This window comes from Gobius niger, assembly GCF_951799975.1.
Source record: "Gobius niger genome assembly, chromosome: 2".
Lineage (NCBI taxonomy): Eukaryota > Metazoa > Chordata > Actinopteri > Gobiiformes > Gobiidae > Gobius > Gobius niger.
The window spans coordinates 38,535,998-38,773,636 of record NC_136853.1 but is presented as its reverse complement, the minus strand read 5'-3'; the positions used below and the strand labels follow the sequence as shown (position 1 = coordinate 38,773,636).

General features: G+C 41.0%; 5 protein-coding genes across 7 annotated transcripts; 4 read left to right on the top strand and 1 right to left on the bottom strand.

Moving 5' to 3' along the window:
* Positions 1-65,410: 65,410 nt before the first annotated feature.
* LOC306960095 (prickle-like protein 1) lies at positions 65,411-96,633 on the top strand. Of its 2 annotated transcripts, none has more exons than XM_079552401.1 (8): positions 65,411-65,519; positions 88,535-88,732; positions 89,374-89,487; positions 91,339-91,476; positions 93,345-93,548; positions 93,626-93,812; positions 93,896-94,894; positions 94,971-96,633. In XM_079552401.1, the coding sequence occupies exons 2-8, from the start codon at positions 88,547-88,549 to the stop codon at positions 95,897-95,899; spliced, it is 2,757 nt and encodes a 918-aa protein (XP_079408527.1). In that variant the 5' UTR covers positions 65,411-65,519; positions 88,535-88,546; the 3' UTR covers positions 95,900-96,633. The 2 variants fall into 2 exon arrangements, with proteins under 2 accessions (XP_079408527.1, XP_079408526.1); XM_079552400.1 differs by lacking the exon at positions 65,411-65,519 and adding an exon at positions 85,644-85,801.
* A 711-nt stretch (positions 96,634-97,344) lies between these two features.
* On the bottom strand, positions 97,345-126,475 carry pphln1 (periphilin 1). Of its 2 annotated transcripts, XM_079552507.1 has the most exons (11): positions 126,372-126,475; positions 125,984-126,041; positions 125,626-125,690; positions 125,276-125,494; positions 124,604-124,674; positions 123,356-123,469; positions 121,795-121,955; positions 119,947-120,033; positions 116,744-116,799; positions 107,907-108,050; positions 97,345-97,893 (listed from the first exon to the last, which is right to left on the bottom strand). In XM_079552507.1, coding segments are annotated over exons 2-11 (1,194 nt in total). In that variant the 5' UTR covers positions 125,985-126,041; positions 126,372-126,475; the 3' UTR covers positions 97,345-97,617. The 2 variants fall into 2 exon arrangements, with proteins under 2 accessions (XP_079408633.1, XP_079408634.1); XM_079552508.1 differs by lacking the exon at positions 119,947-120,033.
* Positions 126,476-126,512: 37 nt separating this feature from the next.
* On the top strand, positions 126,513-128,101 carry zcrb1 (zinc finger CCHC-type and RNA binding motif 1). The gene is made up of 7 exons (XM_079551724.1): positions 126,513-126,761; positions 126,842-126,870; positions 126,963-127,074; positions 127,150-127,257; positions 127,372-127,481; positions 127,555-127,630; positions 127,802-128,101. The coding sequence occupies exons 1-7, from the start codon at positions 126,678-126,680 to the stop codon at positions 127,943-127,945; spliced, it is 663 nt and encodes a 220-aa protein (XP_079407850.1). The 5' UTR covers positions 126,513-126,677; the 3' UTR covers positions 127,946-128,101.
* Positions 128,102-129,328: 1,227 nt separating this feature from the next.
* On the top strand, positions 129,329-160,912 carry yaf2 (YY1 associated factor 2). Its single transcript, XM_079552541.1, has 4 exons — positions 129,329-129,487; positions 129,821-129,943; positions 153,396-153,551; positions 160,171-160,912. Exons 1-4 carry the CDS (start codon positions 129,462-129,464, stop codon positions 160,427-160,429), a joined length of 564 nt encoding a protein of 187 aa, XP_079408667.1. The 5' UTR covers positions 129,329-129,461; the 3' UTR covers positions 160,430-160,912.
* A 7,188-nt stretch (positions 160,913-168,100) lies between these two features.
* LOC306960150 (glucoside xylosyltransferase 1-like) lies at positions 168,101-183,009 on the top strand. The gene is made up of 7 exons (XM_079552505.1): positions 168,101-168,442; positions 170,568-170,757; positions 170,838-170,969; positions 172,498-172,749; positions 172,941-173,064; positions 175,177-175,349; positions 182,174-183,009. Exons 1-7 carry the CDS (start codon positions 168,243-168,245, stop codon positions 182,330-182,332), a joined length of 1,230 nt encoding a protein of 409 aa, XP_079408631.1. The 5' UTR covers positions 168,101-168,242; the 3' UTR covers positions 182,333-183,009.
* The last annotated feature ends 54,630 nt before the right edge of the window (positions 183,010-237,639 follow it).

Here is a 237,639-nt window from a genome sequence, read left to right as displayed (position 1 = left end):
GTGAATGATGAGTTCTGAGCACCATATTTCCCACTTAACGGCACTTCTTGGTTATTTCAGAAGTCACTGGTGCCTGCCCTGACCTTTTTGTCTCCTGTAACACATACAAAATGCATTAGCTACCCTCCAAAAGTATCATTTACTCAAGTATGTGACTAAGATTGAGGAGAGTACCGCGTTTCACCGGCGCTTGCTGGGCCGCGTTTAACTGGACGCCTCTGTTACAGAATCATGAAGATAATTGCAGCATGTGTTGTGTGGCAGGCTGGTCCTATATTATGCTTTATTAAACCTTTTGCTTTTGCTTTTGAGAGGGTATGTGTAAAATATACTTAAAGTCACTGACCCATTAACCTCTATCTGAACCGAGCACATTTACTCCAGTTTGATTTTACCCAAATCTAAAAGCTTCTTGAAAAAAGCGACAAAACCGTGATGGAAAAGCAACAATAACAAACGATAAAAAAGCCCCAAAAGAGTAACAAAAGCGCAACAAAAGAGAAACAAGAGTGTGCCAGAAAAGTAACAATAACATAATAAAAAAGTGACAAAAGAGCATTGAAAATGTGACAAAAAAGTTACTATCTTATCCGTAATGAGGCATTATACATATAGAAGCTTTTAGATTTAGGTAAAGCTGAACTAGAGAAAATGCGCTCGGTTAGGGATATTTGAGGACTTTTGACATAGTGCCTCATTTCCTAGTTATAGATACAGACGGCATCTCGTCATAGAAGGGGGCGTGGCTTCGCCGAGGGGAAAATAGAATCTTTAGAGAAACACAATTTTCCACTCTTTTTACCCTTTTTTCTGGTGGAATATGAACTTATTTATCACATAAATAAAGTCAAGTGTAAATTGGGCCCATATGGATATTTTCTCACAGAAGATTGTTCAGTAGAAGTGAAAAAACGGCAGTTGTAGCTAGCGCTAGCTAGCCCGATGCTAACATGTAGCATCAAGTTAGCATTCTCCGTTATTCATGTGTTTATGGGCTGTTGAACAACTTTGCTCCTCCCCATGTCTTTGTATCTTTATTTAGTAGAAACTATATTCATATTTCAGCATTTGTTAAAGTAATTTTTGAATAATTAGAGAAAGTTTACATTTTTTCAAAATTGTTTTCCCCCTTAACTGTTTTCAAACATGACCACATATGGGCGATTCCAGAGATGCCGTCAGTAACTATCCAGAGTGTTATTGATTTCTGGAGATTTTTTTTTTTTCTTTCAAATAATGCAGTCCTTATATTTGAAGAGTTTAATGGTGCTAGGCTAGTGCTAGGCTAGCGCATGTCTATGCTAACTAGCAGCCTACATTTAAAACAGTCTGACCCAAGCACAGTGCACCTGAGGCAAATCACTTATAACACCAGATTGCCGATTTAAATGTCTGTGTTGATTACTTTTGAATCATGTCCATTTTGCAATTAAAATAACTTATATTTGAGCATCATTAGCTTCCTGGTTGTAAGCTACGCAGCGGCGGAGTGATCTGCTTGGTTACCGGATCTACAGTAGTTTGTTTACCTGCGGCTGTCATTACTACACGTGGAATTCACAAAGGAGCTTTCTACAAATCAGATATGGCAACGTTTGGAGGACTACCCCATGATTTTGAAGAGGTTTTTAATGCAGGCTACTAGTTACCATAGACATGCACTAGCCTAGCACTAGCCTAGCAACACTAAACTCTTCAAGTATAAGGACTGCATGAATTAAAACATAAACAAATCTCCAGAAATCAACAACACTCTGGATAACTAGGAAATGAGGCCCTATGTCAAAAATCCTGAAATATCCCTTTAAGGCGGGGGTTAAGAGGTTAAGGGACCTTAACAGTTACTTGGAGCACCATCCACTGGCACCACTGGCATACAAACAAATCAGTGACATTCGGGAACATTCAACGTTTTTGCTATACACGCTGCAGTAGCATTCTCCAGAAAGGGTTTAAGGGACAACATAAAACGTTACAAAGCAAGTTTATACGTATTCCTGTTTATCATTCATGAAGTCCTAATTTTACATCCTCCCTCTGTGGCCCATTCATGTGTTTTGAGAAATTCATAACCGTGGTCTTCTCTCAAATTGAAAATGAGGCAGGAATTCCCCCCAGATTTCACGGCATAAATCCAGGCGAGTAGCTTTTCTTATAACACTGGCTCCACGAGGGTAAAGGAGATACAGTAAATCCATGTTACTTCCCCCGCACAGCTGACTGACCCAAAGATGACCAGACAGAGAAAATACCATTTCCAATCAGTTAGTGACAGTGTGAGAGGTTATGTCATTCCCACGCGAAATTAAAATGATAGAAGTAAGGCTCACCTTTTCTATTCAAAACGTTTTTATTGCTCTACTCGCTAATTTGAAGACTTGAAAAACTTGTTGCTTTGAAAACTGCAAACTGTAATTGCAAACGGTTGCGGTGGAAGACGTGAGATGAGAGGGACTTTACTGCACTCGGTGAACCTGGTTTTCCTCGTACAACAAGGAAACATCTTGAGCTAGCCATGTATTCTTCAGTAAGTTCATACAGTTGTGCTCAAAAGTTTACATACCACACAACCACTAACTCTGAGTGAAAAAAAAACTTTTGTGTTATCTTTTAAATTCTTTGAAAAATAGGCAAAACTATTTTTTAAAATTCTGCCAGGGGCCTCAATCTGATTTCCAACCGAGTTAAGCCATAAGCCACGCCCTGCGAATTCTGATTGGATGTCAGTCCAAATGCAGCTTTTTCAGTTGGCTTTATTAAGTTAATGTAGATACAGACGGCATCTCTGTATTCGCCCTATATGATTATGTTTGAAAACTGTGGAGGGGAAAACAATTTGGAGAAAAATCTAAACATTCCCTAATTATTCCAAAACTACTTTAACAAATGCTGAATTATGAATATAGTTTTCTACTAAATAAAGATACAAAGACATGGAGAGGAGCAAAGTGGTTCAACAGCCCATAAATACATACGGAGAATACTAACATGATGCAACATTTTAGCATCGTGCTAATGCTAACGCTAGCTACGACTGCCATTTCTTCGCTTCTGCTGAACAATCTGCTGTGAATAAACATCCATATGGACCCAATTTAGACTTGACTTTATTTGTATGTGGTAAATAAGTTAATATTTCACCAGAAAATGGCTAAAAACTGTGAAAGACTGTGACCCAGAAGATTCTATTTCAGCAAAGCCATGCCCCCTTCTATGACACGATGCCGTCTGTATCTATTGTCGTTTTACAAATGTTTAAGGTAAGGAATACGTTTGTTAAGTGGTAACGTCACAGCTCTACTTCCGGGTCCGCAGATGTGCAAGAAACTACAAAAAATTCTTTATACCACAATCAATATTTCTGAAACTCTGCTACAAAAGCAGAGAAAGCAGAGAAAAATGCTAACGGTGCAGCAGCTACGCTAACCCCGGAAGTAGTGACTTTAGTAAATATAACTTTTTTATTAGATGTCACACTTAACAAACGTATTAAAGTTAGGGTTAGGGTTAAGGTTCGGTTTGGGGTTAGGGTTAAGGTTAGGGTTAGGGTTAGGATTAAGGTTAGGGTTAAGGCTAGGGGTAGGATTAGGAAAAATTATTTGGATAGCATTAGAACAATATGGGGGGCGGGATCATGGCATAATTGGGTTTGAAAGCGGAAAAGTTTTGTAAAGTTTTGAGCACAACTGTAGGTGTTACTTTTCAAAGAGTGTCTTCTTTTAACTCACGCTGGAAGAAAAAAAAAAGTACCCAGTTGCATGTTTGGGCTACAATGTCTTTCAAATTAGGACATATCCCAAGATTGCTACAACACAGCTGTCATCGCCAAGACTTTACATTTCAAAATAGTGTGGTCAGATTGAAACAACAGACTGCTGTTCAAATCCCTGTCACATAATTCAATAATGTAGCCCCGCTCTTCAAATACGTCGCCTCTATACTTTACCCAGGGGCAGTTGGAAGCTAACTATATAGTCAAAACCACAACTTGTTAGATTTCCTGTCTGTACTTATTCATTTAACTGCACATAACAATAGGCTGAGTTTGTGTGTGCGTGACACAGCTGGAGACGAACTCTGTGTTGGGTAATGAGTAAATCCTGGCTGAGCAGACCACATCCTCTGCAGCATGTAGCCCCTGCAGGTAATGGGACAGGGCGGGGAGGGTTGGGGGGGTGTAACAGTTACCTCTTAAAGGGCTGGTACGGTGCTGCATGCCTGGGAACCATGCGCCAACCAACGAAAGACTCTGCAGGAGAGGAGGTTTTAACAGTGGAAAGTCAGCAGCATCTGTGGCTCGAGGCCAGTTCATTAGCCTTTGTGATATCCCACAGACATGTTTGGTTATTGCAATTTTTCCCAATTTGTTTAATGCGATAAACCTTTATGGCTGTTGCATATGGTTTCAGTGCACGTTCACACTGACCTTGACACTCGGTGAGAAAGGAAGCAGGATATTCAATGCACATTGGAGTAAAAAGCTGAGAGACTGAGACTTGAGAGACTTGACTGAGAAAAAATGCCAGAATTTTGTGCATCTTAAAGCAGAAATAAGTAACTCATGCCCCCTAGAGGCCAAAAGCGCCACTGCATGTGTCGTAGCAAGTTGCATTTTTTTACTCATTTTTACTCATTAACTGTCCGTGAGAGAAATACTACGCTGACAGAAAAGACAAAGGGAAAGAGGGATATTGTACATCCAATTACACAATGGAGCACATTTTTTTTAAAATCAAACTTGGCTGTAAATACTGTTAAAGTGGCACTAGCCGACAGATAGCTTTGCCCGTTAGCCTGTTAGCTTCTTCTGTGTGATTCCATTAGTGTGTATTGGTGGCTCCTACCCGGGGGTAGTGAAGTTGCAATTGTGGTTTTCTGGCCAGAGACACTAGGGGGAGATGAAAGACCCCCAAATCATCCCATCAACACTTGCATTACCCCCAGAGGAACTATGAGAAGGATTTACTACGGTAAAGTTGATTAGTACTGCTTTAACTGGAGTCCATAACTTCATGTTTTGATTTGATTTTCCAAGTATTTTACTTGTTATCACACAAACAAAATTGTGTGGATCAGATGCTACTAACCAATCTGACCAATCACCTTTGACCTTATGAAGAACAAAATTGGTTGATTCTTATTGAAATGGCAGCCAGCCAAAGTCTAGAAATGTCCCGCTGGATGGATGGATGGATGGGTGGATGGATGGATGGATAGATGGATGGATGGATGGATGGATGGATGGATGGATGGATGGATGGATGGATGGATGGATGGATGGATGGATGGATGGGTGAATAGATAAATGGATGGATGGATGGATGGATGGATGGGTGGGTGGGTGGATGGGTGGATGGATGGATGGATGGATGGGTGAATAGATAAATGGATGGGTGAATGGATGGATGGATGGATGGATGGTTGGATGGGTGAATAGATGAATGGATGGATGGATGGATGGATGGATGGTTGGATGGGTGAATAGATGAATGGATGGATGGATGGATGGATGGATGGATGGATGGATGGTTGGATGGGTGAATAGATGAATGGATGGGTGAATAGATGAATGGATGGGTGAATAGATGGATGGATGGATGGATGGATGGATGGATTCAGGACCTGGAACATGAAGGTCTCTTTGTAAACAGGGTTGGGCTGTCCGCGCCGCACTGACATCTTACGGCGAGAGATCTCCTGCCCCATGGAGTTCAGGAGCGAGAGGCGCCCGTATGTGTCTGCAACGACAACACAGAGAAAAGTGTTTTAAATTATTAGTTCAGAAAAGAAAAAAACAACACAAATGGCATTTATGAATTGTTTATTTTTTGAATGATCAGGTAAATAAACGTAAAGTAATAATTATTCAATGTTCATAAATAATTAAGGTCCCTGGTTCTAACGAGATGAACTTAATCAAAGAAACTGGAAATTAAAAAAAACTACATTACACTAGACTTACATGTAGCCAAATAAAGAAACTAAATGATAATAAAGAAGACGGTAACACTTTATAATACCGACACCTTTTTCAGCCTTAATAAATGACAAATTATCTGCCAAAAATAAACTTAACCAAAGAAACAGGAACTAAATTAAGAAAAAAAACTACACTAAACTTAAACCTGAACTACACTACACTAGACTAAAACGTAACCAAATAAACTAACAAAGTAAATAACAATAAAGAAAACTGTGACATTTTATAATACCTACAGCTTTTTCGACCTTAATAAATGACAAATTAACACTTAATTCATCGTGAACATTTACTCATAAGTCATTAGTGAAGCATGACTAACAATAACTAAATCACTACAGTTAATGCAGTTAATGCCTAACTAATAATGGAATAGTTCTCCACATACTTTACAAATAAATTGTTAAGTATTTATGAAGTGTCAGCCACACTAAATGAATGAATGATGAATGAATGTTCACGATGAATTAAGTGTTAACTCATCAGTCATTAAGGCTAAATAAGGTTAAGGTTAATTATAAAGCGTCTGTGGATCTGCCAAAAATAAACTTAACCAAAGAAACTGGAACTAAATTAAGAAAAAAAACTACACTAAACGTAAACCTGAACTACACTACACTATAATAAAACGTAACCAAATAAACTAACAAAGTAAATAACAATAAAGAAAATTGTGACAGTTTATAATACCTACACCTTTTTCAGCCTTAATAAATGACAAATAAACACTTAATTCATCGTGAACATTCACTCATAAGTCATTAGTGAAGCATGACTAACAATAACTAAACCACTACAGTTAATGCAGTTAATGCCTAACTAATAATGGAATAGTTCTCCACATACTTTACAAATAAATTGTTAAGTATTTATGAAGTGTCAGCCACGCTAAACGAATGAATGATGAATGAATGTTCACGATGAATTAAGTGCGAACTCATCAGTCATTAAGGCTAAATATGGTTAAGGTTAATTATAAAGCGTCCCTGGATCTGCCAAAAATAAACTTAACCAAAGAAACTGGAACTAAATTAAGAAAAAAAACTACACTAAACTTAAACCTGAACTACACTACACTAGACTAAAATGTAACCAAATAAACTAACAAACTAAATAATGGATTAACTCATCAGTCATTAAGGCTAAATAAGGTTAAGGTTAATTATAAAGTGTTAAAGCTCAGAGTTAAGCTCAGAGGGTTAAGTCTCCCCCAAAGTCAGCAACTTTGAAGAAGGTCCCTGGATCTGCCAAAATAAACTTAACCAAAGAAACTAGAACTAAATTAAGAAAAACTACACTAACTTAAACCTAAAATCAGAGAACTAATAATAAAGAAACCAAAACAACATGTAGAGCTGAAGAAATAAATAAAATAAAGCTTTGAGAACTAAAATAAAGCTTTGAGCCGCTAATAATACGGCTTGTCCCATTTGGAGAAGAATCGTTTCAGTCCAGACTTTGGCCGGTTCTTGAAGGCGCTGAGGCGGATGTTCAGGTGTTTCACAGCATCCTCCTGGAACTCCATGGTCTTCGTTCCCACGGCAGCAAGCAGAACCTCCAGGGAACCTCCATACTCGTGCATCAGGTCCCGGGCGGCGGCTCTGCCCAGCTTCTGCACATTCTTCGGTTTGAGGTGGACTCCTTCAGGGACTTTGAAGTGGTCCAGAGCGGCCTTCACCAGCAGGTCCACCAGCGTGTCGTGGTAGGTCCTCAGGTGGGCCGGCTGATCCTTGAGAAGTTTCTTCACCATGACCCAGACCACAAAGTTCTCCACTGTGCGGTTGGAGACAGTCTCTGGAGCTTCCATGGACTCTGGGACTGCATGAAGTTTTGAGTCTTCGTCACACAGATCTTCTCTGGGATAATCTAGGATTTGGGACTCAATTGGATTTTCTGGGGCTGGATCTTGGCTCTCATCAAGGCTTTGGTGGCCTTCAGAGCAGATGTCTTCAGGGCATGAAGGCTCCTCTGGACTTTTGAAAGAGTCTTCATATATGTCAAAGAAGTCATCCGTGTGGGAGAGTTCTTTGAGCTCTGAATCTTCACCTGGCTCCGCTGTTGTGAGGTTTTCATCCACATCTTCTAGAGTTTCAGCCCACAGTGGACTGTTTAATGCGAGATTAAAAACCGCCTGAAGAATCTGGTGGCCGTCAGCGATGGTGTCTTTGGGCCTGGTCTCGTTTTGAGTCTCAACAAGACTCTCTGCGCTTTTTGAGTTTGTGTTATCGTCCTGAATGCCATGTTTTTCTGGACGTGATGTCTCTGATGGGCTTTGATTGTCCACAGAGCAGATGTTTTCAGGGCATAAAGGCTCCTCTGGACTTGCCAAAGAGTCTTCACTGATGTTAAAATTGTTGTCCACTGAATCATCTGCGTGGGAGAGTTCAGGGATCTCTGTATCTATGTGTTCAGTGGCAAGATCTTCATTCACATCTTCTCGAGTTTCAGCCCACAGTGGACTGTTTAATGCGAGGTTAAAGATCTCCTGCAGAATCTGGTGGCCGTCAGAGATGGTGTTTGTTGGACATGAGAGATCTTCCTCCTCCTCTAGACTTCCGATATCAAGTCTAGTTTCCGAGTCTACAGAAGAATCAGGGTCTGTCTCCACTGAGTTGTCTGGGAGAATCTCTCCAGCTTCAGTGGTCTCTGTGACTTCCTCCTGACCTTCTTGTTCTGTAGAGTTTTCTGGAAGTTGTGTTTTCTCTGGGATCGTGGCATCCTTTGCGGTTTGGGTGTTTTCATCTATATTCTCTTGTTCCCCTACACTTTGGGTCTCTGATGGACTTTGGTGAACATCAGAGCTGCTGTCTGATGTCTCTGGTATTTTTGCCACAATCTCTCCTTCTGTGACTTCCACTGGGATCTCTAGTTCTTCCGATATTTGGCTCCCTTCTGGGCTTTGGAAGAGCTTTGAAATCCCGTCTAACCAGAGATGGTCAGTGCAGCTGGAACTGTTTAGGTAACAGGAGAAATCTGCTGAACCGAGCTCCTCTGAGGTTGGGCTGGTCTCAGAGTCTGACCAGAGCAGTGGGCTTTGGTCAGGATATTCAGCGTCGTTCAAACTGTCTCCCAAAGTGTGGACTACTCCGGGACTGGTCTCCTCGGGACCCTGGTCGAGGATTCCAGTCTGAGAGTCTTTTGAAGTGCCTGAGTCGTCTGATGTTGCAGTGGACAGTGGAGCTACATGTGGTTCCTCTGTGACAGACTCATCCACATCGTCTCTGGGTCCCTCTGGCGTTTTGACCTCTGTTGGTTTCTCTGGTGCTGTAATGTCATCCAGTCTGTTCTCAGAGGAGCATGTTTCTCTCTCCTCAGGCGTCTGTTGCTCGCTCTGAGACTCTGAACCGTGTAGTGGACTCTGCTCTTCTTCTGCTTGGCGCTCACTGTGTTCATCTGAAGCCTGGTGGTCTTGGGAGTTCACCTCTGAACAGTCGAGGTTCTCTGCTCGCTCTTGTGAAGGTGATGTGTCTTCTGAACACTGCTCTTCCCTGTAGTGGGGTTCAGATGTGACCTGATGTATTTGGGAAACGTTCTCGATAAGAAGTTCCTCCTCTGGGACTGTGAAGCCCATCGTGAGGAGCAGAGCTGTGGAAGCTCTTTTTTTCGCCTCTTTCTTTGTGCAGCCTTTTCCCATCGCTGTGAACTGGTTTAGTGATGCCTCGATGGTGAACATATAGCTGTTGTTTTCCAACGCTTTCTCCTCTAGCGTGCGGTACACAGCATACTTCTCTCTGCGGAGCATTTGAAGCTCTGACAGGCGAGAACACGGATCTTTTCCTAAACCAAAGTCTGGCCCGATTTGGACAGGTGTCTTGTTCCTCTTGGATGTTGGTGGGGCGGTGGTTTGGGACTGGTTCACTGTATCTTGCTTCTGCAGTGACCTGTCCACTGGAGTTGGCTCCTTTCTGAGCATCTGGAGAGGAGGGGAGCTGCTTTGTGGGGCAGTCAAGTCCAGAAGGTCTGTTTCTGGGACCTGGTAGCCCATTTTCTGGAGCAGAGCTGTGGACGCTTTTCTCTTTGCTTCCTTCTTAGTGAAGCCAGTGCCGACAGCGCTGACCTTGTCTAAGGTGGCCTCAATGGCGAAAAGCAATTCTGCTCCTTTGACTTCCCCATGGATCTGGCGGTACGTAGCGTACGGCTGTTTACGAACCATTTGTAGCTCGGACAGACGCATTGTAGGGTCCTTTCCTAAACCGAAATCTGGACGATCGTGGGGCTTAGGGTTAACCGTGCCGTTCTCCAGTTCTGTGGGGCTTTTGTCGACAGATGAAGACCTTTCCATTTCTGTGGGCCTTGCGTCGACAGGTACAGTGTTTTTGTTGGAGATGGGAGCTAAACTCTCCAATTTCTCCAACATCTGGATAGAGGCCTTCTCCCGGGCAGCCGTTAGGCTCGTCCCTCGTGCCTCTACGCAGAAATCCCCGGCCTCAATACGAGAGAAGAGGTTATCGGGGTCAGTGGGCGTCTCATAGGACTCCTTTAAGTGCAGGGTGAGATTGCACTCTTTTGCCCGTGTAACGAGGGCAATGAAGTATTTGCCGGTGTCCATGTTAACGAGTTTGAACAAGGCAGAATGAGCAAAGAATGTCTTTAGCTGAGAACAATTTGTAAAGCGCTAGTGTTCCTGTGAAAGCAGCGTCCGTTTGCAAAGGCTGTTTCGAACTGACGTTTGTGATGTGATGCGTGGTGTAGGGTGATGACGGAATGATGACCTCAACGTTGCTCCTGGCAACACTGTCAGAATACAGGAAGTAGACTGTGCACGGAATGTTTAAGCTAAGTTTGTGCTACTATAGAAACAGCTTTGGAATCGCCCATATATGGTCATGTTCGAGGCAGCCAGAGGGAAAACAAAGAAGAAAAAAAAAAACGTTCTCCCATTTCTCCACCATTGCTTTGAAGAAACAGGCCATCATTTTACATACTCAGATATGTTCCTGAGCTTAGACGAGTTGATGTGTCCTTGTTTGGTCTTTGTGCTTGCGCTCAGTCATGCAAATGTTGTTAGCATTTAGCCGGATGGGATGTTAGAAGCTACCAAGCTGTTCCACGTTTTATCAATTTAAATATAGTTCTGTGAGCCATTACACAAAATTAAACATGTCGATTTTCTAAGCCAATAAAAAGGGAACGATATTGTAAGGCGTAATAACATAGGAGCACGCGCGGATTATTACACTTTACATGTATAGTACCCCAACATTTGCATGACTGAGCGCACAAGCTTAATATAGAGACTGCAGTTTCGTGTACGACTTGAGGTGGCAGTAGTGAGTATAAAAATGGCCACCTTGCATCCAGTCCCTTTAAGGAGAAAACTGAGAGGCCAGGCCGGTGGCCCCAGAGCCAGTGGCCCTTCTGTGTTCTTCCAGAATGGACGTATGGACAGTCCGCCCCTGATTTATACATAAAGATACACTTTACGTTATTGTGCCAAGTCATAGTGAGTAGCTTGACCCTAATTCCCATTCTCGTCCCTTGAGGCAGACACTCAACTCATGCACAAAAAGTAATGTCTATTGTTTTGCTCATCGTCTTAAACATGCGTCATTTGAACACATTTGGACAACGCTGCTCTGTGCACAGGCGATGCATGACAAACTGCAGTGTTACAAATAAACAGGAAACAAAAGAAACCTTTGCGGCCATTAATGTATTTATTCATGTGTCTCCATATTCAGGTCTATTATTAAGATAAGATAAGATAAGATAATCCTTTATTGATCTCACAAAGGAGAAATTCACTTGTTACAGTCGATGATAAGAACCAAAATACAGTTTAAGTTTACTATCATGTGTCAAATTGTAGCTTTATTTTCAAATTCAACATTGACTTAAAGGTGCGTTGTGGATCTTTTTTTATGAGAGAAAAGCGAACTAACTTGATATTAGTGCATATTTGACCTTTCAGTGATTCATCGGCTATATGGGAGGTTAGCATGGTGCCTTTACTTTCCATCACTCCATGGATGGATGTGTAACCATGGCGATGGTTCCAGCAGCCGAGAAAGCGAACCTTAAAACTCCATTGATCCTGGAGCGCCATAGAGGCCACCGTGATGGAAAGTACAGCCGCTGGATCACTAAGGTAAAATTATTATTTTTTCCTTTTATCAAAACCTGGAGAGGGCAAACCTCTCGACTGGCAAGTCGAGAATGATACCCCTCTGTTCAGCCCAGAATATCAGTCTGTTTGGAATTACCCTCAGCAACAAACCACGGATGTTTTTTTGTTCCCATTTGGCGGTAAATTAGCAATAAACAAATCGACAGGTTCATTAACAACAGAAGGTGCGATTAAAGAATTGATTAACCGTCATTATACCACGGTCATTGAGAATTCCAAGGCTAAAACTAGCGTGCAGTATTTTCGCACATATAGTCCGGTAGTCAAATCACTGGGATATCGCTCCACTATGGACATCGCCATAGCAACACAAAACACAGCTGAATCAGATAAACGCTTAGTAAGCTCACGTTAGGTGACAAGTCGACTGACTCGACAAGTGACTGACAGAAACAAATGGACTTTGTTGTTATTTTCAAAGTTTTTGGCCAAAACAAAACTTTTGATGAATGGGATAGAGGAGAGTGAGCAGCTAGGTTAGCCTACTGTTAATAAAATATGAGCTTTCCATTTCTATTCACCCTATTCCGGAGGTTCCCGTGGGCGCCGCCATGAATTGTGCCCGCCCCTTTTCTCCTATGTGTTAACATGGGGCTGGAGAAGTCCACATAAAATTTACATAAAAGATTTGAGCGGAGAATATTTTTTCTCATTCTCCGTTAAAATGAATGGGCTTTGCGCTCCACCGGAAGTGTCTGTACAATGGAAGTGCCGAGACAACGCAAAAAGTGGCAAAAGTGGGCGGGGCGGAATAAGGTGAATAGAGTTCGGGAAATTCACACAGTTACCATGGAGATCTTTGCAGCTGTTAGCATGCACTTCCATAGACTAACATTAGCTGAAAACAGTATAAAAAGTGGAGAATAAAGCTGTGGAACAACTCCGTTAGCTGCTGAGTTACTGCTGGTAAATGCATTTAACCCACTGTGGTGTCCAAGTGTTTTAACTTTTAAAATCTCCATCAGTTTACAATTGCTGCTAATCCCATAATGCTTAGCGATATGACATCACATTCCCGATCTCTAATGTAAACGGTTAAGGCAATATTCATTATTTTCAGACCTACAATAAATGATCCCTGCACTTTAAGCATATTTGGCTGGATTAGTAAAGTCAAACATAAAAGTTTCAGTTCGTGGGACCAAGGTAAAGGCAACTCCACTGGAGCTGTTTCGATAAACAATTGAGCTTCAGGTAGCTAGCAACGCGTGTGTGCTTATGTTGTTTTGTAGAGCCTGACGAAGAGCCTCACTGCCGCGAGAGAATGGCTCGCTCTGAGACGAGCCTTCAGACAGTGCAAGACCGGCTAAAAACCCACATAAAATAGTTCTGGTAGTTGGGCACATCTAGCCAGTGTAGTAAATGAATGTTGTTAAATGTTATGTTTGTGGGACTGTGGTATAAGCGGATTAAACGACTCGGAGCTGCGCATTAGACGGTTATAATGCACTCGCGCTGCGCGTCATGGTGTTCTTGACTCTGTGTCATGCATTGTAGCCGCCTAATGCACGGCTCTTCTTTTGTCAAGAGAATGCTGTAAGTATGAATAATAGTTGCAATGGGCATGTCCAAATATGGAAAAAAAAAACATTAATTTTAGGTTTCAGTGAACAGGGCGTATGATCAAATATGGTGTCTGCCTTTATCATGCTGTAATTTAACTTATTTCACTACCTCCTCCAAAACCAACACATATATCACCACTTAGCGCAATTATTCACCAATAAAATGTGTGAGTTTCATCAACTTGCCCTGGCTAGTTTTCAAGTTATGTAAAGAAATGGACCATGAATTTTGCCAGACTTGGGTCTTTTTCAGACAACGGAGAAAACAGGAAGTTTAGAGCACGACTGGTCTCTGCTGATTGGTCAAATACCATCTGTGGTGTAGGGTGATCTCTTCTGATTGGCTGAGTGAGGACTACATGCTTCTTTACTTTGCTGATGTGCAGCAGGGAGGCCATACTGCATGTAAAGAGTGCAGAAAATACCAAAATAGTCGGTTGCCCTATAAAGAGTTAATTGTAGCACGTAGCCGCCACATTTAAGAGAAACATGGAATTAACTAAATTCTAGTCAACAAAGTGCATACCGAAGTCATTTTTGTTGACATATACTGTATGGGTTGAGTTCCTATACTTTTAGGAGCTTGTTTATCCTCCCTTTGACACAATTAATACGTAACTGGTTCAAATCAACACAAGACACATTACAATACACAATACACTAAGCTTGCAGAGGACAAAAATAAGGTACACCATTTCAGGTCAATGCAATAATTTGACCATCACATGCCATCGAGGAATAACGCATGGAAAACACTTCTGTTTCTGGGTAGTAATAATGTTTATTGCTCAAACCCTCACGAGAAAGGCAAAAGCTACCTCAAAACATCTAACAATGCCAAAACAAGTATTCCCTTCACAGCGTTTCTTACAGACTGTGTTGTATATTAGAGCCTTCAAAAACAGAAGTGAAAAGCTGTTGACGTGAGTGTATTTTGTGGTGAGAGAAAGCCAGTCGAGGACAAGAAGCGAGGAGAGGAGAGAGTTTGCACAAAATAGGAACCAGACTCACAGCTAGAGAAGTACTTAGACTGGGCTTCACAATGGCGTCATCACTTGTAAAGTTATCAAGAGGAATTTGTACCGACTCGCTTTACCAACTTTCCTTTTTGCATTTGGGGGAAATTACAGACAGAGAGTAGTAGGAGTCTGTAAAGTGTGAGTGAAATTGAAATGGAAAAACAGGTGTAGCACTGTCAGATCAGGGGGATTACAAGTCATTTCCCTGCTCAGTCTTATAGAGTCCATTTTGGCCGCACTTCCACTGTCACAGCCCATTAGGTCGTCTTCACTCAGCGTTTGTATTGACTGCTTTATACTTTCATGCAAACTTCTATAATGTTAAGCATAGAAAATGTGTACAGTTTATATTCACGGTTTAGCGGTCAATCAGTTTGAGCTCTGATATAGAAATAGAGCTGACAGTGGTGATGAAATGGGTTAAGTGATTGCCTACCGACCGGAAGATAAGTCGTTCTAGCGCGTAAAGCAAAGAGATCGACTCTAAGATTGTAACACGATCATCAAACAAACCCAGCGCAACTTTTTTTGTCATGGAAAACGTGTTTATTCGGCTACAGGGCCACTCCTAAGTGAAACGTGACCATTTCACTTTGTTTGTAAGACAATCGGCCTGAGGAGAGAGGGCTGGGATCAGAGGTGGGCACAGGTCAAACCCCCCAAATGTCACGCACTAATTATGATTGTCATGTTGATGGAGAGGAAAGAGACCGGGAAATGACCGAGCGGACGTAAATTTGAATAATAGACTGCTTTGTTGTGCAAGCGTGAAGACCTGTGTTTTTGACCAATGCTTTGTTTGAGTCACAACTTCAGAAATGATTGTTTTAACCCAGTAAACTCAAACCTGGGATTGGACGGTCTAGTCCTCGGGGGAAATTTTTCATCAATTTGATGCGCAAAGTCCCATTACAATAAAACATATGCAGGGATTTGAAAGCAGAACTAAGTAACACATGCCCCTAGAGGCCATAAGCGCCACTGCAGGTGTCGTAGCATGTTGCGTTTTTTTACTCATTAATTGTCTGTGAGAGTAAATACTACGCTGACAGAAAAGACAAAGGGACAGAGGGATATTGTAAATCCAATTACACAATAGAGATCATTTTTTTCACTCAAAAGTGTTGCTAGCCCGCAGTTAGCTTTGCCCGTTAGCCTGCTAGCTTCTTCTTTATGATTCTATTAGTGTGTATTGGGGCCTCCGACATGGAGGCAAGAACGTTTCAATTGTGGTTTTCTGGCCAGAGACACCAGGGGGAGATGAAAGACCCCCCAAATCATCCCATCAACACTTGTATTGCCCCCAGAGAAACTACTAAATGGATTTATTAATTATTAATTTATTTATTAAGTTACTTCGTTTTTCTTTAATATACATAAAGTCTTCTGAAGTTTCGTACAGTTTGTGACACTTCAAATACCATTTATAAGCTAAATGTGTGTTGTAAGTGTTTACAACCTCAATCTATATTAATGATTTATGAATATCATATCATAATGTCATTGTTTTTGCATTTTAAAATGCCTCAGCCAAGTCTATACTAAAATAGTGCAAACAAAACTAAACAAGTCTGAGCCTGGACTAAAGAAATCTCTGACAAAGGAATAAAACTGTTACTCATTGACATCAAAGCAGTACTTAATAACTCATGCTCCTAGAGGCCATAAGCGCCACTGCCGGTGTCGTAGCATGTTGCATTTTTCATTATTTGTCCGTGAGAGTAAATACTACGCTGACAGAAAAGACAAAGGGAGAATTACACAATGGAGATAATTATTTTTCACTCAAACTTGGCTGGAAATACTGTTTAAGTGGCGGTAGCCCGCAGTTAGCTTTGCCCGTTAGGCTGTTAGCTTCTTCTTTGTGATTCCATTAGTGTGTATTGGTGGCTCCGGGTCAGAGCAGGGAAAGTTGCAATTGTGGTTTTCTGACCAGAGACACCAGGGGGAGATGAAAGACCCTCCAATCATCCCATTAACCCTTGTATTAGCCCCAGAGGGACTACAAAAAGGATTTATTAAGGTTAAAAAGTTACTTAGTACTTTAAATAGGATTTGAACAAAAATAATGTAAGATGTAACTATGAAAGTAAGCGACAAAACATGATTGTGAATAGCATGAACTGACTATGTTTGTTCCCAATAATGTGACGCATGTCTTTGTGAGTGGGAGACAAGGAGAGAGAGCCGTTTCCCCCGGGGCGAGAGGAAGCCATTGTTTTTTAAGGCTTGGCCACAGCTCTTCTGTCTTAAGTGTTGGCTCTTCCGGGAACGCTGAGGTTTTGGAAAAGTCACAGCAAAAATATTCAGTCAGTTCAGTCTGCATTATTGTCAATTGTACCACATGTAAAGCACATACAGGGAATGGAAATTGCAAAACCCCCCAAAAAAACAAAACAATGTATTTGACCGTAAAAAGCAATAAAAAGGAGGCAACGCAGGCAGAGGAAGGGAAAAGTTTCCTGACACCTCCTGGATGAAGCTCTCCTTTTTATTTAGTCAGTTGGACCTATACATATACTGGCAACCTTGTGAAAAGTCTTTAATTCTGCCTGAATGCACCTTCCAAATCGGGCTCCAGGATTGACAACAGTGAAAACTTGCAGAACAACCAAAAAGCCTGTTTTTAGCGTGTAATGTCTTCCTCCTCCTTTCCGCCTGCACGTACCTCGAGGCCGGCCGCTGGAGGAATTTACAGTCAGATGGTCCGCAGCTAATAAAACACATGTGGACCTGCGCAGGAATGAGGAGGGACCGCGTTCTGTGCGTGGATACTGTACACTGTAAGCAGAGGGCCTCCGAGGGAAAAAAAAAAAAACTTCAAAAATACATATACTTGATAATGATATGGAGGCTGACACTTTTACACGCACGCATTTACTGCAGAGGCTATATCGTAGAAAGTGTTTTGTCCAGGTGCAAAAATCTCAAAGTCTTGCAGATCCCTTTAAATACCTAGGGAGAGTTGCTCCATTTTCAACAGTCAAATATGTTTTAGTGCAAAAGAAATAGTATAATGTAATTTCTTCTTGCCATGTTCCAGGGTGTATTTCTGCCTAAAGCATGTAGACCTCGAGATAGACTCTCATCATTCATTCATTTTAATCAACAATGAGGCAGGTAAGAGTGATGAATAAACGTATAGGTCACCATTAGCAACATATTACCTTTATTGCATGCCTCAGCATTTATCAAACACTTTACATTATTTCCCATGTGCAAGTATATCCTGTCCCGCCACACATCCACACACACGTTGTGAAGTGTATTGTTTTATGGCTACATTTGTAGTAATGGCATTTGCTGTAGTGTGACCACTGATTGCAAGTCATTCAAACCATATGTTCAATAAAGTTACATGGTAAAAAACCGCAACACATTGATTTAAATTACGGCTCATGCCCAGCCAATGACTCTGGGCTTTCAACGGTGGATCAAGTTACAGTTGTTGGTTTCATTCATTACATGACATACAGTATGAAGAAACAACATTAATAATGACCACACTCCACATATGGACTATTTGTAGCCAGCCAGGAGACAAGCAGGAGTATTGTTTATTTGTATTATGTATGGATTTATTCTTCTTTAAGATTGAACAATTTTGTTAATGCTTTTCTTTTGCAATACATGTGTATGTTAAAGTGCATATGCGTTTGATAATATGACTTATTTAGAAGGATAACATCAGTTGCAAGTTCATCAGTCGCATAATTATTATTTTATTTCAGTGAAGCAGCGATTTTAATTAAGAAATGTTGAGCAGAAAAGTTATTTTTATATGAATTTTTAAGCTACTGACAGGAAGTGACGTAGAAGAAGGTCACAGTTTGACTCACTCATTCCCCATGTTTGGCACGGCAACATTTTGAAATTGTTTACCTTCTTCTATGTCACTTCCTGTCAGTGTCCAATAAGGAAGTAAAACTATAAACATCACAAAATGGCCAAACTAAAGAAAGCTGGGTATAATTTATGTTTTTTTTAGCAAAAATTGTGTCTAATGTGTCACATGCACTTTAAAGTCAGTTTCAAGGACATTAATGTATTCAAATGTTGTATTAAATGATCATTAGCATATTACACATCATAGATACCTTTGAATATTGCATACTTTGGAATAATATTGTTGTGTTATGGGTGTCATTTACCCAGGTTTGCTCCTGTGCAAAGTGAGTACTACGTACAAAAGTGGATCAGCAGGAGAGAGTCATTCATGTATGTTTTACTCATCAGCATTGTCCTGTTTACCCATCAGATTTGAGGCCCTAAAACTGTAGTATAGACAACAGCAAATGGTAAATTAAGTGCAACATGCCCACAAAATTGCAGTTTTTTTGTTCAGCTTGCATCCACCTTTTAGCAACTGTCTTGATTAATGACCCGCTATGTGTTTATTTGTTGAGGACATTTAATGTTAATTTTACGTCATGAAACATACTTGAGACTGTGAACACATGGATTGTAGCCATTAGCTTACCACCACCAAGTGTGAATGTAAAATTGTCTCATGTAAATCTTCTTCTTCTTCTTCTTCTTCTTCTTCTTCTTCTTCTTCTTCTTCTTCTTCTTCTTCTTCTTCACCTTCTTCACCTTCTTCACCTTCTTCACCTTCTTCTTCACCTTCTTCACCTTCTTCTTCTTCCTCTTCTTCACCTTCTTCACCTTCTTCTTCTTCTTCACCTTCTCCACCTTCACCGTCTTCACCTTCTTCACCTTCTTCTACCTTCTTCTACCTTCTTCTACCTTCTTCTTCTACCTTCTTCTTTCCCCCTCCTCCCTTCTTCTTCCCACCCTCCCCCTCCTCCCTTCTTCTCCTTCTTCCTTCCTCCTTCTTTCATCTTCTTCTTCTTCTTCTACCTTCTACCTTCTACCTTCTTCTACCTTCTTCTACCTTCTTCTTCCTCTACCTTCTACTTCTTCTTCTACCTTCTTCTTCTTCTTCTTCTACCTTCTTCTTCTTCTACCTTCTTCTTCTTTTTCTTCTTCAACCTTCTTCTTTTTCCCTCCTCCTTCTACCTTCTTCTTTTCCCCTCCTCCTTCTACTTCTACTTTCCCCCTCCTCCCTTCTTCTTCCCACCCTCCCCCTCCTCCCTTCTTCTCCTTCTTCTTTCTTCTTCTTCTCCTTCCTCCCTCCTTCCTCCTTCTTCTTTTTCTTCTTCCTCCTCCTTCCTTCCTTCTTCTTCCTCCTTCCTCCTGCATCAACTATAGCTCCAAACCCGGATGTGTCAGGAATACAGGAATCTGGGATCAAGTCTCTGCCAAATCACTAAAACAAATGATTAGCTTCAGGCTACGCCAACATGATGCTTTATGGCTTGGGTGTCTTTGGAGGCCAATTTTAAATACATCCACAACCGTTGTCTAACTCCTTCAGTTCTGTCGTGAACTCACAGTACATCCTCGTGTCCAAATTTGTAAAGTGGATCATTGTGGGATCAGACAACCAATGCTTCACACATGTAGTTCATTTGTGAACGTCCTGAGCATCAACATCAAGGCCACAGCAAAGAGCTTTCAAGTGCACTTAAAGCAGAACACGCTGTCTCTTCCTGCACTCTCTCACCAAATAACAGCCGACATTAGGAACATGTGCGTCTCCTCTGCGCTATTATTTCTTCCTGTCAGTGATTCATCCCCCAGCTGTCCATAAAATATGTCCAGATTCGCTCAAGGACCATCCCCTGCATGGCAAAAGAAGACTGTAATTAAGTGTTTTACGTACAAGCCTAAAGAGGAAAATGGGGCTAATCGATGGTATCTTTAAACAGGTGAAAGTTTTTTTTTTCTTTTACTTCAAAATTAGTTTTTTATACTGAAAGTAGAACCAGCAGTAAAGGTTATGAAAAGAAACCAACAGAAGAGGTAATATTAGTAGTGGCAGAGAAAGTAGTAGTGGCGCGAGTTTTGGTATCGTGAAGGTTCTCAAGTTGCTCATGGACTATCCCCTGTAAAGCAACAATAATTGAATGCTTTATTTACTGGCCACAGGAGGAGACAGAGAACTTGTGCATGTGTGTGTCATGTGTGTGGTATGGTTCCATGCTGAGGGCCCGGTCTAAGTGGGGCCCTCTTGGACTTTTCCAGACTCCAGGGGTCCAGAGAGAGAGACAGAGATGGAGAGCTCCATCACTGAAAACCTCCAGTCTGAAGTGCAGCTCGTTAATCTGCTGCCCTCCTACAGGGAAAGCAAACTCTGCTTCTCAAATGTATTCAGGGCTACATTTGTTATTCTATAGGAGCGTAAAAGTTATGAGAACACTTGGCCAGGACCTAAAGTATCTCCAGTAAATGTAAACACTGGGAGGTAGTTAGAAATAAGTCATATAAGTTGGAAGAAAGCAAATACAAATACGAGTTGCACTACATTAAAGGAACAGGCCACTGTTTTTTCCATACTGAGATGTTCTTACCTGAGCTTAGACAAGTTGATGTGTCTGGTCTTTTTGCGTTCTGAGCACACGCACGAAGACCAAAGACGTTGTTAGCATTTAGCCTCTCCGAGAATATTCCTATAGCTCCAAACTGGGGTGAAGTTAGAAGCGACCAAGCTCTTCCACGTTTTCCCAATTTAAATACAGTTACGTGAAAAGTTACACGATCCATGTACAGTTACACAAAATTAAACATGTAAATTTTCTAAGTGGATAAAAAGAGGTACTATATTGTAAGGCGGAACAACACCTTAGGAGCACTTCAACTTAGGTAAGGTGTTTTTACGTCTTACAATATAGTACCCCTTTTTAATCTGCTGAGCACACGCACAAAGACCAGACAGCTACGCATCAACTCGTCTAAGCTCAGGTAAGAACATATCTCAGTATTGGCCTATTCCTTTAACAAACAATTTTGATTATAAGATGAATATAAATTGTGAGGTTAGACATATCAATTTGTTTCATAAATAACTTAAAGGGACTATAGGGAGTTTAAAAATGTTAAAATTATGTATTTTCCTCCACCTACATGTTCCAGCCATGTCCTAATGTGTAGAATGAGCCCAGACCTGTTCACCACAACTGCCTCTAAAATCCTGCACTGTCACTCAAAAAGGTGTCACTTCGGTCCGAATACGAGCGATCGCTGTTATTGTTTACTTCCGCAATTTTCGCCGGATGTTTGGTAGGCAGCTGATATTGCATACAGGCCTCTATCTCGGTTTTATAAAATGATAGATCTGTTACAGCGCAAGAGAAGCAATGCCCTGTTTATGGACATTGTTTTTGCTGATTATAGGATTTTAATAAAATGTTTTTCAAATATGAAAATGTAAAATGCCTACCACGGCCAAAGGATGTGACGACATCGCGATCGCTCGTATTGCCATCATGCACAAGCTTAATATAGAAGGTGCAGTTACACACATGGCCTGAGGTGGCAGTGGTGAGCATAAAATGGCCAACTTGCATCCAGCCCCTTAAAATTTGTACACAGTTGGCATACACACAGTATCTTTTCAACAAATGATATCTCATGCTTCTATATCACAAGGTTGTCCCAGAACTTATAGACTGAAATTATAAGAAAATGTTCCAAACAGAAGTAAATCATTGAGCTAATGAGGAAGAGACAGTGGGTTGTTGGAGAGCTATATACAGTATGTACATTTTCTTTACTTTTCAGGCCTAACTAATCAAAACTATTTTCATTTTCAAACTTCTTTTGTGTGAGTTTATGTTGCTTATGTACTTACAGAACGTTTCTTTCGTAGACGATTGAAGCACGTTTTACCCCAAACCCAATGTTGTATTTGCTCAGCTCGCTAAAGTGAGGTTTTCCCGTGAGAGTTTTTTTTGCCATTTCATTTTCCCAAACGACATCCCCATGATGTGTTACATAATTAGGTGGATGTGACTCGTCAGACAGTGCACACATGGCTTGGACTCATTCCCTATTGTGTCCAAAGCTGCCCTGCATCATCTGCACGGCCAGACGAGTGGGGGCTGGGCCAGTAACCAGGTCAAAAGAGGGCCAAGTCTCAGAAAATTAGGATAGAGACCAGCGGGACAGCGGCTATATGTCCGTGCTTGTAGACTCATGTATCTCAGCAGGAATTGTCTGGAAATGTTTTGGATGGATTTTCAAGAAAGAGAAATGTCACAACTAATTGATACAAGTTTTAGTTTATGTAGTGGAGGGATGGGTGTGTTGTTTTGTTTGGGAGGCGTGAAGGGGATTGACCTGATTGGGGTCAAGTGAAATAAAGGTTGTTTGTTTACAGTGCATTCTGTGTTAATGAGGGATAATGGCTGAAAAGGTGTGAGCATGTCGTATGTAGGACAGACAGACGGATTAATTCTGAGGCATCATAAAGAGTGTGTCCATGCTGAGTTAAAGGTTGTAGTCTGAGTTGTAATTGCCTTTCAAAAGCATCTATACAATAATGAAAGCTGTTTATGAAAAAAAAAAAAAACTTTATTTTTACTCTGTTTCCACATTTAATATGCACTACCGCTCAAAAGTTTGGAGTCACTTAAAATGTTCTTACTTTTGAAAGAAAGGCACTGCTTTTACCGTCTAGACATTGTTAATGTTGCGAACGCCTATTCTAGCTGGAAGCTGGTGATTTTTAATGGAAGACCTACAAAGGTTTGCAGAGGCACATTTCTAGCAACCATTGTTACTGGTACATTGTGTTGGATAATCGTGTTAAAGCAATTCGAAGTAACTTTTTTACTTTAATAAATCATTTTCGTAGTCCCTCTGGTGATAATACAAGGGTTAATGGGATGATTGGGGGGTCTTTCATCTCCCCCCTGGTGGCCAAAAAAAACAATTGCAACTTGACTGCCACCGGACCGGAGTCACCAATACACACTAATAGAATCACAAAGAAGAAGCTAACAGGCTAACGGGCAACGCTAACTGCAGGCTAGCGCCACTTAAACAGTATTTATAGCCAAGTTTGAGTGAAAAAATTATCTCCAAGGTGTAATTTGATGAACAATATCCCTCTCTCCCTTTGTCTTTTCTGTCAGCGTAGTATTTACTCTCAGGAACAATTAATACGACGAATTAATTAAGACCCTCTAACAGCATTTTAACGTCACCGTTGATTTATGGGCCAAGTAGCTTTCCAGCATTGAAAGAAAAAGAACCAGAATCAAACATTCCTGTGTGCACTGACATTTTATTGTATCAATTTGAAATTCAGCTTCACACGGAACTGGGACTTGTCTTCATATGGTCGTGTAAATATAAGAATTGCATTTTGTAAACATTCGAAATGAAAATGTCAATGAGGTGTGTAAAGGTGAACTTGTCTGGAATGATTTGTGACAGTCACAGTGATCAGGCTACAAAACAAAAAGATTTGTACACATTTCTGAACTTTAGCTGAATAATTTAATTTGAGTTGTTTTGACATGTGCATTAATGCAACATTCTCCAGAGCCCACAGGTAAAACTGAGATGAAGGCTTACGTGTGGTAGAATTTGCTGTTGATGATGTAGATGTTTTGACATGGCTGTAGGTTAATACCTCTGTAATTTTTGGACCTATCCACATGTAGCAAAAACAAGTATAAAGTTCATTGTCTTAAACCTGACTTTTTGTTTTGTTTGGGTATTTGTTTGGCAGTCTGAATCTGGTTTCACATCTGATTAGTTCACAGACTTGGTACCTGTGTTATAAGGGCCTAGAAGTGGTTTCCACCTATAAGTACCTGGGACTGCAGTTGGACAAGCTGAGCTGGGCAGCAACATGGATGGAAGAAGGGGCAGAGAAGGCTATACTTTCTTAGACGGCCGGCCTCATTCAGGGTCTGTTATTGTACATGTTTTATCAGTCTATTGTATCCAGTTCTTTTTTCACTCAGAGGCTGAACCGGCTCATCAGGAAGGCGGGTTCGGTGGTTGGACTGGGCCTGGACTCAGTGGAGAAGGTCATAGAGCAGAGCTAAGATCAGGGCTGTCTGTCTGTCTGTCTGTCTGTCTGTCTGTCTGTCTGTCTGTCTGTCTGTCTGTCTGTCTGTCTGTCTGTCTGTCTGTCTGTCTGTCTGTCTGTCTGTCTGTCTGTCTGTCTGTCTGTCTGTCTGTCTGTCAGGCAAGTCACAGAAACGTCTCACTGGTTTAGGGACAACAAATAAATAGTATTCGCAGCTTGAGACTGCGTAGACCTCTCAGAGACCATGCGGAGACCACACGGAGTCTCTGGGCAGTCTCCTCTGAAATCGAACAGGTTTGTTCTCACAGAGACTACCTGGAGACTCGCCTTATCTTCAGAGGAAGTCTCGGAGACATCTCTGTGACCAGCGGAAACTCGAGTCTCAAGCTACTCACCAGGGCGGGGAGGTAGGCCCTTTACTTTGCTCCATAATAATCGATGTGGGTCAGTTCGGTAGCACTTTATCAAGGCGCTGTTCAAAATTTTCCAAAAAGCCTACCAGGGTTTTCTTCAAGAGGACAAAACACAAGAAGAATACATCCTGAAACCCAAACCACACAGCAAACTCTTCACCGATTCCAGCCATTAGCTAAAAATACTGACCATAGCGTTGCAAATGTATACTTGCATTGCCACAGGTGCGCAAGTCATTTTACACATGCGGGATCGTAAATCTTTGACAGTAACTTACGACTTGTGCTTCAGGACAAAACGAGAAGTCAGAGAGAGTTCATATCCAGGTGCCTCCTCTGTCCGCGTGGCAGATGATCGATGTGCGCCGTCTCCCCGAAGTCAAGCAGAAAGGCCACGAGCGGAGTTTCAATCCAAAACTTTCCCACTGGGTTCACAGTGGCACCGAAGGGACGGGATCCAAAGGTCGTCCAAATGGAAAAGGTTGTGGAAACGTGTGGAATGCAAATTAAGTGAAATTGTTGTTGATTTGAAACATAACTTTTTTACCCTATTTAAAATTGACCTCCAATCAATACCAATAAACAACCTTGGTGTAACATAAACATATGAACAGTAACCCCCAAGAACCATCCGAGTCAAGATTCCCAAGAAGATATCATTTAGCCATTTGATGCTATAGGGCAGAACTATAAATAAATAAAACTGCAAAGTCTCTTTTACACCTGGCAATAAACATTGATTAAAGAGCTGCTTTTGACATTCTTCCTGTCTAGACACATACCCACAGTATTAATATCTCACTGATAATGACTCTTGTGATTGTTGTAGCGAGACAGACTGACTGGCAAATATAAAAGCCATTATGTAACATCTCTGACTATGAAAGAATTCAGTAACAGGTGTAAGAGATGTATTCCTTTCTGTAATGACTATTACTATCTACAATATGCTGGAATGTTGACGATGAGCTGCTTTTCTTTTAGGAAGACATTGTAGTTTCACACTATAAAGCCGATAAATCGATAAGCCGATAGGATTATCTTGACTCAGGCCGTTTTTCCTCAAAAACATATAGTATTTCTCCAAAGGCTGGGTCCGTGACTGCAACCAATACAATGTTTTAGCTCTCCATTGTTTGATTAAGCCAACATTTGGGACACAGTCACGGACACAGTCTTTGAAGAAGCTAAGTTTTGTGGTCTACACATGAAACAAGATTTGAGACGTCAGCTGAGAGAGCACGCTTTACAGAGAAATAAGTCACTGCACAGGCCAATGTCACGCACAGGTGTCTGTCTGACCCTGTTCTGTGGTTGGTGGTCGCAGCAGCAAATCGCTCTGTATTTGCATAAACTTGGATAGATTTCAACTCGGTCGCCCCTATATCGCCGCTCTCCTGTGTATTTCTGGTGGCTGCTTTCCGATCACCGGCGAGCATAGGTAATGAATGGAAGCTGACCGCTCGTTTCACTCTCGCTGCTCTAAGGCTACATCCACACGAAGACAAAACGCTTATGTTTTTAGAAACTTTCTTTGTAAGCACGAAGCCAGCTTGTGTGTGTCCACATGAGTCAGGTCTGTGAAAACGGCGCACTTCATCTTCCAGGCCTGTGTGAGGCGCTGTGACGCTAACACAGATAATAGAACAAGATGGAGATAGTGTGCAGTAAACTTATGTGGAATGTAAACAGTGAAAATGAAACTAATTCAAGGACGTAACGGGACTAAAGCAGAAAAACCTGTCAGTGACGTTTACACAGACTGACTCGGCCGTGTTTTTCTACTTGTGGACTGCAGTGGAGCAAAGAGGAGCGGAGCAAAACTCATCATAAGGTCAGTAGATCATGGATAACAGACACCACTTTGGTGCTGTGATGTCATCGTTTTAGTAAAAGTTGCGGAGACGTTGCAACAAGGGCGCCACGTAGACAGCGTTTTGAGATCTTTCCACTCTGGGACCTAGTTTGGAAAATGTTCATATGAGGACCCACGCAGCATGGGTATCCACACAAAAAAAGACACACAAAAAAGATAGTCTGTTAGTTTAAATGTTTTACAAATTTTATATATTCTGTATAGTTGACCGAATGTGTGCTCATTCAACATAGTGCAGTCTCAAAAGTGGACTTAATCTGAAATAATCAGGAGACAAAGGCCTGCGAGGATAATCCAGGCCCTGCTGTCAACATGGAAGAATCACTTTTACTGTACATCCAAGCCTTATGTTGCTTTCGCACAACTCTGCCAAACTTCAAGCAAATCACAAACCACAATAATGAAACTTTTGAGAGTATGAGGGATCCCATTGTCCACCACCAATGTTAAACAGCTTATTTTCATTAAATTAAATTAAAATGCTTATTACAATGCATTCAATAAGCACATGTACTGACAGAGACACTTCCGCAGGGCACTCAAGCAAAAGGGGTTAATCAAGCGGCCACTATTCAAGCTCCTCCTACAGTCCTTTTGTGCGTTTGTCCACAACAATCTCATCTGTGTTCCCCACATCTAGAGAGGCTGTTACGTGTACACCATGTGGTCTGTTCCTGTGGTTTATTGTCTCATCTCCATCGCAGGAGAGACCCACCACTGGTGTCTCATCTCAGCCATCCAGACTTGATGAAGAAGTCTGAGGTGTTCATTGCAGTTACCAGTGAACAGAGGGGGCTCAGCACGCACTCTTGGGGGGCCCCGTGTTCAGCTAGAAGGTTCTGTAAGTGTTGCTGCTGACGCGTGCTGGCTGTGGTCTCCTGTAAGAAAGTTTAACAGCCAAGTACAGTGACACAGTGATGTACTAAGCAGCAGTATTTTGGAATGATGGAGATATTATTGTTATTAGATTTTACATACACTGTGGGGTGTGCCTTCAAAATCAAAGTTTGAATTTTTCAAGGGGCCACCCTCCAAAAATGTTAGTTGTACTATGTGTTTAAGAGCTGCCCACCACCATCAAGCAATCATCAGTGTTGCCTTAAGATGTACGGAATGTAATGTATTCTGTATATTATTATATGTGTGTATAAATATGGCATATAACTACAAAAATATAGACTATAGTTGTTTAAACACCTGCTATAAACTCAATTACCGTTAACTAGGAACTCTTTAACTCTCTTGGCAAATGGAGCTGCAGATACATCATCATGTGACACATATGCTGTTTGTATGAACTGTGGCATAAATGTTTATCTTATTTTAGGAGGAAAAACAGGTCAACACGAAAAGTTATTTCTTAATAATGTTGTGCAATATAATGTAGTGATTGCGTACTGTGATGTATTCCTTTGATTTTAGGAAAGTATTCTAAATACTCTCAAATGAAAGTGAAACTTTGCCACAATACAGTTACCCAAAATGAGTATTCTACATACATGTATTCCCAACCCTGGCACTCATAAGGCCCTGTAATGATCAAGTTATTTTGTATAACATTAAGCAGTGTAATTGAGACAGTTTTATTCAAACGTTCAAATTTGAAATTGATTATTGTTCTCACTTTTTGGTGTGGGTCTGTTTTGCCATGCCGGGATACTGGCATCTGTGGGACTCAACCAGCTGTAGCAGGTATTGTCGCTGTTCTTCCTGTTCGAGGACAGGGTTGAAATCCTAATTCAACTTTACAGCCCTATTGTTGACAACTTTGAGGCTCTGAACAATGTTTCTGGCAGCTACAAACATCTCTGCATCCATGTTCAACAAAGCCCTTCCTCACTCTTCCTCCTCCTCTGCCGTCAGGCTCTTTCTCATCCCTACAAGCTCTGTCAATATTAATAAAATGGAAATGGCATTAACTTTTTCTGGCAAGTCCTACTTTGACCCAAGTCGTCCCCATCCCAAACGCAGTGTCAGCAGTTACGCAGCTCTCACTCCTAAGCTGACTCTATTGTGAGTCAATGGAGTGTGACTAAGTGGCAGGAGCAGGCTGCAGAGATGATCCACAGTAAACAGAGTATGAGGGCGTGAGGACAGAGCATTCAGCCATAGTCACTAAACAGCAGGGTCATAGAGGGAACATGATCTAAGTGTCAGTTTTGTGGATGTCTGTTCAGCTCCACTGAATACTATTTAGTAAATCTTTGCTGTGGCCACAATGTCTTTTCGGAAAGTAAAAGTGGAACATTACTTTAAAAGGTGCAAAAAGAAATCACAAATATAAAAAATGTCTTGGTTTGTTTTTCATTTTATTGTACAAGTCTTGCACCGGAAAGAGCTTAAGGACTACTACCAGCAACTTTGTCCATTTGCAAAGCACATTTCAATCCTTCTAGTCCAAAGTGGAGTCTGCAGCCGTCTAAATAAGCACATATTTGTCTGTTTTCTCCCCCTCAGCTAAAGTCAACATGATTCGGGCCAATAAGTCAATGAATGGGTGTCTTTATTTCCCTTCGTTGGCCAGTGCAAGGAACTACTCAGAAAGCCTCTCCAAGGTGGTCCGGACTCAAGTGCGGCATTATTGACCGAGTTGCCTGGCAAAAAACATGTCTTTTTTATTGAACTGGACAAGATTAGCTCCTATAGCCAAAGCAGGAAACTTCCCTCTAAAATGGATTGAGGGGAAGCTCGGTAACTGCATTAGGAGATGGTGATGTGATTAGCAGTGGCAAAAAACGCGGATTTGAAAGCAGCACACTTTGGATTTTGGCACTTCTTGGTAACAATCAGTTTAACCAGTCCGAATGTCAAAGCGAAATAGGAATATAATGAACAGTGATGTATGGTTTTATGTTAATGCGAAGGCAAATTGGCAGAAAGACCCCATCCATCAAACCCACAGCCAACCTACTTAGTCCCACACACACAACACTCAAAACGCTGTTTAATTCAATTGACTTTAGCTTAAGGACAAGTCTATAACGTGATTTACACATGAGGCCTATTGCCCCGTGTTTAGCATTTCAGCATTTTGACAGCTCAAGGTCAGGGAAGAGTGGGAATTGAGTGTACTACTCTCCATTTGTATTACAATTTGAAGGGAAAATTTCTTATTAAATAAAATTAGTCATGATTCGATATTAAAGTGGACAACATGAAGTAAACATGGACAGAAAAAGTATTGTTTTAGCCAACTCTGTTTTAACTGTTTAACTTGTATTACTACTTTTCTTATGTGCAATACTGCATGTCTGACCAGCTAGGCTCCCTCCGTATCATGGTAGAAGTTATAAAGGTCATCCTAAATAATATGTGATCTTTTGCTCTATATTGACAAGTTATAAGTTTGCATCCATGACTGGATCAATACCACTGAGCTACTTTTTAACCAGTACAAATGTTTTGTGTCTTAAAGCCACACCGCGTAGAATTTAACCCAATAAATAAAATTGAAATACAAACATTGATTTTATGATAGATATATTCATCATTGAAAAACACCTCATAAATGTACAAACAAACTTGTGCTTTTGCTGTGAGCAGCTCAGCTCTCCTCAGACATGACTGTAACTTTACTGTACGTCTCCAGCTCGTCTCCATGGAGATGTTGGCTAAAGGCAGCAGAATTGGAGCTTTGAATAAGTTCTCATCCAAATCCTTTTCTCACAGAAATAGCATTTTCTATGTCCAGCTGGTCATTTGCAGCATGTTTTGTACTGTAATGCAAGGGTATAGTCCAAAATGTTACGCTGTGTGCCTTTGAAGCAGTACTAAGTAACTCTTGCCCCTAGAGGCCATAAGCGCAACTGCAGGTGTCGTAGCAAGTTGCGATTTTTTTACTCATTAATTGTCCGTGAGAGTAAATACTACGATGACAGAAAAGACAAAGAGAGAGAGGGATATTGTTCATCTAATTACACAATGGAGATTTTTTTTTTTCACTCAAACTTGGCTGTAAATACTGTTAAAGTGGCGCTAGCCCACAGCTAGCTTTGCACGTTAGCCTGTTAGCTTGTTCTTCTTGATTCCATTAGTGTGTATTGGTGGCTTTTTACGCATGATCTAAACAACTATAAAGCCTGGTACGTAATTTTTTAAAACTTTCTACAGCTAGATAAGATTCGTAAGGAACATTGTAGAAATCTCTTATACTAATGAGGGCCGGACTGTGACTTAGCATTAGAGCTTATGGCGCGGTTATGATTGAACTACGCGAGGCCCGACTCTACAGTGAAGATCCCGCCCTTATGCCCTTTTTAGGAAGGAGGATGATTTCCCTTTCGAACTTGGTCATTCTTGTAAATGGGGAGGAGCGAGGAAGCTGTCTATTAATTCTATGGGACGGAGCTGCTGCGTTTGGCATTCATTAAGTTGAGTCCGATCTGTCCTAAAACCGCGTTGTTTGTATAGCATGCCTCTGCCGTCCCCGTGGGCTGTGGCGTGGGGGTTTCCTGGAAGTTTAAAGCTTCGTACGAACTGAGCTAACTTGACCAGGGCTCGAGGGCTCCTGTACCAGAGCGCGTTCTTCTCTGGTCTCATGAACTGATTCCTCCACAAACAAGGAAACAAGGCTATCAGCCATCAGCGTGGCCCTCCTTTGCAACGGCTGCTGAAATTATTTGTTTGTGTAGCCTCCATTTAGTGGAGCCTTGCCGCTCCAAGCTTGATATTGTACAGTTTATCTCGTATTCATTGTGTGAGTGATTGCTGGGGTGAATGTGAGTGAATGTAGATGATTGATTACCTAGATTTTAGCATAGAATAACAAATTGAAGAAATATAGTATTGTTTATTAAGATAAGATAAGATAATCCTTGATTGATCTCACGAAGGAGAAATTCACTTGTTACATTCGGCATTTAATAAGATCACTCAGGGTGTGCAGAATAGACAGGAAATGTGCAAACAGTTAAAGGGGCAGGATGCAAGTTCGCCATTTTATACTCACTACTGCCACCTCAGGTCATACGTGTAACTGCACCTTCTATATTAAAGGGGGGGGTATTATGCAAAATCGACTTTTTCAAGCTTTCCATCATGTTATTATGTCATTCCCTCATTAAAAACATGCCTGAAGTGTTGCCTTGGCACATTCACGTATTTTTGAGTAATCTGTAAAAACTCTGATGGCAGCCATTTTAGGGATAGCTTTGCCTGAGTCCTCCTAGGAACGCCCCCACCTCCTTGAGACGCCTCCGAGCTTTCGCCACCAGCCGAGTAACCAATCACTGCCCCTCAGCAGAACCCCCTCCCCACTGATGCCACAGACAGCGTGTGGAGGGGGCGTGTCGGAAAGGGTCAGAGGCTCTTAAAGAGACAGAGGCCTATTTCAAGACATTCACTACAGCCATTTTGAGAGAGCAATTTTATACAAGGCAGTTATTCTAATTTACTGCATTTACAGACCAACAGAAGGTTTCGTCATCATTGTAGTGAGCTATAGACTGGTGCTATGTGATTGAAAAAAGCATAATACCCCCTCTTTAAGCTCGCGCATGACGGCACTTCAGATCCGAAGTAACACGTTTTTGAGTGACAGTGCAGGATTTTAGAGGCACTTATGGTGAACAGGTCTGAGCTCATTCTACACATTAGAACATGGCTGGAACATGTAGGGGGAGGAAAATACTTTTAATTTTAAAAATTTTAAACTCTGTATAGTCAATTTAAATAGAAAAAAAGAGGTATCTTATGTACAATAAGCAAAAGCAAAAATCTTAAAGGGACTATACTGAGCTCAGACCTATTCACCACAACTGCCTCTAAAATCCTGCACTGTTGCTCAAAAAGTTGTTACTTCGGGTCCAAAGTGCCGTCATGCACAAGCTTAATATAGAAGCTGCAGTCACACGTAAGACCTGAGGTGACAGTAGTGAGTATAAAATGGCCAACTTGCATCTAATCTCTTTAAGGGGCGGAATTATAACAATAAGGAAATAAGAATCAACAGAAATAGAATACAAATTAGAACAGACTATAAAACGTAGACGTAGAGGTGCTGAATAACGGAATAAATTCAAATGTATATAATATATTTTTGCCTTCTCTGTCCATTTTCAATATCCTATCGAACCTGAGTGACCTTTTCAGCGTGGGACAAGCAATAACTAACTTGGGCCAAACTCCAACGTGGCGTTGTCCTTTAATGTTTTAATTCTATAACTCGTGGGTTAAGCACCGCCTCGGCTGTGCCTGTAGTTAATAAGCGGAAAATTAATCAATGAAATCTGAGGCAAGTTTACTTTGAACACTGAGATGACGTACTTAAATGTTTCAAGGTACATTCCATTCTTCAGTGTAAATGGCTAATAGACTAACAAATTCATATTAAATATTCCCCCCCCCTTTGGCTTGAAAATGAGAAAATGATCTCCGGGTTCAAAAACACCTCAGAACAGTTTAAAATCACCCATTCGACCTTGTGAGAGTCTTTCTTTTGGTTGTGGTGAACTGAGGTCACCATGTGCTGTTTGTCCTCAGGCTAATCGGACGCTGAATGAACTGGACCACTTTCAGACGGGACATAAAAACTGTGTGAAGGATTCTTGAGCTCATTGTCGCTCTACATACAATGCAATTAATGAACGCGCAAAGAAAAAAAACAACACGACTTTTTGTATTGTTGGTTCAGTGTTTGGGCTGTCAAGGTCAATGAAGTGTGCTGGTGTTATGAAGAGACTTGTGTTTTGGGTTCACACTGCTGTAGTTTGTGGTCTCTAGACTCTGGGGTGTCGCCAAAGTTTCCCCAGGGGATGAATGACTTTTCACCCCTGGCCTCGGGGTCATTAGGCGGCGACCTCAGCCGTTATAAAGGTCTGTTCCCACAGAGAGGCCACAAACACCCTGACACTTAAAAAACACACAAGAATAAACACATTTTGTCCTTAAAATACACAAAATCTTAGTTGTGGTTATTTGTTTGTTTTTTATAAACCAGTTTTGGGTAGAGTTACTTTTAGATTTACTGTAAGTTACCTAAAAACAAAGGTGTAAAGGTGAATAGCCTATTTTTTTTCACTGAAACTGCATGCTTGTAAATAGGCATGGCAAAAAATCTATTTGAAATAAAAATCGATTGGTAAGTCAAATCAATCCATATTTTCAGGATTTGTGATTTTTTTTTTTCTAATTTATAATTTGTTTAAAAATCTTCTGCATAGTGACTTTTCCATTATTATTTTTTATTTTTTTTTACAATCATTGCCTTTGATGTTTTTGCATTGGTTGATGCGTTAAAAACAATAAATATATAAAATATATTTACAGTCAGCCGTTATTTTGATTTTCTCATAAAGGTTTTCATAAGAAAAGCTGATGTGGCAATGTCAGAAGTAGGAAAATGGCGAGACTGAGATGCGTTAAACAAATGCGTTACTGTGTTGAAGAGGAAACTACTGTAGTGCTTTACTTGGCACCCAAAACTAACACATCACATTACTCATTACAGTAACAGTTAGTACTGTAAAGGGAAATATTTGCTGTTTGCAATGTTGCCGATTTCTTTGTTGTGTCTGGGTGATTTTAACCTGGCCATAGCCATCCGTAAACTCCGGTCAATTATCATTTCCCTACATGTATGTCTGTGCTTGATGTCAGTGGCTGCGTTACATCGGTTGACTTTCTACCATTCAGCGAGCAGGGGAGGCGGGTGTTGTAGGTGACGTCAAGCATTTGCGCCGATTTGCGGTTTGTAGTTTGGCAATGGCGGCGGATACAAAAGAAGGAAGCTCTTCAATCCGTCCTGGCTCGGCTCCCAAATATCCAGAAATTAAAATTGAAACCTTGGAATGTGCAAGGAATGTCCCCAAGAGTTATGATGGCTCGCTTCACTCACTCGGGCGCATTACATACGTCACGACCAAACGCTAGAGAAAATCCGATCCAATTGTTTCAAAGGAGTTCACCCCTCCCACCTGACAACGGAGCAAGTACGAGGGTCTGGTAAATCCAGGCAAGGGTGATTTGCCTGAAAATTATGTTTGACCCTATCAACTTGAAATGTATCCCTTTAAAGGGACTATACGGGGTAAAAATGTTAAAATTAAGTATTTTCCTCCTCCTACATGTTCCAGCCATGTCCTAATGTGTTGTTGCCCAGACCTGTTCACCACAACTGCCTCTAACATCACTCAAAGTCACTCAAAAACTTTGGATCTGAATTGCTGTCATGCACGAGCTTAAAGGAACAGGCCACCGTTTTTCCATACTGAGACATGTTCTTACCTGAGCTTAGATGAGTTGATGCGTACCTGTCTGGTCACACAAAAAGACCAAAGATGATTTTAGCATTTGGCCTCTCCCAGCATATTCCTATAGCTCCAAACAGGGTGAAGTTAGAACCGACCAAGCTCTTCCACGGGCACACACAAAGACCAGACAGGTACGTATCAACTCGTCTAAGCTAGGGTAAGAACATATCTCAGTATAGAAAAACGGTGGCCTGTTCCTTTAATAAAGAAGCTGCAGCTATGCGTATGACCTGAGGTGGCAGTAGTGAGTATTAAAATGACCAACTTGCATCTAGTCCCTTTAAGTCTTTCGCAAAATGTGGCTAGTTTGACGAATTTATGTCAACTTTTTTGTTTAAAAAATAATTCCATATGTGTTTAGTGAATGCCTTTAGTGAGATTCTACAATATACATAGTCTTGAAATAAACGAAAAACCAATACCTTTACCTATACCATGTCCTGTCACTAGCATGGCGAGTTGGATAGCTGGAAAAGGAAAAGCGTAACACCTTGTAAGTGAGTAAGGAAGTGCTTTATTTGTCATAGTGCAAGCGTACAATGAAATAGTGTTCAGGTGTTAGTCCTGAGCCGCCGTGACTGAGCTGCGCTGCCACTGTGTGTCAACCTGACCAGCATGTTCTTGGAGGAAACCTTGCCATCAGTCTCCTCTGATCCTCTGAAATGGTGAAGCGCCTCATGGGTTTGTCCCTGTTTCAGAGCGTGGTGTCCTGCACTGGTTAGCTCCACCTCCTTCCTCTTACTCCTGCGCAGCTCCCTCTGCTCCACAACACTCTTTCACCTTCTTCTCCTCGTTTGCCCCTTTTTTGTGTGCTTGGATAATAGTTTAAAACTTCCAACAAGGCACTACAAGAGTGTATTTTAAGAAAGGTTAGGAACAGCTTTGCAATTTCTCACTGATCTTGACAGGTAGAACTTCTGGGCCAGAAGTATCGCAAATAGTTAAGACTGAGTTAACATCAAGTTACATTTAAATTGCAAAGTTGCATTTTGTTCCCGATGACATCATGAAAGCGTTTACCCCATGGCATTTCTGGCAGGAGTGTTGCTCCCTCCAACGCAAGGTCTGACTCAAATAATGCAAGTTCTTTTTTAATGATATCTTTGACCATTTTCTACGTTATTAAATCACCCCCAAGAGTCACCGTGTCTGGCCCATCTTCATTAATTACTGCACAGAGAAGAAACCTGATTTATGTTCAAAGTCTGCGGTGTCAGAGTTTATGAAGGTGGAATAGGTATCATTACTGTGTGGCGCTCTCTAAGTACTGGCCCTATACTCATAATATAGTCTTTCATTTGGGGAAAGATCCGCGGTGCAGGCTGGGTAAGCATGCGTGGGGTGGGTTTCGGTAATAAAATCGTAAATACATTTTAACGTGACCTGATTTACCTTGGTTTCTCTCTGATCGTGGTTCTAGTCATTTTCACCGGGACACTTGCTCAAAGTCTTCACACACACCTACACACTTCTCGGTCACCCACTGAACTTCTGCATCACTGTAGTCATTCACTTTTTAATAGGGCTGACTAAGCGCATAACCTACAGTGTATATTTGAGTGCAATGAATTCAAGTTTATATTGAATCAAACATACTGGGAGCTTATATTCACTTTGGCCTATGGAAAAATGTGGACGATCATCGAAGTGCTGCTAAGCGTTGTATATGTTATTGTTTGTGGAAATACTGATCATGTGATTCTGTCTCTCCCTCACCCAGGCTGACCTGTTTATTTCTCTGCGCTGTAGTCCAGATGCATTTATTGACTTAGGCCCGGCTGCTGGTGTTTAGCCTACATATTTCTGCTGCGGGCTGTGGGTTTGGGTTCGTGGTTATCAGGTTAATGATTTTCCCATGCAGCCAGTACACATGCGTTACAATGTGCCACTGTTTGACTTGGCAGCTCTGACTCTTTGAGGAAAATTCACAAATGATGCTTCAGGTCATGAATGAATCTTCGCACAGCTGAGGATGAGTGAACTCACAATGCAATTAAAATGCCCAATAGAAATACCTTTACTGTACAGCAATATACGAACCTTGTGCTTCTGCTTACACAGTTTTAAATAGTACACACGGTAAACACACAAATGCTCAGCTGCCAATATCGTTTATTTTGTGCTGTAAACAAATACATTAAAATAAAATAATTGGTTCACCGAGGTAATAAAAAGATACTAATACCTGCCTTGACTCGCCTATGAATTTAAGTGACATCCCATTCTTATTCCATTGAGTTTGCACAGCTTTAACTCTTCTGGGAATCCACAAGGTTTGGGAGTGTGTTATGGGAATTCTTGACCATTCTTTCAGAAGTGCATTTGTTAGGTCACACATTGATGGAGAACAAGAAGGCCTGTATTGTCTTTATGGACTGTACTTACTGGTGAACAGTGCACACATTATGGTCATCACCAAACTGTTCTCACAAAATTGAGCAAGGAATTGTTCAGATCCTCTTGGTATAAGCTGAAGAATCGGAGTTCCTTTCACACGGCAGAAGTCACTGCCTCTCTCGATCTGCTTTTATAAACGATTATGTGTCACAGAAGAAGACAATTTATCTCTTTCTACTTCCTTGGATATGATTTTTTTTTTTTTGAGCTTTTTAAGCAACTCTGATGCTTTCTAAAGTAAAAGTAAGTCATTAAAACAATTTACAGACTTTGATTTTCCTAAATATAAATGTGAGAAGCTTCACAACACAATAAAATGACAGTGAGTTTAGCCAATCATTGTTCTGACACGGCTGTGGCGTGACCGTTCATTCTCACATTCTCCTGTTCACATGAGCGGCGGAGAATATGGAGCAATGGAACTACCTCCTCCAGAGTTTTCAGTGAAACTGGGTGTCGGGCGATATGATGTGCGTTGTTGTGTTAAAGATATGTGTATCCGATACCAACATTTTGTCGCTGTATAAATTGCGCCTATGAGGCCAAGCCCCACATCACATCCCCTTCAACATTACACCTGGCACAATGCAGTCAGACATGTACTGTTCTCCTGCCAAACACCAAACCCACATTGTTCATTCAGATTGCCAGAGAGACGAGCTCAGTTTTTCACGTGTCTCTGAAGTCCAGTGGCGTCATGCTTTACACCGCTGCATCCAAAGCTGATGTAGGGCTTGGATGCAGCTTCACGGCCATGGGAACCCATTCCATCAAACTCTCACTGTTCTTGAGCTGAACTGAAGGCCATTTTAGCTCAAGGTTGATTGATGTGCGCTGTCCCTTATTGAGCTGGGTTGAGCTGGATCCTGCATGTGGCAATATGGAGTCATATTTTCAATGTGATGCACATAAAATCTTGATGATTGATCTATGAAATCAGTATTGCCTCCATAAGCTTTCTTCCAATACCGAAAGTTATATTGGCCTTGCTAGACTTGCTCCTACAATCAAAGTGTTGCAAGTGAAAGTTGCAAATCCAATTTGATGAAAACCAAATGTTGACTTTTTAAAATATAATAAAATTTCAAAATGATGCTACATAATCCCACTATTTATTAGGGTGTGAAGCAATCCCACATGTGTGATGACTACTGCCTTGAGGAGAAGGCAGAGTTGCATGACAAAAGTCTCTCATACTTTCTCAGTATATAATTAAGGCATTGTGTATTGGTTTGCTAACTGTATGTATTCTGGGTGTGTCCTTGGGAGCGTCAACTATCTGCTGCTGAATTAATCATTAAGTTCCTGCTGGATTCATACCACGTCTGGCCTTTCCTTCTGTCAGACTGTGCCTCCCACTGCACCCTGTCAGGTTTGCCTTGTGCAAGACTCACAAAACAGCCTTGGGTTTGGTAAATTTGAACGTATTATGTAAAAATAAAACATCTCTCAGTAAATGAAGAACACATGCTAATTTGTAAATATTTCAGCAAAACATTTCAAGATGTGGTGTTTATTGGAATCAGCATGTTTCTACTTTGCAACTTCAGTGACCTCTCTCGAACATGCGTGTTTATTATCCCACAGTTTGTTTATCTGAGAATAATCACTGTTTCATGGCATGAAATTTGAAAGTTATTTAAAGAGAGCATTTTGTTTTTTCTATAATAGCTCCTCTTGTTTATTTATACAAACCTTAGTAGAAGAAGTTCAAAAACTCATCCAGTTGTACAAGGTCACATAAAAAGCTGTTTTTTTAAATTGCCATTTGAGGAAATCTGAAGACCAAGACAGGTTAGGGGTTCTCATGTATATTTTTTGCATATTTAAGTTTCTTTTCTCTTTTAGTCTGATGTTACTGAATAGGTCAGAGGTCCCATGTTTTTTTTTGTCACAATGATTATTATAATACACATATTTTATCGGCACTGATCATTGATGAACTATTAGCACTCAGACCGTTTTGATGTTAGCAGTGAAGTGTTTGGATTAAAACGCATTGGGACATGAGGCACTTATCCAGAGGGGCATCAGGCTCCGGGCCCCGGGGACACATCGATCACTGCTGCACTTATCTCAGTTCCTGTTTCTCCTGCTGCAAAGGCCACATCAGCTTCCTCTAAAGCTGGCCTTCTAAAACTGTGATGTGAAATCTTCAGCTTCACCCCCACAGAGGAGCATGTGGTACAGATCGTCATAAAAGTTTGTTGTTACTAAATAAAAGTCAAATGCTGCCAAGGAAAATAAAACAGTTAAAATACCAAATCTGAAGGCAAGCAACTTGTAAATGTCATGCTAACACCAGCTAAAGTTGCGCTAACAGCGGCTAAATGCTAATATCAGCAAAATCCGATTTTAGAACAGCGGTATGATAAAATATTTTATCCTATAACCTGCCTGTTTTAGTGAGAACTGTCCTGCCACTCGTTTGCCAAACAGAGGCCAGCAGTCTGTTCACGTCTCATTAGAAACTAGCTTATGGGGCTGAACCAGGGTTGCCAGGTCTGTGCAGCCAAACCCACCCAAAAATATCTGAAAACTGCGGAAAACCACGCACATATGGCGCGGCTGGAATTATCAATGTTGTTTTCTAGTTAACAGAGCCCATGTGCTCCTGCGATGATGAGAAACCGCCCCTACCTCCTACTGGCTAACGCCAGACTGCTGTGTACGCTCGAATCATTTCGAACTGCGCAGCATCACTTGTGATTTTAGTCTGGCGTTAGCCAGGCTACCTACCTCCCTCCCTTATTGAAAAAGCAGCTTACAGAGCCGTGGATTTGCCTTCGAAACAGTGATTTTGATCAAAAATAAGATATACTATAGGAATAGACAAGTTGAAAAAAACGTGGACAGTTTTTTTCACCCGCGGACCTGGCAACCCTGGGCTGAACCAATGGCTGCTGGCTGTTCTGCTCTTGGCGACAACACATTTCTCCGCCATTGCTGTAGTACCTCCATATTGCCACTAGTCTCCCATTGAAAAGCATTGGACTTTAGACACGTTAAAAACAACTTTAGCGACCGGTTTCTAATTTTTAAACACTTTATGCCCTTTTTAGGAACATGCTTTGTCAGAGCTTGGGAGGGAAAGTCTGTAAACCTGCCATAATTTCCCCCTTGAGCATAGTCATTTTGGCAAACAGGGAGGAGTGAGCAGGAGACGTCTATTATTTTTAATGGTCTATGAGTTTGCTGCTTGTTCCTCAACTTAGTGCTGGAGCGAGACCATCGATATATTCTCTCTCTCTCAGGACATGGACAGTGTTTCACTCACAGTGGGAGAAATTGTTTGTGGTTTGTCCAGGCCAAAGCTCAATAAGATGCACGAGTAAGGAAAAGGAGAGCGATGAGGAAAAAGCAAGCACCTGTTGTAGTCAGCGCTGCCCCTAGCTCACCACGCTACATAATCATAACATAGAAGCAAGAGTTGTGCATTGGACAGCATGGTGCGGAGCCGTGTCAAAGCAACAGCCTGGTACCATATTGAAGGTGACTCAGAGCTCACACGAACACAGTATTTCGAACTGGGCTTCACAGCAGAGAATTCACACAGGAAACCAAGGAGAAGATCAGGTGCAGGACAGATGTAGTTTGGGTGAGACTGCATAGAAATAGATGGAGGCATGACCTGAAGCAGACAGCTAACATGTGGTATCCCGTAAAGTTTCTGTAGTCGGGTCTGACAGTGACTCATCCATGGGTTCAGAGCTCGGCAGTTTGAACCCAGCTGGTGCATACTGTCATTGCGTTATTGGGCAAAGCAGCTCTTCCCCTACACTGTATGCAAGCGATTGATTGGTGGTTGAGATTGGCAGCCATGTTTTTGTCAGTCTACCCCGGGGTTGCAGCCACATACTGTATGTGCCTTACCACCACTGTGTATGGGAAGTAAATAAACAATGGTCCACTCTAGCTCTTTGAAAAGCTTGTCAAGATTGTGAAGCGCAACATACTGTGTCTCAGACCAAATAGCACTGACCTGTGGGATCCCACAGGGGTCGATTCTGGGGCCTATCTTGTTCAATTTGTACATTGCTTCTGTTGTGTCAATCAATATCCAGTAACAAGCTATCACAATTACGCAGACGATTCTCAGATCTATGTTTCACTGACAGCGGGTGAACATGGGCCTGTAGATACACTGTGTCATTGTATTAAACCGATTAGTGTGTGGATGCAAAACAACTTTCTTTAGATAAATACAGACAAATCATTGTTTTCGGCCCACAAAAACACAGGGAAGTTGTCATTGGTCATCTTGAGGCTCATAAACTAGCACCAAAAAATCAAGTTAGAAATCTAGGAGTAATCATGGACTCAGACCTGAATTTTAACGTCATATTAAGTCAATCTCAGTGAATCTCAGTCAATCAGTGGCCTATTACCACCTAAAAAACCTTGATAAAATAAAAAACATAGTGTCTAAGCAAGATTTGGAGACTAATTTATGTGTCTGTCTCCAGTCGGCTAGACTACCGTAACGGCCTGTTCACTGTTAGACAGCTGCAGTTCATCCAAAATGCTGCTGTTCAAGTCCTGACCAGAACCAGGAAATACGACCACATTAGTCCAGTGCTCCGGTCTCCGCACTGGCTTCCTGTCACTCAGACACTAGATTTTAAAACAGCTCTGCTTGTGTAAAGTCTTTTCATGGTCGGGCACCAAAGTACATCTCTGATATGTTAAAGCCATATGAACCACCTGGGGCCTTGAGATCCTCAGGGAGGGCTCTCCTGGTGGGTCCCAGAGTCACCACCATGGTGAGGCTGCATTTCAGGTTCATGCAGCAAAGGTCTGGAACTGCCTCCCTGAGAACGTGAAACAAGCCTCAACCCTGACTATGTTTAAGTCTAAACTGAAAGCACACTTTTTTTTTACTGCTGCCTATGGCAAATGATTGTATTTTAACTATTTTGAATATATAATTTTAATATAGACATAGAGTTGTATCGATTGAATTGTTTTGTGTTTTTGTTGTGTTTTTATTGTGTTTATGTGTTCTTGGTGTTGCTGTGAGGCACACTGAGTTGCCTTGTGCATGAAATGAGCTGTATAAATACATTTGCCTTGCCTTGCCTACTGTAAATCCAAGTCCAGTACAATATACTCAATTGTTTAATACCCACACAAGTGAAAATGTTAAAAGTCATGATTTACAGAAAAGATCACTATTGTTTTCACAAATAACTTTTTTCCCCATTGAATTCTACTTTGCGGTTCCATATGGCTACTGTAGACACAGTCACACCGACAAAACACGTCAGAAAACATGCAGGCTGCAATACAGATGCCCCTTAAAGTCAAACCAGTGCTAATTTTGGTGATTTCTCTTCATCTTTGTCTATTTGTATAGGTCTTCTTGTGCTGATGTCTTTCTGGCTGTCTCTAGTTACGTGATTGAAACCCCACGTCTTGCCTCCATAAATCAGACCGTAGCCGTGCGCCTCCGTGTGAGGACTGTTTACATTCCTGTCCAGACACTATGCCATGCCTAAATGCACAAGTCCATGGTGGTGCGCTGCATATTGACGCGTTAGTGCCAGACATGAGACCCGAAGCCCCTATTAGTGATGTGCAGACGTGATTAGATGCAGGGATTGATGACTTGCAGTCTCCGTTTCCATTTGTCACAGCGTTTGACAGTTTGGTAAACGTGTAAATATTGGTCTGGCTCTGTGCTGGTGGTCGGCAGCACGGCTCATTTGGACGCAGCAGTATGTTTGAGAAGGCTTCATCCACAAGTCTAATTGATAGTTTTGTAGAGTTGGGTACGACTAGTGCTGTCGTTGTGTCCTCCAGCAAGACATTCCCTTCACCCTGCCAATGTGAAAATGTGTTGTGCGTGTGATTGAAGGGGCCAGATTTACTGCGTTTGGAGTGTGAATGACTAATACTTCAAATTGCAGAAAAAACACAAAGGCTAAAGCATTACTAATACATTCTGCTTGACTATTTCTGACTACGAAACATTCACGAGGACCAAACTAACTTCTAGCAAACATATACTGTGAGTTTGCAGTGACGGGCATTACATCATTGTCAAGTTGTTTCATTTCATTTTGCTGCAAAGTTGTAAACAGCATATGGGCTCCCGAGGGGTGGCATCTGCACTGCACGGTTGGTTTCCATATAGAGAGACGTAAATGAAAACACATCACCTCTCTCTTTCTGCTTTTTCAGTCTCTGTGTGTGCCTTGATTTGAAATGCACGCAACACCTGAGACTGGGGAGATATTGTTGCCTTTCAGCGTGCTATGTCTGTGTGTAAAAAAAACACAACAAAAAAGTGTGATTGAAATCCTGCGCGATCCTGACTTATCTTAACATCTTAACCCCCGCCTTAACCGAGCGCATTGTCTCCAGTTTGGTATTCGCCAAATATGAAAGCGTCTCCACTGGAGCTCATTGAAGGGGAACTTGCGTTGTTGGCACAGTTTTATCACATTTTTGCAGCGTTTTTGTTTTTCTGTAGTCGTTTTTTTGTTGCTTTGTTGTAAGTTTTTGGTCACTTTTTTGCCACATTTTTGTCCCTTTAAAATAAAAAAAGGCAAATTTTTGTTGCTTTTTCTCCACATTTTTGTTACATTTATGTCTTTTTTGTTCCTTTTTTGCTACTTTTTTGTGATTTCATTGTCACTTTTGGAATTTTTGGTCACATTTTTGTGACTTTTTTGCCAAAAATCTTTTTTTTGTCTTTTTGTGTCTTTTTTTACATTTTCAACACTTTTTTGTCACCTTTTTCTCTTTTTTTTGTCACATTTTGGTCTTTTTTGGTCACGTTTTTGCCACGTTTTCGTCTCTTTCTTCTTTTTTTTTCCCGTCGCCATTTTGACGTTTTTTTCAAGAAACTTTTGCATTTGGGTAAAGCCAAACTGGAGAAAATGTGCTCGTTTCTGGTGGGAGTTAAAAGGTTTATCGACTTCCTTGGAAATAGATATACGTACATTTAGACATGTGGACTTTCATGAACATTATCCAGACCAGTAGAAACATGTTTCTGTCTAATGTAGCACTTATTTACACTCTGGTGACTTTGCAATAACTGGCAAATATCCAAACTGCAATACAGCCCTAAACAAGCTGGGATAAACCTCACTGACCCTCCAAAAGGGGCAAACATATTACATACTGTACATATAACAAACATGTATAGTCAATGTCCTTACTTCTTATCTTATTCCCGTCTGTTCAGCGTTTTTCTGTCTGTTCAGTTTTTCTGTAGTCGTTTTTTTGTTGCTTTGTTGTAAGTTTTTGGTCACTTTTTTGCCACATTTTTGTCACTTTTTACATACATACAACAAACATGTATATTCAATGTCCTGACTTCCTATCTTATTCCCGTCTGTTCAGCATCGCAAACTAAAACAAATTGGCACGCGCTTGGCAAATAAAGTGATCCAAAGCGTGATTATTTAAGTGTCGAGACTTGGCTGGGTTCAGCTGTTGGGATGTCCCAGAGATGGATGGGACCTGGAGAGAAGCAGGGCGAGGAAGTGCCACAGACAGAATGATCGATGGGGCAGGCGCAGATGAGACATGTTTAGTGGATCCGAGCCAAGTTTACAGGCGGGAGGGGGGACGCAACAGGACAGGCTTTCTCAAATAAATACAGGCAGAAGAAAGAGAGGCTGATCCCCTGTACAGGGCCGGGAACGAGGAACAGGATAGTCTTCATGAATCTGTTTAGAGACACTTTTCGTTCTCAATTTTGTTTTGAGAATTGAGAACGACATGAGAAAGTAAAATAACCTAGTACAGATGAGCATGGGAACCACCTGCAAAACAGTCTCATGATGTCCAATCAAAACGATATGTATTTGTGTTGTGAATATTTACAACTTAATCTTCTAAATGGAGCTCAACAGTCCTGTCCAATTCAAAGCCTGCTGTGATACAGAAGTCTATAAAGAAAGATAGGCAGTGATAAAAAGAAAAATGATATAAAAGAGAGACAGAGAAAAAGAGCTCAAAAGAAAAGGAAAGGGGGAAAAAAGTTTTACAGTTTAACCTCTTAACCCCCACCAGAACTGAGCTTCTTATAAAAAAGCGTCAATGACAGAGACAAAAAAAGTGATGAAACAGTGACAAAAAAGCCACAAAAGAGGGACAAAAACATGACAAAAAAGTGATAAAAAAGTGATAAAACTGTGACAATAAAGGAACAAAAGAGGGACAAAAACATGACAAAAAGTGATTAAAAAAAAGTGAGGAAACATTGACCAAAAAGTGAGGAAACTGTGAGAAAAAGTGATGAAACTGTGACAAAAAAGCAACAAAAGAGCAACAAAAGAGGGACAAAACCATGACAAAAAAGTGATTAAAAAAAGTGATGAAACAGTGACAAAAAAGCCACGAAAGAGCAACAAAAGAACGACAAAAACATGACAAAGAAGTGATTAAAAAAAGTAATGAAACTGTGACAATAAAGTGATTAAACTGTGACAATAAAGGAACAAAAGAGCAACAAAAGAGGGACAAAAACATGACAAAAAGTGATTAAAAAAAAGTGAGGAAACATTGACCAAAAAGTGAGGAAACTGTGACAAAAAAGCAACAAAAGAGCAACAAAAGAGGGACAAAACCATGACAAAAAAGTGATTAAAAAAAGTGATGAAACTGTGACAAAAAAGCAACAAAAGAGCAACAAAAATGTGTCAAAAACACAAGATCAATTACCATCTTTGTAGGTCTTTCAAATGAGGCATTACCCTGGCCTAGTGTCTGAAAGCTGGAGAAACTTTTAGATTTGGGGAAAGCTGAAATGGAGAAAATGCGCTTGATTAAGTCGGGGGTTAGGAGATTTAAAGGTACAGCTTTTTGTTGAGTCACAATTTCTCGAGCCTAAGTCCAAGTCCAGGTCAGAGTCCTTGTTTGACAAGTCCATGTCTGAGTCTCAGTGGTCTAATCTCATGTCACTGTCCTCAGAAACTCACAAGTCAGAGTCGAGAGCCAAGTCCTCAGTTTGATGTCCGATGTCAAGTCATGAGCCTCGGAAATTACTTTGAAAAATTGGAGTCACAAGTCTGTGGCTGAGACTTCTACTTTTCTGGTAACCTGATATAGAACAAAGTATTTTCAATTATTAACAAAAAAGAATAAGACCTTGCAGGAGCAGACTTTACAGCAGGCCGGTATAGACACAAGTGAGAAGCCAATACTTCTCAATACTCAAAACTATTTCACATGTGCTCTTTTTAATCAGGAGTGACCACATGGCTCAATTGTCTCCAATATTAATGTTAAGGCTTAATTCATTTGCCCCAAAAAGTCTATGTGAGAAAAAAGAGTGGAAATTGCCTTGGTTTAGAAGTGAGCAGAACTGCTGAGCTACTGCCCTCCAAACTTCCCCTCTCTCACCCTCTTCCTATCCCCTGTATCCCGTCTCAGTCCTCCCTTCACTCTTTTTATAGCCGTTTGTCCACTCCCTTGATACTGCTCCATCTGTCTCCCCAGCTCCGCGCTCCTCTCTTCGCCGAGGTGCTGACAGAACTGCCCTGGCACGTGTTGCACAGACGAGCCATAAACATACACACAGGCTGCAGCGAACACATGGGGAATAGATTAATTCAAGGTCCCCATATACCCACCTGGGCCGCAGAGACGGCCATGGAAAATATACTGCCCGCTGATATACAGTTTGTGTCTTTCAGAGGACTGCAGATATTCAAGTCTAGTTTTGCAAGAACTGGTCACAAAGAGAGAATGTAAAGAAACAGCAGGAATTAAAGTAATGAGGTGTAGACTTCGGACAAAGATTAAACACAGGCTAATGTCCATGTTAAAAACAGCATTTAAATATTAATGCCTTTCCTGACTAGTGATGATTCAAAGAGTCTCACATGGAAGTTGCCCCAATCGTTCACCAAATACAACAAGCAACAAAAAACTATAGTAGTGGGACAAACAAAGTCAACTGAACTGATGAGTGTATGAAATATAAGGCAAACTCTGGGACAAAAACAACACGGGACAGGTCACGTTTCTAAGCTCCACTTAAAGGAACAGGCCACCGTTTTCCCACACTGAGATATGTTTTTACTTGAGCATAGACAAGTTGATACGTACCTGTCTGGTCTTTGTGCGTGCCAGTAGAATAATTTTACCCTTATTTGGAACTATAGGAATATACTGGGAGAGGCCAAATGCTAACAACATCTTTGGTTGCTTTGCGTGACTGAGGGCACACAGTTCTTCCATGCATTGATATGTTCTTACCTAAGCAGGTGTCCCCAACTGGCGGACCTGAGTCCAGATCCAGAGGCTTTTCATCCTCTCAACATACTTCATTTCTAAGGCTGAATTAAAAATTATCTAAACAATTTGTTTAACACTGAAATACGATGGCAACATTTTTGATTCATTAATCAGTTCTACTTTGTAAACAGACAACCTGTTTTCATGTTTTAACTTTTTCAAGAGCAATGACTGCATATGTCCAGACCCTGGACATATGTCAAAAGTTATGAAAGAAAAGTTTGCGTACCTCGAGCTGATTTAGGGGACGTCTGGTGTAAAGGCTCACGTAACTGTATTTAAATAGGGGAAGTGTGAAGGGAAAACTTCACGTTTGGGACTATATGCTGGGAGAGGCTAAATGCTAATAACTTCTTTGGTATTTTTTTTATTGGGACAGGTCAAGTTTCTAAGCTCCACTTAAAGGAACAGGCCACCGTTTTTCCACACTGAGATATGTTTTTACCTGAGCATAGACAAGTTGATACGTACCTGTCTGGTCTTTGTGCGTGCCAGTAGAATAATTTTACCCTTATTTGGAACTATAGGAATATACTGGGAGAGGCCAAATGCTAACAACATCTTTGGTTGCTTTGCGTGACTGAGGGCACACAGTTCTTCCATGCATTGATATGTTCTTACCTAAGCAGGTGTCCCCAACTGGCGGACCTGAGTCCAGATCCAGAGGCTTTTCATCCTCTCAACATACTTCATTTCTAAGGCTGAATTAAAAATTATCTAAACAATTTGTTTAACACTGAAATACGATGGCAACATTTTTGATTCATTAATCAGTTCTACTTTGTAAACAGACAACCTGTTTTCATGTTTTAACTTTTTCAAGAGCAATGACTGCATATGTCCAGACCCTGGACATATGTCAAAAGTTATGAAAGAAAAGTTTGCGTACCTCGAGCTGATTTAGGGGACGTCTGGTGTAAAGGCTCACGTAACTGTATTTAAATAGGGGAAGTGTGAAGGGAAAACTTCACGTTTGGGACTATATGCTGGGAGAGGCTAAATGCTAATAACTTCTTTGGTATTTTTTTTATTGGGACAGGTCAAGTTTCTAAGCTCCACTTAAAGGAACAGGCCACCGTTTTTCCACACTGAGATATGTTTTTACCTGAGCATAGACAAGTTGATACGTACCTGTCTGGTCTTTGTGCGTGCCAGTAGAAGAATTTTACCCTTATTTGGAGCTATAGGAATATACTGGGAGAGGCCAAATGCTAACAACATCTTTGGTTGCTTTGCGTGACTGAGGGCACACAGTTCTTCCATGCATTGATATGTTCTTACCTGAGTTTAGACGAGTTGATACGTACCTGCCTGGTCTTTGTGTGTGCCCATGGAAGAGCGTGGGAGCTTCCAACTTCACCCCTGTTTGGAGCTAACTGAGGACACGCACAAAGATCAGACAGGTACGTATCAACTCGTCTAAGCTCAGGCAAGAACATATCTCAGTATGGAAAAACGGTGGCCTGTTCCTTTAAAAGGTTCATCTTATGCAATAATCATGCTTAAAAAAACAAGCTTCTGACACCTTTTTATCAATACTTTATATGTTCGTATTAAGCTATTAGCAAGACGTTTTTGTATGAGTGGCAACTTTTGTGCTGAAATTACTAATGAGTCACACACTCAGCGGAAAACCTCATGACATCCGTGAAGATTCAGGTTTATTCAAACATGCATGAACAGCACAACATGGTCAAAGTCAATTCGACCTGAAAAGACTCACAGAGACAGAATGTGTTAGGAAGTTTTATTGAACGTGAATCATGATCGGGGCTCAGACCCCGGCGGAAGATTTGCATCAACAATATGGAACATGGCGATGATGGATGAATCTCCCCCCCGAGCCCGGACACTGGTGGTGGTAGGAAGAGGCCTGGGGCGGCCATTGGACACGACGAACACAGCAAGGGAGAGGCCAGGCAGAGGAGGGGTGGAGGAGGGTCACAGCACGACTGATTTGGCTGACACAAAGGTGCGGCTCGAGACGGGGCCGTGATTAGATGATTGGATGATGAAGGCTGCAGGTAGGTCTTCCAGGTTGAATTTGCACTGAAGCTTCATTTAACAATAGGAATAATACAAAAAACTTCACTTCAAAATCACCATGAGTGTTTTTTTCATCCTGCATTATGTATTACATTTAATGCCAGACTATCTACTTTAAAATCTACTTAAACTTGTGCGGGCTGGATATTTGTTGCACAAACTGTGTAAGTGCGTCATAAAGCCGTACAAATTTCTGCAAGTGCCGTTTGACAGATGAGAACAGAGCGCAGGCCTGTTTCATTACCGCACAACTAAATCAGAGGCTTTTATTATACACACTGGCTCCTCATGACGCTGTGTATACACTGAGCAGATAGATCAAGTCCAGTCTGTTGTTCCAGCTTCAAAGCACTGGACGCTCCATATGTCCGACATGTGGTTCTCATTCATTTGAGGCTCATTTGATTATCCGGTCTGGTTCTCACCTCTCAAGCCTGGGTTTTGTTCAAATAAAACACAATAAATGCTTATGAATTTTTAGATCGCCAAAGATTACTGAGGATTAACAACACCCAGTGCTTTTTCATTATGTCCCAAGTTCAGCTTTTCCCTCGTCTATTTTCTTACCTTAGCTTAGACGAGTTGATGCGTACCTGTGTGTTTTTTGTTCGTGCGCTCAGTCACGCAAATGTTGTTTGCCTTTAGCCTCTCCTAGCAGGTATAGCCCCAAACTGGGGTGAAGTTAAAAGCTACCAAGCTGTTCCATGTTTTCCCTATTTAAATACAGTTATGTGAGCCTTTACATGATCCAAGTCTAGTTACACAAAATCAAACATGTCGATTTTCTACGTGGATAAAAAAGGGGTACTACATTGTAAGTAAGAGATAATGTATAGAATGCTGGTCATTATCAGGAAAATAAGTACCGACAGGGCAAACCGGGTCTTGATTCGCCCTGAAGGTACTTAGTTCCCCGATAATGACCAGCGTTCTATACATTATCCTGCTTATTATACGGCCATTTGTCAACTGAACACAACATGAACTTCATACACTTTTATGAAGGCTGAAAGGTTTATCTAGTGACCTATGATTCCAGCAGTGTGGCTAGGCTAGTAACAGCAAGGCTAGCTACTTATTGCTAGCCTAGCTACTTAGTTGAAGGTGCAGCTGGAGGAATGGTGGTGAATTTCTGGGTAAGATGAAAGTCGGACTCCTGTTACCTTCACGAGCGATTCCCTCAACTTCTGTCGCAGGGATGAGGACGGAGATAGTGTTGTCCTCTATTACTACGTGCGGAGTGATATGAAAGACCTGTATTACAAGCACGAACTCCGTTGCCATTGGCAGCGGTCATTATTTTGTTCCTCTATCAGAAAATAATGACCGGTAGAACATTGGAAAATCCCATTCAAGTCAATGGGGTGTTCTACTTGCATTGTGAAGAGCCGTATAATAAGGCGTAATAACACCTTAGGAGCACTTCGACTACCTTCACTTTACTGCACATACGTCCAAGTGGCCCTAAGGTGTTATTACGCCTTACAATATAGTTCCTCTTTACATCCACTTAGAAAATCCACATTTGGATTGTGTAAAGCAGGTGTACCCAACTGACTGAGTACAGATCCAGAGGCTTTTCATCCTCTCAACATACTTCATTTCTAAGGCTAAATTAAAAATTATCTAAACAATTTGTATAACACTGAAATACGATGGCAACATTTTTGATTCATTAATCAGTTCTACTTTGTAAACAGACAACCTGTGTTCATGTTTTAACTTTTTCAAGAGCAATGACTGCATATGTCCAGACCCTGGACATATGTCAAAAGTTATGAAAGAAAAGTTTGCGTACCTCGAGCTGATTTAGTTGGGGACGTCTGGTGTAAAGGCTCACGTAACTGTATTTAAATAGGGGAAGTGTGAAGGGAAAACTTCACGTTTGGGACTATATGCTGGGAGAGGCTAAATGCTAATAACTTCTTTGGTATTTTTGCGTGACTGAGCACATGCACAAAGACCAGACAGTTACGCATCAACTCATCTAAGCTAAGGTAAGAACATATCTCAGTGTGTAAAAACAGTGGCTTATTCCTTTAAGTTTTGCAATAGTCTGCATTACAACTGGCCTCTGTCCATGTAGACAGCTTTTTGCCCAGATTTGCTTTTGTAATACATGTCTCCACCCATCCTGGACCTCAGCACTTGAGCATAAGACCAAACTAACCCTATTTAAAGTCTTACACACTCACCAATATAAAACAACTATTTTAATCCCCTGCACATTCACTCTGGACCCACAAAGGCCTTTTGCAGATATAGTGTTCTGCCCATATTTTATCATGCCTCTAGCATGTTGTGGTCTGGGGAATGCTGGGAGACTTGCTTGGCCAAAGTTGTAACAACGGCAGGAAAATTCATCTTAGACCTTTCCAAGTCATTTGTTTTTTCCACAGCTTTCCAAAGTGAGAGTGGGTCCCGTCTGCGACTCCCTCTCCTACCGCCCTCCCTCTCCTGGAAACTCTCGGCCTTGACTGACACTGCCCCACCTCGAGTGTTGCTGTGTGGGATTCGTACCTCACTGAGCTCTCCAGAGCTGCCACACACTTCCTTCAGCAGCCCTGACCCACAGCTGCAGTCGTCGGACATGTAAGCTCAGCTGCTACATCACGAGTTTTTATGGTAGCACGGTTGGAATAAAAGTTCTTAATATGGCAAAAATGTTAACCGTGGATTTGCTTCAGTGGGATATGATGGTCAAAGGCAGTTGGTCATAGAAATGATAGAGAAAAAAAGTCAGTGTGTGTTTTTTTCTATCCCAGTAACTCTACAAAAGGCTTCATTTAAAGTTCTAACAGCCTGGTAGCATTTTTTCTTTTATTTCCAACGCTCACTCCCTTTATATGTTTGTTAAAATTACTCTTCCAAGTTTGTGTTGCTGTAGGAGGTGCTTCCAAAAATGCCTTTGTTTGCTGTACGTGCCTTCACTTGCAAAACATTTTAAGGCTGATACATAATACATAAACCATCCCCAAACTGTAAAGGGCTAGATTTGTGCCGTGATATCTCCACTGTTGACAGTCAACTTCCTACATTCAGAAGAGGCATACCTGAGAGGCCCCTCTGTCTGCAGAAAGTGAGACACTGGCAGGGGTTGCTCTTTCAAATCTTTCTTCTATAATTTCATGTTTTTTAGTGAAATCTGGATAGCATTATCTAAAAATTTAGTTCAATATGGCCCTCATTTAACAAACTAGCTTTTAACAAGTTGAAAAATCCCCCCTTGTTTTGGCTCAAATCCTAGACCAAGTCAGTGGTTAGGGTGTGCATACTGTACACGCAAACTTCAAATGAACACTAAACCTGTTTGATCAGTTTTGAACAACATTGTCATTTTGATATTAACACTATTGGTGCTTTAAAGCAGTACTAAATAACTTGTTTACCTTAATAAATACTTTTCGTAGTCCCTCTGGGGGTAATACAAGTGTTGATGGGATGATTGTGGCGTCTTTCATCTCCCCCTGGTGTCTCTGGCCAGAAAACCCCAATTGCAACGTTGCTGCCTACGGGTCGGAGGAGCAATACACACTAATGGAATCACGAAGAAGAGGCTAACAGGCTAACGGGCAAAGCTAACTGTGGGATAGCACCACTTGAACAGTATTTACAGCCAAGTTTGAGGGAAAAAATGATCTCCCCCTTTGTCTTTTCTGTCAGAGTAGTTTTTACTCACAGACAATTAATGAATAAAAAACCTGCAGTGGCACTTATGGCCTCTAGGGGCATGAGTTACTTAGGACTGCTTTAAGCATAAAGCTCGGCTACAACGTGTAATTTATGGATTGACTTTAATTCAATCATTTCATTAAACCAAATGATTGAAAATTCGGATCTCTAATGTAACCTGTCAGATAACCTGGCAAAGTTTTCAAAAAGTCAAGATTATATACGCAGACTTTTGACTTATTGCATTCGCTCTGCAAAAAATAATGACACAAATTAGCATTTTTATGGGGCATTGCACGTTGCATCCACATGCTCCGCGCCACGGGTCCGAGCACATGACCCTGGGCCAGAGACAATAAACCTGGGCAGCAGCAGTAGCTCAGTGGCGTTCATATAGTGCCCTTACAACAAAAGAGCGCTGTAGACACGGGGCAAACAGTGTGTGGATGGCTTCACCTGCACTATGTTCAATCAATCACACTTTATTTTTATAGCACTTTTCATACATTCACAACCCCCCGCTGTCCAACAGATATATATAAAAAATCAATAAATATAAATGCATTAAAAAGATATGCTTTAAGGTTTCTTTGAAATACAGTACACTCGCAGTGACCCTCAGGTCGACTGTGCCACAGGTGGGGGTCAAAGTCACTAAAAGAGGCCCCACCACGAGTTTTGGTTTGAGGGTCCGAGAGGGCTCACAAGTCAAAACAAATCAGATAAATAAATAGGACTAAGACCATTAAGAGCTTTATAAACCAGTCAATTCTGTCCTGGATTTGTGCACTTTCAGTGTGTGGTTGTTACCTGTTCTCCCTGTGTCCCCTCTCCACGGGTTGCACCATTGAAAAGATGTAGGGTCCTCTTTCGAAAGAAGCAACATCCTCCTCCATTACAATCTAGTGGGAGAAATAAAACGCCTGAAACCTGTGGTTGGGTTAATCGGATGGGGGTCTTTGGGACAGTGAAGGTTTACTTATTAGACAGGGCCATGTAAAAAAGTTTTGTATTAACTCCAACAGTGAGGTAGCGACTTAAGATTTACAGATGAGCTGGTTTTTACATGTGCAATGTTTCTATGAAGCTTCAGAGCAAGCATTTTAAACTGATGGGCTGACACATCGGTTTTCTGTTCTGTGCACCGCAGGGCTAAGTGCAACGAGCTCCGCAAATACAGTCAGGTGTAAGGTTACAGAAAGCATCGGCTGCTCATCCTTGTGTTTACACGTGTAATCTCTTAATATGTCTGCTTGAGAAAAGGACACACATGCAAACAGTGGAATGTCCAACGAAGGCTGATTACACAAACGCATAGAGCCAAAGTCAAATATCGTTCATCTCAAATGCTGTTCATCACAGGGAGGATTAAACCAAATGATTGGAAATTAGGATCTCTACCTGTAACCTGTCAGATAACCTGGCAAAGTTTTCAAAAAGTCAAGACTTTAAACGCAGACTTTTGACTTAATCACTAGTGTTAATTATTTCATTCACTCTGCATAGAATAATGACACAAATTTGCATGTTGATGGGTCACTGTGACAAAGTGGGCTTGTCCCATCATTTGTTTTGATCATTTTTCTTCATTTGTTTCATTTGCAATATCCATTAGCTAACAATAACCCACCAGATTCATCCATTTGTTTAAGTTAGTGATTGCACTTCTCTTTGTCCGTTTAAAACTTTGTTCATTTATTAATTTAGTCAGTATACAAATTTACCTGTACCATCTGGTGACCACAAAGGGAAGGCGTGGTCTTTGTCGGCCATTTTAAAATCTTAGGCTGAACCATGTGGCAAGAGGGAAACTAGTTTAAAGGGACTATACGGATATACTACATCCTCATGTGTAGAATGAGCTCTGACCTGTTCACCACAACTGCCTCTAAAATCCTGCATTGTCACTCAGAAAGGTGTTAATTCGGGTCCGAAGTGCCGTCATGCACGAGCTTGATATAGAAGCTGCAGTTACACATAAGACCTGGGGTGGCAGTAGTGAGCATAAAATGACTAACTTGCATCTAGCCCACTTTAAACTTTGCTTTGATTTTCCTCTGCGTATGATTTTTGGTTTGTATCTTTGTTGTTATTGATATAATTTGAACACTTATCAATTTGGGACAAAACTTATTCATTTTATGTCAAATATAAAAGCTTACCAGCTGAACTTATATTTGGAATTTACTGGTGGGAGGTCCTTTCCCAATAGGGGAGGTATAAAACCTGACTGCTTGTAGTCACAGAGGGTGCCATTTTGTATGTGACATGTGTGTCATTGAAGTTCCTTTTGTTTGGAAGAATAAATAGTGTCTGGTTCGAACTACATTTGTTGTCTGCCTGCCCATTTCGACCCCTCGTGGCCAGCTTCCTCACAGTCACCCTGAAGACTTTGTGTGGTTTATTATCTTCTAGGGTCAGACAAGTCTTGAATCAACTGGACAGTGATTATCCTGAGATTGTCCGGAGGTCATTTCACTCTCCTAATATGGTCACGGAGTGAAGAGTTAAACGTCATACTCTGCGGGGGTTCAAACACCTGACGAGATGCTCAGGTATGTCCACTATGTTCCACCGCTGGAGGCCTTGCAGCCGAATGGTCTCAGGGTCCGGATCTTCTGTTTGTTCTCAATTAGTCAGGTTTGAGAGGTATCGCTGCAGGAGGTTGTTTCGGCCAAAGAAGAGGTGCCCTTAGCAACCCTCGACACTTCCACATAATGGGATTAATGTTTAACTGGCAGACTCTCTCTCCCTCTATCGCTCTCCACTCCCCTTCCCCACCGAAAACCAGCGCGACTGGACTGTTGCTTATTTCAACAATTAGCTCTCACAGGTGGCAGGAATGTCGGCGATGAGGAAAAGTCTCGTTCCTCTCACACAGGGAGCGCTTCCTCTCATAAAAATACCTGAATTAGTCACATTAGTTCAACCATGCTGCACCGATGTCAGGGCAAAACTCACCCCGAAAGGTCCACATGTCAAAGAGAGGAATGTGTGTGACTTATGATGGTGGTTTCAGTGTAGAAAAAAAAAAGAAAAACAAGAAAACGTCCTGTGGGCCTATTATTAATGTGTATACATTGATGGTTGAAAAGGGAGATTTAAGGTCAGTGAAGCGCACAATGATCTAGGAATGTGTTTTCCACCCTCCTGCGGACCGGTCTACTCATGTGGCAACATAAACATATCTATATATTTTTTATTATATATTATTATATATTTATTATCGCTTTGTCCTGGTGTGAACCTCGTCTTTGTGTTTATCACTGTTTCTCGAGCGGCTGATGAGACTGAACTGTGGCTCCATTTGACCAGGTAAAGACCCATGTGGAGGCCCGAGGATTATTGTGTTCGCAGAGGGTAATTCGTTTTTTGAGGGTCAATGTAATAGGCCAACGTTTTTACATACTGAGATATGTTCTTACCTTAGCTTAGACGAGTACATTTGTACCTGTCTGGTCTTCACACGCGCCTTGAGTCATGTAATCACACTACAGACTGCGTTAGCATTTAGCTTCTCCTCCTCTCCTCTAAAGCTCCAAACGAGATGAAGATAGAAGCTACCAAGCTCTTCCATATTTTCCCTATTTGAATATGGTTACATGAAGTGTTACACGATAAAGTGTTGATACACAAAATTAAACAATGTGGATTTTCTAAGCGGATAAAGAGGGAAACTATATTGTAAGGCGTAATATTACCAGGAGTAGTTCCACATCCGCACAGTAAAGTGAAGATATTACGCAAATGAACTTGTCTAAGCTAAGGTAACAACATATCTCAGTATGTAAAAACGGTGGCCTATTCCTTTAAGGATTTTGACCATCACACCCGTCCAAAAGTGCTCCTGTAACTGGTTTTCAGATCAAGCACTGCCTATTGCTGAATCCCTGTGAATTCAGTCCCAAATATGCCTATATAACTGGATGCACTGTGATACACTGCATCTTTTTAATGTGATTTATGTACTGTATTACCAGCATATTCAAAGCCTATAGTTGCCTGTGTCCATTGTCTTCCTGTAAGTGTAACCCAAGCTCTCTCTGACTGGAGTGAACTGATGCGTCAGACGACAGCTTATAGATAACGCACACTCCTCCATCAGCCCCTGTTCTGCCTCTGGCCACGACGGAGATGGCTTCCACAGATAGACAAATGACAGGAGGAGAGCTACGTGGATTGAAAGGAGATACACTGTACTGAGTGACACCAACGGATATTGTGGATTCATACCATATGACATTAAATGTTGGTTTCTAACTTTGTTATATTCAAGAGCAGCAATCATGGTTTTCAAACTGTGGCACACATACTGGTACATCAACTTTTACCCATCCCTGTAATTGCACTCTGATTAGGAATGTAATTTGAGGTCCAGCCTAGTCAAGCTCGAGTCCCACCTCAGTTCAGGGCAAGTTAAGTATTTAGTTTCAAATAAGAAACTTTTCTTTGTAACGGTCATATTACTTACTGGTTTTGGCCAGAGGTTCAGGCAACCGAAACTGGGCTCTGGACCCTTTCTAAAAGGAACATTGGCAGTGGGTGGGATTAGAAACCCCCAAAAAAGAAATAAAAACTCAGGGGGGAAAACACACTAGTGGAATCATGAAGAAGAAGCTAACAGGCTAACGGGCAAAGCTCACTGCGGGCTAGCGCCACTTAAACAGTATTTACAGCCAGGTTTGAGTGAAAAAAAAGATCTCCATTGTGTAATTGGATGTACAATATCCCTCTCTCCCTTTGTCTTTTCTGTCAGCGTAGTATTTACTCTCACGGACAATTAATGAGTAAAAATCTGCAACTTGCTACAACACCTGCAGTGGCGCTTATGGCCTCTTGGGGCAAGAGTTACTTAGTACTGCTTTAAAGGCACACTGCATAACATTTTGGACTATACTGTTGCTATCAATAGAAAACATGTTCCCAATGACCGACTCGGCATAGAAAATGCTATTTTTGCAGTGAGTTTTCAAAGAGTGGATTTGGATGAGGACCAAGCCAACTTAAATCTCAAATTCTCCATGGAGACGAGCTGAAGACGTACCCACTCCTGGTAAAGTTACAGTCATGTCTTAGGAGAGCTGAGCCGCAAAATGTTTGTTTGTACCTTTATGAGGTATTTTTCAATGATGACAATATCTGTCATAAAATAAATGCTTGTATTTAAATTTTATGTATTAGGGAAAATTTTACACAGTGCGGCTTAACTTAGCTCTTTCTTTTTTATGTTCTATACCCTATCTGTAATTTGATCATACTGTTACACAAATACTAATGCAGTTACTTTTAGGAAGAAGTTATAAAGTTATAATGAGTAAGTATAACTTTTATACAGAAACATTCCTAACACATGTTTGTTTTCCCTAAAATCTTTTTAATGGACTCCGCACCAAAATTAGGAAGAGAAGTTCTAACTAGAGACCAAGCCAAAAACTAAAAACTAATCAAGAGGTAGCTAGTTACTGGAATAAGTAATTACTGAGACATAAACAAATCTGCATTAAACCTGTTTTAGCCACATATGCCCCAAAGCTTTCTGAACCAGTGTTTTCTTTCAGTCTATGTAAAACAACTGATCTGACTTTCCGTCTTTCAGCAGCTCACGATGTTCAACGTGCAACAAAAACCCAACATGTTGATTCTGTCATTTCCGAAACTGTGAACATTTGCAGAGTTTTCCTTCAGTACACAACTGTCAGGATAAACAAGAGATCCAGAGGACATTCTCATTCCCCATCTCTCCCACTTTAAGTATGGGGGTGAATCTACCATTTTGCGCGGCCGCTCGATTCCCACAGCCTGATCGACAGTTTTCCTTCAGGCCAAATCTGGAAGCACTTACCTCACTCTCACACTTGAGGTTGGAGGTTTCGGGGCTGGGTTATACAGGGTCACACCGAGAGGGCTCATAAAACCAAAGAGCCGTGGTTTGAAAAGGGAAAGTCTGCTGATTTTATGTAGTATATCATGACCCTGTTGTTTAAGATAATAATATGTACTACGGTGTTTTCAACGCACTTGTTTCTACGTCGTCAATCACGCGGGGCAGGAGAACTGTGCCCGTTCGCTACTGTGGTCTAATAGTTTAGCAAGTGATGACCTGGGAGCTGCTTATCTGTCACACAAGGTTGAACAAGGGCAAATGTCACATCAACTCAGAATTTCATTAGTCATCTACAAGAGCGAGAGCTGTGGTTCTGGAATCTTTTTACATTGTGTCTGATTTTGGTTGGTGAATTAAAGCGAGACACTGCAGGTGAAAAGGGCAAAAATGTACAGATATCAATTTGAAACTTTTGCTGTAGATCACTGGCATAAATGTGAGAAAAAAATACATTGCAAGCTTTCTGTCGTTTTAAGAACAAGGTGTTTTATGCCCAAAAAGCCCCAAATTTCCCATCTTTTTGGTGACGAGATCTGAATAATGGATAGAGCTACATTCAAATTTATGGTTTCATTTTATTGATGAATGAGTTACCAAGACTTTTTCAGAGGGGATTTTGGATTTCTTGTTTAGTTTTAAAATAAGCTGTTTTTTTGTGTAAAAATGTGTATTTTTTTACATTCAAAACTCAATAAATGGGGCTTAGGGATTAAATAATAAAAAATCCCTCTGAAAAAATCTTCCAAATATTGTTCAGTCCAAGGCTGGAAAATGTGAAGTCTTTAGGTCCTACTGACGTGGACATAGTGTCGCCACAATGACGGAAAAATGTGTTTTGAGAAAAAGGCCCTTGAAATTGCATTCTCCAATATGAGTCTATGGGGGAACATTGAATCAGTGCGATATTTAAACATGCTATTGTGAAGATTAGGCATATTTTCTGTTTCCGGGTGAAAGCTTATATGTTCAGAGACCAATTTGGCCCAAAACCTGAAAACTGAAAAAATTGAGTTTTGCCTGTAGTGTCTCCCCTTAATGTCTAACTTTGAAAACATCATCATTTGGGAGGGTATCTTGGCACTATAAAGATTGCAGCAGATGGGCAGGACAGATGACAAACCGAAACATCACACCAGACCAACCAAAGATAGATAATCTGGGACCAGGACACACTGTGACAGATGATCCTGCAGTTGTCCAGATAAGATGACTATTGAAGATCTACTAGAGCCATCCTCTGATAGAAAGATAACTGCACACCATTCACAAGCTACCAGAGATATCCCGGTGTCAAAATGGCTTAGTCCAGTCCAGTCTGGCTGCTCTTTCGTGGCAAAAATCGGTCCCGGTTTAGATGCTTTATTAGCTGATTTATTCTCAACACCATTACACAGACTTGGAATCAATTGATCAAAGCTAGAACAAAAAAAGTTACTGTCTTATCCTTCAAGAGAGATAAGAAATACGAGACGAGATAATTACATGCACAGCTGGGTCCCTTTAGCTGTCATTATAGTCAGTGTGATTTCAAGACACAGACGCAGAGAATTATTGAATAAATCTGTGATCTCTGTGTAAAGCAACCATTTCATTTATTTCAGAAACTGCAGAAAATATGCAGCCCTCGTTGGGAGCGATTAGGTGAGATTGACTGCCCCATTGTGCTGAGGGATCATTGCTTCCTCTCCGGCTGCATGTGTGGGACTATAGGCTTACCCTTTATACCCTGCTCTCTCTATGGCCTGGTCTGTAAATAGGCCTAATGTTACAGATACCTATGTGTGTGAGGACAAAGAGTGCAGAGCCCAGTGCAGAGACGAGGGGAACAGGTGGAGAGAAAGCAGTAAGGACATGGACCACGATCAGATTTCCACATTATAAAGTTCAGCGGCGAGGTGTGCGGTAAATGCATGTTCTACATTGAAGGAGACTTTCAAATGAAAAGGGTCCACTGAGTCATTAACTTCTATATAGGAGTGTACTGCATGTAACACAGTATACAACGACAGCGCTATTAGACTTTGAACACTGCAAAGGCATGCAGAGGAACTTACCAGGTTTTATTGCAACAAAAAAGCTTGATATGCTGATGCAGAGAAATTTGGGAGATTTCCTGGTCGGCCAGTGTCGAACCGGACCAGGCTGGTGCTCTGTGTGGCTTGGATGTGGCGCTGCAGCCTCAGCGTATAGCCAGCGGTGCTTTGGTGCTCCCCTCTGAGTGGCCTGGCTGTAACGGCTGGAGTGCCACCATGGACAGAGAAGCAGGGAGTAGGCACCGCTTTAGCGACCCCCAAAAAATGTGATTAATGAATAAGATCTTCTTCCATACTTGACTGCTGTAGATGTGTCAGAGGCTACATCTGGTCGTTTAACAAGGGTCAGATGAAAAAGTGACACTCGTGGGATGCAAACCTCAGTTATCTGAGAGGAAGTACAATGATAAACTGAGTGAGCTAAACAGCTGAAGTTTGTCAGCGACCGGTGGTGATTCACTTCTTCTCCAGGTACATCCTATAGGGCCCCACTCCTGATATAGATAGATGATCAACATCCTCTTAATGCTCCATTAGACAGAGATGAAGCTTTATTTTTCTTTTGTGCTGTAGGTAAGGGTTTTTCCCTGTTATCAGAGCAAAGCAACATCTCCATGGAGACAAGCTCAATACATACTGTATGTTGTTGGATATTTATCACAAATTAAAAGAGCCAAGGTTTTTGTTTTAGTTTATTAGTTTTTTTAGTTTAATTGTTAGGGACCATGTACAAAATACCTGGTCACTGGTTGGTGCACATAACATTAGAAAACACATCACAACGAACCGTCATATAAACAGTTTAACTGCTGCTGACATGGATGGTTATTGAGGCTTTGTTTCATTAAGTTTTGAGAGAAAAGGTTCAAATCTTCAGACAACTTGTCTGGGAGTTGATTCCATTGTTTAATGTTTTAAATGAAAATGTTGTCTGTGCATAGACAGGATCTTTTAGGGATGGCACAGTTTCTGAGTGGATCGAGATGATCATCTTGTTGGTTCAGAGTAAAGTTTTTAACAATTTTGAAGATGGTTCTTAGATTGTGCATGGAATGAAATTGTCAATATTTGTAGAGAATATTGCAGTGTTAAAAACTAAGGGCTTCTCTGTTAAGCATCTTTAGTGTGTGATTTAGTGCCTGATTATAGAAAGGTCTGAGCGGCCTGAGCCCAACAGCACATAAGTGATGTGGAGAAATATGTGAAAGGGCCTTATTGTCAGACTATCCGTGATGTATCTATAAGAGGAGATATAGTACTTTATTGAGTGGCTGCATATTCTTTTAATATGTTGTTTGAAGCTCAGGGTTTGATGCTAATGGACTCCTAGATATTTTTTATCCATCACAATGTTTATTTTATTTATTTGTTCGTTTTTTTGCTCGGCATTTGTTTATATATAATTGATTGTTTTTTGTTTGGCTGTTTTTCACATTCAGTGTGTGTTCAGTGAAATAAAAGCTTTTATTTGTATTTCTTGTGTTTAATAGTTTGTATGACTTTAAGTCTTTAAATCATAGTGGAAGGTAGGTAATATGTTGCAATGCAGCTAAAATTGTTCATGATAAGCTACGATCCAAATCAACGTAGCATATATTGTCACAGTGTCAATGTTTTATAATAGGTGTCTGTTGATTTACACGTCACATTTTTCACAGAAGCAAAGTCTCTGATAAAAAGCAGAGTTCAGATTATACTGTATCTTTCTTGCCTTTTACAATACAGGTCCAAAGCTAGAGTCTCAAACTGCCTCTCGTTAGCGCTTGTTTACTGTTAGTGTCCGTGTTACCAAACTGCCCTCTCGGATTGACAACTTGGACCTCATGCCATGACTGTTTGTTCCTGCATCACAGGGACTCAAAGGGCCAAAGTGTGGGATGTAATGTACGTTGTAAATCAAGCTGTCAGGTTGTCAGAGCAGTATCCAGCCGGGTGAACGGGGTCCCTCTCTGTGTGGGCCGTCCCGCTAGTGTGGGACAATAAGCCGTACTGTCTGCCCCCTGCGCTGTGCCAATGCCAGCCTCTTGGACACTCAAAAGGCTCGCGCTCTCTTTTGACTTCGAAGCTGAAACATTTGATCCAAGCATTCCTCTCTGCAGAATAGTGGGGGCTAAACTTCACTTTGAAATTTCAGAAACATGCAGGCTTTTTATTAGAGCAGTGGTGGTAGAAAGATCTCTGAATAGTAATAGTAATAACGCTAATAAAATGGTGGAAATATCAACTAACAACTATCATAGAGTGTGAAATGTTAAAAAAAAAAAGGTTATAAAATAAGGAGATATGTTCTTTCCTGAGCTCAGACGAGTTGAGAGCTTGGTAGCTTCTACTCCACCCCCGTTTGGAGCAATAGGAATACATTGGGAGAGGCCAAATGCTAACAACATCTTTGGTCTTTTTGCATGGCTGAGGGCACGCAGTTCTTCCATATTGTGATATGTTCTTAGCTGAGCTTAGATGAGCTGATACATACCTGTCTGGTCTTTGTGCCCGTGGAAGAGCGTGGTCGCTTCCAACTTCACCCCCGTTTGGAGCTATAGGAATACATTGGGAGAGGCCAAATGCAAACAACATCTTTGGTCGTTTTGCATGACAGAGTGCACCCACAAAGACCAGACAGGTACGGATCAACTCGTCTAAGCTCAGGTAAGAACATGCTGTATCTCATTATGTAAAAACGGTGGCCTGTTCTTTTAACCAAGCACATTATCTCCATTTTTACCCAAATCTGAAAGCTTCTGAACTGGAGAGTTTACAGCCAATATAGGCCAGAGTAACATTTGAAAAAAAAAAAACCTGCTAAACAGATCCAAGCTTCTGCCTTGTTGGATTCGGTTGTTTTTGTGTTTTTTTTAAATCATGTTTTCGTTCCTTTTTTTGCCACATTTTTGTCACATTATTGTCATGTTTTTGTAGCGTTTTGGCCCCATTTTGTGTTTTTGGGGGAACATACACTATCTGAGATCAAGCCACAAAACTGTGACCAAAACATGTCAAAAAAGCAACAAAAACGTGATGACAACACGACCAGATAGGACGACAACGTGACAATCATAAAGAGAAAGTAGCTTGATGAGTTTTGTTTTTGACTAAGCTTTCAAATTGAGGAGTTACTCTGGCCTATAAGAAAAGATAGCCTTCATTGATCTCACAATGGAGAAATTTACTATATAAGCTCTGGTCAAGACGCTTGTAGATTTGGGTAAAGCTGAACTGGAGAAAATGTGAGCGGTTAAGAGGTGAACGAGAAAACTGTATTTATTCATTGTATCACATCATCATTATCATCAAGTTTATTTCTTTAAGTGATACTGTCAGCAGAAGGTTCGGATACCCTCATACACTGCAAAAAGTAATTAACTAGATCAGTATAAATATCTCAATTTGAGCATAATAATCCAAATTTTAGTTGTTTTGACTAGATAAGAAGTTCTTGGGCATTTGTCCTAGATTATTTCACTTGTTCTGAGATGTTTCTGACTCGTTTCAATACATTTCGTCCTTATTTCAGGTCATTTTCTTTGCCAATGGGGTAAGGAAATTGGTCTTATCTCATTGGCAATTTTACTTTCTTATTTCAAGCGAGATTTACCTTAGAACTGGTCTGAAATGTCCTCAAACAAGCAAAGTAAACTTGGTCCGATCAGAAAAAGTGTCTAAATGAGTGAAATTCAAGTCATTTAGGCCAATGCTTGATATTTACTTTTTGCAGTGTAGTAAGCCTTACAAAAATATATAGGCTCCTAACACTAGTTTGGAGAAGCGTGTGCGTGCCTTTGTGCGTGTGTGGAGGAGAGCAAGAGGGAGGGGACCGGTCTAAAGCCTGAGCCAATGGTTGAACAGCAGGGCTAATGTCATTTCTAGACGCTTTAACTCGGAGCCAGAGCTGCGCGTTCGCTCAGCCCCGGAGAACGTCCTTTTCCTCCGTGTCCTGCGCTCGACCATGCTCTGAAAACTAGACTCTCTAGACTTTTTTTTTAACCTCTCAGTCTAAACGCTCAGAAAATTGTGTTTTTATTTTGTATTTTTCATTTCGTGCCAACCCAGATGCCAGTGTTACTTATAATCTGACAAACGGAATATCTCGTAGGATCTCTGGCTGACGCTTGTGAGAGGTGAGTGCCAAGTTTGAACAGTCCCACAGTTAGACAAGTAGATTTTTGTGATGTCAATGTTTTTTTTGGTTTTTTTTAGATCATATGTATAAAGAAAAAAAAACTTAAGTAACTTTATCGGGGGGGGAAATACCTGCAAGTGTGTTTATTTTCTTTCATAGTTGATTATCAGTCAATCGGGACACCATTGTTGGATACAGGTCACTTTCCTCTGTACCCAGCCTGCATGTCATGGCACCTTCACCGTGAGGAGGAGAGGATAAAAGTCAAACTGTGGTTGAGAGTCCAGGGGCGCTTTCACTCGGAAAGTGCCTGCGCGTAAAGACAGTTAATGGCGGGTTATACGTTTTGCTGTCCAGATGTGTGTGTGCTCAGCTGTTGCTTGTCACTCAGGTGGTCTCTTGGATTTTTCTCTCTCCACCGTGTGTCTGTCTATAGCGTTTTTTTCCCCCCCACCTCCTCCTCCTCCTCAATTTACGAGCTCACCGCGTCTCTTTAAGCAGCTCTTCCAGAATGGCAGCGGTGTTGACAGACCGTAGCCCGAATCCACACACGCGCGCATTACAGGGAAGCCACATCACTGCAGCCGCGCGGAACAACTGGGCAACGGGCTCGTAGACCGCAACTCATTATTAATGCGCCATATATTCTGGTTTTCTTTGCCCGAACAGGTGTACAAACTTTAGGTCTTTTATTTGAGAGGTTTTAAGTTGGCCGTGCTGCGTTTTTTAAGACTACGCTTTTTGCAACCTTGTATAGACGTGCCTTTATTTGGCATATAATGACGTAGCCTACGTGAGGAGAAGGACTTTTATAAATAGAAATGAATAAAACAAGAATATTGGTACAGCTGTGAGTGTAGAAATCCGAGTATTCAGCGTGTATGGACATGCCGTGGAAGCCAGTAGTGACATCTGGTGGCTGGATTGGGAATTGATCTCACATCCTGGAGTGTTGAAATGTTGGCTTGCAAATTAATACCTGTTCAACCTAATATTCAAACCATCCCTGTTGCCCTACTTTGCCTGTCTGGGGTAAGTTAAAGGGGATATTTTGTCTGCAGCCCGCCCTGGCAGTCCTCCCACTCTTGAGTCGTATGTCATTACACTTTAGATTTTATGAGAATACCACAGAGGCTGGGTTACTGCTGCTGTGGCTAGTGTTTGGCCGGATCAGATCAGTGCATATAGGCCTATGGGATCAGGTGACTGAGGTGCGCACTCCCCCTCTGTGGGAGGCCAGGCTGACTTCGCTGGGGGGGGGAACTTTCTGCCACGCTAAGTCTTTGTTAATGAGTATGTAGGCGAGTGCGTGTCCTCTGTGTGTGGTAGTAGGGGTTGCTCTGTGGGAGTTTCTGCGTGTCTATGGCGAAGATGGTGTTTGGAGCTTGGCTGCCGTTAATCAGTGAGCAATTGGGAACACATGTCCAGAGTGAAGAGGAGGTCGCTCATGTGATCTGGATAAAGCTCATGATGTTTGACTCAATAGTTTCCGTTCAGGTGAACTCGGGGCATGGTTTAGCTGAACTTTGCATGGGGTAAAGAAATCGGTTCTGATTTTTGCACCACCATGTGCCATTTTAAAGCAGTAGCCTACTAAGTAACTCATGCCCCTAGAGGCCATAAGTGCCACTGCAGGTGTTGTAGTATGTTGCGATTTTTTTACTCATTAATTGTTTGTGAGAGTAAATTCTACGATGACAGGAAACACAAGAGGAGAGAGGGATATTGTGCATCCAATTACACAATGGAGATATTTTTTTTCACTCAAACTTGGCTGTAAATACTGTTTAAGTGGCACTAGCCCGCAGCTAGCTTTGCCCGTTAGCCTGCTGGCTTCTTCTTCGTGATACCATTAGTGTGTATTCGTGACACCAACCCAGTGGCAGCAAAGTTGCAATTGTGGTTTTCTGGCCAGAGACACCTGGGGAGAGGAAAGACCCCCCACTCATCCCATTAACGCTTGTATTACCCCCAGAGGGAGCATGAAAAGGATTTATTAAAGTAAGCAAGTTACTTAGTACTGCTTTAAAGTCTGTGGACTTGTATACGTTTGTTAAGTGGTGACGTCACAGCTCTACTTCCGGGTCCCAAGATGTGCAAGTGAATACAAAAAACTCTTTAATAACACAATCAATATTTCTGAAACTCAACAAAGAGTTACTGAACATACTTATTCATCAGGCTCATTAGCCAAAAATGCTGTACCTTCCGGGTTAGCGGAGAAAAATGCTAACGGCTAACAGGCTAACCCCAGAAGTACCGACTTTAGTAAATATTACTTTTTCAGCAGTAGGTGCGGCATTTTTGGTTAATGGGTCTGAGAAATAAGTAGGCTCAGTAACTCTCCGTTGAGTTTCAGAAATATTGATTCTCGTTTTTAAGAGTTTTTAATGTTTTTTTCTCGCATATTTGCCGGTCGGCCAGGACCCGGAAGTGGAAGTTGTGACGTCACACTTAACAAACTATAGAGTTCGGGAAATATCCACCGATCTTTGCAGCTGTTAGCATACACTTCCATTGACTAACATTAGCTAAAAACACCGGGGAACAACTCAGTTAGCTGCTGAGTTACCGCTGGTAATATATCTAACACACTGTGGTGTCTAATTGTTTTAATGTGAACAATAACCCCAGTATTTTAACTTTAAAAATCTCCATTACTTTACAGTTGCTGCTAAAGCGATATGACATCACATTCCCAAACTCTACTGATGTATTTAGACAATAAGAATAGTTAGTCCCGCTTCCTTTTAGATGGATGGAGGGTTAGGGTTCGGATTTCTGCTCATTTAGAAAACCTTGGATTCTTGTGCAGGAGGAAGTGAATCACTTGGAATAATTCAGCTCTGACAAGATGACCACTGAGGTAACTCTAAACAACAAACTGGCCATGCACCAACACAATGAGGTCCATTCAGAAAATCATACATTGTTGCTTTTTGTTTGGGTCTTGGGAAGTATGGCTGGGTTTGTCCATTGAGTTTCTAAATAGAGCCTTCGTTTTTCCACGGAGGTGTTACAGAGACACATACAAAGCTTCTTCCCAAATGCTTCCAGTCTCCCATATGCAGCACAGGCTCTATTCTCTAGTGGCTTTTCGGTGCCAGAGAGGAAATCCAGCCTGGAGATTGTTTTGATATTGTTGGACCCTCTCCTGGAAAACCTTTTTGCTCGGTGTGTTTGGGATTTAGAAGCTCTGGCCTCACTGCGAAAACACCTCATTCGGATCACAGCAGTAAAACAGTATAACAGCTCAGGATGTGCAGTTGGGAAAGATGCAAAGTGGAGATTATCGCTGATTAAGGGACTGTGATGACAAATTGCCGTGCTATGAATACAATTTTGGCAGGTTTTTAGGTCAAACGAAGAAAAGTGTTTCAACTTGCCTAGAAATTGCAAGATATAAAAAGAAATCTTAAAGGGGTTAGATGCAAGTTGTCCATTTTATACTCACTACTGCCACCTCAGGTCATACGTGTAACTGCACCTTCTATATGAAGCTCGTGCATGACGGCAGTTCAGACCCGAAGTAACAACTTTTTGAGTGACAGTGCAGGATTTTAGAGGCAGTTGTGGTGAACAGGTCTGGGCTCATTCTACACCTTAGGACATGGCTGGAACATGTAGGTGTAGGGAAAATATATAATTTTACCATGTTTAAACTCCATATAGTCCCTTTAATAAGGCCTTGGAGAGCACATCTGCACATTCAAGCTTACAATAATGAATGGTCAAGTTTGTAGTTTCATATCAAACTATAACAGAATCAGATTGGGTTTTGATTCCACTGTCAGTGAAGGTTCATTCACAAACTAGGATCTTTTTTAGTTATTTCTTTTCGGTGCATTTGTGCAGTATGAAATATAAACTAGTGTTAAAATTAATAAGAAGTCTGTATAGGCATGAAAATAAAATAAATTGAGATAGTACAACAGGCTTAACTCTAAATATAGAAAATATACATGTCTTGAGACAAACAGTGTCATGAATGGTGGATGGGCAAATGGCAGGTTATATATAACACCAGGTAACAGGTTATAACAGCTTTCCATTGATTGGTTGATTCTTAAACTTTTCACACCAAGTATCACCCAAAAAAGATATAAAATACCACAAAGTGAAATAGACTGAAATAGAATCAGGACTAAACCAGGCAAAAATAAGACGACTAAATTGGACTCGATTTTGTCTAAACAACAAAACACAACAGAAGAACCTAACTTATGTGTAACTGAAGTTATAAAGACAAAGTCTAAGACTGCAGAAAACTTGGAGTACCACTGTCTTAGTTTATATCTCAAAATTGTAAATGATTAATTTGTGGATATATCAAACAGCAAACTAAAAACACCACAAATAAACATAAACAGCCTTTTTCATACCTCGCTAAAAGGTTTGCACACTCTGTACTAGTCCCTATAGTAAATCTAACGGACACAGAAAACCCCTTTCACCGTCTTTAAAAGTTACTCGCTATACTAAATAGTCCAGGGGGGTCGGGGAGCTTTTTAGCAGATTACTTGTGCCCTGTGTTTGAGTTGGAGCTGAGATCGACTGTAGATGAAATAAATAAAACTAATAAGAAACATAAACAGCACCGTGAAGTGTGCACATGTATAAAAAGAGAGACCTCCATCTAATAGTGAGTCAACACTGCGCTGCCTGTGTGTGCCTAATACCTCAGACTGGAGAGCGCACAGTGCCCAGTTTGTACCTTCACATGGGGGCTAATCTGGCATGGGGCAGTGCAAATCATCCCTCAGAAAACACCATATACGCTGCTTTGGACACGATAGAAATCAGTTCTGGGAATTTTGAGTGAAACATGTAACCAATCAACAGAGTCAGCCAGAAAGTGTTGGTACATTTGTAGATGAAGAATCAAACAACAAACAGATGACGCCTCAGAACATTTAGGTTCAAATCCTTTCTTTCCCCCACCCCCATCCCAACAACCTAGCGTTTAGATACTCCTGCCGCAGAGGGCAAATTGATCTTTGTTTTCCCAATTTTTCCCATCTGAAAATGTATGTATGGTGTTGGTGGACCAGTCCAGACGATTTTTAGAAGCTTGAGGTCTTCATTTGACGTAGGAACCCACTAAATACACTCCGGGGTTGTAATATAGAGTTTGTCTTGTGGGTTGCATATGGCAGGGATCCCCCAGAGTGAGTGACAGGCTAAAGATGGCTGATCTAACGGTGATCCGGTGCTTGTGGAGTGGTTTCAGAGCAAAGCCACCAGGCCGCGCTGGCTGCTGTAGCCTGGTATTATGGTCAGCCTGCGGTGGAGGGAACGTAGTCCAGGGCTTAGAAGAACAACACATACAGAAGTGGACCTGAGTGAGAGCTGCACCTAAATGGATGTTAATGCTAGGCAGCTTCAAGAAAGAGGCGGGATGTTTGTGATTTAGAAAACAAGACTGCTGACCTACAGATATCCAGCTTTATATTATCCAATCTATATTAAGGTGTGGTCAGTAAACATCAGCGCAAACCTACACAAATAGAAAAATATTTTCCAATGGAAGAAGGATTAATTTGCTTAAAATAAGAGACATTTAGTTGGACGCTTAAATTAAGACAAAAAAAATCTTGAAATGAGACAAAGACGTCAAAGGCGAATCATTGTTGTTCCATTGGCTTTCTCATAAAGTCAAAACCTACTCAAAATCAGCACAAAGTTTTAGTTAATTTTAGAGTTTATATAATTTACTACATATTTCTACCCAGAGGTTGTTAGAGTAGCCAAAATATTTACTCAAGTAACAGTAACGTTACTTTGAAATCATTTTACTCAAGCACTAGTAAAAAGTAGTGACCCAAACAATGATTCAAGTAAAAGTAAAAAAAGTACTCAGAGTAAATGTTACTTGAGTACTGTGGGTCACTTGAGTGCAAAAGTCTGATTTATTTTTAACAACACCATAAATTGTGAAGAAAATTCCAAGAAAATGGCAGAAAACACTGAAAATTAAAATGTGTCTAAAGAACAAGGTGCATGAGACGATCTACATCTACTTTATTGATCAAATTGAAACATTTGCCGCTTAAATATTTCCTCACAGTGGAAAAAGTAACAATTATTTTCACTCAAGTAATAGTGCAGATACTTCATAATTTTACTCAAGTAGGGGTAAAAAGTACTGAGTGATAAAATGACTCTAAGAAGTACAATTTCTGCCAAAAGTTACTGAGTACTACCCACTTCTGTCTCTACCACAAGTATTATGTTTTCTTATGTCTATGCTGAGGAAAGTTTCTTCTATGAACCTGTTCTTTGACAATGGCAATAAAATTTATTCCTACCTGATTCTGATAATTCAAGCACTTTTAAGTCATTTTTGCCGAAGAGAAGATAGCATTTTTTCCCCCAGTGTTTAGTACCCCCATTTGTGACCTTTGATTTTATATCCTTGGTTTGAACTGAATCAAATTGTTCAATAGTCATCTTCTAGAACAGTGTTTCCCAACCAGGGGTACAGGGACCCCTTGTGGTACTTGAGCACTTGGCAGGGGGTACTTGGACTAACCTCAGATTTAAAAAGGGGGAAAGAAAAGTTAGTTTTAATTAGGATTTTGAGTAAAAGGCTTGACTTTGAGAGTATTTTTGCTGTATTTTGAACATTACACTCTACTAAATACTGAATAATCCATTTTTAGTTGCTTAATTTGTTACGATTTTTGCAGGATCTTTGAGTTAGGGGGTACTCGGAGTATACATTTTTGCCTCAAGGGGTACATGGGACATAAAAGGTTGGGGTTTCCATTCCCAACCTTATCCCGCCCGGCACACGTGGAGTCCAAAACTGTGACACCCCCCCACAAATAGATCAAATCAAACGGCCAATAACCATTTATTTCAAGCAAATACATACATCTACAAGTCTACACCAGCCAAAAATAGAACCTTCTGTGGGGAGCCCCTGCCTTCAAGTGAGAGTCATTTTGGCACCACCTTAATTACCCACGCGCACGGGTCTATTTGATCGTGATAAAAGCCGCGCAAATCCACGCACCTGCCCAGACAGTGGCAGACTCCAGCCTCGTCGCCATGGAAACATTAAAGGTGCTGATTATTAGACGGCAATAATTAGAGGGCTTTAAATAAGGTAAACAGTATAGATAGGAAAAGTGGAGGAACACAAGTAATTACTCCGAGTGAAATGACCACCCCGGGGCAGTGGGAATAAGAGACGCACAAATGATAGCTTTCCGTTTTTTGATGCGGTACAAAACATTAAAGGGTCTCCATAACAGATTTTGGTTTGCCTGGTGCCTCGGAGTTACCACAGTTGGCGTCTCTAAAAGCTGTTTGGATGCGAAAAACTTCATGGCCAACTCCGGTTTTGATGGTTGTTTAGCAAAGTTTGAGCTTCGGCGGTTTGGGGAGATCTATGACATGTGCTGCAGGTCGGGAAATGATCTCTTGTTTGACATTTTGAAATCTGGATCAATCAAGAATCAAACGCATGAAAAGGAAAGGTTGTATAAGGTTGTGTTTTGGAGACACAGTGTGGCCAGGAAGTCAGGGGAATGTGATTTGATTTAGAGATGTAAAAATAGATCAGGAAAACATGACTTGGTTCAAGCAAGTTTCCATAAATGAAGCTCATGTGGCATCATAGACAGGACACTCTAAACAAGTCCCCATCCGTAATTACGTACGTACAGTCTGCATTTCTTTCTTTTTTTCCCTACCTGAACCTCTCGGCAGTAGAAAAAAAACACTCCATACAAATACTTTTCATGCTTTGGGGGATACAAGGATACCAACACCTTATTACTGTGTGTCAGGAGTGCACTGTATGAAGAAAAATGTATTGGCAATTTGCAAGAAATTCAAATTGTATCATTCACATTCCCTTGGCCTAGGTTTTGGTTGGGGTTTCTGTTGGTAAAGGGTACTAATTTCATCATATGGCTCTACTCCGCCCTATACTTGAAACTTAAAGAATTAAGTAGCTCATGCCCCTAGAGGCCATAAGCGCCACAGCAAGTGCATGATACGTTTTTTTACTCCTTAATTGTCCGTGAGAGTAAATACTACACTGACAAAGGGAGAGAGAGGTATTATACAATCAATTACACAATGGAGATAATTTTTTTCACTCAAACTTGGCTGTAAATACTGTTTAAATGGCGCTAGCCTGCAGTTAGCTTTGCTCGTTAGCCTGTTAGCTTCTTCTTCGTGATTCCATTAGTGTGTGTTGCGCATCCGACCCGGTGCAGCGAAGTTGCTATTGCGGTTTTCTGGCTAGAGACGCCAGGGGGAGATGAAAGACCCCCCAATCATCCCGTTAACACTTGTATTAACCCCAGAGGGACTACGAAAAGGATTTATTAAGGCAGTGGTTCCCAAAGTGGGGTCTGTGGCTCAGAGGCACTACAGGGGGGCCTCCAAAGCTTGTCTACAAAACAAGTACAATGAAAAAAGTTAATTTTGATAGGAAAAATACATTTATCTGGACAAATTCACCAGTTTAAACCAGTATTTAGCCTACTGTCATTACTAGATGTACTTTTTATGTCATTTTAGCTGTAAAATTATAAAAAATTCCCTTGAATGGAGTAAATTATTATGATTTCGGGGGCCCCGAGAGATTTTCTGATCAATAAAGGGTCCGCGATGTCCCGGACTTTAGGAATGGCTGTATTATGGTAAACAAGTTAGTTAGTACTGCTTTAAATAGATAAATAAATAACATTAATAATAGTCATTCATAATGCATACATCTCTAGTGTCAAGTGATGTAGACGTCTCATGTTCATGGACTACCTGTTTTTTCCCATGAACATCGGCTTCTCTTCAATAAAAAGCCCTGGAAATGTCCAGAAACCTGTCTGCATTGTTTAACTAATATGGACTTGTCTAGCACCTTATAAGATGTACAGTATGCGTATGTGTGACCCTTGTGTCTGAAGAAATATTTAGGTGGTCCATCTGTTTCAATGCGCGCAGCCCCAGTGGAATCTCCTTTCCTAATTTACCGGAAGGAAAGTGAGTCCAGCCAATCTGATGCCACCCAGAGTCAGGAAACCGTGTGTTGTGATAAATACTGTGGGAAGAAAAAGGGCGGAGGAGACATGTCTTCATCAACAAGTCTCATCTCAAAGTTTGGGTCATTAGCGAAAAACTTAGGAATAGTCTAAAACTTGAGAATTTAAGGAGGAGAATACAAATATAAATCTGCTTTTGGGCATCTCAGCATTGATCCCGGGTTTTGATTTGAATCTCCACCTCCAACCCTCAGCGTTGTGGTTCCAGGTCTCGGCTTTTGCTGAACAATTTGCTGAACGTTTCTCTCCGCTCTTCGCTCGCATTCACCCTGAGCTACCCTGTCCAATAAAGCCTCCAGGCCGAAATTCCTTCGAATTTTGTATTGAAAAACATGAGTGAGAATGTGCGAACAGGTATCCATTGAAGGTGGTCGACGAAAACCTGGGACTTTCCAAACCCCGTGCATGCAAACAGTGATTTGCCTGTTGTCTGGGTTTGGGGGGGTCTGTGCATTCTGCTTTCCCCCTTTTTCTGCACCAAATGAAAGGGAATCTAAACTACCACTTGCATTAATGAGGTAGTAAATAAATGTCTTTTGTGCTTCTCTAATGACCTCCACGAAGACAGACGGGAAAAGTAGCGGTTAAGGCGTTCATTATCCCAAGCCAGCCGCCGTGAAATCAAACATGTCCCGTCCTGCGTATCCCATACATATGTTTTTGTTTATTCATTTACATCCAGGTCGTACGAGTGTAGCCTTTGGTGAGCCCTCAGGAATCCCCCTCGGGCCTTTGAAAACATCTGGTTACCTATTTCTCCAGCTAATTTGCTCAGATACGCCCCGGGGAGCTGCCACGAAGGGAGATGGCTGCTGAAACCCAATCGTTTGCTTCGCAGAGGTACAAATATGGCAGGTATCACTTTGAACTGCTTCCTCTAGTGCGTCGGTTGTTGTAGCATCTGCAGTGCATTAGTCCTCAGTGTGTGTGTGTGTGTGTGTTTGGTGAGAGAAGTTGGGGAGGTTCGAGTCAGAGCGATCAGGTAGGTCCGGCTTATCGGAGAGGCCAACTGAGGTTGTGGTCAGCTCAAAAGAAACACTTCAGGGGGGCAAGGATGTGAGACAAGCAGAAGACGCAGCAACAAAACAGACAGGCGACTACATACTTGTGTAGAATGCCTAATCTTGTACGATTTTCTTGCTCTATCATTGTCAAGGCACGGCTTACTACTGTCATGTCCAAGTCATGCTCATAGTTTGCAACTCTTTGCGCATTACATTCAAAATTAAAAGGTCATTTTTCTTGGCGAGAACATTTAGCAAAGTGAGAACATGTCAGAACAGAGGCTTTGGAGGCAAGCCCACCAAATGTCGTCCCTCAACCCTCAAGCTGCCTATTCGACCGTCAGTGAGGAATGCAAATGGTCACTGCTTGGTCAGATACGACCGCAGACGTTTAGAGAGCAACGAGCTTCAAAATGACCAGGACAAAGCCTCTAATGCTGCACACTTCAAATCATCTCACACACAGCCATAATATCTGCCAACCCTGTGGTACTTAAACACACAGCCAAATGTCACCTGTTGCACTGCTGAGCTAAGCTGAAAAACCACTCAGGCCTTACAGACAGCCCGAAATGATACAGGTCAATGTGCTTGTTGGCTGATGTCAGGGGATTTCAGGATGGACTCATTTTACGATTAAAATACATTTTGGAAAGTATGACGTATCGGCCAGCCGATATATCGAGCCAATATTTGGTGATTTTACAACATAGGCTATCTCTCCAGGATCGAAAATGATAGAGACTTAACGTTTTTTGGACTGGAAAGTAAAGGCTTTAAAACGAGTCCTCCCACAACTCCCTAGGCCTCAGGGAAGGTGAGAAACATCGCAATGAAATCATTTTGAAGGGCAGAATCTGGAGAAGTCAATCGCAGAGTTAGTTTTAACCTGTATTGTTTATCGCAGCGCAAAATGCCGCGGATAGTAACAGTATGCTAATGCTAACGACAGCTAATCAAAGCTGGGACAGAAACTATGATTGGATCACCTAAAGTAATACAATAAAATTGGCCAGTGCTGGAGCGGCCAAGTATTTGTGTTTACAGGATTATAGAAAAAATATCGGTCAGAAATATCGGCCTAGCCAATTGACGTCCCAAAATATCGGCATCGGCCTTAGAAAAACCCATATCGGTCGGCCTCTAGTGTGAAGTTGGCTCTATACGGATCCCTTGTTGCTGTTGATTCTTGCTGATAACTACAGTAGTTACTGGATGTAACTCCAGTTCTATGAGAAGCACATGTGTCCTACAAATATCATGTAAGAAGAGTGACAATGCCGACTGATAGAGACAGGATGTGCTGTACATAATTTTCAATAACTAATTATGACCTGAGCCTTCCAAACTGAAATCCCCTTGGAATAACTTATGGGAAAATCAATCTTGTTCAAAGCCATCAATGTTAGCGGTAAATTTACCACCACCGACTGGCGTGTCATCGCTCGAGGCTCCTGTCACTTGGTATCTGTGTACATAACCCCAAATCCTGTCTATCTCTTCACATTCTCAATGGATTAGTATGCTGTCTTTAACCGTAACCCTGATGCAATGCCCCGGCCGGTCTTGCATGATGTGTCGTCAGAAGAAGCTGCCTCTCTCCGCCTCCATTGTTTGCATTAACAGATTCGCTATTCTTTGGTAAATGCTCTGTCATGGATGAGTGGCGTCGCTCATTACAAGTCAGCCTTATCTGTTAGCTTTGGCTGAAGACACAGACACATTGTAAAACAGTCAGATTAATGATGGGATTTCACCTGTCATACAAGTTGCATCACCGGCAGGTTATCAAGCTTTATGGTATGAAAGGCAGTTGAGTAAAAATAATAAGGAAGCTTCATCTTTTACTTTATAGCTTACGAAGAAGCACTTTTAGTCCATTATTACTGTTTGATTGGTTAAGTCAGCCCTGCTTTGGTGACCCCATCTTGAACTTTGTGTATACTCCCTCGGATTCAGATGAAAGTAGCCACATTTCCCCCCATCAACACCATCAAGATTTACAGGTTCCTGTCGCTGTCAGGTCATGTTGCAACAGTAAATAAACCCAAACCCTTTATAGTTTGTTTCTTAGTCACTTGTGATCGGCCTGTATTTTTCACATACACACAGCCCTCTGGTTTCGCTGCCCCCGGCTCTTATTAAAGGAGGAATGCATCGCTTAACAATATCAAATTAGCTTCAGCTGGGAGCCTGCCCTCTCTCTCCCCTCTCTCACACACCCCTGTTGCAGCATATAATGGAAGTAACACCGCGGCGTTTCCCAGAGTTGCAGTTTTGTGATGATGTGTTTCTCACTTGTGCTCCAGTTCCTCCCGGAATGGTGAGACTGCGTGAAAATGCCTCTCATTTGATGCTAATGTTGGAGGATCTGGACAAGTATCTTAAAGGGATATTTCAGGATTTTTGACATAGGGCCTCATTTCCTAGTTATCCAGAGTGTTGCTGATTTCTGGAGATTTTGTTGTTGTTGTAATTCATGCAGTTCTTATATTTGAAGAGTTACGTGGCGCTAGGCTTGTGCTAGGCTAGTGCATGTCTATGGTATCAGCTAGCCTGCATTAATAACAGTCTGACCCGCCCCACAGTGCACCTGAGGCAAATCACTTATAACACCAGACTAACGATATAAATGTGTCGATAGAATAATTTTTGGAATATAACTGACCTTGCATCACATGAATGATCGCATTTTGAGGGACTATTTTCTAGCAGATCACTCCGCCGCTGTGTGGCTTGCGCAACCACGAAGCTGATGCTGCTCAAATATAAAATGGCTCAAAATGGTTAAAATTGCTGTATCGACACAGACATTTATATCATTAGTCTGGCGTTTTAAGTGATTTGCCTCAGGTGCACTGTGGAGCGGGTCAGACTGTTTTGAATGCAGGCTAGCTGATACCATAGAAATGCGCTAGCCTTGCATTAGCCTAGCTCCAAACAGAAGAACTGCATAAATTACAAAAAAAATATCTCCAGAAATCAGCAACACTCTGGATAACTAGGAAATGAGGCCCTATGTCAAAAATCCTGAAATATCCCTTTAAGTTCATTTTGACGCGGCTAGTTTTGATGATTGATGCAGATCTACGGTGGAAAAGTCAATCTTGGCGCTGTAGAAAAATTAACACGTGAAGGCGCAGGCTTTGACACTTAGATAATGTTGGTCTGAACTAACGTGTGATCAAAATTATCACCTCCAGCTTGCGTTAATAATAGACAAACTGTGAGGAATAACAATCTTGGTTTTAAATAGACTTGGAGGACAATAACAACTGCATTATCGCTATGGTCGGTTCAATCATTTTAGTAATTACAGATGCACTTTGACTCTTCAGAAACGATGATTAATAAGTGATGATTGTAATTTGTCGTCTTCTATGTGCTGTAATCCAACAAGCCTTCAGTTAGATCTGTATTTTCCAGTTCCTGATGAGAGGAAAATAGGCTCCAGGGCACGGACGTCTTAAGCAAAAGTATTTTCATGTAATGGCACGTATTAAGCAGTAAAAGTATGATAGTCACTGCCAAAAATGTGGAAATAATTGAGATGACAGATAGATCCTGCTACTGTACTAATCCCTGAAGTCCTATGTTTTTCTTGGGATAAGACTGAAAAGAAGTGATTCACTTAAGTTTATCTAAATTGATCCCTTTCAGTTTGGAAATGAAACAAGGATGTTCTAAGTTTATTATAACTGGTGAGTCAGGTCCAAAAAGCTATAGGAGGATTATAAAAAGTAAAAGTGAATTGTCAATGCAATGAAGAACTCCGATTTGCCAACTCCTAAGGACACTTTAATGTGACTAGTATCACAGAGGGAGGAATGGTTTAATCACTTTGAAACTGACCCAATACTCTTCTGCTGTAGACTGATAGCTCTTATGACGCCTGGTCTTCACCTTCACCGAAACCACCATCGCAGCCAGTTGTCAATTTCCTGCATTTTACAACACGTTTATTGCAGGGACTCCATTGTCAGAGAGGTGTGCAGGTCACACCTTGTGACTGCTTAGCAAATCTCGCCAGAGGCCTTTACTTTGTCTTACAGCCACCTTTTTACATCGCACTTGGTCTGTAAGTGTCGTGGAGTATTGACACTGAACTGGTAAGTCCACTGGCTCTCTGTGGACCTGGCGAGCGCTGACAGGTCGAGCGGGTGCCAGTTGTTACTAGATACATTTCCACTAGTGTTGAATGGCCGCTTAGAGGCGTCTGTCAGCTGTGAATGGGCTTGAATGGGGCATCATAATAGAAGTGAATTGAGACGCGAATCTCTCGGCATTTTGTGAAGTGGATATGGGTGCGAGACAGTTTGTCAGCCCTTGTGCACTGCCCATTGTTCAGGGACAATAGGGATTTAAATGTGAAATGGAGACACTGTACATCTATTTGTTCAAGCAGAGTACAAATAGAAGGAAGCAAGCTTGTGCAGGGGCAAAGATCAGCCGCAGAGAAGATCGACAAGTTTTTGTTGTTCTTATAGTTACAGGCGGCATCTCTGGAATCGCCCATATATGGTGATGTTTGAAAACAGTTAAGGGGGGAAAACAATTTGGAGAAAAATCTAAACTTTCGCTAATTTTTCAAAAACTACTTTAACAAACACTGAAATATGAATATAGTTTTCTACTAAATAAAGATACAAAGACATGGAGAGGAGCAACGTGGTTCAACAGCCCATAAACACATAAATAACGGTGAACGCTAACTTGATGCTTCATGTTAGCATTGGGCTAATGCTACCGGTTAGCTAGCGCTAGCTACAACTGCCGGTTTTACACTTCTACTGAACAATCTTTATTTACACTTGACTTTATTTATGTGTGATAAAAAAGTTCATATTCCACCAGAAAATGGCTGAAAAGAGTGGAAAATTGTGTTTCCCAGAAGATTCTATTTTCCCCCTCGGCGAAGCCACGCCCGCTTCTATGACGAGATGCCGTCTGTATCTATATGACAAGATTGATGCCACTTTGTCTTTGGTGGAACTATGTTTAAACATAAATAGGATTTTAAAGGCTAATGTATGTACAATGCACTTTTTTCTGGTTGCAAAAGTTAGCATTGAAAAACATACAGAATTCCCTCATATGGACTCATGACATTTTGTATGGGGTTTGAGTAGAGCAACAGAAAAAGGTTCAATTGGCTTAGCTTGTTAACACGACGAGATTCATCTTGTATAATGGAACCTCTATTGTCTTAATACAAAATGCCACTTCTGCTTTGGAGCAGACAGCTGAGCCTGACGCTAATGCACTAAAAAGTGTGTATCAAAGACCCTCTGTGAGTCTGCTGATCTCCCTCTGTGATTCATTTGTCTCTGACCTTTCCCCGATGGTGGTTGTTAACTTTAAGTGCATAATTCTGCATTTTTAGCCTGCGCTCTTTTTCAGGTAAAGAGAAACATTTTTGATTAAAGGGTAATGTATAAAGCCTGCACAACATCTGAGTCATTGTATCTTTTATGTGAGTCTGTCTGCAACCTGTTTCTTTTAAACAACACAATACACTGACCTTAACTTCACTTTACTGTGGTTTTAAAGTTTGCTAAAGCCGATTGCACAACTCCGAAGCTCCTTTTTTTTCTTTCTTTTTTACCATCAGGATCATCTCTGTATGCTCTGTTTAGGAGTTTTATGACAAAGTGTCCCGCAACCTGTCAGGGCTTGTCGCTGGCCCTTGTTAATTTCTGTTTTGAACAACCAGAGTGATGCCTCCACCTGATATTTGCATTCTGGGGGGTGTAGGGTGTTTGGGGTGGGGGGGGGGATCAGCTTAAAACCATTCTCACCTTCCTGGAGATGAAACGGTATGGCGTGAACAAGCTTGGTATAAACCTTTAGTGCGCGACGAAAGGTTAGGAAAAGGCCGCGTTACCGAGGTGGGCCAGTTTCAATAGATAAATGAATCGCATTGCCAGGAGGAAGGAGCAAGTGTGTCGTGTGTGTTGGTACAACCGGGGTTTAGGGTTTCATGGAACTGGAAAGGCCACGAGATCTTGTCTTGAAGCGGAGTCCAAAGCCTTTGCCAATGGAGAAAATAACTCCCTTATATAAAGTCAGCAGGGACGCTTGATCAAAAGGTATCTACGCAAGTGCAGGGTTTGACTATTAATACTGGAAACTGGCCAGATGCTACTCCATGTAATCAGATATGGAGAGAGTCTTCTGTAAAATGTCTAAGCACATGTTTGCCATTTCTTCGTGCGACCAGATGCTGATTTCGCGGTGAACGGCTCAAAACCTGTGAAGAAAATATTCTCCAAATCGGGGTTTTTCAGCGTGCGGTTTAAGTACCATTTCTGTGGTTCATCTTTGAGATTTATGAAGGGGAAAGTCTTAAATTCACTTGTCCCTAACAGCTAATTAGATGTCTATCCGACATTTTGATTGCCACTGTGCAGTCCTGGTTTAGCTTGTGTGGGTTAGTCATTCGTATGTTATTTTTTTTACTCCATGGCGGACTGACAAAATAAATCGCCGTCGAAATCACACTTTTAAAGCAGTACTAAGTAACTTGTCTACCTTCCTTTTTGTAGTCCCTCTGCGGGTAATACAAGTATTTATGGGATGATTGGGGGGTCTTTCATCTGGTCGGAGCCACCAATACACACTGATGGAATCACACAGAAGAAGCTAACAGGCTAACTGCGGGCTAGCACCACTTAAACAGAATTTACAGCCAAGCTTGAGTAAAAAAAAAAAGATCTCCATTGTGTAATTGAATGTACAATATCCCTCTCTCCCTTAGTCTTTTCTGTCAGCTTAGAATTTACTCTCGCGGACAATTAATGAGTAAAAAAACCACATGCTACAACACCTGCAGTGGCGCTTTTGGCCTCTACGGGCATGAGTTACTTAGTTCTGCTTTAATAGCTGCAATTCCAAAATCACAAAGGCAGCAATTACATTACATTACAGAAAAATGAACCCAAATCAACCCATTAAAGCCGCCACGCTAAGAAGTGCTAAAGCCGCTTTGAAATCACACTAGCTTTGGCTGTTGATACGTTGTTGGCAAATGTGACTTTTTATCTGTCTGACTCTGGAGTTCAGGCGGAGAGGGAGAGAGTGTCTGATAATAAGGGAATTTTCGGATAATCTATTTGAGTTTATCAAAGAGAAACGCGATACAATTCTTGCGAGTGTGGCCGGTCCTGGCAGGAAGCGGCAGAGACAGCGAGGTCAGCTGTCCTCTTGTGTTCGGAGGGACCCACGGCTCTTTGGCCACAAGCCCAGTCCACATCTGAAAGGCCCCTATCTGCCCATTGTCTGCACTAAAGCCAGCCATACATGGACATGACGCCCATTCACACCACATCATCCCTCTCCCACTCATTGTTGTCTGCCACTTTATAAATCAAGGGCTTTCCTGTCACTCTTTATCTGAGCTGTAGTTTGTTTATTATCAAAATCAGTCTGCCTGAAAAACAAACAAACCCCCCAAAAAACATACATCTTTATCGTCGCCTTCAAGCCAGATGTTCTCAGTTGGTGAATCCACATGCACACAACATTAAAGCAGAGCGCTTATAAATACATCTTTGTGCTCTCACAGAGTTTTGCCTGTTCTTGTGTACCTTTTATGCACCAGATGAAAATGAGAACCGTCCAAATGCCAAAAGACGTTTTGTTCATACTGTCACAATTGTGCAGGCCTGTAAAATATTACGTCTGGGCAGATCTGACACACGAGGATTTGGTTTAAAACGTGTGGTCTATACCTGGACGGATTTGCAAAGCTTTACAAAGCATGTCGAGATAGATATCTCAGGAAAACCGATGGAAATCACATTCTGTCTATTCCAGGAGTGCTCCGAAGTGCTGCCAAACCTCTCCTGAAATCTGTCTTCAATTTCAGTTTTGTATGAGCCAAGATAGAGTACAAGATGTGGGATCCACCATCTTACGCGCTCTCATTCAGTTAGCCGAGCGGGTCATTTGTAAGAGGTAATTTGGCGTGTGACAAACAGAGTGGTTGCCTCCGTGGCCCGTCACTTTGTGGGGTCGTCAGGGGAGAGGCCATCTTTGTCAGCTGGACAATTGAGCCGACTCATCTGTCATCTCGCACTCTTTAAATGAAGCCGGCGCTGTGTTCGGGCCTTTCATTGTGATTGATGATGCAGAGTCCACACATATCAGACCACTCTATCGTGTGCTTTTGCGAAATATATCCAATATGAAAGATGCAGCAGCGATTCCCCAAACTTTTATGTTGCCGTAGAACAATTCTCCCATTGTGACGACGAGCAAAGCGAGAGTAAGGTTTTTCGTTCATTGGCCAAAGGAAGGGCGCAGAGGAGAAAGGTCCCGTTTGTGAGAATGGCCTGAGATGGATGAGGCGGCTCAGGAGGAAGCACAGTCAATATTTAACCAGAGAAACAGCAAGAAGACAGGAAGGCTTCATTTAGTAAAAGGGAAAAGTCATTTTTCACTTCCCCTTTATTAGAATGGTCCCATGGTGCGTGCCTTTTCGAAGAGATAAATTAACTAATTAAACGTATCATATATCAGCACGACACCATTGGAACTGTGGTTGGATAATTCGTTTAAAAGGTATTTCAAAAGGGCATACAAAATGTCTAATAAACACTTTTTTCCACCTCAATGGAGAAGTCCAGTTGATAATCAAACAAGTTGAATGATGATGATAATAATGTATGTGAATTAGGGCTGCAACTAACGATTATTTTACTAATAGATTCATCTACCGATTATTTTTTACAATGAATCGATGAATCGCTTGGCTCTGAAAGGTGCATGATAATTGTATTTTTTAAAAAGGTTTACCATATGAAGGTAAAGTGGCACCACTTGAGGACATGTTGATGGAGTAAATTTAAAGTGAATGTTTGTTGAGGCTCTAATTCTGCTTCTGATTGGATGAGACACAGACAGACGTTTATGAAATCTACAATCTACAAAACACTACAGACCCTAACTTTAAAAACAAAGTAGGTTTTCATCAAAAATCCAAAATTGTCTGGTCATTTTTGCTCTATTTGAGCCTGAGCTTACTAGAAAAGGATTAATCTATTACTAAAATAGTTGACAACTATTTCAATAATCGATAAGTTGTCAATTAATCGATTAGTTGTTTCAGCGCTAATGTGAATAAACTTTTTTCTCTATATCATGAAATAGTTTGTCACATTTCAATGCCATGTGAATTGTAAAACTTTCAAACCCTTGTTGCAAATGGAAGGAAATTCAAAATAGACAATCATTTTGTACAATATGTATGTATATATACAAGCACCTGATAAAAGTTTTCACCTTCCTATACAACCAGTAAGTCATACTTATTTATATAAAGTGCTTTTCACAGACAGAGGTCACAAAGTGCTTTACAGTGGAAAATAAAATATCAAAGACTGAACCTGACAAAGACTGTTGAAGCATCTCCACAATTATACACTAAGCCACCATGCATTATAAAACCTTCACCCTGCCCCTAGCTTTTACATACTGAACCTCAAACCAGGCCTAGATAAAGATAAAAATCACTGCTAAACTGGATCTAAGGTGTAAATCATGACATAAACCAACCAGAAAAAGCGTAAATGTCTCACTAAATGAAATGATGAAGTCAAAAATTGCATATGACCAGCTCTCAAGTCCTGCAGTTTGAGAAAAGCTATCTCAATGAATTACATGATTAGTGAGTGGACATGTAGAGGTTTCTTGAACTGGGGTTGGTAACGTGCTGCTGTTTCTGAGCTGTTAGCGTTTGTGTGTCTGTGTCTGTGTGTGTGTGTGTGTGTGTGTGGGGGGGGGGGGGGGTGACTGTGAGGTACATGTTGATTGAAGCGCAGTCAGTGGCAGGCGGGCGATTTGCAGCGGAGGGGAGGAATGAGGGAGGGGCTGACAAGGCGGCAGCTATAGACCACTCTCACACACTTAAAACACATCCAGTCATTAACTCCCAACCACAGGCAGAACGACACACAGCTCCTGCCTTTCTCTGGACCTGTAAGACTTTTTGGACGGCAAAGACTTGACTTCCAAATTCCCCGACAGTTGGAAAAGGGGGGGGACTTCTTCCTGAGGCTCTGGGGGTGATTAGAGAAAGGATCCACTGGGCTGATGTTGGAGACATGCAGCCAGCTTTCTTGAAGGCTGCAACAACTGGCTTGAGAGAGTGAACAAGATCTTCAGTTGGGAAGTTGTTGGAAGGGGAAAGGCTGGAAACAAAGATGCTTTTCTTGGAGGTAAGAGGGAGAAATCTTTGAAAGCGTTTCCAATTTAATGCAACAGCTAGTTTGGCATTTACAAGTAAACTAATCAGGCATTAGGGTATAAAAGGTGCATCTGATTTTTCCGACAAAGAGTCATGATGGAGAAAGCACAATGGGGGATTGTTATTTTTATCTGTTTTTCATTAGAAAGTCTGGTGCACAAGTTGAAGAGACTTGAAATCCATGTCTGTTTCTTTTTTTTTTATTGCCTGAACATACACCCTATGTGGATATATCGCATGGATATATCATCTCCATACACAGTTCTTTAAGAATAAGCTTGATGCCTATGCTATTAAATGAGTCTCCAGTTAAGGCTTGTTGGAGGTTCGGACACATTTTTTAGGGTCCTTCCAGCTGTGCTCATTCTCTGGTGCACCCCCTGACACCCATTTGGCCCTAGAATAACACTTTTCCTCCTCCAGCCAAAGCAATGACCCCAGCCTTTGAACTTCGAAGTTAATAGTTTTCCGAAAGAAAATCGCAGTATGTCCAAGAAAAACAAAGGTCCGGTTCAAGCTTTATTTGCCTTCCAATTATGTCGACTGGGATTTATAGCAAATGTAAATCCATCCTCACAAAAATACTGTCCCAAAATTCGGTTTGAAATAAGGTTAACCAGCAGGTCCTGTATTGTGAACTGTTAAGTGTCAGTTAGGCGGGGGTGCCACCCTTGGTTAACCGTTAGCTGACTACATCTTGGGCCCATGTTTACCCAAGCCCTGAATGTTGTGACTCTTTAAATGCTCTTTTTTCAAGAAAGTTTGAACCCCTCCCCACCCTCCCATGTCAGCTCTCCACTGGATTGACCGGACAGTTTGTTTTTTTCCCCACATTGGACAAAGACGCCTATTGTATTATTGCCGAAGGGTGACAGGCTGTAATGTGAGTGCCTATATGTGCGTCGGCTCTGGAATCTGCGGTCACCTTTTCTTTTTTTCCTTTTCTTCAAGGGATGAGAGGTAGGCCACGAGATAAACAAGAGCTTTGAAGATCTGATGCACGAGTTCAGAGTATCAGTCCTACGCGAGCGAGTGGTCAGAATTAGGTTAAGCGAGATAGCAGCAGAGTTAAAGAAAAGTTTGCGTGTGATAACATTATCTGCTAAACCATAAAACCTGATAGATTAGTCACAGGAGAACAAAGCAACACCACACAATCCCTTTGTCCCCTGATAAGAGCAGTCCCTTTAAGTTGTAACTGGCAACAAAACCGCTTTCTGAGCAGTGTTGTGTCTCATTGAACTATATGCTAATCAGAAAATGCAAATATTGCCCTTTGTGGTTGCTGTGTTTGACTACATGTTGATCAGTCGGATGCTTCAACGAGTGAATGAGGCAAGAGCAAAAGAAGAAGAGAAGTAGAAATGGCTTCTTTAACTAAACTTCAAACATGTTTGCGGTGGGCTTCAGGCTAGATCTAATCACAGATTTAAATTACATTCTGATAATAGCCCATTGGAGGCACTTTCTATCAGTTTTTAACCAAACAAGCTTCACTCTGTTGTCAATTTACATGTGAATGAGACTGGGTAGAAAGAGCAGGATAAGACGACTGCAGCAAGGTAATTAGCGTATGTTGTTACCGCCCAATTCAAAATCAGTGAAAAAGATTCAGTGGATTTTTCTTTCAAATTCAAATCAAAAATTCACTTCATTTATTGGTTAGGAACTTCACTTGCAGAGAAAGTGCCAGTACGGGCCCAATAAAAACAGCATATACGACACCACAATCAACATGTGCTACAATAAATACATTAAAGCGATACTAAGTAACTTGTTTACCATAATAAAACATTTTCGTAGTCCCTCTGGGGGTTATTCAAGTGTTAATGGGATGATTGGAGGGTCTTTCATCTCCCCCTGGTGTCTCGGGCCAGAAAACCACAATTGCAACTCGACTGCCTCTGGGTCGGAGTCACCAATACACACTAATGGAATCATGAAGAAGAAGCTAACAGGCTAACGGGCAAAGCTAACTGAGGGCTAGCGCCACTTAAACGGTATTTACAGCCAAGTTTGAGTGAAAAAAAATATTTTTATTGTGTAATTGGATGTTTAATATCCCTTTCTCCCTTCGCCTTTTAAGTCAGCGTAGTATTTACTCTCAGGGACAATTAATAAGTAAAAAAAAAACATAACTTGCTATGGCATCTGCAGTTGTGCTTATGGCCTCTAGGGGCAAGAGTTACTTAATACTGCTTTTCGGCCTGTAATAGACCAATGTCCACGCCGTCATTTGTTTCTTTTAAAATACCTTTTAAGGCACCAAACATTTTGATCTGAAAACTTTCCACTGTTTATCATCCAGCAAGTATCCATAAAAAGCCTGCATATGCCACTTTAGACAAGTGATCAAGCAAGATTACGTGAAGGATAAACAAAGCTGCGATATACTGTACCTCTGTAATTGCCTGGAAAATAACTTGTCAGTTATTTTAAGCACAACTCAAGCCGCTTAAAGACATTAAACAATGGCCCTGGTGTGATGGGGCAAAATGCACTATTGTCGTCTGCACTTCTTCTGGATTTAAAAACTTGTTTTGCCACCACGATCAACAATTATCTTTTGCAGAAACAAGGATCACGACCGATTGAATAATTATAGGTGCGCTAAGCAGAGAATCCAGATTTGCCTTAACCAATCACGGAGAGGTTTGACTATTTAGGAGTTATGCCTAAAGTGTTGTTTCTATTACATCCACAGCGGCCGTGTGTGATGAACCTGGAGTGCGCCAACAGAGGGGATCGTCCTGCACTTCGCGTCCCAGACATGGACTCTCACGCCGGGGCCAAGATGGGCAAGATGTCTGTGGGCTTTCAGAGGAGCTCCACTTCGGATGATGACTCTGGGTGTGCTTTGGAGGAGTATTCATGGGTGCCACCGGGGCTTCGACCAGAACAGGTACAGTGCAATCACTCTACTATTTTCTTTACTGGCTTTTGAAAATAATACTATACGTCCAGTCAGCCAAAATGTTAATCCATGCATGAGATCGTAATCGCTGTACCAAAAGGAGGTGGAATTTTAAACCTGTTTTCAGACACCACATGCCGTAGTTCATGGAGGGTTATGTGCTAGGTGGACATTCTTTTTCATACTTGCGGATTAGTTCTGTTGCATGCGAGCTCCCGGATAAACCAAACATTTGACTGTGTATTCCTTTCCATTCTAATTATTGTTTATGTTTGGCCATGTTTCCCCAGATGCAGCACAATTGAACAATATAACATCACAGACCATATGTTTTGCTTGTTTTGCCGTCCTCCATGTCCATTCCCAAGCCCAGCTCTCATGTGCAAAGACATTACACAGCGGAGCAACTGTGACTGTGAAAAATTACATGTTTTCAACACAGTGTCACAAATTGGAACAGCTTCTTGATATCCCTGACACTGAAGCCTATTTTTAGCCCGGCAATTCTTTCTTTCCATCCCTTCTCGCCTTCTTAAATTCACACAGACAACACCACCGTCCTCTCTCGGCTCAAGCAGGTCGCACACAGCAATGCCCACACGATAAACAAACATCTCTTCCTTTTGCAGATCCAGATGTATTTCTCATGTCTGCCTGAAGAGAAGGTGCCATATGTGAACAGCCCCGGAGAGAAGCACAGGATTCGACAACTTCTGTACCAATTGCCGCCACATGACAATGAGGTAAAAACTGATTGAATGGGCAGTGGATGCGATGAAACAATAAGGGCATGGGCATAACCGTAACTGGCTCAAAAACATAACTTTTTTTTTAAATCAAGCAATTACCAGGTCAAGAGTTATCTATATTTTATGGCTTTCACAATATAAGGTCAGACAAAACCAGGCTTTTCTTGTAAAACCAAACAAAGGCACATCCCCTTAGTCACTCGACAAAGCCCTTGTGCAACAATAAAAGCACATGCCTCACTCTTCCGCGTAAAGGCTTTGCAGTGTGTAAACTAGCACTCCCTCCATGCATTAATAGAGTTTACATGTGCCGATATGGCCGTGGGGTTATCATCAGAAGGGAGGGTCTGAAATGCTACCGCAAGGGGGGTGGACACCTGGACACACAATGTAAAGAGACTTGCATGGAGCTTGTTTTATGATGTTTGCCTGAATTATGACGAGGATCCAAAAGCGCTGCTGGATTCCTTGCGTAACTGCGGTGAGAAGGGATAAGCAGCGAGCGCGTGTGAAAGGACGGTAAATGTGTGTCCCGGCATCGTTTACTGATGTTTAGAGAACAACTGAGGCGGTTGTTAGGATAGTCCCGTTCCTTTATCAGAGACATCATCGCTGTCTCTAAACACAAGGGAAGTGTTTGTGGATCGCTGCCGCCATCCTTTCAACACAGCCTTCGGGGGGGGATTAGCTTTAATTAAACCCTTCCCAGCCTTACATGGACCTAGTAACAGTGAGGTTGCATGCGAAGACAAAAGCACATATTTGTAGAATGGGCCAACATTCTCCGCCCACATCTTATGTTGACTCACACTTACTTTTTTGTTTTATCTCACTCTTAAAAATCCATGTGTAGTGTGGCGCGTTTGCTGCCTACATACTGTACCTTGCTGGGACAGGACAGCCAGCCAGCAAGCACAAAAAAAAGCTATATAGATATGTAAAAATGCAGTTAAACCAGTAAACCACAGAAGTTTGCAATACCAGTTCAGCCTTACAAACGGAGCATCTTGTGTCACAACTGTAAGAAGGTGCTGAGTTTGTGTGGAGCACGTCGTTCTCACTGTCTGGGTGGGTTTTCTTGGGGCGCTCTTGTTTCCCCCATCAATCCAAAGCACGCACAATAGAGCCAAATCCAGCCCGTGAGATGATTCAATCCTTGTAGAGCACAAATTCCTGAGTATGCCTAAAAAAAAAAAAGGAAGTGTCTAAATCATTCCTGTGCGGAGCTATGGATTTCTAAAGAAATAATCAGAATGCTCACTTCAGCCACTAGGGGGCAGCTTCAAGAAAGAAAGGAAAGAATAGCACAGGTGTCCAGCAGAGGGCACTAACATAAGAAGAGATCAGGATATAAACAACCCATTACAATCACGTGGTAAATGGACAGTCTGCACCTGGGCGGCTGTGGCTGCAATAGTAGCTTACCGCCAGTGCTGAGAGAATGAAGTAAGTGTAAGCCGAGGTTACCGTCCTGTCAGGCTCATTATTATTCATTAATTGAAAAAGGAAATAGTATATTCCCAATTAAAACATATCCTACTTGAGCTTTTGTTTATGGACCCAGACAATACACACCCGGTATATTTTGGCCCCCAGCGAAATTTACTTGGAGACCCCTGCAATAGACAAACCCTTCAAACAGTACTCCGGACCACAAACCTATGCTCATCATGTGGCGGCTAAATTTCACTATGGGGCATTAAAGGAAACCTTAAAATACAAACAGCTGTTGTAGCTCGGCATTAGCGATATCCATAACCAGCACACTGTAACCAATGACACACAGTTGTATTTCTAGGCACTGATCAGACTGTATAATCTTTAAAGACTCTCTTTTCTCTTTAGTTGCGTTACTGCCACTCTCTGACGGAGGAGGAGAAGCGTGAGCTCCAGATGTTCAGCTCTCAGAGAAAGAGGGAGGCGCTGGGCAGAGGAACACCCAAGATCCTGCCCCGAGCTCTCCAGCACACCCGCTGCGAACATGTAAGCATCATGCATTACAGACGCACATGCACACAAATTACAAGCTAACTAATAGAGCTTTACAACAAAAACATAGGTTGCAACCACATGGAATTGGTTATATCACAAACTGCAATTATGCTATCCCTAACAATGTCAGCCTGAGGAAATATCCTGATTGGTAAACGCAATGCTTTTAGACTTCCTCATTAGGGCGAGGAAAGAGGCAGGCAAATTGGGAAGCTCATCGTCAAGCCAAGCGGAACCAAGCTGATTCTTAGCGAGGAATTTCCTGCCACTCATTTTTATCTCAGCATGAAGGAAAAAGCACAGGTCAGGTCGAGTAATTGTTGCGTAGTGTCTCAAAATTTCACTTTCTTCCATGCAAGTCACAGTATGCGGTGGGCAATTCTGCTGAATAATTACAAACAGATCAACTGCAAGTGTAAAGAGATACAACTATATCAAATTATTGGTTTGTGTTTTTGATTGCAGCAACATTAGTTAAACCTTTCCTTTTTTCTGCAGCAATATTTGCAGTGCTTAAACGTTGGCATGTTTTAAACCCATCTCATACATCTTGTGCAACCACAGTTCTACCAAAACGCAGGAATTCATGGTTTAATGGCTGTCTGGGTTTGAGTTTGAGAGACTGAAGAACGACAGTTTTGTCTTAACAGATGCAACAGTGTGGAAACAAAGCTGAAACCCTGATGCCAACGTTTGATTGGTCAAAACATCACGTCAAGCACGTTCTACGAAGCTCTTGATCATTTTTTGAAAACATCCTTTGAAAGCAGAAACATAAATATAGGGTTTGTGGTGGTTTACTGTAAATATACCACATCCTCAGCTAGGGATTCAGGAAGTAGAGGCGAGCCGCATTAATACCTCCGGACAGGCACAACTAAACTGTCATCAGCCTCCGCGCTTGTAGCAGTGCGAGGTCACATTCATCGCCACCAACTGTGTACCCATGTAAATTTAGACATTAAATCCGGTGTCCACTCACTAACGCCTGGAGAACTCACTGTGTCAGTCAATGCATCCTGACAAATCTACTCACACTCCTGCGGTGTTAAAACGGATACACCATGAAGACGTGGGCTGCACACAGAAACATTCTTCATCACATGTGCACATGTTCACACTCGGTTTGTCAGGCTATACTTTCCTTACTCTGTAAATCCCAGAGACACACAAGACCCTCATATTCAAGGACCCCGTCAGTCCGCCCAGGCAGTAATGTCTAACAGCTGCCCAAGCAATGCAATGGCAGCTCAGAGTTGCTCGGCCAGACACTGCATATTCAGATGTGTTCAGACATTATCGAAGTAAATTAAACTTTATTCATTCATATCTGTTTTATTAAAAAGGCAAACCTCTTCTAGTATTGCCAAGTGATAAGTGTTGACAAGAACTTGAGCTATGCAAAGCATGAGGCCTATAGGATATGCCTCTCAAGTCCTTAAGTATCAAGTTGCCATGATATAGCCTTCTGTTTTTGTTGCCTTGAAGAGATTCAATTACATTTTGCCTTCAGTTATAGCTTTTGCTGGATGTCAGGGATGAGGGATGCAATTGTGCCTTTCCAGAAGCTCATATTCCTTTGTGGCTCTGAGCATGATGCCTGGTCTTCTTTGTTTGGGCATCAGTCTTAGACAAACATCTGATATGTGCAATATTTTTGACAGATAGCTTTAAATGATCCGTATTGTGTTCAAAATGTTGCATTGTTCGACTGTCACAGACAGCAGGTGCACTAAATATCAGTTTTGATTTAGCATCCTCTCGGGCGTATGACAGACACTACAGCCTGGTGCATTTTATGAATACTTTTGACATAGAAATACCTGTGAGCTAAATACAATTTGTTTTTTTCATTACAGTGTGGTGAAGGCATAAATGGAGGAGAGATGGCCATTTTTGCCTCTAGAGCAGGCTCGAGCCCCTGTTGGCACCCCGCGTGCTTTGTGTGTGCGACATGCCAAGAGCTCCTTGTTGATTTAATCTACTTCTATCAAAATGACAAAATCCTGTGTGGAAGACACCACGCTGAACTTGTGAAACCCCGGTGCTCATCTTGTGATGAGGTAAGAGGATGTCATAATCAATGTGTTCCATTGTAAGTTGATGATCAAACGTCTAACAGCAGACCTTGTTTCCTCAGATCATCTTTGCTGATGAGTGCACAGAAGCTGAGGGCCGGCACTGGCACATGAAACACTTTGCCTGCTTTGAGTGTGGGACGATGCTCGGTGGACAACGTTACATCATGAAGGACGGACGGCCCTACTGCTGTGGCTGTTTCGAGTCGCTGTATGCGGAGTATTGTGAAGCTTGTGGAGAAAATATAGGTATGTTCACAGGTTATGAACTGTGCTACATTAGATGATTTTTGAATTGGCTCTAATTTAGGATATTTTTGTTGACCTTATAGGTGTGGACCATGCTCAGATGACTTATGAAGGAGTGCACTGGCATGCCACTGACCAGTGCTTCTGCTGTGCTCAGTGTAAAACCTCCTTATTAGGTTGCCCTTTCCTCCCAAAGGAGGGTCACATCTATTGCTCAAAGACCTGCAGTCAAGGTGAAGACATTCATGCCTCAGACTCTTCAGATTCTGCCTTCCAATCGGCCCGTTCAAGGGAGTCCCGCCGCAGTGTGCGGATGGGGAAAAGTAGCCGACCCGGGGAGCAGTGGAGACAGTCTGAGCTTTTCAACACCAAAGCTTCTGCTCCAACCTTTGACTACAAGTTTCGAGACTGTAATGGAGATGCGCCATCAGACAGGGACATAGATATTGTGGGTCGTAAACTGTCGGGATTGGGGCTCGAGGAGGAGAGGTTTTGGAGGGGTCGCGAGGAACAAGATGTTGGAGGTGAAGAAGATCCAGAAGAATGGGCTCAGCATGAGGACTACATGACTCAGCTCTTGTTAAAATTTGGTGACCATGGATTACAGCAGCAATTTCAGCAGCCAACCCAAAAATCACCCAGCCCAAGCTTTGATAGAACTGAGAGAACTAGGCTTAACAGTGTTTCTGATCCTTGGCTGAAGCCTGATGCTGCGTCCATGTGTGTAAGTGCCTCTTCACCAACCCCTGTAAGCCCCACACAGAGCCACATCTCCAACCAGTCCCGAGCGCTCAGCCCTGGAATCATGACCAAGAAGAATCTGCCTGAAATGTACTGGGCTCAGTCTCAAGATGGGATGGGCGATTCAGCCTATGGTAGTCACCCTGGACCTGCTAGTGCACGGAAGATCCACGAACTGGAGCTTGATGAAGAGCAGGACCAAGTCAGACCTGGAAAGGCGTTTTGGTCCAATTCAAGGCAGTGGTATGAAGATTCCCTGGAGTGCATAGCAGATGAACTGAGGAAGGTCGAGCAGGGCGTCGGAGACTCCATGGATTCTTTAGCACTGTCAAATATAACTGGTAAGCAAATTGTGCATAGATTGAGAAATACTCTTTAGTGTGAAATCTGATCTCAGAAATGTTTTCCTGCTTTCAGGTGCTTCAGTGGATGCAGATGGAAGAGACAGAACAATAAGGTATTCTCTTCAGGCCATCCAGGATAACTTGGTGATGCCAGATGACTGTGAGAAGATGAGTAACATGGGCACCTTCAATTCCTCTCATCTTAATCACAGTAACTCCTCACTCAACCTGAATCTGGAGAAAGTCACTGCAGATGAGGAGGTTGCGATGGCGATGAGAGGAGCCCTGTCTCCCCGCACTGAGGCCATGCCTCCTTCGTTTGCTCATGCTCCAGCACTAAGGAGGAGCAGGTCTCAGTCCAGGCCTCCTCAGGTGGTCACCTTTTCAGAAGACACTGTGGACAATGGGTATGAGTATGATGTAAACATTAGGAAACATCCCATGAGCGAGAGACCACAACGAAGGATGTATCGCCCTGACCAGATGAACCGTGACAGACACCGTCCAAGCAGTCACCAAGGACGCGGCAAACATCACAGACAAGGCAGGCACCACAGGAGCCGCAAAACTCGCTCGGACAATGCCCTTCACATGGTGCCAATGGAAAAAGCACAAAGGTTGTTCGAACCGCAGCAGCATTTGGCTGACCCCCACCATGGTGGGATGTTTGTGCAGCATCCACAAAGATTGCCCCTGGCCTTGTCACAAACCCAGTCGGACTACGTGCTCCAGGGGCTCTCAAGGGACCCAAGGACAGACCGCTATAAGCCACAGTACAGAGATGATGATGATGACTGGTGCTCCACATGCTCCTCTTCTTCAGACTCAGACTCTGAGGAAGAGGGATACTTCTTGGGACAACCAATACCTCAGCCCCGTCCTGCTGTGCAATACTATGCAGAGGACTATCCTACGAGAGTGACTGCTTTCTCACCACAGAGCCACGGCCCACACCACCATCGGAGAAAGAATCATCGGTCTAAAAACTGCATTATATCCTAACAGTTCAGACTAAACTGCACTTCACACAAAACAAGACAATTATCTGAGCATTCGATGCTTTACACAGTTCTAATGTGTGGTTATAATAAGCTTATTTGCTTTGTTGCCCTTAAAAATAATGGTGCATATCACATTAAGTCCAGATTGACAGAGAAAAAACAGCATCTGGACTCTGTACATTTGTATATGAGGAAATATTCCTTACATTATGGGATTTATTGAAATTTAGCACTAATGCGCGAACAGGTATTGTAGAGAGCCTGTCGTTGGACAATTATGCACATGTTGGCAAAGTGAAGACTTTTTCATTTCAATATTGTTTATCCAAATGTGTAGTCATATCTGCACACTTATTTTAAGATGACACTATTTTACACACAGTTGAAAAGTTGGGCTATAAAAGTAAAACCAATTGTTATTTAACATGTAAACTTAAAAAAACTGAAAATGTACATAGTAAGTTAAAACCTGAATATTGGTATTTTGTATGTGGTTTAAAACATTATGAAAAATAGTTTTAACTGTTTCTGTAATTCTGTATTACACAGATTGCATTATTACCAATACAAGCAACAGTGTGTGCCATGTTCATTGGTACACAGACGTGACCAGCAAATGTATGTGATTTTTCATATTCTGCCTCCCCTCGTTTCCCATAAACCTGCTAATTGCTTTGTTATGTAAGGATCCTTGTAATAAATATTTTTCTGATTCTAAAAAAATGTTTGTGTGACATTTCTTGTACAAAGCATGAGACTAGAAAAGCTGGAGTTTAGGAACCGTCAAAGCAGGAAAGGAACATAAATACTCATAATTTTAAATGTCAATGTTTTTATGCAAAGACCAACATCATTGATAGTCAGGTCCTGTCCTGGATTTTTCCCCCAGACAAAAACAACAGAAACAAACAATAGACATATAACTTTTCAACAATGTAACTGCCATTCAGTTATTCAACTACCTAAACTGATCAATGGCCCATGAGCAAAGTGTACAGAAGTCAACATGAACAGGCGACTTATATGGCTGTCTTTTAAACAGAGCAAAAACATTTCCGGAAACATTGTTTTCAATTGAAATTGAAAGTTGATCATTTCCCAACTAAAATTAACCCTTAATTCCATTTGCATCCACATCCATTCTTGGAGTTCCTGCTTATTTAGCTCCACAGTGACAGCCCACTTTTTTCCATCTCTTCTCTTTCATTATTCAAAACCACAATCTTACTTTGATAAAAATAAAAAACGGTACAACTTCTTATTAGATTAGAATCATTTCCAAAACATAAAACATTCCCTGGGCAGAGACCACGACACTCTAGGGTACAATGCTGGTCGCAGGTGGGGCCTTTCTGTGTAGAGTTGACATTTTCTCCCTGTGTCCCAAACGAATAAAAGCCAGGACAACCCTGAAATGTATATTCTGAAATCTGTGGGACTTTCTTGGGTTAAATACTGGATAAAAACACTCACACACACAAAGACCCCTGATAATCCTAGCTGCCATACAGTATGTGTCCATTGCAGGGATCAAATTTGACAGTAGTGTTTTTAATGAAAAATTATGGTCATGTTGGAGATGCAACACTGATTGGAACAGAAGAGTCACCGACATCGCCTGTGGAAGCAGTTCAGCAACCTTTATCGAACATAACCTGTATGTTGAGAAAAGAACAAAACAAACGTTGCCCGTATATTAAGTAGAGCAGTCCCGGATCCCTAAAACGAGGAGCTGTGATTGAGTCCGGTCTTGTTGACTTTATGGCTGGTCAGGGCTGCGGCGTTGGGAGTGGTAGAGTCACACACCGAATGCTCGGGCTGTCGCACCACTTCATCCAGCTCGCTAATGAACTGTTTGAGATCTTCCAAGCATCGCTCACGAATCTCCCCCAGGTTCTCCCTGAGCGGAACCTGCAGCTGTTTTTCTAGGTTGGGGTCTTTCGCGACCAGCATCTTCACCACCATGCCAAAAGTCTCACAGTCCTGCCGGTACACCTGGAGGGGGAAGAGATCACAGATGTCAAGGCTTTTAAAGTTCAAGTTCAATCTTTTTATGAGAAGTTGTTTCCTTCTAGTTTTACCTGCCGCCAGTGTGTGAATCCTGCAACCTCAGCGGATTACCCTGGGCCGTGTAGTGTTAAATGATAGACACTTCTTTTCTGAGGTTTAATAAGGTCCTTTTAAATAGGGCACTGTAGCCTGAGAAGCTGTATAATGCATGTGAGAGGTGGCTCGCTGCCAGTTAACAACCGTAAAAGAGACAATGAAGAGGAATCGGTGGAAGCTTGCTTATAGGAGCTACCGCTTCACACAGTCTCAAATGTCTAATAAAATGAATGTGAAAGTCTGCTTCTTCCACGCAATGCAGTTACACCAAAACACAGGTCCAGACAGATTGGAAACAGATGTGGAAATAATGATCGGGATATGGCTTTCTGTTTTGCTAGTACTTCCCAGGCCATGACAGAGGAAAGAAAAGGTGCGCTAATGACTCCATGTACTTATTGTGATGACTGAATACATAGAAAATGCATTAAGATGAATTTAGCTGCCTCTTTTATCTTTGACTGCCTGTTTAGTGATTGCATTTGGAGATACCAAAGGTGTACAAAGGTAAAGCTGTGCATATTGTGAGAAAACAGACAAGATCCGTACAACTGTGATGCTCACCGATTTTTATAGCTCTCACCTGCAGTAACGTTTCCGGCTTCAGACAACCCTTCATCAGACTAAGCTGTGCATATAACCAGAGGTGGGTAGTGCTCAGGGACATTTACTCAATTACAACTGCACCAGGCCAGTTTTATCATATGTACTTTCAACTTCTTTTTGAGTAAGTCTACTGTATATTACAATGAAGTATCTGTACTCTCACCCGAGTAAAAACTGTTACTTGTTCCACTTTGAGTGAATTTTTAAAAAGGCAAAAGCTTCATGTTGACGTATAAAATAAATGGATCTCATTCTTCAGAAATATTTCATGTTTTACATTATTTGTTTCTCAAAATGCATGTTTATTTTTAATCTGTTGGTCAGAACTTGCAGTAATCAAGTGGCATTTTCTCTAAGCGCTTTAACTTTTACTTGAGAATTATATGGCTCACTATATTTTCACATCTACTTGACTAAAACAGTTTAAAGTAGCGTTACTCTTACTTGAGTAAATATTTGGATTCTCTCAAGCTCTCAGTCGTAAAGTTTTCCATCAAGCCTCACGATGTGAAAGGTTAACCTTTTAAGCCCCGCCTCAACCGAGCATATTTTCTCCAGTTTCTACCCAAATCCTAAAGCTTCTTAGTTAGAGAGCAATAGCGTAAAGTCTCATTTGAAAACTAAGACCTACAAAACTGACCGTAATCCTTTGGCTGCGTAGTCGTCGAGATTTAGTCGCCTTTTTGAAGCGTTTTTGTCGTGTTTTCTGGGTTGTTTTTACATATTTTTATTGCTTTTTTTTAAAATCGCATTTCTCATTACTTTTTTATTTTGCTTTTGCTGATTTTCTGGCATGTTTTTGTTGCTCTTTCATCTGTTTTTTGTTGTGTTTTGCTCCTTGTTATTTGGACGCTTTAAAGGGGCTAGATGCAAGTTTGCCATTTTATACTCACTACTGCCACCTCAGGTCATACGTGTAACTGCACCTTCTATATTAAGCCCGTGCATGACGGCACTTCGGACCCGAATTAACAACATTTTGAGTGACAGTGCAGGATTTTAGAGGCAGTTGTGGTGAACAGGTCTGGGTTCAATCTACACCTTAGGACATAGTTGAAACATGTAGGGAGAGGAAAATACTTAATTTTAACATTTTTAAACTCAGTATAGTCCCTTTAAGATTTGTGTGAAGCCAAAAAGGAGAAAATGTCCTTGGTTCAGGTGGGGGTTAAGAGATTTATGGATTTGACTGTATATTGACAACAGATGGAAACTAGCATCTCCGCCATAATCTGACACATTCAAAATGTCATCCCTCTCTGTGATTCTAGGGACCGAGTTTGAACTCACAGATTACTTTCAAGGGCACTCAATGTTAGTTCTCACTAAATCCAATAATATTTACTTGGGTTAAGCAAACAGCGTTATCTTAAGAGCTCTTTAATAAATAAAACACGTCATGACTTTGTAATATTCAACTGTTTGAGCTCTCTCTCTCTCTCAGACGGTGTATCCCACATTATTTGAGCTTCATTATCCCGTTAAGTAACTGAATCTACTCACAGGTTGTTATGCAAGGCTGGTGTGTGTTTAAGATTAGTAAAAGCAAGCGCAAGTTTCAAGCATTCATGGGATACTGACGGGCTCCATATCTTATTTATAGCCCCTTTACAATGTTCTTGGTAAAGCAAGAATTGCTGGCATGGAGCAGGGATCGCAAAAAAAGAAGTCTCCAAATCTGCTGTTGGCCCAAAAACACCGGAGTAATGAATAGCAATGATTAGAAAGTGGCCGGGTGAGATGAGCTCCGTGGCGGGAGAACAACCATTTTACACTCGGAAGGAGAAAGTCCCTCCCCCTTAAATATCATGACCGAAAACAAGCTGTATTTGTAAACCTGAGCACAATACAATTATAGCAGGGATAAATGTGTAGTCTACAGGTTGGAAAGTGGCGCCGAGGTTTAATCATATTGTGGATGTTTCCCTAGTTTGTATACAGTCTATTTCCCGCCGCGAAACTAAACTTATAACTATAACCAAAATAGTCATTACAAGCACTTATCCTGACACTGTAGCTTTTTCAAACTCGCAGATATAATTAGGACGGCGAACGCCTAGGAATCAGCCCATTCTTGCTGTTTCTATTCAGGACACTCTAGGAAACAGGTAAGACGGCTTTTAAACAATGTGCTGAAAATGTACTTCCTGTATTGTGAATGCACTTCCTCTGATCCCTCCCTTGTTATCCAATCAGGAAGGAAAATACCTCTACTATAGACTTTGGGCGGAGATGTCCAAAAACTAGAGCCATTTTTACTAGTGATGGGATTTACGGTTCTTTTCTCTTTTCTTGGAGCCGAGTCTTTGGGATCCGTTAATTTCAAAGAGCCGTTCAAAAGACTGACTCTTTTTAACACCAACAAGATAACTCACAATATAAAAAGCATAAAAAATATTTTTTTAAAGCAGTACTAAGTGACTTGTTTACCTATAAATCCTTTTCATGGTCCCTCTGGGGGTAATACAAGTGTTAATGGGATGATTGGGGGGTCTTTTATCTCCCCCTTGTGTCTCTGGCCAGAAAACCACAATAGCAATGTGACTGCCACCAGACTGGAGCAACAAATACACACTAATGGAATCACGAAGAAGAAGCTAACAGGCTAAAGGGCAAAGCTAACCTCCGGCTAGCACCAATTTTAACAGTATTTACAGCCAAGTTTGAGTGAAACAAATCATTTCCAATGTGTAATTGGATGTACAATATCCCTCTCTCCCTTTGACTTTTCTGTCACATTAGTATTTACTCTCACAGACAATTAATGAGTAAAAAAATTGCAACTTGCTACGACACCTGCTGTTGCGCTGATGGCCTCTAGGGGCATGAGTTACTTACTACTGCTTTAAAGGGGCTAGATGCAAGTTGGTCATTTTATACTCACTACTGCCACTTCAGGTCTTACGCGTAACTGCACCTTCTATATTGAGGGCGTGCATGACGGCACCTCTGACCCGATTTAACACCTTTTTGAGTGACAGTGCAGGATTTTAGAGGCAGTTGTGGTGAACAGGTCTGAGCTCATTCTACATATTAGGACATGACTGGAACATGTAGGGGGATGAAAATACTTAGTTTAAACATTTTTAAACTCCGACTAAGTCAAAACAAACTCCTCTAACTTCATTCATTCAACCAAGTTAGCTTTGAAACAGTCTTTATTTGCGAAATCTACGCAAATTTTGTTGTTTTGGCTAGTTTTTTAAGAATAAGTTGCATGTTCAAGTTTCATTGATGGACATTTGCTTAGATTTGTTGACTGTTCTGGAAGGAAAACATTGGAAGACGAGGCTTAGCCCTAAGTTAGCCGTGATGCTAAGTGACGTAGATAAAAAGAAACGATTGATAAAAGGCACTTTGTTTATTTAAATCATCTGAAATGACAATGGGACTGATATTTAACTTTTGAAAAACGTGTTTGTGAACAAAATCTTGCGCCACAATTAATACAAAGAGGCTGACAGATCATTCTAGTGCATTTAGCTTTGACTTTAGAGCAAAAAGCTTTCACGTGTAGCCTTCTCCGATGTTGGGCTTATTCCTGTGTTCATTCGGGGGAGTTCTGGGTAAAATTGACTGAAAATCCGTCTCTTTCCACAATTGAGAGCCGGATCGAACCGTTCACATTAAAGGTCCTATATCATGCAAAAACGACTTTTTGGAGCTTTTAGCCATGTTGTTATGCTATTTCCTTATCAAAAACACCCCCAGAGTGGTTTGTGGCTTCATTCAGACAGCTCTCAGTAATCCTCCTGAATCCTGCTCTCTGAGCAGCTGCTCCTCCCTCTCCTGGTGAACGACTGAGTGTTCAATTGTGTCGTAACAGCGGAACGGAAGTGCTCGACATCTGTAATGTAATGTAATGTCTTAATTCTATGCTTACGGCCGGATTTTAATTTGTAAAACAGCGTTTTCATTATTTCTGTCGTAAGAGAGAAACAAAGAGTAAAAAAGAAAAAAAAGAAAAAAAAAAAGGATGTGCCCGAAGTGCTTCCAGGTCAGCTGTAGCCAAAACAAACACATCGTGTCTGAACAGATCAGTCATGTTTGCGCTGCAGCTGAAGATGGAGCTCGTTGTAACTTATTCTGGACACACCTGTTCTTATTCTTACCTAACGATAATGTCACGGAGAAAAAGAAGCGCGTTTGGCTACGAGGACGAGGAGTTTATTCAGCCTTTTTCAAGAAGAGGCCACTCAGCTGTTTTTTTCTCCTGGATTCAGCGACTATCACCAAAATATTGCTTTTCTGCGACTGTCACTGATGGATGTTTGGTGAACCTTCGCCAGAACCAAAGTCGATTAACTTTTATAACCAACGCAAGTCCCACAATGTAAACAGCGATGGACCAGAGGGTGAGTAAATCCAAACGCGGGTTAGCTTGTGTGTTAGCATATTAGCATGTGTGTTAGCATATTAGCATGTGTGTTAGCCATTTATGAAGCTGTATTGCAGATGTCAACTCCGTATAACTGCATCGTGAAGTGACTTCACTTATTGCTGTTTATTTATATTACGGTAAAGTTGTATGTGCGGAGAGAGGGGGCGGAGTTAACTGAATCGAAGCGTTGTGTCTTCCGGGTTCGAAAAATACCTCCAGAAAACACTATATTTATCACAAAAATGAGTGCTCCATAATGGTAGAGGTACAATATATCATATAAATGCCTATACTTAACTTTGGAATGGCTAAAATAGCATGATATAGCTCCTTTAAAGAGCCGTTCGAAAGAGCCAGTGGGTCATAAACGCCACATCACTCAATTTTACTTTCAAGCAGCTGGATACATCGAATTGCCAAGTTAAGGAAAGCTTTTCAATGCCATAAATGTACCTACAACAGTTAAACAAAATGAAATCCTCTATTAGAATTGTATTTCCATAAACGTTGTTCCATGCAACGCACGGAAGGTTATTAAGGAAAAATTGTGATAGATTGCACAACCCTAATAGCTAATGAAGCCACTTTGTTTTTCTTCATAACCATTATAGATTTCATGCCTGTTGAATCGAGTTAATATCAATGCCTTCTTATTCCTACAGGGAGCCAAAATCATACACATACTCTGCTTTTCATACACTGCAGGAACCCTGTTCTTTAAATGAAATAAAACTCCCTTTGTATCGCAGCTTGGCTTTGAAGCATAAACTATAATATTCCTCTCTGCCTTGTCACTCACTTTGGCTGCTGGTCTGTGCTGCAGCCAAAGTCAACCTTGACAATGAGAGAGTGGGTTCAAGTTGAATTTCAGCGGCCAATTTCACTTAGCAACACAAACACAGTCTGAGGTGCTGCTCTAAAGGCCCCGCTCTGACTGATGATGGAAAGCCTGGTGTGTGATCTATGAGGAGTGCAGTACACATTCAAGTGTGTGCACAGTCGGGGCTACTGGGCGCAGAGTGTTTGTGTCCATGTGCAGCAGAGGAGATGGCGAGACCAGATTGGGGCGCACCAACCGTTACAGCTGGCCAATGAGCGTCAAGTGGCTCGAGATGAGTGCAGCTTACAGCGACTCAAACCCTGTCGCGACTTTGGAAAGATTGTTTTAAACAAAAATAAATGCAACATGATGAAAGATTGTTTGAAATGTCTATGATATGCACAAGTTCGCCTTTGTTTGATTGGCCCTTAAGCATGAAGCTAAATTAAGAAACTAAAGTAAGAAATGCTGCCTTGAGCTTAAAACAGCCCTAAGTAACTTGTTTACCTTAATAAATCCTTTTCATAGTCCTTCTGGGGGTAATACAAGTGTTAATAGTGTCTCTGTCCAGAAAACCACAATTGCAACTTGGCTCTGGGTCGGAGTCACCAATACACACAAATGACTTCATGAAGAAGGAGCTAACAGGCTAACGAGCAAAGCTAACTGTGGGCCCCTTTAACAGTATTTTCAGCCAAGTTTGAGTGAAAAAATGATCTCCATTGTATAATTGGATGTACAATATCCATCTCTCCCATCGTCTTTTCTATCAGTGTAGTATTTACTCTCACAGACAATTAATGAGTGAAAAAAAACAAAACAAACGCAACATGCACAAACAGTTGTGCTCAAAAGTTTTGACAATTTTTTGAACATTTCTGAAAGAATATGAAAGAAAACACAAAATGTTTTTACTCAAAGTTAGTGGCTGTGTGAAGCCAGTTGTGGTGAAAAAAGGGAGTTTGCTCTTTCTAAATCATAATGACATAACAAAGTACCAAAATGACCCTGGTCCAAAGTTTTTCCATACTGTGATATGTTCTTACCTGAGCTTAGACAAGTTGATGCGTACCTGTCTGGTCTGTGTGCGTGCCCTCAGTCACACAAAACGACCAAAGACGTTGTTAGCATTTGGCCTCTCCCAATGTATTCCTATAGCTCCAAACGGGGGTGATGTTGTAAGCTACCACGCTCTTCCACGGGCACACACAAAGACCAGACAGGTACGTATCAACTAGTCAAAGCTCAGGTAAGAACGAATCACAGTATGGAAAAGCGGTGAACTATTCCTTTAACATCAATGACAGCTTGGAGTCTTGTGTGATAGTTGTGGAGATAGTTCTGTATTATAATCTAATGGTAAAGTGACCCATTCCTCTTGATCATAAACTTTTCATCAGGGTCATTTTTGGTACTTTCTTTTTTCATTATGATTTAAAAAGAGCAAACTTCGTTTTTTCCCCACAAATGGCTTTACACAATCACTAACTATGAGTAAAAAAAAACATTTTGTGTGCTATCTTTCATATTCTTTAGACAACTTGTAAACTTTTGAGCACATCTGTACATAAAACATACATAGAAAAGATACAGTGCCAAACACTAACACGAGCGGAATTCTTGACTCCACTCAGCACTTTCGGAAGCCACAGAGAATTGAGCAAGTCAATCTCAGTAACTGGGTGTTTGACAAAAGATAGACTTTGACTGGAGAAAGGAAAACTTCTTTGCAGTTTTAAAAAATAGAAGATATTGATTTCAGCAAATAACAGGGGAAAAGAAAACTACAGGGTGGTACAGCATTGGCTTTGAAAAAATTGTTACACAGCCGGGAGAAGCAATATGCGGCGTAAGGTCAGGGGAGGAGAGGGGGAGGAGTGAGGACTGTGCGGGGCGCTGCTTTTTCAGCAGAAATAATGTTTAGAACAAGCATTCTCAACACCCTCAGACAGGGCATCCTCACGGTATCAATACCATAGCCATACCGTGGTACACTATGAAACTGGTGATAGTCACATCCTTCCTTTGGATAATATAGTTCTTTTTACGGTACATACAGTCACTTCACAAGATGGATGTGTAATCAGTTTCAAATCTGCAAATAATTAGAGCATCTCTTTATTGTCAATGCCAAAACGTTATAAACCAAGCTCACACTGTGGAGTAGTGCTTTAGAGTTACATAAAGATTGAAAGGAGACACAGATGGGGTAAAGACACAATAAAACAAGCTGGGGGGGTGCCGTGTCAGCAGCATAGTTACAGCGGCCTATAGGTTTTAGGCTGCTCTGTGGTGCAGCTCAATGAGAGGGCCCAGTGCGTGCTCCAGGGCAGAGCTGGCTCAGCTTTAATGGTCCCAGTAAAGCAGTGGTGGTGCTCACTGGTGCAGGAATGGCTTTCATTAGCTAACTGCGTAGAGCTGAACCTTTTGCCTGAGGCGGTTTTGCTGTTAAGTGCTCGACCTCCCAAATTTAATCACAAACCTTTATTTATCCACGCTTGGCTGTTTACTTTATTTATTTATTCTACTTAAAGCTTATTGTCCACCGTTTCCCCCAAAAGTGTATGATTTGCTCTGATTAAGCTACTCTGCCTGACAATGAACAGCATCATGTATTGTATCATTTTGAAGGCTGAAAAAAAGTTAAATGTGCATTTTATACTGAATGAATTGTGGTGTTGTTAAACAGAAGAGACTGACTACACCACCACCGACTCCTCTTTGACATTTTTCCGGATGTTTGTGATCAGAACCACTTTCACGAACTGAAGAAACAAAGAGATCACTGCAATAATACAAAATACTTTTATTTTTAAAGGGATATTTCAGGATTTTCCTAATCATCCAGAGTGTTGTTGATTTCTGAAGGTATATATTTTTGTTAATTCATACAGTCCCAACATATTTGAAGAGTTTAGTGGTGCTAGGCTAGTGCTAGGCTAGCGCATGTCTATGGTAACTAGTAGCCTGCATTAAAAACAGTCTGACCCAAGCACAGTGCACCTGGGGCAAATCACTTATTACACCAGACTACGGATATAAATGTCTGTGTTGACTGAATAATTTTGGAAATATAACCATTTTGCATTAAAAAAAAAAAAAGTTATATTTGATCAGCATCAGCTTCCTGGTTGTAAGCTACGCAGTGGCGGAGTGATCTGCGAGGTTACCGGATCTACAGTAGTTTGTTAACCTGAGGCCGCATTACTACTTTACAAAGGAGCTTTCTACAAATCAGATATGGCAACGTTTGGAGGACTATTCGATGATTTTGAAGTGATTTTTAATGCAGGCTACTAGTTACCATAGACATGTGCTAGCCTAGCACTATTAAACTCTTCAAATATAAGGACTGAATGAACACCACTCTGGATAACTAGGAAATCAGGTCCTATGTCAAAAATCCTGAAATATCCCTTTAATCCGGTCCAAGCAAAGTAAAAAGTACCGGTAACCATCATAAAAGCATCGTAAAGTTGTACTTTTGACTCGTTACCTTCTACTACAGCAAACGAAGCAGTGAATATTAAGATGCACCTACCAAGGTGCCTGGTGGTTGGAAAACTTTCTCGTCATGCTTTGTTATGAACATAATAAAGTGGCTGTTCCAGCGCTGCTAAAAGTTAAAAGTATCCAAAAACCCAAAGCAGCTTCATTACCAAGAAAATATGCCATGGTCTAACCATATGTGTCACATTTATAGAAAGGCATTACACTTGCATCGATTCAATGTCAATATGGGAAATGGTGCAAGTCTTTCAGTCTGAGACCACAGTGAGAATATGGCACAACTACTGTGTAGTAACATGACTAATGCAGAAGCCGGTCTTAGTGGAGTACCACAATTTCGACTTTATTTTGGCTTTGCATGTCCAAAATGGAGACAAAATATACTGTGCAAAACATTGAATGATGATGTGAGGTGTGAATTTAGTTTTATGGCTTCTTTGATAGACTTTCCCCTGATCTTGCCAATGAATGCACGATAAAGCTCTCCATAAGTCCCCATTTTAATTTTCTCTTTTTTCTTGTGTTATTTTTTTATAAACTATACAATTCACACAGTACTATAAATTAGTCTTTGCAGGGATTTACCTTCTCAATCTCTTGTGCTTTTGTTGCTATGGCTGTGGCTCGTCGCTCCTGAAGGCTCTCAGTAGATTTTTGGATTTCTTCTTGGTTTATGACGGGAACAACCTGCTTTTCTTCATGTTCGGCTTCAGGCAGGTGGACCTCCTCCTAGATAGAGATCAATAAACGGACATGATTTTACACAACAGAATCAATCATAAACCAGCAGCATAAACACAACCGTGCGGCAAGACACAAGAGGATTAACAATGTAATAAAAGAGATGTATCCGACCAATTACTGCCCAAAGACTCAAGTCAGCGACCACTCAGCACAACGTTCTGACAACCATAGACCATTCATCTTCGCAGGGATCACAGAAATCAAGCGCAATCATCCAAGACCATCATAAAAGATCCATTGAAGGCTTTGTTATTGGTACCAAGATACAAGAGGTACTGTTAAGGATGCAGCACACAATAATTGGCATGTGAGCCATTTCCAAGCGCACGGATAGAATGTCCAGACGAACTACGGGTCATTAAATCGATGGACTGAAAACCTGCCCACTGCAGTGAATAAACAGAGCAGTAGAGAAATTGGGCCAGCTTGGATAGCAAATGTAACGTAACTATGGTTGTATAAAAGGCTGAATGGGAGCGCTGAATTGGCCAGGCATGGCTAAAGACGGCTCGTACATACAAGGGTAAGGGACAAAGTCATATTAAATCTCCACTTGAATGATGAAGGCAATTACAGGCAATAGTACATCTCTGACAACTCATAAAACTTCCTGCCTTCATTCCGATTCACTCCCGGCTTAAAGGTTCACTGTGTACGCTCATCGAGTATCCAGTTCGTCAGGGTCCAGCCTACACAGCCGCGGTGAAAAGACCCGTCCAGATCTCCAGCTTCACTGGGGAACAAAGCTATGCAACAGAAGCCTGGAAGATTTGTCCCAAGCCAATGCAAAGTGAATCCTTATTAATTGAGGTTGTTTATGAGCCAACTTCTTACAATTATTTGATTCCGCATTAAAAATATACTAAGCAAAAATCAGCATGGTTAAATAAAAAGATTTACATCCCTGTTATGTGTGATGTCACAGGAGGAAACTATCTTTAGAAACAGTAGGATTATTGTGAGCCAGGCAAGTTGTTTTTGAAAAGTGTAAGAAATGGTAAATGATCATCAATTATATAGCGCTTTTCTACCTGCTTTTAGCACTCAAAGCGCTTTACTTCAAGGAACCACTCACCCATTCACACTCTCATTCATACATCAGTGTACGCAGACACTGGAGGCAAGGTGGGCGAAGTGTCTTGCCCAAGGACACAACGACAGTGTGGGATTCGAACCACCGATCCTCCAAACACAAGACGTCCCGCTCTACTCTCTGCGCCACCATTTTATTATTTACAAATGTAAATATTAAGAGATTAAAAGCACGGCTGTGGCAATACGGTGAAATGCTGAAGGTGCCAGACAAAGCCAATACTGCAGCGGCACAGGCTTTATGAAACCTCAGAGAAGACATCCATGTCAACACTGTGCTTCAATACATTGACCACAGGTACATTTATCATATTATATTCTAAAGGTTAACTTACGGCTAACGCGAAGCATGCTGTTATAATCATGAGTCATTTCTGGAGTTTTGAGTCTATAGCTGGACAAATGCAGTGACCGACTGTGAAGACTGCAGTCCTCTTGCTGCTCTAGGACATTAGCAACAGCTCTCTGCACCTATGGCCTTATTATAAACCTTTTAAAGGATAGAATGATGATTATGGGCACTTTATGTTGAGTAGTTTATTTGTTAAGGGTTGTTTTCTTTTTTCAGACTTTTGTTCAGTATCGCCGTCAAAGTACAGCAGTATATATTCGTGGACTATTATTCAACAGCAAAAAGTAAAGGTTTAGAAACTTCAAAAACTATGTCTCTAGTTCAGTTTTAGGGTGTCTTCCAAATGTTCACCCTAGTGTGTCAGAACGATATAAAGCTGCTTAGAGTTCACAAATTGTTCAGTTTGTTTTTTCGTTTGGTCTTTTAATGTATTGCTTCCACTATGCTCTAGTGTTTGATCCAAAGAGACAAACAATGGTCAAGAAATTTCAATAAACATTTTGATTAAAACACAAAATAATGCAAACTAAATTGACTATAACTATGAACTATAACTGAATAAAAAATAATAAAAATCTACACATTTCACCATGTTAAAGCAGTACTAAGTTACTTCTTTACCTTAATAAATCTTTTCCGTAGTCCTTCTACAGGTAATACAAGTGTTAATATGATTGGGGGGGGTCTTTCATCTCCCCCTGGTGTCTCTGGCCAGAAAACCGCAATTGCAACTTTCCTGCCACCGAACCGGAGCCACCAAGACACACTAATGGAATCACGAAGAAGAAGCTAACATCCTAACGGGCAAAGCTAACTGCGGGCTAGCACCACTTAAACAGTATTTACAGCCAAGTTTGAGTAAAAGAAAAAAAATCTATTGTGTAATTAGATGTAAAATATCCCTCTCCCCCTTTAGTATTTACTCTCACGGACAATTAATGAGTAAAAACGCAACATGCTACAACACCTGCAGTGGCGCTTATGGCCAACTTAGATTAGCTGCTATTGTTCATTTACACTCTTGATTGATTGATTTTTATGTGAAAAGTCTGGAGATTTTGAAAGAGATTTTTAGTTCCAGCACCAGAGCGGAGCCTCGGCCGTTTAACTCAATTTTCATACATAAGGTAACTCAATGCACCATTTGAGTTCTACCAAACATTTTTCCTTCTTCAGCATCACAAGTACTGTATTTCATCTTGGCTTGTCTGTTTTAGCTAAAAACAAGTGCGATGAACTTTATTTTTAATATTTTCATTTATTTCGTCAGGTCAGGGACAATGCACATCAGTTTAGAAAAGAAAACAGTCATGTGCCATCTTTGTTTTTTACCATAATTGGAGTTGATGTTACAATTATAATCATAATCAACCAGTTTTGCAAGTTATGAGTTTAGAAGTGATAAAAGAAATGCACTGGGGACAGACTAGCGGATTAATGCGATACTTTTTGTCTTCCTTCTCAGTTCATGTTTGTTTGTGATTAATAAGAAATTAAAATCCCTTTGTAGATCATTGAAGGTGCCAGACAAAGCCAATATTGCAGCGGCACAGGCTTTATGAAACCTCCGAGAAGACATCCATGTCAACACTGTGCTTCAATATTTATTTATTTATCATATTATATTCTAAAGGTTAACTCACGGCTAACGCGAAGCATACTGTTATAATCATGAGTCATTTCTGGAGTTTTGAGTCTATAGCTGGACAAATGCAGTGACCGACTGTGAAGACTGCAGTCCTCTTGCTGCTCTAGGACATTAGCAACAGCTCTCTGCACCTATGGCCTTATTATAAACCTTTTAAAGGATAGAATGATGATTATGGGCACTTTATGTTGAGTAGTTTATTTGTCAAGGGTTGTTTTGTTTTTTCAGACTTTTGTTCAGTATCGCCGTCAAAGTACAGCAGTATATATATTCGTGGACTATTATTCAACAGCAAAAAGTAAAGGTTTAGAAACTTCAAAAACTATGTCTCCAGTTCAGTTTTAGGGTGTCTTCCAAATGTTCACCCTAGTGTGTCAGAACGATATAAAGCTGCTTAGAGTTCACAAATTGTTCAGTTTGTTTTTTCGTTTGGTCTTTTAATGTATTGCTTCCACTATTCTCTAGTGTTTGATCCAAAGAGACAAACAATGGTCAAGAAATTTCAATAAACATTTTGATTAAAACACAAAATAATGCAAACTAAATTGACTATAACTATGAACTATAACTGAATAAAAAATAATAAAAATCTACACATTTCATCATGTTAAAGCAGTACTAAGTTACTTCTTTACCTTAATAAATCTTTTCCGTAGTCCTTCTACAGGTAATACAAGTGTTAATATGATTGGGGGGGGTCTTTCATCTCCCCCTGGTGTCTCTGGCCAGAAAACCGCAATTGCAACTTTCCTGCCACCGAACCGGAGCCACCAAGACACACTAATGGAATCACGAAGAAGAAGCTAACATCCTAACGGGCAAAGCTAACTGCGGGCTAGCACCACTTAAACAGTATTTACAGCCAAGTTTGAGTAAAAGAAAAAAAATCTATTGTGTAATTAGATGTAAAATATCCCTCTCCCCCTTTAGTATTTACTCTCACGGACAATTAATGAGTAAAAACGCAACATGCTACAACACCTGCAGTGGCGCTTATGGCCAACTTAGATTAGCTGCTATTGTTCATTTACACTCTTGATTGATTGATTTTTATGTGAAAAGTCTGGAGATTTTGAAAGGGATTTTTAGTTCCAGCACCAGAGCGGAGCCTCGGCCATTTAACTCAATTTTCATACATAAGGTAACTCAATGCACCATTTGAGTTCTACCAAACATTTCTCCTTGTGCAGCATCACAAGTACTGTATTTCATCTTGGCTTGTCTGTTTTAGCTAAAAACAGGTGCGATGAACTTTATTTTTAATATTTTCATTTATTTCGTCAGGTCAGGGACAATGCACATCAGTTTAGAAAAGAAAACAGTCATGTGCCATCTTTGTTTTTTACCATAATTGGAGTTGATGTTACAATTATAATCATAATCAACCAGTTTTGCAAGTTATGAGTTTAGAAGTGATAAAAGAAATGCACTGGGGACAGACTAACGGATTAATGCAATACTTTTTGTCTTCCTTCTCAGTTCATGTTTGTTTGTGATTAATAAGAAATTAAAATCCCTTTGTAGAACATTGAAGTTGCCAGACAAAGAAAATACTGCAGTGGCACAGGCTTTATGAAACCTCCGAGAAGACATCCATGTCAACACTGTGCTTCAATACATTGACCACAGGTACATTTATCATATTATATTTTAAAGGTTAACTTACGGCTAACGCGAAGCATACTGTTATAATCATGAGTCATTTCTGGAGTTTTGAGTCTATAGCTGGACAAATGCAGTGACCGACTGTGAAGACTGCAGTCCTCCTGCTGCTCTAGGACATTAGCAACAGCTCTCTGCACCTATGGCCTTATTATAAACCTTTTAAAGGATAGAATGATGATTATGGGCACTTTATGTTGAGTAGTTTATTTGTTAAGGGTTGTTTTCTTTTTTCAGACTTTTGTTCAGTATCGCCGTCAAAGTACAGCAGTATATATTCGTGGACTATTATTCAACAGCAGAAAGTAAAGGTTTAGAAACTTCAAAAACTATGTCTCTAGTTCAGTTTTAGGGTGTCTTCCAAATGTTCACCCTAGTGTGTCAGAACGATATAAAGCTGCTTAGAGTTCACAAATTGTTCAGTTTGTTTTTTCGTTTGGTCTTTTAATGCATTGCTTCCACTATTCTCTAGTGTTTGATCCAAAGAGACAAACAATAGTCAAGAAATTTCAATAAACATTTTGATTAAAACACAAAATAATGCAAACTAAATTGATATAAACTATATTTGAATTAAAAAAATAAAAATCTACACATTTCACCATGTTAAAGCAGTACCAATTTACTTGTTTACCTAAATAAATCTTTTTCCGTAGTCCTTCTGCAGGTAAAACAAGTGTTAATAGGATGATTGGGGGGTCTTTCATCTCCCCCTGGTGTCTCTGGCCAGAAAACATTGGCCAGACACACAAATGGAATCACGAAGAAGAAGCTAACATGCTAACGGGCAAAGCTAACTGCGGGCTAGCACCACTTAAACAGTATTTACAGCCAAGTTTGAGTAAAAAAAAAAAAGTCCATTGTGTAATTAGATGTAAAATATCCCTCTCCCCCTTTGTCTTTTTCTGTCTGCGTAGTATTTACTCTCACGGACAATTAATGAGTAAAAAACGCAACATGCTACAACACCTGCAGTGGCGCTTATGGCCTCTAGGGGCATGAGTTACTTAGTACTGCTTTAATACAACACTACCTTACTGAACACATAGATTTAGGTTGTCAGGCAGGTTAAAGAAAACCAACTGCCACTTATCCAACGGGCAAGAATGTCAAAGTGCTCAAATGTAAAGTCTTATAAATAAAAAAAAGCCATTCTACAACACAGGCTTCCTCAAATCTTATACATTTGAGTATCCTGACTTTAATACTTTAACTACACAAATACCTTCCCATGCTCTTGTTCGCAGTTGTGTATTTTTCAAACTGATAAGTCACTGAACACATTAAAGATAAGATAAAGTTGGAGGGTCTTCCTCTTATGATCAAAGCCAGAAGAATAAACTCTCTTTAAAGCCGTTATCTTTCACTGATTTTAAATAAACAAATTACAAGCCGGCGAATCACTCGGGACACAGAGGACAGAGACATCAAGTAATGCAGGGTGCAAGTGTGACCGAAATGAAATAAAAGATTAAGGCACTAAAATCCTTAAAAAAAACATGTCTAAAATAAGACCATGGATTCCCCCCCCCCACATGAACAATTACTGTGTTTACGCAGATCATTTTCACAACATTTGGTACGACTATGACTCATTTCCTTCTGCAGCTAGAAACAAAAGCTTATTTTGACCTTTGGAATAACTGCAGCAGCCCGGCATCCACCCAACAGACCTCCCCCCCCCGGTCCCCTCGCTGCCCCCAAACCGGCTCCATGAATCCTCTGTGTCTGTTAGATCCGCTCCACCTCAGCAGGCGGCCGAGCGGGGCCATTAGTGAAAGCTATAACCGGGGGGGCACGGCTACACTTTGATCTCCCAAAAGGTTAGAGGTTCGTGCTCTAGAACGGAGAAAGACAATGTGCCATTTTGAATACGTGTGTGTGTGTGTGGACGGGACAGGGGTGTGGCAGGTCTGCATCTCTCATCACGCCCTTTGATTTGGCTTCAGGAAATACCCATTTGGAGGACGGCACTGGTATTTGTCGTGTCAGAGCTTTCATTTGTCGATGATCAGTGGAAACATCGTGAAAAAACAAGTGTGTCAGGTTTACTTTGCAGAAGAAAATATCGCTAAGTGCTTATGGGTCTTACTAAAACATGTTACTTTAACTACTACTAATAAATAAACTAATTTTCTACCTCTATTTTCATATCATTTTCAACTCATAAACTGACTAGAAGATTGTGCTTTTAATTTACAACGTTATTTTCTACTTGCTGCATCTCAAGAGCCCTGTAGTGACAGTTCGCAACAAGTCCACACTTAGGACTGAGAAAGGAAATGAGTGTTCATTGATTGAACCAAACTGACCAAAACACATGCTGACAGGATCCCCGAGGAGGCTGAGGTCTGTGGCCGAGATCGAATGATAAAGTCTGGACTGGGGTTACAGACCCGCTCCTCACTGGGTGGTCACAGCCCAAACCAACTCCATCTAATCACATTTGATACAATTTCCACTGCTTTGGTATAGGCCGGGAGATCATATCAGCACGACGAGGGCCGAGCTGCATGACAGGTGGCAGATGCCGACGCGTTTTAAAAAGAGCAACTTTGTGGGGACCGCGTTGTCGACATATGATCTGTTTTGACTTCATTACAAGCTCCAGTGATTGAAGTCTGCTTACGCCACCGGTAAACAAAGCACAGGCTCGATGGCTTTCAAGCTCTGCATGAGTGCCATTTTAAAAGCCATTAACATACTTCAATGCAACTAAACGCTTATTAGAAGGACGGGCCCTAAGAAGTTCCAGATGAATTTGGCAGTGGAGTGACCAGCACAGGGTTGTGTAAGATAAAGGTTTAAAATAGTGAAACACTGGACTTTATTGGTTTGTAAAATATTCTGTCAAGTCTCACTGTACACGGTAAGTATATTGTATGTAAGGGATAATGCAGGACGAGGTGTCCATTATCAGAAATAACTGGACGATGCAGAAGCGTGAATGGAGTCCAGTTATTCTGATAATGGACACCTCGTCGTGCATTATCCCACTTATACCATGGTCCCGCCAACTGTTCATTGGGGCCAGTTTTACCTGAAAGTAGTTCCAGGTTAATTTGTCTATCGTTACTATGGAAACTGTTGCCGGGCTAGGTGTACAGTATGTAAGGATTAAACAACTCGGAGCCGTGCATTAGACGTTGGACGGTTCACGCCTCTGCGTCGTCCAGTTATTTCTGATAATGGACACCTCGTCGTGCATTATCCCTTACATAATGCACGACGCGGAGTCAAGTGCATTATAACCGTCTAATGCACGGCTCCGAGTTGTTTAATCCGCTTATACCATGGTCCCACAAACATAACATTTTATAACAAATGTTTTTTTCATTCACTAAACTCACTAAATAAGCCAAACTACCGGGACTATTTTATGTGGGTTATTAGCAGATCACTGAAGGCTCGTCTCAGAGTGAGCCATTCTCTGCTGCTGTGAGGATTGTATGTACGTCAGAAAATAATGAATAGTGCCTTAACCGTTTTCAATAGAAATGGAAAGCTCATATTTTATTAACAGTCGGCTAACCTAGCTGCTCACTCTCCTCTGCTTCCCATTCATCAAAAGTTTTGTTTTGGCCAAAAACGTTGAAATTAACCACAAAATCCATCTCATTCATTCCTGTCAGTCACTAATTAAGCGTTTATCTGATTCAGCTGTGTTATGCGTTACTATGGCGATGCCCACAGCGGTGTGATATCCCAGTGATTTGACTACCGGACTACGTGTGCGGTTATACGAAAATAATGCACGCTTGTTAGCACCCTCCAGCCAATCAGAATCGAGTGTTCACCCAGACCATGGTATAAAATCTATGACGATACTGACTTGCAATAAAGACAAACTGCAATCTAATATTTATCCAAATCTGTGCTGCCCTATATCTGAACAAGATATTAAGAAAAAACAAAACCACTCACCTTGCTTGGAGATGCACTACGTGGTGAGCCTTCCCTTGAAAGCCCAGGAATTTTGTCTGTAATGAACAAAAACAAGACATTACGCTTAAACTGGTCAACTTCATTTCTAATGAGTTGGTTTAGGAAGATGGGGAGCCAAGAAAAGACTGAAAAGAAGGCGCTACGTTGAAAAGTCTGAGGAAAAGGGTTGACTGGTTCCACAATCCAGACAGGTACCTAACCATCAGGCAGTCAGGAGTCACTGCACCATCTCCAGCGGCTGAACTGACTCTGATTTTCACTTGGACAATACTTCTACTCACATTTGTTTTTTTTTTTAGTCAGCAGTTGAGTGTTTTAAGGTTTCATTTCATCCTTATATATGTATTACTTTAGAGGGTGTCGATTGGATTTATTGTTTTTATTCGTTTTTACTGTCTTAAAGGGATATTTCAGGATTTTTGACACAGGGCCTCATTTCCTAGTTATCCAGAGTGTTGCTGATTTCTGATATTTTTTTTGTAATTCATGCAGTTCTTATATTTGAAGAGTTTCGTGGCGCTAGGCTAATGCAAGGCTAGCACATTTCTACGATGTCAGCTAGCCTGCATTAAAAACAGACCCACTCCACACTTATAACGCCAAACTAACGATATAAATGTCTGTGTCGATAGAATAATTTGAACCCTTTTAGACTTGACTTTATTTATGTGTGGTAAATAAGTTCATATTCCACCAGAAAATTAATCTGGCTAACGCTAGTAGTAGTTTATTTAGGATTTTTTTTAAAAGTTAATTTGATCAAACATGACAGCAGCAGACGCAACGCTATTTTTCAATCAAGCTTTAGACCGTGTTCTAAATAGTTTAGCTCGAAAGTGCAGACGCATGATTCGTAGCGCCGAATAAACAGCTATGGACGATCGTAAACCACACCTCTCCTACGAGAAAATGAATTGGTGGTCCCCAGACTAAATATCACTTGTGATTTTAGTATGGCGTTAGCCAGGCTACCAGAAAATGGCAAAAAAGAGTGAAAATTGTGTTTCTCTAAAGATTCTATTTTCCCCCTTGGCAAAGCCACGCCCCCTTCTATGACGAGATCCGGCGTTATAAGTGATTTGCCTCAGGTGCACTGTGGAGCGGGTCAGACTGTTTTTAATGCAGGCTAGCTGATACCATAGAAATGCGCTAGCCTTGCACTAGCCTAACACAACGTAACTCATCAAATATAAGAACTGCATGAATTACACAAAAAAACATCTCCAGAAATCAGCAACACTCTGGATTAGCCTGGCAAAAGCCAGACTGACTTTATTTATGTATTTATAAATACATATAAAGACATGTATCTCTTAACATGGAGGAGCAGTCTGGCTTGTGCCAGGCTAACTCTGGATAACTAGGAAATGAGGCCCTATGTCAAAATCCTGAAATATCCCTTTAACTCTTTCTCTGCACTCTCTCTTAACCGAGGAATCTCCGGCAGCCAGCAGACTCACTGTCTAGGAACAAATGATCTTTGAAGGCCAGGGCACAGAAGACAAACGTTGCAATTTGAAAGATTTGACTTCAGGAATATCCATCAGACACCCGACACCCTCTCTCTCTGCTCCACACGACCAAGTGGCATCTTTATGAAGCTTGACAAAGTGGTCGGCAGTTGTGCGGAGGTGGGTCGGCTGCCGGACGCATTAGTGACGCTTTCTGTCAGTCTCAGATAACCAGAGCCGTGTAAAGGTTAAGTTTAAGGATTAGAAGATTAAAATACAGGGTGTTATGAAGATTTACTGCGGAAAAGGAATGACACCTTTATAGTGTATGACGGGCATTAGGTGTTCGGTGCTTTAACAGCCAATATTTCAGTCTCGCCTATTGCGTTTTACTACTGGATCATCAGAATTCATTTTTAAGATTGCAAAATTCTAAAAAAAAAATGGAAATCCAAAGAAAATCAGAAGACGTCAGCACTGGAGATGGAGCAAAGGAAAGACAAAGAGACAAACTTGGTTTACGCCACAACAACACATGTAAAATTGTTAGTTACCAAATGAGTATTATGAAACAGCGTCTACGCTACAGGTTTAAAAGCTACTGCAAAGAGTCACAGTGGCTACGTTTACATGGTCAGAAAAATCAGAAAATCAACTGTAATCAGAGCGGATGCATTTATATGCCAGGCAAAAGCAGGTACATTTTAATGCTTTTTAATGCCAATTTAATGCCCAAATACTATATTTTAATGCCAAAAATGTCGAAAGAATCAGTGTATATTTGATTTTTGGTTTATAAAGATTTGCAAAGATTTCATCAAACATAGGAAAGAGAATTCGACAAAAACAGGCAACTTGTGCAAAAAGATGTGGTCAATTTCAGCCAAAACAGCAACTGAATATGTTTAAGACCATAACTTTGATCTTTTTGATGAACTTATAGAGTAAAAATTGTTGAGCAATGCCACATTTTTACAATAAATTTAGATTTTATGCTTTTAATGAGATTTAAGGCCTTGATTTTGGCACAATTCATTTAATGGCTTTTAATGCTTTTTAATGCCCTGCGGAAACCATGTATACAGTGTCTACTTGATAATCCAAACTGTCTGGTTTCCATATTTGGATGTGGAGTCAAAGTGCTCCGTGTGGCCATGACCTCTACTCTATTCAACAGTCCAGGGTTCAAGCCAAACTAACTGTGTGTAATTTTCTTTTTTTTCATTATTCATAGCCAAGTAAAACACAAATAGCACAAACTGTGCTTAATCGTTTGTATAGATGTTACAGAAATCCAAACAATGCGGGACTCATGTATTTTGTATCTTATTTGTTGCTGTCAGTATGTTTACTTTCTTTCATTCTTTGTCTTTGCAACAACTTTGTGGACAAAGATGGACAAAGATTGGAAACAAATCAGAGGACATAAATATCAGATTCTGCAGTTTAGATGACACTTAAATAAAAACTCTAATAAGTTCTCAAGAAATCAGATGACGATCGGACTTTTGGTCTGCATATAAACGTAGCCAATGACTCTAGATTAACTAGTGACGTATGGTAACTATGGGTGAAATAGTAATAAACAAAAAAATCAACCATTTTCATTCAGAAGAAGAATGTGCTACAAGATACGTTCTAAAAATCAAATAGGTTTGACAGCTACAAATAGAAGAAACAGATTATCCTGCTTTCACCCAGGTTTAGGCAGTCATTGTTCGATGTACCGACCCAAAGTTTCATGTCCACTCTGTTGAGAATACAGCGCCCCCCAAACGTATTCAGAGAGACCTGCATGCCCCTCTGCAGAGTCCGTACCTGAAAATCCAATGATTCAGACGGTCAGTCATCGTATTTTACAATAATAGAGTTATCATGATGGGAGAGAATATATGACCCATCCTGTTCATTACGTATAGTAAGTAAGTACATTCATTTTAAGCTCTCCTATTAAAGTGCATGTGACACAGTAGACACAATTTTTGCTAAAAAAGTCAACGATTTTATTTTAGGTTTTGCTAAAGATTGTACCCAGTTTTCTTTAGTTTGGCCATTTTTGTGATGTTTATAGTTTCACTTCCTTAATGGACACCGACAGGATGTGGCATAGATACAGACGGCATCTCTGGAATCGTCCATATATGGTCACGTTTGAAAACAGTTAAGGGGGAAAACAATTTGGAGAAAAATCTAAACTTTCTCTAATTATTCAAAAACTACTTTAACAAATGCTGAATTATGAATAGTTTTCTACTAAATAAACAGCCCATTAAAACATAAATAACAGAGAATGCTAACTTGATGTTTTATGTTAGCATTGGGCTAATGCTAACGGTTAGGTAGTGCTAGCTACAACTGCCGTTTTTTCACTTCTACTGAACAATCTGCTGTGAATAAATATCCATATGGACCCGATTTAGACTTGACTTAATTATGTGTGGTAAATAAGTTCATATTATAAACTGTGTTTCCTAAAAGTTTCTATTTTCCCCCTTGGCGAGGCCACACCCCCTTCTATGACGAGATGCCGTCTGTATATTGCTGGGTTGCAGGTTGTAGAATGTAATGATGTCATCGGACCCAACGGGGGGCAGGAGCCAGTTTTTCCTATTAAGAGCATTACACCTTCACAAGTTGTAGCTAAAAAGAAAATATATGAATTTAAAAAATTATCATTAATATCAGTCAACTGGGTCCATGATCTTTCTGTACAAGGCCAGAAATTTCCTCCAAAACAAAATAATTTTTCCTCTATATAATATCATAGGCCTTTAGAACGCTGTGATGTCACCTGCGACCCAGCAAATTGCTGAATGAGAAGCCATCATGTGAAGGCATCAATTTTAAACTGTTGCCGTGCCAACCATGTTCAGTCAGTGGGACATGAGTGAGTCAAACTGCTATGAAACTTTACCTCCATCTATGTCACTTCCTGTCAGCAGCTTAAAAATTCAAATAAAAATAACTTTTCTGCCCAACATTTTTTCATTAAAATTGCTGCATCACTGAAATAAAATGATAATGATGCAACGGATGCTATCCTTCTAAATAAGTCATATGTTCAAAGCATCAAAACCTGTCATATGCACTTTAAGTTTATATGTTATTACAGTAACTAGGAGAAATTAGTCTTGAACTATATCAATATGCTCCTTTGGCTATGAATGCATTGTTTTGTTGTAGCAGCACAATAAAAAGATACAAGCTACAATCATTTAACAGGAATCCGCAGACAGCCAGGTAGATGAATAAACAACAAAGTCAGATAAATTGTTGTATGAAGAAATGCCAATTAATCTGACTTTGTTACACATCATTAAAACACCTGCAGCAGTATTTTGTGCGTAATCCTATTTGTGTACAATTCGTGAATCTATCCCTCACCCTCAACTAAGCTGTTCTGCACTCGGCAAACTGTTTTTATGCACTGAAGGTATTTTTAGTTTATAATAAAAGAAGGCATGTCTAGAATACTGCTAGCCTGCTGAAAAAAAAAAGAATACAAATCTCAGCAACTACGTAGGGTACCATGACATTTGGACACCGTTACATCCCTAGAAGAAATGCATCACTACATACTCTTGCTTTGCGCTGCAGGGAATGGCAGATTCTTGGCTCGGTCTGGTGAGTAGCCCCTGCTGCTGACGCTGGAGCCGGAGCGACTGTGCGGGGAGCGGGCCACCTCTCTGCGCACGGGGGAGCGCTCTCTGATGGGAGCAGGGAACGGAGCGGTCTTCCTCCTGAAACACAATCAGAAGAACATCGTGAAAAGACTGAAAAAGTGTTGTGTTACTGAGCGGGAAACGCGTGGTCAAGATTTAGCTTTTATTTTTACCTTTATTGTGCAATTAACGGTATAATGTGCAGGATTTAAGAAGAGGTCATATTTTTATTTTCACTAATGAAAGCATCCAACTGGACTGTTCACACTACTGCCAACAGAAAGCTCAATGCTGCCATCTACCAATTTTAAGAGTACTGCATTAATCCACTATGGCTAGGTATGGGAAAAATACAGTAAATGAGGGTTGCAAACTTAATTCTAATTCCAATTGAATAGTATAGTATAGACATTATAATTACCAAATCATAACAAAGGCTGCATTTTTTTAACATAATTTTATGGAATTTGCAACACAATGTAGGTTTATATAAAGTTTCTCCCTTGTGTTAAAACACTTTATAATAACAACACCTTATCTAGTCTTAATAAATGATGAGTTAACACTTAATTCATCATAAACAATTCATTAGTTAACACTTAATGACTACTTAACTACTACATTTAATGCCTAACTCATAATGAATCGTTTTTCATACTTGACTTATTCCTTTGTTAAGTAGTTATTAAGTGCTAGTCACACTTAGTTAATTAATCATGAACAATGCATTAGTTTTTAACTCATCATTTATAAAGGCTAAATAATGTGTAGTTATTATAAAGCGTTACCAACACTTGGACATATACAGGTTAGAGCTGGGCGATTTCCCCCCCGCAAAAAATCTGTGATTTTTGTGGTTGTAAAAATCGTAAATCGATTTGACCAACCAACTCGATTTTTAAATCCAATCGATTTTTTCATCAGCCCTAATAGAGGTGCTCGTCATACAATCAGAATATCATGAATAGGTGCATTTACCTCTGTTACTCAACTTAAACTGTGAAACTAATATATGATAGACTCATTACATGCAAAGTGAGATAGGTATAGTCTTTCTTTGTTTTAATTTTAGAACAAATTACAAATCTCAGAAAATTAGAACATGTTGAAAATGGACTGTAAGCCACAATCATCAAAATCATAACAAAGGCTTGACATATGTCACTTTGCATGTAGTCTATATCATATATTAGTTTCACATTTTAAGTTGAATTACAGAAGTAAATGCACTTTTTGATTGAAGTAATAATAGTAATACTAAATCATAATCATAATGTAATCACAATAGCAAAACTTTCTAGAAATTAGACATGACCAAATCTGAGCAGACCTACCATAAAGGCTTAACGAATTGAACAATGACGTTATGGATGACACACACAGAAATCCATCTTTGTTTTCAATTTTGTTTGAACTAAAAATACACAGGACCCAAACAGCACTTATTAAGTTATGTTGAGAAGTAAAACAGCTCATACCCGCGGTCGAGGTTGAGAATGGCTTGTACTAATGTGTCCTCTCCGCTCTCTGGAAGGGCTCTTGCAGCTGGGTAGATGCTCTGGCCTCTTACTGCGTGAGACGGTGCACGAGCACTGTGGAAATGAGACACACGCAGGTTCAATATCGAGATCAGAATCAGAATCAGAATCGGTTTTATTGCCATGGTTTGAGAACAGGTTCACAAACTAGGATTTTTTCTCAGTGCAAACGTTCAACATAAAACATATAACATAGAATTAAGATACGTTCAACTGTAAGGTTATGGGTCATGCATTCAGAATATTAAATAAATAAGATATTGACAAGCACTGTCACTGACATGATGAAGGCGTCATCTTAAACACTAGGGAGCTTCAGGGATTATAGAGTCGAGTCTGACCTATACCAGTGAGGGGAGAATGATTCTGGATGAATGATGGAAACGCCAATTAAATAGAAGGCAACATCAGATACTCTATTAATCTATAACTCACAGATATTGCAACAGCAAAGCCTCTCCTATCTCCGGCGTTTGAGTGATAGACATGTTCGCTAATCAGAATCATCAAGTGTGCTGTAAACAAACAAGAACTGGGCAAACTACGCTCTGTTCACGAGGCAGCCCCAGAGCTACGGGACTGAGTGGAGTCGTTTTGGTCTCATCTTTTGTATTTATGTTGTGCAGCATGACGCCAACATTTTAAACAATGAGTGAAGTGATCTCGAATAGCAATAATAGAACTACATCTACTGCAAATACTCAAGAGGTATAAAAGTCGTAATCAAATCAAATAATTCTGCAGCCCTCACAGATATGTTTTTGATGTAAAACATTACATTATATAATGGTCAAAAGCTCAACAGAGAAATAAAGTACATTTGCCAAAACATATGTAGAGTGAGAAACTCAAAGATCATTAGTCTGTCCTAAATAAGTCTTTACAGCTTGTGTTTTAGAACAAAATATTAAGTGCTGTGAAACCCCTGAGACTCCAAATAATGTAGAAATGGTGAGACAAGCTGCAATAGGTCAGAGCAGATGGATTGACGCTTCCTGCAATATAAACTAATAATGTGTTGCGACTTGACCTCATAGACTACAGAGAGAAAACGTTGGGTTGTAAAAGACTGTCCCCTGCTGACCACATAAAATAATAACAATTGACACCATGCCGCAAAACACAGCACACATAAAAAACACAATAGAAAGAAAGATATGTACATCTATACAAATACAAATGATTTACCCAAATTCTAGACTTCTTCCAGCATGAGGATCCTCTCTGGGTCCTCTCTGAGCGGGGTAAGGATACTCTTCCTGCAAGAACAGAAAAGTTACAATGTAAAAGTAATGCACAATATTTCATTTGACCAACTGTTCTCAGGCAAATTGATCTAAACTGCTGTTCACATCCCAGTTCCCATTTATTTTCTATTTTGTGTTAATTTCAGTTGATTAAGCCCATAATGATTAATTGAATAATCAAGTTTCACAGTCCACACAATACAGGTATGTTTAAGAATTAATTATTACAATAATAATAATCTTTGTATGTTAATCAGAACCGAAAGATGTGAAGACAGGCTGCACAACAATATATCACAAAACATATATATCAGGTGACAATGTATCGCAAGAAGCCACAAAACACCTGACTGAGATCAACACATTTTCTATAAAAAAGGCACGGAAATTACAAATTTGGATAATTTCAGTTTTAGTTCTAATTTTCCTAATGTTGTTCCACTTTAGCCTTATCTAATGCTTATTTAGTGTTTGACACAATGTGCTCAAAAATGGAACATACGGAGTTGAAATGGTTAAGTAAAATATCTTTATAGAAATCATGCTCACACATATGGCATATCAAAGCTTTTGTCAATATTGTGCAGCCCTAATGCAATAAATTCACTCTGACCCTTCTTTGAGCTGGAGCTGGACCTGCCCTGCGTTCTGCAGGGAAATGGACATTGTCTGCGTGGTAGCCCCTCTCTTCTGCATGGTAATTGCGTGGACCTGGACCACCGCCGTTTGGGAAAAAGCGTGGAGCACCTTCATACCCACTGCGACCATATTCTTCCTCTGGTCTGTAAGGACCTCTTCTTTCCACTGCACCGGCAGCACGGGGATATGGACCCTTAAAAATGTGCAAGAGAACATAAAAAGGAAGTTTTTCTATAACTTGGTGCTTTACAAAGCAAAAATCACGACATGGCATTGTACTGTAGAACTACATCCAAATGGACGTAATGCAACAAAGTCACTCACCTGTCTATCAGGTATAAAACGTTCTTCATATACTTCCCGTACATTTCGCTCCCTTCTGTAAGCCACTGCAGAGAGAGAAGACGGAAAAAGATATAACATTACCAGCTCACACTGAGCCCTCCACATTACACATTATATTCAATGTTGCCACTCAAATGGCTTCTGTTGCTTGGCTTTTGTCATGCATGGTGGAATGTCACCTGCATAAACAAGTTGACCAAACCATGTGAATATACAGTATATATATATGTATGTATATATACAGTAGCTCACATTTGAGATCAATTGGTTCACTTGGGTGTTGCAATACTTTTCTGGCGAAAAGTAGGATAACACTGTTACCACGTACTATACTTACTTCTGCGTCTCTTAAGGAAATCAGAATGAATCTGGTAGAATTCGTCGTTCAGCACTACCTGCAAAAAAGAGGTCTCAAAGTTAAGACTTTGCCAAACATGTAAAAAGAGTGAGTACCCTACTGTCCAGTCATTTTGATTTCAATTAGCATAAGGTGCATCTTTCAAATGCACAAAGAATAAATATTAACGTAACCGGACAGGACGTGTAGTTACTGATTATGCACAATAACAACCAGATATCAGAGTTACCAAGGAGCTAGCCTTACCAAGCCCCGCACGTTTAGCATTGAAATCTACTGACTTTCTGAATGCAGTCTCTTAAAAGTCACTCACTGATCAACACGACACTGAGAATATCTGAACGAGATAAACTTACAAACGTATTACCTTGATTTTATGCGGTGCAACTTGTAAAATAATCTCACTCTAAGCTATCATTTGTTTAGCCTAGCTTTCCCGGTGGTGCTGATTCATACGTAATCATTGCGCGCACCTGTCCATTGCGTCATCAAGTTGCGCCCGTGGTTCCGTTTGCCATAGTCGTAGCGCTTTGTTTTTACATTTACTGTCCATAAATCGCAGCGCTCATCTGAAAGGAAAGTCGTTGTAAGTGTATAGACGTTATTTTTGCTCAATGCGTGATAAACATAAACCATATCATAGTTGCAATTACATACAAAACATGCGAGCATCATGAGTGGGGGACTGGCACCAAGCAAAAGCACTGTGTATGTCTCGAACTTGCCTTTTTCTCTAACCAACAGTGATCTCCACAAGGTAAAACAAGTTATGATATTTCTCTAATGCAGTATCCTTTTTGTGCATTTATGTATTACACTTTTTTTTTTTTTTTTTAGCTGTTTACCAAGTATGGGAAAGTTGTGAAGTAAGTACCGCCTCCTCATTAGTATCATGAAACTATTATATTACTTGTTTTCCCACAGTTTTCACATTTGACCAATGGCGTGTGAATTTCAGGGTAACGATAGTTAAAGATAAAGACACCCGACAAAGTAAAGGTGTCGCTTTTGTTCTGTTCCTGGACAGAGACTCTGCTCATAACTGTACAAGGGCCATCAATAATAAACAGGTGGGTTCGGTTGGGCACTGTTTATTGTGCAATATCTGTCAGCATTGTTGATTAAAGTATGTTGAAATATTGCAGTTGTTTGGGAGAACTGTAAAGGCAAGTATTGCTAAAGACAATGGACGAGCGACTGAGTTTATAAGGAGACGAAACTACACAGACAAGACCAGATGTTACGAATGTGGGGTCAGTGCCTATTGACTTTCCTGTAACAAAAAACATTTTCTCTTCTCAACACTGTTCCAGCATAATGTGCAGCCAAGTCACTTAACCTTCTATTCTGTCTGTACAATGTACCAGGATTCAGGACACTTAAGCTATGCCTGCCCCAAAAACATGCTTGGTGAGAGGGAACCTCCAAAGAAAAAAGAAAAGAAAAAGAAGAAAAAGTTACAACAGCATGAGCAGCCGTAAGCTTTCTGTTTTTACATAGCGTTTTAAAGTTTATGTTTTGTTTGTTTCTAACTGATGGTTTTATTTCAGTGAAGAAGAGCCAGAAAGTGAGGATGAAGGAGAAGATCCTGCTCTTGACAGTTTGAGTCAAGCCATAGCATTTCAGGTAAGTAGGTGGTTTAATTTGTGTGTTGCTTTTTGTTATTAAGGAATATGGTGTTCTATGGTGATGATACTAATATGTTTGTGTGTATTACTTTACACAACAACATTCTGAGCCTTTTATATTCAAGATTGTACATACATGTATTAACATTTGCTTTATCTGTCTTTTTAGCAAGCATGTATTGAGGAAGAAGATGTAAAACGTACAAGGCAGGTTGTATCTCAAGATGTTGGGCCGTCAACGTCCACAGACTCGAAGAAACCAAGGATCAAGAAGAGTGCGTACTTCAGTGATGAGGAGGAGCTCAGTGACTGACATAACTTTATCGACATGTCACCACTGACGGGAATAATGTTGTTATTGCCATGGATGTATATAGTGTATGAATGTATCAACTGTACTTTTAGATTTCTCCCTAAATTATTTCCAGAGTTGTATGTTTTTGCATATGTCAATTGTAAAATAAATGGACCACTCTTGACTCCATGATGTCTGATGGTGGATGAAATCTGTATCTATAATCTAAAGGTTTTAAACTGTCGACCAGTGTTGCTTGTGAATACATTTTTAAGATTACTAATCGTTCATTGCCCATTGTTAGTTACATTTCCGTGCTTAACTCTTTCATGTGTTGCAGTTTAGATGACCTGTATTGATCTGACAGAGGGTCATTTACTGAGGTAGCTTGATGCAAACATCATACTGTAGCCCAGGGTAGGCAACGTTAGGACCGGGGGCCAAATCCTGCCCTCCAGCACAGAACCTCTGGCCCCCAAGATGAATATGGGAAATATTGTTGTACAAATAAGAGATCAAATACCTGTAGTCTAAAATGTGAGAAATAGTGTCAGTATTTTAAACAGGTCCTGTCAGAACATCCTGCTTGGTCATAATGTTAAACAGTGATTCTCCAGTGGGTCACGGAACCATTTTCAGTGGGTCGTGAGTCTATAGAGAACTTATCTTCATTATTTTCCATCTGAAACTGCATGGAAACACTGTGTCTGTTCAAATGAATGTTGTTGGGTTGTTTTGGTCATAATTTCAGTCTTAAATGGAAATCTACTGCTTGTTCAACAAAAGCTTGTGTAGAAAATACAATATTTTATATGATATATGACAAATTACAGTTTTATTTGGGTCCTCGGCTTATCCGAGGGTAATGGTGGGTCCCAGAGCCCGGCCACTTGGGAACCACTGATGTAAAACATTGGCATTTGCAGAAAATAGTTCTTTACTTTAGGCTAAAAATGTTGAGGTTCGGCCCTTGGGTTTTTTGGCAATAATGAAAATCGCCCCCCCACGAACTTGCTACGCCTATATTTTACGTTTCCGATTGAAACATAAACCAAAACATATATTTGCATAATGTATGTCACAGTCCAGTGACACTGACAATCAGGACACTTATGGGGGTGGTAATGTAGCAGGAGTGTCTCGCTGTGTAATAAAGATGCCAGTAATGGGACGCTATTACGCAAAGTCTCACACAATAAGGTTGCGGCTCAGCGTGTTACTGTTGTTAATTGTAGGGTGATGAGAGAGCTGGCACATTATATTGGTCCATTAAGTAATCCATGTGTAATATGTGTCCGTATGAGCTGATCTGAGAGCGCATGAAGGCGGTGCATGGATTCATCAGGAGGAATGTCAGCCTCGGGAAGTGACGCGCGCGCTGATTGGTCGAGCCGAGTCACGGGACCATTTCCCAAGCGGAGTTTCCACGACAGCTGGAAGCCGAGCAGCAGAAGCGCATCGCTTCTTTCTTAAAATAATAGAAATAACATATCCTGTACTCATCATAGCGCTTCCTGATAAACTGCGGTCTGGCATGGGAGACAAGAGGAGTCCTACAAGGTAAACACAAAGGCGCTGTGTCCTAGATATTCGTGGTGGGGGAGCGGACATTGGCGGAAAAATGGGGTTTCTCCACGGTCTCTCTCCCTCGCTCTCTCAGTGAATGTGTGCGCGTGTGAAAACCTCAGCGCCAATTACAGTGTCGGATCAGCGCGTCTGCAGATGATTTCCCAAATCCTATCAGGCGAGCCCAGATGTGTGCTATTGATAACCTTCCTTGTAGCAAACCGAACTATTTCGGTTCCCACTCGCTCTCCTTTCTTCTCCTGCGTGAACCACTCGCTCCTTGTTTTTAATGAGTTTCCCTTTGCCTTTTTATTTATTGTTTTAAAGGCCGAAGCGTCAACCGAAATCCTCCGACGAGGGGTTGTGGGACTGCAGCGTGTGCACGTACAAGAACACGGCAGAGGCTTTTAAGTGCATGATGTGTGATGTCAGGAAAGGGACATCAACAAGGTAAGCTACGGATGCACATTAGCCACAATGCACTTGGGCTCTGAGGCACTGGAGCTCCCGGGGGGATCAGGGGCTACCCCTCATGAAACCATTTTACCATCACACTTTCTGCAGGCAAATTGTGTTGTACATTCAATGTTAAAGCGCAATGTACAGCACTACAGTCTATTCTTATATTCTGTTTGTAGATTTGTTGTTGTTCTTATTTTTTGTATACAATCAGAATTATGTAGCCTATACGTTTCTGATCACCAAGGTGGAATTCATTTTGCTACAGGCATTGCAATGAAGTACATTTGAATTAGATAAAAAAGACTGCAATTTAAAAATATACATTTCTGAACAAAGTATGATAGTCTAGGTATCACTTACTAAAATCATAAGACTAAGCTGTTTGTACTTGTTCAATGATAATCTATATGAATATGATAAAGACATATCACTCTCAGATATAGAACATATATAGTGCAGTCCTGTGAGGCAACTCCTGCTGTCATATTGGCCTAGACAAAACGTTAGATTGATAGACAGATCGATTGTTTGATAGATATATTGATTGGTTGATTGATTACATGGAGGTGTTGTGTGCTCAGTAGCCAAACTGTTGCATGTTGTCATTTTGATGCCATTAGCAGTTATTTTTGGTAGCAAGTGAAGTAGAAAAAAACAACAAAAAACAGTACACATGTGACTCTGTGCTTTAATAGACAATCAAGCTTCTTCGCAGTGCCAACTCCGTGACTCCTCCAAACTTAATGCTTCACACGGTGCTCGCTGCGTGGTCAACTCCCGCACTTGCGTTTTGGTGCTCGCCCATTTGTGTGTGTGGGAGGCCGACTGGTGAAAAGAGGTTGTCAGAGCAGCTGCCAGACAGACAGCCATAGCTCATTACTATTCAACGGCTTAATCAGCCTGCTGTCATCAGAGACACGCACTTGAGTACAGATGCTCTCTCTCATGCAAATGCTACAAATAACGGCAAACACTGCTCTGCACGAATTAGCCTTTTTTTAATGTGAAGAAAGTCCAGTTTGTTTGATTGGATCGCGACATGTTGATCTTTAGCATGTTGACCCTTCATTATGTCCAGCGATGTTTCCACTTTCGGAAACACATTGGCAAGAACTTTAAACGCCTTCCGATGCTGTAACACATTGGTTATTCAGCATTAGCTATCAGACAGGCGGCAAGGGTTGGTCTTAAAACATGCCTTCACATGTTTAGTTATGTTCTTACCAGGCATTCATTATAACAGCAAAATCCGTTAATGACAACATAGCACATTTATCCTTGCTGGAGACCGGCATAAAGAGCACATTAGCTTCTGAGACCTGTTCATCCTGTTATTTTGAATGTGTAAAATGGGCACCTCATTAAATTTTAATAAACTGTAGACCCGCAGCAGTGCAGAGATTGGATTGATGCAGTCCAGCATTTCAGAAGCTCATATATGCCGCACACACAGGTTATTACCACAGCAAAATGGCCACACAGGTGGTCACAGTTGGTAATGGCCGAACAACACAAACAAGTGCATTTCTCACTGAGCGACTGACGGTGCTAAAGGGCAGGCGACACACTGAATATAAAGTCAGGAAATTGCATATTCCCGCGCTGTTTTCTGAACGAGCGTGACCGAGCTATTACTGAGATAATGAGTAAAATGCTCATGTGTCCAGTGGCTACAGGAAGTCAGAGGCACAGAAGGTCATAGGTGTGTGTTCTTTTCATACAGAGCTCATCACTTAGGGCAAAGAAAGACAAGGTGATCAGTGGCATCTGTAAATTCAAACAATATTCATTTTCAAGTGAACAATATTTATTCAGTGCTTTAGTAATGTATTTAACATATTTTTTGGGGGGGTTTACACATAGTTTACACCATGTTAGATGTTATATGTATCTACTGTAGATCCTTTTAGGCCCGGGTTGAGTCACAATTTGATTTTGATCGAGGCCTGTTGGTTCTTGGAAGTCAGATTTTATATATGGTCGTTCTTGGTGTGAAACGTTTCAGAATAACTTAAAGGAAAAGGCCACCGTTTTTTCATACTGAGATGTGTTCTTACCTGAGCTTAGAGGAGTTGATGCGTAACTGTCTGGTCTTTGTGCGTGCGCTCAGTCACCTGTCAGAAGCTACCACGCTGTTCCACGTTTCCCCTATTTAAATACAGTTTTGTGAAACGTTACACGATCCAAGTCCAGCTACACAAAATTAATGTCGATTTTCTAAGCGGATTAAAAGGGGCATTATATTGTGAGGCGTAATAACACCTGGAGTACTTCGATGATATTACTGCGTGGATGTCGAAGTACTCCAGATGTTATTATGCCTCACAATATAGTTCCCTTTTTTATCCGCTTACAAAAATCGACATGTTTGATTTTGTGTAACTAGACTTGGATCATGTAGCGTTTCACATCAACTCAACTCATCTAAGTCAGGTAAGAACATATCTCAGTATGTCAAAACTGTGGCCTATTCCTTTAACAAGGAAGCTAAGTTTCCTCTCTACAAATTCATCACTGTCAAGTATGTTTTTGTCTACGTCTTTCCTCTATTTTCTATCAGAGACAGTCAACAAAGGCTTGAGTTGCCACGTTTTTGCACATTGTTGAGGGTATTGAAAACCAGCTCATGCTTTTCATGTCTTTCTCAGCTTTCCTTCAGGCCTCTCTAATTATTTGCTTTCGGATTATTTCAGTCTGGTCTCTGTTCTTGGCCACTCAACATATTGCGTATGTGCCTATTTGCCAAGAAAGCCATTCTCTACCCCTTAGGTTGTTTGTTTCTTTAAACTTAACATTCAGAAAATACTTGTAAACTTTGTAAAGGAGGACGATCTGACAAGGCCGATCAATGTTTTTTTTTTTTTTTTGATGAAGAAAAGCTTTAGCACATCCTGCCACCTGGATTTGTTGGGGCAGGGAGAGAGGGAGACATGATCTACTGCAGAGGGCACGCTGCCTGGCTCTGATTGAAAGGCCACTGTAGAGGCCCAGAGTTTGACTGAAGACAGCGATACATCAGCAGGATCAGACACGCTTATCGCCGGGCCGAGGGTAAATGAAGGAGAGACAGGCTGACAAAGATGATCCGTGGCTAATTCCAACAGAAGCGCTGTGTTGAAAGGGAATTTGAAACGTTTATCTTCGCGTGTCGCCAACTGAATCCGTCATTACATGTTTTAGGCAGCCTGTCAGAATTGCTCATGCATACGACTGTTTTATTGCATTTGGCAGAATTTTGAACTAGCGCTGTTAAAGTATGGATTTAAGACTCAAAATTCAGTGCCCCTTTGCATCAACCAACAATAGAGATTCTCGATTAAAACGAAAATGCTATTTCTTTGTCAAAATTTGCAAAAAGAGCCTTTTTCACGTGACATTATTTTCTCGCTATCTTCTTGTGAGTTTCTATGAAGCCTATGGAGAATTATGCAGATCTCTAGCCAATGATATATGCTAGCAATATATAACACAACAATATATAACAACAAAAGCCCTTATAATGTATTGAACATGTAACCTTGTTGTTTAGACCTCACAAACAAACTCTACACAGGATTCTTAAAGGAATAGGCCACCGTTTTTACATACTAAAATATGTTCTTACCTCACTTTAGTCGAGTTAATATATCCCCGTCTGGTCTTTGTCCGTGCGCTCTGTCACGCAAACGGAGCACATACGCAGCTTCTCCCACATGTCACATAGCTCCGAAAAAGCTCACGATAGAAGCTACCAAGCTCTTCCACGTGTTCCCTATTTAAATAAAGTTACGTGAAGTGTTTTCATGCGAAGTATATTTACCCAGAAATGTAGCATGTCGATTTTATAAGCAAATAACGAGGGGTACTATATTGTGAGGCGTAATGATACGAGGAGTAAAACGTCCGCGCAGTAACTCCTAAAGGTTATTGACGGAAGTGAGCGGGGGAAGTCTTTAGGAGTTACTGCGCGGACGCTGTGCTCCTCGTATCATTACGCCTCACAGTAACTTGTTTACCTTAATGAATCCTTTTCGTAGTCCTTCTGGGGGTAATGCAAGTGTTAGTGGGATGATTAGGGGGTCTTTCATCTCCACCTGGTGTCTCTGGTCAGAAAACCACTATTGCAGCTTTCCCCGCTCCGACCCGGAGTCAGCAATTCACACTAATGGAATCACGAAGAAGTAGCTAGCAGGCTAACAGGCAAAGCTAACTGCGGGCTAGCGCCACTTAAACAGTATTTACAGCCAAGTTTGAGTGAAAAAAATGTTCTCCATTGTGTAATTGGATGAACAATATCCCTCTCTCCTCTTGTCTTTTTTGTCAGCGTAGTATTTACTCTCACGGACAATTAATGAGTAAAAAAACGTAACTTGCTAAGACACCTGCAGTGGCGCTTATAGCCTCTAGGTGCATGAGTTACTTAGTTCTGCTTTAAGTTAGTCTACCTATTGATATTTGGGGTTTCTCTCAAAGGTTGCTTGTCCTGGATGTGTGCACTGTAAAGTAAACATTCATCATAAATGCACTTGCCAGAAAAATGACAATGATTCCAAATCTCAGGGATCTCTTATATTGAGCTAAATGACAGAAAGAACAGCTGCAAGAACTTTGTGTCTTTTCTGCTTGGTGACTAATTCAGGTTAAACCGAGGAAGCGCACGCAGCCACTATGTTAACTGCTTTTAATTAAAACAGTTCTCAACAAAGTCTTAATGGAGCACTAGGAAGGGATATCATGCAGCCTCATTACCTTAAGACTGCAGAAGTGAAAGTCACAGCAACGTTTTATCTCTCCGGTTCATTTGGCCGTGGTCCAGCTTTTAACAACCAATCAAGCTCATGGTTTTTATTCCCACATTAGCGAATACAGCAGGTTTGTACTTTAGGACTCTCACCTATAATCAACATGATCACATTTTATGATTTAGTGAAGCTGTCTCTCTGTCACGCTTTGAATTAAAGGCTGAATTATTACAAACCCTGTTCAAAACCCGATTTGGTCTCTATACGACCACTTTCACTCATGACATTTTGCATAATACAACCTGTTTTATAACTTTACTCTCTCGCAAATGCAATCACGTGTTTGTTCTCGTTCTCATTCTTCCTCCCTTCACTACCCGGCTCTTGAACTTAGCCGAGGGCGTCTACTGTTGACAGACTGACTGATGTGGAGGTTTCATCAGCTCAATACCTGAGCAGGCGCAGGGCATTCTGGTTAGATCTGTCAGCACACGGCACTTTCAGTAGTCTTTTATTATCAACTGCTGCACATGCTGCCCCTAACACACTTACGGTTTTAAGGTTTCTTGCTCAAAAATGGTTTCATTCTTGAATTTCAGAGTGACGTCTCTTTTTAAAAATGCTTATTTTCCCTATGGTTCAAATACATAAAACAAAAACAGAACAAAAGTCTGCATCACAATTTTCTTAGAGCCTATGGAGATCATGATTTTGGTTATATCATGATCCATTTAAACTCAGTAACTTCTGCTGGTTCACATTTCATTGTGATTGATAAACTCCACTTGTCACTCACACAGAAACTGACCTTTAGGGGTGAGGGAAAGGTAGACGGCATGTGTCTGTTTTCAAGCGTATGAGCTGCAGTAAACAGAAAAAACACCAAATATAAGACAAAACACTTTCTCCAAATCGATATTATCATGCCGATCAGATTATGATTTGAGTTTAACATCTTAATCTTTTATTTGGGAAACACAATTTTTCATTTTTAGCCATTTTCTGGTGGAATATGAACTTATTTATCACATACAAATAAAGTAAAGTCTGAATCGGGTCCATATGGATATTTTCTCACAGCAGATTGTTCAGTAGAAGTGAAAAAACGGCAGTCATAGCTAGCACTAGCTAGCGTTAGCATTAGCACGATGCTGACACGAAGCACCATGTTAGCATTCTCTGTTATTTATGTATTTATGGGCTGTTGAACCACTTTGCTCCTCTCCATGTCTTTGTATCTTTATTTAGTACAAAACTATACTCATAATTCAGCATTTGTTAAAGTAGTTTTGGAATAATTAAAGAAAGTTTAGATTTTTCCCCCTTAACTGTTTTCAAACATGACCATATATGGGCGATTCCAGAGATGCCGTCTGTATCTATCGCCATATTGACCACATCGACTATACACACTGTAGTTAGCTGTGGATGTAACAGGTGCATCCTTGGTTAAGAGATGTCTTTGATGCATAGAAAGGTCTTGTTGTTTGTGCGTCCTCCTAAAATCACAGTCATACACAGTTTCTATATTGACATTTTTTTTCCCGTGCACTATTCGATCCAGAGCTTGACATTATTCATTTGGTCGCCATCAGAATCAGAACATTATCACCATTCCAGTACATTTGATATTTTGTATTTCTCGAGTAGGAATCTGCCGGTGCGAGGCTCTTTCATTTGTGCTTTATGAGCTGCACTGGTTGGAATCCACAATCCAAGGCCAATAAGCACTCCATCTGCTAAAAAACCTATATTTCACACAGAGTAAGTGCATTTCATTGGCCGTAATACTTTTGAATTGATTTACTATGTGAGGATGTCGCGAAATATGAGACAAAGATAATCCTACCCCTGAGGTCACAACTATAAGACTTCCTTATCAGGGTTTTATGCCCGTATAGTGAAATAGATACAAGTGCCGCTTTGTAGAATAATAAGAATAACAATATATTGTATTGCAAGGACCTGGTGGATGAACAATAACTCGCAAAATTGTTCAGCTAAATCTGCTTTAGATGCACGTACAGATGCAGCCTACAGAATATAAACCAGTTAGTTTAACATCCTCCTGTGATGTATTGTAGCTTCTTCGATATGGATATTCAATCACCTAGTGTTACAGTAACAAAAGAGATAATTCCACACCTTGCTGAAATTGTTTATTTGTATAAAATCAACGTTTCAGTCCTGAGACTTTCATCAGACGAAGCGTTCATTTTTGACAGAGTGCGTCATTATCAGACAAGCATTTTCTTTTTCCACCGTTTGATTTTGTAAGCTCTGTTGCTGCACTGAAAACCACTCGTTTTTCATTTGCTGGGAAACAAATTGCTGTTGCATAAGTTGTTCTACTCGACTGCGATGATTTTAGGGATGTGTGGCATCGATGCTCGGCTCGCGTCTTTTTGTTTTTCCTAACGTGGAAGTGAAAGGGCATTGTTTTCAGCGCAGCTTCACGTTTACCTTGCCTGCACGCTGAATTCTCGTGGCATTTGCGAGAATCCATCTTGAGCCGTTCCCAAAAGGGGGCTGGGCCGATAGACACTAATTAACATCATGACGACCACGAAAACATGAGGTCTGCTGCTACACACTCAGAAACACATGTGACATTTTTCAAAAGTAAATATTTAATGGATGTGCGGTGAATCTATCACCAGCAAATGATGCTCCAGAACTGGGTCCTCTCCCCGAATGATTCAAGCTGGAACAATCCCAGATTGATATGAGTGCTAATGTTATTGGCATTGTAATATCAGTCTGACTCGTGCCTGTTTAGCACCACGCCTTCAATGCAGTCATTGTCAAGTCACATGACCTTGTCAACCACATCTGTCTTCAGCTGTTAATTCATGCATGTGCTTTCTTATTCGCGCTTTTAAATATCAGAAAACATGCTGTTGTCCTTTCCCCAAGTGCTCTGGTTTATGTGCAAGAGCCAAAGACATGATTTCTCATTTAAAGCCCGTTCGTGTCATGGCATTAAATAAGAGTCTAACTTTGATGTATTCGTGAATTCTTTCGGGGTGGATGATGTAACATTTGAATCATGCTCTGACCCTGCGATGATATACCATTCCGGAGATAATTCACTTTTGCTTGAATTATGACAATTTGAAAAGGGTTCAAAGAAAATAAAAATGTTGAACCATACAACCCATCTCTTTGATCACAAGTACAAGCATGAAAAGCATTTTTTTTTTAGGTATCAAAACCGTATTTAACTCTACATCACACACACTTGTAGGGACATTTCAGGATTTTTGACATAGGGCCTCATATCCTAGTTATCCAGAGTGTTGCTTATTTCTGGAGATATTTTTTTTGTAATTCAAGCAGTTCTTTTATTTGAAGAGTTTCGTGGCGCTAGGCTAATGCAAGGCTAGCGCATTTCTACGACATCATCTAGCCTGCATTAAAACAGTCTGACACGCTCCACAGAGCACCTGAGGCAAATCACTTATAACGCCAGACTAACGATATAAATGTCTGTGTCGATAGAGTAATTTTAACCATTTTGCATTTAAAATACCTTATATTCGAGCAGCATCAGCTTCGTGATTGTATAAGCTACACAGCGGCGGAGTGATCTGCTAGAACATAGTCCCTCAAAATGTGATCATTCATGTGATGCAAGGTCAGTTATATTCCAAAAATTATTCGACACTAACTAAGATAACTAGGAAATTAGGCCGTATGTCAAAAATCCTGAAATATCCCTTTAAACCCACACCGCATAGAATTTTACCCAATACATAAAATTGAAATACAAGCATTTATTTTATGACAGATATTTTCACCATTGAAAAATGCCTCATAAATGTACAAGCAAACATTTTTGAGGCTCACCCCTCCTCAGATATGACTGTAAACTTTACCAGGAGTGGGTACGTCTCCAGCTCGTTTCCATGGAGATGTGACAAAAGGCAGTAGAATTCGAGATTCAAACAGACTAGGTCCTCATCCAAATCCATTCTTTGATTACCCACTGCAGTAATAGCATTTTCTGTGTTGAGCTGGTCATTAGGAGCATGTTTTGTACACAGTATAGTCCAAAAAATGTTACGCAGTGTACTTTTAAATTATTTTCGATATTATGTCTTTGCAGAGAACAAAATATCCTGAAATGTTTCTGCATTTTAGAAACCCGCTAAGACGTCTGCAAACACGTTCTCAAATGCACTCTTCTTGTCTTTGTTTACCACTGCATATTTTAGTCACATTGCAAACAGCTTGATGCCCCTGAACGTTCGAAATGTCCGCTGTTAGAAACATCTAAATTGTGTACGAGACAGCCTGTGTCCAAAAAGAATTCGTGGAGCTCAAACATACAACTGAGCACTGGACCGAGTGATTCATTGCAGCAATCATTTAATATGAATCTATACATAAACTTACATACGCTTCATGTGATATTCCGTAATTGCGTGGAAGCATTGCAGGGAACGGCGTCATTACCGGGGTTCAAAGGAGTTAGTAATTAGCTGGTAGCTTTCTTTATACAGTTTATAGAGTCTAATTTACAATCCAAAGCATTTGTTTCACGTTTGGTCAGCCTGTCGCAATTGTCATAATGTCCAAGTCACGCGTTGGCCTTGGCAGTGGCGTCGCATTCAAACTTAAAGTGCACACAGGGGACAATGGGAGCTGGCTGTTATCACGTCAGAGCTGCCTAAGATTATGGCGACGTGATAGGCCTGTAATTACCGCTGCGACACTGATGTACTGCGCTCCCCGTGTGTGTGTGAGTGTGTGTGGTCAGAGTGAGGGCCGAGAGGGATACAGGAGGTGTCATAAACCACAGGACATGCAAGCCATCTGTCCGACTCACACACACCGCGCTGTGGAGAGACGTGCACGGGCAGGAGGAAAAGCGGCATTAATCAGTGGGTTACTTGGAGAGGTTCCCAGGAGCAAACCACCTCGCCGATAGAACATTTTTTGGAAGATGAATTGCATGAATAAGGCCAACGCTACATACCTGAAGATGCAGCAGTGTTTGGAAAGGAGAATGAAAGAAAAATGTCTTCCTTGACAAGCGAGGTGACGATAAGATCAGTGTTGACAGGTTTTAAGCTGATTGTGAATGTTTTTTTTTTGCATAGGGAAGCCTTTGCTCCGGAGAGGTGCCTATAGAACATAGAGTGAGAACCAGATGTTTACATACGCTATTATTAAATGACTATACCTTTAAACAATTTGGGAAAGCCCATGTCCTCGGAAGCATGTACAAGTCTGGTTTATCTAGCTCCCGCAAATGCACACTTCACCCTACTTGCCTCCAGTGTCTGCGTACATTGGTGTATGAATGAGAGTGTGTTTGGGTGACTGGTTCCTTACTGTAAAGCGCTTTGGGCCTGATAAAGGTTGAAAAGCACTATATAAGTTGAGTCCATTTACCATTTACCTTCCTTGCAATTTCAAGGCACTTGAAGGTTCATTGGTTCAAACAATGATCCAGTCATCATACAGATCAGAAAGAAGGCGGGTTCTGTGTCCTAGATATGAACGTGCTGTGGTCTGAAAATGTGAATATCAACCCAAGAACAAATACAAAATACCTGGTGAAGATACTGAAACTGGTAAGAGTTTGTCATTTTACTCTGGTTCTCTGCCAGGAAGAAGCTCTTACTCTAAAAGAAACATCAAAAAGTCAGTTTGGAGTTCGATGTTTATTTTTGGACACATACCCTGTGGTCTGCATTTTTTGGCCATAATGACCATTGTCACGTTGACCATTGTCACACAAAAAGGGGGAATCTTACAAGCCTGAGAACACCATCCCAACTGTGAAATACGGGGGTGGCAGCATCATGCTGTGGGGCTGTTTTGCCCATCGGGAGGGACTTGTGCACTTCACAAAATAGATGACATGAATAAAGTACCCTGTGTAGAAATATAGGAGCAACATCTCAAGACATCAGCAAGACAGAGTGCACCCAAGGTGCCCAACAAATGTGGCTCAGTTACACCAGTTCTGTTTGGAGGAAGGGACCAAAATTCCTGCCAACTATAGTGAGAAGCTTGTGGAAGGAAATCCAAAAGTTTGATGCAAATTATACAGTTTAAATGCAATGCTACAAAAACATTAATGAAATGTATGGGTTTGTAAAAAGTAATAATAAACCATGTGGAAAATTCTATCTCTCATTCTTCTGGCATTTAGCAAAGACAAATATTTTTTTAAATTCTAATTGACCTAAAAAAAAAGTAATGTGTAAATGTAAACATCTGGTTCTCACTGTATTTTTACTGGTGAAAATGGAGCACCCGGGGAAAGGGAGGACGTGCAAACTCCCCAGAAAGATCTCACTTAAACTGACCATTAAACCAAGAACCTTCTGGGAGGCAACAACACCACTATTGTTACTTTGAGGAGACCATTTAAAGAGCTAAGTGTCCCTGCATCAACCAAACGCACTGTCACTGTGTCACTAGGTAGGACACCAAATACAAACCTATTAATTTGATAGAATAAATGTAAAACAAGACTAATATTCCGCAACAGCCTTTATGCCTGAACTTTCAAAACTGAGCATGATCCTCTGTCGTACATTTTGTGATATTTTCCATGTGATGACTAAAAAACAGTGTATTTGAAATAGAAAAACTCTACATATCAAACAGGCCAACATCACGTTGTAGTAAAAATACCTCCACCTACTGCAGTGCACCTGACCTCCAGTCTTTTCTGCGCTCACACAAACACCTCTCCTTCTCAAGTAACGCCAACAACACAGGGCACAGGTTCACACAAAGACGATCTCTCGCGTTCGCATGGATCGAGTTGGTGTTCGCAGTTTGAAGTTTGGTTCAGATATGATAGTGTTGTTTTTTTAGCTCGGTGAAGGGCACTCTGCATTGGGCTGATCTTGCTAGTTATTTTTCTTGCTAATTTTGTGCTAAATGCTCATCTATCCAGTCACAAAAGATCTGGATTTTTAAAAAGCAATAACATAATTTGTTTTGGTTTCCCCTCAAAGCATACTGTATGTTATTAGAGCTATGAGAAGATGTTGATGAATTGTGTAATTTACTATTCTGTGTGCCTTGTCTATAATGTTCTGGATTCACTCCAAATTTGAGAGAAATGAAAATTGCTTTTGGGTAATTCTCTCCCACCGGAGTAATGGTCAGTAGGTTAAGTGCCTTAGTGCGGATGTTTAAATTCATATGGTTGGATTTCTTAACAAGTCAGAGATTGTGATTTTTATCCATTTGCAGCCCCTGATCGTGTCACACATTTCCACTCAGCTCCTCTGTCCTTGTCACTTGTGCTTCATCGAGTGTTTCCACCTCTCAGTCTGTGAGCAGGGCCCCAAGGCGGGCTGTGAGGTCGACGGGTGCACAGGGGAGTGAGGGGCGGAGAGTGCCTGTGACATTTTTACCACAGGGTCAGCCAGAGTTCCCCCCTCAGACTACTGTGTGTGTTTGGGATCAGCACTGAGTAGTTTAAGTTCATTGGAGCTAATCTAATCAAAGCTCTGGACATGTTTGCCTCGGGCTGCAAGAGCTATGAAAACCTTTAAGGGGGCGGAAGTGTAACACTTTAGGTGGTACTCTGGGTCATATGCAATTTTAGACTTGAGGCAACACGTTTGTGAAATGAAACGTCTCACAAAATAGTAGAAAACTAGATAGAGCAGACGAGCTGAAAACCTCTGGGTTTGATGTGGTTTATACTAGGGCTGGGATGATACGCTTTTGTTGCGATTCAATACATACAGTATCATGATTAGGGCCCGACCAATATTATCGGCCGATATTAGGATGTTTTCAATATCGGCTATTGGCCAAAATCGACCGATAAAAAGGCTGATATCTCCAAAAGTGATAGAGACTTCCCGTTTTCAGCACCGAAAAGAGCTCAGTCAGATTTTGAAGCTCTCCTCCAGCTTCCTAGGCCTCAGGGGAGTGGAGAAACATTGACATTGTTTGTGCACCTATTTTACATATTTTATGTTATAAATGTTTGTGTATAATTTCGGAACCATAAGAGATCGAGACTTATGTTTTGGAATGTACTGACTTTTTTTTCATTCAATCAAGTTTTGACATTTAGAAGCTTCATACACAGGATTATAGATGAGACATTTCTAAAAATTTGGCCAAAAATATCGGCCAATCAAAATACCCATAATCATTTAGTTTAGTTTATTGCAAGGACAGTGTGCAGTTACTTTAAAAACATGGCTGCACCAGATTTAGCACTATGGAAAAACCCACATCGGTCTATATATTTACATGATTGAAACCTTTACTATAATAATAAAGGTTTAACTTTAGGCTATTTAAGATATTTAAAAAAAACATCAAATTAAATTGCTTAAAAGATCGGCTCATATCGGTATCGGACCCCGAAATTCCATATCGGTCAGGCCCCAATCATGATAGCCTGGCCAGCCACTCCACAATCAAATCTTGAAACATTTTTTATCGATCCAATCACAGACCACTTATATTTACTTCTCTGCAAAAGTAACTGAGCTCTATTATGCCTCGTTAATGGACAAGCTAATTATTGAGTTAAAAACAAATCTGCACGAAAAAGCGCTCTCTCAGAATGTTGGAGTAAACACAAGACTGTTTTAGCTGCATAATCCCCAAAGCTCTCGGAACCAGCGTTTACTTTCAGTCGAGGACACAGCTGATCAGCCAACAATAGGCTGCACGACACGGCAAACTGAGAAGGAAACAGAGTGCACTGTACTTAAACAACTGATCCCACACCTTTAAGCAGAAGACAATGGACAAACAACAACAATTTACTTAACGCATAAGGTTATCAGAACATATCCTGGCTAACGTTGCCGTTAACAACAGTAAATAAATATCTCTGCACTGACATCATTTAATCCACAGGGTGGTACGAGCTAGGAGGTCGCAGGTTCATTCCCCCAGGCCAGACGGGGCCTTCGTGTGTGGCGTTGGCGTGTTCGCTGCGTGTCTGCGCAGGTTTGATTGAGTTGCATATTAAAACATGCACCGCAGTCCTCAGCAGTTGAGAATCATTGTTTTCCATGAGCTTTGATAACTTTTCGCTTAAGAAGGATTTTTGAGCCAATATCCATGGATTTCCTCTTCCAAGGACATATTTTAATCCCATACAGCTTGCATTTTATAGTTTTAGACTCCATTTACTGCTGTAACCTCCTGTAAATATTGATCCAAACAACACTCTGTATTAATGTACTAAAAGGCTGTTACATCAGGCACAGAACGAACGGCAGATCAATAGAGACTCATACACAGATGGAGGTAAGCGTTCTTCTCTTTCGTGGATTTCTTTTCCTCTTCTCTTTTTAAGTTTATTGTTGATTTTTTTTGTATAGTCAACTTTTCATCAAAGGCTAAAACATCTGAAATAAATATGTTTTTGTTGCGTCATTTTCCTGTGGGACCAAAGTGTTACGTCTTGAACCATTAGGAGGAACACACTTAAAACCAGTTTGAATTACACTCTTTGACATCTGTGTGTGCAGTTAAAGGGATATTTCAGGATTTTTGACATAGGGCCTCATTTCCTAGTTATCCAGAGTATTGCTGATTTCTGGAGATATTCTTTTTGTAATTCAAGCAAGGCTAGCGCATTTCTACGATATCAGCCGGCCTGCATTAAAAACACTTATAATCACTTATAACGCCAGACTAATGATGTAAATGTCTGTGTCGATAGAGTAATTTTAACCATTTTGCATTTAAAGGACCTTATATTTGAGCAGCATCAGCAAGTTATGTAGCGGTGGAGTGATCTGCTAGAAAATAGTCCCTCAAAATGCGATCATTCATGTGATGCAAGGTCAGTTATATTCCAAAAATGATTCTATCGACACAAACGTTTATATTGTTAGTCTGGCGTTATAAGTGATTTGCCTCAGGTGCACTGTGGAGTGGGTCAGTTTTTAATGCAGGCTAGCTGATACCATAGAAATGCACTAGCCTTGCACTAGCCTAGCACCACGAAACTCTTCAAATACAAGAACTGCATGAATTACACAAAAAAAATATCTCCAGAAATTAGCAACGCTGGATAACTAGGAAATGAGGCCCTATGTCAAAAATCCTGAAATATCCCTTTAAAGCTTTGTGCTCATAAAGGAAAAAGAAAAAGATAATATAAAGAAACAAGCTACAACCGCTAACCAACTGTTTAGCTCAAATCGTTCACTCGTGCCGTCTGCTCTGCTTTCACACCGGTCTGAACTGGTATGAAAAATCCGTTTAAACCGTTTCGGGTAAAGAGAACGCAGAGCTTCACCAGTCGAGCTTTTATTTTTGGGTGCTGACACATTCGCCCCCCCAGGCTTCACAATTACCACACTCTATATTTTCTGACAGTGGCATGAAAAGTGAATCCACGCACTACATTATTCATAGATAAACTTTTTACATCAAGTTACCTATCCAGAAAATATTTACTTTATGAAAAATCTTGCCTTTTGAGCCTCAACCAGACCCAAACTAGATCTACATACACCGACACCACAGCTAATCAAACTCACAAGTGTAAAGAGGTGCGGAAAGTTTTAAAGGTAAATGATGCAACTATATCTCAGAGGAAATGCCTCGTCCGCTCTGCGAATAAACAACTGTCTTGAAAAAAGATGGAAACGATTTGCTGTGTGCAGAGATTCAGACGCTCCTGCATTCAAAAGGGTTCAGGTTTATGTTGGGTATTATTTTGTTTTTACTATCAGCTCTGCTAAACCTATTTACTGCTGCTTGTCAGACTATAAAGAAACATGTACCCACATATCAGAAAATACCCACAGAACAAGCATTACAGACAACTCTTATTCCCAGAGCATCAGACACAACAAGGCAAAGGTTAAACTGACTCTATAAACGGCAGCCAAACAGCTACATAACACCATTTAAAGGAATGGCCACCGCTTTTCCATACTGAGATATGTTCCTACCTGAGCTTAGACGAGTTCATGTGTACCTGTCTGGTCTTTGTGCGTGTGCTCAGTCATGCAAAAAGACCAGAGATGTTGTTAGCATTTGGCCTCTCCTCCTCTGCTCTATGGGGCCAAACGTTGTGAAGTTAGAAGCGACCAAGCTCTTCCACGTTTCCCTATTTAAATACGGTTACGTGAGTAGTTACATGATCACAAAATTAAACATGTTGATTTTCTAAGCGGGAGAAAAGGGGAACTATATTGTAAGGCGTAATAACACCTGAGGAGCACTTTGACGTCCGTGCAGTAAAGTGAAAAGAAATTACTGCGGCTCAGGTAAGAACATATCTCAGTATGGAAAAACGGTGGCCTGTTCCTTTAAACAGCAGATTATTAGAACATGTTTGTAGAAGTCTACGATAGATTATACAGATTAAAAACCTTGGATATTTTGTTGTTTGTATAGTATGCTACATTGCATAATAGGTGGCGTTCACGATTTAGAATGTGATAATGTCATAATGTCAGGTGGAGGGCAGGGCCAATACAACTCAATGGGAGAAATGCAGTTTTTGTAAGAAATCTCCAAAACGAAAATTGACAAATGTTTTTCCTCATCAGTATTTGATCGTGATTGGATTCACAAACCTGTGATAGTATTTTTATGCCTGCAAGTCCTTTATATTGGACAACATCACGGTCATGTTTTCGCATATTGTCACCACTTTTTGACGTTTTTCAGAGAAAATGATTGGACATTAGTTCATATGTGCTGACAGAGGAGATAGTGAACTTTGTGACAGTTTTTGTTTCATGTGGATTCCTCCAGTAATGACTGAGATATGAGCCAAAAAAACAAAGACATAAAAATATGCATTTTGTCAGTTACCGCAGTTACCATAGTTACCGTCAGTTGCTCCACCTCAATGTTAAACTATCGGCTCTTTAGAAAGTTGTGATGTCACATGAACGCAGCCTTTGCGATTTGCTCATTGCGAGCAGCCATAGTGTGATTTCGATACGCATATGATGAATGTTTCAGCCCAACCTTTACCGCCGGTTAAGAGACACTGGAATAGAATATGTCAAAACTAAAAGCAAATTACTTGTGCGAAGAGGCTTATAAAAGCTTTTTTTTTTAGTTGTCAGCACTTGTTCAGAATGGTGCTGACACGTCAGACACGTTTGGGAATCTCTCCATCTCCACTACCAACAGTTATGTAGGCCAGGAGACCCATTTGCATTTCATGTTCTGCGAATGAAATGAAATAACGGGAAAAAAACTCTGGTCTTGATGGCTCTCTTTGAAGCTTTTCTCAAATTTAGGTCACCCTCGAATTACTAAACAACGTCTTATGCCCCAAGAACAAGTCAGCTGTAGTTTGTATTCACTGAAAGGGAGATTGGGAAAGCCACTAAATTTAACTAAATAGGCCACCGTGGCTCTTTTGTCAAACATTTTGGGCCAGGTGCTCCTGCTAATGTTTGGATGGATTGAGTTCAGTGCATTCGTACACCGTGTGCTTGTGGTACAAACCCACGCTGAAGGACAGTTGATTAAGCGCATCTGAGCCAACTTTGTTGTTGCAGGTTTTTCTCTTTTTTTGTCAGAGTTCACACAGAGGTCAGCACGCTCGGATAGGGCTTTATGGAGTGTGAATAGAGGAGAATGTGGATTTGAAAGCGCGGCGGTGGTGTGGTCGTAATGGAGGTGTGATAGAGGTAACATTATACAGGCTTGTGATGTATAATTGAGTTGCGGCAGGTGGATTACAATTGTTGCGCTGGTTTTCTGGTGTTGCTGGATGAATATAGTGATTATTTAGTGCATCGTCAGGGGCAGCAGTTGTGTCTAGCGTTAGGATGTTTGGGAATCAGTAGGATATTGGTTCAAGCCCAGCAAGAACGTAGTACTATTTAGGGCTGTGCAATTAATCAAAATTCAATGACAATTTCGATTATTACACTTAACGATTACAAAATTTGCATAATCAATTTTTGTTTTCATTTTTGTTTTATTCAATTTTTTTTTTTTTGTCATTTTTTTTTATTCAATTTTTTTTCATTTTATTTTTTATTCAATTTTTTATTTTATTTTTTGCAAAGCAGACTTGCATTATTTCATGGCGCTGGGATTATTTTCCCTTCACATTTCACATGCCATGGCTCATGCTTTTGCCTGGCATAAAAACAAACAGCGCTGTGTGATGATGTCATCAGGCCGCGCTGCTCAGTTTACTTGCGCAGGTGTGAGGGCTGGCCAGCAGGGGGCAGGCGTGAAACAGAGACCTCTCCTCAATCGTGACATAAGTTCAAATCCTTTGTACTTTTATGACAGTTCAGAAAACAGAAAATATTCAGCATAGTTTTTTTTATTAAAGGGATATTTCAGGATTTTTGACATAGGGCCTCATTTCCTAGTTATCCAGAGTGTTGCTGATATCTGAAGATATTTTTTTCTTAAATTCATGCAGTTCTTATATTTGAAGAGCTTCGTGGCGCTAGGCTAGTGCAAGGCTAGTGCATTTCTATGGTATCAGCTAGCCTGCATTAAAAACAGTCTGACACACTCCACAGTGCACCTGAGGCAAATCACTTATAACGCCAGACTAACCATATAAATGTCTGTGTTAATAGAATTATTCTAACTATTTTGCCTTTAAAATAACTTACATTTGAGCAGCATTGGCTTCGTGGTTGTATAAGCTACACAGCGGCGGAGTGATCTGCGAGAAAATATTCCCTCAAAATGCAGTAATTCATGTGATGGAAGGTCAGTTATATTTCAAACATGATTCTATCGACACAAACATTTATATGATTAGTCTGGCGTTATAAGTGATTTCCCTCAGGTGCACTGTGGAGCGGGTCACTGTTTTTAATGCAGGCTAGCTGATACCATAGAAATGCACTAGCCTTGCACTAGCCTAGCGCCACTAAGCTCTTCAAATATAAGAACTGCATGAATTTAAGAAAAAAATATCTCCAGAAATAAGCAACACTCTGGATAACTAGGAAATGAGGCCCTATGTCAAAAATCCTGAAATATCCCTTTAATGAATATATAAATAAAATAAAGACTTTTTTTAAAAGGCAACAAATAATCGTTTGAATAATCGTGATTTCAATTATGACAAAAATAATCGTGATTATTTTTTTTTTCAATAATCGAGCAGCCCTAGTACTATTATCATTACCCACACCAGGGCTGTGCAAACAATACATTTGTATCGCACACTCTAAACCCACATTATCACAAACATAACTAGCAGAAAAAACAATAGAATAGTTTTGTTGACCACTCTGATCGTCTAATCTACTCCATAATAACCCTTTGCCTTTCGTCTTTCACTTGCATTGAGTTTCAGCTATTATGCTCCGTAAACTCTGGCTCATAATGGCGTCTGGCTCAGTCCTCCTCACGCCTCATCTGTTCAGTGGAGTCTGTGCACCTCTGTTTGCAGCTGGGGCTAGTTTCCGCATTTGCATTCATCATTTCCCAATAAAGTCTTTGTTCGTTTCTGTCTTCCAGTTTCCCTCTCTGTCCAGACACACCGAGAGTTGCATCTGTGCATGTTTGTACCCTCGATTTATAACACTGGTTCTGGTGTTAATGTGTTTGTGCAATGCTTGCTCCTACTAGGCCCTCAAACTGTGGGCTTAGTCAACAGATGGCCTTTTCAAGCACACTCGGCTCTGGGCTACACTTCTCGGTCCAAGAACACAGTCGCGCACACACACATGCACAGCCTCCTGCATGTAGAGCAGTGCCGGGGCCAGTTGCATAATGAATCGTTTTGAGGCGGATAGAAATGTGGCGTTTAGGAGGTTCGTCTGTTGGAAATGCTTAATGGTTTCCCGGTTTGAAGCCAGAGGCGAGGTGCAGTGTCCCCGTCCCACTGACCCTAATAGCACTGAGTTTAGTTTATTAGTTTGTTTTAATGCAGCTCTATTCGCCGACAGGTGCGTCTGCTCACACCCTCCTCCTGTCGGTCAGCGGGCTTTGACACTCAAGCAGCAGTTACCTACCGTCCCTCTGCCAGGCTATAAAACTGATAGAATTTAAAGCTGCCTGTGACCAATATTATAAAGATTATTTTATGAGATGTGTATTCATGTTTTCTGTTTATTTATTTATTGTAACATAACTTGGCTCAAGACAACGGACAGAAACAATAACAACGACACAATTTCCATTTGCTGAGAGCAGGGTTGATCCAAATGGCAGAACTGAAGCGAAAGAAAGATGTGACTGTATGTTCGGTCTGATGATGAACTGAGCTGTGAATGATGGTGCCGTGTGTTGGATTATGTAAAACGATTCGCAAAGTAAAGAAAATGAAAGAAATGGAGGGAGGTGTCGCGTGGCTGCAGCGGGTTTGAGCATGAGCAGAAGAAGATGAAATTGCATTTAGTTACAGAGTAAACACTTGCCTTAAAGGGGCTAGATGCAAGTTCGTCATTTTATACTCACTACTGCCACCTCAGGTCATACGTGTAACTGCACCTTCTATAATAAACACGTGCATAACGGCACTTGGGACCCGAATTAACACCTTTTTGAGTGACAGTGCGGGGTTTTAGAGGCAGTTGTGCCCCTTAAAACATTGTTGGAACATGTGGGGGGAGGAAAATACTTAATTTTAACATTAATTTAAACTCTGTATAGTCCCTTTAATGTGTGTTTTATGACATAATCTGTTACTATTGAGAGTTTTGCAATCTGAAAACTAAGAGTACTTTAACATTTGTTTCTCCCCTACACTGAACACGAGACAAACAAGCAGGCTAGAGCAGTTTTAAATACTTACGACTACTTTCTCTGAGTCTGACTACATTTCCTTCAATCTTGATTCCTGATCCACCCCCCTGGTACGTCCAGCTTTGGTCCATCTACCCCCCAGTGTTCTCCTTCGGTGACAAACCTGGGAGTTCTTATGTACTGCCATCTCCAATTTGGTGGTGAGGGGGAGCTTTTTCCAGGCCAAAGTAAAGCCCTTCTATTTGCAACGCCCTCTACTATGAACCTAATAAATCCCTTCTCCGTAGGCCTTCAGCTGGTACAGAGTGCCGCAGCTCGCCTTCTCTCAAACACTCCACATTACTCCTGTTCTCCAGGCTCTCCACTAGCTCCCTGTTGAGTTCAGGACAGAGTGCAAAGTCCTCATGTTCGTGTGGAGGAACATACTGTACGTCCATGGTCTCCTGCTTATCTCTCTGACCGACTGACTGTGCACCATCCTGTCAGGGCGCTGCGTTCTTCTGCTCAAACGTCTTTGGTGGTGGCCCAAGTCCAGTTAGAAGAAGTGAGGCGGTCGATTGTTTGCTGTGTGTGGATGGACCCAAGCTCTGGAACACTCCTGATAGTATGAAGTGTAGTATGTTGAGTGTACAGATGTCTTTCTTTGCATGGATAGTGTACAAATCAACTGTATTGGTCACATTACTATATGTTATGGCTCCGAATCTCCCATGTAAAGCACTTTCTTTCTTTTTGCAATTAACCATATTGTGTGTTGCAAATGCAGTGGTACAACAATTGGATTACATTTGTTTAGAGTTAAACAAATTCCTATTCAGACCATTTGAAATTGAAATGACATGCAAACACTGTTATCTCGGAGTGTCCTTCGAATTTTCCCAAAAACGGCAGGATGAGCCCTTTAAATGTCTCGCTGGGGCTGGTTCACGCGGGTTCCTCGTTCTCGCCTGTCACCTGGAGGTTTTATTTAGACATTTGTCCTCAAGCTGCTCATATTAAGGGTTGAACTATGCCATCGTGTAAGCAGTCCTGACACTGTTCCGTGTGCCGTGTGTTCACTGTAGTTTTACCTCATTAATCTGCATTATGGTGCCTCTTCTCCCGCGTATCTGTGGGTTATTGCCTTTTCCGTTCTCCTGTGTTGAAAAGTTCCTCTACAGCGATGATGAACGTTTACCATCAATTGTGTTAAAATTGTAACCTGAGATGAAACTTATTTGCATAGTATATGAGGGAGGAAGTACAAGTTGATTAAAAGGTGAATTATATATATTAAAAAATATATCAAAAATGTGGGATTGCATGTCCTAACCTAAAGCATAACTTAGCTTAATTTAGCACAGAAATTTACCACTTTACGTGGTACAAGCAACACATGACTCTGTTATGTCTTTCAAATGTTTCACAATACTGTATCACAACACGTATCATATCGGCCTCTAACTTTCGTAGTACGTATTGTACACATACACACAACGTACCCATTTATGATTTCACTTTATCCTATTGTAATTACGTTAATAATCATACAATTAGCAGCTAAGGCTGAACGATATGGACAACATTTCATATCTCAATATTCATGTCAGATATCTCGATATCGATGCGATACGATATAACTATGGGTTAGGTGAAAACTCAGAATTTTTCAGAAAAATAAAATCATAATACAAAAGAGTGCAGTTTTATTGATGAAAATCTATATCGTGTATATTTTGCTTTTTTGATTTTAATATTTGAAATGTTCAACGATTTATTTTTATTTTCCGATATTGATATCTTGAATGTTCATATCTCGATATCAAGACAATATCGATATGTCTTTCAGCCCTATTAGCAGCATCATAGTTTGATTTGCCTCATTGGCAAAAGAGAGTTTGTTCCACTTCAAAGCGGCTATTTTAACACAGACCAAACGTACAAAGCACTGTTTGAAGTGTTCATACGATTAACAGAAACGAAGCACAACATCAACGGTCTCGTTTCATGTGCGAGGTCTGGTACAAATCAAGTAATAAAAGGCAATCATTGATATATTTCTTTCAGATGGTTACCAATGCCAAACATTGTCAACATTACCAAAAGTCAGTAGTTTCATGTTCAAAAGCCACTTTAATATACAGTACATATTGTCCATGATCTTGCTACTTCCCAGTTGTCATTACCATAGTATTAATTTGTATACAATTTTCCTTTCTTTTTTTTTCTTTTCTTTTTTTTATGTACATTGTATTATGTAAGCCCTAAATAGTGTAGTGCAGGGGTAGGCAAGTCTGTGTCGAGGAGGGCTGATTTTCATCATTGCCAAAACACCAAGGGCCGAACCTCATCATTGTAGCTCAAAGTAAAGAACCATTTCCTGCAAATGCAAATGTTTTACATTATATACGACATATTGGGATTTTCGTCCAGGAAACTTAAGAAATACTTAAAGAATGTTTGTACTTAAACGGGTATTTCATCTCTTACTTGTATAACAATATTTCTTAAGATCACCCTGTGGGCCAGAGGTTCTATGCTGAAGGGCCGGATTTGGCCCCCGGGCCTGACGTTGCCTACCCCTGATGTAGTGCATTAAAAAGCCAGGGTGTAGACCGGACCAGTTGAAGAGGGCAGTAGCTCCCTATCAACAAACCCCCACCCCACTGCCCTAACAGCTGATTTTGTGAGTGACTACTTTCACTTTACGTGAACGAAAACACTGGTATTTCACATTTTCAAATCTTCATTTGTTTATTATTAAGGAATGTGCCAGGAATCACACACATTTTTACAACACAAGCTCTATTGAAAGTTGTACTCATTTCTTGTATCATGGCAATAAATATGTGTCAGCACTATTAGCAAATAATAAAAGAAAGACATGAGAGCAAAGTTGCGCCTCTTCATGTTGTTTCCCCTCTCTGTGTTCTCAGAATAGACACAAACCATTATTCTACCCTCTCCAGTGCATCATAAAACTCTGGCCTCATTGACCCTGTATTGCATCTCTCTCTGTCTCGCTCCCTCATGCGCGCCCTCTGGTGGTTGTGTTGCGTGCGGACGTCCCACATCAGGAAGCCCCGGCCGGTGTCCCAGCTGGTCACGCAGCAGCAGGTCACGCAGCAGTTCGTGTTGCCGTCGCAGCCGAAGAAAGAGAAGAAGGAGCGATTGGAGAAGGAGAAGGGCGACAGGGAGCCGGCGCTAAAGAAGAACAATCACAAGAAGATGAGGTAAACAAATTAGGGATCGAGACTCTCCTTGACAATGTGTACATCTGCTTTATATAGATAAATAGTTTAAACAGGCAAAACAGTCAACATCAGAATCAACATCACTTTATTCCCTGGTCATGCTTTTCAGTAACAGACCCACCATTTCTTGACCAAAGAGAAAAAAATGGAACAAAAATAAATCATCAAAACCAAAAGATGCTTCATAAAACGCACCTTAAAGAAATCTCACTCTAGTACTGGCTTGATGTGCCCTTTGTGGTTGTTGTGAAGCTAAACCGTTGACTGGACTGGGTTGGTTGAGTTGAGGACGTTTTGCTTCTATACACAGAAGCTTCTTCTTTCACATTCTGACCAACTCAACCAACCCAGTCCAGTCAACGGTTTAGCTACACTACAATGAATGCTTCCTGGATGGATGAGAGCCCTCACAAACATCTGCTTAGAAGTAGGGCAGTCAAGATAATTACTATATTGACTTACCGTTCAATAAATGACAGATAAACAAAACATTTGTGGGCTCAATATTTATCGCCTGTACATGTATTTGCACTTTTTACTCCCATTTTTCCAATTCAGTACTTAAACTGTAATGGTACATGATTATAATGTACTTTGAGCTTTATATTTATTACTCAAAGTAAGTTGTGTTTTATTGTATTTCATGTTTAGGATATTTCAAGAGAAAGTACTTTTCGGACAAAACTAATTTTCAAAGGAATAGGCCACTGTTTTTAAATACTGAGATATGTTCTTACCTTAGCTGAGACGGGTTGCCCTCAGTCACGTAAACAAAGCACAGATTCCGTTAGCATATAGCCTCTCCTAGCATAGGTATAGCTCCAAACTGAGGTGAAGTTAGTTGCTACCAAGCTCTGTCCATTTTTAAATATAGTTACATGAGCCTTTACACGATCCAAGTATAGTCACACAAAATTAAACATGTTGATTTTCTAGGTGGTTAAAGGAATAGGCCACCGTTTTTACATACTAAGATATGTTCTTACCTCACTTTAGACGTGTTAATATATCCCCGTTTGGTCTTTGTCCGTGCGCTCTGTCACGCAAACGGAGCACATACGCAGCCTCTCCCACATGTCATATAGCTCCAAAAAAGCTCACGATAGAAGCTACCAAGCTCTTCCACGTGTTCCCTATTTAAATAAAGTTACGTGAAGTGTTTTCATGCGAAGTATATTTCTTCAACAATATTTTTATTGAATTTTCTCAAAAAGCAGGAATTGTTTTACAGGCTTTGACAGAAGTACAAAATGTATCAGAGTATTTATGATAATAATAATAAAATATAAGTGTATGGAAGCGTACAAAACAGTGGCAGCCCGACCCAAGCATACCACAACAAACCAACCCCCCCCCCCCAAAGGTGCAGTAGTAAAAATTATGAGAAAAATAATTAATGAAATAAATAAAATAAAATAAAATAAAATCACTCCAAAACTCCAAATGCTATGCAATGCTTATGAAGTTACAAATCTCCACTTTCCATCAAGATATGTGACAGATCCACCCTTTCCAAATAAGTAATAAAAGGTTGCCAAATCTGATCAAATGAATCCCCTTTACCTTTCAAAATATAGGTTATTTTTTCTAATGCTAGAGCTGATGCCATTTCTCGTACCCAATGCCCTTCTTTTGGACATTCCATTTTTTTCCAGAAAAGTGCTATTAAACGTTTAGCGTGAAGTAGACCAAAATTAATAAGAGTTTTATAATTTTTGGGTATAAAAATATCTGTTGGATAAATTCCTAATATGAACAGTTTGGGATTTCTTTGTATTGTAATGTTTAGCATAGTATTAATAGCCTGTCCAATGCTCCCCCAGAATTCCTGTAATTTCTCACATTCCCACATGCAGTGATACAGGGTACCTTTTGCATTATTGCACTTTACACATGTATCTGGGATATTATTATCAAATGAATGTAGTTTGACAGGAGATATATATGTACGCATTATCCAGTTGACCTGTAAAAGTTGTAATCTTGTATTTACAGTCTGAGTATGGGCTTTTAAACACAGTGCTTCCCATTCGTCCAAAGAAATGTCCTCCCTAAGATCCTCTTTCCAAGCATTTAGTCTGTTAGCTGAGGATTCTGTAGATGAAATAATGAACAAATTGTACAAGTAAGAAACATGTCTTTTGGTATAAGGATATTCAAAAACAGCTTCTTCAAGAATTGAAAGGGGAGGCAAAGTTAACTTGTTATTTTGTGAGGTTGAAATAAAGTTTCTCACCTGTAAATATTTGAAAAAGTTAGAATTGGGGATATTAAATGTAGTTTTTATCTGCTCAAAAGACATCATTACACCATCATGGTATAGGTCTTCAAGTTTTCCAAGCCCCCTTTTTGCCCACATATGAAATCCCGGATCAGATAAACCAGGTTTGAACTTATTATTACCCCAGATAGGATTATAACGAGAAAAATATTTTTTTTGTCCCAGTACTGTATGAGTCTTATACCAAATGTTGATCATATTACCTACAATAGGATTTTGATTTCTCTTCCTAAGCTCTTTAATTGGTGCAGAGTACAGAAACATACTCAAGGGTAGCTCAATGTGAAATAAGGAAGATTCTATCTCGACCCAAGTTGGTGGTTGTTCAGAAAAGTAAAACATCATCATTCTCAATTGCGCTGCCCAATAGTACCACTCAAAGTTCGGAACTTTGAGCCCACCCCGGTCAAAGGGCAAGTAGAGCAGTGCTAATCGAAGTCTGTGACGCCTATTATTCCAAAGAAATTTTGTAATTATTGACTTTAATTTTGAAAAAAGACCTAGTGGAACCGGTAATGGGATATTTTGAAATAAATAGAGAAGTTTAGGAAGTATATTCATCTTCACAATGTTAATACGGCCAATTATAGATATAGGTAGATTTGACCATCTATCTATAGACTCGGTAATATTTTGGATGATTGGGTCATAGTTAACTTCGCTTATTTTATTAACATCTGGCACAATTTGAATTCCTAGATAAGTTACAGAATTTGTGAGTTTAAATGCTGAAAGTGTGTCCGAGAATGCTGTTTTCTCTAATTCATTAAGAAGCATCAAGCAAGACTTAGAGTTATTAATTTTGTATCCAGAAAAACCTCCAAATACTTTAATAATATCTTGAACTGCCGGTAGGGAATGATTCAGTTTGGTTAAAAATAGAATGACATCGTCAGCGTAAAGTGCAATTTTATTTTCTATTTTACCCACTGTAATACCATTAATGTCTGTATGTCCTCGAACAGCAATAGCAAATGGTTCTAAAGCCATTGTGAAAAGAAGGGGCGAAAGAGGACATCCCTGGCGCGTCCCACGGGATATATTAAAGGGGCTAGAAATAATATTATTTGTAAGAATCTCAGCTGTTGGTTGGGAGTAGAGTAGCTTTACCCAAGCACAGAAGGTTTCACCACAACCAAATCGGGACAAAATTTCAAACAGATATGGCCACTCGACCCGATCGAAGGCCTTCTCTGCATCTAGTGATAGTATTGCAGAATCGGGGGCATTTCGTTTTTCATATAATATGTTAATTAGTCTTCTAACATTATGGAATCCTTGCCTACCTTTAATAAAACCGTTTTGATCAGTATTCATTATTGAGGGGAGGCATTCCTCCAACCTATGAGCTAATATTTTACAAAGAATCTTTGTGTCTGCATTTAAAAGGGAGATTGGTCGATACGACTGGCACACATCCCTAGCTTTGCCAGGTTTAGGTATCAATGTTATCGATGCGGCCCTCAAACTGGGTGGCAGTGTGCTTTCTTTAAATGATTCAATAAACATTTCCAATAGTGGCTTTAAAATTTTGAATTTAAATTTTTTGTAGAAATCTATTGGCAAGCCGTCTGGGCCCGGGGCTTTTCCCAATTTCATTGAGTCTATTGCTTCCAAAATGTCCTTCATTGTTATATTGGCATTAAGTTTAATCTTGAGTTCCTCGGGAATCAATGGAATATTGAGATTATTCAAAAACATCTTTTGTGAATGATCAGAATTTGGACACTCTGAACTATAGAGCGTTTGGTAGAATTCACGAAAAGTGTTGTTTATTCCCTGAGGATCTACTACCAATTCACCTTTAATGTTTTTTATGGAATTAATTGTCCTTTCTGTTTGGAGTTGCTTCAGGCGCCAAGCTAGTAACCTCCCAGACTTCTCCCCTTGGTCATAAAATGATTGATGTACCTTCTTCAAGCTTTCAGCCGCCTTCCCTGCTGTTATTTCATTATATTGAGCCTTACAGAGTAACAGTTCCTGTTCGCACTGCATGCTTTTTTCCACATAAACTTTCTTTTCCAAAGTGCTAATCTTGGTTTCCAATTGTTCAAGAGATTGCCGCAACATCCTGGATTTGGTGGTGGTGAAGCTTAATATTTGGCCTCTTAAAAAAGCCTTAAAAGCTTCCCATCTTATAGCAGCTGAAGTTTCTGAAGAGTTTGTTTCAAAATAAAGATATGCGAAGTATATTTACCCAGAAATGTAGCATGTCGATTTTATAAGCAAATAAAAAGGGGGACTATATTGTGAGGCGTAATGATACGAGGAGTAAAACGTCCGCGCAGTAACTCCTAAAGGTTATTGACGGAAGTGAGCGGGGGAAGTCTTTAGGAGTTACTACGCGGACGTTTTACTCCTCGTATCATTACGCCTCACAATATAGTCCCCCTTTTTATTTGCTTATAAAATCGACATGTTACATTTCTGTGTAAATATACTTCGCATGAAAACACTTCACGTAACTTTATTTAAATAGGGAACACGTGGAAGAGCTTGGAAGCTTCTATCGTGAGCTTTTTCGGAGCTATGTGACATGTGGGAGAGGCTGCGTATGTGCTCCGTTTGCGTGACAGAGCGCAAAGACCAGACGGGGATATATTAACACGTCTAAAGTGAGCTAAGAACATATCTTAGTATGTAAAAACGGTGGCCTATTCCTTTAAAAGGGGAACTATATTGTAATATTACTACGCCTTGCAATATAGTTCCTCTTTTAATCCGCCTAAAATCGACATCTTTAATTATGTGAGACTCTACTTGGATTGTGTAAAGGTTCATGTAAAAATATTTAAATAGGGAAAGAGCTTGGTAGCAACTATAGCTATACCTATGCTGGCTATATGCTAACGCGGTCTGCGCTCTGTTTACGTGACTGAGGGCACGTGTAAAGACCAGACAGCGACATATCAACCCGTCTAAGCTAAGGTAAGAACATATCTCATTATTTAAAAACGGTGACCTGTTCCATTAAGCTTCAGAGCTAGTTTCTGAGGCATAAAAAGGTCTTCAATAATATCGTTTATCAAGATATTTTCCTGCCTCGATGTGTCGAACTTCAGATTTTCTAATCGTGACTACTACAGCTGAACTTGGGTCGCCTTAAGCTGCAGATGAGACACAGGCACAAGTTTCATGACATGAACAGGCCAATCCATCATTTGGAAGCTAAGAACTTCCAGAATGAGGCTGGTTCTAGCACCTATTAGGAGTTGACTGGGACAGTGTTGGAATGGTTTTTAGCCATGGGACTGATTAATGACCATCTTGAGAACATGAAAAATATTGAACATTGTCCCAAATGTTTTTGTAACTGTGAATCAATCAATATTACAATTTATTAGCAGTAAAAGTAATGTTTCGTTTGAACAGGTTGACATCATATCCGTGGACACAGACAGGTCATGTTTATGAAGTATTTATATATATGAGTAATCAAAACTTTAGACATTGATGATTGATAACTAAATTAGACAATTATTTAAACCTCTACCCCCCGCCTGAACCAAGGGCAAGATTTTCTCCAGTTCGGCTTTACCCAAATCTTAAAGCTTCTCGACTGGAGAGCAACAGTGTAACGCCTCATTTGAAAGCTAAGATCTACAAAAGTGATGTCATGTTGTCGCCGCTTTGTGTCACATTTTGGAAGCGTTTTTGTTTATGTTTTCTTGACGCTTTTTTGTGATGTTTTTGTTGGTAATTTGTTGCTTTTTTTGTTGTGTTTTCATAACTGTTTTGTTGCGTTTTCAGAACATTTTTGTCACTTTTTTGTTTTCCTGCGCATTCTTGACACTTTTTTGGCACCGTTTTGTTAGTTTTGTGTCGTTTTTTTTAGCTTCTAGATTTGGGTAAAACAAAACTGGAGAAAATGTTTTCGGTTCAGGTGGGATTAAGAAGTAAAGCACTGACTTGTCACAATTGACTCTGTGCATAACTTCAAATCATAACAACGCCGCCCAAGAAGTGACTTCCTGTTTCGATCCAGAAAGCCAAAATAAAAGCACCATATTATTCATTAGTTGAATTTCCTTTCTGCCTAACTATGAACAGACAAAACACTTTAAATGTGTGTATTTAATTATATTCTTGTAATGTTGCAAGTACCTGTTGAACTAATCAATGAGACAAGCTGTGTGCTTTTATTTTGGCATGCTGGATCGAAACAGGAAGTCACTTCTTAGGCGGCGTTGTTTTGTTTAAAGTTATGCACAGAGTCTTAAACAAATTAAAACTTAACCTACAGCCTTAATTACACACACAGTTAACGACGTTGTATGTAATCTGTAAACTCATTCTGTCCGTGTTCACGTCCTGCAGGCCCAGGTTAAAGAACATCGACCGGAGCAGCGCGCAGCACTTGGAGGTGACCGTCGGGGACCTGACCGTCATCATCACAGACTTTAAGGAGAAGGCCAAGCCCTCCTCCACCTCCACCACCTCCCCCTCGTCCAGTGCGGGCGCCTCCTCGGACCACCACAGCCAGAACGGGAACAGCTCCGAAAACACAGAGAGGGGGCTGTCCCGCTCGTCATCGCCCCGCGGAGAGGGTAGCTCCGTCAACGGGGAGTCCCACTGAGAAAAAACCAACACCCCAGCCTGGACTAACAATCTCCAATCCCACACAAATATCTAAGAGGCACTGCTGGAGCTTACCGCAACTACTCCTACTACTTCACGGCTTTTTTATATATATATTTTGGTTTTGAGAACGAAAACGACATTAAGATTCTGTCTCCAGTGCCCTTCCAAGCAATACTTCACACCCTGACGGTTGGACATGTTGTAACGCTATCCTATACACAATGCCAACCTTGCCATCAGGACATCAGAGGTAGATTGCAACTTATTCCAGGGCGAGATTGAACTGTTGAGCCCGGAAATGTCTTGGCAATTTACAAACTCGATTCAGTCCCTCGTAATCTCTGCACTTCAAGGCTGCGGACATTTTATTTGGAAATGCGAAACGTGCAGCTCTGTACCAGCTCGGATCGACCTTTACGGAAAACTCACATTGGAGTTGTCAACCTCCTGTCCAGATCCCGTCCCCGAACACTTTTTTTTTTCCTTTTTTTTCCTCAAATACCTAAACATCCTGGTGTTCATCTAAGGAACTGCTTATTCCTCTGGACTGCCTTTTACTGTAGATTTTCAAGTGACTGTTAAAAGCTCTAAGTACATTATAATTATGTACCATTACAGTACAATATGTTGAAGCGAGAATGCGTTCAGTCTTGGGTCTTGCAGAGTGAGAATACTTCATTATCTTTAAATATTTTCTGTTTTGCTGGGAGAACAAGGAGCGGATCAGATACATTTAGGAGTTACTATATGTCATCACGGGTCCAGTGCACACATCATGTAGATTGTTGTCGGAAAAGTGGTATTCCTTTACGATAAGAATTAAGAAACTAGTTTACCGTCATTCGTTTTGTTACTCTGTAGGCGAGTGAAAGAAACAAGAACCAACATCTTAAAGATCTAGATAAAAAAAAAAAAAGGTGCTTTATTGATTTATTACTTAGATCAATCCTCTCTTTTTCTCATTCAGCTGCATAGGCGGCCTAGGAAACTGCTGACTCTACATTTCACCCTCAAATGTAAGTCGAGAAGCCAGGAAACGTTTTGTTTTGTTTTCAATGTCTCATTATGCACACGGTGAACTGTACAGGCTTGCAATGCTATGGACTTCAGGAACTCACTTTTTATGCAGACACGTGTAGAATTTATTACCAGGATAACTACAACTATAGAGCAAACTAACTACATTTTAGATGAAATACTGATATTTGGATATGTCGTTTTGATGTGGTCATACCAGTGTTATTGTCTGGATTTTTACATGATCATTTAGCACACCTTAAGAAGAAGTGTTGTGGCATGATTTGGTCTCAATATATCGTGAGACAGGCTGTGTTTTCATAGTTTGTTAGAGTCGTTCATCTCAGAGCTCTTATAGGTTCACTACACTAGCTGGGACTAGATGTTTGGGCTTGTGAGAACTGTGAGGATTCTTCTTTCTTGTTTTGTTTTTTTCATCATTTCTGTATTTGGTTGCAGCAAAAATGGAGGACACTATTTTGTGTGACTTTTGTTTTGCTCTGCCACGCTCAATTGTTTTGAAATTGTGGATTTGTTTATTACATGTCTGAAGAAAATAACAAAATCTAAATGAAAACGTTAGCGTTTCTCCTTGTCCTTACTGTGAACTCTGAAAGTCAGTTAGTTGAAAATAGCAATTAGACTTAAAGGAGCTATACCCGATTGTACAAAGAAACAGAGTCACTCAAATTTCAAATTTCTATTTTCTGGTCCAAACTCATCTCAAACTTTCCTAATGCCTTTACAACATCAAAATTTGTCACAGGGACTGAGTTTAAACCAGGTTTCACAACTTTCAGGGAGGAACACTGTCACTTCACTGTAAAAAATGCCTACTAGCCTGACATTTTATGACTGTTTAAAAATGCTTTAAAGGGGGGGTATTATGCAAAATTGACTTTTTCAAGCTTTACATCATGTTATCATGTCATTCCCTCATTAAAAACATGCCTAAAGTGTTGCCTTGGCACATTCACATATTTTTGAGTAATCTGTAAAAACTCTGATGGCAGCCATTTTAGGGATAGGTTTGCCTGAGTCCTCCTAGGAACGCCCCCACCTCCTGGAGACGCCTCCGAGCTTTCGTCACCAGCCGAGTAACCAACCACTGCTCCTCAGCAGAACCCCCTCCCCACTGATGCCACAGACAGCGTGTGGAGGGGGCGTGTCAGAAAGGGTCAGAGGCTCTTAAAGAGACAGAGGCCTATTTCAAGACATTCACTACAGCCATTTTGAGAGAGCAATTTTATACAAGGCAGTTATTCTAATTTACTGCATTTACAGACCAACAGAAGGTTTCGGCATCATTGTAGTGTGCTATAGACTGGTGCTATGTGATTGAAAAAAGCATAATACCCCCTCTTTAAAACCAGTGTTTTTTGGATAAATGTCTGCTTTTACCATATACTAAAGGACAAAACAAATTTTATTCCAATGCAGAAAATAAAAAAAAATCAGGGATAGCTCCTTTAAGACCAGTGATTTTCAAACCTTTCACTTCAAGTACCACCTCGTAAAATATCTGACCTTCCATATAGTGTGCCCCCCGCCCTAGATCAAGATCAAATCAGGACTAAACTAAAATAAACCTGAAATTGACTGAATTATGTCTAAATTTAACGCAAGTCAATGCATCATTCAAGCCTTTAATGAAATCACATCTAAATGATATGAATAAAGTCTTTTAAGCAGAACTAAGTAACTCATGCCCCTAGAGGCCATAAGCGCCACTGCAGGTGTCGTAGCATGTTGCGTTTTTTTGCTCATTAATTGTCCATGAGAGTAAATACTACGCTGACAGAAAAGACAAAGGGAGAGAGGGGTATTGTACATCCAATTACACAATGGAGATATTTTTTTTCACTCAAACTTGGCCGTAAATACTGTTTAAGTGGCGCTAGCCCGCAGTTAGCTTTTGCCTTTGTGATTCCATGAGTGTGTATTAGTGCCTCCGAGACACCAGGGGGAGATGAAATACCCCACAATCATCCCATCAACACTTGTAATACCCCCAGAAGGACTACAAAAAGGATTTATTAAGGTAAACAAGTTACTTTATTCTTCTTTAACCTCTAACCCCCCACTTTAACCAAGCACATTTTCTCCAGTTCAGCTTTACCCAATACTAAAAGCTTCTCCACTGGAAAGCTAGGCCTCATTTGAAAGCTACTTTTTTTTTGCATAGTCACCACGTTTTTAATCACATTTTTGGAGCGTTTTGGTCATCTTTTTTTGTCGCTCTTTTGTGGCTTCTATGTTGCTTTTTCATCAGTCTTAAGTCGAGTGTTTTTGTCGCTTTTTTATTGTGTTTCCGGCATGTTTTAAGTCGCTACTTGTCTGCTTTATGTCACTGTTTTGTTGCATTTTCATCCTTGTTTCCGTCGCTTTTTTGGCACTTTTTTTCCAAGAAGCTTTTAGATTTGGATGATGCCAAACTGGAGAAAATGTACTTCGTTCAGGTGGGGGTTAATAGATCAATGCCTCAGTACAACTGTAGAAGCCCAAATATATATTATGTACCACGGTTTGACAATCACTGGTTTAGGGTTCCCAAATTTTTCAGGCCACGACCTCCAAAATCACTCAACCAACAACTCGGGACCCCCTTCTGTATAAGGTAACAAGCATTTATAATAAAATAAAACATTTAAATCTGGTTTAATGATGTTAGTTTGGATACTGTATTTTGATATCTGGATTAAATTCACTAAATGATGAATGTGATGATGTCCTAATCTCAGGTGGAGGAAAGGGGCTAATACAGCTCTATGGGAGGAATACAGTTTTTATAAGAAATCTACAAAACAAAAAGTGACAAATGTTTTTCCTCAACAGTATTTGACAGTGATTGGATTCACAAACATTCCGCACATGTTTTTGAATATTCTCACCACTTTTGCACGCCTTTATGAGGAAATAATTAGACATTAGTTCATATGTGCTGACAGAGAAGACGATGAACTTCGAGACGAGTTTTTGTTTCATGTGGATTCTCCCTGTAATGACTGAGATATTCGCCAAAAATGAAGACAAAAAAGTTCACCAGTTACCATGGTTGCTCTTTTCAGCCATTTTCTGGTGGAATATGAACTTATTTATCACACATAAACAAAGTCAAGCCTAAATCAGGTCCATATGGATATTTTTTTCACAACAGATTGTTCAGTAGAAGCGAAAAGAACGGCAGTCGTAGCTAGCGCTGGCTAGCGTTAGCATTAGCATGATGCTAACATGAAGCATCGTGTTAGCATTCTCCGTTATTTATGTATTTTTGGGCTGTTGAACCACTTTGCTCCTCTCCATGTCTTTGTATCTTTATTTAGTAGAAAAGTATATCAATAATTCAGCATTTGTTAAAGTAGTTTTTGAATAATTTGAGAAAGTTTAGATTTTTCTCCACTTTGTTTTCCCCCTTTTTCAAACATTGGCGACTCCAGAGATGCCGTCTGTATCTATTCGATGTCAGGAATGTAAAAAAAATATCGTCTCAATATCACCTTGCGATCCCCCAAGGAGTCTCAACCCCCACTTTGAGAACCACTGGTTGAGACTACCTCAGAAGAGTGACCTGCAAGTGCTGACAGGCCAATAAATAAAATAAAGGCCAATAAAATACGATAATAGGGGGGGAAATTATAATAATACATAAATTATATATATGAAAATACAGTATACACTATTTATGGTCACACTTCTTTCATGGCCAACAGGGTACCTACTTTATTTATTACTGGTAAAAAGTTATGATTCTAGTACCGCTTACATGTTTTATAAAGTTTTTGGTGGAGGAAAAAGTTCCAAGACAACTCCCTCCCTCCAGTCTTGGTGCCACCCCAGAAAAACCAAGTGCCACCCCCGGGCCACCCCAGAAAAAAAGCCTGGACCTGCCACTGAGCTGCTTTCCACAGTGTGTGTGCGTGTGTGTGTAGAGACAAATGAACTGTCTCTTTGATCACACGCATAAAACTGAATATAGTTTACTCCAAAAGCCCATTGTCAGGCAGATGAGTATTGTGCAGCGACTTGTAGCTCCATCTGCTCAAAGTTGGTTTCCTTTTTGCTCCATAACACTCAGGGTCAAAGTTCACACAGAGATTATGTTAATATGAGGCTTCATTGTTTGCGCTCATTACAGAAATACCCATACATAATGTTTAAGCATTCTGTGCACATCCTCAAGTTTTATTCGTCAGCAACAGCAGCAGCAGCCAGAATCCCTCTCTCACAGTCAAAGTGAATGAAAAGGCAATTGACTTTGACGTGTTTTGTTTTTTCTCTTGGGCAGCACTTCAGTAAAAAAAAAAAAAAAAAAAAGGAGACAAAAAAAAAAGCGCAGTCATAAAAAAAGCGTTGAAAGGGAAGGTCTTTTCAGAGGTGAAACCAATTGAAAGTTGCTGGGACCCGGGGGGGGGAGGGAGAGAGTGGGGGAAACAACTTCGCTCATCGCTCCCACCCTTCCCCCCATGAGAGGTCCCGACCCCTGCCTGCTTCTGCGGAGAGCGCTGCCTCCGTCAAGTCAGGGCGGACCAGACTGAGGCGAGGACAGGAAGCGTCTGCGGCCTTCAAAATAAAAGCCACTTTACAAGGCACGTGGAACTTAAAGGGACTATACCTCATTTTGAACCTTTTTAGTCCAAATGTGACGAAATGGGTATTTTTACAGTAACGGCTGTCCTTCGGAGTCAATATGTGACGAAAAAGTTGAACCCCTTTCCCGTCACGTATTGACTATTTGGGTTGACCATACACGACATCATATAATGTGGCGCAAAGTTCACGCATCAGGCTGATTTTTCCCACAAATTACTACTTTTGCAACATACTTTTATGAGGCAAATATCAATTTTACCCCAGAAACAGGAAAGAAATGTCATGCATATCTAAAAATGAAAAGAAAAAAAAATAAATAAAGAGAGGAGAAAATATGAATTGAGTGGGGATTCAAACTATTATGACAAATTACCACAAATGATGATGTCCAGGGGCAGACTGGCCATGTGTCCATTCTGGAAGAGCGCAGAAGGGCCACTGGCTCTAGGGCCACCAGTCCCGCCTCAACCGAGCTTTACCCAAATCTAAAAGCTAAAAAGAAAAGCATCAAAATAGCGAGAAGAAGAGGATGAAAGCAAAACAAAAATGTGCTGTAAAAGCAACTAAAAAGTGACAAAAATGTGATGAAAAGTCAATGAAAGCATGAGAAAAACACGGACAAAAAAATGATAGAAAAAATAATGGAAAAAAACAACAAAAAGTGACAAAAAGTTTCCATCACTTTTGTGGGTCTTAGCTTTCAAATGAGGCGTTACATCGTTGCTCTCCAGTCGAGAAGCTTTTAGATTTGGGTAAAGCCCAGTATAAAAAAACATGAATCTAAAAGGAATTCCGTGGAGTATGGTGTACCACAAGGTTCAATTTTGGGACCATTATTATTTATTATTTATATGAATGATTTTGCCTCTGTTTCTACGACCACCTTTCCCGTTCTTTTTGCTGATGATGCCAGTCAAAAAAAATAAAAAAAAATAAAAAGTTGACCTGGGGAAAATGCACTCGGTTAAGGCGGGTGGTAAGAGGTTAAAATATGTATTTGTGGAAGTGTCACAATTACGCTAATTTGGGCCAGGCTGGTCAGAGTTCTGGGCTGTTTTTCAGTCCCAGTCCGTCCCTGATGATGTCAGTAGTTATGTCCCTCCATTTTCTCTCAACATCCAAAAACATGCACAATAGGGTAACAGGTCTTCCAGCCAGTTTATTCTGAACATTAGCATTGGTTTAACAGAGATTGTGAATCTGCTTTCTTTGGTGGTTTGAAAAGAAAGGAGGAAAAGAAAGAAAGAAAGAAATAAAACAGTGTAAACGTGTGAGCATTGGCGACATATTCTCTTCAACAGGTTAAAGTGATAATCTGTAAGTTTAAAAAGTGAGGAGAGATAAAGGTGAAATTTGAAAGTAGACAATCAAATCCTTCCCCTCTTTAACCAGAAAACCCTTCTCAGTTTGCAAAAATGAGGAGAGCAGGAACAGAATTTTCTAAAAGCTAAATGATCAAGCTCCTCCCCCTCCCTCCTGATTGGACCTGAAGGGCTGGTTCGCAAGAAAAGCTCGTCTCATTGGTCAGTGTGGGAGGATACTCGACACTGATTTGTTGCTGAAATCCGGGAAGGAGGGACTTTATAAAAATAATATATATAATTATTACTTACTTTACATCAAAATGCAAGATCAGGTGGTGGATTTTGCTCATTTTATAAAATTTGTAAAAAAAAAAAAAAAAAAAAATAAGAACTTCCAGACGCTTTAAGTAGCCTGTAAAAAAAAAAAAAAAAAAAAAGTGTATTTATATGTGGTTCAAATATATTTCACACCAGGCACTACTTCATGAAATACAATATTGACATGTCTTAATTGTTTTAAATAGGCCTATGTCTAAACCACCTAGCAGGCATTTATGCAATTATCTCAAATTACAATTAAAGTGTAAAATCTCACGTGCACGTACCACAGTTTGAGAACCACAGATTAAGCGTAATATTCAAGCTCCTTTCACCATGTGTTATGTTTGTTCAATCACCTGGCGGGAGGATGTGGAGCAGTGCCCCTCAGTGTCCACCAGAGGGCATCGACCCTCGCTTATTTCATTCATCTTTCTTCTTTTTTTTTTTTTTTTTACTTTGTTGCCACAGATCGCTTTCACAACCGGAAGTGCCTCGCTGTAGCGTGAGTTTCACAGACTGCAGCGCACGGAGCGAGTGTCATGATCCGGCCTCGGAGAAGTGCCTTTAAACTCAATAATGCGGCGTTACCACCGTGCACTTCTTCTGTGCATGGTGTTTGCCGTGTTCCCCGGGTTTTATTTCTACACGAAGCTGTTTTACTCGCACACTTTGGACGGAGGGCTCGGGACTAAGCGGATCTTCGTTCCTCCGAGAGACCCCGGGGCCAGACAAGGGGCCACGGACAAAACTGGGACCCAAACGCACTGGTACAATAGGTAGGAAAAGAGTGGATCGACTGGTCTTGCTTGCTTTTGTTTGGCGTGTCGTATCATTTGCTGCAATGGATGTTGAGAATATGTAGCAGTCTCCTTGTTCCTGATGCATCGGAATGTGTATGTGATGGTCTGGGCCATGACACTGTTATTAAAGTTACGCCAGTCACGTGACTATGTTCTTCAATGAGTTGGTGTCCCTTATGTGTATATGTTTTTGTTTGACATTTAGGCTGCTTGCTCTTTTGCTTATGATGTTTGATCTTAGTCAATATTAACTTTGAAATGTGTCCCTGTATGTTTATGTGTCATATTATCACTTAAACGTCAGGTTTAAGTGATAATATCTTGAGCCTATTTATAAACCAACTTTATCTATATAGTAATGTTTATTACAATGCAGTATTGGGGTTAACATTACAAAAATAACGAGTTACAAAAATATAGGGCTGAAACGACTAATCGATTCATTGACGACTAATCGATTATTGAAATAGTCGGCGACTATTTTAGTAATCGATTAATCGTTTTCTGGTTCACACAGACTCAAATAGAGCGAAAATGACATGAATATGCAGTATTTTTGATGAAAACCTACTTTGTTTTTCATAGTAAGGGTCTGTAGTGTTTTGTACATTGTAAATTTCATAAATATCCGTCTGTGTCTCATACAATCAGAAGCAGAATTTGCGCCAAGAGCCTCCAACAAACATTTACTTAAGTTTCCTCCATCAACATGTCCCCAAGCGGTGCCACTTTAGCTTTATGTGATTTTTTTTTTTTCTTTAATCCAATTTTCCTACACCATTCACAGCCAAGCGATTAATCGATTAATCGTAAAAATATTCGATAGATTAATCGATGACAAAATAATCGTTAGTTGCAGCCCTACAAAAAAATATGACTTTTTTTCACTCACACAAAATAGGGTAATATATTAGTCATTACAATTCTAGTGTGATCGATAATGTCAAACTCCCCCATGCAACATGCAAAATCAAGATGGAAGTTTGTGTATAAAATCTGAAGTTGTCACTAAAACAAAACACGAGGGAATGGGTGAAGTGAAGGAAAAGGAAATCTTTGACCCCACTTTTGCTCGATGGCATTATTACTATTTTCAGTTTATTTTGCCAAAAGTAACTTTTAGTAACTCAAATTACTGTAACTCAGATACATTTTTGAAACAGTGCTATGTATTACAAACATATTACATTTTTATAACTCTAACTCCGGGGTCACCAACCTTTTTTCAGCCGAGGGCTATTCAAGAGCATTAAGTTGCTTGAGAGCTACCAGTTAAAAACAAATCTTTAAACGTACAGTGTTTACTTATAGGCTATTGACCCTGTATTATATAAAAATAGCTATATTTTAAACTCATACTGAGTCACAAGAACAGAAATAACTATATTCAGTGTTTTACACCTTAGAAAACGTCTCAAGTGCTACCGGGCATTGGTGACCCCGGCTCTAACTACTAAGGCTGGGATAAAATATCGGATCGGATTTGGATCGCAATACTTTGTGCTGTAATACCAAGAATCGCAATACTTTCTTTGTTACATTTTGTGCTAATGCATTTTTCAATCTTAACACTTCAATAAATGTCAAATGGACTTGGTTTATAAACTTAGAACTTATAGACACCTTATTGAATCGAGATACGTATCGGATCGGCCCCTAAATATCGTGATACATATCGGATTGTGACAAAAGGGGATCGTCCCAGCCCTACTAACTACAAATATAGTATATATTACAATTTTAAAGTGACTTATACTGTTACAAGGCTTATAAACACAAGTGAATCATGAACTAATAATGGACTAACGTTGAACTCATGTCGGCCTATACGTGTTAGCAAGCCAAGAGAATATGTGCTTTATACAGCACATATTAACCTTCTTATGTGTTTCTGAGTTTCCTTCCTCTGTGTGAGTTATCCACACATTGCACTTCAAAGTTAGCCAACAGGTCTGCAGTAAATTCCACACATTAGCTCTACGTCTATTGTCTCCAGACACAGTGAGCTGTCGTAGGAAAGTATTTTTACGGGAACCAGTTTTAGTGCACTTTGGATTACCCGTTTGTACTTGTCCTTTATGATTATCCTCCTTTCTCTCAGGTACATAATGCGACAGCAGAGCCACGCGGACTCGACTGCGGAGCCTCCCATGCACCTGGTTGTGGTGGCTTGTGGGAGTAGACTGGAGGAGACGATGACGATGGTCAAATCAGCCGTTCTGTTCAGCATGAAACAGCTCTGTGTGCACATCTTTGCAGAGGATCAGCTGCACGCCAGTTTCATGGAGGCTGTGAGTCGCATTTGACCATAATTCTGATATATAAACCGTGCAAAGTGAAATATGAACATGAGATCACTTTGCATTTGCAGCTGGAGTCCTGGCCCGACTCTGTTCAAACCAGATTCAACTACTCTCTGTACTCAATCAGTTTTCCCAGTGAGAACGCTGCAGAGTGGAAGAAACTGTTTAAGCCCTGTGCCTCTCAGCGCCTCTTCCTCCCGGTGAGTATTTTTAAAGTAAATGAACTTTCCAGGTCAAGACTAGTAAAACAATTAAATAGATACATTCGAAGTTTTACAAATAAGTTATGGATTTAACTCATATAAATGTGTAATAATCCCAAACACACATCAACGCACATTGACATAGAACATTCAAATTGTTGCTGCCCCCAAGCATAATAATAACATAACCTGGCATTTACTTCTATTACAAAATTTCCTTTTGACCTCTTACCTTAAACGAGCAAATTTTCTCCAGTTCAGCTTTACCCAAATCTCAAAGCTTACAGACCCTTTCGCTGCTTACATCATCAGTGACATCAGCTGGAGGCAGGAAGTGATCCAGAGAAATAAGATTAAACTAAAACTAGTGATTATAAGTGTAAAACTACAACTAAAAATGTGGTCCTGTTGTGGCTTAAGGTGCAAGAATAAGAGGTGTGACATTTGAGACGATAAAATAAGATTTTCGGATATTTCCAACAACAGTTAGACATTTGTTTATCGTTACTATGACAACAGCTACAATGTAAATAGATGGGAATCTAGCTTCCTGCCTCCAGCTAAACCCAGAATGTTTACAAACAATTAAAGGGTCTATAGAGTTCGGGAATGTGACGTCATATCGCTAAGCATTATGGGATAAGCAGCAATTGTAAACTAATGGAGATTTTAAAAGTTAAAATACTGAAGTTATTGTTCGCATTAAAACACTTGGACACCACAGTGAGTTTGATGTATTTACCAGCAGGAACTCAGCAGCTAACGGAGTTGTTCCACAGCTTTTTTTCTCCACTTTTTACACAGTTTTTAGCTAATGTTAATCAATGGAAATGTATGCTAACAGCTGCAAAGATGGCGGATCTCCATGGTAACTGTGGAATTTCCTGAACTCTATTGGCTAGTATGAGCCTAACGCTTCATTTGAAAGCTAAGACCTACAACACTTTTTTGTTGTTGCATTGACAGATTTTTGAAGCATTTTTTGTGTGTTTTCGTCTCTTTTTGCTCGTGTTTTTGTCAGTTTTTATTCATGTTTTGTCACTTTTCCCAGCTCTGTTTTTTATTGTTTCTTTGCAGCATTTTTGTTGCTTTTTTTTTTAACTTTTTTGCTTTTTCATAATTTTGAAAACATGTTTTTGTCACTCCTTTGTTGCTTTTTCCGTCACTTTATAGTCGTGTTTATGTAGCTTTTTCCAGCACTTTTTTGTTGCGCTTGTGGCTCTTTTTTGCTCTTTCCAAACATTTTTAATTGTCTTTTTGAGGCTCTTTCGTTGCTTTTTTAATGTCTTTTTTGTTGTATTTTCCTTCACGTTTTCATTGCTGTTCAGGAAGCCTTTAGATTTGGAAAACCATAGAAAATGTGCTCGGTTCAAGTGGGATTTAAGAGGTTAAACCATGTGCTGATGACTCGCTCAACCCTATTTCAAAACGTCTCCAGTTTTCCGCTTGCATCTGCTGTAATATTGACTCTGCTCGATCACTGACTTTCTTTTGCATTTGTGTCTTTGTTTGTCTTTGTTTGAAGCTCATTTTGAAAAGCCTGGACTCTGCTGTTTACGTGGACTCGGACATCATCTTCCTGCAGCCTGTCGACAAACTGTGGTCATTCCTGTCCAGATTTAACTCGTCCCAGTTGGCCGCGATGGCCCCCGAGCACGAGGAGCCGCGGATCGCCTGGTACAACCGCTTTGCACGCCACCCGTTCTACGGCAGGACGGGCATCAACTCAGGGGTGATGCTCATGAACATGACCCGGATGAGGAAAGCGTTCTTTAGGGTAGGTTTAAAACTTTATAAAACATGTTTCAAATGGGTACAAAATGGGTACAATGTGTATGAGACTTGGATGCTCTTTTAACAGTGTGTTGTCTGTTTCTGGCCACAAGGGGTCCTCCTTTCACCGTACATCTTTTCCCCACAGCACAGGATCCTGACTGTCTTATTGTTTGTCTGGTTCTGTGTGTGCAGAATGACATGACGTCCGTGGGTCTTCGTTGGGAGGAGCTGCTGATGCCTCTTCTACAAAAATATAAACTTAACATCACATGGGGAGATCAGGACCTTCTCAATATCATTTTCCATTACAATCCTGGTAAGAAGTGGCCTTAAATAATATATATTTACGGTAAAACCTTTATTAAAAAAACATACGATTTTGACCAAGATCAAACAACAGTTATATGTTAATCGTAATACCATAAGGGCAATAAAATTCAGGGTCACTTTACCCATTACCTACAGCCAAAAGGCCAGTGTAACGCTTCATTTGAAAGCTAAGACCTACAAAACTATACAGACAGTGTTCAAGAACAAATACAGAGACATGGGCACATACCATATCTGTACAAAATCTTTACCTTTACATACAACGTACTTCCTTTGCCCCTATAATTGGCCAAAAAAAACAAAAAAAACATTTGAGCTCAAAAAGGAGTGGGAAGAAGACAAAGTTATTTACTTCCACCCCCATTCATATATTCTATATAATTTAAATAATGTGGTTGCTGCACTAACTTAGTTTAGTCTTTGGTAGCTCGTAGTAATAAAACAATTAAGTTACATGAATACATGAGATGCAACAATGCATTACATTAAGTCAACATTCACAAAATGCTCACTTTATAACAAGTGCATACCGTAATTATTCATTCCTACACCCAATATATCAGCATGTTAGTGTCATTTTAAAATCATCATCATCACAACCCACACAGTATTTATATTGTATATAATATAAGTGTTAGATGTAGATATATAACATAGCCCATATCTGTTCATGAGAAGTATAGTAATAACAGATTGATTCATTGATTGATTTGACACTTTTTTGAACAAGCTTTTAGATTTGGGTAAAGACAAACTGGAGAAAATGTGCTTGGTTCAGATGGAGGTTAAAGGTGAGGTTTTAGGAGAATTCTACAATCAGAGCTGGATAAAGTATCCAGAACATTTACTCATTTACTTGAGTAATGTTGTTGAGTAACTTTAAAATGATTCTATTCAAGTAGAAGTAATAAAGTTGTGTTTATTTTGACAAAATATTTTAATTTAGTTTTTTGTCGAAAATATAATTTAATTTTTGATTTAGTCAAATAATAATATGCAATTTTAGTCTAGTTTTAAAAATATTTATTTAATTTCTTTAATTTAAAATTGCATGTCGGCTACATTTAACCTCTTAACGCCCACCTGAACCGACCAGTTTGCTTTTATCCAAACAAAATGTGACAAAAATATGTGTTCAAGACAAATTTAGTCAGCTTTGCATTTATAATATTTATTGTAATCATATTTAGTCATGGTCTTTTTCTTCATGGAGCTTCTCCCACATGAACAAAGCACAAACCTGCTCCTTTGGCAGAGGATTAAAATGATCTGAGGCTCTTTCACACGTCACTCCGGCCTCCGTGTCGTCCAGTTATTTCTGATAATGGACACCTCGTCGTGCATTATCCCTTACATATTTCATTCTTTTTTTTAAGCGCCATACTAATTTCCTCGTAAATATGATCTAATCAAGCAGTTTACATCCTTTGGTTCATTTTACTTTTGAAGCACCTGCCCCTGTGTCCTACACAGTCAGTGTTTATGCTGCTCTGATGGAGCTGAGCGTAACACAAATTATATCGTGTCCACAGCGATATAAAAAGTGACAACGATATCAAAAAATAATATCGACATGCGATATGATATAGATACAGACAGCATTTCGGGAAACTTGATTTTCCACTCTTTTTAGCCATATTCTGGTGGAATATAAACTTAGTGCCACATATAAATAAAGTCAAGTGTAAATCGGGCCCATATGGATGTTTATTCACAGCAGATTGTTCAGTAGAAGCAAAAAAACAGCAATCGTAGCTAGTTAGCATTAGCATAATGTTAGCATTCTCTGTTATTAATGTATTTATGGGCTGTTGAACCACTTTGCTCCTCTCCATGTCTTTATATCTTCATTTAATAGATAACTTTATTCATAATTCAGCATTTGTTGAAGTAGTTTTTGAATAATTAGAGAAAGTTTAGATTTTTCTCCAAATCGTTTTCCCCTTAACTGTTCAAACATGGCCACACATGAGATGCCGTCTGTATCTATGGCCCAACCCTAGACTGGTTGGTTGACCTTAGATCATAAAGCTCCGTGCTGATTATTTAGATTGACCATAGTTTCAATTGCAATTTTCTCCGTTCATCCTTTCTCCAGATCTGCTGCTGGAGTTCCCGTGCCAGTGGAACTACCGGCCCGATCACTGCATCTACGGCAGTAACTGTGCCTCGGCTGAAGAGGAGGGCGTGTACATACTGCACGGGAACAGGGGAGTCTTCCACGACGGCAAACAGCCGGCTTTCAGAGCAGTTTACGAGGCCATTCGAAAGGTGAGCTTGATATTGTTTGTGTAATTCTTTTTGACGCGCGCGTGGGTGAAGAGACTTCCGAGAGCTGTAGGTGGAGTTGTGCGAAAGGTCTGATTGGACCAGACCTTTTCTGACCCACTGACACACCTGCCCCCTCCAAACATTGGATTCCGCAACCTTCGAGATGAGATCAGGGGTTTAGACTGACCCCTTGGACATTAAGTACTGGAGATCTCTGTTTGCACACACTGTAGTCCACCTTTAAGCTTGGGGGGGGAAGCAAATTTCTCCTGAGGATGTTTATGGGTTGTTTACCACAAGTGTAATGTTATTGACGATCCAAGTGGCATTTACTTAATGAAGCTATCACCGTTCCAAAGTCTCATTGCTTTGTCTATTAACAAAGCATCGGACATGGATCAGTCCATGCGGCTGAACCAGGGCTCGTGCTTAAACAGCTTTATAGCGCTCGATCAATACAGCAGTTTACAGTTAAATGCAATTGTAGCGTATGCGCAAGAGCAACATAAACACATAGATTTTTCCAATAGGCAATTTCGTAAAATATTTGATTAGTTTTATGTGCATTTTATCTAACAGAGGCAATTTCCTCTATTTTTGCTTGTTTATTGCAAGAAGTCCCTGGGCTACTCTTGAGTATTTGTATAGATCGTCGTACTTGAGGGAGGTGCTGAAAGAAAGAAGGACGCAAATGCCACAAAAGACTTGATTATAAAATGTGCACCGTATTCTCGACAGATGTGCATAAACCCTCAGTGAGTCACTAAGAACCAGGGTCTGAGTGGCTTGTGGTAGAGTGGTTGTCTCATAACTGAAAGGTTGAAACCCGGCTCTAAGTAATGCATATTTCTGATGTGTTGGGCAGCACAGTTCGCTTCAATCAAAGGAGAAAACGGTTTCTTTGGTCACAACAAGCCGAATGCCCATCTCGGGTCGCCCGTTTTATTATGGGTAATGGAATTTCTTTTGGCTAACAAACAATATTGATAGTTAGCGTAAAGCAACGAATAAAGCGCTGATTTGGACCGTTTAACCGCTGGAAAGTTGATGATTTAAAGAATTTTTGTCGTCGCCGTGGAGCTTGTTACAATATTAGCATAAAGTCTATTTTTACAACCAGGGCTGCGTACGGAGATAGACAGAGACTGAAAGAACTGAACGACTGTTCATATGTTGTGACTTGTTGTGAACAAGTGACGACCAGTCCATGTTCACATAGTTGGAATAACTATGTGAAAACAGTATTTCTGACCCTTGAAGGCGTCCAGGTTTTGAAACTGTGGCTCCATGTCGCCGATATTCAGTACATTTAAACTGGAATGAGAAATAAAAACATAGAATCCTTCTTTTATTTTTTTTGTCAATCAGGATGTGGACAGTGAACAAAATCTTATTTTAATTGTGACCAGAGATGTATTGATGTATTGTATTTTTTTTATGAGTGATCTGATAGCTAATAGATCGCCAATTTGACAGATGGAAATGTACCTACTATATTTAAAGCTGTACTAAGTAACGTGTTTACCTTAGTGGGGGTAATACAAGTGTTTATGGGACGATTGGAAGGTCTTTCATCTCCCCCTGGTGTCTCTGGCCAGAAAACCATGTTTGCAACTTGACTGCCACCGGTCCGGAGAAAGCAATTCACACTAATGGAATCACGAAGAAGAAGCTAACATGCTAACGGGCAAAGCTAACTGCGGGCTAACGTCATTTTAAACAGTATTTACAGCCAAATTTGAGGGAAAAAATTATTTCAATTGTATAATTGGATGTACAATATCCCTCTCTCCCTTCGCCTTTCCTGTCACCATACTATTTACTCTCCAAGACAATTAATAAGTTAAAAAACTTGCTACGACACCTGCAGTTGCGCTTATGGCCTCTAGGGGCAAGAGTTACTTAGTACTGCTTTAACATCAACACCGTTTTGAATCATTTTCCCCGTGATTCCAAGACAAATTTAATGATTTAAAAAGTGACAGTGTCTGTGTCGGGCTGATCCTGTTCCCCTGTCCGCTATGGTCCGCTATGGTCCGCTTCTGCCGCCGTCCTGACTTTTCCCTCGCTTTCAAGATATTGACAACATAAATATTTGCAAGAAATGTCACTTGAGACTTAATGTGTTTAAACCAATGCCCGAAAGCCTTACAGGTCAAGGTTATGACTCAATATACTTCAGTGTTCACGCTCCACTACCTGGACTCGCTCACACATTTCAGTGGTGGAGTGGTTTGTTTGGGCCGAAATTAGGAGCCTGATTGACCCACGCATGCATAATCGAGATGGGCATTCGGCTTATTACCGAAGGCTACAATTACATAATGAAAAAAACTGTCTTCTCTAGGTAGTACAGTATACCATGTTTTAAAACTTGCTAACCCTGTAGTTTAGACTTCCACAAATATGTTCTGAAAAGCATGTGATTCTCTGAATGAGTAAGTAGTTCATATTTCAACCTTCTTTCAAGCGTTCTGACATTGTACAGCCTGAATTGTGTCCCTGGGTGTTCACGGACTGAGAGGCAGCTGCTTCTCCATCAGTCAAAGCCACAGCTGCTGTGGCTACAAAAGTCTGTGTCTCGTCCAGGGCAGCTGTGGCTACAATAGTCGGGATGAGTGAATGTGTAGTGACTACAGAAAGCTCGTTGAATGGATTGTCAACCTAAGGCCTGTAAAGAGCAATACAAGTGTAAGGTTTTTATCATTATTATTAGTATTATTATTACGATTAGTTTTAACTTTTAACCCCCGCCTGAACCAATCACACTTTGTCCAGTTCAGCTTTACCCAAATCTAAAAGGCACAAAGAGAGGGAAAAATGTGATGAAAACGCAACAAAAAAAGTGACAAAAATATGAAGAAAAAGCGATGAAAAATTGACCAAAAATGTGACGAATACACTATGAGAAAACGATACGTTTAGATCAAATGAGGCGTTACTCTGGCCTTTAGTCAAGAAGCTTTTACATTTGGGTAAAGCTGAACTGGAGAAAATGTCCTCGGTTCAGGCGGGGGTTAAGAGGTGAAGAAGTAGATTACCACCGCTGTGTACGGAGAATAATGCTATGTAATGCAAAATGACTGAAAATACATTAGTTCTTAAAGGAACAGGCCGCCGTTTTTCCATACTGAGATATGTTCTTACCTGAGCTTAGACGAGTTGATGCGTACCTGTCTGCTCTTTATACGTGCGCTCAGTCACGCAAAAAGACCAAAGATGTTGTTAGCATTTAACCTCTCCTCTATAGGGCCAAACGGAGGTGAAGTTAGAAGCGACCAAGCTCTTACACGATTTAAATACGGTTACGTGAGCAGTTACACGATCCAAGTCTAATTACACAAAATGAAACATGTCGATTTTCTAAGTGGATAAAAAGGGCTACTGTATTGTCAGGCATAATAACACCTTAGGAGCATTTCAACCTCCGCGCAGTAAAGTGCAGATGTTTCTGCTCAGATGTCAAAGTGCTTCTACGGTGTTATTACGCCTTACAATATAGCACCCCTTTTTATCCTCTTAGAAAATCTACATGTTTCATTTTGTGTAATTATACTTGGATTGTGTAACTTTCACGGAATTGTATTTAAAGGAACAGGCCACCGTTTTTCCATACTGAGATTAGACAGGAGCATAGACAAGTTTATACGTACCTGTCTGGTCTTTTGTTCGTGGAAGAACATGGTAGCTTCCAACTTCAACCCCGTTTGGAGCTATAGGAATACGTTGGGGGAGGCCAAATGCTAACAACATCTTTGGTTGTTTTGCATGACAGAGGGCACGCACAAAGACCGGACGGGTATGTATCAACTCATCTAAGCTCAGGTAAGAACATATCTCAGTATGGAAAAACGGTGGCCTGTTCCTTTAAACAATCCAATCCAATCCACTTTATTTATATAGCACATTTAAACAACAAAATGTGTGCTGCACACACAACCACAAAAACAACTAAACCAAAACAATACAAATTAGCTCTACCGCTAGATGAGTTAAAAAATAATAAATATAAATAAAAACACATTAAAAACTATAAATAAGAATAAAATGATAAAATAAATGAAAAGACACAGGGAACCAAACAACTTACGCGGTGCTAAAAACCAGAGAATAAAAGTGAGTCTTAAAACGAGATTTAAAACACCGTATATAACAAAAAGGCAAAACGTGGAAGAGCTTGGTCGCTTCTAACCTCACCCCCATTGGCCCCATAGACGAGAGGAGGAGAGGCTATATGCTAACAACATCTTTGGTCTTTTTGCATTACTGAGCGCACACGTAAAGACCAGACAGGTACGCATCAACTCGTCTAAGAACATATATCAGTATGGCAAAACGGTGGCCTATTCCTTTGCAAAGTGTTAGTAAATGCAATGCGCTCACCCCTGTCTGTCTCCGTCTGTTAGTCTGTCCTGGCGCCCGTGTGCCTCTAAATGTTTCAGCGAGGTCTGCCCTTCACAGAGCCTCACCTCCCACTTTCCTCGGATGCAAACGCTCTGTCCGGGATGCAGCAGTTAAATTTTTACAACCAATGAATGCATTTAGAGTTGCTGCCTTGCGCCCCAACAGTGGCCCATCACCAGGCCCCAAAATCAATACAGGCAACTGTAAATGCAACTTTATGACCAATGGGCGTGCGACTGTGTGTGCGCGCGCTCATAAAAACACCATTTCTCTTTGTGACCCAGTATCAAGGAGGGGTCCCAACCGCAAGCAAATGAGCTAGCATAAAAGTGGTAATTCCCCTTTGATTTCCTTAGAGCATTGTAAAGGCACCTTCATTATTGGAAAGACATGAAATTTCGCCTCTAATCCGCACTTATTATGACCGGATCCTAAGCCTATAGCGTAAAACCTTGAACCACTTTATGTTGAGTCGAGCTGATTGCATTAGTTTGCTAGTCCTCGTGGAGTGTGGTGGACTTTTTAATTTTATCAAGGGAAAGATATTGTCCAAATGCTGTGAGTTGCAGTTGTGGGCCGTGTTAATTGGGACAAGACCAGACAGAGACCAAACCAAGACCGGGTTTAGACTTTGGAGCCATTAAAGAATGAATGGACACGAAAGCTAGAGCTGAAGAACGCAAAACTTAATATCTTCATTGCACATGTAATGGTTCTTCTGTGTGTGCCTACTGCCATGTACATTTTTTAACCTCTTAACCCCCACCTTAACTGAGCACATTTTGCACATTTGCACAATACATTTGAAAAACTAACACCAAGACAGGACCAAAACAACACAAAATACAGTCTTGACTCAGCAGACAACACGGCACTATAAGGTGCACTATGTAACTTTTTATTGTGAAAAAAAAGACATTAGACTTGATATTTGTCTGTATTTGACCTTTTAGTGACTCGGTGGCATTATGGGTGCAGCATGGCACCTTTGCTTTCCCTCACAGTGGCCTTTATCACGCTCCAGAATCAATTGTTTTGGGGTTTCTGGCCCGTTTCTTGCCCGTTTCTGGTACAAACCCCTAAAATCAATTGATCCTGGAACGTCATAGAGGTCACTGTGAGGGAAAACAAAGGCGCTATGCTGCACCCATAACGCCACAGACTCATTAAATGGGCAAATGCATGCAAATATTAAGATTTTTTTTTTCACCTAAAAAGTTGCATAGTGCACCTTTAAGCATCCAAAAATAAAAATACAGAAAAATAAAAAAAATAGTAGTAGCTTTAGTAAAAGTTTGGTTGATGATGAGCATGTTCATCTTTTTAACTTATTATAGAAACAACGATGATTAAGGATGCCGCTTGTCCATCTGAAGCAATCTCACAAAGCAAAGCAGACTTGCATTATTTCATGCCGCTGTGATTATTTTCCCTTCGCATTTCACGTGCCATGGCTCATGCTTTTGCCTGACATAAAACAAACAGCGCTGTGTGATGATGTCATCAGGCCGTGCTGCTCAGTTTGCTTGTGCAGGTGTGAGAGCTGGCCAGCAGGGGGCAGGTGAGAAACAGAGACCTCTCCTCAATCGAGGCAAACTTGAATTGATAAATAAATAGATAAATAAAATAAAGATAGACTTTATTTTAAGGGCAACAAATAATCGTTTGAATAATCATGATTTCAATTGTAACTAAAATTATCGTGATTATTATTTTTTCAATAATCGAGCAGCCCTACTTTTTTGTCCCGTTTGTTTCTTTTTGATGCTTCTTTGTTGCTTTTATGTCGCTTTTTTCATCGTGATTGCCACATTTTTGCATATCTTTTGTCACTTGTTTAGCTTTTTTTTTTTGCGTTTTTGTTTTGACATCATTTTTTGCGACATTTTTGACGCTTCTGATGCTTATTGTTGCTGTTTTTTGACTTTTTTGTCTCTTTTTTGTCACCTTTGTAGCTTTTTGTTGGTTTTACATCCACTCTTTTTATGTCACGTTTTTATGATGCTTTTTTTTTCATTTTCATCCTTGTTTTCGTCCCATTTTTGTGGCTAAGCTTTTGGATGTGGGTAATGCCAAACTTGAGAAAATGTGCTTGGTTCATGTGGAGGTTTAAAAGGTGAGGATATCATTAAAAACAAAGATACAGGTGGCAAAGACTAGACCCAAATCCATAAAGAAGTTCCTCCTCTATTATACACACTATTGCTGCCTGTACAATCATCAACTTTTAAACGAGAAGCAGGAACAACACGGTTTGGGGAGGTCGTTAAGTAAATTTAGCTCCCCATGTCTGAATGCTCCATCGCCTGCTTTACCTGTCAGCCTCTGGAGAATTCTCATTTGTTTGAGTTGAACCAAAATGAAAAAAAAAAACACATCACTTTTCACTAACTAACCCATGCATGCGGTTGTCATTGCAGTACTCGTTTGGCACAGACCCAGTGAGCGGTTTGTTGGATCCGCTGGAGGAGCAACTTCTAAAGACGACTCACACGTACTGCGGAAAATCCCACCCGCTTTTCACCAAGAGACTGGTGCACAGCCTGGCGAACATCAACAACATGGCAGTCGGTGGATAATGGTACACTCCATATCAACATGGCTAAAAGAAGAAGCTAAAGGGGTTAAGTCTGCACAGTTGTCCAAGATTTGAACTACTACTATGGGAAATGGGATCCATTTTTGAACTTTTATGCCTCAATGATCTCTCCTCTTCCTTTTCTCTGGTACTGACTACTGTGGTCTAGTTTGTAGATGTGTTATTTTTGGAAGAGTATGTCCTGACTTTCCATATTGGAGAATTTTATGTTTTAACTTTGAAATGTTCTTTTATCTAAAGAGAAAAACAAACAACACTGGAAATCTTTCTGCACTGCAGGGTATGAAAACAATGCACTGTTCCACTTTCATTCACCTGAAAATAGCCGATTCTAACTGATCTCACGAAGGAGAAATATTTGTATGTTTTTGCATGTACGTGTTACTCTGCTAATAGTTTTGTTAGAGCAGTGGCTCTCAACTGGCGTGACGGTGACGGGACCCAAAAGTGACTCACGTGGCCATTATCAGCAGGCCTTTGCAAAAAATAAACAAAAGATTGGTGATGATTCATAATTTAGATTCTATATGATACAAGTCTATACATGCGTTTCCAATGACACCACACATAGTTAAGGCGGCCATTTTGAAAACCGAAATACAATTGTGCAGCACTACAACGGGTAACAATATCTTTAAAATGAAAGACAACTGATTGACAGTGGAATTTTTTGTATTCGTAATCATTGCTCAAGAAGGTAGAACTAAAAACACAGCCCCAGAGACGCACGTTTATGTGGTGAAGCCAGAAAATGTGGCACAAGCGTAGCAGCACTGTTTCTCTGATTTTTACAGTTTGTCAGGTCAACAGAGTCATAGTCTGAGTCAGTGTTAAGCTGTTGAAGACATTAGCAATCTACCGGTTAGCAACTGTCATCAATCAACTGTCAATGGCTTCAACACGATTAACACATGTGTGGCTCAATCTGTGAACACTGAGGAAATACTACAGTAACAGCTCAGCTCTCACCTCTGTCCAAGGCTAGATGTTTGTGGTTCAGGGCTTTCTCTTGGAGAGGTCAGAGCTGAGCTGTTGAAGCCAAATGCTAACCAGTAGCATGCTAACGTCTTGAGCAGCTTAAACACTGACACTGGTTTCTTCACATAAACGTGCGTCTCTAGGGCCGTGTTTTAACTGTTATCTTCTTGAGCAATACATCAAAATGCCACTGTCAATCAGTTGTCTTTCATTTATATTCTGAGTAGAGATATTGTTACATGTTGTAGTACTGCCTAATTCTACTTCGGTGTCCAAAATGGCCACCATAACAACAAAAGTCACATGACTGAAAGGCGTGTGTATCCTTTGACACAGTGCTTGAATCAAAGATAGATAAAGGTTAGATAAAATAAGATAATCCTTTATTGATCTCACAATGGAGAAATTCACTTGTTACATCAAATCAGGACAACACTTACACACATTAAGTAAGCCTAAATTAATTATCTCTAATTAAAACAAACAGATGACCCTGAGTACAACCTAAAGAAGCCCAAGTACCACCAGATGTTCATTCAGGTCCGTCTTCCAATTAGTGCTTGAATCAGCAGAACTCTGAGGAAATACTGAAGAGTATCTTTTTATAATACTCTCAGTGTCCAACTAATTGAAGTAACATGTTAAAATTTTCGCTGCTGGATATGGATATGTAGAGATGGTCCCAAGGCCACAGCATCAGTTGAGAACTACTTTGTTAGCGTGTGCAGAAAACTCAAAAGTGAATAAGCTACTGTACCTTCATGCTTTAAAGCCAAAGCAAGTATCCTTTTTTTTTGCACTGTTTTTACTATAGGTAAAGTGTATCAAATGTCTCTGTGATTTTTATTACAAGGGTATCCTTTGAAGCATTTCATTCATTTTGTATAAATGAATTTACAATATTTTTATATTAAAAATTGTTTTGAATATTTGTCGGTGTTTGTCGATTCGAGTTAGACAGCAGTGCCACAAATATTGCCCTTTCCACTAACCCTGCGTGAAATCCACTTATGCAAAGTGAGTCTTTGGCAATTTTAGCGTTTTAGCCCTGCAGTGTAGTGACCAAACTACTTCGACGAACATACTGCGATGCCACACAAACAGACAGAGGACAATAGTGTGCGTCTCCCCTGCAGCCTGCCAGGTAATTGCTGTCTGTGGCAGACAGGTGCCTTAACAATAGACCTCCAGTGTCCAAGCAAGCTCCATTCATCGCCACTGTAATTACGTAATTGAAAAGCTCACTGGCGCGGTTGTGTGGAGATGAGTTGTGAAAAAAACATGAAGATAAGAGTTTTTATGAAGCAATGAGGCCTTAATCTCACACGCACACACTCCTACTGGCACTTATACACACCTATATATTCAAGCATATTCCATCCATAACATCATTTCCACAACGCTTCCAGACAAATCCGTGGTTGGGTGAGCCAATCGAATCTCTCTTGGGGGTAAACACTGGGGTGGCGTGTTGGAGGGCTGCAGAGATGGAGAGAGCTGTAATGGGAAATCTATTGTCAGACGATGAGGATGTAGAAGGAGAATAGAGAAGGGTCAGTGTATACCAGTATGATAAAAGCAAGGGGTTACACTCATTTTAGATGTTGGCCCACTATCTATGCTTCAGGTTTGAGTTCATTATGTGATCTATACAGTACAAAATAATGATGTTGGCTGAATTTGTGCCCGTGTAAACTGAAAGTACTTTATTGACAGCAGTAATTATTGTGCAGCACTTTGGAAACTCCATAGAACGTGTTTTACTAATGAAGCTTTTATTCTCGGTCTGTTCTTATTCTCTCTTCCAATAATAATTCTCTCATTTGGACTGAAGACCTGAGGACAGACACATTTGAATTGTTTTTATGCCTTTTCCCGATCTTTAATGTTTGGGTTATTTCTGTAATGAGAGCTTTCCTTTAGCTAGTGCCTTAAACCAGTGTTTTTCAACCTTTTTTGAGCCAAGGCACATTTTTTTCATTGAAAAAATCACAGCTAAAAGGTCCCTGGTTCAATTCCTAAGTCAGACGGAGCCTTTCTGTGCAGATGTGCATGTTTTTCCTGTGCCAACAGAGGTTTCCTCCCGTTTCCCCGACGACTAGGGGAAACAACTTAGGAATTATAATTAAGCGTGATCATTTTTGGACAGCTTCTGCTTGTTACAGTCACATGTAAGAGTACCTGTACTTACATGTGTAATTACTTTCTTGTTACCCGTACTGACACCTGAAATGCGGGCTGTATTCTAAAGTGTTACCTAAAGGTTTCTTATACAAACATTTTTTATTTAATTTGTAAACTAACTTGGGGTTGCACTTTGGTCTAGAATAATCTTACAAAGAAAATGGATGCATAGGGTTGCTTTACCTTTCCAAACACCCGATAAAGATAAAGAACGCGGCACAGTCAATGTTAAAAACAATAAAAATACAGGTGCGCTGTGGAGCTATTCTTGAACCCCCTCTCTGAACAGTTTTTTTCTTCACTAGCATTGCCTGAAGCATCTCCAGTCCTCAGATAAACTCAAAAACACCAGGATTCCCATCGTCCTTGTGTGTTCGTCCTGCAGTCTGGGCTGGTCTCTCCTGTGGTCTCCAGCACAAAGAGATGCGCTCATGACCCAAGGCTAGACTCTGTAACACACACTACCTGAAATGATTGGAGACCGGCAGGATCTCTGGTTCACACCACTTTCCTTTAACAGCAAACCAATATTTTTATGTATCCATGTTAGATAAATATGGTTCCTGCCAAAATAGTATTGTTAATCATTTAGGAGAGTTGAGCCTTCCAAACGTTTTGTTGGATTTTTCTGCCATTGACCAAAACGATTTATATTTTGCATGTTGTACCTTCTGAATGGTTAGAAAGTCATCTTAAAAAAGAAACGCGCTCAATGGACAGGGTGAGGCACACATTGAAAGGGATCTTTGAGGAGATGAGAGTGGCTGCTGGCTTTCTCTTTGCCAGCACAGACTTGGACAGACTTTGTGGCATTTACAGTGTTGCACTTTACAAACACAGAGAGACTGCGCTGTGAAGTAAATAAACCAATCTGGTCACCTCTTCTCTCTTCATTTCTGCGCAGGCAAAGATGTCACATTCCATCTCACTGGGCATCAAACGTACCCCACAGTGTTGCATAAATAAGAGCGACAGATACATGACACAGTCTTTGCATCGAGACCTCCGAGCTCGAGCCTCTCGTCTCAAGGAGCCGTGATATGTCGACCTTATTACAACATGCAAATGCCCCCCTGCCGTGCTGGCTGTGCGTCTGGCCCTGACAAACTCACATGTATAGCAGTATGGATGCCGCCTCCTGTAAGGGTGCATGGGGCTTTCGTTAGCTTAAGCCACAGGATAATGGTGTGTGTCCAAACATGTGTGCATAATGTATCATACTGTGTGCGTTAAGGAAGCAGCTGTCATATTACTCCCGTCTCAGCACACACGAGCAAGTTCTACATTAGATCAAAGCTACACTTTAAATAAATGACTTCTGTGTACGCATAAGCGATGCACAGGACCAAAACATAGATCAAATGAGGTGTGGTTAATGCAAAAATGTTAAAGGTGCGTCACGCAACTTTTTATGCGAATAAATAGTTGATGTTTGTGCATATTTGATGTTGTGGTGGCCCAGCGGCTGTACAGGTGGTCAGCATGACACCTTTACTACCCAACACAGTGGTCTGTTTGCTTTGTAGATTGTCTGGTGAGAAGGTCCGTCAGCAGGGAAAACCTTCCAAACAAATGATCCTGGAGCGTCCGAGAGACCACTGTGTCAGAAAGTAAAGGCGCCATGCTTGTCACGGTTCTGTCTGTTATGTTCAGTTCCCCCTTGATTTTGCTTGGTGTTCTTGTCCTTAGTGTTTTATTTTGACTTGTCTGTTCTGTCCTTGTGATTTTGCTTTGCTTCCCCTTTGTTGATCACCTGCCCCGCCCTAATGTGTTTCACCTGTTCCCTGTTCCTTGTGTATTTAGACCCCTCTGTTTTCCCTTGTCTTTGTTGGATCATTGTCGTTCATGTCTGTGTCCTGGTTCAGTTTTGTGAGTTTTTGGTTTTTGCATTTTTGTCCTTGGATTTGTTCCATTAAATTTATTTTCAGTATTTTGGTTGGCTGTTTGCATCTGGGTCCTCATTCCACCTTCGCACCTCCAAACCACGACAATGCTGACCACTCATACAGCCGCCGGGTCACGACAAGGTCAAATATGCACAAATATCAACTTTTTTTTCCACATAAAAAGTTGCATAATGCACCTCTTTGACTCCAGTGTTAATTTTCACAACATATTTTATTTTAGTTTTAGTCTCAGTCTTTTGACTAAAATGTAATTTAATTTTAGTTGAGATTTAGTCAAAAAAAGCTTTTCAATTTTAGTCTAGTTTTAGTCGACTAAAATTGCATGTCAATTTAGTCGACTAAATTTAAGACTAATTTAGTCGACTTTGCATTTATAATATTCATTGTAATCATATTTAATCGTGGTCCTCGACTTCATGGAGCTGCTTCGACATGAAAAAAGCACAAACCTGTTCATTTGGCAGAGAATTTAGAAGACATGAGGCTTTTTTACATGGTCAATAGAAGTTTGGATGATTTTAGTCTCTCCTTTTTTCATTTTTACTTAGTCTTATTTTAGTCGAATAAAATATCTGGACATTTTAGTCATAGTTTTAGTCTCATGAGAAACTTTTAATTTAGTCTTAGTCCAATTTTAGTCTCAAAAATATCACTTTGACTAAAATTAAGACTAAATATTTTAGTCGACGAAATTAACACTGTTTGACTCTTTGATCATGTTATTGTGTTTATGATTCATGTCAGTTGATCAAATTAAAGTGGGAATGTTAATTGTGCAGAAACTGCACCCCTATAACCCCCCATAGTGTTGGTTTATTTGGTAGGACAGTGCAAGTTAATGAACAAGCCACACTGAACTGTAGCCTTGGATTCATTTCCATCTGTCGTCCCCCATGCGCACTCTCAAACACACATCATTCATCCTGGCCTATTGTACATGTTTTTAGTGGTAGGGGAAAGCGGAGTACCCGGAGGAAACCTTCTCAGACACGGGTAGAACATCCAAACTCCACACAGAAAGGGCCCGTCCTGGTGGGAATTGAACCCGGCACTAACCGCTGTACCATGCCACCCGTATTGCATAAGGCTGCTGTGTATATGCGCAGAACATATTGAAGATGTTGTGTTATCAGAATTTGAAGTTTAAATGTCTGAGAATGTCATGCCTTTCTTTTTTTTAACACTCAAAAAATATTTTTCAGAATTTCAGAAACATTTTTTCTTCATTTCACACATTTTCTGCACATTTTTCAAATTGTTTAAAATTCAAAATGAAAAATTGACGTTTTAAATACTCACCATTATTTTTTCAATAGTTGAAATTCAACAGTGTAAAATGTGAAATTTGAAATTGCTCATGTCTTGATGTCCAGGAGTTTCTGTGTGATTTTTCTCACTGCAATTTTCCCACAGAATTTCTACTGTTGATTAGAATTTTTTTTATTTTTTTTACATTTTTACATTTTTGACTATTTTATGGGTGAATTTTTGTATTTGAAATATTGATTTTAATTGCAAATTTTACACTCTGAATTTAAACTGTTGAATCTGACGTATTGAAAAAGAATACAAAGAAAATTGAAAAGTAACATTTTTGATTTTCAATCTAAAACAATCTGCGATGAAAATTAATTGACTGAAATTCGGGCACAAAAACAAGACATACAATTCACAATCTGATTACACCTACAAAAAAAAAAAATACACACACTTCACCCGCTTTGCACTTTCCCATGAATAAAGCTAACAAACCAAAAATCCAGAAACAAGAAACAAGAAACATGTTTTTTTTTTTTTTTATACTTTTATATATTTAATTTGCATTACTTCATTCGCTGTATATTGTCAGTTGCTGTGTGCATCAACATCTCAGGAAATTTGAAAGAAAATTCCCTTCAACATGTATTAGTTCCGCATGGTCATGTTTGCTCCAGTCTCCTGTTTGCTTGTTTTAACTATAGAGCATTTGGAGGTCCTACTGTACTTAGAGGAGAGCAATATCCAATAGAGGAGTACCTTAATAGCTGTATTGGTCATGACAGCCTTGTTCTTTTCTTTCATCTCTACCACACTCCATCAGGCCTTTCTGTGTCATCTCCTCCCACTCTGCACTCGTATCATCAAAACATGAAAAACTAACGACCCCTGATATTCATTTATTATTTTCCTTTTTTATTTCACTGCAAGAGGCCCCAGTGCAATATGCTCTATTTTGGAGGTCCTTGAGAGTGAGTTAGACACTCAATCAATACATAAAAGAAGGTCTGAATCTCTGGAAGTGATTTTCATTCTTGTCTTCTTCAGAGACCATTTCTATATTCATTTGGCCGTGAAATTTAGGGTAGTGTGGGCACATGTACTTGTTATGGGAGGAATTTTAAGAACCCTTTCGAAGGATAAAATATGTTGTTTAGAAATCTTGTTTGCTATCCGAATGGTTCCCATATTTCATCACTCTGCATGGCCATGGATAGATTGCAATGTGGCGCAAGAAGCACTTCATGTGGGCCTCCGGTCTGTCAGTAACCATCCACTTGTGTTGACAGTTCAATGACAAATCTGGGCACATCCGAGCTGAGCACAGAAAAGTACAATAGCAGTTTCTGTAAAGGGACTATACGGGGTTTAAAAATGATAAAATGAAGTGTTTTCCTCCCCCTACATGTTCCATCCATGTCCTAATGCAGGGTTGTCGAACTTGTTTGAGTCGAGGGCCAAAATTCAGCCCCCACGGTGGGCCACATATAAAAGACTGTGGCCTCATAAATAACAACAGCTTACACTTATTGTGCTTCATCAGCCTGAGTCACATGTTTCTCAAAGTGCTACATGGAGGTTGTTATTCATTCACTCTACACTCGATTGGCTGTAAGCTACTATTGTAGCCACAGCCGCTCTGGGGCAGACTGACCATTTACCACGTGGCTGTAATATGCTGTTTATGTCCTGATCTCTTATTATGTCAGTGCCCTCTGCTGGACACATGTGGAATTCTTTCCTTTTTTTTAACTAAAGCTGCCCACTGGTGGCTGGAGTGAGTAAACTGGTTATTTCGTACAAAATATAACTCCGCACAGGAATGGGCTAGCCGCGAGAGACTTGCTTTTTTTTACATGCTCAGGAATCCATGCTCCTCAAAGTAGGCCACATTGAATCATCTCGAGGGCCACATGCGGCCCGCGGGCCTTGACCTTGACACATGTGTCCTAATGTGTAGAATGAGCCCAGACCTGTTCACCACAACTGCCTCTAAAATCCTGCACTGTCACTCAAAAAGTTGTTACTTCAGGTGCCGTCATGTACGAGCTTAATATAGAACCTGCAGTTACGCATAAGACCTGAGGTGGCAGTAGTGAGTATAAAAAATTACCAACTTGCATCTGGTCCCTTTAAAAATGAAGCTTGTTACAATTTTCTTGGGGCTATCTAGTGTGACTTAAGTGGCCATCTGTGCTTATCTGCAAGGAACATCCCAGCACAAAACCACAATAAATTTTGCCAATTGCCTTCCTCCTGGGCTTTTGGACTCACTGCCCGAGGTCACAAAAATAGAGGGAAAATTATTCATTAGGTTATAAAACACAATTCGTGGAAAATGAAACCTAATATCGGATTTCTCAACATGGTCCTCCATCTGTGTCATTGTCTGTCTCACCCCAGGGACCTCCCTTCTCACATGTTGCATCCAAGTGCGTAGGTCAATATATGTAATTGATAAGCTCTCATAAGGATATATTGTGAAGAGTGGGGTGTATTTTGGAGGCGATATATCTGGCTTTCTCCACTGCTGTAAATGCACAGTTGTAAAATGGACCTAATGGGAATAAGCATAAACTCATCCCCCCGTCAATGCCATGCGCTGTCCCCAGGCCCGCCTTAACCTACCCATAGGCCCCGGGGCTTGAACAGAATTGTAGGCCCCCCCTCAGCGCAAACCCTAACCCTAAATCCCATAAAAATCCCAACCTGCAACTCCTACATGTGTCAAAAATAAATGTTAAATGACATCTTGCAATGTGTATCAAAATCTCTATCTTTAATGCAAATTTTAAAAAAAACTACAACTCAACTAAAACAGACTGTCTCTTGCAAACAGAAAACATGCTTCAAAAATATGGTAGAAATTATAAAAATTAGCATAGCTATACATCTTAAAAAGGTCTTTTTCTTGACTTTCTGGCTGAGAAGTCTTTAATTATGTCCGTAAAGTCCAAGTCACGAACGATGTCATTTTCAAGTGACATCAGTGAAAGATGGCTAAGTCTCTCTTGGTGCATCCCTGACCTCAGGCGAGATTTTACCAATGAAAGCTTTGAAAAGGACCACTCCCCAGCCATCGAACAGGGTCTGAGTTAAAAGGGTCCACAATGTTCGAGTCCTCTTCCACTCCTCCTCCTGCTGCGGGAGGAGGTCTGCTTCAGCGGCGCCTTTTTCCTTCTCTGCTCCTAACTGGTCCGCGCTCCCCCCCCCCCCCCCCCCCCGACTCGTCTGGGCGTAGCGGTGAAATGGCAGCTGCATAGCTACTGGTTGAAGGCTGGGTTGGCTATACGGGGAAGGCAGTGGCACCTCCTCTAGCAGCTCCTCCTCACCGGATTGAGAGCCAACAATCTCCTCTTCGCTCTCGCTGTCAGCTGCGCGGCCTGCGCCTCCCGTGTCAGGGGCGCTGGCTGCAGCGGCTGCGGGTGCCAGTTCTCCGAGGCTTGTGGAGGTGCCTGCGTCCGCGGCGCTGGTTCCACCTCTGGGTGTTGATTTTAAAAAAGCCCGTTAGCTTCGGCATATGGCTCATCAGCTCTTTATCACGACGCTCCTTCTCCTTTTGCGTCTTTCTTTTCTGTGCACCGCTCTCAAACTTTTCCTTCCCTGACATTTCTGTCCCTCGCTACGAGTCGCCATCAAGAAGTGTGAAAGTGAATAGATGCGTTACGTACATAAGTTACGTCTTTCTATGCGCTTGGATTGGTTAGAATTTGTCATAGTATCAATGCGATGCGATGACAAATTCTAGCCAATTGGTCAGTTGACGCTGCAGTATGTGATTGACAGGTAAAACAAACAAATTACAATATTATGGAATTCGATTATATCTGATAGGCCCTCTGGGCCAAGAAGGGCGGGCCTACTCCAGGTACACAGCGTGAAGTGAAGTGATTGACATGGAAATCGACGAATCATCTTTTCTTTTTCCTTTTTTCTTTAATTCTGATAGGCCCTTGACAATAGTAGGCCCCTGGGCTCCAGCCCCTGCTAGCCCGTTGGATAAGGCGGGCCTGGCTGTCCCGGATATGCTGCAATATTGGTCCATCGCCTATTGTTTATGAGCGCCCCGCAGCTTAGCCACCACAGTTTAGCACCCTGAAGTGGCCCAACCGTAGATTATCGGCAAAGCACATTGATCTGTTCGTATCGCATCAATCTCCAGCAAGTTGAGGATAAACAAGTGTCTTTCGCATCGGGAAAACAGAGACATATGTCAACTCGTTTGTGCGGCTCATTTGATGTGGCAGATGAAGAAAGAAGAAGAAAAAAGGCATAGAATCAAACCAAATATACCTGAGTGAATCCAGAGCCTTGTACAATATTAGAAACTGACAACTAAGCTTGTTAAATGGTGGCTTTCGCAGTGAACCTCGGCGGGATTCTGGGCTGCCGTGAACAGAAAATCACTGGAGTGTGTCAAACAGAAGACACAGAGTAATTACTGAATCATTTGGAAGTATTAGGTACAACCTTTCATTTTGGGCACTCGGGGGCTGGGATTAGGCCATGATGTGCTGTGTGTACAACGATGAAAATGTATCAAACAGCTGAGGTCTAAACTTGATATTGTTATTGGAATGGTATAGAGATTTCATTAACGTCTGATTTTTTGTAACTATCTCATGTTTTAGTAGTATTCTTAATTGATGTGTTATTGCACATCAGTAGTATTGTTATTCATAGTAGTGGTGCAAATGTAATATGAAACCTTTTACCATTTATATCTCTTTAGCACCCACTTCACCAGGGTGTCCCAACTATGGCCTGCGGACCAACTACAACCCACGGCCCACTTTTAACTGACCCTCTGCAAATTCTAAATATATTCACCTTATTCCGGAGCCTCGCGTGGGCGCCGCCATGAATTGTTTCCCGCCCCTTTTCTCCTATGTGTTAACATGGGACTGGAGAAGTCCACATATAATCAGTTACTACACGAAAACAAAGCTGTTTTTCGGCCGCGCAGAGAAACGCTGCAGTGTTGACATGTTGGTGCAAATGAACATTGCACATTTTACACAAATCAATCGACTAAACATCAGATTTGAGCGGAGAATATTTTCCCTCGTTCTCCGTTAAAATGAACGGGCTTCGCGCTTGACCGGAAGTGTCTGGACAACGGAAGTGCCGAGACAACGCAAAAAGTGGCAAAAGTGGGTGGGGTGGAATAAGGTGAATAGTAGATTCTTTTTTGTTGTTGCCATGCCTATATAACATACATGAAAATCCATTAATAGAAAGCTGTGATGAAGTCTGTTTTTACTTTAAATGGCTAGATGCAAGTTTGCCATTTTATACTCACTACTGCCACCTCAGGTCATACGTCTAACTGCAGCTTCTATATCAAGCTCATGCTCGACGGCACTTCGGACCCAAATTAACAACTTTTTGAGTTAGAGGCAGTTGTGGTGAATAAGTCTGGGCTCATTCTACACATTAGGACATGGCTGGAACATGTTGGGGGAGGAAAAGACATAGTTTTAACATTTTTAGACTAAGCATATTCAATTCAAAAGCATAGTTAACATTTTATTGAATTTGCTAACTTTAAAGGGGGCCTATTATGCAAAATCGACTTTTTCAAGCTTTACATCATGTTATTAAGTCATTCCCTCATTAAAAACATGCCTGAAGTGTTGCCTTAGCACATTCACGTATTTTCGAGTAATCTGTAAAAACTCCGATGGCAGCCATTTTAGGGATAAAACGCCTGATTCCTTCAGGAAACGCCCTCGACCTCCAGGATACGCCTCCAACCTTTCGTCACCAGCCGAGTAACCAACCACTGCCCCTCAGCAGAACCCCCTCGCCGCAGTGTCTAGCCCTAAGATGTAAACAAAGTCATCATGGAGGATTAGCTTCATGTGTTGTGAACCGGAGCCACAGCAGACTTTTACAAAGACACACATCAGTGTTTCTGTTACCTAACCACCCAGGATTAAAACCGGTGACAAGAACACTTATTTCAGTGTCTGGTTCTGCGCTGGGCCTTGATGATGCACAGAGCCTCCGGAGAAAGCTAATGCTAAGCTAAACCTCGAGTCATCACGTGAAAACGAGAAATATGCACACATAAAGTCAATAAAACCACCACACACACATGAAGAACCGTTTAACAATGATCACACACGGAGCCTGGCTTGTTGATTTGGAAGTTTATTGCTCACATTTCATCTACAATGGGTCATAGCCGAGTGGCTTTCTCCCGGAGCTAACAAGCTAGCCGCGACAAGCTAACGGGAAGATTCACGGAATACAAGCAGCATATTATGCATTGAAAACGTCACTAAAACAGGCAACTGCTTGAAGCAGCCTTTATGACGATCACACACGGAGCCTGGCTTGTTGATTTTGTAGTTTACTGCTCACATTTCATCTACAGTGAGTCGTAGCCGAGTGGTTTCTCCCGGAGCTAAGGCACTATTAGCCGCGACAAGCTAACAACCTTCACCTTCACAACATTCATTGAAAACAGGCAGCATATTATGCACAAATAATGTCAATAAAGCAGCAACTACTCGAAGCAGCCTTTACGATGATCACACAATGAGCCTGGCTTTACACATTTGTGGTTTATTGCAGACTTTTCATCAACAATGAGCTGTAGTCGATTATAACAAAACCATTGTCCACTTGCACAGATAATGTCCGTCTTTTGAATCGTATGGGCTCCTGCAGATCCTGGTGTCGTCCATGGGGTATAGTTAGAGATCCATAGGGCATGGCAGATGCAAAGAGAGAGCCTCCAAACAGCAGTTATTTTTCAGGCAAGAGCCCCTTCCAAGCGTCCGGTGTGGAAGGTTTGTCTCCAAATAATATCCTGTGTGGCCATTGTTCACAAAGTGATAAACAGTAGGTCCTTTCCAACAATAAAAAGTAAAATGCACCGATCGTAATTTCAATACAGTTGAGACAACGAGCGCAGTGTTGTTGTGATGCCACAGACAGCGTGTGGAGGGGGCGTGTCGCAAAGGGTCAGAGGTTCTTAAAGAGACAGAGGCCTATTTCAAGTCATTCGCTACCACCATTTTGAAAGAGCAATTTTATACAAGGCAGTTATTCTAATTCACTGCATTTACAGACCAACAGACGGTCTCGTCATCATTGTAGTGTGATATAGACTGGTGCTATGTGGCTGAAAAAAGCATAATACCCCCTCTTTAATACAATAGCGGTGAAGTTATATGTCTAACCTCTACTGAGTGCGGCCCAGTTGTTTGTGTATTTTTCTGTATGTGGCCCTCAGTGAAAAAGGTTTGGACACCGCTGCACTACACCCACGATCCATTTTGCATGTGCGCAAACGCTCAGTAAATCAGGCCCATGTTAGATGTTAAGTCCTGGTGCATGAAGAAGAAAGAGTTAATTATGTTCGAGATGGATGAATAATGCTTCAATACATCTGGTTCAGATGTGTTGAAAGAATGGAACCATTTGATCCTTCTCCTGCATGTTGTTCAGTCATATAGACATCACGGTATTAGCCAAAAAGAGGAGCTGCGATCATTTTAACCAGGACCCTATTTTTGGATTTGATTGAACTTTGCTCTTCCACGAATGAGGAAGCAGCCCTTTCCCCGTTCATCATCTTCCTCTGGCTGCTCCCTGGTATAAGTTAAATCTGGACCCATTTTACGAACACATTTGATCTGCCCCCCTCCTGGAACCGCCACCTTAACGTGGTGGAGGGGTTTCAGCACCCGTATGATCCTAGGAGCTCTGTTGTCGGGGGCTTCGTGCCCCTGGTAGGGTCTCCCATGGCAAACAGGTCCTAGGTGACGGGTCAGACAAAGAGCGGTTCAGAAGCCTCTTATGAGAGACCAACAGACCCGGTTAGAACCATGAGGCCGTCCTTCTGTGGACCCACCACCTGCAGGAGGAGCCATAGGGGCAGGTGCAATGTGATTTGGGCAGCTCCAACGACTGCCCCCACGACCTGGCAACGGACAAGTGGAAGAAAATGGATGGATGGATTTGATCTGCCAAATGATCAGGCTCGAATGCTACTAGAGTAAGTGTCATGTGACCTGATATTAAAGCCCTCCACTTCCTGGTTCATCTGACTGTTCTTTTATGTATCTCAGATATTTGGTTCCTGCCATTGTTGGAACTCTTTCAACACTTAAATCAGTTTGGCTCTGATTACAAGTCTACCTGGAAGCCCTCGCCTGCTCTCTGCGTGTTTACTTCACAGCTCAGGTTTCTTGGTAAGGGTCCTTTTCATTTTAATCAGATGTTCCCAGTGTATCAGCACTGTTTATCACGGCTTAGCCCAGCCTGATGTATCCGGGGCAGGATATGAGCTTGACGCCTGTTATCTGTCACCGGTAGAGTCACATGCTAAAGGCTAATGAGCCTCACACCCAACAGCGGAACACGGAGGAGAGGATATAATTGGGAGAAGTCGTGGTTATCTCACTCTGAGATGGATGCAACTGTTGGTGGAGAGACTTGAATCTGGTGCAGGAGCGGAAAGAGTGAAGGAAAGGTGCACACAGGGTTGCTGCTTTTTACAGAGGTATGACAAGATTCAGTGTGTTAAGTAGATCATATGTAACTGGGGATGGTGGTAAAGTTTTAATTTTTCTTTAAACTCATCCTTTGCTGTTAACATTCAACCACCAAAAAGCACATATTTATTTATTTATTTGAGCATACATTTTGCTCAAAAGGAGTGGGCCGAAGCAAGAAGCTTATGAGCGACTACCAACTCAATATGATAAAGCATTTCATTTCACAATAGTACAATCAATGTAAAAGGGAAAAAAGACAACAACAAGGAACATCAGCAAATAAAGAACTTCTTACCTTTAAGAACAGCTTATTAACGCAAACCAAACTCACAACCACTGTTTGAACAGTTCACATATTAACAGAACGAAACGCTATTACAAGAACGGTCTTGTTTCCTGTAAGATCCCTACAAAGGTACTACAAAGTAACAAAGCGACCATTATTATATTTCTTTCAGATGTTTACCGATGCCAAATATCACCCATACTCACTTGTTTTTATGACACAAGGGCACATTAATATACATATACTTCTTACATACAGTAAGTAAGGAATACAAGACCACAGAGGAACCATTTCTTTAAATTGAAAATAGATTTTATATATATATTGTTTAAATGTTTCTCTTTTATTTTGCAAAATGCTGCAGCTCGTTTTTTAACAAATACACCCAGACGTCAGCACATCACCCCAGTCCTTTTTTCGTTGCATTGGCTTCCAGTTTCTTTTAGAGTTGATTTTAAAATCCTTCTTTTTGTTTTTAAAGCCCTCAATGGTCTCGCCCCTTCATACTTGTCTGAACTTTTAACTGTTCGTGACTCGGGCAGATCCTTGAGCTCGTCAAACCAGCTCTTGCTGGAAGTGCCCAGGACCAAGTCCAAGCACTGGGGTGATCGGTCCTTTTCAGCAGCTGGACCCAGACTCTGGAATAAGCTGCCCCCTGATATGCGCACCATCACTGACTTTGGCCTTTTTAAATCCAGGCTCAAGACGCATTTATTCAGACTGGCTTTTAACACTATGTAGCACGGCGACACTTTTAGTACATTTTATCTGTTTTATTGATTGGTTGTATGAATGTTTTAATGGATTTTATGTGGTTTTATTGTAAAGCACTTTGGTCGCCTTGAGTGTTGTAAAGGGCTCTATAAATAAAATTTGATTGATTGATTGATTTGATGTTCTCTTTTTGTAGTTTTTGTTTAGATCAAATAAATATTACTCGCTTCTAAAAAACAAAAACACCATAGAAACAAGTCTTAGTGAGACAATATGTTTCAGGTAGAAGAGACAGCAGTGTCCTGTACTGGCCAACCAGGGATTGAAGCAGAACCTAAAATAAACAGTAGTTTGTTGCAAAAGCAGGAAATTGAACCCAAACTCAGGACCAAACTCAAGGCAAGGTTTACAAATTTATTTTTCAGAAACTGAGGTATCGGGCAGGGGCCAGTTCGTGCTGTTGCAAAAGCAGGAAATAAAACCCAAAATGCAGGATAATGGACGAAAACCAGAATAACAAAATTCAGCGATAACCAAAAGCTAAAACAAACCGGGGCTAACGTAGACAAGGACAAGGGAAAGGACAAGGGAAACACAGGAGTATAAATACAGGAGGAAACAGGGCACAGGTGAAACACATCAGGGCGGGGCAGGCAACGAGGGAAGTAAAACAGAAAATCACAAAGACCAAAAAGACATGTCAAAATAAAACACCAAGAACAGATAAACACAAAACAAACCAAAACAGGGAAACAAAAGCCTGAATCGTGACATGGTTTTGTCACACATATTTCCGAACCTGTAACAGCCTTTAAAACTAATTGTTTTTGAGAACTGAGGGAAATGTTTGTTATAATTGTGAAAGAATTAACATTAACAGTTGCTGTTAAACTGATGTTGAAGATGTTGAGCTTTACTTTCAGAAAGCAGAGGTGGGTGGGACGGTTGATCTCCATTAGGAATCGAGCTGCGAGCACTTTAACTCGGACTCTATTTTCGCAGTTGTCTGCACTTTGCTGTTCCACAAGGACATCACTGACTCTGTAACTGCAATGTGATTTAGCTAAAGTTTGTTTGTTGCATTTGTCACATGAATCCTCGTTATGTATTGAAAACCTGTCGGGGAAAGAGGAAGCAGCCTTTTCCGAAGAGGAAATGACCTTGTGCCGCAGTGACAATTTAATCACTGCCGACCAGTATTGAGCCTGTATCTCCAATGATCAAAATTTAGAGCTTTAATCACCGCCAGCCAATACGACACTGGGACTAACAGCTGAAATGGAGACCGCACTTTTTACGATGGCACTGAATCAAAAATGAATTAGCTGCTCTGCAAATACAACATATCTGTGATGAGTTCGGGTTAAATTATGATTATAGGCGCCATAGAGCGAACATGGATCATTTCGGATGCCATCTGGTTTGATTAGTCGCCTGTTTTTATATTACATCCAGTAATGACAGTGAGCCTCCTGAAAGCTGTTGTGTAGAAAATATACTTACTAATATTTAGGTGTTATGCAGCACTTGTGTTTTGTCAGTATAAAGTCTGTCCCATATTGTCAACGTTTTTTTTCTTTTTCGTTTTTGCAACATTTTGGAGCTTTTAAAGCTCCAATCAGCAAAAACATTATTTTTTACATTCCCACATTGTATTGCTATGTGTCGCCTTCGACTGAATGCTAAGTTGTTCTGCAGACACTGGCACACACAGTTGACTGCCTCGTTCAGACAAACTCATTTGGACAAACAGATCCAAACGAGGCAGTTTGCCTCACCGCAGTGCACCGCAGTGGAGGCTTCACAAGAGGAGCCACAGGAAACAGAAAAGGGACAAACGAGGAGGGTATCCGGGCGAGACTCACAGCGAAACCCCACATGCCATCTATTGTTCTGGCTAATGTTAACTGGAGAATAAAACAGATTAACTGCCAAGCTCCTCCCAGAAGATGGTGAAAGACTGTTGTGGAGTAGAGGGAGCTGCTCAGGAGGAAGAGGAAGGAGGAGGTGGAGGAGGGGGATTTCACCAGTGCAGAAAAATGGGGACAAGCCCAGGAGGCGCTGCACTGTTTCAGAGGATCAGAGTAGACTGAAGGCAGACAGCCAGGGTTCCTCCGGGTGCTATGGTTTCCTCTACCTCCAAAAACAGGCTGGTCAGGTTGACCCACAGTGGCTCAGTTGCAGCGGCTCAGGACTAACACCTGAACACTATTTCGGTGTATGCTTGCACAATGACAAATAAAGCACTTACTTACTTGGTTAGTTGAAGATAGGCCCCTTGATGAATATGACCCATCTGAGTCCCATAATATGAGGCCAACTTGTTCAAATCAAAGATTGTTTTTACTAATAATGATTGTAGTTGTGGAACATTTTACATAATGTAAAAGTTCCTTGTTTACATTTTGGTTTTGATGCTCAGGATGATCATACAATCAGAAAGTAAAATGACCCAAATGTAGGATAGCTAAGTCCTTATACGTATCAGCTTCAAATGCACAGAAAGGGACTGTCTCCTACTCCCACAATCCTATGATGATCAAGGATAACCAATTAACCAATCATCAAGTCCTACTTGGTGCTAGTGCAGTCTCCAGTAGTTAAAGTTCAGTGATTTCATTCAGGAGATTCTTAACTGTCAATTAAGGAATGGCTTGTTCATTGAACTTGTGTCCTCAAATGCAGTTTAAAACAATCTAAGTTCGCTGTAGTAAATTTCCTTTGTAGTTTACAAACTGTGACCATCCCGTACATGTCAGATTTTTGAACAGCATAAAAATCTACTATGGAAAAATCATGTCTGGCCAAGTTGCTGTGCTTGGTGTACTAGATAGGGTTTCGGCCCAGTTGAAGTGGTCGGCCGGCTCTCACTGGATTACAATACTGAAATGAATGTAGAGAGGAGCCGTCTTGGTTGGATGTGAATACTGGGATCCCATGGAAGCCCTGTAAGCCTCCCATAACAGCTCCTGAATTTCTCCAATAACAGGCCTATGTATCTCTGTTGAAATCTCCTCTTTTCTTTTCACCTCATTTTATTATATATATAAAAAAAAAATATCTGGGCCAGCTGTGCAATGGAACACGAGAGTCTTTTTGGCTGCGTTAATTAAACCATAAATTGAAACTGGCCATGAAAAAGGCAACGATCCTTATCTCTGATGGGTATAGGAGCATATTCATCCATTCCGACTTTGAAGAACATTAGAGCGCTGACTTAAAAGGGGTGTTTCACTGGACGTTAAATTAATTTCACATTTCGAACCATTACCCAGCTAACAGATGTGTGTGAACGGCACCGGGGAGCTCTCGTATTCAGCCGATTGATTTGCTTTCTGTTGCCGGCAGACCATAATGCAACGCACGACCTTGACTTTCGCAAGACTTCCCCACTCTATGGCATTTCAATATATTTTTTGTTTTTCTCTCAAAGTGGACAATCTGTGCTCAGTTTCAAGGGTACGCAGCTTCTGGAAGAGAAATATGCTTGTGATTCACCTGGTCTCAGCAACAGGTGATAGTTCGCGGCTTGCATGACCTGTCGACAAGAAGGGCACAATCTGGGCAGATCAAAGACACGGCTTTCCAAGATTTAAGAGCCATTTTAATAAACATGGACAAGTTGCGGTGATGCAATGCGGAGAAAAAACAACACTTCCTTTGAAGATACAGAGCAATACGATGAACGCACTGTGGCTCTTGCGAAAGTTTTGTTAAAGTATGCCTTCACTTTGCCAAACCTATATCCACTATGAATGTGAATGTTTTGTGCTATGAATTCATCCATAAGAAAGCAGCGATTCCTGACAGAAGACAGATATAGATTATGTAGATTCACGCACAATCCCAGAATAATCACATGTTCTAATTGTCACAGCGCCCTGCTCTCCAGGGACCGACAGAACAAACAAAGATTCATAAACTGATGGCCACGGGAGGAGGAGGCTGTCATTTGAAGATCTGGACACGCAACGGCTTAATCATTTTATCTGATTGGTATTTGAAATCATGCATCTGAATTAGCCAGCGATAGGATGTTGTTCGCAGCTAGTCTGATCAGTGTGATTAGAGGCTTGTCATCTGGTCCTGAAAGCACGATGAAATGGAAAAAAACAACAACCTTTGGATCAAATGAGCTCTCATTAACATGGTGGTGTGTACACGTTGATGCTGGATTGGTTTGAAAGCGTCTAGAGGATGCTCAGATCACTGGAGAAATGCATACGTCTAATACGGCACCGGTGACAAGGTAAAGGGATTAGAGGGATCTGTTTATTCTCAATAGGTCTATGAAGAATAAAAGGCGCATGAAAAAGCACATTGGAACAACTCGCCATTTCCTTCCAACAGTTATTCATCCTTCATATCTTATGATAGCCCCTCCTGGAACCGCCACCTGGAGGGGCTGGAGTGCCCGAATGATCCTGGGAGCTCTGTTGTCGGGGGCTTTGTGCCCTTGGTAGGGTCTCCTATGGCAAACAGGCTCTAGGTGACGGGTCAGACAAAGAGCGGTTCAGAGGTCCCTTATGAGAGACCAATGGGCCCGGTTAGAACTTCCCATCCTTCTGTGGACCCACCAGCAGGGGCTGGTGCAATATGATTTGGGCAGCTCCAACAGCTGCCCCCACGACCTGGCAACGGACAAGTGGAAGAAAATGGATGGATGGATGGATAGATGGATCTTATGATAGAGGCGGGGGTGGATGGAGTGTCTTTCACAGCCAGGGTGTATCTACAGGTTGGGAAGGGGTTCCATAGACACCCCAAACCCACTAACGGGGAAGGAAAAGCTTTTGTTTTTGGGGGAAAAAAGAGAAAATATAGGAAAATTACCATAGATAACAAATGCATCTAAATGCTGAAATGTACGAGTCAGATTATAATCTTTATTCCATTAAAACCTTAAAAACATACGGGTCCTGGTGCAACCCTCGTTCACAAAGTCTGGGCATTCCTTTGTTGCTCATCATATAATGTTGATGTAGCACCCATCACCTGACCTGTGCGTCCCTCTCTGACTGGCTTCCACCTGTACTGTGAAAAGTATTGATGCCCTCATAGGTCACTTCCTGCTCCTCCTGCCCCTTCATGCACGCTGTGGTTTCTGGCATCTGCGTGGCTTGGTCCATTGAGCGCCTCTGGTAGAGTGATACATAATTTCAAAACAACAAACTCTCCGAGAGTTGATGCCGTGGCATTGCTACCAGGGAAGTGATACGTGCCAACAATCAAAGTTGATAGTGAGCCGGTATGGCCGAACCTTTATGAACAAAGTGAAAAAGAACTTAAAGAACTCAAAGCCCTGAATGGCATTTTGCTTTTTTGGGGGTATTTTTTGTTTAATTGGTATATTATGGCACAATAACACCAGAAGCACTTCCATGTCCGTGCAGTAAAGTCAAAGTGCTCCTAAGGTGTTATTACGCCTTTTTATCCGCTTTGAAAATCGACATGTTTTTATTTTGTGTAACTATACTTGGATCGTGTAACTCTTCACATAACCATATTTAAATAGGGAAAACGTGGAAGAGCTTGGTCACTTGAGGAGGAGAGGCTAAATGCTAACAACATCTTTGGTCTTCTTTTGATCTTTTGCGTGACTGAGGCCATGCATAAAGACCAGACAGTTACGCTTCAACTCGTCTAAGCTCAGGAAAGAACATATCTCAGTATATAAAAACAGTGGCCTATTCCTTTAAAAATGTATATAATGTAGAATGCAATTATATAATGCATAAAAAAATGTATGCAGTGTGCACTCAAAGTAAAAACAGCCCAGATCTACAACTTATCTTAATCTACATCAATATACCTCTCACACTGGTAACAACTGGATGCCAATAAACTATATTTACCTTAGTATATTGGTAAGGATATACTTCTTATTCTACTGGCCTTTATGCATTGTGTCAGGAGAGGAATCCCATTCAGCTTTAACACACAATCAGAAGCCACCATGTTATTCAGTCTTTGCGCCAAAATCTCTATTATTGCAGATATTAAAGCTTAACTATGATACGACCTCACTACTCCGGCATGAACCAGACATGTGAACGCTATTATTTCATCGAAATGATTTGCACCTCGGGGTCAATAGAAAACAGAACCAAAGCGTTTCTTCCAAAACACATGCAAAGGCCAACAGATTTGCTCAATTTGGAGGCCAGAATAAAAAGAAAATACGTGCATGTCCGTTAGTGCAAATTGACACTTTCTGTTCAAATTGATAACTGTGCATTCTTGGTTGGCATTTAATCTCCACACTCCCTCCATTTCTTGAAACAGCTTACCTAGCGAATTATGAAATGTGTCTTTGTTTCATTTAATCTTTGCTTAGCTGTTGAATTCATAATTGTTGAGAGCTATTTATCCCATTATTAGGTCCAATCGTCACGGCTTTTTCCAAAAGCTTTTGTGTTAATATGCTTCCGCTCTGTTCTCCATTCTCCTGCTTTGTCGTAATTACAACAGGTTTCAAGAAAGGCCGTTTTAATTGATCTGCCTGCCTTTTCTTTTCCAGGGTTCTCTATATTATCTCCTGCTGAGCTTTCTCCAGAATGGCCTCCCCTTTTCCACTCAAATCTTGGTTATTAACAAACCAAGCCTCCGTCCTGGTTAGCCGCCGATAAGCAGCTCCCAATTCACTCGGCTTATCTCAGGTAAGAGACAGGCAAACCGTCCTATAAGCTTCTCTGATGCATTGTTCCTTTGTAAGTATGTGATCAGCAAGGAGATCAGCTGCGCGGCCAAAAAATGTCTCATTGCGAAAACAGTTTAATCATCTTTTCTTTCTCTGCAAGACTGAAAGTTGCTTCTACAGTGGAAATTCAGGAGGGAGTCACAATCAGGAAGACATTTACTGTGATGCACTGTAATAAATAATGTAGCAGTTCAACTTAAAATTCTATGTTAAATTTCTGCCATAAAGATTTGAGCTCATTGAAAGTACCGATATTGTTTCAATCAAGTAAAACCAGTAAGTTATAAATGGTCCATAAAGCATTGCTATGAATTGTTTCAACTTAACAGTTTCAGTTTTAACAAACCAACATGTTTTGTTGTGCCAACCATAAACTATTGCTTCTTCATATTAATGCAAGTGTGTGTGTTTTTCAAACTCACGAGGCTAAGTTAAAAAACATCTTTGACTAATAATTGAATGTCAAAAGAAAACAATGTTTTGAGCTCAATGAACATATCAGGTTAAGTTATGAACAGATTTCAACTGATTCACTGCAGTTGAATGAAACCAAATATATTTGCTACTATAACACAAAATACAACTTTTTTAAACAATGGTACCACTTCAGTACCACAGTCTAATGTTAAAAGAACTCAGATGTTTATAGCAGAAACTGCACAAACACTAGTAAGTTAACAGAACATCTACTTGTAATTCCTGTTAACAGATACAAGTGACAAGAGACAATTATAGTCAAGGCATTTTAATTTTCCAGTAAAAAAAATATACAAGTGCTTATAAAGTTACAAATGTTAAAATTACACATTTTGTTTACACATTTAAGCAAATACATGTATATTTTTTGTATGCTCTTGTGTAGGCCTGTCACAAAAGTTCATATACAGTATAAATCAACTTATTGTTTAGAATAATTTTGCATTTTACCTAAGTAAATGTTAATTGCAACTCGTGTTGTTGAAGATCTCTTTACACGTACTTTTAGAACAACTGCTTTCTGAGATTTTGTTTTAGTCGCATCAAATGGTCCACAATATCATTCATGGCAATATTTTTTTTCAATATAATGAATTTAATTGTGTGATTGTGACAGGCCTACACTTGTGTTGTAGACAAACTTGGAGGCATTCACATACACACATTCAAAAAACACTGGATGGATCTTCTCGGAGGCAGTGGTGATCCCACCACCAGAGCAGCAGTCCTGTTCCTCTTGTGTTCTGCAAAAAGTGACAAATGTTGTTTATGAGCAACTTTCCTTCATTATGTGGAGAAGAGACGAGACACTGAGGAATAAAATGGCATCTACTGCATTTAGAAGTTCCAGAGTCTTAAGCATTGATAAGATTATTTTTATTTTATTTTAAAATGTATAACTGATGAGTCATTTATTATGCAGTTGGTAGAGCGGGTCGTCTTGTGATCGGAAGGTCACCCCCCCCCCCCCCCCCCCCCCCCCCTCAAATGCAGAGAACAAATTACTCTTCAGAGATTAATAAAGGATAACTTAACATCCCACTATACGTACATTTTTACATGGCACAAAGAATTCCAGGAGTTCCAGGAATTGCTAGAACATTATTGAAGCTCTAGCAGTCGGGGAAAAACATCCTCAAAGCCATCCAGAAATGAAGCCAGCAGTTCAGTTACAGCCACTTGTTGAAATTCAGCTTTTATCAGAGAACAAAATACAAATAATGTATATTAACACGCGCTGTTTTTACGAATTTTCCTCCATTTCTTCTTCACAGTCACCTTCTTGAGGCTCCTTTTGAAATATGTTAAGATTAGACCTACTTAATCTCAAACATACTGCATAAATAAGCACACAATTGAAACACGTTTGCTACATATCCAGGTTGACCCAAGTTGTGGAATTTTATAATCCAAGTTTATGTGTCAATAAATAAAACCAAGGGTTACTCCCTCAATTTATTTCCCATTCTTTAATAGGCATTTTGAAGCACGCCAGATAGATAGTAGTATAGACAGATAGTATTTAAAAGAAGTAAGAATGTATGCAATGTATTAGTATAAAAATACATATTAAAACACATTTCATCTTTCTGCCTTTACTGCACTAGTGCCCCCTCTCTCATCCTCCCCTGACAATGCAAGTGAACGTGTGTTGTCTCCACGTTATGTTCACGGAGACACGCACGTGCCATACACACACACTGAGCATTTACTCAGAATGACAACAGAATAATCATTTCATTCTAACATTGACGCACAGACGTTTGACGAGCATTTAATGTCAAACTGGGCCAAAACGCAGACCATACTGACAGTGAAAGAATCACTAGCAGCCAACCAGCTTGCCAACTTTTCACCAAACTTTGGAGTGAGACATTGGTCGGTCCTGAGCTGGGAGGCTTTTTCATGGCGATAGTGTCTCGTAATCGTACTAAATTCTAAGCCAAAAGCAAGTCTACGATCTACATGACTGAGCACATCAGGAGCTGCATATGGATCAGAGGGGGTTTGGCACCACCCCACATGGCCATCAGAACCTATTGAAAGTGTGGGAGGGTACTCTGAAGGGGGGTTTAGGGGTCCTCCCCCAAGAAATTATTCTTGTTATTTATAGCCCGGCCTACCACAACTGCTAGATGCACTCATGCAGTGTTCATTTTAATTGAGTTTTAGCGCTTTGAGATGGAGCACGTTTTGTGAGAAATCATTATTATAGGGGCGACAGAGGTGCAGCTGGTGGAGCGGGTCGTCTCACGATCCCACCTCCTGAAAGTGCACACTGTCGTTGTGTCCTTGGGCAGGACACATTGCCCCCAGTGTCTGCGTACATCGGTGTGTGAATGAGCGTATGATCCTTGCTGTAAAGCGCTTTGAGTGCCTAATGGAAAAGCGCTTTATAAATTGAGACCATTTGCAATTTTCAGTGTTAGCCACGTTGGTGTAATGTACCATGACCTTTGACCTGGGAAAGTGGAATCTACCTTGTAACCTAGCAACAGGTCATATTCCAAATTGTGTCATGACACGTTCCTTCCTGCTCCATATGGAATGCTGTGTCTGTTGCTATGGTGAGTCCAGGTCATTTCTGCCAAACTGTTGGTTTAGTTCACATTGCAACTCCGTCTTAGCAAACGCTCAGCACTTTCTCACAGTTTTTGATCGACTTTTACAAACATTTGTGACATTAGCAAAATGGAAAACGCCCAAGACACTTCTGACAGTGTTACAGAAGGAGCTGAAGCGTTTTCTGAAAAAGAGAAACTCAAACAAGAGATCCAGGAGCTCCATGACAGAGAGCGTCAGTGGAGAGAGGGGAGATCAGGTCTCCTTCAGAGAGAAAGATGGAGACAGGAGCGTGACAGGCTCTGGCTGTCGTTCTTTCATGCCAGAGAACAACAGTGGTCAGAGACGCAATTTGAGAATGAAAGACGTTGGTGTGAAAGTCACAGTTACAAGACTTTGAAAGCGCCGCACATGAGTCTGCAGTACGTGAGGAGCTTCTCTTTAAACGTGTTAAAAGAGGATGAAAGGCATCTCATCATCGAAACTGAAAGAACATCAGAAATATGAATCCCTCAGACGACGAACACACAGGGTTCAGGAGCAGAAAACGTCCAGCAAACATTTGAGCCAGAGAACAGCGCCAGCATGAGCGAAGGCCACAATAACCACGCTTTGCTCACATTTGGGGATTTTCCCCCAGAACAAGGACAATTTCTGAATGATCCTTCAGTGACAGTTGTAGAAATGGTGCCACTAAGACCTAAGCATCAACAAATTAATATGTAAATAGGTCAAAATTACTTAAACTCAAAACTTTACTATAACTTTTACTATTAAGTCAAATGAAAACTGTGTCTTCTAATATGAATATATTCTGCTCAGGGATAAACACACATCTCAGCTCCCGTTGGTTTCCTCCGCAGGCCGGAGCACTGAGGCACCAGGCGGCCGTCCCAGGAGGAGAGCGCCCCCTACAGGAGACCAGGGCCCAGACAACGTTGAGCTGAGGAAACAGCTTAATGCAGGTGCAAGGACGATGCTGCTCGAACGACAGCGGGCCACAGGGCGAGGACCTGCAGCTGCGTCTGGAAGCCTCTGACCCCGGGGTCCCGCACAGTGGGGTGGGAGGGGCCTCTGCGGCGAGCGGCCCCTACGAAAAGCTGATTGGTCGTCAGGGAGGTAAATTTGCTGCCATTGGTGTGACAGGGCCGGTGTTAGGACAGGTCGGTGGTTCTAGGACTTGAGGGCGGGGGGAGGATTAGGACAGGGTGGTGGTCACAGGAGTAGGGGGGGGGGGGGGGGATTAGGACAGGACGGTGGTTACAGGAGTAGGGGGGCGGTTCTCTCACATCAATGGCATAAAATTTGCTTTTACTGAGCTCAGTTTGGTAGAGATTTGATAGTCCAGGATGGGACGGCATGAGGTAAATTAGCGAGGGCTAGGACATCGCGCGGCCTTTAGCGAGGGCTAGGACATCGCGCGGCCTTTAGCGAGGGCTAGGACATCGCGCGGCCTTTAGCGAGGGCTAGGACATCGCGCGGCCTTTAGCGAGGGCTAGGACATCGCGCGGCCTTTAGCGAGGGCTAGGACATCGCGCGGCCTTTACCGAGGGCTAGGACATCGCGCGGCCTTTACCGAGGGCTAGGACATCGCGCGGCCTTTAGCGAGGGCTAGGACATCGCGCGGCCTTTACCGAGGGCTAGGACATCGAGCGGCCTTTAGCGAGGGCTAGGACATCGCACGGCCTTTACCGAGGGCTAGGACATCGCGCGGCCTTTACCGAGGGCTAGGACATCGCGCGGCCTTTAGCGAGGGCTAGGACATCGCGCGGCCTTTACCGAGGGCTAGGACATCGCGCGGCCTTTAGCGAGGGCTAGGACATCGCGCGGCCTTTACCGAGGGCTAGGACATCGCGCGGCCTTTAGCGAGGGCTAGGACATCGCGCGGCCTTTAGCGAGGGCTAGGACATTGCGCGGCCTTTACCGAGGGCTAGGACATCGCGCGGCCATTAGCGAGGGCTAGGACATCACGCGGCCTTTAGCGAGGGCTAGGACATCGCGCGGCCTTTAGCGAGGGGTAGGACATCACGCGGCCTTTACCGAGGGCTAGGACATCGCGCGGCCTTTAGCGAGGGTTAGGACATCACGCGGCCTTTACCGAGGGCTAGGACATCGCGCGGCCTTTACCGAGGGCTAGGACATCACGCGGCCTTTACCGAGGGCTAGGACATCACGCGGCCTTTACCGAGGGCTAGGACATCACGCGGCCTTTAGCAAGGGTTAGGACATCACGTGGCCTTTACCGAGGGCTAGGACATCGCGCGGCCTTTACCGAGGGCTAGGACATCGCGCGGCCTTTAGCGAGGGGTAGGACATCGCGTGGCCTTTACCGAGGGCTAGGACATCGCGCGGCCTTTAGCGAGGGCTAGGACATCGCGTGGCCTTTACCGAGGGCTAGGACATCGCGCGGCCTTTACCGAGGGCTAGGACATCACGCGGCCTTTAGCGAGGGGTAGGACATCACGCGGCCTTTACCGAGGGCTAGGACATCGCGCGGCCTTTACCGAGGGCTAGGACATCGCGCGGCCTTTAGCAAGGGCTAGGACATCACGCGGCCTTTACCGAGGGCTAGGACATCGCGCAAACTTTACCGAGGGCTAAGACATCGCGCGGCCTTTAGCGAGGGCTAGGACATCGCACGGCCTTTAGCGAGGGGTAGGACATCGCGAGAGAGGATAGGGCGTGACAGTATGGGGCGCGAGGGTACTGCGTGCAACCGGACTGGGCAGCGACAAGTTAGCTTTTCTGAGTTCAGCTCTGGGACAGATGAGTCACCAAACCCCCCCATGTGCAGGACCCGGGGCAGGGCTCCACGCAGCTGCAGTGGACCTCGTTCTGTGGCTGCTGTCGCGGGCAGCATCGCTTTGTACCTGCATTTAGGTTGTTTCTTCAGCTCAACGTTGTCTGGGCCCTGGTCTCCTGTAGGGGGCGCTCTCCTCCTGGGACGGCCACTTGTTGCCTCCGAGCTCAGGCCTGCAGAGCAAAATAAGGGGAACAGCTGGTGTGTTTAATCACTCCTTCCCTCTTAAACTCTGTATAGTTTGGGTAAGAGTGTAAGAATGTATGACAAATGTTTAGAGGTGATCAGGAACTGTCTGTTTTTGAAGTTACAAAGATGCTTTTACTCAAGTAAAGTGCTTGAACTTATTTTAATAGTAAAAGTTGTTCGGTCAAATGAAAACTGTGTCTTCTAAAATATGAATATATTCTTCTCAGGGATAAACACACATCTCAGCTCCTGTTGGTTTCCTCCGCAGGCCCGGAGCACTGAGGAACCAGGCGGCCGTCCCAGGAGGAGAGCGCCCCCTACAGGAGACCAGGGCCCAGACAACGTTGAGCTGAGGAAACAGCTTAATGCAGGTGCAAGGACGATACTGCTCGAACGACAGCGGGCCACAGGGCGAGGACCTGCAGCTGCGTCTGGAAGCCTCTGACCCCGGGGTCCCGCACAGTGGGGTGGGAGGGGCCTCTGCGGCGAGCGGACCCTACGAAAAGCTTTAGTCGTCAGGGAGGTAAATTTGCTGCCATTGGTGTGACAGGGCCGGTGTTAGGACAGGTCGGTGGTTCTAGGACTTGAGGGCGGGGGGAGGATTAGGACAGGATGGTGGTCACAGGAGTAGGGGGGAGGTTTAGGACAGGACGGTGGTTACAGGAGTAGGGGGGAGGTTTAGGACAGGACGGTGGTTACAGGAGTAGGGGGGGAGGTGTAGGACAGGACGGTGGTTACAGGAGTAGGGGGGGGAGGTGTAGGACAGGATGGTGGTTACAGGAGTAGGGGGGGGGCGGTTCTCTCACATCAATGGCATAAAATTTGCTTTTACTGAGCTCAGTTTGGTAGAGATCTGATAGTCCAAGGTGGGACGGCATGGGGTAAATTAGCGAGGGCTAGGACATCGCGTGGCCTTTAGCGAGGGCTAGGACATCGCGCGGCCTTTAGCGAGGGCTAGGACATCGCACGGCCTTTAGCGAGGGCTAGGACATCGCGCGGGGCATTAGTGAGGGGTAGGACATCGCGCGGGACATTAGTGAGGGCTAGGACATCGCGTGGCCTTTAGCGAGGGCTAGGACATCGCGCGGCCTTTAGCGAGGGCTAGGACATCGCGCGGCCTTTAGCGAGGGCTAGGACATCGCACGGCCTTTAGCGAGGGCTAGGACATCGCGCGGGGCATTAGTGAGGGGTAGGACATCGCGCGGGACATTAGTGAGGGGTAGGACATCGCGCGGCCTTTAGCGAGGGCTAGGACATCGCACGGCCTTTAGCGAGGGCTAAGACATCGCGAGAGAGAATAGGGCGTGACAGTATGGGGCGTGAGGGTACTGTGTGTAACCAGACTGGGCAGTGACAAGATAGCTTTTCTGAGTTCAGCTCTGGGACAGATGAGTCACCAAACCCCCCCATGTGCAGGACCCGGGGCAGGGCTCCACGCAGCTGCAGTGGACCTCGTTCTGTGGCGGCTGTCGCGGGCAGCATCGCTTTGTACCTGCATTTAGGTTGTTTCTTCAGCTCAACGTTGTCTGGGCCCTGGTCTCCTGTAGGGGGCGCTCTCCTCCTGGGACGGCCACGTGTTGCCTCAGAGCTCAGGCCTGCAGAGGGAAATAAGGGGAACAGCTGGTGTGAGTTTATTCACTCCTTCCCTCTTACCCAAACTGTACAGAGTTTAAGAACGTATGACCAATGTTTAGAGGTGATCAGGAACTGGGTCGTCTTCAGAAGTTTACCGTCATATTTTTGAAGATGCTTTTACTCAAGTAATGACATAGCATAATGAATTCTTTGGGACTGAACTTAGAATTAAACTCCTAGGATCTAATCAACAAGATGGATGACTTCCATCCTCTCCAGACTGGCACTCCTTTGTTTCTCCTTTTGCCAGAAGCAAGACCCCCACTGGGATAGCAAGGAACCTGCTAAAAGTAAAAACAGGAACTGATACTAATGTTAAAACTCATTCACAAAGATGAAACTTCCTTGAGCGTTTAACATCTGCTGAAAAGCCACACTCCTCTGGATTCAGGATTGAAACCAACATCTTGGCTTTGTGTTTGAGGTCAGACAAAGTTCCCCCCCCACAGACAGTGGATTTCCATGCAAAGACTGTCCTATCACAAAGAAACAAACAGATTTCAACTGTTTGTTTCTTTTATGACACTCATGAAACAGTTCTGAAGCTGCTGCTGGCCTTGGACCCACTGGACGAGACCAAAGACTCTTTACTGACAATGTGACTAATGTACATATTAACGGCCTCACTATGTGTGTCACACAAATGTTTGACTCTTTGTTGAATATTTATCAGTAATTGATGGAGTATTAACGTTGCCTTCAAAATTAGAGGTACGGCCTGATCTCGCTCTCTTATAAAACTTCTCTTTGTTGTGGTGACCATCCTCGTGGTCTGAGCTCAGCATAATCGTATGCGCTCCTTTTAAGTCGACAATTTACCATTTGGAGCAAATCCTGGTAAAAAAAATAGCTTTACAAATTTAATTTTGTCTTTAATTTTGTAATTAATTAATTAATTGGTTTATTTGGTCGGGACAGTGCGTGTTAATTGACATACATGAGTCTCGTGCATGTAAACATGCCACACTGGATTGCAGCCTTGGGCTAATTCCATCCGTTTTTCGTGGTTGGGGAAACTGTTTTTTGATCACAATTGTTAAAAGCACTTTTTGCAACATAATGAAGCCCTGGAGGGGCTCGACCAAGCACCGGCCGCAGTAGCTCTAAAGAGCAGCTCAGCGCGGTTCCACGAGAGTACCCGCGCTGGGCCTGAGCGAGTATACTGGAGAGCCTCTGGGGACCCACACAAGGAGAGAAGTGGTCAAACCAGGCGCACCTGGCTCCTCTCGGGCGCCACCAGGCTGACCATCACGGTGCCAAACCCGTCCTCCAAAACAAGTGCTGTCCACCTCCATGGCCTCCAGGTAAAAGATCGCCTCCATCCTGCGGTGTCTGTCGGCTTGGTGTTGAGCGCAGGCTACTCCAGCTCTGACCAAAATGTCCCCTTTGACCTCGCCATCGCCATCCGTAACTCCGGCCAATGATTATGTCCCTACATGTTTCGTGTGGGTCTGATCTCAGTGGCCGCGTTACATCGGTTGATTTTCAACCTACCAATCAGCGAGCAGGGGAGGCGGGGCTTGTAGAAGTAGCATTTGATCGCTCTCTTCACTCACTCGGGCGCATTACATCGCCTATGTGAAATCAGATCCAATTGTCTCAAACTATAAAAAGAGTTCACCCCTACCACCTGAAAATGGAGCTCAATTGTGAAGATCCAGACCCTCTGTATGAAATGAGTATGAGGTAAGACCAGGCTACCTTTGACCATTTTTATTTAATTACTTTTAAAAACCCTTTGTAAATCGATCAGGCCAAACCGTATTAAAGATAATTAGACCAATGTAACAAAGATACTCCATCCACTACTGTAATTGTCATTCACCCCATTTAAGACCTGTTATACATTAAACCTTAATAATGTTGATGCTTAAGTGTGTGTGTGACCTCAAATTTTGAATAAATATTCACATTTGCATTTAAAGTTTGGGTTTCTACGTGTTATTGTGCTTTGATTTCGTCAGTATAGTTAAAAGATTCAAGATTTCATTCCTTCAGATATGTGTTAATAGATTTATATAAGACTTTCTTCCTGAATGTCCATAATAATCTGTGAAAGAACAGAGTTTGAGCGATAGTGTTCTTGGGTTTGTTAGGATCTGGTTCTTTTGTATCACGCCAGAACAGTTATTTGGATATGGCCAAAGCAGACACTGGAGATATAAGTTGTCTCAAAGAAAAGGCTTTTACTGCCATTGTTCCAGTTACAAAGAAGTAAAACCAGCTGGTGACTTCAGAGAAAGAGAAGAAGTCCAGACCTTTTATCTCCTTTTATCCCAGTCTTGCTCCTCTGTGCTGAGGGTGACTGTATATCTGTGAGTCAGTTGTTTGTGTCTATGTGTTTGCAGATTATCTGTACTTTACGTTATGTTCACAATGGTCACGTTCAAACCTCCGTACGGAGCACGGGGCTTTACCAGCCCAGTGACCGAGACGGGTCTGCAGCCAGATACACTTGCAGTGACCGCAGAGCGTGGCCTGTTCTTGGGCTTGAACTGTGCTAGCTTAGCTTAGCTTAGCACCCCTGCTAGCTTAGCTTAGCACTGCCGCTCCACTAAGCAGAGAAAAGTGGCGCACAAACACAAATAATAACGTAATGCGGAAATGATCGGCAGCAAAGTCATTGCTTGAGTGGTCAAAGTACTTGCTAAACAGTTAAATGACAGCCTTAGTACTAGTTTACCTTTGCACAGACACAAACTCAGATGAAACCTGTGGCATGGCTAGCCCAGTAGCTCCCCTCTTCCTTGTCTCTCTCCTTTCTGGGAGATTGGCCTGGACATCGCCTGCTGTGTTACACAAGAAAATATTACCACGAAGAAGCTTTTAGAGCAAATTAAAAACCCCACACTTTCTTCAAATAGCCCACCCCTTTTGAAGCTAGCTTTAGCACTGCATGGCTTACTTTACAAAAATATATATCCATATGTATATATATGGGCAAGACATGGCTTAGGGTGATATTGAACATATATTTTATTTGGCTGAAACACAAGTGAAAGATTGTTTCCTTACTTTAGCGCGATCCTCAGCAAAGAAACGTTCACTCCATTTGAAAACAAAACTGTTGAAATGTACCGCAGGACGGACTGATGTGGATCGCATTCTTACGCCAGTTTTGTCCAGATTGATTTGAGTTATTATTAAAAATAAGTATTCACTCTCAAAAAAGCTGAATATTATTTTATATTATTTTCTAGCACTATATGTGTGGCGCAGTAATATGGTTGTGGGGTTACAAGATCCGGTCTCTTTCTAAAACTTACCAAACTAAGTCAAGTTCATGTATTTAAATGTTACCCCAACACACCTCAAAGAGTTTTTCACCTTTGAACTTACTGACATAAGTTAAACATTTAAAACAATCATTGTCATGTGAAGACAAACTACACTCTTACGTTACAATAACAAAATGGGCATACGACTTTTAACAGTGTGGGTAAGTGTTGCGTGGTTTGAGTTTACAAACTCTATGGGTTTTAAAGAAGAACTCAGTAACTTGTTTACCTTAATAAATCCTTTTCGTAGTCCCTCTGCTGGTATAACAAGTGTTAATGGGATGATTGGGGGGTCTTTCATCTCCCCCTGGTGTCTCTGGCCAGAAAACCACAATTGCAACTTTTCCTGCCTCCCGATCGGAGCCACCAATACAGTGTTAATTTCGTCGACTAAAATATTTAGTCTTAATTTTAGTCAAAGTGATATTTTTGCAGACGAAAATAGGACTAAAACTAAATTAAAACTTTCTCATGAGACTAAAACTATGACTAAAATGTCTAGATATTTTAGTCGACTAAAATAAGACTATTTCTGTGTCTGTGCTTTATTCATGTGGAAGCAGCTCCATGAAGTCGAGGACCACGATTAAATATGATTATAATGAATATTATAAATATAAGTCGACTAAATTAGTCTTAATTTTAGTCGACTAAATTGACATGCGATTTTAGTCGACTAAAACTAGACTAAAATTTAAACGTTTTTTTTTGACTAAATCTTGACTAAAATTAAATTACATTTTAGTCAAAAGACTAAGACTAAAACTAAAATAAAATATGTAGTCAAAATTAACACTGCACCAATACACACTAATGGAATCACGACAAAGAAGCTAACAGGCTAACGGGCAAAGCTAACATTGGATGTACAATATCCTTCTCTCCCTTTGTATTTTCTGTCAGCGCAGTATTTCCTCTCACGGACAATTAATGAGTAAAAAAACGTAACATGCTACGACACCTGCAGTGGCGCTTATGGCCTCTAGGGGCATGAGTTACTTAGTTCTGCTTTAAATTTGCCTATGACAAGCACCACTTTTACTGCTTGTGATATAGGCTACACTATAGACTCATTACAAAACACAAAAATATAGCCTACACAGCAGTCAGGAGCTCTAATGGTATACCAATATGCAAATCACTGAATACAGACAAAAGAAGAGAGACAATACAACACAGACTAAAGATAAAGCCTAAAACGGTGCCATTTTTTAAGCCATTTTAAGCCCAATGTCACCCTCCTATTAAGCGTGAACCTGCCGTCTTGGCAAACGTCATTATCAAAACGCTTGATACCTTTTGAAATGTTCTAAATATAATTTGCCCCCGTCCTCACCGCTTCCTTAGCATCACCTGCAGGGGTTATTCAGCAGGAGCTCGAATCTGTAATTCAGTTTGATAATACATGAAATATTCAGACTTCCTCTCCTCTGCATGTTTTTTTTTTTTTTGCATCTTACTGTATACGCTGTGAGCTGCCTCTTTGTGCGTCGGAATTGGACGTCGGTGAGTCTGACACGCTGGGGGTGCTCAGACGAGGATTTCACTTGACAGTTGCCGCTGCCACACGATTCCTCTCACCTGAGGCGCAGAGCCGTCCTTCTCCGCCATCTGCCTGTCTTCTCTGCGCTAATTGATTTGTCCTTGGATGGAAGTGTCTGGAAACGCTTTGGGGATGGATCTACTTTGACAGGTGCTCTACATGAGTGTGTGATCATGCAAAAAAGGGTGGGGTTTTGTGTGTTATGGAGGCTCACGTCAGATCTCTGGGGTCCTTCTGATGTCCGCAGGAAAGCACTGGGCTGATTACCCACCCGCCATGTATACAAAAAACCTGTTTTATTAGAAATAGGAAAGCTGTTCATATAAGTTTTCACTCTGCAAGAACCTGAATGTGTCGGCAATAGAAATCCATGTAATTATCTCCATGAAACATTTTATAAGTCAGCGGCTGCCAAACATATTGATCACGCATAACCCTTGGGCTTTTGATTTATACTTTGAATTCTCCTTCTACCTCAACAGTGATCACGAACTGAAACTTTAACTCGCTAATGAAACCCTCTAACTTTTGGAGCTAAATTGCATATCAACAGCTTTCCTTTTCAAACAAAAAATACTATTCAATGTCACCTTTTTTATATGGGAAATTGTGTAAAATACCCACCATAAAGAGTTTGCTTATACCCCTATAGATGTCACCGTACTTAAAGGAATAGGCCACCGTTTTTACATACTGAGATATGTTCTTACCTTAGCTTTGACGAGTTCTTTATGACCTGTCTGGTCTTCCCCCTGGCCTTCTATCACGTAAACACAGCGCAGTCGACGTTAGCATTTAGCCTCTCCCTCTCTCCTCTATAATAATACCAGGAGTAGTTCGAAATCCGCGCCGTAATCTTCACTTTACTGTGCGGATGCCAAACTACTCCTGGTATTACTATGCCTTACATTATAGTTCCCCCTTTTATCCGCTTAGAAAATCCACATTGTTTAATTTTGTGTAATTATACTTTGTAGTGTAACACTTCACGTAACCATATTTAAATAGGGAAAACGTGGAAGAGCTTGGTAGCTTCTATCTTGACCTGTTTTGGAGCTATAGTGGAGAGGGGGAGAGGCTAAATGCTAACGCCGTCTGCGCTGTGTTTACGTGATAGAAGGCACGGGTGAAGATCAGACGGGTCCTAAAGAACTCGTCAAAGCTAAGGTAAGAACATATCTCAGTATGTAAAAATGGTGGCCTATTCCTTTAAAGCAGTACTAAGTAGCTCTTGCCCCTAGAGGCCATAAGCGCAACTGCAGGTGTCGTAGCAAGTTACGATTTTTTAACTTATTAATTGTCTTGGAGAGTAAATACTAAGCTGACAGGAAAGGCGAAGGGAGAAAGGGTTACTGTACACCCAATAACACAATGGAAATAATTATTTTCACTCAAACTTGGCTGTAAATACTGTGTAAAGTGACGTTTGCCCGCAGCGAGCTTCGCCCGTTAGCATGTTAGCTTCTTCTTCGTGATTCCATTAGTGTGTATTGCTTGCTCCGGTCCGGTGGCAGTCAAGTTGCAAACATGGTTTTCTGGCCAGAGACACCAGGGGGAGATGAAAGACCCCCCCCAATCATCCCATAAACACTTGTATTACCCCCACAGGGACTACGAAAAGGATTTATTAAGGTAAACACGTTACTTAGTACTGCTTTAAAGGAATAGGCCACCGTTTTTATATACTAAGATATGTTCTTACCTCACTTTAGTCGAGTTAATATATCCCCGTCTGGTCATTGTCCGCGCGCTCTGTCACGCAAACGGAGCACATACGCAGCCTCTCCCATATGTCACATAGCTCCGAAAAAGCTCACGATAGAAGCTACCAAGCTCTTCCACGTGTTCCCTATTTAAATAAAGTTACGTGAAGTGTTTTCATGCGAAGTATATTTACACAGAAATGTAGCATGTCGATTTTATAAGCAGATAAAAAGGGGTACTATATTGTGAGGCGTAATGATACGAGGAGTAAAACGTCCGCGCAGTAACTCCTAAAGGTTATTGACGGAAGTGAGCGAGGGGAAGTCTTTAGGAGTTACTACGCGGACGCTGTGCTCCTCGTATCATTACGCCTCTCAATATAGTCCCCCTTTTTATTTGCTTATAAAATCGACATGTTACATTTCTGTGTAAATATACTTCGCATGAAAACACTTCACGTAACTTTATTTAAATAGGGAACACGTGGAAGAGCTTGGTAGCTTCTATCGTGAGCTTTTTTGGAGCTATGTGACATTTGGGAGAGGCTGCGTATGTGCTCCGTTTGCCTGGCAGAGCGCACGGACAAAGACCAGACGGGGATATATTAACACGTCTAAAGTGAGGTAAGAACATATCTTAGTATGTAAAAACGGTGGCCTATTCCTTTAAAGGAACAGGCCACCATTTTTAAATACTGGGGTATGTTCTTACCATAGCTTAGACGTGTTGATGTGCCTGGTCTGTCAGTCACGTAAACAGAGCACAGATTGCATTAGCATTTAGCCTCTCCTCCTCTCCTCTATGGCTCCAAACGGAGGTGAAGTTAGAAATCGACCAAGCTCTTCCACGTTTTCCATATTTAAATACAGTTACGTGAGCCTTTACACGATCCAAGTATAGTCACACAATATTAAAACTATATTGCAAGGCGTATTAGCACCAGGAGCACGACGTCCACCCAGTAAAGTCGAAGATATTACTACGCCTTGCGATATAGTTCCCCTTTTTATCCGCTTAGAAAATCGACACATTTGAATTTTGTGTAGCTAGACTTGGGTTGTGTAACTGTATCTAAATAGGGAAAACGTGGAAGAGCTTGGTCGCTTCCTCTATGGACCCTCCGTGGACCCTATAGACCCTCTGTTTGGGTCCATAGAGGACAGGAGGAGAGGCTAAATCCTAACAACAGCTTTGGTCTTTTTGCGTGACTGAGCGCACACATAAAGACCGGACAGCTACGCATCAACTCGTCTAAGCTCAGGCAAGGCAAGGCGAGTTTATTTGTAGAGCACAATTCATACACAAGGCAATTCAAAGTGCTTCACAGTTGCATAAAATGACAAGAAAACATATAAAATCAATAAAAACATCAACATAAAATTCATTAAAGTTACAGTAAAAGGCAAGAGTGCAGATAAAATGCTTTCAGTTGTCACATGCACGGGCAAAAAGAACTGTTTTCAGGCTGGATTTGAACATTGTCAGAGTTGAGGCCTGTCTCACATCCTCGTGAAGATTATTCCAGATTTTAGCAGCATGAAACTGAAACGCAGCCTCACTGTGTTTATTATTGACTCTGGGAACCACCAGGATGTTCTCAAAGCTCGAGATGGTTCATACGGCATACGGCATAAGGTAAGAACATATCTCGGTATTTCAAAACGGTGACCTGTTCCTTTAATTGAGAAACGCTGGCAGTTTGCAAACAAGACTTTGCACTTGTTCTGTGTCAAACCAAATAAATATCTACAAATGCTCACAAACCAATTGTATCAGGTGCTGAGAACAGAATCAGTAAGTCTTGAGAGATGGTCAAATTAGGCTAATGCTCCAGTGTGATACTGTAAAGGAGGCATTTCTCATGTGGACAACCATTACCTTAACTACACTACATCATAATGCCCTTTTCCCTTGTTTCTCAAAGTGCATTAAAGTCTAATTTATGCTCTTTCGTTTTACACCACACTCTATGCCCTGCAGTAACTCCTTACCAGTATTTTCAGTTTCAGTAAAACCTGTATAAATGTATGAGGGTGGTGTCCTTTAGATCCAACCAAAGCAGAAATCCCCTTATTGTACTGAATAGTGTTGTAGTATCCACGATATTCTGAAACACAAAATGCATTCACTATGGTCATATTTGTGATCACATTTATTTGCAGCATTTCCATTCTTTTCCATATTAAACGCTCCATTATAATAGTCTAATTGGGTCTTAATATCTCCCTGATTTCCCGGCTAATTAAATATATCCTGTATATGGGATGAACCACTCTCCCAGTGTGGGTGAGGGGGCCACCGTCGCTGCAATAATTGGTTTGAGCTCTGAGGATCTACTCCCCAGAGCCTCCATCAAACAATGAGCGTGTTTAATGTGTTTGTAATCAGTAAAGGTTAAAAGCCTGTACAGACATTTAACTGTAATTAGGCTTTTCTTGACTCTGGGAATGAAAAACAATAAAGGGGTGTCCAACTGTGTTCTAATCTGACATTTCATGAAACTTGTGGTATTTTTCAAAACCAATACTTCTTTAACATTATTTTAGCTCCACATTTCCTAACAGAATGTGCATATACTCCTTTTTGTTCTTGTTGTTTTTACATTGTACCATTGTGAAATGTAATTGTTTATTATATTAATTCTGGGGGAAGGTGCTCATTAGTATACTGCTCACAAACAAATAAACTAAACCAAATGTCGAGCTAAAGGTCAGACCCTGAAAGTTTGTACATCCATTAATTCATGCACCTTCTTCCGCACATTAGCGCCAGAGCGTGGGTAGATGTTTAAGTAGGGACGAGAGGCGTTCCCAGGCATCACCTCAGCCGGCCTCTATGAGCTCCTACTCTACAGCAGCAGCAGCAAGCTCGCACTGTGTTTTTGGGAAGGTTTGTCCAGTCACATTCAAATTGGAAAAAAATGTGAAAGTGTTAAGATATTACTAAAGTTATTCCCCACGGCATTGTTAGGGTGGAACTAAACACATTCACAATCCTAAAATACAAAGGACTGCATTAAGTGGCTTGATAAACACAGCGACACAGATCAGGGTTCATACAGGCAGAAGCAAGTCAAATGTAATGCTTTTTAATGCCATTTTAATGCCCAAATACTAGTAAAGTAACTTGTTAACCTTAATAAATCATTTTCGTAGTCCGTCTGGGGGTAATGCAAGTGTTAATGGGATGATTGGGGGGACTTTCATCTCCCCCTGTGTCTCTGGCCAGAAAACCACAATAGGTAGCGTTCACGTGACATCACAACATTCTAAAGAGCCTATAGTTTAACATTGAGGTGGAGGTCAACTGACGGTAACTATGGTAACGGTGGTAACTGACAAAATGCATATTTGTATGTCTTTGTTTTTTGGCTCATATCTCAGTCATTGCTGGAGGAATCCACATGAAACAAAAACTGTCACAAAGTTCATCGTCTCCTCTGTCGGCACATATGAACTAATGTCCAATTATTATCTCTAAAAAATGTCAAAAAGTGGTGACAATATGCAAAAACATGACTGTGATGTTGTCCAATAGAAAGGACTTTCAAAATAAAAATAATATCACAGGTTTGTGAATCCAATCACGATCAAATACTGATGAGGAAAAACATTTGTCAATTTTTGATTTGGAGATTTCTTACAAAAACTGCATTTCTCCCATAGAGTTGCATTGGCCCTGCCCTCCACCTGACATTATGACATCAACACATTCTAAATCGTGAACGTTACCTATTGCAGCTTTCCCAGAGCATCACGAGGAAGAAGCTAACAGGCTAACGGGCAAAGCTAACAGTGGGCTAGCGCCACTTAAACAGTATTTACAACCAAGTTTGAGTGAAAAAATGATCTCCGTTGTGTAATTGGATGTACAATATCCCTCTCTCCCTTTGTCTTTTCTGTAAGTGTAGTATTTACTCTCAGTAATAAATCGAAACATGCTACGACACCTGCAGTGGCGCTTACAGCCTCTAGGGACATGAGTTACTGCTTTAAGCATACAGCTAGGCTACGACATGCAATTTATGGATAGACTTTGATTCAATCATCTCCCCCTGGTGTCTCTGGTCAGAAAACCACAATTGCAACTTTCCTGCCTACGGGTCAGAGGACCCGATACACACTAATGGAATCACAAAGAGGAAGCTAACAGGCTAACGGGCAAAGCTAACTCCGGGCTGGCACCACTTAAAACAGTAATTACAGCCAAGTTTGAGTGAAAAAACTATCTCCATTGTGTTAAAGCAGTGGTTCTCAACCTTTTGGCGCCGCGACCCCCATTTTAACAGTTAAAGGGGTTTGTGACCCCCGCTCGGGTCACACCGTGAGAAATAGAAATAGTAGCCTACATAATTCTTAAAAAACAAAGAAAAAAAGCAAATGGCTAAAATGAAATTCATCAAACTACGAACAAATACACTGCGTTCCAAATTATTATGCAAATGACATTTTTCTCTGATTTTCTAAATTGTCAACTCAAATGAGAGTCAGCATAATTTTCAAGTCTTTACCTGGTAGAGGATCATTTAAATGTGGTGGTAAAAAAAAACTAGTGATAACAGTATTTTTTTCAAAAATAAATATAGTAAAAACCTCAAAATCCACTGTTCCAAATTATTATGCAACTCATCGTTTCAATACATTTTAAAGCTTGTAATTAACTGAAAATGGTCATTTGTTGTATTTGTAGCATTAGGAGGTCATATTTACTGAAATCAAAAGCTATTTCAATCAAAAAAATATTAACAGGTCAAGTTATATTTTAACATAGGAGCCTTTGTGTGATAGCAGCTTCAAAATTCTTAAATCCTTTAAAATTGTAAGTTTTTGGACAGTTTCTGCTTGGATTTCTTTGCAGGATGTTAGAATAGCCTCCCAGAGCTGCTGTTTGGATGAAAACTGCCTCCCACCCTCATAGAAGTATTTTTTGTTGAGGCTCCAAATGTTCTCAACAGGGTTGAGGTCAGGGGAGGAGGGGATCCACATCATGAGTTTCTCTCCTTTTATGCCCATAGCAGCCAGTGATGCAGAGGTATTCTTTACAGCAGGACATGGTGCGTTGTCATGCATGAAGAGGATTTTTTTAGGGAAAGCACGGCTCTTCTTTTTGTAGCATAGAAGACAGTGGTCAGTCAGAAACTGCACATATTTTTCAAAGGTCATTTTCACACCTTCAGGGAGCCTAAAAGGGCCTAATGGGGCCGACCAGCTCTCTCCCCATGATTCTGGCCCAAAATATGACTCCGCCACCTCCTTACTGACGTCACAGCCTTGATGGGACATTGTGGTCATTCACCAACCATTCACTACTCCATTGAGTTGACCATCCAGGGCTACACGGCGCTCATCAGTGAACAAGACTGTTTGAAAATCAGTCCTCATGTATTTCTGAGCCACTGCAGCCGTTTCGGTTCATCAGCATTCAATTAACCGTTTAGGGGAGGCCCGGATAGAAGGTTTATGCACAACTGTAGCCTCTGAAGGGTCCGACACCTTGATGTTTGGGGGACTCCAGAGGCACCAGCAGCTTCAAATACCTGTATGCTGCTTTGTGGCATCTGTTCTCTTAATCTGATGTGTTTGTCTGGCAGAAACCGTCCATATTGTGCCTTTATCGGCACAAAACGGAGTGTGCTCTGAATCATCCACAAATCTCTTATCATTATGATGATTACACTTAATCTTTCATGAAATATCAAAGGTTTTCATACCTAGACCAAGGCATTCAACTATTTCACACTTTTCATCAGCAGAAAGTCCCTTTTTCTTTACCATATAGCTTGAAAATGATGATCTGCATAATAAAGTGGAACACCCTTTTTCAGTAGTTTTTCCCTTAACTGGGCTTAACCCGACAACTAATCATCCCAGGTCTCTGAGATTTATGTCAGTGATTCATAGAGCCCCAAGACACGATACCATCCATGAGTTTCATTATTATTGCTTTTTTTTTTAACCTTTTTGACACAAAAATCCAATTTGCATAATAATTTGGAACGCAGTGTAATGGCACTCTGGTAAAATAGCAAATACATGCTACAATAAAATATCAGATTATATGCTAATGAAAATATGGCTATTTTATCTAAATGATCTGGCGACCCCCCAAATTTGTCTCGCGACCCCCTTGGGGGTCCCGATCCCCAGGTTGAGAACCACTGTGTTAAAGGATGTACAATATCCCTCTCCACCTTTGTCTTTTCTGTCAGTGTAGTATTTACTCTCACGGACAATTAATGAGTAAAAAAACGCAACATGCTACAACACCTGCAGTGGCGCTTATGGCCTCTAGGGGCACGAGTTAGTTAGCACTGTTTTAATGCCACAAACGCAAAGAAAGTTGGTGCATATTTAATTTCTTAAGATTTGCAAACTTAAATTATTTAATTTAAGCGCGGAAATAGAATTGGACAAAAAAAATGTTTAATATTTTCAGTGAACTTATACTATAAAAAATGTTACGCGATGTCATCATTTTCCAAGTAACTTCAATTTAATGGCAGTTTGAATCCAGGCCTTGATTTTGGCACAGTGTAATTGAATTGTTCTTAATGCTTTTTAATGCCCCGCGGAAACCCTGCAGATAAACGCAGAATGTTGTCATGCCACGCAGTAGCACGCATTGTTTTCCACGATGCGTTAAATGCGGAATTAAATGCAGATGACGCGCCCGCCTGATCTCTTTGATGTATGATCGCTAATCAGATCGCTGTGGCGTCATGACGTCAGATGCCACTTTTACAGACTGACTCACAGGTACAAGGAGTTTTCATAAAATTAGTTCTAAAAACGTCAAATATAGTTTTATAGAAAGATATTGGTTTAGTATTTCGTTTCATTTGTCCGTTCCTTCATATATTGAGACTAGGAAAACACATAATGTACCTGGTAGATGGTTGTCTCTGTATAAGCTTGTAGGAAACATCTATGTGCTGGTTTATATTTCTAGTTTGTGAAGGTGGTCTAGTGTTAATGGCCATGCCCGCTTCTCTCCTGGGTTTTCCTCTAGCTGCCCCCCCCCCAACCAGGAACCCCCCCCGGTAGTAAAGATAGAGCGAGTGGGGGATTCACAGCACTAGTCCTACTGTATCTTATTGCTTATTATCACCCCGGGCGCCCCGAGGAGACGAGTGTGCAGGTAAACACAGGCGGATCTAAAAGAGGTTCTATCCGGTGAATGGGTGGATTACGTGATTATGGAGAGCCCTGAGGGGAGGCTTCCGATGTGTTAGTCCAGGTAACCAGCTGCGGAGGACGGGCAAAATATAGAAACACGACCGGCAGGAAAAGGGTTGGGAGGTGAGCATCTTCAAATGCTCTTCTCTGGGCACGTGAGATTAAACTAAGCTTGATCGAATATGACTTTGGATATTTTTACAAAGCCAGCTGGGGTAAGACGCTAAGTTACATAAAGGTATTTGTGATTGTGTCCTTTTATAGCTATATATTTTGGTTGGTTTAGGCCTTTTCAGTGTGTGTGTCTTTGTTTGAACAAATCTGCAAAATGATGCACATTTTCTCCAGTATGACTGAAAAAAAGCATCAATATAGAGATAAAAACATGACAAAAAAAGCAATGAAAAAGCAATGAAAAAAGTGACAAAAAGTGACAAAAATGCAACCAAAAATGCAACCAAAAAGTGACCAAAAAGTGTCAAAAAAGGAACAAAAAAGTGACAAAAATGCAACAGAAAAGCGACAAAAAGTGACAAAAATGCAACGAAAAAGTGACCAAAAAGTGACAAAAAAGCAACAAAAAAGAGACAAAAATGCAACAGAAAAGCAACAAAAAAGCAACAAAAAACGACAAAAAACTGGCAAAAGCAACAAAAAAAGTGACAAAAATACAATACAAAAGTGAAAAAAGCGACAAAAAAGTGACAAAAATGCAAACAAAATGACAAAAAAACGACGAAACAATGAAAAAGCAACTAAAAATTACAAAAAAACAACATAAACATGTGAAGAAAGCAACAAAATAAAAGACAAAAATACGACAAACGACGGCGACCATGTGTCCACAAAGTTATGCTCACTTTTGTAGTTCTTAGCTTTCAAATGAGGCGTTGCACATGAGGCGTTGCTCTCAGTCGAGAAGCTTTTAGATTTGGGTAATAGCGAACTGGAGAAAATGTGCTCGGTTCAGTTGGATAGTTAGTTCTTAAGAAAATAATACACATCAGATTATAACCTCCAACCCTCCAGCAAAACCTTAGACTTAGACACATTTCCCTGTTGACACCGAATAGAATCTAAGTTTGTGAGGTCAGGGGAGGATGGAGGTCTGACACATTGTTTGTATGCATCGCGTTTGTCTTTATCGACTGCTTGTTTAGCTGATATTTAAGGAGCTCTTCTGTGTAAAACAGTTAATTAGCCTCATTGATCGCGCCGCTCGCAGCTCTTTGTCATGCTGTCAGAGACCGCTTTGCTCAAAAGCCTGGCTTTATTGATGTTCACGGGTTTCTTGTCTTTTCTTTTGAGTTTGCGTGAGTCTTGCATTGATTTTATTTGTAATGGTTTGGCTCTTATTTGATAGTACAAAAACACTGGGAATGAGAGGCTGGAAAGGTCAGTCAGAAATGAGGGAATTGTGTTTTGAATTTCGGATTAGTTCCAATAGTTTGGATACGCAGCGCGAGTTGTTTGCTTTGAAATATTATCCTCTCTGCTTTTGGATAAATAGCCACTGGGGGCACATAATGGTGGACAACAAGTTGCAATTAATTTGTTTAATAATAATAATAATGATGATGCATTTATTTGTAACGTACTTTACAGTAATGAAAAATCAAGCAATGGACAATCAAATAGAATAAAAAGGCTCAAATCGTTGCTTAAATAAATGAGTTTTCAAATGTTTCTAAAAACAATCCACAGACTGAGACAGGGTGTGCCAGAGCCTGGGAGCCGATGACTGAAAAGCCCGGTCTCCCGTGGTTTTCAGCATAGTCCTCTCGGGCAGGGGAGGCGATAGCTGTTTGAGCTTCGGAGGCATTGTGAGGGTGAGTGGAGATCAGGAGATCTTTGAGGTACTGAGGTGCAGATCCATGAATGCATTGGTGAGTGAGGAGGCAGATTTTGTAGTGGATGAGTTGGATTGGAAGCCAGTGCTGGGTGCGCAGTACAGGAGTGAGGCTGTCGTATTCCTGCACCCTCATCAGGACTCTGGCAGCACTGTTCTGAATGAGTTTTTGCAAATACCTGCCAGGGGTTTGGCATTGCAGTAGTCCAGCCTGGAGGAGATAAAGGCACGAATCAACCTTTCAGGATCAGCAAGAGAGTTTAGCAATGTTTCTGAGATGAAAAACATATATTTTACTATGGTGTTGAATGTGTGGGACAAATGATAGATGATGATCCATCCTCACCCAGGCTGGTGACTGTGGGAGAAACTGTTCTGGCCGAGAAATGAAATACTGGTGATAGAGGTAGATTGCATTTGGTGAGGGGTGCCAATAAGGATAAATTCTGTTTTTGAGTCGTTGAGTTGATGAAAGTTTTCTGTCATCCATGCGTTTTTCTCCTCCAGGCACAGTGAGAGGCAGTGTTAATTTTGACAACATATTTTATTTTAGTTTTAGTCTTAGTCTTTTGACTAAAATGCAATTTAATTTTAGTAAAAAAAACCTTTTATATTTTAGTCTAGTTTTAGTCGACTAAAATTGCATGTCAATTTAGTCGACTAAATTTAAGACTAATTTAGTCGACTTATATTTATAATATTCATTATAATCATATTTAATTGATTCATGGAGCTTCTTGCACATGAATAAAGCACGGACCTGTTCATTTGACAGTGAATTTGAATGATATAAGGCTTTTTCAGACTGTCAGTAGAAGTTTGGATGATTTTAGTCTCACCTTTTCATTTTTATTTAGTCTTATTTTAGTCGACTAAAATATCTGGACATTTTAGTCATAGTTTTAGTCTCATGAGAAACTTTTAATTTAGTTTTAGTCCAATTTTAGTCCAGTTTTAGTCGGTAAAAATATCACTTTGACTAAAATTAAGACTAAATATTTTAGTCGACGAAATTAACACTGGTGAGAGGGCAGGTGGTGTGGCTGAGGGGCAGGAAGGGTCAGTCCAGATATAAAGCTGAGTATCGTCTGCATAACTGTGAAATGAGAGTCCATATTCGGAGGTGATGTCGCCTATAGGGGCATGTATATGTTGAACAGCACCAGACCAAGAACAGACCCCTGGGGCGCTCCACTTGTGACCTGATGTAAGTGGGATTTTGCATCACCAATTGGGCCACACACTCAGTCCCATCAGAAAGATTGTTTATAGTTGTATTCTTAGTTTTTCAATATATCCATAAATGACTGTATCACTGAAGCAGCACACTTTGTAGTGAAGGGAATACCTGTACATTTGACGGTCAAATTTGGGAAGCTCACAAAGACGTTTCCAAATAACTTACTGTGATTTTTATTTTAATTTCCTAACCATGGTAAGAGTAATTGGGCAATTGTTCTTATTTGATGTATGTGTCTCCAGTATGTTTCATTCCCTGTGGACTTTCATCATTGGGACCGACACGCATGATCCGTGAACCTTTCATCAAAAACAGTGGTGCGACTCTCTCCATATTCAAGCTCATCAAGACACTTGTCCTACAAACACTCTCGAAGCAGAAATCAAATTGCTTTCATCAGAGCTAATGACACTCGGTTAGATGTTATTCCCCCGCAGACCACTCAGCCATAGTTATTACAGACTAAGTAAAATGCTGAACACTTCCCTCACCCATTCAATAATCAATGTAGCCTGAACGATGCGGAGGGCTTTGGTTTGGTGGAGCTTGGGATCAGATCTCCATAGGTTTTTTTTTTTATGTCTAGGTGAAGAAAAATTCAATGTATGTTAAGAATGGAAACATGACATATAGATTTTGATCCTAAACCATACAGCCAACAAAGCTACATTCTTCCCTGTCATTACTTGCACATCTATTTCTCGTATCGTACGTCTTCTTGTATTGTATTTTTCGCCACAATAGGCAATTCTGTAACAAAATCCTCTTCTTCAGCGGGAGGCTTGGTTCCCTTGAGCTGACAGCGCTGGTAATCCCAGGACTTTACCCACTGAGCCCACCAGCGCATGCAGTAGCCCAGTAATAACAGAGCCCTATCAGAGCAGTGAGCTGGATCAATGCTGGAGCACACCACTGCCTCATCAAAGCCCCCACGAGAGACACCGGCTCATGCGCTGGAGTAAACCAGGTGTCACCATCTTATGAAACCCACTGCAACTCCTGCTACTGTCTCAGAGGGAGTAAAAACACTTTCAGAAGGCAAGTTTTTTTTACTTTCATTTGTGCTCAAAAATACCATCTCCTGCATCAGATTTCTTACGACACAACTTTACATTGCATATGACAGCTGAAAGTCATCTGCACTCTTGCCTTTTACAGTAATTGATTCATTTTTATGCTGATGTTTTATTGATTCTATCTGTTTTCTTGTCATTTTATGCAACTGTGAAGCACTTTGAATTGCCTTGTGTATGAATTACACAAGGCACACCTGGGTGAACGGAGGAACCCTGCATTCTGGAATCTGAGGACTGGACGGTCTGTGATCTTGGCCCGTCTGCTGAGGGATCCTTCGGCCCTGGGTCTCTATAGCCTGTCCGTCCATGGGAGTGGATCTCTCCTTCTGTGGTTCTCCCCAAGGTTTCTCTTTTCTCCTGCCGGGTTTTTGAGTTTTTCCTTGCCGTGCTGGAGAGTCTAAGGACGGGGGACACCCACGCCGCTCGTCGCTACCTCCTATTGGACATTATATTTGCCTGGATTCACCTGAACTTTTAATTGTCATATTTATTGCTCTGTTTTATTGCCTTAATGTTTGGTGCAGCCCTGTGAGGCGACTTCTGTTGTGATATTGGGCTATACAAAACCATTAAACTTGAATCTTGAAACTTGAGTTGTGCTCTACAAATAAACTTGCCTACATTCATCCAACCTATACACGTCATCAACGCACTACGAAAGCCATGAATTTTCTGTTGAAGTGGATGGGAGCGGGAAGGAAAACAACACGTTTACATGTTATCAATGACGTCTGTGTCAACGTAGTAGTTATGACTCCATTGTTTGCCTTCAGTCTATGTTCACTTCTCACATCATGCTGTGATGTGTGCCCCGTCCTTTATTGCACACATGGGTCTCCTCCCAGACTCTTTGGTCACGACAAGTATGAAACAGTTCGAAAGAAATCAGGATGTCATCTAAGCTGAGGTTGAACATATAGATGGCAGACAGTGATGAAAAAAAATGAATCCAAAACGAGACCTAGAAAAAATGTCATTGAGAATAAAATGTAAAACCATTTCAGATTACAGCCAGGGAGTTACTTGAACAAGAATTAGTCATTTCACATGTAAGTACAGGTAATTACAGGTAAGTAACAAAACATGTTGCAGGTGTTTTGACTGTTTGATGTGTCAGCTTTATCACTTTCATAAACTGAGGATAATGAGCGCATAACTAATGTGCAAATACACCGTACCTAATGTGTAACTGAGTGTGAGCTGTAATCTAAAGTGGGACGCTATGGTCTGTAGCGACAAGAAACAAGAGAGAACAGAGACAAATAACTGCATAACTAATGTGCAAATACACCGTACCTAATGTGTAACTAAAGCTTTACACTTTGTACACCTTTATTATATCTTGCTCTTTAACTTGTTAAGGACCACCTATTTAGATGTCCTCTCGCCTGGCTAAATTAAACAGTCACCTCTCCATATTTCTATACTTCTTTGTACATTTAGAAGGACATTGTGACAAAAACATGTATAAAGGTTCTTTAGTTATAAAATTAATACAGATAAAGCTTTTTTATGTATCGAAAATTACACATAAACTGATATGTCTTTCCTGAAAATATACTTCATAGCACACAGTCCAAATTTAGCACAGTTGTAACCTTACTGGTGCTCAGCATGTGTGCAAAAAGTCTAGGTCCAAGCATGTTGAATTTGTAAACTTTTCCATTTTTTGGTACTATATCTCATTAGCATTGTGCACAAACCTCTCCAAAGTGCCAAATGTTATAAAAGCAAAAATATTTTCACAAATTTGTCAAACAAAGTGCAGCAGCAACAACTAACCTCCCAAAAATGGACTAAATCAAAGCAAAATGAAGTGGGTCAATTCTTTTCCATATTTATCTCAGTGCACAAAGGTGCGTCAGTCACACCCTTCCCTCTTAAACAAAATGGCCGCCTTGTTTACTCAGAAAAGAACCTTTTACACGTCTTCATTCACTGTTGATATGGACTATGGCAGATTGTTGGACAGAGACAATGAACCTCTACACAGATGTACCACTGTCACCTGTGAAATCAATGGCCCTGTGGACATTTTAGACAAGTTTGTGCCTAAATGCTAATGTGGCTAACATGTGGCTAACATGTGCTTCTGGCCTGCACTGAGCACTGCCAGCACAAATATCAATGGATTTCTTTGGGAAATGGCTCATTTTGAAGAGAATAGTCATTAGGATTAAGGGAACAGAACTGGAATTGCCAAAAAGTTTGTTTACAAGAAGATTTTCTCATTTGTGGAGTATTTTCAGGTAATTTCTGACCGTGAAAATTGAAAATAATGAGCCAAATTTTCCAAAAAGAGTATTTTGTTGAAATTTTTGTTGAATTATATTTTACTTGAGTGTTTTGGACCAAATAAATCCTGTCAACCTATGATTGGACCACAAATAATTTAATATGGATAAGAAATGCTTAATTTTAATGCTCAATTTTTATGTTTTTTAAGTTTTTTCTGTCCTTAATTAATGTTTTGATTTATGTGATGGTGTTCCATGACTGGAATAGATGTTTTGGGGAGAATTGACTGTTTAAAAATCTGTGCCACATGTCTATATTGGTCGAAATATAATTTGCAGGGACGGCGGTCCTGAACAGGTTTAAAGGAACAGGCCACCATTTTTCCATGCTGAGCTATTTTCTTACCTGAGCTTAGACGAGTTGATACGCACAAGTCTGGTCTTTGAATGTGCCCTCAGTGACGCAAAACGACAAAAGATGTTATCAGCATTTGGTCTCTCCCAATGTATCCCTATGGCTCCAAATGAAGTGAAGTTAGAAGAGACCAAGCTCTTTCATGGGCACGCGTAAAGACCAGACAAGTATGTATCTGTTAAATAATTAACTATGGTGTTTGAGAGGATAGATGAAGAACAGGCAGCAGTCTGGATGTCTTTTACAGGAGATGTTTATTTACCATCGGTGCGGGACCCGGAGACATGAAATCAAGACATTGCGCTAGTCCTACCATTCAAGTCTGTCTATGCTTACACAGAAAAGGGATAAATACCCTGTCAGAGCGTCTTACTGACATGCAAGCAAAACATTCAGTGGCTGAGAGTGGGCGCCACAGTCAAGGCTATGACAGAGATAGTGTGACTTTACAGCTTGACCCAATATGATATCCTCTAACAGTATCAATTTGTCTAAGCTCAGGTAAGAACATATCTCAGTATGGAAAAACGGTGGCCTGTTCCTTTAATGTCTAATTACCTGTACTTACATGCCTTATTACTTTCTTGTTTCCTGTACCCACACATTGAACTTGCGGGCTGTAATCTAAAGTGTTGCCCAGCTTTGAATTGCCTTTGTGACAAAGGATCTATCATTGTTTCATCATCAACGGACGCCTCATCCAAGCATTCTCTGCACGGAGAAGAGTCATTAAGTATCTTGTACATATACATTATTTCAAGCTTTTCAAGGAAATCAAAGTGTTAAGGTATTTCAAAAAGCCAGAAAATGGTAATGTGACCAGTGAGACATTGTTGACTCTTATGATTAATTGTTAAGTGATGGAAAATTACACCACTTTTATGCAGAATTTTAGATGACAGACTTCGGTTGTTGTCTCAGTCTCGCATCCAAACAATAATTAATTTCAGATCCAGATTCTCCTTGTGGAACAATGAAGCATCTAATCTAATCTCCACTGAAAATATAAAAATAATGGAATCAGTCTTCGGCTTCAAGGCAATACAAACTCTTAGAAGAGCCCCTCGTCTTGCCCTCAGCCTTCCATTCACCCCCTCGGCAGTCTCTACAGAAAAAACCTTGGAGCCTCTTTGTCCCCTGCCACCACACCACTTTTGTACATATTCTGTTCCAATTATCTTGAGTGTTAAATCTGCATCGGGCTGTGCCGCTGAATATTTTATACCCCTCATTAGGCTTGAGTTGAAGCCCTCCACAATCGCACTGATGGCCCTGTGAGGAGACGTCTACAGTGGCTCAGAGAGACACGAGGGGGATCTGCTGAAACCGCACAAAGGCTGCTCCCAACGCTGCTTACGACCGGGATGAGGCCCCTGGACAGGCCCGCCTTATCCAACGGGCTAGCAGGGGCTGGAGCCCAGGGGCCTACTATTGTCAAGGGCCTATCAGAATTAAAGAAAAAAGGAAAAAGAAAAGATGATTCGTCGATTTCCATGTCAATCACTTCACTTCACGCTGTGTACCTGGAGTAGGCCCGCCCTTCTTGGCCCAGAGGGCCTATCAGATATAATCGAATTCCATAATATTGTAATTTGTTTGTTTTACCTGTCAATCACATACTGCAGCGTCAACTGACCAATTGGCTAGAATTTGTCATCGCATCGCATTGATACTATGACAAATTCTAACCAATCCAAGCGCATAGAAAGACGTAACTTATGTACGTAACGCATCTATTCACTTTCACACTTCTTGATGGCGACTCGTAGCGAGGGACAGAAATGTCAGGGAAGGAAAAGTTTGAGAGCGGTGCACAGAAAAGAAAGACGCAAAAGGAGAAGGAGCGTCGTGATAAAGAGCTGATGAGCCATATGCCGAAGCTAACGGGCTTTTTTAAAATCAACACCCAGAGGTGGAACCAGCGCCGCGGACGCAGGCACCTCCACAAGCCTCGGAGAACTGGCACCCGCAGCCGCTGCAGCCAGCGCCCCTGACACGGGAGGCGCAGGCCGCGCAGCTGACAGCGAGAGCGAAGAGGAGATTGTTGGCTCTCAATCCGGTGAGGAGGAGCTGCTAGAGGAGGTGCCACTGCCTTCCCCGTATAGCCAACCCAGCCTTCAACCAGTAGCTATGCAGCTGCCATTTCACCGCTACGCCCAGACGAGTCGGGGGGGGGGGGGGAGCGCGGACCAGTTAGGAGCAGAGAAGGAAAAAGGCGCCGCTGAAGCAGACCTCCTCCCGCAGCAGGAGGAGGAGTGGAAGAGGACTCGAACATTGTGGACCCTTTTAACTCAGACCCTGTTCGATGGCTGGGGAGTGGTCCTTTTCAAAGCTTTCATTGGTAAAATCTCGCCTGAGGTCAGGGATGCACCAAGAGAGACTTAGCCATCTTTCACTGATGTCACTTGAAAATGACATCGTTCGTGACTTGGACTTTACGGACATAATTAAAGACTTCTCAGCCAGAAAGTCAAGAAAAAGACCTTTTTAAGATGTATAGCTATGCTAATTTTTATAATTTCTACCATATTTTTGAAGCATGTTTTCTGTTTGCAAGAGACAGTCTGTTTTAGTTGAGTTGTAGTTTTTTTTAAAATTTGCATTAAAGATAGAGATTTTGATACACATTGCAAGATGTCATTTAACATTTATTTTTGACACATGTAGGAGTTGCAGGTTGGGATTTTTATGGGATTTAGGGTTAGGGTTTGCGCTGAGGGGGGGCCTACAATTCTGTTCAAGCCCCGGGGCCTATGGGTAGGTTAAGGCGGGCCTGCCCCTGGACATAAGGACTCAAACCTCTACAACATTATCTCATCAAGAAGTACCTGTGCCCTTGTCCCTCCAATTTAGATATGATTCTCCGAAACAAATGCGATTTAATTATATAAATAAACAAATGCATTTTATATAATCGTCACAAAATAGGTGTCCCAAGAAGTAACGTTTCGACCTCCCCACAAAGGCGTCCAGAAGGCATAAAAAGTTAAATCAAGCCAAGGAAGCTCCTTTTCGTTGACCTGGGACATCCGAATGCGTCAGTGCAGTTAGGAGGGAGTTAGAGATGGAGCTGGGATGCTTCATAGCTCCTTTAACATATGAACCTCGGGATGTTCGTCATCAGTCCTCAAGGAGCTAGAAACAATCCCACAAGCCATTGCACTGCCTACCTGAAGAATTCTGAACTCGGGCCTTTCCATCCATGAGCTTGAAATGATTCAATTAAATAAAAATATGAGCATAATTACAAAGTCATACCAGCATTAGAGAAACAGCAGCACCTGGAGGTTTAGATATAAAAAAGAATCTATGAGCTCATGGCATTAAAAGTCTCTTGACATTTTCTTTCATTTGTTGGTTCAGTGGGTTGTCTGTAAACAAACAAGAACGGTCTGCACAACATTGTAAAAAGCTGCTCTAAAATGATAGAAGTCCAGCTGAAGGACTTAAAGGGATATTTCAGGATTTTTGACATAGGGCCTCATTTCCTAGTTATCCAGAGTGCTGCTGATTTCTGGAGATATTTTTTTTGTTATTCAAGGTGTTCTTATATTTGAAGAGTTTCGTGGCGCTAGGCTAGTGCAAGGCTAGCGCATTTCTACGATATCAGCTAGCCTGCATTAAAAACAGTCTGACCTGCTCCACAGTGCACCTGAGGCAAATCACTTATAACACCAGACTAACCATATAAATGTCTGTGTCGATAGAGTAATTTGAGCCATTGTGCATTTAAAAGACCTTATATTTGAGCAGCATCAGCTTCGTGGTTGTAAAAGCTATGTAGCGGCGGAGTGATCTGCTAGAAAATAGTCCCTCAAAATGCGATCATTCATGTGATGCAAGGTCAGTTATATTAGAAAAATTATTCTTTCGACACAAACCTTTATATGGTTAGTCTGGTGTTGTAAGTGATTTGCCTCAGGTGCTCTATGGAGCGGGTCAGACTGTTTTTAATGCAGGCTAGCTGATACCGTAGAAATCCGCTAGCCTTGCACAAGTCTAGCGCCACGAAACTCTTCAAACATAAGAACTGCATGAATAACAAAAAAAAATATCTCCAGAAATCAGCAACACTCTGGATAACTAGGAAATGAGGCCCTACGTCAAACATCCTGAAATATCCCTTTAAGTTCACTCTGGAAGAAGCGAGCCACTGATAAGGCCAAGCAAATCATGAGCCGACCAGAGCACATTCTGTCCTCTGAGTTTCTGATGATGCCCTCTGGGGGGCGCTATAATGTGCCGCTAGCAACAAAGAATCATTATGTGTTGTCTTTCATACCTTAAGCTATAAAGCTGCCAAACAAGGATGGATCTCATTTTAATCAGTAATATGTTGTCTTAGGTCAATTACGGCTCCAACTTTATGTTTTCTTGCTGACTTATTTCATTTATTTGTGTGTGTTCAGCCTATTCTTCTATGTACTGTATTTATGAGATGGACGAATGTTTGGCTGGGAAGCTGCAAATGAATTGCCCCCTGGGAGAAATAAAGTCTTCTGAATCTGAAACACTGGAGGATTGGAGAAAATGGTAAATGGATTCAACTTACTAGCGCTTTTCTACCT

What these genes read in the sequence shown, in the direction of transcription:
- LOC306960095 (XM_079552400.1), top strand. An exon ending in CGGGGCTTCGACCAGAACAG is followed by an intron (nt 88,733 to 89,373) that starts GTACAGTGCAAT and finishes TTCCTTTTGCAG; the next exon opens with ATCCAGATGTATTTCTCATG. An exon ending in AGCACACCCGCTGCGAACAT is followed by an intron (nt 91,477 to 93,344) that starts GTAAGCATCATG and finishes TTTTCATTACAG; the next exon opens with TGTGGTGAAGGCATAAATGG.
- zcrb1 (XM_079551724.1), top strand. Translation starts at nt 126,678, where the DNA reads ATGAGTGGGGGACTGGCACCAAGCAAAAGCACTGTGTATGTCTCGAAC. An exon ending in AAGTATGGGAAAGTTGTGAA is followed by an intron (nt 126,871 to 126,962) that starts GTAAGTACCGCC and finishes TGTGAATTTCAG; the next exon opens with GGTAACGATAGTTAAAGATA. An exon ending in TTACAACAGCATGAGCAGCC is followed by an intron (nt 127,482 to 127,554) that starts GTAAGCTTTCTG and finishes GTTTTATTTCAG; the next exon opens with TGAAGAAGAGCCAGAAAGTG.
- LOC306960150 (XM_079552505.1), top strand. Translation starts at nt 168,243, where the DNA reads ATGCGGCGTTACCACCGTGCACTTCTTCTGTGCATGGTGTTTGCCGTG. An exon ending in ACGCCAGTTTCATGGAGGCT is followed by an intron (nt 170,758 to 170,837) that starts GTGAGTCGCATT and finishes TTGCATTTGCAG; the next exon opens with CTGGAGTCCTGGCCCGACTC. An exon ending in CATTTTCCATTACAATCCTG is followed by an intron (nt 173,065 to 175,176) that starts GTAAGAAGTGGC and finishes TCCTTTCTCCAG; the next exon opens with ATCTGCTGCTGGAGTTCCCG.
- pphln1 (XM_079552507.1), bottom strand. An exon ending in GGAAGAAGTCTAGAATTTGG is followed by an intron (nt 123,470 to 124,603) that starts GTAAATCATTTG and finishes TCATTTCCACAG; the next exon opens with TGCTCGTGCACCGTCTCACG. An exon ending in GAGTGGACATGAAACTTTGG is followed by an intron (nt 116,800 to 119,946) that starts GTCGGTACATCG and finishes TGTTCATTACAG; the next exon opens with ACAAAATTCCTGGGCTTTCA.
- yaf2 (XM_079552541.1), top strand. Translation starts at nt 129,462, where the DNA reads ATGGGAGACAAGAGGAGTCCTACAAG. An exon ending in AGGAAAGGGACATCAACAAG is followed by an intron (nt 129,944 to 153,395) that starts GTAAGCTACGGA and finishes GTCCCACATCAG; the next exon opens with GAAGCCCCGGCCGGTGTCCC. An exon ending in AACAATCACAAGAAGATGAG is followed by an intron (nt 153,552 to 160,170) that starts GTAAACAAATTA and finishes CACGTCCTGCAG; the next exon opens with GCCCAGGTTAAAGAACATCG.